Source organism: Chroicocephalus ridibundus, chromosome 18, assembly GCF_963924245.1.
Source record: "Chroicocephalus ridibundus chromosome 18, bChrRid1.1, whole genome shotgun sequence".
Classification (NCBI taxonomy): Eukaryota; Metazoa; Chordata; class Aves; order Charadriiformes; family Laridae; genus Chroicocephalus; species Chroicocephalus ridibundus.
Window position 1 is genome coordinate 8,113,605 of NC_086301.1, and position 269,154 is coordinate 8,382,758.

General features: G+C 55.1%; 9 protein-coding genes across 24 annotated transcripts; 4 read left to right on the plus strand and 5 right to left on the minus strand.

Annotated features, from left to right (window-relative positions):
• Window positions 1-638: 638 nt before the first annotated feature.
• On the plus strand, window positions 639-25,621 carry ROBO3 (roundabout guidance receptor 3). The gene is made up of 22 exons (XM_063355511.1): window positions 639-774; window positions 7,324-7,650; window positions 9,208-9,365; window positions 9,477-9,597; window positions 9,703-9,841; window positions 11,428-11,555; window positions 11,650-11,774; window positions 13,391-13,562; window positions 13,877-14,088; window positions 16,478-16,812; window positions 16,900-17,066; window positions 21,222-21,343; window positions 21,429-21,648; window positions 21,741-21,853; window positions 21,963-22,651; window positions 22,737-22,837; window positions 22,927-23,365; window positions 23,437-23,604; window positions 24,830-24,936; window positions 25,017-25,094; window positions 25,193-25,300; window positions 25,392-25,621. Exons 1-22 carry the CDS (start codon window positions 639-641, stop codon window positions 25,604-25,606), a joined length of 4,380 nt encoding a protein of 1,459 aa, XP_063211581.1. The 3' UTR covers window positions 25,607-25,621.
• A 47-nt stretch (window positions 25,622-25,668) lies between these two features.
• ROBO4 (roundabout guidance receptor 4) lies at window positions 25,669-34,716 on the minus strand. Of its 5 annotated transcripts, none has more exons than XM_063355162.1 (19): window positions 34,508-34,611; window positions 34,328-34,372; window positions 33,956-34,234; window positions 33,740-33,878; window positions 33,532-33,659; window positions 32,589-32,704; window positions 32,244-32,463; window positions 32,026-32,147; window positions 31,220-31,391; window positions 30,984-31,134; window positions 30,765-30,895; window positions 29,672-29,848; window positions 29,300-29,582; window positions 28,386-29,204; window positions 28,144-28,293; window positions 27,904-28,053; window positions 27,498-27,823; window positions 27,246-27,380; window positions 25,669-27,149 (listed from the first exon to the last, which is right to left on the minus strand). In XM_063355162.1, the coding sequence occupies exons 1-19, from the start codon at window positions 34,569-34,571 to the stop codon at window positions 27,004-27,006; spliced, it is 3,753 nt and encodes a 1,250-aa protein (XP_063211232.1). In that variant the 5' UTR covers window positions 34,572-34,611; the 3' UTR covers window positions 25,669-27,003. The 5 variants fall into 5 exon arrangements, with proteins under 5 accessions (XP_063211232.1, XP_063211234.1, XP_063211230.1 ...); XM_063355163.1 differs by having other exon boundaries at window positions 25,671-27,149; window positions 27,904-28,023; window positions 28,144-28,296; XM_063355161.1 differs by having other exon boundaries at window positions 25,671-27,149; window positions 28,144-28,296.
• Window positions 34,717-36,841: 2,125 nt separating this feature from the next.
• On the minus strand, window positions 36,842-41,674 carry HEPACAM (hepatic and glial cell adhesion molecule). The gene is made up of 7 exons (XM_063355165.1): window positions 41,491-41,674; window positions 39,089-39,430; window positions 38,579-38,860; window positions 38,375-38,468; window positions 37,488-37,561; window positions 37,332-37,402; window positions 36,842-37,232 (listed from the first exon to the last, which is right to left on the minus strand). The coding sequence occupies exons 1-7, from the start codon at window positions 41,573-41,575 to the stop codon at window positions 36,945-36,947; spliced, it is 1,236 nt and encodes a 411-aa protein (XP_063211235.1). The 5' UTR covers window positions 41,576-41,674; the 3' UTR covers window positions 36,842-36,944.
• A 1,456-nt stretch (window positions 41,675-43,130) lies between these two features.
• On the plus strand, window positions 43,131-62,082 carry CCDC15 (coiled-coil domain containing 15). Its single transcript, XM_063355321.1, has 11 exons — window positions 43,131-43,476; window positions 44,599-44,796; window positions 46,652-46,801; window positions 47,486-47,659; window positions 48,602-48,706; window positions 53,686-53,850; window positions 54,991-55,110; window positions 57,337-57,440; window positions 59,577-59,756; window positions 59,829-59,977; window positions 60,695-62,082. Exons 2-11 carry the CDS (start codon window positions 44,620-44,622, stop codon window positions 60,814-60,816), a joined length of 1,446 nt encoding a protein of 481 aa, XP_063211391.1. The 5' UTR covers window positions 43,131-43,476; window positions 44,599-44,619; the 3' UTR covers window positions 60,817-62,082.
• Window positions 62,083-62,558: 476 nt separating this feature from the next.
• Window positions 62,559-73,212, plus strand: SLC37A2 (solute carrier family 37 member 2). Of its 4 annotated transcripts, XM_063355169.1 has the most exons (20): window positions 62,559-62,696; window positions 65,052-65,133; window positions 65,252-65,339; window positions 65,748-65,826; window positions 66,016-66,151; window positions 66,586-66,662; window positions 66,754-66,920; window positions 67,347-67,384; window positions 67,609-67,791; window positions 67,965-68,055; window positions 68,148-68,210; window positions 68,729-68,814; window positions 69,757-69,805; window positions 70,119-70,192; window positions 70,662-70,740; window positions 70,844-70,941; window positions 71,262-71,326; window positions 71,591-71,638; window positions 72,191-72,223; window positions 72,699-73,212. In XM_063355169.1, exons 1-18 carry the CDS (start codon window positions 62,638-62,640, stop codon window positions 71,631-71,633), a joined length of 1,557 nt encoding a protein of 518 aa, XP_063211239.1. In that variant the 5' UTR covers window positions 62,559-62,637; the 3' UTR covers window positions 71,634-71,638; window positions 72,191-72,223; window positions 72,699-73,212. The 4 variants fall into 4 exon arrangements, with proteins under 4 accessions (XP_063211239.1, XP_063211240.1, XP_063211241.1 ...); XM_063355170.1 differs by lacking the exon at window positions 72,191-72,223; XM_063355171.1 differs by lacking the exons at window positions 71,591-71,638; window positions 72,191-72,223.
• Window positions 73,213-78,381: 5,169 nt separating this feature from the next.
• Window positions 78,382-81,398, minus strand: TMEM218 (transmembrane protein 218). Its single transcript, XM_063355172.1, has 3 exons — window positions 81,246-81,398; window positions 81,048-81,150; window positions 78,382-78,745 (listed from the first exon to the last, which is right to left on the minus strand). The coding sequence occupies exons 1-3, from the start codon at window positions 81,353-81,355 to the stop codon at window positions 78,611-78,613; spliced, it is 348 nt and encodes a 115-aa protein (XP_063211242.1). The 5' UTR covers window positions 81,356-81,398; the 3' UTR covers window positions 78,382-78,610.
• Window positions 81,399-96,040: 14,642 nt separating this feature from the next.
• On the plus strand, window positions 96,041-202,007 carry PKNOX2 (PBX/knotted 1 homeobox 2). Of its 7 annotated transcripts, none has more exons than XM_063355006.1 (13): window positions 96,041-96,161; window positions 161,422-161,993; window positions 163,060-163,150; window positions 171,576-171,684; window positions 176,801-176,958; window positions 181,950-182,121; window positions 185,404-185,592; window positions 192,206-192,338; window positions 192,447-192,544; window positions 194,377-194,496; window positions 196,308-196,384; window positions 196,798-196,976; window positions 198,772-202,007. In XM_063355006.1, the coding sequence occupies exons 4-13, from the start codon at window positions 171,601-171,603 to the stop codon at window positions 199,017-199,019; spliced, it is 1,458 nt and encodes a 485-aa protein (XP_063211076.1). In that variant the 5' UTR covers window positions 96,041-96,161; window positions 161,422-161,993; window positions 163,060-163,150; window positions 171,576-171,600; the 3' UTR covers window positions 199,020-202,007. The 7 variants fall into 7 exon arrangements, with proteins under 7 accessions (XP_063211076.1, XP_063211075.1, XP_063211073.1 ...); XM_063355005.1 differs by lacking the exon at window positions 163,060-163,150 and having other exon boundaries at window positions 161,422-161,573; window positions 161,908-161,993; XM_063355003.1 differs by lacking the exon at window positions 163,060-163,150.
• A 118-nt stretch (window positions 202,008-202,125) lies between these two features.
• Window positions 202,126-222,211, minus strand: FEZ1 (fasciculation and elongation protein zeta 1). Of its 3 annotated transcripts, none has more exons than XM_063355010.1 (11): window positions 222,062-222,161; window positions 220,550-220,764; window positions 218,432-218,734; window positions 211,523-211,619; window positions 209,977-210,063; window positions 209,026-209,227; window positions 206,234-206,505; window positions 205,284-205,364; window positions 204,772-204,847; window positions 204,249-204,314; window positions 202,126-202,309 (listed from the first exon to the last, which is right to left on the minus strand). In XM_063355010.1, exons 3-11 carry the CDS (start codon window positions 218,704-218,706, stop codon window positions 202,293-202,295), a joined length of 1,173 nt encoding a protein of 390 aa, XP_063211080.1. In that variant the 5' UTR covers window positions 218,707-218,734; window positions 220,550-220,764; window positions 222,062-222,161; the 3' UTR covers window positions 202,126-202,292. The 3 variants fall into 3 exon arrangements, with proteins under 3 accessions (XP_063211080.1, XP_063211082.1, XP_063211081.1); XM_063355012.1 differs by lacking the exon at window positions 222,062-222,161 and adding an exon at window positions 220,843-221,043; XM_063355011.1 differs by lacking the exon at window positions 220,550-220,764 and having other exon boundaries at window positions 222,062-222,211.
• A 29,596-nt stretch (window positions 222,212-251,807) lies between these two features.
• Window positions 251,808-252,680, minus strand: LOC134524951 (olfactory receptor 14J1-like; the record flags this gene model as incomplete). Its single annotated transcript, XM_063355286.1, has 1 exon — window positions 251,808-252,680. A coding segment is annotated over one exon (873 nt), but the record flags the coding sequence as incomplete, so codon positions are not given.
• Window positions 252,681-269,154: the final 16,474 nt, after the last annotated feature.

Here is a 269,154-nt window from a genome sequence, read left to right on the forward strand (position 1 = left end):
GGGCTGAGCCGTGCTGTACTGGGCTGTGCTGGGTTGAGCCGAGCCGAGCCGGGCTGGGCTGTACTGGGTTGTACTGGGCTGTATTGGGCTGAGCCGAGCAGACCCAGGCTGGGCTGGGCTGCGTTGAGCTGTGCAGGGCTGAGCCGAGCCGTGCTGGGCTGGACTGGGCTGTGCTGGGCTGATCCGAGCCGGGCTGGGCTGTGCTGGGCCGGACTGGGCTGTGCTGGGCTGATCCGAGCCGGGCTGGGCTGTGCTGGGCCGGACTGGGCTGTGCTGGGCTGATCCGAGCCGGGCTGGGCTGTGCTGGGCTGGACTGGGCTGTGCTGGGCTGATCCGAGCCGGGCTGGGCTGTGCTGGGCTGGACTGGGCTGAGCTCGGCTAAGCGGAGCCGTGCTGGGCTGAGCCGAGCCGTGCTGTACTGGGCTGAGCTGGGCTGGACTGGGCTGAACCGGGCTGAACCGAGCCGAGCCGGGCTGGTCTCTACTGGGCTGGGCTGGACTGGACTGGGCGGTGCTGGGCTGAACCGAGCCGAGCCGGGCTGGGCTGAGCCGACCCGAGCCGAGCCGGACTGGGCTGAGTGGTGCCGAGTGGGACGAGCCGAGCCGAGCCGAGCCGCTCCGGTCCCGCCCGGGGCCGCGATGCTGCGGTACCTGCTGAAGACGCTGCTGCAGATGAACCTCTTCGCCGACTCGCTGGGGGCCGAAGGCTCCAACTCATCCCAGCTCCTGCTCGGCACCAACCGCACCGGCGCCGCGTTCCCCATCCCCGGCAACGGTACGTGGTCCCGGCTCCCGCTGTCCCCGGCTCCCGCTGTCCCCGGCTCCCACCCCTCCCGGAGTTCCCGGTCCTGGTCCAGCGGCGATGCGGGCAATAGCCCGCAGCCCCCACCCCCAGCCGGGACCCCACCGGCACCGACGCCGGGTCCCCAAAGCGGCTCCGTGTCCCCACACCGGGTCCTGTCCCCCCAATTTGGGAGCGACTCGGTGTCCCCAAATCAGCCCCGTGTCCCCAAATCAGCCCCGTGTCCCCACTCCGGGACGGGCTCCGTTTTCCCGGACCGTCAACCGAGAGCGATACTCGGTGTCCCACCCCGTGTCCCCAAATCAGCCCCGTGTCCCCACTCCGGGACGGGCTCCGTTTTCCCAGACCGCCAACCAGGAGCGATGCTCCGTCCCCAGATGGTCCCCCGGACTCCAAACCGGGACCAGTCCGGTGCCCCCAAATCGGGAGCGACCCTGTGTCCCCAAACCGGCCCCGTGCCCCCAAACCTCAGACCGGGAGTGACCCCCTGTTCCCAAACCGGCCCCGCGTCCCCACACCGACCCCCAGACCGTGAACTGGCACTGACCTGGTTGTGCCCAAATTGTCCCCGGACCAACCCCCAGACCCCAAAGCAGGAGCAATCCGGTGTCCCCAAACTATCCCCGTGTCCCTACGCTGGCCCCATGTCCCTGAACCGGGAGTGCCCCAGTGTCCCCAAACTGTCCCCGCGTCCCTAGACTCCGACCAATCCCCAGACTCGGAACCAGGACCAGCCCCATGTCCCCAAACTATCCCCGTGTCCCCACACCGACCCCCTGACTCTGAGCTGGGAGACACCCCATGTCCCCAAACCAGCCCTGTGTCCCCGAGACAGGAGGGATCCCTGTGTCCCCAAACTGTCCCCATGTCCCCAGAGCAGCCCTGTGTCCCTGAACCAGGAGGGAACCCTGTGTCCCCAAACTGTCCCCAAACCATCTCCATGTCCCCAAACCAGCATTGCGTCCCCAAACCAGCCCTGTGTTCCCAAGGCTGCCTTGTGTCCCCAAACTGTTCCCATGTCCCCAAACCATCTCTATGTCCCTAAATCAGCCCTGTGTTCCCAAATCAGCCCGGTGTCCCCGAGCCAGGAGGGATTCCACTGTCCCCAAACTAGCCCTGTGTCCCCAAACCAGCCTTGTGTCCCCAACCCATCTCCATGTCCCTAAATCAGCCCTGTGTCCCCAAACAAGCCCGGTGTCCCTGAGCCAGCAGGGATTCCAGTGTCCCCATGTCCCCAAACCAGACCCGTGTCTCCAAACCATCTCTATGTCCCCAAACCAACCCCGTGTCCCCAAACTCTCCATATGTCCCCAACCCATCTCCATGTCCCCAAACCATGTCTGTGTCCCCAAACAAGCCCGGTGTCCCCGAGCCAGCAGGGATTCCAGTGTCCCCATGTCCCCAAACCAGACCCGTGTCCCCAAACCATCTCTATGTCCCCAAACCAACCCCGTGTCCCCAAACTCTCCATATGTCCCCAACCCATCTCCATGTCCCCAAATCAGCCCCGTGTCCCCAAACCATGTCTGTGTCCCCAAACTGTCCATATGTCCCCAAATCAGACCCGTGTCCCCAAGCGGGTACAGAGTGGGGGGCAGCCCAGGCGGGTGGTGGGTCCCGGGGGGGGGTGTGTGTGTGAGGGGGTGTCACCAGAATTTCCAGCCCTTTTTGAGCAGCCCCGTGGCTGATCAGGAGGGGAGGGAGTCCCCAACCCCCCCCCCACCCCCCCGCGGGACCCCCCTCTGCCCCGGCGCAGCCGGCCTGGCCCCCCGCGCGTCCCAATTAGCCACCGGGCCCAGCTGCGGCCCCCGCTGCGCCCAGGGGGTACCCGGTACCCCGCAGCATCCCTGCCCGTCCCCATGGCAGCCGCATCCCGTCCCCATGGCAACGCCTCCTGCCCTCCCCAGGGCGCCCCAAATCACAGCATCCCCCCCCCCCATCCCCCCCCCCGCCGGGGTGCGTGTTTTCGAGGCGCTCGGGTGCGAGCGCGCGTGCGAACGCGTGTCTGCGCGTGCCTGCAGGCCCCTGCATGAGTGCCCCCGCGCGCGCGCGCACCCGCGCAGCTGAACGCAGAGAGGGTTTGGGGACACAGGGCTGGTTTGGGGACATACGGCGAGCTTGGGGACATGGAGGTGGTTTGGGGACATGGAGGTGGTTTGGGGACACAAGGCTGGTTCGGGGACATGGAGATGGTTTGGGGACGCGGGTCTGGTCTGGGGACATGGGGACAGTGGAACCCCTCCTGGTTTGGGGACATAGAGATGGTTTGGGGACATACGGAGAGTTTGGGGACATGGGAACAGTTTGGGGACACAAGGCAGGTTTGGGGACACGGGGCTGGTTTGGGGACATGGAGAGGGTTTGGGGACATGGGGACAGTGGAATCCCTCCTGTCTTGGGGACACAGGGCTGGTTCGGGGACATGGAGAGGGTTTGGGGACACAAGGCAGGTTTGGGAACACAGAGATGGTTTGGGGACATGGAGATGGGTTGGGGACACAAGGCTGGTTTGGGGACATGGAGGTGGTTTGGGGACATGGGGACACTGGAATCCCTCCTGTCTTGGGGACACAGGGCTGGTTTGGGGACATAGAGCTCATTTGGGGACACAGGTCTGGTTTGGCGACATGGGAACAGTTTGGGGACACAGAGATGGTTTGGGGACACGGAGATGGTTTGGGGGCAGTTTGGGGACACAGGGATCCCACCTGTCTCAGGGACACAGGGATGGTTTGAGGACATGGGAGGTGTTTTGGGGACACTGCTTTGGTTCCGGTTTGGGGTCCAGAGATCGACTTGGGGACACAGGTCTGGTTCAGGGACACGGAGATGGTTTGGGGACACAGAGGTGGTTTGGGGACACAAGGCTGGTTCAGGGACATGGAGACCGTTTGGGGTCACAGGTCTGGTTCGGGGACATGGAGATGGTTTGGGGACACAGGTCTGGTTCAGGGACATGGGGACACTGGAATCCCTCCTGTCTTGGGGACACAGGGCTGGTTTGGAGACACAGGGCTGATTTGGGGACATAGAGATGGTCTGGGGACACGGGGCTGGTTCGGGGACATGGAGAGGGTTTGGGGACACGGGTCTAGTTTGGGGACATGGGGACACTGGAATCCCTCCTGTCTTGGGGACACAGGGCTGGTTTGGAGACACAGGGCTGGTTTGGGGACACAGAGATGGTTTGGGGACACGGGTCTGGTTTGGGGACATGGGGACAGTGGAATCCCTCCTGTCTTGGGGACACAGGGCTGGTTTGGAGACACAGGGCTGATTTGGGGACACAGGGCTGGTTTGGGGACACAGGTCTGGTTTGGGGACATGGGAACAGTTTGGGGACAGAAGGCAGGTTTGAGAACACAGAGATGCTTTGGGGACACGGGTCTGGTTTGGGGACATGGGGACACTGGAATCACTCTTGTCTTGGGGACACTTGGGCTGGTTTGGAGACACAGGGCTGATTTGGGGACATAGAGATGGTTTGGGGACACGGGGCTGGTTTGGGGACACAAGGCTGGTTCGGGGACATGGAGATGGTTTGGGGACACGGGTCTAGTTTGGGGACATGGGGACTCTGGAATCCCTCCTGTCTTGGGGATACAGGGCTGGTTTGGAGACACAGGGCTGATTTGGGGACATAGAGATGGTTTGGGGACACAGATCTGGTTTGGGGACATGGGAACAGTTTGGGGACACAAGGCAGGTTTGGGAACACAGAGATGGTTTGGGGACGTGGGTCTGGTTTGGGGACATGGGGACACTGGAATCCCTCCTGTCTTGGGGACACAGGGCTGGTTTGGGGACACAGGGCTGAGTTGGGGACACAAGTCTGGTTTGGGGACATGGGAACAGTTTGGGGACACAGAGATGGTCTGGGGACACGGGGCTGGTCTGGGGACACAAGGCTGGTTCGGGGACATGGAGGTGGTTTGGGGATACGGGGCTGGTTTGGGGACATGGAGATGGTTTGGGGACACAAAGCACGTTTGGCAACACAGATGGTTTGGGGACACGGGTCTGGTTTGGGGACATGGAGGTGGTTTGGGGACACAGGTCTGGTTTGGGGACATGGGGACACTGGAATCCCTCCTATCTTGGGGACACAGGGCTGGTTTGGGGACATAGAGATGGTTTGGGGACACAGGGCTGGTTTGGGGACATGGGAACAGTTTGGGGACAGAAGGCAGGTTCGGGGACACAGAGATGGTTTGGGGACACAAGGCAGGTTCGGGCACATGGAGGTGGTTTGGGGACACAGAGATGGTTTGGGGACACAAGGCAGGCTCGGGGACACGGAGGTGGTTTGGGGACACACACGCGCACGTATGGGCCGGCACACGCGTGGCCGGGCGCGCAGTGGCGAGTGTCGCAGCCCGTCCCCGGGCCAGCAGTGACACTCAGTGACCAGCGCCTGAACTGCAGTGCCAGCCGCGGGTGGCGCCGGGGACACGGCTGAGGCCACGCCATCCCGTCCCGGCCGGTTCCGCCCCGGCAACAACCGAACGAACATTCCCTGATTCCCCCGCCCCGACGGCGGGGGTTTTCCCGGACCCCGAGATGGGGGGATTTAAACTCCAAACGAAGGGTTTTCCCCCGCTGCAGAAAATCAGCGCTTGCCACCCATGGGAAAAAAAAACACCTTTTTGGGGGGAATTTAGCCCCAACCCCATTTAGCCCCGGTCCCACTTAGCCCCAGCCCCGTTTCCCCAAGGATACCCAGTTGGAAACTGGGTGGAAAAGGGGTATTACTGCTTTGTCCCCCTGTCCCCGCCCCTGCGGGTCCGAGGTCTGATGCCCTCCAGGTTCTACTCCCACCCCACCAGCACCCACCCTGCGCGTTGTGGGGGGGAACACCCAGGGCTGAGCCCTGGCCACACTTCATCTCACCTCCTGGTCATCCCACGTCCTGGGTGGGGATATAATGGGCGGAGTCCCGGCCACATTTCATCTCACCCCCTGGTCATCTCACCTCTGGAGGGAGGGACGGGTGGCTGAGACCTGGCCATACTTCATGTCACCTCCGAGGTTGGGGGTGTGTGGGTTACACTGGGCTGAGACCTGGCCACACCTCATCTCACCTCCTGGTCACCTCATGTCCTCTGTGCGTGCATGGGGATAGACTGGGTTGAGCCCTGGCCACACTTCATCTCACCTCCTGCTCACCTCACCTCTGGGGTGGTGACATACTGGGCTGAGACCTGGCCACTCTTCATCTCACCTGCTGCTCACGTCACCTCCTGGGTGGGGACAGACTGGGCTGAGCCCTGGCCACACCTCATCTCACCTCCTGGTCACCTCATGTCCTCTGTGTGTGCATGGGGATAGACTGGGCTGAGACCTGGCCGCAATTCATCCCACCTCCTGGGTGGGGATATAGTGGGCTGAGCCCTGGCCACACCTCATCTCACCTCCTGGTCACATCACCTCTGGGGTGGTGACGGACTGGGCTGAGCCCTGGCCACACCTCATCTCACCTCCTGGTCACCTCATGTCCTCTGTGTGTGCATGGGGATACACTGGGCTGAGACCTGGCCGCACTTCATCTCACCTCACCTCCTGGGTGGTAATACACTGGGCTGAGACCTGGCCACACTTCATCTCACCTCACCTCCTGGGTGGTAATACACTGGGCTGAGACCTGGCCACACTTCATCTTACCTCCTGCTCACCTCACCTCTGGGGTGGTGACATACTGGGCTGAGCCCTGGCTGCACCTCATCTCACCTCCTGGGTGGGGACGGACTGGGCTGAGACCTGGCTGCACCTCATCTCACCTCCTGGGTGGGGATAGACTGGGCTGAGACCTGGCTGCACCTCATCTCACCTCCTGGGTGGGGACGGACTGGGCTGAGACCTGACTGCACCTCATCTCACCTCCTGGGTGGGGACAGACTGGGCTGAGCCCTGGCCATACCTCATCTCACCTCCTGGTCACATCACCTCTGGGGTGGTGACATACTGGGCTGAGACCTTGCCACACCTCATCTCACCTCCTGGTCACCTCATGTCCTCTGTGTGTCCATGGGGATAGACTGGGCTGAGCCCTGGCTGCACTCCATCTCACCTCACCTCCTGGGTGGTAATACACTGGGCTGAGACCTGGCCGCACTTCATCTCACCTCCTGCTCACCTCACCTCTGGGGTGGTGACATACTGGGCTGAGCCCTGGCTGCACCTCATCTCACCTCCTGGGTGGGGATAGACTGGGCTGAGCCCTGGCTGCACCTCATCTCATCTCCTGGGTGGGGACAGACTGGGCTGAGCCCTGGCTGCACCTCATCTCACCTCCTGGGTGGGGATAGACTGGGCTGAGACCTGACTGCACCTCATCTCACCTCCTGGGTGGGGACAGACTGGGCTGAGACCTGGCCGCACCTCATCTCACCTCCTGGGTGGGGATAGACTGGGCTGAGCCCTGGCCGCACCTCATCTCACCTCCTGGGTGGGGACGGACTGGGCTGAGACCTGACTGCACCTCATCTCACCTGCCTCCCCCCCCCCCCGCCATCTTTCCCGCAGGCTCCCACCCCCCGCTGGAGGACATGCCCCCCCGCATCGTGGAGCACCCCACGGACCTGCTGGTCTCCAGGGGGGAACCGGCCACCCTGAGCTGCAAGGCCGAGGGCCGCCCGCCGCCGGCGGTGGAGTGGTACAAGGACGGCGAACGGGTGGAGACGGACCGGGAAGACCCCCGCTCCCACCGCACCCTCCTCCCGGGGGGGGCCCTCTTCTTCCTCCGCATCCTCCACGGCCGGCGGGGCAAACCCGACGAGGGGGTCTACGTCTGCGTGGCCAGGAACTACCTGGGGGAGGCCACCAGCAGGAACGCCTCGCTGGAGGTGGCCGGTGAGTCCCCGGGGCTGGTGGGGGGGGGGGCCGAGGGGGGGGCCGGCGGGTGGGTGTGAGGGGCTGGTGCTGCCGGGTGGAAAAGGGGTGAAAATGGATGAAAAAAACACCAAAAAACCCCGAACCCCCCCCCCAAACCCCGAAAAAAAACCCCCAAACCCCCCCAAAAAATCCACCCCCCCCCCAAAAAAAAAAAACCACCCCGACGGTATGGGAAAAAAAAGGGAAAATAGGTGGAAATGAGTGAAAACAGGGGAAAAGAGGTGGAAATGGGTGAAAAGGAGGGAGAATAGATGAAAAAAACCCCGACAATACGGGAAAAGAAGGGGGGGGCGGGGGGGGAAGTGAAAGTAGGTGGAAATGAGTGAAAAGGGGTGGGAAAATAGACGGAAATCGGTGAAAATAAGCAAAAAAGAAGCGACGAGAGGTGAAAAGAAGTGAAAAAAGTGACAATAGGGGGAAGTGAGTGAAAACAGGCGAAAACAGGCGGAAAGTGGTGAAAAGGAGGGAAAACGGATAAGAAAACCCCCAACGACGTGGGAAAAGAAGGGGGGAAAAAGTGAAAATAGAGGGAAGTGAAGTGAAAAGAGGGGACAATCGAGGAAAAGAAGTGAAAATAGCCGGGAAGAAGCGGAAGAAATGAAACGAAAAGCGAGAAGGAAGGAGAAGAAGTGAAAAGACGCGGAAAAAAGACGAGGATCCGCGAGAAATAAGTTCACGGGGGAAGAAAGGGAAATAGGAAAAGCTGAAGTAAAGTAAAACTAGGAAAAGGGAGTAAAACAGAGGGAAAAGAAATGAAAATAAGGGGAAACAGGTGAAAAGAAACACACAGAAAATAAATAAGAAGGAGAAAGAATGAAAAAAAAGAATTCAGGAGAATTGAAAAAAAAGAATAAAAAAGAATTAAGGGAAGAACAAAACAGAATTAAGACAAGAACAAAAAAGAATAATTAAAAAAAGAATAAAAAAAAGGATGAAAAGAAATAAAAACGGACGAAAAGGGGAGAAAAGCCACGGAAAGAAGTGAAAATAATGGCAAAAGAGTGAAAATAAAGGAAGTTAAAATAACGGGAAAGGAGAGAAAAGAAGGGGAAAGGAACCGGAAAAAAGTGACAACGGGGGAAATAAGGGGCAACAAACGAAAACAAGCGAAAAGGAAAAAAAGAAATGAAATTTAAAACGACCTGAAAATCGACGGGGTGGAAAGAAACGCAAAGGAGCGAAAAGAAACGGAAGTATTTGAACACACCCCCCCCCCCCCGAAATTATCGGAAACAACCGAAAATCCTTGTGAACGTTTGAAAAGAAATTGAAATAGTCGCAACCAAACGACAGTAAAGCCGCCCCCAGCCTCCCCCCCCCCCCAACACCACCCCCGGGCCGTCGGTGTCACCCACTGGGTCCCCTCAGGCGTTATTTTTTGGGGGGGGGAAGGAGTAGATGAAGGGGGGGGGGTGTGTGGGGGGGCTGGACCCCGCAGCGCTGGGCTGGGACAACAGAGGGGTCGGGGACCCTGACACCGTGCGTGTGTGTCCCCCCGCTCCTCTCCTTCCCCAGTGCTGCGGGACGATTTCCGCCAGCCCCCCGGGGACGTGGTGGTGGCGGCGGGTGACCCGGCCGTGCTGGAGTGCGTCCCCCCCCGCGGCCACCCCGAGCCCAGCGTCTCCTGGACGAAGGACGGCGCCCGCCTCAGCGACAAGGACGAGCGCCTGACGGTGAGGGACATCCCCCCCCGCCCCACTTCCCAAACCACCCCATAGTGGGGGGGGTGGGGGCCCAGACCCCCCCCCCCCATCGCCACCCAAGTTGACCTGGGCTCCCCCCAGATGCGCGGTGGCAAGCTGATGGTGGCCAGCGCGCGCAAGAGCGACGCCGGCGTCTACGTCTGCGTGGCCACCAACGTGGTGGGGGAGAGGGCCAGCGAGCCGGCGGAGCTGGTGGTCTTCGGTGCGTGGGGGGGGGGGGTCGTTTTTGGGGTGCCGGAGTGGGGTGGGGTGGGGTGGGGTGGGTGCCCCCCGCCCCCGGCGGGACTGATGGGTGCCCACCCCGCAGAACGCCCGGCCTTCGGCAAGAGGCCGCGCAACCAGGCGGTGCTGGTGGAGGGGACGGCGGAGTTCCCCTGCCAGGCGGTGGGGGACCCCCGGCCCGCGGCGCGGTGGCGCAAGGAGGAGGGCGAGATGCCGGCGGGAAGGTAAAGGGGGGGACGAAGGGCGGCGGGGGACGTGGCGGGGCGGCGGGGCCGGGGGGGGCAGCGCCGCGGGACGGCGGGGTGCGCGGAGCGGCTCGCGCGTCCGTCGCATCCCCCGCGTCCCCGTGGCATGGAGGATCTCCAGCGCATGCCGCGTCCCCAGCGCATGCCGCGTCCCCATCGCATCCCACATCCCCATTGCATCCCGCATCCCACATCTCCATTGCATCCCGCATCCCCATCGCATCCCGCATCCCACATCCCCATCGCATCCCGCATCCCCATCACATCCCACACCCTCATTGCATCCCGCATCCCACATCCCCAGCACACCCCGCATCCCCAGTACATCCTGCATTCCTAGCATATCCTGCATCCCTCTCATATCCCACATCCCCATTGTATCCTGCACCCTCATCGTATCCAGCGTCCTTATTGCATCCCGCTTCCCTACCACATCCCACGTCTCCATGGCATCCTGCATCCCCATCACATGCCGCATCCCCATCACATCCCGTATCCCATCACACCCTGTATCCCATCACATCCCATATCCCATCACATCCCACATCCCATCACACCCCGTATCCCATCACATCCCACATCCCCATCACATCCCATATCCCATCATATCCTGTATCCCATCACCCCCCGTATCCCATCACCCCTCATATCCCATCACATCCCACATCCCCATAACATCCCACATCCCATCACATCCCATATCCCATCACATCCCACATCCCCATCACATCCCACATCCCCATAACATCCCATATCCTGTCACATCCCATATCCCAATCACACGCCGTATCCCATCACACGCCGTATCCCATCGCATCCCGTGTCCCATCACATGCCGTATCCCATCACACCCTGTATCCCATCACATCCTGCATCCTCACTGCACCCTCATTGCCCCCCATATCCCATCACATCCCACATCCCCATCACATTCCACACCCCCATCACACCCCGTATCCCATCACATCCCACATCCCCATCACATCCCATATCCCCATCACATCCCATATCCCCATCACATCCCACATCCCCATAACATCCCACATCCGCATCACATCCCATATCCCGTCACATCCCATATCCCAATCACACGCCGTATCCCATCACACGCCGTATCCCCATCACATCCCGTGTCCCATCACATGCCGTATCCCATCACCCTGTATCCCATCACATCCTGCATCCTCACTGCATCCCCATCACCCCCCATATCCCATCACACCCCATATCCCATCACATCCCACATCCCCATCACGCCCTGTATCCCATCACACCCCGTATCCCATCACATCCCGCATCCCATCACATGCCGTATCCCATCACACCCCGTATCCCATCATATACCACATCCCCATCACATCCCACATCCCCTCACACCCCGTATCCCATCACATCCTGCATCCCATCACATGCCGTATCCCATCACACCCTGTATCCCATCACATCCTGCATCCTCACTGCATCCCCATCACCCCCCGTATCCCGTCACCCCCCGTATCCCGTCACACCCTGCACCCTCACCGCATCCCGCATCCCGGCCGTGCCCCGCGGTTCCCCCCCCCCAGGTGGGAGGTGCTCCCCGACAACACGCTGCGGATCCGCCGGCTGCGGGTGGAGGACGAGGGCACCTACACCTGCGTGGCCGACAACAGCGTGGGCCGCTCGGAGGCGTCGGGCACCCTCACGGTGCACGGTAAGGGGCGGGGGGGGGGGTGTCCCCGCGGGAGCACCCGTGGGTGCTGGCGAAGCGGCCGGGCGAGCCCCTTTCTCTCCCCGCGCTGCGGCAGTGCCCCCCCAGCTCGTCACCGGACCCCGCGACCAGACTGTCACCCCTGGCCAGAGCGTGACCTTCCAGTGCCAGAGCAAGGGCAACCCGCCGCCCGCCGTCTTTTGGCAGAAGGAGGGCAGCCAGGTCCGTCCCCGTCCCTGTCCCCGTCCCTGCCTCCATCCCCATCCCTGTCTCCATCCCCGTCCCATCCCCATTCCCATCACTGCCCCCACCCCCGTCCCCACCCCTGTCCCCATCCCTGTCTCCATCCCTGTCCCTGCCCACATTCCCATCACGGTCCCCAGTCCCATCTCCATCCCCATTCCCATCCCCATCCCTGTCTCCATCCACATCCCCATCTCTATCCCTGTCCCCATCTCCATCCCCACCCCTGTTCCCGTCCCCATCCCTGTCCCTGTCCCAATCTCATCCCCATCCTCACCCCCATCCCTGTCCCCATCCTTGTCTCCATCCCCATCCTTGTCTCCATCCCCATCCCATCCCCATCCCCGTCCCCGTCCCTCTCTCCATCCCCATCCTTGTTCCTGTCCCTGTCCCAATCTCATCCCTATCCCAACCCCATCCCCATCCTTGTCCCCATCCCTGTCTCCATCCCCATGCCCATCCCCATCCTTGTCCCCATCCCTGTCTCCATCCCCATGCCCATCCCTGTCCTTGGCCCCATCTCCATCCCCGTCCCCTTTCCATCCCATCCCAACCCATCCCCATCCCTGCCTCTGTCCCCATTCCCATCCCCGTTCCCATCCCTATTCCTGTCCCCATCCCATCAAATCCCCATCCCTATCCCAGCCCCCATCCCATCAAATCCCCATCCCTGTCTCCATCCCCATCCCCATGCCCGTCCCTCTCCTTGGCCCCATCTCCATTCCTTTTCCTGTCCCCGTCCCCTTTCCATCCCATTCCATCCCATCCCAACCCATCCCCATCCCTGTCCCCATCCCTATCCCTGTCCCCATCCCATCCCATTAAATCCCCATCCCCATCCCTATCCCTGTCCCCATTCCTATCCCTGTCCCCATCCCATCAAATCCCCATCCCTATCCTGGTCCCCATCCCATCAAATCCCCATCCCTGTCTCCATCCCCATCCCCATGCCCATCCCTCTCCTTGGCCTCATCTCCATCCCCATCAAATCCCCGTCCCCTTTCCTTCCCATCCCATCCCATCCCATCCCAACCCATCCCAACCCATCCTCATCCCTGTCCCCATCCCTATCCCTGTCCCCATCCCATCAAATCCCCATCCCTGTCCCCATCCCCATCCCTGTCCCTGTCCCCATCCCCTCAAATCCCCATCCCTGTCCCCATCCCATCAAATCCCCATCCCTGTCCCCATCCCCATTCCTGTCCCCGTCCCCATCCCTATCCCTGTCCCCATCCCCTCAAATCCCCATCCCCATCCCCATCCCTGTCCCCATCCCCATCCCTGTCCCTGTCCCTATCCCTGTCCCCATCCCATCAAATCCCCATCCCCATCCCTGTCCCCATCCCCATCCCTGTCCCCATCCCCTCAAATCCCCATCCCTGTCCCCATCCCCATCCCTGTCCCTGTCCCCATCCCTATCCCTATCCCCATCCCCTCAAATCCCCATCCCTGTCCCCGTCCCCATCCCTATCCCTGTCCCCATCCCATCAAATCCCCATCCCCGTCCCCCCCCTTGCTCCCATTCCCATCCCATCCCACCTTGGACCCTCCGCCGGCCTCCCCGCCTCAGCCCCCTCCGCACCCGGCTCCCGCAGACGCTGCTCTTCCCGGGCCAGCCCCCGCACCCCGCCTCCCGCTTTGCCGTCAGCCCCGCCGGCGCCATCACCATCGCCGACGTGCGACCCGCCGACGCCGGCTACTACCTGTGCCAGGCCATCAGCGTGGCCGGCAGCGTCCTGGCCAAGGCGCGGCTGGAGGTGGAAGGGGGTAAGTCCGGAGCAGGAGCCGGCCCAGGTTGCCCAGAGAAGGGGTGGAGGCCCCATCCCTGGAGACATCCCAGACCAGGCTTGATGAGGATCTGAGCAATCTCGTCTAATTAACGATGTCCCTGCTCGCCGCGGTGGGGAGGGGGGTTGGACCAGGTGACCTTTAGAGGTCCCTTCCAACCCAACTCATTCTATGATTCTATGAAGTCCCGGGCCGGCAGAGAACGGGCGCATTCGGTGCACGAGTGACACCCATCCCAACACCCAGCAATTCCTGGTTTCCCCCCCCACCCCCCACCCCGTTTTCCACCGTAGCGACGGCCGAGCACCCACCGCCGGTGACGGGCCGGGGTCCCGCCAACCAGACGGTGCTGCCGGTGGGGGCCACAGCGTGGCTGCCGTGCTGGGTGGGGGGCGGTGACCCCTCGGCCAACGTGGGGTGGCTGAAGGACGGGAGCGCCCTGGTGGGTGCCCAGCCCCGCGTCAGCCTGCTGGAGAACGGCACCCTGAAGATCACCAGCCTCCGGGTGAGCCGGCCCGGAGCGGGGGCTCAGGGCACCCACCACCCCCAGGGGCATCCAGGGGTGGTGGGTGCGATGGGTGGTGGGTGTCATGGGTGGTGGGTGTGATGGGTGGTGGGTGCGATGGGTGGTGGGTGCGATGGGTGGCGGGTGCCAAGGGTGGTGGGTGTGATGGGTGGTGGGTGCGATGGGTGGTGTGTGCGATGGGTGGTGTGTGCGATGGGTGGTGGGTGCCAAGGGTGGTGGGTGTGATGGGTGGTGGGTGCGATGGGTGGTGGGTGTGATGGGTGGTGGGTGCGATGGGTGGTGGGTGCAATGGGTGGTGTTTGCAAAGGGTGGTGAGTACTTGGGGTGGTGGGTTCTCAGGGTGGTGGGTTCTCAGGGTGCTGGGTGTGATGGGTGTTTGCAAAGGGTGGTGAGTACTTTGGGTGGTGGGTGCTCAGGTTGGTGGATGCTCAGGGTGGTGGGTGTGATGGGTGTTTGCAAAGGGTGGTGAGTACTTGGGGTGGTGGGTTCTCAGGGTGGTGGGTGCTCAGGTCGTGGGTGCTCAGGCTGGTGGGTGTGATGGTGTTTGCAAAGGGTGGTGAGTACTTGGGGTGGTGGGAGCTCGGGGTGGTGGGTGCTCAGGGTGATGGGTTCTCAAGGTGGCGGGTGCAATGGATGGTGGGTGCGATGGGTGGTGTTTGCAAAGGGTGGTGGGTACTTGGGGTGGTGGGAGCTCAGGGTGATGGGTTCTCAGGGTGGTGAGAGCTCAGGGTGGCGGGTGCGATGGGTGGTGGGTGTGATGGGTGGTGTTTGCAAGCATGGTGAGTACTTCGGGTGGTGGGAGCTCAGGGTGATGGGAGCTCAGGGTGGCGGGTGCAATGGATGGTGGGTGCGAGGGGTGGTGTTTGCAAAGGGTGGTGAGTACTTGGGGTGGTGGGTTCTCAGGGTGATGGGTTGTCAGGGTGGCGGGTGCGATGGGTGGTGGGTGTGATGGGTGGTGTTTGCAAAGGGTGGTGAGTACTTGGGGTGGTGGGAGCTCAGGGTGGTGGGTTGTCAGGGTGGTGGGTGCTCAGGTCGTGGGTGCTCAGGCTGGTGGGTGTGATGGTGTTTGCAAAGGGTGGTGAGTACTTGGGGTGGTGGGTGCTCAGGGTGGTGGGTGCGATGGGTGTTTGCAAAGGGTGGTGAGTACTTGGGGTGGTGGGAGCTCAGGGTGGTGGGTGCTCAGGGTGGTGGGCATGATGGGTGTTTGCAAAGGGTGGTGAGTACTTGGGGTGGTGGGAGCTCAGGGTGGTGGGTTCTCAGGGTGATGGGTTCTCAAGGTGGTGGGTGCAATGGATGGTGGGTGCGATGGGTGGTGTTTGCAAAGGGTGGTGGGTACTTGGGGTGGTGGGAGCTCAGGGTGATGGGTTCTCAGGGTGGTGGGAGCTCAAGGTGACGGGTGCAATGGATGGTGGGTGCGATGGGTGGTGTTTGCAAAGGGTGGTGGGTGCTCAGGGTGGTGGGTGCTCAGGGTGGTGGGTGCGATGGGTGTTTGCAAAGGGTGGTGAGTACTTGGGGTGGTGGGAGCTCAGGGTGGTGGGTTGTCAGGGTGGTGGGTGCTCAGGTCGTGGGTGCTCAGGCTGGTGGGCGTAATGGTGTTTGCAAAGGGTGGTGAGTACTTGGGGTGGTGGGTGCTCAGGGTGGTGGGTGCTCAGGGTGGTGGGTTCTCAAGGTGGTGGGTGCAATGGATGGTGGGTGCGATGGGTGGTGTTTGCAAAGGGTGGTGGGCACAAGGTGTGGCGGGCAGAAAGTGTGGTGGGTGCTCAGGGTGGTGGGTGCAATGGATGGTGGGTGTGATGGGTGGTGTTTGCAAGCATGGTGAGTACTTGGGGTGGTGGGAGCTCAGGGTGATGGGTGCTCAGGGTGATGGGAGCTCAGGGTGGCGGGTGCAATGGATGGTGGGTGCGATGGGTGGTGTTTGCAAAGGGTGGTGAGTACTTGGGGTGGTGGGTTCTCAGGGTGATGGGTTGTCAGGGTGGCGGGTGCGATGGGTGGTGGGTGTAATGGGTGGTGTTTGCAAAGGGTGGTGGGTACTTGGGGTGGTGGGAGCTCAGGGTGATGCGTTCTCAGGGTGGTGGGTGTAAAGGGCAATGGGTCCCCATGGTGGTGGATGCAACAGGTGGTGGGTGCTCAGGGTGGTGGGTGCCAAGGGTCTGGATGCAATGGGCGGTGGGTGCAAAGGGCGGTGGGAGCTCAGGGTTATGGGGGCAAAGCGTGGTGGGTGCTCAGGGTGGTGGCTGCAGGTGGTGGCGAGTGCTCAGGTTGGTGGGTGCTCGGACTGGTGGGTGCAAAGGGCAACGGGTGCCCAGGGTGGTGGGTGCCGAGGTGACGGGTGCTCAGGGTGATGGGGCAGGAGCTCTTGCCCTCGCAGGTGATGGACTCCGGGTACTACGAGTGTGTGGCCACCAGCTCGGCAGGCGAGACACGCTGGGGCAGCTCCCTGGAGGTGCAAGGTGGGTCACAGGGACGTCACCGCACCAGGGACACCATGGCACCGGGGCTGAAGCCACCCCAGATCTCCATACATCTCTCCACAGATGAAGGATCCAGCCTCTCCCCGCCATCCCCTGAGCCTGGCCTCCTCCCCAGGCCACCCTCCACCCCTGTGGTCACCAACATCACCAAAAGCAGCGTCACCCTGAGCTGGAAAGGGAATGAGGACAGCGGTGCCACCGGTGTCACCTCCTACATTGTGGAGGCTTTCAGGTATCACACAAGCACCCTCTCTGTCTCCAGGGGTGACGTGGGGGCCCGCTGCCACCCCACCATCGTGTCATTCCTGTCCCCCGGCAGCCAGGCAGTGGGTGGCCCGTGGCAGACGGTGGCAGCCGACGTGGAGAGTGAGACGTACACGGTGAGCGGCCTCGTCCCCAACACCGTCTACCTCTTCGTGGTGCGGGCGGTCAACGCCTACGGGCTCAGCGACCCCAGCGGCATCTCGGAGCCTGTGCGCACCCAAGGTAAGATCTGGCGGTGATGGTGGCCACCTTGGGTGCATCCCTGCTTGGTGATGCCAATGGAGGTGCCCATGCACCCACCACCCCTGGGTGCATCTCCTCTTGGTGACGTCAGTGGAGATGCCCATGCACCCACCACCCTTGGGTGCATCTCCTCTTGTTGACACCAATGGAGATGCCCATGCACCCACCACCCTTGAGTGCATCTTCACTTGGTGACACCAATGGAGGTGCCCATGTACCCCCCACCCTTGGGTGCACCCCACTTGGCGATGCTGATGGAGGTGCCCATGTACCCAAAACCTTTGAGTGCACCCCACTCGGTGACACCAGTGGAGTTGCCCAAGGATCCACCACCCTTGGGTGCATCTTCACTTGGTGACACCAATGGAGGTGCCCATGCACCCACCACCCTTGGGTGCATCTCCTCTTGTTGACGTCAGTGGAGATGCCCATGCACCCACCACCCTTGGGTGCATCTCCTCTTGTTGACACCAATGGAGATGCCCATGCACCCACCACCCTTGGGTGCATCTCCTCTTGGTAACACCAATGGAGGTGCCCATGCACCCACCACCCTTGGGTGCATCTCCTCTTGTTGACGTCAGTGGAGATGCCCATGCACCCACCACCCTTGGGTGCATCTCCTCTTGTTGACACCAATGGAGATGCCCATGCACCCACCACCCTTGGGTGCATCTCCTCTTGGTAACACCAATGGAGATGCCCATGCACCCACCACCCTTGGGTGCATCTCCTCTTGTTGACGTCAGTGGAGATGCCCATGCACCCACCACCCTTGGGTGCATCTCCTCTTGTTGACACCAATGGAGATGCCCATGCACCCACCACCCTTGGGTGCATCTCCTCTTGGTGACACCAATGGAGATGCCCATGCACCCACCACCCCTGGGTGCATCTCCTCTTGTTGACGTCAATGGAGATGCCCGTGCACCCACCACCCTTGGGTGCATCTCCTCTTAGTGACACCTGTGGAGGTACCCATGTACCCCCCACCCTTGGGTGCACCCCACTTGGCGATGCTGATGGAGGTGCCCATGTACCCAAAACTTTTGAGTGCGCCCCACTTGGTGACACCAGTGGAGTTGCCCAAGGATCCACCACCCTTGGGTGCATCTTCACTTGGTGACACCAATGGAGGTGCCCATGCACCCACCACCCTTGGGTGCATCTTCACTTGGTGACATTAATGGAGATGCCCATGCACCCACCACCCTTGGGTGCATCTCCTCTTAGTGACACCCCTGGAGGTGCCCATGTACCCAAAACCTTTGAGTGCACCCCACTCGGTGACACCAGTGGAGTTGCCCAAGGACTAACCACCCTTGGGTGCATCTTCACTTGGTGACACCAATGGAGGTGCCCATGCACCCACCACCCTTGGGCGCATCTCCTCTTGTTGACGTCAGTGGAGATGCCCATGCACCCACCACCCTTGGGTGCATCTCCTCTTGTTGACACCAATGGAGATGCCCATGCACCCACCACCCTTGGGTGCATCTCCTCTTGGTAACACCAATGGAGATGCCCATGCACCCACCACCCTTGGGTGCATCTCCTCTTGTTGACGTCAGTGGAGATGCCCATGCACCCACCACCCTTGGGTGCATCTCCTCTTGTTGACACCAATGGAGATGCCCATGCACCCACCACCCTTGGGTGCATCTCCTCTTGGTGACACCAATGGAGATGCCCATGCACCCACCACCCCTGGGTGCATCTCCTCTTGTTGACGTCAATGGAGATGCCCGTGCACCCACCACCCTTGGGTGCATCTCCTCTTAGTGACACCTGTGGAGGTACCCATGTACCCCCCACCCTTGGGTGCACCCCACTTGGCGATGCTGATGGAGGTGCCCATGTACCCAAAACTTTTGAGTGCGCCCCACTTGGTGACACCAGTGGAGTTGCCCAAGGATCCACCACCCTTGGGTGCATCTTCACTTGGTGACACCAATGGAGGTGCCCATGCACCCACCACCCTTGGGTGCATCTTCACTTGGTGACATTAATGGAGATGCCCATGCACCCACCACCCTTGGGTGCATCTCCTCTTAGTGACACCCCTGGAGGTGCCCATGTACCCAAAACCTTTGAGTGCACCCCACTCGGTGACACCAGTGGAGTTGCCCAAGGACTAACCACCCTTGGGTGCATCTTCACTTGGTGACACCAATGGAGGTGCCCATGCACCCACCACCCTTGGGCGCATCTCCTCTTGTTGACGTCAGTGGAGATGCCCATGCACCCACCACCCTTGGGTGCATCTCCTCTTGTTGACACCAATGGAGATGCCCATGCACCCACCACCCTTGGGTGCATCTCCTCTTGGTAACACCAATGGAGATGCCCACGCACCCACCACCCTTGGGTGCATCTCCTCTTGGTAACACCAATGGAGATGCCCATGCACCCACCACCCTTGGGTGCATCTTCACTTGGTGACACCAGTGGAGGTGCCCATGCACCCACCACCCTTGGGTGCATCTCCTCTTGTTGACGTCAGTGGAGATGCCCATGCACCCACCACCCTTGGGTGCATCTCCTCTTGTTGACACCAATGGAGATGCCCATGCACCCACCACCCTTGGGTGCATCTTCACTTGGTGACACCAATGGAGGTGCCCATGCACCCACCACCCCTGGGTGCATCTCCTCTTGTTGACGTCAATGGAGATGCCCGTGCACCCACCACCCTTGAGTGCATCTTCACTTGGTGACACCAATGGAGGTGCCCATGTACCCCCCACCCTTGGGTGCACCCCACTTGGCGATGCTGATGGAGGTGCCCATGTACCCAAAACCTTTGAGTGCACCCCACTCGGTGACACCAGTGGAGTTGCCCAAGGACTAACCAACCTTGGGTGCATCTTCACCTGGTGACACCAATGGAGATGCCCATGCACCCACCACCCTTGGGTGCATCTCCTCTTAGTGACACCAATGGAGGTGCCCATGTACCCAAAACCTTTGAGTGCACCCCACTTGGTGACACCAGTGGAGTTGCCTAAGGACTAACCACCCTTGGGTGCATCTCCTCTTGGTGACGTCAATGGAGATGCCTGTGCACCCACCACCCTTGGGTGCATCTCCTCTTAGTGACACCTGTGGAGGTACCCATGTACCCCCCACCCTTGGGTGCACCCCACTTGGTGATGCTGATGGAGGTGCCCATGTACCCAAAACCTTTGAGTGCACCCCACTTGGTGACACCAGTGGAGTTGCCCAAGGACTAACCACCCTTGGGTGCATCTTCACTTGGTGACACCAATGGAGGTGCCCATGCACCCACCACCCTTGGGTGCATCTTCACTTGGTGACATTAATGGAGATGCCCATGCACCCACCACCCTTGGGTGCATCTCCTCTTGGTAACACCAATGGAGATGCCCATGCACCCACCACCCTTGATTGCATCTTCACTTGGTGACACCAATGGAGGTGCCCATGCACCCACCACCCCTGGGTGCATCTCCTCTTGTTGACGTCAATGGAGATGCCCGTGCACCCACCACCCTTGGGTGCATCTCTTCTTAGTGACACCCGTGGAGGTACCCATGTAACCCCCACCCTTGGGTGCATCCCACTTGGCGATGCTGATGGAGGTGCCCATGTACCCAAAACCTTTGAGTGCACCCCACTTGGTGACACCAGTGGAGTTGCCCAAGGACTAACCACCCTTGGGTGCATCTTCACTTGGTGACACCAATGGAGGTGCCCATGTACCCCCCACCCTTGGGTGCATCTCCTCTTGGTAACACCAATGGAGATGCCCATGCACCCACCACCCTTGGGTGCATCTTCACTTGGTGACACCAATGGAGGTGCCCATGCACCCACCACCCCTGGGTGCATCTCCTCTTGTTGACGTCAATGGAGATGCCCGTGCACCCACCACCCTTGGGTGCATCTCTTCTTAGTGACACCTGTGGAGGTACCCATGTACCCCCCCACCCTTGGGTGCACCCCACTTGGCGATGCTGATGGAGGTGCCCGTGTACCCAAAACCTTTGAGTGCACCCCACTTGGTGACACCAGTGGAGTTGCCCAAGGACCCACCACCCTTGGCTGCATCCCCACCCAATGATGCCGCTGGATGTGCCCGTGGAACCCACCCCCCGCTCCTGTTTTCGGCAGATGCCAGCCCCACGCAGCAAGGGCTGGACCCCGAGCAGGTGCAGCGGGAGCTGGCGCAAGTGGCCGTGCACCTCCAGGAGCCCGTGGTCCTGCCGCTGGGCGCCGTCCGCCTCTCCTGGACCGTGAGTGCCGCTCCGCGTGGCCGGTACCGGGCTCCCCGCGCCGAGCGTCACCCCCCACCATCCCCCCCTCCCCTTGGGTCCCCAGGTGGAGCGCCAGCCACCCTTCCTTCAGGGATACCGGGTGCTGCTGCGGCCGCCCGGCGGGCGCTGGGAGGAGGCGCGGGCGGTGCAGGCGCCGGGGGAGCGGGGGGCCCTGCTCACCGACCTGCGCCGCGGCCAGGACTACGAGGTCAAGGTCCGACCCTACTTCCATCGCCTCCACGGCCCTGACAGCGCCGTGCGAGCCCTGCGCACCCCCGAGGCGGGTGAGCGCAGGGAGGGAGGGGATGGCCAGGGTCCCCCGGGGACTCCCTGGGAGGTGACACCCTACTTGCGTGTCCCCCCCCTCCGCCGGCAGCCCCCAGCGCCCCGCCGCGAGCTGTCAGCGTGGCCGGTAACGGCACCAGCGTCCGCATCTCGTGGCAGCCGCCGCCGCCAGCCGAGCAGAACGGCGTCATCCGCGATTACCGGGTGAGGGCGGGCGGCGACGGGGATGTGGCAGACCCCTCTCCGTCCCCCCCCGTGACACCGTGTCACGGTGTCCCCATGGGCGTCCCCGTCTTCTTCCACCCCCCCTCAGATCTGGTGCTTGGGCAACGAGAGCCGCTTCCACATCAACCAGAGCGTGGAGGGGACGGTGCTGGCGACGGTGCTGCGGGGACTGGTCCCCGGTGTCCCTTACCACGCTGAGGTCGCTGCCGCCACCGGCGCTGGCGTGGGTGCCCGCAGCGCCCCTGTCCCCATCCGCATCGGTGAGTCCCTCCTTGCCGCTGCACCCGCGGGTGCGGGGGTGGCAGGGCTCCCCCCGGTGCTGGGGACGCCTCCTCGGCACCCCTGCCGGTGTGTCCCCTTCTCCATGTCCCTTGCAGCCCCCCCGGCGGAGCGGGACGCGGGGCCGGCGGGCGGGAGCAGCGTGGCCGAGCATTTGGCCGAGGTGGCCAGGCGGCCGGCCTTCATCGCCGGCGTCGGCGTCGCTTGCTGGGTCATCCTCGCCGCCTTCGCCGCTTGGCTCTACGGCCGCCGCCGCAGGAAGAAGGAGCTGAGCCACTTCACCGGTATGGAGCGGGGGGCGCGCTACACCTGGGACCCCCCCCCCCTCACCCCGGCACCCCTCACCCCACCCGCCGCCCCTCTCTTTGCAGCATCCTTCGCCTACGCGCCCGCCGGTAAGCCCCTAGGTGCCGCGGCGACCCGGCGCGGCCCCTCGCCACCCTCACCCCCACCTCTTTCCGCGGTCGCCTTCCCGGCTCCGGCGCGCGGCAGCCCCAGGTAACCCCCCTCGATGTCCCCCCCGCCGTCTCCCCGGGACCCCCAGCACCGCCCGCCGGCATCCCCTCACCCCGTCTCCTTGCAGGGCAGCCGCCGGTGGTGGTTACCCGTGGCTGGCAGACGCGTGGCGCGGCGGCGTGGCCGGCGCCGCCGGCTGCTTGGGGACCACCGAGAGATACTACAACGGTGAGGGGTCGTCGGGAGGATGGTTGGCTTGGATTGGGGTGGGGGGGGGGATCGTGGTCAACGCTGACGGTGCTGGTCGGCTTCCGCAGAGGCCGGCATCAGCCGGTACATCGCCCAGACGGAGCAGTTTGGGGCGGGGGCCGGCGAGGGGCCGGTTTACAGCACCATCGAGGCGGGCGGCGAGGAGCTGCGCACCTTCCCCCGGCCCTTCTCGCAGCACGGGACCCCTTACCCCGGGGGGGTCGCCCAGCTGATGGATGCCCCCGCTCCCCCGGCATCCCGTGGCCGGGCCGAGCACGGTAGGGCGGTGGGATGGGTGGGGGGGACGCACGGGTCCCCTCCCCGCAGCCCCACGCTGGCGTCCTTCCTCGCTGCAGGGGCCAAGAGGAAGAAGCTGGGGCAAGCGGTGAAGGCGCCGGCGGTGAGCTGGACGGAGCTGCTGCCCCCGCCGCCCTCGGCCAGCGAGCTCAGCCAGTGCGCCCAGGAGGAGGAGGAGGAGGAGGAGGAGGATGAAGAGGCAGCTGGAGGGTGAGTGTGGGAGTCCGGGGGGGCTGGGCCACGCTGGCCCCAGCGCCGACCCTGCGGCCCCCACCCTGCAGGCCGGGGGCGGAGGAGTGGTACCCCGGTGAGCACGTCCCCTGTGCCACCGCGCCGTCCTCACCCGTCGCCTCCTCCGGCTGCCGGTCCACCGCCACGCTGACGCCGTCACCCCGCGCCGCCGAGGACATCCCTCGCCTCCGTGACTTCGATAGCCCCGGCCTGCTCCGGTAGGAAATAGGTGTCACTTGGTCCAGCTGTGCCATCGGGGTCTTGATGTCCCCATCAGGGTCCGGATGTCCATTGGGGTCTGGATGGCCCACCGTGATGTGTCCCGTCGTGATCCAGCCATGTTGTCGTGCCCTGACCTTGCCGTGCCATCACGGTCTTGCCGTGTCATTGGGGTCTAGATGCCTCATAGGGGTCTGGGTGTCCCATGGTGGTCCAGATGTCCCACCGTGGTCCAGATGTCACATCGCGGTCCAGACACGTTGTCACCATCCAGCCCTGCCGTGCTATCGTGGTCCAGCCGTGCCATTGGAGTTTGGATGTCCCATCGGGGTCCGGATGTCCCATCGGGTTCCAGATGTCCCATCGGGGTCTGGATGTCCCATCGGGGTCCGGATGTCCCATCACAATCCAGTCATGTTGTCATGATCCGGCGCTGCTGTGCCATCGTGGTGCAGCCGTGCCATCGGGGTCCAAATGTCCCGCTGGGGTCTGGAAGTCCCACCACGGTCCAAATGTCCCTTTGCGATCCATCCGCGTTGTCACCATCCGTCCCTGCTGTCGGGTCATGCTCTGGCCCTGCTGTCGTGACCCGTTGGTGACACTGTGGGCTGGCCGTGGCGTGACGTTCCGTCTGCGTTGCCGTGATGTGGCTGCGCTGTCACCAGCTGGCTGGGACGTTGCCATCCAGCTGTGCTGTTGCGGCCCAGCTCTGGATGATCCAGTGGTGCCACCGCTATCCAGCCGTGCCATCGCCATGCTGGACACGCCACTGCGACGCAGCGGTGGCGTCGGGGGCCAGCTGTAGCGCTGCAATCCAGCTGTGCGACGGCAGCCCGGCTGTGCTGCGATCCAGCTGTGCCACCACAGCCCAGCCCTGCGGCTGCAATCCGGCCGTGCTGTCATCCAGATGTGCAGGCGCAGTCTGGCTGTGCTTGCGACCCAGCTGTGGGGTTGCGACCCAGCCCTGCGGCTGCAGTCCGGCCGTGCTGTCATCCAGATGTGCGGCCGCAATCTAGCTGTGGCCCTGCCACCCGGCTGCCGTGCTTTAACCCCCCCGCCCCCCTCCCCCGTTGCCCATCCAGCTGTGCCACCGCGACGCAGTGTCCTCCCGCTCCGGCACAGCTGGCGTCCCGCCAGCGCCACGGCTGCCGCCAAGCACCCCCCTCCCCCCCCGCCCTCCCCCCACGGCTTCACACACACCGCCCCCCCCCCCATCTTTGCCAGGAGACCCCCCCATGGCACCGGTACCCCCCCGCGGGCACCCAGCCCCCTGCCGAGTCCGGATGCTGACGAGGGCCACCCACCCCGAGCCCGCTGCCTTCCCAGCACAGGTGAGCCTTGGGGGGCCATTTTGGGTGGGTGGGGGGGGCTCACGGGCTGGGGGGGGGACTGATGCCGCCATCGCCCCCAGGGAAAACCCGCGGGGAGACCCCAAAAAGCCGCCTGAAGCCCAAATGCAGCCGCTACCACCGGGAAAAGCAGCCGGGAGGTGAGTTGGGGCGGGGAGGGGGGGGAAGGGAAATGTGGGGGGCTCGGGGGGGGCCGTTCATGGGGGGCTAAGCCCTGTCCCTCCGCTCTCCGCCGCAGACCTGCCACCGCCGCCGCTGCCGCCGCCGGGCGAGACCCCCGGCCCCTTGCCGGAGCGGGAGGCGAGCGGGGCCGAGCGCAAGGTCACCCATCGCCCGCCCCGCGGCGGTAAGCCCCGGCCACCCGCCCTGTGCCAAAGGGGTGCGTGTGTGTGGGGGGGTGTCGCCGCCGAGCCCCAACCTTGTCCCCTCCCTTGCAGACGAGGTCGTCCCCTACGGCAAACCCTCCGGCCTGCCCCGGGGTCAAGCGTCCGGCAGCTGCTCCACGACGGGCAGCGTCTCGTCCCGTGGCTCCACCAGCTCCCGCGGCCACGGCTCGGGGCGCAGCCGGACGCCGGGGGACCGCGGTGAAGGCACCGGCCACCGCCGCCGCCCAGGTCCCCCATTTCCCTGCCCGTCGCAGGAGAAGCGATGAAGAAGAGGGCAAGGTGGCAGGGCTGGGGACACGGGGCTGGGGAACGTGGGGGGGACGGGGAGGATGCTCTTTAATTTCTGAGGGGCACCGCGTAAACAGGGTTGCACAGAGCCAGCAGCCGGTGGGTGGCAGCGCGAGGGGGGGACAAGGACACCTGGGGTGGGTCAAGGACAGTCAGGATGGACAAGGATGCTTGGGAGGGATGCGGAGGGTGCTCAGGGAGGGAGGAGGACCGTGGAGACAAGGACAGTTGGGAGGGACGAGGACTCTGGGGAGGAACAAGGGTGTTCAGGAAGGATGAAGTCCCCGGGGACAAGGACAATTGGGAGGGACGAGGATGCTTGACGAAGGATGAGGTTGCCTGAGGGAGCCAAGGACGGTCACTAGGGATGAGGACACTGGGAGGACACTGGATGGACAAGGATGCTCAGGGAGGGAGGAGGACCCTGGGGACAAGGACAATTGGGAGGGATGAGGACACTGGGGAGGGACAAGGATGGCTGGGAGGGATGAGGGTGGTTGGAAGGGATGAGGACAGCTGGTGGGACGAGCATGCATGGGAGCAACAAGGACAAGGACACTGCAGAGGCATGAGCGTGCTGGGGAGGGACAAGGAACTTTGGGGGACAAGGGTGCTTGGGGGGACGAGGACACTGGGGAAGGACGAGGACGCCAAGTGGTTGGGGATCGCTGGGGGGAAGAGGACACTTGGGTAAGACGAGGTTGCTTGGGAGGGACAAGGACAGTAGGGAGGGACGAGGAGGATGGTCGCAGGGGGATGAGGATGGTGGGGAGGGATGAGGAGCCTTGGGAGGGGGTGAAGACAGTTGGGGAATGATGAGGATGCTCAGGAGGGATGAGAACCCTGGGGATGAGGATGGATAGGAGGGATGAGGACACCTGGAGGGAGCACAAAGACATGCAGGAAGGACAAGGTGGCTTGTGAGGGATGAGGACACTTGGCGGGGGGGTCAAGGCCGGTCGAGGTGGGACAAGGGTGCCGAGGAAGGATGTGGACAGTCAGGAGGAATGAGAACCGTCAGCGGGGATGAGGACAGGCAGGGGGACAATGACCCTGGGGAAAGGCAGGGACACTTGGAATGGACAACGGTGCTTGGGCGGAGCAAGGATGAGGATGGTTGGGGGATGAGGATGCTGGGGAAGGAGGAGGACACTGGGGAGGGACAAGGACACTTGGAGGGGACGAGGGCACTTGAGGAGGGTGAGGATGCTGGGGAGGGATGAGGAATCTGGGGAGGGATGGGGACACTGGGAAAGGATGAGGACACTTGGGGAGGCTGAGGATGTTGGAGAAGGAGGGACATCTGCCCACCTTGGTGCCACCCACCCTTTGTGGGTGGCTTTTGTTAGCAAAGAGCCCCTTTTTTGGGAACTTCTTAATAAAGCTGGTTTTTAGCCGAGCTGAGGGGACTCTGGCCTTGCCGCATCCTACGCCCCGGAGAACGCCACGCTTCTGTCCCTCCTGTCCCCATCTCACCACCTGCCCTGGCCCAGGGGCCACCGCTGCCCATCCCGTGGCCACCTGGAAAGAAATGGGGACATTTTCCAGCACCCCGCGACGGGTGACACCCTGGACCGCCCCCAGTGCCCATCACCCCTGCATCGGGGCGCTGCTCACCGTGCTGTGGGATGCCCACAGCCGCTTCCATCCTGGGTCTCCGCGGCACCCCCAGCGCCGTCCCCCAGTCCCAGGTGGGGATGGGGACCCCGGGCGAGAAGACCTCCTCCAAGGGTGATGGTGGTGGTGAGGGACCTACCGGGGAGAAGGCAGGAGGTGGTGGCACCACCGCCGTGTCACGATAGGGCCACCTTCCCTGAAGAGGTGACAGTGCTGGGGGTCAGAGTGGGGGTCCGGGAACCCTTCGCTCACCCCCATAGCTCCCGTCGGTGTCCTCGAGGCTGAAGCAGAGGCCATCGACGGCCACCGCCAGCGCCCGGGCGAAGCTGGCGTCCAGGAGGAAGGAGCCATCGCAGGAGCTCACCAGGCTGCAGCGGGCGCTGGTGAAGTTGTCCTCTGAGACAGAGCCCCAGCCGTTCAGCAGCGACCCCCCCGGTGAGCCCCTCGTCACTGGCTGCTCTTCCTCCTCCTCCTCTTCCTCCTCCTCCTCCTCACCCAGCTCGGAGGCTGGTGGCCCATAGATGTAGCCGTAGGTGTGCGGCGGCGAGAAGGACCGGGGCATGGCCGGCACTGGGGCGCTGTGGGGGACATGGCAGGGACGCCGCTGGCACCAGGGGATGCTGCCACCATGGTGGTGTCCCAGGGGGGTGGAGTGTACCTGGGGCAGATGGTGTCCTGGTCCATCTCCAGGTCCTCGGCCACTCGTTGAGGCGTCAAGACCCCATCGCTGAGCACCGGTGAGAGGCGGCCAGGGCGTGGGGACCTGTCCCTGGCGTGCCTGGTGGCAAGGGATGTGTCATTGGGGTACCTGGTGGCCAGGAACATGTCCCTTGGGTGTCTGGTCACCAGTGATGGGTCCCTGCGATGCCTGGTGACCAGGGACATATCCTTGGGGTACCTGCTGCCCAGGAAAGCGTCCCTGCGGTGACCAGGGGCTGGAGACTTCTCATCGGGGCGTCTGGTGTCCGGGGATGTGTCCCTTGGGTGCCTGGTGTCTGGGGATGTGTCCTTGGGGTGCATGGTGACCGGTGACATGTCCTCAGGGTACCTGCTGGAGACAGGAACATGTCCCTTGGGTGCCTGGTCACCAGCGATGGGTCCCTGGGGTGCCTGGTGACCAGGGACATGGCCTTGCGGTACCTGGTGGACAGAAACTTGTCCTCGCGGTGTGCAGTGCCTGGAGACTTCTCCTTGGGGACCTTGGTGACTGGGGACTTGTCCCTCGGGTGTCCGTTGGCTGAGGACGTGTCCTCGGGCTGCCTGGTGGCTGGTGACATGTCCCGCTGGTGCTTGGTCACTGGTGATGGGTCCCTAGGGTGCCTGGTGGCTGGGGACATGTCCTTGGGGTACCTGCTGCCCAGGAACGTGTCCCTGTGGTGCCCGGGGACTGGCGACATCTCCTCGGGGTGCCTGGTGACGGGGGACACGTCCCTGGGGCACCTGGTGACCGGGGATGTGTCCTCAGGATGCCTGGTGACTGAGATTGTGTCCCTCTGGTGCCTGGTGGCTGGCGATGGCTCCCTGGGCTGCCTGGTGGCTGGGCACGTGTCCTCATGGCATCTGGTGACTGGGGACTTGACCCTGGGGTGCCTGGCAGCTGGTGACACATCCTTGGGGCGCCTGGTGGCCAGGAACACGTCCTTGGGGTTCTCAGTGACCAGGGACATGTCCCTGGGGTGCCTGGCGGCTGGTGTGGGGCTCTCAGTGACCGAGGATGTGTCCCTGGGGCGCCGGGTGGCTGGAGACACGTCCCTAGGAATCCCAGCGACCGTGGTGCCCATGTCCTTGGGGCGTCTCGTGGCTGGGGACATGTCCCTGGGGATCTCAGCGAGCGAGGACACGTCCTTGGGGCGCCTGGTGACTGGGGACGCGTCCCTGGGGGTCCCAGTGACTTGGGACACGTCCTTGGGGCGCCTGGTGTTGGGGGACGTGTCCCTGGGACGTGCAGTGGCCGGGGACCTGCAGGTGGAAAGGACGCGGTGGCATTTGCGGCATAGGAGTCAGGGTGGGGGGCACCCGTCTGCCTCCCCAGGGTGGGGGACACCCAGACTCACCGCGTCACCGGTGGGTGCCAGGCGTGGGGTGGCCTCGGGGGTGTCACCGGTAAGCCGGTGACGCCGGCGGCCAGTGAGGCGCTGCCCCGACGTGGTTTGGGGGAGCTGAAGACCGGCAGCTGCCACGGGTCCCCTGCGGCCGGCGCGGCGGTGGCGGCGTCACCGTCGTGTCCCCTTTGCTGAGGCCACCCGGCCGCCAGCCCAAAATCCGTCCCCCACTCGCTCCCGGGGACGTGGCCGGGGCCACCGGCGAGCAGCGGGGTGCTGTGCACTTGGTGCAGCTCTGCACGGGACGGGCAACACGCAGCCATGAGCCACCCCCCCGCTGTCCCCCCCTGCCCCGTGTCCCCGTGTCCCCCGCCCCGTACCCACCTCTCTTGCGGACGCGCTCCCAGGGTGCGGGGTTGGGGGTGCTGGGCGAGGTGCGCACCCCAGGGTGCCCCCCGACGTAGCACCCTGCATCCCCAAGGGGCGGCGGGTGCCCCCCGTGGAGGCTGCTGTGGTTGGGGGGCGTGGGGGGGCCGAGGCTCGAGGGCTCCAAGGACAGGGCTGGGGGGGGCGAGAGCGGTCAGGGCACCCATGGGTGCTGAGCTGGGTGTCTCTTGTCCCCTCCGTCCTCCGCTCCGTCTGTCCCCAGGTCCCTGCTGCCCGCGGAGCGGGTCCCATGGCAACGGGGGGCGCCCAGTTGGGGGTCCCATGGCATCGAGGGGGGTCCCAGGCATAGGGTGGGGGTCTTGGGCACCCTTCGCTGGTCTCACAGCACCCGGCGAGGGTCCTAGGCAGTGGGTGAGGGGTCCCATGGAACAGGGTGGGGGTCCCACGGCGCTGGGTGGGGGTCCCAGCCCCATGGGGCTCAATGAAGGAGTGGGGGTCCCATGGCTCTGGGTGGGGGTCCCAGCCCCATGGGGCTCACTGGAGGGGTGGGGGTCCCATGGCTCTGGGTGGGGGTCCCAGCCCCATGGGGCTCACTGGAGGGGTGGGGGTCCCACGGCACTGGGTGGGGGTCCCAGCCCCATGGGGCTCACTGGAGGGGTGGGGGTCCCAGCCCCATGGGGCTCAATGAAGGAGTGGGGGTCCCATGGCTCTGGGTGGGGGTCCCAGCCCCATGGGGCTCACTGGAGGGGTGGGGGTCCCATGGCGCTGGGTGGGGGTCCCAGCCCCATGGGGCTCACTGGAGGGGTGGGGGTCCCACGGCGCTGGGTGGGGGTCCCAGCCCCATGGGGCTCACTGGAGGGGTGGGGGTCCCAGCCCCATGGGGCTGATGAAGGAGTGGGGGTCCCGCGGCTCTGGGTGGGGGTCCCAGCCCCATGGGGCTCACTGGAGGGGTGGGGGTCCCACGGCTCTGGGTGGGGGTCCCAGCCCCATGGGGCTCAATGAAGGAGTGGGGGTCCCACGGCGCTGGGTGGGGGTCCCAGCCCCATGGGGCTCACTGGAGGGGTGGGGGTCCCAGCCCCATGGGGCTCACTGGAGGGGTGGGGGTCCCTGCCGTCGCTGCCCAGGAGCCGGCTGCTGAGGCTGCTGCTGCTGCTGAGGTTGGGGGGGGCACAGCCAGGTTTCCAGGGGCCACCGAGCCACGGCGAGTCACCGGCCACCAGCCTGCGGGGCGAGGGGTGCCACCAGGTCACCCCCGTCCCCACCCTGCCGAGGACACCCCACCCCACGGCCCCCCCCCCCCCCCCCTCACCTGTGGCGAGCCGCGGCGTCCTGGCTGGCGCGGCGCTGGCAGAGGAGGAGGAGGAGGGCGAGCAAGGCCAGCCAGAGCAGCGAGCCGGCGGCTGCGATGACGGCGGGCTGCCGCAGCACCTGCACCACCCTGGTGCTCCCCGCTGTCAGCCCTGCGAGGGTCCCACCGGTGTCACCCCTATGCCACCCCCTCCACACCCTCCACCCCTGCACCCCGTCTTGCTCCCTGTCCCCTACCCAGGATGCTGCAGGTGACATTGCTGGGGACCCCCAGCCCCGCGCCGTTGAAAGCTGCCACCTGGACGCAGAATTCGGCCCCAGGGCTCGGGAGGAGGGTTTCCAGGTGGTGGGTGCCTCCGTCCACTGTCCTGTTGGTGGGGCGTTGCCACCCCTCCCCCATTGACCAGACCTGGCAGGCACCAAGGGTATGGGCCCCTTTAGATGAAGGCCCTTGGTGGATCCCCGTGATGGATCCCAACAGGATTGACCCCCTTGGATGAGCCTCTTTTCATGTACCCCCTTGGGTGCACCCCCCCCTTAGATGGATCCCCTTGATGGACCCTTTTGCATGGATGCCCATGGAGGAACGCCCCTTGAATGGACCCCCTTGGGTGGGCCCCATTAGATGAATCCACTTGGTGGACCCCCATTGATGGATCCCTCTTGGACAGACCCCTTGGAGGACCCCCTTAGATGAATCCCCTAGGCTGAACCCCCTTGGATGGTCCCCCTTGGGTTAGATCCACTTGGATGACTCCCTTCCTTAGAGTTACCCCTTGGATGTATCTCCTTGGATGGATCCCCCCTTAGATGGGTCTCCTGGGATGGACCATCACCTTGGTTGGCCCCCTTGACCAAACCTCCTTATCAAGATCCCTCTTGGATGGACTCCTTGGACTGGCACTCCTTGGATGGCAACCCTTGGATAGGCCCCCGCCTTTGATAGGCTCCTTTCTTGGATGGATCCCCCTTAGACAGGCGCCTTGGATGGACCCTCTTTGGCCAGAAGCCCCCAGGCCCCTCCCTGCCCCGTCACCCCAAACCTTGTAGCCCCGGATGATGCCGTTGTGGGCCTCAGGAGGAGGTGGCTCCCAGCTCACGACCACGGTGCCGTTCCCCATCTCAGCCTGGCCCACAGTGACTTGCTGGGGCGCCGCGCTTGGCACTGCCGGGACAGCGGTGCTGAGGCCCCCTGGGACCCCCAACTGACCCCCTCATCCTCCACCTGGGCATCCCTGGTGGCACCTCACACCCAACGCACCTTCCTCGGGTATCCAGAGGTGCCTGCTGTTGCTGTCCAAGCCCTGGGTCCCTCCAGCGTAAGGTCGGACCTTGAACTCATACTTGTAGCCCCTGCGGAGCGCGGGGATGACGGTGCTGAGGTCCCTGCCCGCGTCGTGCTGGACCCAGGCGGTGGTGGCAGGGAGCAGGCAGCGGTACAGCACCATGTAACCCTCCGGCGCCGGTGCCGGCGTCAGCACCTGGAGGGGACGGGAAGGGTTACGAGGCATGGTGGGACACGGATGGAACATGGGGATGGAGCTCCAGCCTCATCCCTGTGTCCCGTCCCAGCCCTCTGGCGGGGACATCCTGACATCACACCAACCCGCCAGCGGAGCCGGACGGCGGCGGCGGCGGGCAGCGCGGTGCCGTTGTCCAGGTGCAGCCGCATGGCCAGCAGGTCCCGGGGCGCGGCCTCCTGCCGGCCCGTTGGCAGGCGGTCTGCAGGGCAGAGGGAAGGTAACAGCGGCACCAGGCAGGAGCAAGGTCCCTCAGCACCCGCCCCAGATACCTGTGCCTGGAGACCCTGGGGTGTCCTTGGAAGGACCCACTCAGATGTACCCTTTGGATGGACACCTCTTGGACAGACCCCCTCAGACAGACACCCTTTGATGAATCTGTCTTGGATGGACACCTCTTGGATGGACCTTCTTTGATGGACCCCATGATAGACTCCCATTGATATGTCCCCCTTAGACGGACCCTTTGGATGGATACCTCTTGCTGGATCCTCTTTTAATTGAACCCCCACCTTGGACACACCCCCATAAAGAGATCCCCTTGGAGGAACCTGCTTGGATGGATCCCCTTTAGATGGACTCTCTTGAATAGATCCCCTTGGATGGACCCCCACCTGGATGCATCCCCTTACACGGACATGCTTGGATGGACCCCTTGGATGGATACTGTTGGATGGATGCCTTTAGATGGACCTCCTGAGACGGACACCCTTCAGAAGTAGCCCCTCTGATGGACCCTCCTTGAATGGACTCCCTTAGATGAGTCAGTTGGATGGACCCTGTTTTGATGGACCCTCTTGGATAGACCTTCTTGGATAGATATCCTTGGATGGATCCCCCTTGGACAGACTCCCCATGGACGACCTCCTTGGCTGGACCTCCCTTGGCTGGACCCCTCCTTGGACAGACTCCCCTTGGACGAACCCCATGAGATGGCCCCCGTTAGACGGCTCCCTTTGCATGGACCTCCCCCCACAAGATGACCCTGGGTCCCCGTGGCGGTGGAGGCCACAGAGGTCCCACGCTGACCCTCCACGCGGAGGCGGGCGGTGGCGGCGGCGGTGCCCAGCTGGCTCTGTGCCGTACACACGTAGGCGCCGGCGTCGGTGGCCGTCACGGCGTAGAGGCGCAACGTGTTCTCCCGGTCCACCTCGTGCCTGCGGGTCACCAGGTCTCCATCAGCCCCCTCACCACCCCACCCTGGGGGATGGGACACCTCCACCCTGCCACCACCTACCTGCCCCAGGGCAGGTCCCCGCGTTCCTTGTGCCACTGCACCCGCGGCGCTGGGTCACCTTGGGCGCCGCAGCCCAGCTCCACGGTGCTGCCGGCCACCGCCACGGCGTCGCTCGGGCGCCGCACGATGGTCGGCTTCTCTGCGGGGGACATTGAGGGACGTGGCACCAGCACCGGGTGTGACATGTCCCCCACCCGTGGGACACCCGTGGCTTACCCAGGACGGAGACGCGGGCGCCCCGGCTCTCCCTCTCGCCCGCCTCGTTGGCCGCCACGCAGACGTAGATCCCGGAGTCGCCGCGCCGCGCCGGTGCCACCCGCAGCTTCCCGTTGGTGACCAAGTACCGGTCACTCGTCAAGTCCAAGGTCACCCCGTCCTTCTTCCAGGTGACGCGGGGTTCGGGGTGCCCCGAGGGGGGGACGCAATCCAGTTCCAACGCTTGCCCCGCCGTGGCCACCAAATCACCCGGCTGCAGGCGGAAATTGTCCCGCAGCGCTGCGGTGGGGAGGGGACGCCATGGGTGGGGGGAGGACAGGATTTTTTGGGGTCCCCCCCCCCACCCACATCATCCCCACGGGGTGTCCTTACCAGCTGCGGTTTGGGGGGCCGGGGCTGCGCCGGGGGGGTGGCAGCCTGTGGGGTGACATGGAGGACGGTGGGTGCACCGAGAGCGCACGGTCTCAGCCCCGGTGGGTGGCAGGGGGCAGCGGGGGTGGGGGGGAGTTAAGGGTATTTTTCTCCCCCCACCTCCCCGGGGGCCGCACTCACCTCCCCGGCGCAGCGCGGTGAGGCAGAGCCCCAGCCCCAACGCCGTCGCCCAGCCGCCCGCCATGCCGGCCCCGGCCAACCTTCCCGCTTCCTCCCCAAATCCCGGTCCCTCCCTGCCGGCACCGGGACCAGATCAGGCTCCGGATGGGGGGGGACAATAGCCGGACGCGGGGGCCGGGAAGTGCTGGGGGAGGGAGATGGACACAAACACCCGGTCATGGTGGCACTGGCAGCACCCGGAGGCAGCAGGGTTGGGGACACCGGTGTTTAACGAATTTAATTAATCAGAAGAAATTCCGCCCCCCCCCTCCGCCCCCCCCCCGCGCCGTGGTGGGAGGAAGACGAATTAAGAAGAAACGAGCTCTCGGCTGGGGACACCATCAGTAGGGACCAGAGTGAACGGTCGAGGGTCCCCCAGGCTCTGCAAGCTGAAACTTGGGTGCCAGCCAGCTGCGCCGAGCTTGCCCGGTCTCAGCTATCACCCACCTCTCGTGTCCCCCCCACCCCCACCCCGGGGGGGGCACCCTGTCCCACAAAGACACCCAAGGGTGCCGCTGCCGGCCGGGTAGCACGTTTAGTTTATTGGTTAGTAGCGCACCCCGGGGTGCCCCGGCACCCACCCCGGGTGCCCCGGGGCCCGGCTCGCTCGGACGGCCGCTCTCCGGTTTTCATCCTAAACCTATTTCCCGGGAAGGCCTGGGGGGGAGAGGCGATGGCGCGCGCCCCAAAACCGGGGGATTTTCCCAGAAAATCCAGGCGCGGCGGAAGGGCGGCGCTCGGGCCGGGGTGGGGGGGGGGGGTGTTTGAGTGCGTGTTTAGGGGACGGTGCAGCCGGGGGAGCTGGCGGGGGCGGGGGGAGAGGAGGGAGCCCCCCCCCGGCTCCGGTGCGCAGGGTCTGGGTGCCGCGGTGGGGCGGGCAGGGGGCTCCTGCACACGCTGGGTGCGGGTGCGCGCAGCACCCGCTCCCCGCGCGCTCCTGCGCCCTTGCCTGCGCCCTCTTAGCCGCGCGTCTCGCGCACGCTCTTCTCACGCGCTCCGCACACGCGTGCCCCCGGCAAGCGCCGCAGGCGTCGCGCTCTCCTCGCGCTCTTCGCGCGCTTGCCGTGTTCTCCGCTCGCTCTCTGCCGGCTCCATGCGCGCTCTCGGCCAACGCTGCACGCGTGCTCTCGTTGCGCTCTCCCTGCGCGCCTTCCTGCAAGCTTCGTGCTGCTCTTCCCTCACGCGCGCGCGCTCCCCCTCGCGTGCTCCGTACGGGCTGCCCGCGAGCGCTGCACGCGTGCTCTCTCTGTGGGCCCTGCGCGCGCTCTCCGCACGGACCCTCTGCCCGCTCGTGCTCCCTGCGCGCTCCATGCGCGCTCGGAGAGCGCTCCTGGTGCTGGCACGCTCCTATCTGCATGCTCCATGCACAGCCTGCACGCTCCATGCGCGCTCTCTGCACGCTCCATGCACGCTCCATGCACGCTCTCTGCACGCCTTCCCCCCACGGTCCCTGCGCCCTCTCTCCGCACAATCCGCGCGGCCTCGCAGCCGCACGCTCCCTGCTCGCTCTCGCCGCGCCCTGGCTGCGCGCTCTCCCCCGCGTGCTCCACGCGCTCTGCCCCGCGCGCCCCTGCGCGTGCTCTCTCTGCGCACCCTCGCGCATGCCCCCTTGCGCCCTTGGTGCGCCCTCCGTGCGTGCTGCCGGCACGCTCTGTCCGCGCGCTCCGTGCGTGGCATCTCCGCACGCTGCCCACGTGCCCGCTTGCGTGTTCGGTGCAAACCCTCTCTCCGCACGCTCCCTGCACGCTCCCTCCGCGCCCTCCGCGCACGCTCCCCGCAGCTTCCACACGTGTCCTCTGACGCGCCCCGCGCATGCTCGCTGTGGGCGTGCGGTCCCTGCATGTTCTACCTGCGTGCTCCCTGCGCGCCCTCTCACGCGTTCCACGCGCGCTCCCTCTGCGCGCTCTGCACGTGCCCTCCCGCACGCTCGCTCTGCACAGCACACGCACGCTCCCTCCGCACGCCCTCTCCGCGTGCTCCGCGCACGGCCTCTCGCACGCTGCATGCACGCTCTCTGTGCGCGCGCTCTCTCTCTGCACTCTCTCCACGTGCCTTCGTGCACGCGCTCTCGGCGCGCTGGGCGCACGCTCGCTCTGCGGGCTCCGTGCGGGCCCTCCTGCACGCTCCGTGCGCGCCCTGCGCACTCTGCGCACGCCCCCTTGCACGCTCTCTCCCGCGCGCTCCCGGCAAAGCGCGCGAGCTTCCTTCCCGCACGCTCCCTGCACGCTCCTCCCGGCGAGAAACCATTCAAGCGACGCCCCGGGAAGGCGGGGGACGGAAGAGGGGAGCTCCGGGTGGGATCAATAGCAAATTAGTGACTTTACGCCCCAGCCAAACGATGCCCAGTGGTCCCCGCTCGCTCGGCGCCGCCGAAGCGCGCACACGTGTCCCCCCCGGCTCAGGCGCTGATCTCCACGGCGTTGGCCTCCTCCTGCTCCCGGATGACGTGGACGCCAGCAGTCCGCAGCAGCCGCGGGGCTCCACGGGAACGCGCCGGCGATCCCGGCGGCGACCTGTGCGTCCGCGTCGAGGCGGGCGAGCGAGCCGGCGAGCGATGGTAACGGCGCGTCGAACGCCCCACGGGTCCCGGCGAGCGACCGGCTGCTGGGATGGGCGAGCTGGTGTAACCCGGTTCAACCGTGCCACGGGGTTCGGGTGACGAATCTTCCTCTGCCTCCGGCGAGTCCTGCCGAAAGCCAAAGGGTGGACGAGTGCGCGAAGCGCGCGAGACCTGGTGCCGCGGCGCAAAGCCGGGGAGCCACGGGGCGCGCTAAGGGCCGCTCACCTTGTCCTTGAGGATGTACAAGGCCACCGGGTTTTTGCGCTCGTGCTCGCCGCTCCGCGGGATGCCCTCGGCTGCGTGGAGGCAAAGCGTTGCTTACCCCGCCGGCGGCGGCGTTCCCCCAGACGCCGCCGTCATCGCGCCGGGGCCGGCACTCACCCTCGTGCTTCAGGCGCTCCTCGTCCTGCTCGGCGTATTCCGAGGCCGGTTGTGTCTCCGCTTGCCGCTTCTCCCTGGGGAAGGGAGAGAGGGGGGGGCAGCATCGGCACCACGGTGCGGGGAACGGACTGCGGTTCAGCTGGGAAAGGGCGTGGTGCTGTGGTGAGGGAGAGATGGGATGGGATGGGATGGGATGCGATGGGATGGGACGGGATGGGACAAGGACAGGACAGATGGGTTGAGGCAGGATGGGACAGGACGGGACGGGATGGTATAGGATGGGACGCGATGGGATGAGATGGGATGGGATGGGATGGGATGGGATGGGATGGAGTGGGATGGGATGGGATGGGATGGGATGGGATGGGATGGGATAGGACGGGACAGGACGGGAAAAGGACAGGACAGATGGGTCAAGGCAGGATGGGACGGGATGGGATGGGACGGGATGGGATGGGACAAGATGGGATGGGATGAGATGGGATAGAATGGGCTGGAACAGGAGAGATGGATCAAGGCAGGATGGGATGGGATGGGATGGGATGGGATGGGACGGGATGGGACGGGACGGGACAAGATGAGATGAGATGGGATGGGATGGGATGGGATGGGATGGAACAGGAGAGATGGATCAAGGTGGGATGGGACAGGATGGGAGAGGATGGGATGGGATGGGTCAGGATGAGGTGTGATGTGATGGGACAGGACAAGATGGGATGGGATGACGAGATGAGATGAGATGAGATGAGAAGAGATGGGACACCGTGGGATACGACAAGGTGGATGGGATGGGATGGGACAGGATGGGACGAGAAAAGACAGGATGGGACAAGACGGGACAGGATAAGAGGAACCCCCTTTGTTTCCCGCGTTACCCCCAGCCGTACTTCTTGGAGGGTTTCCAGCAGGCACAAACTGTCACCAGGGTGACGAGGAGGAAGATGCCGCCCGTGGAGAGGATGATGTAGAGGGAGCTGCGGCCTGGGGGAGAGGAATTGGGGGGGACAACCCCCCCCCCCAGATTTTAGCTGGGAGCATCTCAAAAGGAAGGCCGGCCCCAGAGGCGTGGGAGGGGAGAACGGGTGGCTTACGGTAGACGGTGAGCTTCACGGGGATGCTGCGGCCGTGGCTGATGGGGTTCTCCACCAGGCAGCTGTAGACGTCGTCATCGGCCATGAGGACGCGGGTGATGGTGAGGATCTTCTGGTCAGGGGAGAGGAGCAGGCGGGAGTCATTGCTCAGTGGCCGCCCGTCCTTCAGCCAGGTGTAGGTGGGCTTGGTGCCGTTCTCGTGCGAGCAGTTGAGGGTGAAGAACTCGCTGAGCTCCAGCACCGTCGAGGAGGCCACCAGCACTTGCGGCTTCGAGATGGGGACTGCAGGCGAGCGGGGGAACCAGGGTGACGCCGTGCCTCACGGGACGGATGGGCCCAGGGGACGGGAAAGGGCACATCACAACCCCGCCGGGGACGTAGCTTGGCAGCACGGGGGGAGAACGGTTGGAGAACCGGTTCTCCCGGTTGGAGAACGCCCTCCCAAAAAGCGGTCAGGGAAGACATCCCATGGAGAAGCCAGTCTCTGCCGGCCGTCCTCCTTGCACTTACTGTCCACGGTGAGGTTGATGGTCTTCTCGCCGGTGAAGGTGTCATCGGTGATGGACACCTCCACCTCGTAAGCACCTTCGTCGGCCAGCTGCAGGGGGTTGATGAGCAGCGAGCCGTTCTCCAGCACCCGGATGCGGTCGCGGTAGTCGGGCCGCAGGTTGCCGATGATCTCGGTGCCGATGGACTGGACGACGGTGACGGGCTTGTCCCGCTTCAGCTGCCACTTGACCACCGGCTTGTCGGGGCTGGCGCTGGCGTAGCGCACCGACAGCAGCGCCGCTTTGCCCGCCGTGCCGCGGACCAGCGGCGTGGGGCTGGTGATGTTGACCCCCGCCAGCAGACCTTGGGGTGGGGAGAGACAGTGACGGGGGCGGGGGGGGCCGAGGGGGGGGCCCGGGCAGGCTGCCTGATCCTCCGAACCCGGAGAAAAACGGGGACACCCCCCCCCCTTCCTGCCCTGCAGGACCCCCCTGCACGCGTCGCCCCCCGCCTCCAAAGGCAGGGGAGACGTCCCGTTGTGGGGGTGATGCTGCCGAAACGCACGCATCAGCCCCCCCTCCCCCCCCAAAAATGCGCTCTCTCCTGCAAAAAACGCGTGCGTCGCCCCCCCCCCCCCCAAAACTGGGGGGGGGCGGATTTTTGGCCTCCCAGCCCTGTCGGATGCTCCGGTGCAGCCGAACCCCCTCCCCCCCAGGGATGCAAAACTTGGAGGGGGGGCGGGGGGGGGATGCCCACGCATCGCTCCTCGACGCCGGTTTTAAGCCAAAAAAAGGCAAGGGGAAAAGTGGAAAAAACTGATTTTTTTAAAAAAAATTTTTTTTTTGAAATTTTTTTAATTTTTTTTAAATTTTTTTTTTTTTTTTTTGGGGGGGGGCGGGTGGGTGACCCCCTCCAAAACCAGCCTTTCTCTCCCCCCCCCCCCAACAAATCCCCTAACCTTATCCCCCCCGCTCCTGCCGGCCCTGGGGTCCCACCCGTGACCACCACCATCCATCCATCCCCCCCCCCCGCTACCCCCCGCCACCCGGATGCCGTCATGCGACGGCGAACAAACCCCATATTGACGGGCAGGGAATGGAAGCCGAGGGGGGGGGAAAGAGTTGGAAAAAGCAGCTGGGGGGGGCGAAGCGGGAGCAAGAAAGGCGTTAAACAAGCCCGAAAAGTCATGAGACCTATTGGTATGCGGCGACCGTCCCTCCGGCCTCCCCGGCACTTCAGCCCCAAAAACATCCCCCCCCCCAAAACCTCAACCCACCCCCCCCCAAAAAAATGTCTCGGAATCCCCTCGGGAAAAGCCAAGCGCAGGACGGGGAAAGCGGCTTTTCGGGCGTCCTCGCACCCCAAGCGTGTCCCCCCCCCCTCCGAATGCCGCCTTTTTAACCGTCCCTTCCCTTTTTTAACCCAACCGCTCCTTTTTTTTCCCTCCGCTCCGGGGTAATAAATTTGGGAGTTAGGTACTAAATCAGGCAATATCCCCCCCCCCCCGCCCCCGGCCTCCGCTCCCTGGTTTAGGGATGGGGATCTCCCACCCTTCCCTGCTGAAAAAAGAACACTCAAAATCCTCATTTTCCCACTATTTTGAGGAATAAATCCCTATTCCTTTGGGGAAAAAAAAAACCATTTTTTTAATTTTTTTTTTTTTGGGGGGGGGGTGGGGGGGAGGGGGGTGCCTGGCTGCGCTTTTTTGGGGCGCGAATCCGAGCCGGTTGGCTTTGCTCGGCATCCTCGGCTCCTCCGGAGGGAAACGGGGCCTCCCCCCCCCCCCACCCCCCCCACCCCCGGGGCTGGTTTTGGGTCCAAACTTGGGTAAAAGGGTGCAAAGTGGTTGATTTTCCTGCCTCGCCGGACCTGGGACAGGGCGGTTTGAACCCCCCCCCCCAAAAAAAAGGTGGGTATTTAGGGAATCAATGACGGTTCGGGTAGGGAATAAATAAACCGGGGTGGCAGCAGGAGGAGGCGAACCGGAGCGAACGGCGAAACGGGGCGAAAAAGGGGTTTTTGGGGAAAGCGGGAGGAGGGGTAAGGAAGTTGATTTGGGGATGCTGAAAAATGAGGAAAAAAGGGGTTTTGGGGGAAGCAGAAAAGCTGGGGAGAAGCTCGGGGGCGAGGGGGGGGGGAGGTGGCAGATCCACCCCCCCCCGGCAGGACCCGCTTGGCGGCGGAAAAGTGGTTTTTCCCCACGTTTTAATTCCCAGTTTTCCCCCCGTTTTTTGTCCTCGCCCGTGAGAGGGGATGCTCGACGGCGCAGTGACACCCCCGTTCGTTGGGTACCACCCCCCCACACACACTCCCCCGTCGCCCCCCCGCCATCCACGTACCCCCAAACCCCATTGGAAAAAAATAAAAAAAATAAAAAAAAAAAAAAGGGAAAAACCTGGGGAAAGCGGGGAAAGCCCCGTTACCTGCGTGCAGCGCCAGGAGCCAGGCCAGCGGCAGCAGGCGGGGGGGAGCGGGGTGACCCCGCGGGGCGGCCGGCGCTCCCCACATTTCGGGTAGGTTCCTTCGCCCCCCGAAATCGTGCCGTTTTTTCCTAACTCCGGGCACGTCCCTCGGCGCTCCCGGCCTGGCGTTCCGCCCGGCTCATTTAGGGGTTTTTTTTTTTTCTTTTTTTTTTTTTTTTCTTTTTTTTGTGTGTTGTTCTTCCCTTTCTCAATAGGGCCCTGTGTCCCGGGCGGCTTTGGCCTCCCCAGCGGCCTCGAGCTGACATTTATTTGGGGGAAAAAACACTCAGATTTGCAATTTCCACACCCCCCCCCCAACCCTTTCCCGTATTTTCCCCCCGCCGGAGGTTGGGGGGCATCACCCCATCCAGGCCGGCTGCGGTTTGACACCCCCCCCCGCCTGCAGACAGCCCCGTGGGATTTGGGGCTCCCGTTAATTGAGGGGGGGTCATTTTTTCGGGGCAAAAAATGCCCCGTCCCCGTCCCCCCCCCCCCCCGTCCCCCCAAAAGGAGCTCCCCCTCCTTATTTTTTCCCTCTTCCCAGGCTTGAAAACGAAGCCGCGGCCGTATCCAGGCGGCGTTCCAGCTCCGGTGCCAATTAGCGCCGGTTCCCCGGGCATCGCTGAATAGGGCAGCGGGGATGCGGGGCAGGATGCCCGGAATCGCTTCCCACCCCCCCCCCTCCTGAGTCCTGCCAAGCTCATCACCCCAGTGAGGCACCGCCCCCCCCCCCCCCCCCCCCCACCTCCCCAGGAGGCTCCCGGCGGCGGGAAGGGGGTTCAGGCCTCCAGCATCCAGCCCCGGTGGGATGGAGACGCTCCGGGGGGGAGCCGGCTGGGGGGACAGGATGGGGGGATGCGGCCGGGAGGTGTTTTGGGGGGGACTTTTTGGGAGGGCGCTATAGGGAGATGCCATAGGGAGATGCTATGGGGAGGGATTTAGGGGGTGCTATGTGGAGATGCTATGGGGAGATGCTATAGGGAGGGATTTAGGGGGTGCTGTAGGGAGATGCTATAGGGAGATGTTATAGGGAGGTGCTATAGGGAGGGATTTAGGGGATGCTATAGGGAGATGCTATGGGGAGATGTTATAGGGAGAGATTTGGGGGGTGCTATAGGGAGATGCTATAGGGAGATGCTATAGGGAGGGATTTAGGGGATGCTATGGGGAGATGCTATAGGGAGATGCTATAGGGAGGGATTTAGGGGGTGCTGTAGAGAGATGCTATGGGGAGATGCTATAGGGAGGTGCTATGGGGAGATGATGCTATAGGGAGGTGCTATAGGGAGGTGCTATAGGGAGATGCTATGGGGAGATGATGCTATAGGGAGGTGCTATGGGGAGATGATGCTATAGGGAGGTGCTATAGGGAGGTGCTATAGGGAGATGCTATGGGGAGATGATGCTATAGGGAGGTGCTATAGGGAGGTGCTATAGGGAGATGCTATGGGGAGATGATGCTATAGGGAGGTGCTATAGGGAGGTGCTATGGGGAGATGCTATGGGGAGATGATGCTATAGGGAGGTGCTATAGGGAGGTGCTATAGGGAGGTGCTATAGGGAGGTGCTATAGGGAGGGGTTTGGGGGGTGCCGTAGGGAGGTGCTATGGGGAGACGCTCTGTGTTGTCACCAGCCCCCGCGGGGGCTCAGGAGGGCTATGGGGACCCCGCAGCGACATCGGGGGGTGTCCCGGGGGTGCTCTGGGGGCGCAGGGAACTCACCGTGCGTGTGTCCCCCCCCCCGCCCCCGGGCGCCCTCCTGCCGCCCGCCGCGGGACGCGAACCCGCGGTGCCGGGGTGCTGCGGGGGCGGGGCTGGAGCGAGGCCGGGGCGGGGCTTGGGGCGGGGCCGAGGCGGGGGGCGGGGCTCTGGGCGGAAGTGGCGCCGGGATTCAAAGCGTCGGTCGCTGCGGAAGTGGCGGTTGGTGGCGGCGGCGGGAGGCCGGGGGTGAGGGGGAGGTTTTGGGGTCGTCAGCGGTTGGGGGTGCCCAGGCTGTGAGGGGAGGGGGGTGCAGGGGGTGGCGGGGGTGTAAGGAATGGGGGGGGCGGGTTGAGAGGAGGGGGGGTGCAGGGGTTTGGGGGGGGGCTCAGGGGGTGTAAGGAATGGGGGGGGGCTGGTTGAGGGGGGGGTGCAGGGGTTGGGGGGGTCAGGGAGTGAGGGGAGGGGAGGGGAGGGGGGGTGCAGGGGTTGGGGGGGGTCAGGGAGTGAGAGGAGGGGGGAGCGCAAGATTGAAGGGGTGGGGGTCGGGTGTAAGTGATGGGGGGGCCGGGTTGAGAGGAGGGGGGGTGCAGGGGTTGGGGGTGTCAGGGTGGGAGGGGAGGGGGGGTGCAGGGGTTGGGGGGGGTGAGGGGGCGAAGGGGGGGGGGGGGTGCAGGGTTTTGGGGGGGGCTCAGGCGTTGTAAGGCATGGGGGGGGGCCGGGTTGAGAGGAGGGGGGGGGATGCGGGGGTGGGGGGGGGTGCAGGGGTTTGGGGGGGGCTCAGGGGGTGTCAGGCATGGGGGGGGCCGGGTTGAGAGGAGGGGGGGATGCAGGGGTTGGGGGGGGTCAGGGAGTGAGGGGGGGGGGGGGGTGCAGGGGTTGGGGGGGGTCAGGGGGTGAAGGGAAGGGGGGGTGCAGGGTTTTGGGGGGGGCTCAGGGGGTGTAAGGCATGGGGGGGGCCGGGTTGAGAGGAGGGGGGGGTGCAGGGGTTGGGGGGGGGCAGGGGGGGAGGGGAGGGAGAGTGCAGGGGTTGGGGGGCTCAGGGATGGGGGGGGGTGTAAGGGGTAGGGGGGGGCCGGGTTGAGAGGAGGAGGGTGCAGGAGTTTGGGGGGGTCAGGAGGGGAGGGGGGTGCAGGGGTTGGGGGGCTCAGGGATGGGGGGGGCCGGTTTGAGAGGAGGGGGGTGCGGGAGTTGGGGGGGGCCCAGGGGTGAGGGGTTGGGGGGGTGCTGGGGTTGGGGGTGCCCGGGGGTGAGGGGGGGGGTACAGGGGTTGGGGGGGGGGGGGGGCTGCGGGCGCGTGTCGGGGTGCCCGGGGGGGGGGGATGGGATGGGACCCCCCCCCCACGCTCACCTCCTCTGCCCCTTCCCCAGGGCCGAAGCCGCTGTGCCGGGATGTTGCCCCCCTGGACGGAACGTCGGCGGGGGGCCGGGGAGCAGGCGGGGGGGCGTCGGGAGAGACCCCCCCGGCAGCGCTGGCGGGTGCTGGCCGAGAGGAACCCCAGCGCGGTGGCCCCCGTGGGCGCCTGGGTGGAGAGCGGCCCCGGGGGAGCCCAGCAGAGCCTGGCCTTTGTGAGTGCTGCTGGCCCTTTCGGGGGCCAAAAATTAGCTTTTTCCACCCCCCCCCGCCCCCCCCCCCTCCTTTGGGAGGCGGGAGGGGAGCCGCTCCCGGAGAAGAATTAATTGATTTTCATCATTTTCTGGCAGGGTTAAAAGCCATCGTGGCGTCCGTGTCTCCCGGCGTCCCGCTTAGGCGAGCCCGCGGTTGATTCCCCGCGTATAAACTCGGGGTTTTTTTAGGAGAAACGTGTCGGTTTTAAACACAAACGGGGTGGGGGGGGGGAGCGGGGGGGCGGTGGGGAAGGCAGCCGATGCTCTGCTCGGCTCCCCTTGATTGCTTAATTACTCGCACTCCGCGCTTTTAAATTTGAGCCGGACCGCCGGATTTTTCAACGTTTCGCTAGCGCGACGCGAGGGGTTTGGGTTTTTTTTTTGTTTTTTTTCCCCCCCCTCGCTATTCCCGGCTGCTCCTCGCTTGAGTTGTAATTCCGCGCCGTAGTTTTGCGTTCCAGGTGCCCGTGCCGCGGCCGGCTCAGCAACCCCCGCCCCGTACCCGCTGCCGCTCTTCCCCTTCATCGCGAAAAGGCTGTCGTTGAGCCGAGGTTTTATTCCGCATTGCTTATCTTTTTTTTTTTTTTTTGTTTTGTTTTTGTTTTAAAAATTAAATAAGTGGAATGTTTTTAAGGGTCTGGAGCCAATCTCCGCCGTACCCCGTTAGAAACACTTAGGAAAATCTTTATTGCTGCTTATCTCGGGGATTTCTGCTTTGAGGGTTATTATACGAGGACTAAAAGTGCATTAAATATAAGATGATGAGTTCAGTCCCCCCTAATTAATGCCTAAACGTTACAGAAGCTCCTGCCCCTCCGCCGTGATTTATTTCCGTCTTGTCATTTAAATCCGGAAAGGTCGAGATAACGTATGGAAATGAACTGGCTCCATATTCCCCGTAACTTCCATCCCAGCGCCAGGAAACTTCGGGGGGGAGCCTGACTCTTCCCCGCCGCTCCGGGGAGAGGGGGGAGAAGCTCCCGGGCCTCCTCCCCCGGCCGTGGGAGCTTTTGGGGGCAGGTGGAGGCGCGCAGGGGTTATCGGAGTTTATTTAATATACCTCTATCCGCCAGCGGATCCTGTTAAAAATAGACGTATTCATCCCTCCCGCGTCGGAATCGCTCACGGAGCGGAGCGGGCCGGCCGCGGTGTAGCTCTGGCTGGGTTTCGGTGCGGATTTCTCCCCGTTTTCGTGCTCCGGTTGAGCGTGCTGACCTTGCTTTGCCTGCCGTTAAAGTTCCCGGCAGCCAGCGGGATGTCGGGAATGTCCGACCCGACGTCGGCGGTTAAGCTGGTTTTTCGCTCGCCCCTTTTCCTCCGTCCCTTATTTTTTTTTTTTTTTAAGTTCGTCGCCTTAAATCTTTGACTTCAGATGGTAAACCGCTTCCCCGACGCGCCTCTTCCAGCCTTGCTCTTGCGCGGCGTTACCGGGATCAGAGGTTGGCCTGTTCCTTTCCCATCCGGGCTTGGAATATTTGAGCATCCTTTCGTTGGGAGCAGGAGCTGGGAGTTGCCGTATGAGGCTGCCTCTTTTTTTTTTTTTCTTTTTTTTCCTTCTTTTCTTTCGGTGTGTCGCAGAGGTGCGCGCGCTCCGTATCCGGCCAGCTACGTTCCATCTGAGCTCATAATAATTAATTAGAGCTTTTCCCGGCTCTTTACTGCACGGATTTTGAAATAAAACATCGTCGAGTTCGCTCCGGGTGCTGCTTTGCCCGGCTCGCGGACGCCGGGTGTGGGAAGGGCAGGTGGAATCCGTGCCGCCGTAACGCCGCGATGTGGCAAAACTGGCTGTAAAACGCGCTTTCCCCTCTCGCAGGCGGCAGCGTCGCGGGTGGAGGAGGAGCTGAAGGAGCGGGAGCGGGAGAAGGCTGCCAGCCTGCGGCGCTTCCAGGGAGAGGTGAAGCAGCGGGTGAACCGGCAGGTCAGGACGCGGAGAAAGCAGCAGCTGCAGGAATCCTGCGAAGCAGTAAGCCGGATCTCCGGAACAGCGTAAATCGGGGTGGGGGGAAAAAAAAGAAAAAAAGCCGCCGCCCCACTAGGACCTCGAGTCAAGGGGTTAATAAGAAAAAAAACGAGGAAACTCTTGGTCACAGCAGACCCCGTGGTGTCCCCTCCAGCGAGGTCAGCGCGTGGCTCGCTCCGGCGCCGGGCCGGAGCTGTGAACTGGGTGTCTCCCGGTCGAGTTTTAATCGCGGCACCTCCCTTCCGCTGCCCGTTATTCCAGGGCGAATGGTTTGCGAGCAACGCTTCGGCGCTCTCTCCCCGTTCCCGCTTCCCCCGTGGGTTTGTTTCAGGTTATCCCGTGAACGTATTTAATCCTTTCTGCTTTTAAACAACTGCCAGGGAGACGCGCCGGAAACTCACTGCGGAGCAAGAAGGGAACGCGCTGAAACGGCAACGGTTTTGGCCGCCCCTGGGGTGTTTGGGCTCATTCCAGGGCCGGGGAGGCACGCTGGAGTGGGGATGTCCTCGCCTAACTCCGCTAGCACCGCTCCGGCTGGAGAGCCCGATGGCTCTTTGTGCCCCTCTCGGCGCGGAGAGCAGAAAACGTCCCTCCCCGAAAACGCCACCAAATTGAGCCGGCGGCTCCCGCGCGGGTGACTTCCTGCCGGCTGACGGTTTTTAACACCGGGGGTCTGTCTCCCGGCAGGCGGAGAGGGAGAGCTGCCTCGCCGCTCGGTATTCGGCCTCGGCGCTGCGTTCGAACCCCAGGAAGAACACGTGCCTGTTCCGCAGCCGCCCCGCGCCCGCCATCTGCGGTCCCGCCGCCCCGGCGCAGCGGCTTGGGGGCCACGGCGAGCCCTTCCAGCAGCGAGCCGCCCAGGTCAGTCCTTCCCCTCCTGCGTGTTTTCCGCCCTGCTTCGTCAGGCTGGTGGCTCACGGTTTGAAACGGAGGACGGGCGATATTTCTCTTTCCGCCCTCTTGACGACGCATCTCTAATTATTGCTATTTTTTTATTTTATTTTTTTTTTGTAATTTTTTTAAATACCGCACGAAACGCGGGCTCGCGTTTCCGCTCTGGTTTGCTGCGTGTTGTCCTCCCTTATGGAGGAGGGCGTCCTCCGTAGCCCCCCAACCTGACCGTAACTCTCCTCTGGGAGGATGCTGCGGTTCAACTTGGCCCCCCCCGGCCTCTAGATCCAGCGGATTTTCCCCCCCCCGGTGCCGCAGGGCTGGCGTGTCCTGTTGGAGAGGCGGCACTAGGTGGTGCCACCTCATCGCAGCTTGTCTCCTGCAGCCCGGGATGGCGAAATCTTGGAAAAACTGCCTTAAAGGGGCTGGTTTGAGCTGTTTGTTGGGTTTTTTGGGGTTTTTTTTTGTTTGTTTGTTTGTTTTTTAAATAGTGATGCTTACGCAGCACACGGCGCTTTGGAAAAGCGCCTTGGCCTGGGAGCTGGAGTTGGCTCCGGTGGAAGCGCCGGCTTCCCGTGGGGCGGAGGATCCCCTGTGGGGGGACGCGGGGGCAGGACGGTCGGGGGCTGCGGGACTCGTGACGCCTCAGCGGGGAGGTTTGGGAGCGGGTGAGCTGTCACCGAGCCCTCCGCCCTACCTGGGTCAGGACGTCGGGGCGCCGCGGGTGACCCCGTGCCCCTTTGCCAAGCTAATCGTGCGTCGAGTCGCGCTCCCTTGGTTAAAGCCCCTTGGTTTGGAGCGGGGGACGTTAAGAGATCTTTTGCGCGCGGCTGAACTTCTTGGCGTAGCCCTCACAAGCGAGCAGCCGCTGACCCTTTCTTTTTTCTCTTCACCTTCCGTCGTTAACGGCAGCTTAGCAAAACCGTGAAGCAAGTGCGGCGCAGGCTGGCGTCCCGCAGAACCGTGCCCCCAGGAGCGGGTCCCCCCGAGCTCCCCGGCGGCGGCTGGAGGCGAGAGGTGAGCGAGGGCTGCCGGCGGGCGGGGTGGGAGGAATCGCCTCGCGCGCCGTGGAAGGTCTGGCTCCGATAGGCAAATCCCAAGCGTAGCTCAGGGAGTTCCTCCAGCAGAAGCGAAGGGAATTGGGCTTTCGTGACCCCCGCCTGGTGATTAGCCCCCAGAATTCCGCGTCCTGCGGGCTTTGTTCTTGCTGCCTTTCGGAGGAGGGAGGAGGATAAAGTGGGTGAAAACCTCTCTGTTTGCAGGGGCTGATGGGAGGTGAACTAGGAAACGGGAATTCAAAATAGATATTTATTTTTATTTATTTTTTTTGTAAAGGCTGGGATTGTGATCCGGGTGTCTGGGTGGAACGTGATGGTCAGCCCTCCCCGTAGGCGCCTTTTATTTTCTTCAGCGAACCTCAGCAGCAGTTCCCCTCGCATCAGCGCCTTGGTTTGTGCGGGTGGCAGAGATCTGGGAGGGTTTTCCTCGCCCGGGGCCGACTTCTGGTAGAGAATGGCTGGCACTCGGCTGCTTTCCTCGAAGCGGCGCGCGTAAGGAGGTCGGGCCCCAGCGCCTCACCTTTTCGTTCCGTTGCATTTCATCCTGCTTTTGTCACTCCCCGTTGCGAAGAGCCGCTTTGTGTCGCGCTTATTGTCCCGCTTGCCGGTGCCGAGACCTTTCTTGAACGGACGTACTTTGCCTGGCCGTCCTGGAGAACACCAGCAGCCACCCACCCTCATCTCTTTGTCTTGCTGCCTCCTCCAGAGCCTGTTGCCTGCCCACCTTGCAATTCTTCATTCCCAGCTCTTTCCGGGCTCCGTCAAGGCTGAAGGAGACCTTGGCTGGCTGTTACCTAGAAAATACCTTTTATGTAAGATATTTTCTGCTGCTCCATCTCTTCCTCCTCCGCGTGCTGTTCAAGGAAGTCAGCTTCGCGAACAAGAGTTGTAGAAAGAGTATAATTACGGGTTCGGAAACCTCGTTATCTATTTGGGACGCTAGACGTACCTTCATTATAAGTCCTCGATGCGTTCAGGCTGCTCAGCAAGACGGGAGCGATTCATTACTTGGCTATTAGCGGCGCTAAAGCCTCCCGCGAATAATACGGTGGCTCTACGGAGGGTTCCAGAAGATGGCCAGCGGGATGCGTGGGAGGCCTGTGGCCCCGTGGCGAGTCATCCGGAGCAGTGGGAAAGAAGGCTGGGAGGGATCGGGGAGGGGTGGGGGGCAGGTTGGATCGGGGCCGTCCTCCCACCACGGCCTTGCTGCAGCTACGCTTAATCTGTGCGTTCTTCCAACCTCTGCCCGGGAGGACTTAACGGCTTCCCTAGTCCATTTATTCCGGGAGGAATATAGGGATTTATTGCACGACTCTTGTTTTATTACTCCAAGAGACCGGGGTGGGCGGGTGGGGGGAAAAAAAGCTCTACTATTAAGCTGAGTCTTTGCCGCGGTCACACTAGGCAGGACAGCAGCTTTTTCCCGTCTCTTCGGATGCAAAAGATTTTAATTACCCCTGGTAATCGCTGCCTGTCCTGGTTTGAGCGCCACAGGCCTAATTTCTCTTCTAAGGTTTGGGAAAAACCGCACTTTTAGAAGACTCGAACGTCCGAATTGGTGAAAATAGTTGCTTTATAGCCGGCTGGGCTGGGGGAGATTCGAGGTGCGGGTGTTTTCGAGCTCGCCGGGTGCGAGGAGGAGGAGGAGCGAGAGCCGGGCGCTTGCCCCAAGCTGCCAACAGGGTTATTTCACACCCCGAACGGCGCATGGGATAGAAAATCAGAAAGTTTGCCGCGTGGTTCGCTCTCTCCCTCGCTGGTGGCCATCCTGAGAACTCCTCGCCCCGGTGCCGGAGCCCTCAGCCCTCCTCCTCTTCCTCCCGACGCCGCAGCGCTCGCAGCGTCCCCCATCTGCCGTCCCCCGCGGGGAGCGCACGGCTTACAGCTGACGGAACGGGCTGAGGATAATCCTCGTGTGTTTTTATATGAGTATGGGGATCAATATCGGTTCTTTGGTATTATCGTTAGTTATTTAGTCTTATTCTATTAAATCTATTTATACGTCAGCCCTCGGGTTTCCTTGTTTTCCCCGATTCCCCTTCCCGGGCGGGGAGGCGTCACCGGGTGGTAGAATAATTGGTCTGAACAACAATAAATCGTTGCGGGTTTCGCGGAGCGCCTGCTGCCGTGCCCTTTGCGTTTGTCCTCGCCGCGTTTCCTCGCGCTGCCCGTTCCAGCCGACTGCTTTGGTTTGCGCCCGAGCCTGGTTTTTAGCCCCTTCTGCCAGACTTCGGCGGCGTCGAGGGGCTCGGTGGGGCCGGCGAATGTCATCGAGGTGCTGCTTGCTTCCCTCGGGGCCGGGCTGATAGTGAAATTACTCTTTGTTTTCGTGCCGTGAACTCCCGAGGCTGAATTTGGGCGGTGTTTTTAATCGGTATCGCCCCTCCCGTGTACTAGTTTCCATCTCGCCTGTGTTTCTTTACAAAAGCGTCGAACGGGGCGGTGTCGACGGCGAAGCTGAACTCGAGATACCCGTCTGCTGCTCTTCGCCCCGGGCCTCTTCCTTCTCTTGCAGCAGGAATTCAAACCAGCTAGACGCGACTTGCTCTGGACAAATTGGTGCTGGTTGCCGCTTATCTTGCTTTCTGGCAGTTTGCAAAGTGATTTCCTCTTGGGTTTTGTTTTGTTTTGGGTGTTGTTTTTTTTTGGGGGGGTTTTTTTCCCCCCTCTCCAAAAGTCAGGCAGTTAAAATCTTGAGGCCAACACCTTCCCTTTAGTATTTCCTTTCCCCCCCCCTCCTTTATTTCAAGTTCGGGCCGTTTTCTGATAATCCGAACCTCCGCAGATTCCAAGGGGAGGTGGCGGGGGGCCGTTAGCGGCTTCTCTGCTCTTCCTGGCAGTAACCCAGGGCAGGTCCTGCCTCCTGAAAAACCTCAGCTTCTAGCAGTAATATGATTATTTTTTTTTTTTTTTTTTTTTTTCTTTCCCAATAACAACCCGTGATTTTTCTTGCCGCTTCCGTTAGCTCGGAGCGAGCCTCGGGCTGAACGCCGATGCCCAGAAGCGTAAAACACTTGTTCCTGGTGTCCTCTGACGGCCGTCCTCCTTTGAGCGGCGAGTCCTTTCGTCCCTCTTGCGAAAGCCTGGCTCCTTACCTCCATCTCTCCTGTTTTCCTCACGGCTTTGGCCTCACCGGGTTGTTTTCTTGTCTTGTCTCCCGCGTGATTCCTTGGGTAATCCCGACCCGCGCTCCGCTTCCTCCGCGCTCGCGTGGATGGCGGGCGCAAGGAGAGCTTGGGATTTAGCCAGGCTCGTCTTGCCCTGCGCTGCTCGTCCTTCCCCTCCGGCCGGGTCGTTTACGTTTGCTCAGTTTAAAGGAACTTCTCAGTTTAAAGCAGCTTCTCCGTCAGTCCTATTTTCTGCATTTTTCTCCTTTTTTTTTTTTTTAATTTCTTTTTTCCCCTTCTTCCCTTTAAAGCGTGGCATTCCCTGCCGTCAATGGTAAGCCATGCTCCCAAAATCATTGCTCTTCCTCTCTCCCAGAGATTTCTCTTCAGGTCCAAAACGTCCAGGGAGTTTCTTCCCCGCTTTCCCGAGCAGGTACCGAGGTGGTAGTCGCGCGGCAATGACCCGTCCGGTGTCTCGGATGAGTTCACCGAGCCTTCGGCCGCTTCTCCTTTAGGGCTCGGTAGGCCGCCGTGGGTCCCCGGCGGGACAGCACCCGCGTTCTTCTCCCCAGTCGATCATTCTCCCAAGTTAGGTGGGTGGTTTTCCCCCCCGGCCCCGCTCCCAGTTTTATTTCCTTCTGCTTTCCCGGCGTCCTCACAAAGCAATAAGCGTTGCCCTCTCTTCCCTTGTCTCCTCACCAAAGCAGCTCTTCTGGGTTGTCCCTCTCGTAACAGGGTCGAGGGGGTAATTTCTACGCCTATCAAATAATTCCCTGTTCAGACGAACTCCGGGCCGTCCTCCCTCCATCCCGCCCCGCAGCGGAGCCATCTCAAGGCATCCCTGACCTGTCGATCCATCCTCTCCCTCTGCCAGCAGCCCTCGCTCTTCCCTTCCCGGCGCGCTGGAGAGACGGGCAAGGCAGGGAGGGAAGAGGGGGGGGGGGGGGGGGAGGGGGGAAGAAAAAAAAAAAAAGAAAAAAAAAAAAAAAGAAAAAAAAAATCCTGGCTCCGAGCTCGCTGCTGGCATTCTGATTTTTTGAGTTTGTAGGAAACAATCTGCCGCCGCTCAAAATATTGTTAATCGCCGCGGGGGAGCCTGCCCGCTTCCCATCTGAGGGAGCACGCTATGTACCCGAGCGTCGCTCCGGCGATCCCGCCGCCCCCCCCCACCCCCTCCCAGACTCCTTGCGGTTGCAAAACAGCGCCTGGAGAGGTCTTCTCCTCCTCTTTCCCTCGCCCCCCCACCGTCTGTCCCTCTGTTTCTGCTCTGGGTGAGAACGTTGTCACCAGTTACCCTGCAAAATGCGGATTTTTCGGGCTCTCGCGCCCTGCCGGTGACGCTGGAACGCGTTATAGAATCACGGAATGGTTCGGGATGGAAGGGACCTTGAAGACCATCCAGTGTCCCCCCCCCCTGCCCTGGGCAGGGACACCTCCCACCAGCCCAGGTTGCTCCAAGCCCCGTCCAACCTGGCCTTGAACCCCTCCAGAGATGGGGCAACCTGGGCCAGGGGCTCACCCCCCTCACAGCAAACGATTTCTTCCTGGTATCTCATCCCAATCTCCCCTCTTTCGGTTTGAAGCCATTCCCCCCCTGGCCCTGTCAGGCCGCGCTCCGGCAAAAAGCCCCCCTCCAGCTTTCTCGTAGGCCCCCTTCGGCTACTGGCCGTTGCGTCGCTGCTCGCCGGATCTCACCTGACTCCACAGAACAAGTGCCCTCGGGTTAAAGCTGCCTCTTAACCTGGGCGCGAGGACGGGGAATTTGCCCTCGGCACCAAAACAGCCCCATTTGAATTCCCTATTTACGCCTCTCCCCTCCCTTCTCCTCCAGAAACCAGAGCCTTCCGAGACGGCCGCGGCACCCGCGGAAGACGAGAGGGAGGAACTGCTTCTAGCGGGACATCATGATCTTCCAGCTGAGCTGCAAGACCCGGGGACGGCCCCGCATCAGGCCCAGCAAGACGACGACTTCTACATCAAAATCGAATTTGCAAAAGTAAGACGCGCGTGGGCTTGGGCCGGCTGGGCCCGAGAGGTTCGAATCGTTGGGATTTGGATTTATTTCAGCGGTGGTTGAGGCTGCCGCTGTGGTAGAGCGGTTGCTCCCTCAGGCCTGGTTAACTCTGAAGCCTACTGTCGTCAAAACAGGCCGGAGAGCAACGTCAGAGCGAAAGGGAGATTGGCCGCTTCTGTTTCACCGCTTTCATCTTACAGCTGCGGCTTCAAAAGGGGTTTTATTTGCGCCTGCCGCGTGATGCCAGTTGGCCGGTGCTCAGCGGAAATCGCAAACGGAGCGTGCAATCGCATCATACGCTTAACCGAACTCCCAAACTGCGGCCCGCAGGACCTGCAGCTGCCTCTGGTCCGGCTGCCCTGCTGGCGGGCGGAAGAGCTGCGAGCGCTGCGTCGAATCAGCCCCAAAACCTCCGAGAAAAGTTAAAAAAGAAAGCTTTGGAGCGGAGGAAGGAGCCGCCCCGTTGCGATTCCTGGGCCTCGGGGCTGGAGAAACGAGGACCGAGCTTGATGTGTTTATCGATTCCTCTTTTGTTTTCGGGCGGGCTTTCTTTAAGCATGTCTGAGGTGCGGGAACGCGTCCGTCCGCGCTGATTACCTGGAGTAATTAGCAAACACTTGATGGCTGTGGCAGCCTCACCTGGTGATTAGTCCAGCCGGGAGCAGAAATACTGGCTTGACAAATACCGAGGAGCGGAGGGAGGAAGGCAGAGGTTCACGCTGAGGTCTGGGGGGAGGTGGCGGCTGTTGAGCTCCCTCGATGCTTTTTTTTTTTTTTGATGTTATTGGTGTTATTGTTATTTTTCTCGCGCTCCCCGAAGCGCGCAGCGCAAGCGTGGGGAGGGGAGGCGTGAATCCACGCTCAAACTAAAGCAGGAGCCTCCTCCGAGGAGAGCTTTCGGCCGAGCGGTTGGCGCTGCCGGCTCCTACGCGGAGGTGGCGCCCCGCGTCCCTTCTGGCGGGTGACAGGAAGGAGAAGCCGACCTGTACCCCCGGGGGAAAAGCGCAGCCCCGCTGAGGACTGTAGGGCTGCAGAGGACTCGCCTCCGGCGAGGCGTCGCTTGGCTGAGGGAGAAACTTGACCGTGAAGAGGCTGATGCCGCTCTCGTACGTTCTCTTCCAGCCCTGCGACGGGTCGGTGAAGGACTCGAGCTCGCCCCAGCCTCCTCAGGGACTGGACGCCCATCACCCATCTCCCCTCGGACTCTGGGCTGGCGTCGACCGAGAGGAAACTAAGAAGCAGGTTGGTCTGCTGGAGCCAAGTCCTCGTTGCTTCGGCGCCGGGAGGTATCGAGCGCGGGGGATGCTGCTGCCTCACGGAGCCTCGAGAGCGGCCTTCGCGTTAACGTTTCTCAGCGTTGATGGTGTCTCAGGCTTTGGGCGAAACCACCGGGTTCTTTTTTTTTTTTTTGAAGGTCACGTTGTGACGGCAAGCGCCACCGTCCCGTGCTCCTCCCGCCGAATCCGGGAGCCGAGGAACGCTGGGGGAGAAACGGGCTCCATTCGTTTTGCCTGGCGCGACGAAGGCGTCGCTTTCTGTAGTCGCAGGGAGAGAGAGAGGAGCTGCCAAAAACGCTTCAAAAAAAAAAAAAAACAACCCCCAAAAAAAGAACAAAACCCACTTTATCTTTGTCGGGAATATAAAGGTTTCTTCCACCTCAGCGCCTCACAGGCATCGGGGTGGCGCCGCGGGCCTGGTGCCGAGTGTCCGATCTACCAGCCTGCCTCCGGGACGGTTTGGCTCGTGCTGACGCAAAGAGCCGATGTTTCTCTTGGATGTCTAAAGGAAGGGACTCTTCTTTTCCTGCTTCCCTCTGACGTGAAGAGGAATGCTTCCCTCTTCTTTTGTCGGCTCGCTCGCAGCCGAAAACTCGGAAGGAGCTGGAGAGAATTGCGGGGTTTTTTTTTTGGGTTCCTTACGAGTGTTTTCCGACAAGCTGACCCGTCGCGGTTTCTAGACGGCGTGACGGCAGCCGGGGCTCGTCAGGCTGCTCCTTCCCCCGGCGGTTCCCTCTGCCCCTTGCTTTTTATCTCCTTGGCTCCGATCTACCCCGAGATAACTGGTTTTGCAGCACTCTCTTCCGCCTGGGTTTTTTCCATCCAGCTTTCTCCGCTCTCAGCCTGGCCGTCTCCTGCTCCTGTATCTCCGGCGGCGCAGGATGCGTTCGGCCGGGCGAGAGGGGCGAGCTCAGCCCGAAACTCGTGGCGTTGAGGAGGGAAAAAATCCACATCTTAAACCTTCTGGCGTTGTGGAGCTCCCGTTAGCTGTACACCCGCTGGTTGTTGCCACGCGGTTGGGAGGACTTTTGGTGGGAGCTTTAGCCGGGAGGTTTCCCGGCCTTCGCTGCGTCCCCGAAGCCCGGGCACGAAACCTCGTCGTGCTCGGTACCGCACGGGGTTGTTCCCTGCGGGGTTCTCGGGTTTGTCTCGGCAACGAGTTCACAGACTCAACGGACTGGCCGGGGTGGGAAGGGACCTCTGGAGATCATCTCCTCCAACACCCGGAGCGGGTGGCACAGGAACGCGTCCAGGCGGGGTTGGAATGTCTCCAGAGACGGAGACTCCACCACCTCTCTGGGCAGCCTCTGCCAGGGCTCTGCCACCCTCAGGGTGAAGAAGTTCCTCCTCACGTTGAGATGGAACTTCCCATGGTCAAGTTTGTGCCCGTTGCCCCTTGTCCCGTCCCCGGGCACCGCTGAGAAGAGTCTGGCCCCATCCTCTTGCCCCCCTCCCTCCCTTTAGCTCTTGCTGAGCGTTGCTGAGATCCCCCCTCAGCCTGCTCTTCTCCAGCTGACCAGCCCCAGGGCTCTCAGCCTTTCCTCAGCACAGAGGTGCTCCAGCCCCTCAGCATCTCCGTCGCCTCCGCCGGACTCTCTCCAGCAGTTCCCTGTCCTTCTGGAACCGGGGAGCCCAGAACTGGACCCAGCGCTCCAGGTGCGGCCTCCCCAGGGCAGAGCAGAGCCGAAGGGGAGGACGACCTCCCTCCATCTCCGGACACGCGCTCTTCCCAATGCGCAGAGTTTGCCACCTCCGTGGTTCTGCGCGGAGCGGGCCCGGCTCGGTGTTGTACATTCACTATTTTTTTTTTTTTTTTTTTTTTTTTGGGAGGTATCGGCTTCCAGCGATCCACGTTGTCCCCCGGGTGGATCGAAATTCTCGGGCGTACAGCGGGCGGAAGCGGGAAGCGGCTCTTTTACTCCCAGGAAAGCGAGAGTTTGGGAATTTTTTTGGCTGACGGAGCTTCCGTCCGTGGGAGTTTCAGCGAGGGATGCTGGTACCCGGAGGTGTCTCGGGCCTCCTCTCCCAGCTGTCTCCCCAGCTTCTCGGTGCTGGGGCAGGCGCCCAAGGAGATGTTTGAGGATCTCGGGGCGGGGGGGGAAAGAGGGAGGTTTCTCTCCGGAAATCAGCCCAACGCCGCTATCGCCCGATCCCGGATCCCTTCTCCAAAGGTGCCTCCTCTTTCCCGCAGCGTCAGACCCAGTACCTGAGGTACAGGCGCCTCTTCATGAATATCGAGCGAGAGCAAGTGAAGGAACGGCAAAGGCGCAGGGAGAGGCAGAAGAGAATCGCCGGGTGAGTACGCGGGGGTGGGGGGAGACGGCGTCACCCCCTGCGGGGCGCGGGCAGGGAGGGGAGGAAGGAGGTGACACCCGAAGCCGGGAAGGTCTCGGGACCCAGGCGCCGGCCGTCGGGCGGCTCTTCCGCCGCCCCGGTGCAGCGGCGTTGAGAAGACGGCCCAGCTCGACGCGACGCCGATGCGCCTGACGGGTGGCGTTGCACCTCCGTGGCCCCGAGCCGCCCCCCTCCCACCCCCCCGCGATGGATTAAAAAAGCCGCTTGATCAACTTTTGAAGTACTTCGAAAGAAGGGCCGTGATGCGAGCGCCGGGCCTGAAGCCCGACTTCTCCCCGGGGTTTGTTTTAGCGCCCGATCCGTTAAGCCCGGGGGTGGGATTCGCTTGGCCGAGCTCTCCGGGAGAGAGCTCCGGGGGCCCTGCCGGGGCGCTCCGCGCTCCTCTGCTTTCTGGGTAGGAGTCGGGAGGCGAAACGTCGGGCCGGGAGAGTCGCGGCTCCCCAAACCCTGACGCTGGGGCAGCGATCCCGAGACCTTGGGTCTACGTTTAGAAACTCCGGGGGGGTTGAGGTCGCGTCGTCATTATTAAGCTGATCTTATCTCCGTGGGGGTTTGTTGGGTTTTTTTTGTTGTTTTTTTTTTTTTTTTTTTTTTAAAATCATCAGACCCTTCACCTTCCCAGCTATAAACGTCACGTCAATGTCAGAAGAAGATTTCCTAATATTTGCGCCGGAGTTGAAAACTCCGCGTAAAAGTGTCAGCGCTCGTTTTGGTGCTTCGGTCGTCTTCCGTTGAGGGCTTTGTCGAGGAGGAGCTCTGCGAATTCCCACCAAAAATAGGAAAGGGGCTCTAGATTTATTTTATTTATTATTATTTTTTTTTTTGTGCGTCTCTGCCTCGCTCTTAAATAAAACGATGGAGCTCCGACCTCCCGGGTCTCCACCCGGCTCCGCAGCGGGCAAGGCCCTGTGGGAGCCGGGGGACAGCTACCCCAGGGCAGGATTTTTCCCGTTTTTTTGTTTTTTGTTTTTTTTTTTTCTCTCCCCTGTCTCAAGAAAGGCTCCTTCAGCCGCGTTCCTGACGTTTAAATTGGCGCTCGGGAGCTTCGGAGACCTTTCCCTGCCCTGCAAGTGCTGGCGAGACACCGGGGACTCGCTAGTTAGTGGAATAGCTTTTTATTATAGCGGGTTTGGGGGGTTTTTTTTCCCCCGCCCCCCCACTCCGGCTTGCTGGAGCCGCAAGCTGCGCCGAGCTTATGCGGAAAAGAGCTGGTTTTGTAATTACTTCAGTGTAAAGCCTTAAGTTGGCCTTGGCCTTGGTTCCTACGGCGGAAGATTTACGGCGGGGCAGTTAAGGCTCTATTACCACTTCATTTAAAAAACAGTTTTGGAGTTTATAACCCGACTGGAGAAGTTTGGCTTCGGCACTTCCCTGCCGGACGTCAAGATTTTGACCCCCGCCGAAGGGCGGAACGTCCGAAAATGTCTCCTTCGATTACGTTTGCTTCCCCCCGGCTTCTGCCCAGGCGGGATTTTTGGTTTGGTTCGGTTCGGTTTGTTTTTTTTTTTTTTTTTTTTTTTTTCCTTCTTTTTGACTGCCTTTCGGCAGCCCGGAACGCGCGTTCTCGCACTCGGGGCTCCTCGGCGGGACCGAAACGGCAGACGCTTCGGGTGTAAAGCCTTTGCGCCGCGGAACCGCCGCTCGTCGAGGGAACGGGCTTCGCCTTTGGTGCCATTTACGCAGCCCGGCTCGCACGGGAAGGGACGGAGGGCCGCGTAGGTGCGAGGGAGATTGGAGGAAATAAGAGGGAGATTCGGTTAAAAATGCCTCTTTTGGAGGAGGCGTGGGATCCTTGGGGCTTCTCCGCTCTTCCCAGCACCTTTCCACGGCCCTGTTGCGCTCCCCGGCCTGGAAGTCGCAGGGATAGCTTTAGGGTCTGGGCCGAGCTGCCCCGTGATCCGACAAAATTGGGGGGAAGCGGAGCTGCCGGCCCTTTCTGGCGGGGTATCCAAGAGCCCAGGCACCGCGCTTGGCTTGGGGAGGCCAAAAGAGCAGCTCTTTCGGGGAAGCGGGGGCCGGCGGGGAACGGAGGGAGGGATGAGGGAGCTCCTTCCCTAAGCCGGCGCGCGCCTGCAGGATTAAGAGCAAGACGGAGAAGCAGCGCCGGGCGGAAGAGCGGAGGATGCAGGAGGCGGCCGACGGGCAGGAGCCCTCCCTGGGAGAGGGAGCCTGTGAAACCCTGGCCCAGCTTAAACTGGAGGAGAGGAGAGCGGAGAAGGTCAAGGATAAACGGCAGCGGAATAAGGAGTACGCGAGGTACGGCCGGATCCCCTCTCCTCGCCCGGAGCCGGGCGTTGCTGGCAGAGGTGAATGTTTTATCCCTCGCAGGTACGTCGACGCGCTGAGAGCCCAGACGAGGGAGAAGATAAAACTGTATAACATCGATTTGCCCCCGCTGTGCTCCTGCGGGTCCGATTTCTGGGGCTCCCACCCGGATACCTGCGCCAACAACTGCGTCTTCTACCAAAACCCCAAAGGTAGGAGCTGCCGCTTCCGCCGAGGAGGCCCCTGGATCCGCGTCCCTTATTATCCCGGGAGAAATCGAACCTGGCCGCACCTTTCCCGTGTAGATTTGCTCCTACAAATCTCCGGAGAAGGCGAGCTCTGCTGCTCCTTTCTAACTCAGCCTCTTCCCTCTGTCCCTTCGGGGAGCTCGGGGCGGGGGGACATCGTCGGCAAAGCCCCGGCTCTCCGAGGCGTTCGGGAACGCTGCCGTAATCCAGCCGAGCGTTGGGAAGCGGGGGCGGCGGGGCGGGGGGGAGGAGAACCGTAAGGCAAAGACGCCCGGCACAGAAAAGCTCTTTGCCCGAAACGCCGAATATTCTGTTGGGAGGAGGCAGGAAGGTGGTGGAAATCGTCTTAGGTGACGGCACGCTCTGATCTCCAGTACAGCTCGGAAAAGTACGCGGCCGAGCAACTGGGAGTCATCTTTTTTTTTCGGGGGGGGAGGTTGGGTGGAAGAAAATAGAGAAATTGGGGTTCTATAAAAATCTTTGGCTTTCCTGCGTTGGCTCGCGTACCGCTTCGTACCCAGGAGCGTGCGGAAAACTCCAGGCACGTCCGTTTGTCTTAAAAACCCCGTTCTTCTCTCTCTGCTTTACGGCAAAAGGCTGAAGCCGAGCCCGGTTTTGGGGCCGTAATTGAAACTCTCGTCCCTTAACGCTGCTTCTGTGTCCCCGTCCCCCCCCCGCCAGCCTACAGCCGGGCGCTGCTCTCCCTCCTCTCCTCCTGCGTCCCGACGGACGGGAGCCCCGCCGCCCTGCCGCCGCTCCGCGACCTGGCCTCTCTCTTGGCTCGCACGGGGCAGCGTCTGTGACGAGGACGGCCGCCCGCCCCCCGCCTCGCGTCTTGGCGCCCGCTGTAAGTAGGGAGCGGGGCCGTGCCCCCTTCCACCCACCACGGCACCTTCGCGCTCCTCCCCCGGGGGGGCTCAGCCTCGCGCCTCTCCGCGCCCGTGGGTGCGGAGAAGCCCCTCGCTGGCGGGGCCGGCGTTCTAGGCAGACGCTTGAATTTTTTGGCGTTCGGCCGCACAATAAATTGTTTCCCGAGGTTGGTTGTCTCAGTGGGAGTGGGGGGCGAGATCTTTTGGGGTTAAAAAACCCCCTCCCCCTTTTCAAAACCCTTCCTTCCCCCCTCCCTTCGCGCCGTTTCCCTCTGGCTCCTGCCAGCCCCTGCCCCTCGCCTCACGCTCCGGGTATTTATCGCTCCTTCACTTTCTTCCGGGTGAGGACATCTCCTCTAATGCCATCCGCCCCCCTCCCTACCCGCCTTCCCTCTATTTTGCTCCGGAAAGAAGCTTTTTTTCCTAGGAGGAAAAAAAAAAAAGTCTATATTATTCATCTCCAGGTGAGCGGGATTCTTCCCTTCTTGGTTTTCCCCCTCCCCCCAGCCCAGGGATGCTGCTTGTTCCCTTCTCAACTTTGGAATCCCCGAATCGCTCTCTTTTCCCAAAAAAACGACGGCGGCGGGCTAACGGTGGGGAGGTTGCACTGTAACCCCCCCCCTCCATTAATATTTACTCCTCGCCGGGCCGCCCTCTCCAATATTAACCGGGGCAGGAAGGACGGGCGCCCGAGCGTGCCGCCTCGTTTCTTTACCCCGTCACCATCCCGCGACCCCGGGCAGAGGTAGGGGGGAGGCGTTGGAGCGGGGCCGGGGATGTTCCTCCGTTTCCTCGCTTCCCCCTTGGAGAATCATTCACCGCTTTCTTCGCGGCGGCCGGCGCTATTTATTAACCGCCGTTTGCGTCAGGGGGGAGACGCCGCCGACCTGAGAAGGGGTGTTGAGGCGGAGTCGGATGCGGCCCCCGGGAGGTTTTTTCGCGTGTGCCGGGAGCCAGGGAAGCTCCAACTGCGTTTTTTGAGGGATTTCAGGGCAGCCGAGGACAAGCGGTTCCTTGGCAGCTCCCCAAACGCTTGCTCACGGCCGGGGGACACCCAGCTTTCACCACTCCGGAGCGGCCCCCCCCGTCCCCCCGAGGGTCGGGGTCTGGTTTGGGCGCTTAATTCAAAGGAATGATGTTTAATAAAGCCATCGCTGCTGCTCCCCCGGCCTCCTGATCTGGCCCGGCCTGTGGCGTAAATGGCATCCTTTTGGGGGGGGGGGGCCGGCAAATAAACCCGAATAAACCCGAATAAACCCGAATAAACCCCAATAAACTCAATAAACCCCAATAAACTCAATAAACCCGACAGCCTGGCTGGGGGGGGTGGTGGTGGGGGGGGGTGGCTGGGCCAAAATCGGGGCGCCGATGGGAAAAGGGAGCGGGGAAAAGTTTAACCCGGCCTTTTCCGCCGGCAAAAGCGGCGTCTGGGGAAAATCCTGGGAGCTCCGCGGGGGGGGGGGGAGCGAGTGGGGGTGACCCCCCCCCCGACCCCCCCGACCCCATCCCCGCCGCCCGCCTTTGCTTTTCCCCCTTTCCAGCCGGATTTTAAGGCGGTTTATTGTTTGCAGCGGAGCGGGGGCCGCTGCCGTCTCGCCCCCCCACCCCCCCCGGGACAGGGACCGGGGCCGGGGCCGGGCCGGGGCGGGCCCGGGGGCGGGGAGCGGCGGCCCCGCGGGGCGGTGAAAAGGAGCGGCGGGAGTAGAGGGGGGGGGTGGGACGGACCCGGCAGCGCCGCCGCCGCCGCCGCCCGCCATGAGGGCAGCGCTCGCCCCCGGGGTCCGCCTGCTCCGCGCCCTCCCCCGGGACAGCCGGTGAGCGGGATGGGGACACCGGCAGCGGGATGGGGACAGCCGCTGGGCCACGGGGTCACTCGCCCGGGGACCGGCACCGGCATGGGACCGGCCCTGGAGCTGGGGACCGGCGGCGGGATAAGGGACCGGCACCGGGATGGGGACCGGCACCGGGATAAGGGACCGGCACCGGGATGGGGACCGGCGGCGGGATAAGGGACCGGCACCGGGATGGGGACCGGCACCGGGATGGGGACCGCCACTGGGCCAGGGGGTGACTCGCCTGGGCACCGACACCGGGATGGGGACCGGCACCGGGATGGGGACCGGCACCGGGATGGGAACCGGCCCTGGACCGGGGGACCGGCACCGGGATAAGGGACCGGCACCGGACCGAGGTCACTTGCCTGAGGACCGGCACCGGGGGCTGGGGACCAGCCCTGAGCCAGGGGGGGGGTCACTGGCCTGGGGACCGACACCAGGATGGGGACTGGCCCGGCACCGGGGTCGCTTGCCTGGGGACCGGCACAGGGATGGGGACCGGCCCTGGACCGGGGGACCGGCACCGGGATAAGGGACCGGCCCTAGACTGGGGGAATCGCCCTCCTGGGGACCAGCCCTGGACCGGAGGTCACTTGCCAGGGGACCGACACCGGGCTGGGACTGGCCCTGGACTGGGGTGGGGGGGTCACTCGCCCCGGGACCCCGAGACCGACTCCGGCGCGGCTCCGGCGTCAAGGCCAAGGCTTTTGGCGTGACCCAGGCGCTGTCCCGGGGACGGGAGGGCCACTGGGTCACGGCTGGGCAGGGGGGGGGCCACGGGGCCACCCCAAGCCGGGCAGCAGTGCCCAGCGGGCCTCGAGCGTCGCCACCGCGTGTGCCAGGCCCTCCGCATTCGGCGGGACGCGGCCAACAGCGGCATTCCTGCCGCTTGCCCTCCCTTTTGGCCAGGTGGCAATCGAGATATTTCCATTTTGGGAGCCCGTTGCCCAAACAACCCCCTCCACCGGCTGCCGTTCTCCCCGCCAGAGCACGTCGGGGGGGGGAAAACCCCCCCCCACCAACCCCCCAGCAGCCGGCCGGGTCGGATGCCGTGCGTAGAGTTTCTCTTCCCCTTCCTCATCCTCGGCCTCTCCGCTCCCCTCGCATCAGCCTCCGCCCCCCCCTCGACAACGGCCCCAGCAGTGATTTCGGGGGGGTTAGGTATATTTTTTGGGGGTGGGAAGGAGGGATTTTTTTTTTTTTCTTTTTTTTTTTTTTTTCCCCACGCCCCCGGCAGCCCGGAGCGGAGAGCTGGATTTGCGGGGCGTCTGGAATTGCGGGAGTTGCACAAAGAAGCGAAACCGCCAAGAGGAGCGGGACGGGCTAAAACCGCACCAAAAAAAAAAAAAAAAAAAAAGGCTTTTTTTTTTGTTTTGTTTTGTTGTTTGTTTTTTTTTTTTTCTAAACTCGGAGGAACCCCGTGACACTCCTCGGTGCCGGAGCCGCTCCCTGACCTTTCCCATCCTCTGCGCTGCCCTAAAACCCTCCCTAAATGCAGGATGGGGAGGTGCTCATCCCGCTCCGGATCCTATTTGGGATTCTCCAGGCTTTATCCCTCAATTTTCCCGGGAGCAGCGTCCCCGGCCCCCAGCCCAAATCCCATTTTTTTTCCCACCGTTTCCAGCAAAAGGGATAAAGGCGCTGTTTGGTGGAGGAACCGGAGCCGGTGTCGCTCGGGGGTGTCCTGTCCCCCCCCTTTTCCCCGTTCCCCCCCCCCAGCTCGTCTTTAATTAACGCCAGGAGTGACGATGAATCAGCCGCGCGCTCGTGCCCTGTTTCCACCCGTGACGCCGGGAAGGCACTTCCTCACCCCCCCTCCACGGTTTGACGGCCCCAGGAGGATTCGACCGGGAAAACGAGCAGAAACGACCCCCCCCTTTTTTCCGCTTTCCTAAGACCCCGCGGGTTAAAGAGCGGCAGAGCTGCGTGCGCGCATCCCAAATTCGCACCCGCATCCTGAGCGCCTTCGGCGGCGGCGGCTCCCGTCCCCCTGTAGCTTATATTTTTCTCTCCGAAAAAAAAAAAAAAAAACCAAACCCAAAACCCAGGAGTTTATCCCGCAGGATAACCGGCGGCGGAGCTGCGCGGGCGCATCCTAAACCCGCGCGGTGGTGGCTCGCCTCCCCCTTTAGCTCGTGTTTTTCACCCAACTCCGTTAATTTTGGGGAGGGAGGAGGAAGAGCACGGCTGGCGGCGAGGCTCGGATGCGCCTGCGACGCACCCCGGCCAGGGTGGGCTTTGCCAGCCGGGATGGTGACAGGGTCCCCGTCCCCGTCCCGCCACCCCTGACCCCCCCCCACCCCCCAACCCCTCGCTCCGGCTTTTTCCCCGCAGGTACCGGGGGTTGACGTTGGTGTTGACCTTCCTCTGCTACACCAGCTACCACCTCTCCCGAAAACCCATCAGCATCGTCAAGGTCAGCGCCAACCTCACCCCCAACGGCGGGCAGAGGGGACAAGATGTGGGGTGGGGTCGGGGGGGCAATGTCCTCCAGCACCCTGATCTCCCCCCTCCTCTCCCCCCCCCCGCTACAGAGCCAGCTACACCCCAATTGCTCGGCCTTGGGCCCGAACCCCCGCAACGACTCCAACAGCAGCACGTGGTGCAGCTGGGCACCCTTCGGTAAGGCTGCGTGTGTGTGTGTGTCCCCCCCCCACCCTCCCCGGCACCCCAAAAACTACCCGGCCAAGTCGGGTTCCCCCTCTCTGTGCCCAAAGCCAGGTCGTGGCCAGAGATTTTTGGCAGGGGGCCGGCTGCTCGTTAGGCACCCGGAGGTAATTAAGCAGCTCGCATCCCGCCCTGTGCCCCCGGGGCCGAAGGGCAGCCAGCGGGTGGTGAAATCGGGGTCGGCACGGGGCCGGCTCCCAGTGCTCGATGGCACCCGGCCAGGCACCGAGATCCCCCCCCCCCGCCACCGCCGGGGAGAAGGGGGTTGGGGACAGGAGGGGACGAGGACGAGGAGCCAGTGGCCACGGGGAGGGAAAACAAGACGGGACCTGGGCTGAGGTGGCCTTAATATTTCTTTTCCAGATGGGGACAACTACAAGGAGCTTTTCGGGGCGCTGGATAACGCCTTCCTGGTGGCCTACGCCATCGGGATGTTTATCAGGTACCCCTCCCCTTTCCCCAGTTTGCACCAGTTCACCTGTTTTCCGTCAGGGTGGGGTTGTGCCGCCGGGAAAGCAGCCGGTCGCTGCTGGGAGCCGCTTGGGATTCGGGGCACGGGTTCGGTGGGATAACACCCGTCGGTGGCGTCACCCGTGACAGCTCCTGGCCGCGCTCTTCCCTCTCTCCGCAGCGGCATTTTCGGGGAGCGGCTCCCCCTGCGCTACTACCTCGCGGGGGGGATGGTGCTGAGCGGGCTCTTCACCGCGCTCTTCGGCCTCGGCTACTTCTGGGACATCCACGTCCTCTGGTACTTCATCATCGTGCAGGTATGTCCACGCCGGAGGAGGCCCAGGCTCCGGATTTTACCCCCCCGGCCTCATCCCGGGGTTTTTTTTTTTTGGCGGCTTTCGGGAATGTGGCTTGGCCCGGTTTCCAAGCGGGAGAACGCCGGGCATTTCCACTCCCCGCAAAACGCGTGGCGTGGGCGCCGAAACCACCGGGCGCGCCCCGTTTTGCCATGCAGGGCGGGCGGCCGGTTTGGCAACACCAACCCGCTCCCGATTTAGCCACGCGAATGATACCGACGGCTCCAGGATTGCTGCAGTGGGGGGGGAAAAGCCCCCCAAAACGAGTACTTTTTTCAACAGCTTTGGGATGGGGGGGCTATTTTTGGGCCTGGCTACCCCCAACGGCACAGGGGATCAAGTCGGCGCTCACCGGGGGCCGCCGATGCCGCGTAACGCCGCCGGTCTCTTGCCAGGTCTGCAACGGGCTGGTGCAGACGACGGGCTGGCCCGCCGTCGTGGCGTGCGTCGGGAACTGGTTCGGGAAAGGAAAGTGAGTGTTTCCTTCGGCGCATCCCCCCCCCGCCTCATCCTCATCCCTGTCCCCACCCCGGCGACACCGAGCCCGGCTCTGTCCCCGCCAGGAGAGGTTTGATCATGGGCATCTGGAACTCGCACACCTCCGTCGGCAACATCTTGGGGTCGCTCATCGCCGGCGCCTGGGTTTCCTCAGCCTGGGGCCTGTCCTTCGTCGTGCCCGGCATCATCATCGCCGCCGTGGGCATCGTCTGCTTCTTCTTCCTTGTGGAGTGTGAGTGGGCGTGATCCGTCACCGGCAGCGTAACGCTGACATCAGCGGGGCCGCAAGTCTTCTCCTTGCCCCTCTCCAAGAATTTTTGGCAACCCCAAATACTTCTTTCCAGCTGGTGGCAAGCCGGGGCGTGGACCACCCCCCCCCCCCGAGTTACGCTCAGCATCCTTTGGGCTCATCCAGGCAGGCTCAGCCCCTCGGCTGCTCTCTCCTCTCAGCCTGTCTTTCTAGGAAAGATTTGGGAAGCCCTTTGGGATTTTTACCAGGGTTTTTCGCTAGCCGGGAAGCGGGTACCCGGAGGTTCAGCCCAGCCCCGGGGGGTTCCCAGCCCCCCGTTTCGCCTCTGCGGGGTGAGATGCTGGAGGGAGAGCCGGGGGAAGCAGGGCCGGTCAAGGCTCTCTCACGGGTTCTCCTTTCTCCCTGCAGATCCCGAGGACGTGGGCTGCAGTCCGCCTCTGCATCACGTGAGTCCAATCGATTCCCAACAGGCTTCTCCTGGGCTGGGTGGTTGCTCGGTTTACTGGGAACAACTGGGGTGGTCGGGTCATAACGCCAGAAATTAGAGGGATGTTCAGTTATCGAGGAGGTTGCTCCAGTGTGAGCATCCTCCAGGTCCCATCCCGGCGGCGAATCTGGTATTTCGGCCCCTTCCAGCAACGAGAGTCACATCTCCTGCTTTCGGCTTTAGATGGCCTCCGACGAGGAGGATGCTGGAGGGGTGACCTCCAACGAGAAGGATCCCGAAGGAGTCACCTCCAACGAGGGGCCACTGAGCATCTCAGGCCAGAGCAGCACGGACCGCTCCGACAGCCCCAAGGAGCCAGTGGAGGAGCCCGAAGCCATCAGCTTCCTTGGGGCGCTCCGGATCCCCGTGAGTCACGGGATGCCCCTTGCGTCGTGACGGGGGATGGAGGAGAGAGCAAAGCCAGGGCAGGTCACCCCATCAATGGGGTGCCCACTGGGCAGAGAACTGGGGGACAACCCGCCATCTGGAGGAGGCTTGGGAGAAGGAGGCTCCTCTGATGTCTTCTCCTCTCCTGCCAGGGCGTGGTGGAGTTCTCCCTTTGCCTGCTCTTTGCCAAGCTGGTGAGCTACACCTTCCTCTACTGGCTGCCCCTCTACATCGTGAACGTGGGTGAGTTTTTGGGGAGGGTGAGGTGGGAGCCCCGGGGGGTTCAACGGCCTGCCAAGGGGAGCATCTCCTCACCCCTCTCCTCTCCCCGGCAGCTCATTTCAGTGCCAAGGAAGCCGGAGACCTGTCGACCCTCTTTGACGTCGGAGGCATTTTAGGTGCGTCACCTACTCAGGCGCAGGGGGGTGGATCAGGGATGATTTGGGGACAACCCTCGCCTTGATGGACGATCCCCTCCGTGGGAAGGCTTTGCCGGTAACCCCGTCTCTTTTCCCCAGAGCACCGTTGCAAAGGTTTATTCGGCATCCGTAGGGCTCAGCAGGCAGCAAACGCCCCTTGCTTTTATTTCGCCATCCAGGTGACCATCGCAACACCTTCCCTTGGGTCTTGCTTGCTCAGCTTCTCCTTTTCCTTAGATAAATAATAGATTTTGCAAGCGTAGAAGAGACCAGAGCTGCGTGCAGGTGCAGGGAAACCATCTGCAGGGAGCAAGAGGCAGGGATAAATCAAAGCCCTTCACTCTGATGTTACTGCATTTAACCTTGGGGGCGTCGCGCTCAAAAGCTCGGGGATGAAGGAGCATCACGGCGCAGCATCCCGTGGGATTTTGAGCTAAGCCCGGGCGAAGCTTTGCCGCTGGGGCGGTGTGACAGACACCTGTGACTCCTCCTTGCAGGGGGGATCTTCGCCGGCCTCATCTCTGACTACACGGGCGGCAGAGCCACCACGTGCTGCGTGATGCTGGTTGTCGCCGCTCCCATGGTGCGTTATCACGGGGGGGGGAAAAAAAAAAACCCCCAGTCACGAGGGTTTCCTCTCCTCTGGCTCCTTTGAGTCACGGCCGCCTTCCTCTTCCCAACGCCCGGGACGAGCTGGTCATGCGCTCGGCTGAGACGAGAGCTGGGATTGATCCACGTGGCCAGATGGTTCCCAGGGTGGACATTCAGACCTGGGTGCTGGGAGGGGATTGTTGAGGCCTTGACAGCTGAAAAAAAGCCCTTTAGGGTTTTTTCTTTTACCTCCATCCTGCCATAACCCTGCTCCGTCTTAATGCCTTGGGGGTCCCACCAAGCCGGTCCAGCTTTTTCGTCTCTTTGCTTTGCATCCCAAAAGCCCCCATGCCGACGGCCTCACGCTCTGCCGGCGCTTGGCCGAGACGTCCTTCCCGAGCACCTGCACAGAGCTCATTTGGCTTCGCTGCCGCAAAAAAACCGCGGCTAATTAGCTGTAATCCAAGCCTGGCTGGCTCTGGGTCGCCAGCCTCTCCGCTGTGAAGAAGGTGGCGTGCGCTGAAAAGCAGAGAGGCCGCGTCACGTCCAGGTCCCCCCCCCCCGGCCCCGATAGCGCCGGCGGGGCAAATTACCGTCTGGCTTCAGCCGGCGGGGAGGCGCGCGAGCCTCGCCGGGCCATAAATCGCGGCGGCACCTCTGTTTGCCAGCTGCCAGGTATTTCATCTGGCAGGCAGACGGCGGGATGCAGAGCCAAGGGCGCGCTCGGCTCCCTGTCCCGGCTGGCACTCTCCTCTTCAAACGACGCGTAGAGGTTGAGGGGCCGGGCGGGCTGCGAAGTTTGGTGCCGGGGATAATTCAGGTCCCCGTCTTTCTCCGTCCTGTCCCCGGGGTGCTGCTTGGTGCTGCAGGGGAAACGCTTGGGAAAACAGCTGGAATAGCCGTAAACTGGTTCATCTTAACGTCTCTTTTCCAGCTGTTCTTGTATAACCACGTCGGCCAGAATGGCATCGGCACGTCAATAGGTAAGGAGCTCCTCGGCGCGGTGGCTTCCGTCACCAAAGGGGCAGTGGGAGATGCTGCAGACTCACCTGCCTTTATCTCTTCTCTCGAGCCAGGCTCCCGGCCTGGGATTTGAGGGAGGGTGGTGCTGGATGAGCGTTTGCTGCCTGCTGGGTGGGATGTCCTGGGGAAAACGGAGAAGAACAGGAGGCGGGTGCTCGGGCCAGCGATATCCGCACGGGGTCTGGGAACGACGGACCCGACGCCCTGCTGCTCCCCGCACTTAAAGACTTAATCTCTCCCCGGGTAACTCTGCGTCCTTCTCGTTCCCTGTAGCGATGCTGATCGTCTGCGGCGCTCTGGTTAACGGGCCCTACGCTCTCATCACGACAGCGGTTTCGGCAGATTTGGTAAGAGCCGCACCTCGGACCCTTGCCCCAGCTGCCTTGCACACCCAAAAGGCTGCTCCCCCTTTCCCAGAGGAATATTTGCTGGGATTTTGCCTTTTAGCTTTGTTTTCCAACGCCTCCGAAGCCCAGAGGAGAAGGGCAGGGCTGTCGCACCTCGCGCTGCAGTCAGTCCCTTCCCTTAAACACGGCTTTTTTTTTCCCCTGTTGCTTTTTCACCTTGGCTGCACAACTCTGCTTTAGCCCCACTGTGTCTCCCTCTAAGCGCAATCCCGGTGGAAAAATTTGCTGGGAAATCACCTGGGATGGCTGCCGGCTGTTGGCAATCCCGGTTTTGCTGTGGCTTGGCCGCAAGCAGCGTCCGAGTTTGGTCCATGGGGCCTGGGGTGCGAGCGGCCTCACGCTGGGACTTGCCATCTGCGGACCCCGAAGCCACTTTTCCTCCTTACGTTTTACTCCTCCGTCCCTACAGGGCACCCATGAGTCTCTCAAAGGAAATGCCAAAGCCCTTTCTACCGTCACGGCCATCATCGACGGCACAGGATCCGTAGGTACGTCGAGCGCTGATTTCCCCCACGCTGCGGTGCTGGCGGGTGCGGGTCAACTGGCCCCGTGCACGGGACATCTCCTCACGCGCCTCACGTCCCCTCGCAGGTGCCGCACTGGGGCCGCTGCTCGCCGGGCTCATCTCCCCCACGGGCTGGAATAACGTCTTCTACATGTTGATAGCAGCCGACGTCTTGGCTTGCCTGGTAGGTCCCTCCTCGGCGTTTTCTCAGCCTGGATAGTCAAGGGGTCCCTTGTAGCCACCCACGTGCCACCAGAGGGCAGGGACAGTCCTCGGGAGACAACCGGGCACAGGGCGAATTGCAAAGCCCCACATTGACTCCAAACCTTTGCCTCCATTCGCTTGGCTTCTCCCAACGGCCTCCTCCACGCGCGCTTTTAGTCGATGCGATCTTCCCGAGGAAGAGCCTTAAAATTTGTCTCCCGGCGATGGAAACGCTGGTGCAGGGGCTGGGGGCTGCAGAGCCATCGGCTCCGTGGTGATCCTCCACCTTTCCCCTTGCAGCTCCTGGCTCGAGTGGTGGTCAAAGAGGTCCGTGGGTGGTGCGGCTGCATAGCAAGGAAGAGAGGGTACGTACGCACCGTCCTGGGGTGGCCTCCGGTCCCACAATGCCAAAACATGGCGTTGGTGCCGCTCCGGAAAGATGTTTGTTATCCCTTGCTGTCACTGCTGCACCTCCACGCGGGCACCACGAGGCCGTCCGCCTGACGTCTCACTGCTGCGGGCACAAAGACATTTCCACCTCGAGCCAGGGCAGCACACGGGGGATTTTAGCCATCCGTGCCTCGCGGAAGCCTCTCGGTGCTAAACGCGCCATCCTTGTGTCTTTGTAGCTCTAGCGTGCAGCTAACAGAGTCAGTGCTGGATGGGAAGTAGCTTGTGTGAGTATCCCCGCTTGAGCCCCAAGGATTAAATGCAAACGCAAGCCTGATTCCCCCCCCTCCCGCCCCGATTTTGAGTTTCGCTTGGCGGGCTCGGCTTGGAACAGCCGTACCACTGAGGATAATCTCAGGGCCGAGATCAAGATTTGGGAATCAAAGGATCAAATCGCAACGGCCGGGGAAGACAGTGCGGACGGGCGGGTGGGCAGCGCGTCCTCGTCTCCGGCCGACTTCCGAGATGTTAGCCCAGATGCCCCATTGATTGGCAATGATTAATGCACTTGAAACGACCGAATCCGTAGGCTGACTCGCCCACCCGCGCTAATGAGCTTGATTACACAGAGTGCAAGCTCGCTAATCAAATCCGTGGCCGAATCACTGCAGCGAGGGTGTAAATAATCTCCAAATCAGCACCGGCCTGCCTCCGATTGCCACCGAAGCCCCAGCCGCGAGCACCACGGGGGAAGGGGCTGCCGCCAGCCCGGTGGTGGGGGTGCCAGGTCCCGCACCGCCCTGCGAAAACGTTTGGTCCTTTATGTCTTGTGTTTGCAGGTGACAGACCAATAGTCTGGGCCTCGCGCTGCGGTAAGTGCGGCCCAAATCTCCTTCTCCAGCCGCCGGTGGAGGGCTGTCAGGCTCTGCTCTCTTGTGCCGGGGCTGGTTGGGGCGAGGACTGTCCTGGCCAGGTTGCCACCGTCCCCATTTGCACCCAAATCCGGCTGGTTTGTGCCGGGGGAAAGCCGCTAGCTCAGTTTGTGGGAAAACTGCGAGACCTTAGAGGGCTTTGGGGAGCGCGTTGTCTCTGGAGCAGCTTGGAGAGGAGGTGCAAACACCGGGGGGGTTTTTACTGGGGACGTTTCAGCTTTGGCCGGAGACAAAACGGTGGCCGGATCTCCTCCTTGCACCTGCTTCTCCTCTGGTCTTACGGCGCGGATGGGGCTGGGGTCGCCTGTCAGAGCCGTTTTCCATCTCGCCAGCAGCACGGTGGCTCCCGTCACTGATCCCAACACCCGCCGAACGGTGCCCACCGCACTCAGCCGGCTCGCTTCTCTCCCTGCAGGTTTAAGGAATTTTGACGCGTCCCCCACGAGCCGCTCCGAGCCGAGAGGCCCGGAGGGAAGACAGAGGCTGGGGCACGCCAGGAGCGTGTTCCTCTCGGCAGAGCCGAGGCTTGGCCTCAGGCACGGCCCCGCGAGCCCGTACCGCCACCACGGGTTTGCTTCGGAGGGAGGCAGCGGCAAGGAGCAGTCCGAGGGCCCTGGCCGACCGGTTTTCTGGGCCGATTCTTCACCCTTGGCCGTTTTATGAATAAAAAACATGCAAAACCTGTGTTGCCACTCCACGCCTTTTCCTGGTGGGGCTCGGCCAGGTCTGCGTGGACTCGGGGGCGATGATCGCTTTTCCCCACAGGCAGTCTCTCGTGCAGGCCTGCTCCGTCCCAGCGCTCGGTATTTCAGGACACTGGACCAGGAGGGCTGTGCCAGGTCACTTGAGGCGCCGCTTATTCTACATAGAGAACATCCCCGGGCTTTTCTCCGAGCCCTAATTAAGCTGGTGTTGTTCTTCGTCTCATCCCACTGAAAAAAACAAACAAACAAAAAAAAACAACCAACCGAAAAAACCCAACCAAAAGCAAGAGAGCATTTTTCCCCGATTATGACGATTCCTAATTTGTACCATTTGGCCCGAAAAGAAGGACCCATAGGCATCTATCAGCCCCTGCCCCATGGCAAACAGCCGCTCACACGCTGTGCAGTTCAGTGCAGGTGGCTGATGGTCTTTCGTTAGACGCCTCCTAATTAAGAGGAGCCACGTGACGGGCGCCTGCGAGCGCCGGGGAGGTGAAACCTGCCGGCCATGCGGGATCCCCCGGGGAGGGGGTGGGTCTGGGAGGCCCCAGCAGCGTCCCTTGGTTAAGGCGGGGGGCCAGCTGCGCGCTGGGGCTTCGATGCGCGAGGAGCCGGGGCGCACGGGGCATTCGCGAGCTGTGGGGTGCGTTTCCCAGCCTGTTCGCCATCCAGGGATCGCGCCCGGGCAGGCTCCGGCTCTCCGCCCAGGGGAGAGCAAGCGCCGGGTGCCCGGGGCTGCGTTTACGCCCGGTATAAATCTGAACTCTCATTGACTTCACCTCCTTGGATCTTAACCTGAGGAGCAAACATCTGGGCCCGATGTGATTTTATTAAGTGCTGATTTCATCAGCGAAGGGGAAAAAAAATTTAAAAAAAAAAAAAAATCTAAAGAAGAAAACCTGCTGGCCAGTTGGATCAGCTCCCTGTAAACCCCTGCGAGGTGATGGAGCGGCATGGAGGGGGGGACAGGCAACTCGGAGAACGGCAGCCACACGTTCGAGGTGGCTGGATGGCGATGGCCTTCGGTCCTCTCCACGCTGAACCGGAGCGGCTCGACGGGGCTTGCAAATTCGCAGGTTGCCTGCGGATCCCTGGGGGAGAATGCAGGAGAAATGACGGGGCAGGCGGAGGAAAGCAAAATCCCCAATTGCCTTTCCCCCCCCCCCAGGAAAATAACCTTCCCCTGGGGCAAACCCCAACGGAGCCATTAGGGAGAGGCATCACGGCAGGGTACGGCAGGGTCTGTCCTCAGCAGAGACAAGGGGCTGACACCGCAGCCTCCCCGGGCTGTGCGGCTCCTGGCAAACGTGGCCTCTGATGGCACGCGGGCCAACGATGCCAGCGGAGCGATGCCACGCACCCGGCTGAGAACGATAATTTCGGCGCACACGTGACTGAGCTTTCGCTTTGCTTAATTGCCATCCACCTGGTGGAGGAGGCCAGGGGAGGGCTTGAAAATACATTTTCAAGCAAAAAAAAATCCCACAAACCCTGACACACGCAGGGGCTTATTGCAAAAGCAAGTTGGTTTGGTGGTTGGTTTTTTTTTTTTTCCCCCCCCTTTCTTCCTTTTTTTTCCCCCGCCCCGCCACCTCCTGCCTGTTCTTTCAGCTGCTCATAGTTTTTCCGGGACAAATTTAGGCCTGGGCCGCGTCCCGCTCGTGTTTGGAAAGTCTGAGCAGCCTTGGCTGCGCTGCCGGGAGCGAGGAGAAAGGGCAGACGGCCCACGGCAGTTTGAAACCTTAAAAAAAAAAAAAGAAAAAAGAGCCAAATGCCAAAGAAAACCCCAGATCTCGCTGAGATTTTAGAGACTGAGTGGTGGGCAGGAAGGCAGGGGGGGGATCCCCTGGGTTTGTCCCGGCCAAAGGACTGTTTAAACGGAGCCGAGCTCCTCCAGGAGAAGCCTGCACAACTCACCTCGCCTCGTTCCTCCGCCGCCGGAGAAGGGGCCGCTGCTTTTCCCCCCCCGCCCCGCCATGAGCCCCTGCGGCGCGGCGAGGGGGCTGCGTGAGCCAGGAGAACACGAACACGCTCCTGCTGCTGTCCTGCGGATAGGGGGGAAAAAAAAACCAACCCAACACAAAACCCAAACAAACCATCGCGCCTGAAACAAGCTCATTAGGAGCCCGTTGGGTCAACGCAGAGCCTGGGTGGTTTTCCATAGGTGACACCCCGGCCCCCAGCGCGGCGATTACCGTTTCGGCTGAGGTAGCCTGGGAAAGGGTTGCACATATTTCGGAGGAACGCCGTCACTCCACCAGGCCGCTGTGAAGGTGAAGAGGTGGCTGGGGCACGGGCCGTAATTACCTATGCAAGGAGCAGCCGGTGAACGCTGAAGGGCTTTTTAATTAGCAGCCAAAGGCAAAGCGGGATTCAACGGCAGGGAAGCTGAAGTCAGCAAAGTCAAAGTGGAAATAAGAGGCCAGCTTTTACCAGCGAGGGTAATTAAGTGCCGGCAGAGCGCAGCACGAGGCGTGAGGAATTGCCGTCATTCACGGACCTTAAATCAAGGAGAGAAGTTTCTCCTGCAGACACTTGTTCTCCCTCCGTTCCCGCTCCGGCACCACTTGGCCACCGGCGGGAGGGAAGCAGCCGTCCTCGGGTCCCGGGAGCCTGTGATGAGCTGGGCGGCGGCATCCCGGTGTGAGAGCATCCCTAACGAGCCAGGTCGGGAATTTAGGAGGTAAAAGGGCTGTTTTCCCACCTGACCTGAAAGCAGCTTGGCCGCTCTCCTCCCAGCGCGCGCGGTATCTCGTGCAAACATCCCTTTGGGCACGGCGGATTCCTGTCACTGGGATTTAGCAGGATTTTTCGCCCGCACGGGGTTGTCGCCTCCGGACACGGAACACCCGGCAGTGCCACCCTGCAAGAAGAAAGCTGGGCTCATTCGCTCGCAGTTTTGGGAGAAAGCTGGGCCGGAGCAGGGCTCCTCGGCTATAACATCTCCCGAGCTCCCAACACCTTTGCCAGCGACTGAGAAGTTGGGATTTAAGCCAAACCCGCCCTCCTGCTACACATTAATTGCAAAAAAAAAACCAAAAACCCCCAATCATCAGGGTGGTGGACGGAGGCGGATGTGCTAGCGAGAGGTTATTCTCCAGGAGCTGAAGGTTTGGGTGGGGGACAGCAACAAAACTCGGCGTTTGGGACCGGCTGGAAAGCAGCTCCGGCTCATACCAATTCCTTGACGTGGTCCTTTCCCCCCCCACCCCCCCCCCCCCCGCCCTCCCCAAAATAAACAGGAACTGTCTGGAAAGCCCCTGCGCGGGGAGGAGCAGAATTGCCCAGAATAAATAAATACAGGGAGAGAGCCCGGGCTGAGTTCATCCAGCTGGTTGTTCCCCGCTGCCAAGGGTGGCGAAGGATGAGGATGGAGCTCAAAATGTTTGGTTTTTTTTTTGGGGGGGGGCGAGAGCACATGGGTCTCTTTCCCCAGTTAACGGGATTTTGGGGAAAGCGCTGAAATGGCCTCCTTGTGCAAGAGCCACCGCGTCCCTCCCGCAGCACGGCTTTCCACTCTCCCCAAAATCCTCCCCCGCACGATGAGCCTTTTGACTGATTTTAGTTACAAAAGGATTAAGGGGAGAGAAAAAGCAAATACCTTGGCTTTATTTACGGCGCAAAACTGGAAGAAGCTTCACATTTCTGCTTTTAGGGTTGGGTTTTTGTTTTTTTTTTTTTTTTTTTTTTTTTTAGCGCCCCCCAGCTGCTTTTGCCACGGCTTCCCCATTCGTCGGACTCAAAGCCTGGCAAAACGCCGCCGTCTCCGGCTGGCACGGCTTGCCAGCCCGGCCTCACCGAGGGTCTGCGAACCGGCCCACTGCTCTCGCACAAGCGCGGGGAATAAAGAGACGGCAGGCGCGGAGCCGGAGCGAGCTGCAAGACTAGCTTCGTGTTCATAAATGTTATTAAGATGATGAATTAAATATGAATTTTGTTTCAGGCGTAACTTCAAAATCACCAAGAGACCCGACACGCTTGTGTTGCATAAATGCTCGGCGTGTTCCTGAACACGATAGTTCGACTCCCTTGGACATAGGCTTCAGGATAGGAAGGGATTGAGCGTTTACGCGGCTGGAAAAGCAGAGACACCTCTCCTCTGCCTTTTTTTTGAAATGTACTTACACGTTTTTAGCTGACCGAGTTAGGGCTCCTGGGTGCTGGGGCATTTTCTGCAGGGGAAGCGTCGCTAGCTCTGCCTTATTAATCTTTCATGTCCTGATAGCGATATTTTGTGACTGACAGCTGGCAGGACAGGGCTGGGAGAAGCCAGGCGGTTCTTTTATCTCCCGTTCACCGTCTTCAGTTCCAAATGAAAACAAGACCGATTCTCTAAAATGGGAAAAAAAGGAATAAAATCTGCGTGAGAGCTATGAGTTTCTTGCCCTCGGGTTTTTGGGCTATATTGCCCCTGAACACAGCTCAGGGCTGCGGCACCGTCTTGCACTCGGCTTCGACCTCCCGGCAATACCTGCTGCCCACTCCGCCGTGAAAGGCTGAGCGTCTCCATCCCTCCGGGGCCAGAAAAGCACGAGCTGTAACGTAACTCACCTCCCCCGGCTACCACGGGGCGCCTGTGGGAACCTCTCCCCGGCGCAGTACGGATGGTGAAGGCTCCTTCCCTGCTCCAGAAGGCTCACGCCACGCCCCGGGCCACCGAAACGCTTTTTCTCCTGCAAGGAAGTTGAAAGCCACGTGAGATTTCATGCAAGAAACCAAACCATCGCGGTCGAGGGACCGCTCGGACAGCACAAAGCGGTTGTTATTGCTAGTTTAGTACAGACAGACGGCCTGTGTGAGCCGCTGCTATCAACAGATTGATTTGCCGCATGGGCACGAGGCCGAGCCGTCTGCCAGCTCAGAGCTCGGCCCAGCCTCCCCGCTGCACTTCAGCGGGGCCCTTCCCATGGAAAAAAAATAGGGAGAAAAATGGGATTTGACCCCATGGGCTTTCCCTTCAAGTGGAAAGGTATCGGAGCTGACTACCAGCTTCGGCACCAGCCTGAGCAATGCTTTTATGTTTTAGGGCAGCAGAAACCGCGAGCCTTCGGCTTCCTTCCCAGGATGACAGTCCCCAGCCAAAGGGACCGTCCCCAACAATGCTGAATTTCCAAAAAAACCCCGCGCCTGCCACAGGAAAAGCTGGTTTTCAGAGACGCTATCACCAAAGGGCGGCAAAAGGTGACGATCCTGGAGAATAAATAAAGACCGAGTCAGGGGTTTCTCAGAAAGTTTTATTAAACTACGGTGAAAAAGGAATGATAACAAACCGTCTCGTGCGGACAACGATCACAAACCATCTTGGCTCAGTTCAGTTCATTGAATCAAGGGTAGTACAAAGTGCGTGGATTTCAGCTCTCTTGGAAAAGAGAAAAGCAGAGAGAGGTTAAAGCACCTTTTCCATCTGGAGTCCTGGAGAGGAAGGTGCTCGTGCTCAGTCCGAACTTCGCTTTTAAAGATGGAAGACGCAGCGCTGGTGCGAGCGACACATTTCGCTTGCTTGGCCGGCTCTTTCTGAGCTTGGAAAAAACCTGACGTCAGCGGTCTCCTGGTCTCCCTTCCTGGTTTATTGCCATGAAATTGGGATTTTTCTCTTCGTGGGGATTGCCGTCTCCGGTTGCTGCTAGCTGTTGTGGAGCGGTTTGGCATACACCGGCTCCATGAGGTGGTAAATCAGGAGCAGGAACAGGCAGCCAAGTACGACCAGGCTCATCACAGCCAGGAGGACAAAGCGGCCGATAAAGAAGGTGTCCACGATCTGCAAAGAACGGAAAAAACCGACACGTTACAGCTTAGGTCTGCTCCGGGAGCCTGGAAGGAACACGCCGCATCCTGGAAAAGAGGACTATCTGAGAAGATCACCCCAGGAGGAAAAACTTTGGGGTTCCCCCAGATTTCTCCCCTCGCTTTTCATTCCTGACACGGGTGTGCGACAAACGATTGAAAGAAGAACCCCTTTCCTCTGAAAAAAAGCTGCTGGTGGGAAAGCTAACGTGGAGGAAAAGAGCAGCACAGCACCAAGCACAGGGAAGAAACACGAGTCAAAAGCTCTCCCTGGCCACAAATCGCCTGGCGCTGCAAGGAACTGCGCACAGTTCTTCCCTTTTAGAAGGAAAATAGTTGGGGGGGGGGGGGGGGGAAGGAAAAAAGATTAAAAAAAGAAAGATACAGCGGCAAGGCAAGACACAATGAGATGCCAACCGCAAGAAGGCTGGCTATGAAATCATCCTCTTGGCTCCTGAGACTACCCCAGAGCTCTGCTCACCCCCGGCTCGGTTTGATAAATCGCATTAGCACACGCTCAGCCTCGGTGTTGCTGCAGAAAAAGAGTCTCTTGTGAGCGACGCGTTGGCTCCTTCTGCACGTTTCACTTTTTAATTAGCCAATTAGCAGAGTTTCGGTGCAGAAAGCCCAGGTCATGTATTATTGATAGTCAGGGCAGGTCCAGTCCAATTGAAGATCCGAAAAGAAAAAAAAAAAAGCTTTCCATTTCTGTTGGCCTCCTGGGCACAAACAGGCGCTCGGCTGCCCTTCATCTCACTTCCAACCTTTACACAAGCAGGTCCCACGCAAGGCAGAGAGAAGAAAAACTACAAGAAGCTTTAGCAGGGATTTACACAGATCAAGCTCTAGAAGAGCAATAATTGATGTGCGTTAATAATAGAACAGAGGAAACGGCACCTAAAATGCCACAAAACTCTGTGTATTCAAAGCCCAAAACGCTCTGGGAAAGCTCAAGATCATGCAGGCAGCTTGATGCGACCTGGAATCGGGGGAGATCCCAGTGCCTGACAACAGAGACAAGGGGCTGCCTGAAAACACAGATGGCTCCACACTTGAGCGCGGCAATCACCTACAAGAGAGCCAAAATTACGTTACTGGGTGTTAAAATAGAAAACAGAGCTGCAGGAAAGTGAGAGGCTGCAGAATTTGAGGGAAAACGATCAAAACTACCTACTATGTGGCTATCGGCGTGCTCCGGGGCGTGTTGGATGATGGAGGCAGGTGGGGTGGATGGAGAGCTGGGACAAAGCTACAAAAGGGGATGGCAGAGGGGGAGCAGAAGCTGCTGGAGCTCAGGGCTGAGCTGGGAGGGATGAAACTACAAGTGCAATTCCTGCACGGAGCCCCTTGGGCCTGGGAGAATGGGAGCCAGACCCCACGGGTCACGTATAACTGCATGTAAATAAGGAATTTTATTAAGGAAATAAACAGATCCCTGCTCCACAAGCGACACAGCCTGCACTGATGGCAGCCTGTGCCAAAGGAGGAGCCGCAGGAGATCAAAAAGGCAGCGCAGAGCAATCCCCGAGGTAAAGACCCATCCCTGGGGCCTTGGGGTACCCATGGGACCCATCCTTGAGGTAACGGCCCATCCCCGGTGCCTCAGGGCCGCTGTTGGAGCCCATCCCTGGGACCTCGGGGCGGCCCTTGGGACCCATACCTGAGGTAAAGGCCCATCCCCAGGGCCATTCTGGAGGGTAAAGGCCCATCCCTGGGACCTTGGAGCCCATCCCTGAGGTAAAGGGCCATCCCTACAGCCTCTGGACACCCTTGGGACCCATCCCTGGGGCCATTCCTGGGGTAAAGGCCCATCCCCAGTGCCTCAGGGCAGTCCTCGGGGCCCATTCCTGGGATAAAGGCCCAGCCCCGAGGTCTCGGGGCATCCACGGGGGCCAACCCCGAAGTACAGGTGCACACATGGGGCCTCCGGACAGCCCTTGGCAGCCACCCCCGAGGTAAAGTCCCGTCCCCAGGGCTATTCCTGAGGTAAAAGCTCATCTCCAGGGCCTCGGGGCAGCCCCTGAGGCCTTCCCTGAAGTAAAGGCCCATCCTCAGGGCTACTCCTGAGGTAAAAGCTCATCTCCAGGGCCTCGGGGCAGCCCCTGAGGCCTTCCCTGAAGCAAAGGCCCATCCTCAGGGCTATTCCTGAGGTAAAAGCCCATCCGTGGAGCCTCAGGGCAGCCCTTGGGGCCCATTGCTGAGGTAAAGGCTCATCCACGGTAACGTCCCGCCACCCCCGGCCCCGCTGGGCCCCGCAGGCCGCGGCGTGGGCTCACCTCGTCGGCGGCGGCCGCGGCCGGGTGCTCGTCCTCCCGGGGAAAGAGCAGCAGCGCGGCGCTGAGGATGGCAGCCCCCAGCGTCACCAGCACCACGGCGAACCTGCGGGGGAGAGTCGGGCGGAGCGGCCTCAGCACCGGGCCCCGCCTGATCCCACCCCCCCCGCATACCACTCTCACACGTTTCCCGCTGCTCACCGGGCCCGGCCGGCCGTGCGGGACAGCGCCAGGCAGAGCAGCAGCGCCAGGCCCCACAGCAGCTGCAGCACCAGCACGCCGGGCCCCACGCCCAGCGCCATGCCCGCCATGCCGCTCCGCCGCCGCTTTCTCCCTAGCAACCGCGCCGCGCCGCCGCGCCCCAGCCAATCAGCACCGCCATACGCACGGCCGCCGCTTCCCATTGGTTGCGGGGCGGGGCGAGGGGGCGGGGCCGCAGGTTTTCGGGACGCCGCGGCAGGTGGGGGCGCGCCGGCGGGCTCCGCGCGCGCCGGTCCCGATCCCGGTCCCGATCCCGATCCCGATCCCGATCCCGGTCCCCATCCTGGCTCTTCCGGCGGCAGGGAGCTCGCAGGAGCCTCCTCCAGCCGCTGCCCCCCCTCCGCGACGAGCGCCCCCATCCCGGTCCTTGGATGTGCTCCCGGTGGAACGGGAATTTCTCGCCCCCCCCCCCGCCGCTCCCGTTGACGTATCGGTGCCTAATGAACCCCGTGTTGCTCGTTGCACAGGCTGGGCCACTGGCCCCGGTCGCCTGCCCACCCCGCTGCAGGCAAGCACCTCTGTTTGAGCAAGGTTTCAACCCTCAACCCCCCCAAATTTAGCTGCTTGCGTCCTTAAAACATTTGGGGCCAAAACCAGGCAGATTTGGTTAAAACAAACGCAGTTGGATGTTGCAGGGTTTCACGTTGCTGTGGGACAGGCACAGCGGGGGTCCAGGACCTCCGAGCTGAGCCCAGGAGGTTTGTCAATGCACCAAGATAAGAACGATTTTCACTTTAAGCCCATTTTTCCGCCTGCTTTTGAATCGCGTTTCTTCCCCCTCACAGCTCTGGCTGGCGTGGTTTGCTGGGCGACTTTCTGCTGGTACGCGCCGGCTCATCTACCAGTTCACCCGAAAAAGAAAAGTAAATGCGTTGATAAATTCAGTTTTTCCTCCCGACGACTTGAAATCTGGTGATGCTTCAACTGCGGAAAACGTCGCGTAACCGCTGTTTTCTTTCTGTCATTCCTTTCAAGGGGAGGAATAAACCGGTGAGTTAATGACGCTGCGCCGCACCGACCTGCCTTTTCCTGTGATGGAATCGGAGTCGCCAGCGTGACACCAACCAACCGCTCCGGCAAGCGGGGCGCAAACCGTCGCCGACACCTGCCTTTGCTTGGCACCGTGTAGGAACCGCCTGCCAACATATTAAAAGCGTACGTTTGATAGAAAACTTCCTGCGCTTGTGCCGTTCGTCCCACCGGAGTGTCTCGTGCTGTTCGTCCCACTGAAAAGGGTGTTTTTTTCCCGCTGCAAACCCCATGCTGGCGATGTCTGTCTTTTCCCAACCCTTCTCTTCCCTTATTCCCTGCTCCCCTGGGCAATCAGAAATGGTAAATTTGCTCCTCTTCCTTGAGAAGCTCCCTTTGCTGTTCTCTGTTTTCCCGTTTCTTCGCATTTTTGGAGGGTGGTGGTTTTTAAAACCCCAAGTCTCTCCTTCATAGCCACCCTTCTCTTTCTGCCATTCCTCTTCCACCCTTTGGCTTTCCGTCTGAAAATGATCATTTTTGTCCATCGGTCAATGACGCTTTTCCTTTATTGCATTTTCCCTTCTGCCTTTTGTCTGCGGCTTTTACCACGGCACCTTTAACCCGTTCCCATATCGACTGGGTCTCTTCACTATTTGTTATCTCTTCTATCTCCTCTTGACGCTGCCCGGTAGCTTCTCGATGCCAGCGACGTCGCAGCGCAACAAGGTGGAGAGGTTGCGGCAGGGAGCTTGAATCACCCCGCTATCGAACCCGCCGCTGGACCACGCCGCGTCCCAGATATTTGGCCAGAAGTCAACGGATAAACCTGATGTTGGTGGAATAAATATCCCGTCAGCAACCACCTCCAGCAGCCAGGTTTTAGCCGTGTTGCTCGTTGGGTTTAATCCCCTCTGTCGCACCCAGCATAACTGGGTTGACGGTAACTCAAGTTTTGGAGATTAAATCATGCCCAGCAGCCCAACAGACTCCCAAATATCCCTCTAATATTTCTTTATATGGCACATATGGTCTTGCAGCAGGGCGATGCGTTTGAGTACAACGGAGGCAACTGTAAATCCACAGCCGAGGAACTGGGAGAAGGTATTACTGGTGTCGTACTTCCGAGTACAACCTTCCTTAGAGATTTCTCTACTTTCTTCTTAGAATTTATCTTCTAATTTCTCTTCTTAGAATCGTCTGCCTCACCCTCTTCTTCCTCTCAGCTTCCCCCTGGCATCAGAAATGTCTCGGCGGGGATTTGCCTTATGGGACTGCCCCGACAGCGCGTCAGTTGAATGCGAAGATTAGGTTTTGTGGCCAAAGAATAATTTACGGCGGTCCTAAAATTAGGTTTCCCCCCCCCCCTCCCCAGCCTTTACCCACTGGGATTTGCGGTCATTTACAGCCTGCGCCAGAGTTGCATTGTACCTGTGAAAAAAACCCACCCAAAACCAGAAAGGGGAGAAAAAATCAATTCTGAATATAAGATGGGAATTCAAAAATGTAGGAAGGCAGCAGAAATTGAGGACTTTCGTGCCGTTTGCAGTGATTGCTTGAGTCTAGGAGAAACTTCATGTTTGTGGTGGGTTTTTTTTCCGGGATAACAGCTGACGTGGGGATGTCTGCAGATCCCAGTTTCACTTTTGACTGGCATCCAAAGCCTTGCTCTGGGCAGGCTGGCGTCATCTTGCATCGAACTGGTGACAAACGACGTGGTAACCATTAATGCCAGGTCCAACGTATTTGATATCAACAATCTAGGTACCATGAAGCCTTTCCTGGCAAGGCTCTCGAGGGGTATTGCACTTTAAATAAGGAGAAGCGGAGTCACCCAGATGCTGTTGGATGCTCGTGGCCCAACAAAACCCAACACAAAGGATTTATTTGGACACGAATCGTTCAGGTGGTCTCCGATGGATGGGAGAGGCTATCCTGTTGAGGGATGATTTGAGGGATGGGTGGACTGTTCAGTGGATGAGGAATTGGCTGGCTGGTCGCATCCAGAGGGTGGTGGTCAACGGCTCCATGTCCAGATGGAGATCGGTTACAAGCGGTGTCCCTCAGGGGTCCGCAGTGGGACTAGAACTGTTCGATATCTCCATCAATGACATGGACGGTGGGATCAAGGGCACCTTCCGCACGTTTGCCGACGACACCACGCTGAGTGGTTCGGTGTCACGCCTGAGGGACGGGATGCCATCCAGAGGGACCTGGACAGGTTTGAGAGGTGGGAGTGTGTGAACATCACGAGGTTCAACAAGGCCAAGGGCAAGGTCCTGCCCATGGGTCGGGGCAACCCCTGGTATCAGCACAGGCCGGGGGGTGAAGGGATGAAGAGCAGCCCTGAGGAGAAGGACTTGTGGGTGTTGGTGGCTGAGAAGCTCAACATGAGCCAGCAACGTGCGCTGGCAGCCCAGAAAGCCAACCGCAGCCTGGGCTGCATCCCCAGCAGCGTGGGCAGCAGGGCGAGGGGGGGGATTCTGCCCTTCTGCTGGTGAGACCCCCCTGCAGTGCTGCCTCCAGCGCTGGGGCACCGACAGCAGAAGGACACGGAGCTGTTGGAGCGGGGCCAGAGGAGGCCCCGGAGATGCTGGGAGGGCTGGAGCCCCTCTGCTGGGAGGACAGGCTGAGAGAGCTGGGGGGGTTCAGCCTGGAGAAGAGAAGGCTCCGGGGAGACCTTCCAGCCCCTTCCAGGCCCTAGAGGGGCTCGAGGAAAGCTGGGGAGGGGCTCTGGAGCAGGGAGGGGAGCCATGGGACGAGGGGGAAGGGTTTTACACTGAAAGATGGGAGATTGAGGTTGGATATCAGGAAGAAATTCTCTCCTGTGAGGGTGGTGAGCCCCTGGCCCAGGTTGCCCAGAGAAGCTGTGGCTGCCCCATCCCTGGAGGGGTTCAAGGCCAGGTTGGACGGGGCTTGGAGCAACCTGGGCTGGTGGGAGGTGTCCCTGCCCGGGGCAGGGGGTGGAACGAGATGATCTTCAAGGTCCCTTCCAACCCAAACCATTCAATGATTCTATGATATGATTCTTCACCACCGTGGGTGGGTTTTCCCAAGAAAAAGACAAGGGGGTTGCGGCATTTCTTGGCAAAGGCATGAAAAAGATACGGATGTTGGAATTGGGCGAAATGATCTTGGCAGCGCGATGCAATTAGCACCGAGGCTAATTAAACGCTTGGCCCAGGAGGATGGAGAGGTCACCTTTCTTCAAGGGCTTCAAGGCAGGATCACATGGATCAAAGCTCTTTTGTAAGACGCCACTTGAGGAGCAGACCCCGGAAACAGGGCGGGTTTGGGCTGAGATGGTCTTTTTTAGGTTCAAAACTGCAAATCCACCATGCCCAGCTCATCTCGGTAGCCAAAATGACCAACACGGTCTAATACCAAATGATATTAAATCATCAAACTCTCGGCGACGGAGTTGGAAACACTGGGCAAATTGATTTAAAACTCTTCGCGCAGTCGTAAAACTTGAAGTTTTACGGCTGGAGCTCCCCAGCGCTCAAATATTAGAATTAAAAAGAAACGGGCATTGATGCAAGCAAGAAAATATTCTGCTCCTGATTTAAAGACTAGCGAATTGCTAAATATTTTTATTAGCGGCAAATTTGCAGCTTGCTGGAACTAATTTCACGCCCGGTAGATATGGAGCTTAAGCTGGGGATGGCGTTAAATTACTCTCTTGTAAAGGTATTTAAGTCTCACGACGGGGACGCCGTTAGACGGTGGGGACCTGGCTGGGGACCCCCTTTTTGGGGTGGCTTCTCGTGGCTTGGGAGCCCCGGGGATGGCGGCGAGGGAAAGCCGAGCTCTTGCAGCGTTGGTACAAACCCATCATTTCCTCCCCCAGGTGGGAGAGGAACCACCAAAGCCCTTCATTTGCATAAATTTGCTTAGGAGGTTTGCTGCAAACCGGCGCAGGACTCAGGCGCTTGCAGGGCCCTACCATCCTCCAGTCCGGAAAGATAAATTTTAGGGGTGTTTTTGGCACGTTTCGGAGTTTATTTAGGATATTCAGGGTTTAATCGATTGAATTATTTGTATTTATTTATTTCATTGGCTTTAAAAATGTATTTAAATTATTTTAATTGATTTTTTATTTAGGATATTTTGGATTTAATTGATTCGAGAGATGGGGAAAGGCTGGATCCCCGAGTGCCGCTCGCCCTCCGTGCCCATTATTTCCACATCTTCTTTGCTGGCTGGAGGTTTTATGCCTTGGAGATGGTTTTCCAGCCCAGATCCCACCGTCTTCCTTCTGCAAAGCCCTGGAGTGCACCAGGAACCACCCAGCTTCATGCGATGGGAAAAAAAAAAAGAAACCCCATCCCGTTTCGGTTTGCCCGGATACAAACCGGGACAGGTGCAGGGACGGGGTTGGAGGATGCGGAGCCCAAGAAAGCAAAGCCAAGGCGTCGAGGAGATCCGATTACCCCTCTAAAAATACCTCCGGGAGGGTGGCGATGGTAAACAAGAGCTATTTAAATCCCCCGGTCCACTTTCTGCGCTGGAAATACATGAGGTTAAATAGTTCTCCCCCGACTTCTCGGAGAGAAGTATGGCCGAGAAGTGCTACGTTACCCTTTTCCGAAGAGAAATCCCTAAGAAAAGAATTTTAAAATAATAGGAGAGGGTTTGTAATGGCTCCGGTGGGGATACAGCTCTCTCTCACAGGAACCCGCTTCGGATTATCTTTCTCTTGCTGATGGCAGAAATCAATTTTAATCGTCCTGACGGGAAATGAGGATGTAAGACTTCAAACAGAACAAATCCTGCAACGTCCGAAAAATAATAAAATGGGATATGAAGTCACTTTTAAAATAAAAAAAAAAAAAATCATCCCACCCCAGCAGTAGGAGATGCCTCTAAAAGCCCCGAAAGGCTCCGGTCGGTGGGAGGTGGAGGAGCAAAAGCCTTTCCCGTGGTGGGATGCGTCCGACCCCAACCGAGAAGCACTTGGAGAAAGTGGATGGAGGAAGACGGGGTGTCTCCGTCATCACCCGTTGTCCTGGTTTGAGATCGCTTCAAAACGTTCCTGAGTGGAAGTTGGTCGTTTTCTGGTTTTGGTGACTTTTTATATTAAATGCAGTTCGAATTCGGTCCGGTAAATTTGTACATCAGTACAAATAAGGCTCTCCGAAGTCAAAGCAACTGCAGAGGGTTTCCCTAAAAAACCCTACAAAAAAAGGCCCTATAGTTGTCTTCTGGGGATGCTTAACTACCGTCACGCCCGCACGGGGTGACGTTTCCCCATGGGATCAAAGCCCCTGGGTGATATTGTGGCAAAATCTGACCCTTGTATCGCCAGCCCGGGCGTATCTGAGTAAAGAAAGGAGGAGAGAAACCTTCCGAGAGACTCGGGTTGTAGAGAGAGAGCCCTCCCTGGGCGATGGAGCGGAGGCAAAGCTAAAGGAAGGAGCGAAACGAACTGACGGAAAACGAATACAAGAGGGTCGGGGGGAGAAAAGAAGGCAAGAGCAGGGTCTGGGGAGATGCTAAAAATGATAACTTGCTTTTCTAACAGCATTCCCAACGGTGCTAAAGCCCACGGTGAGCTGTTTTTCCAAGAAACGTCTATTTCTCCGAGAAATGCTATTTCCCATCAATCTTATCCTTAAAAGAGTCTCAATATGGGGCCTCCTTGTGTCATCGCTTCTGGAAACCACTCGCCTTTACCCACGTCAACCTCTTCCTCCTTCCAACCCAGGAGTTTTGAGGCGAGAAACCAAGGAGTCATCACCGCCAATGAAACCCTCGACACTTCACTTTAAGTGGCTCATCATCATTAGTTCTTTTGGTATTCCTTGTAATGGCATTAATCACCGGCCGCTCGTTAGACTTTAATGTGCCCGTAATATGTTCATCCGTAGTAATTCAATCGCAATTGAGGGGTTGATACCGTCTCCTTATCGGAAGGGGCTGGGCAATGGCAACGTCCATCCGTGGCAGGATGTTGGGTGGCCGCGAGCAACCAACGTTTGCTGAAACGGCCCGAATTTGTCACCACAGTCCCCAAGACTTTTTTTTTTTTTTTTTTTGGCAGCCAAGCCTGCTTGCAGTTTTAATTACGGTTTTATCCTTGGCTCCTTGCAACACCTTCGCTCTCGCCCTTTTTCATTTGACATATATCGATTTTTTCCCCCTGTTCCCAAGGCGGCAGCTTGGAAACGACGCGGCTCTTCTTGTTGTTGTTGTTGTTGTTGTTGTTTTAAAATTTAATTTCTTTCCTTATTTGTCTGCGGTGGCGGGGAAATTAGTTGTGGTTGGCAACGGCCGGGCCTGGAGCAGCAAGGTCAAAGCACCGCATGGCTCCTGGGAGCTTCCTTCAAAAGTCACAGCGTTGCCCTTAAGATGTCCTCTCCCCGACTCCTGAGCGGGTGGGATGTGGCTTTTGTATCCCAAAATGAAATTTTGGATTTTCACACACTTCAGGGTCGTCGGCAAAAAGGATGTTCTTGTGTATCTGGCCGTCACGACGCTCAGTCAACTCATGGCTTCCTCCTACCACGCGTGGACAACCAAAGGATGGAGATCACCCGCCTCTCGGGGACTTCCCTGGCCTGCACTGACCTCCCCGGCCGGGGGTTACTCCTCGCCTCCAACCTAATTTTTCAATTGCTGGTGGATGGCAAAAAAGAGAGGTCTTAGCGGTCCTTCCAAAAACGCGCACCAGTTGCCCCACGTTCTCCAAGGGATTTCAGCCTTGGGGTTTTGGCCTCGGCCCTTGGGCAGCTCTGCATCCCGAAGGATGCGGAAAACTTATTTCCCTTTTTTTTTTGCCGGCGGCGGCGATGTTTATGGAGTGCTCCGCTTTTCTCAGATACATTAGCAAGTTGCTGAGATAATTCCAACAGCCAAGGGCATGAATCATTTCGATGTTATTTAAGATGCTTTTGGGTAACCTGTGCAAAAAAAAAAAAAAATATTAAAAGGCGGCTAATCGAATGGCTTTGAGGGCTGTAAAAAACCAGAATCCAATCCCGGCGAACTTTCCTAGATGTAATTTCAGGAGAGATCAAAGATGACACTAACCCAAGGAAGTAAAGCTACTCAAAATTCAAAGTTTATAGTCCATCTGTCTCTTTGCTTCAGGGAGCCGGTATTAAATTTATTGCTAAATAAAACAAATAAGCCTAGGAAAAGTCGGCGTCGAAATCTGCATACTCGGAAGAGAATTAACAGAGCTCTCTGGTTATGATGGCTGCTTCTCAATTTGCATCTTTAAAGAGTTGTGACCATCTCTCCGCTTCTCCCTTCGCCTGCTCCTCCGAAGCCGGGCCGGTGCCGGCGGTTGGCGCCGCGCTCGCATCGCTGGGTGAGGAGAGGCGGCGGCGGAAGGTTGAGCTCCCACGGTGGACCCAACCGAGACGAGGGTGGGGAAGGGATGCTGAAGCCCAGCCAAGGTGAAGAAACGTCTCAGGTGGAGCCAAAATTTCAAAGGGCAGGATTCAGCATCCCGGCGGCGCTTTTGCCGGCTGGCTGGTACCCAGCTACCGCAGATATCCAAGGAAAACATAAGCCGGGTGGCTTTTTTATTGCTTTACCTGGCTTATCCCGTTGATCAACCCCAGTTTTTATTTTCACGGCGTTTGTACAAGGGGTAGTTTTATGATTATTTAGCATTTTTTATCCCCTACGGGTGCGTATCTCTCCAACCCATCCCTATCTCAACCGGCCGGGTATCGCCTGCAGGAAAACAGACTCCAAAGCTCGCTGGAGGTAAGTGGCTTTTAAACATCCAGATTCTCAATTTTTTTTTTTTTCTTGGCCGGTATCCCTGGAAATGCTCGGGAAAGGATCGGTCGATTGGATGCTCGCGGTGACTTTGCGTAGGAGAGCCTGAAGGAGCAGCAGGGACCAGCCGCGGCCTTATTACTCTTTGAAATTAAACATTTACAAGGAGTTAAGTCGGCAGCGAGGATTTTCTAATCAAAATATATATATAACCTGCCACTTATCCCCCATTTTCTTCCTCCACAAGGACCCCAAAGTGTCATCGCTAATGAGCCACCGTTTAACCCCCGCTCAGCCGGCGTTGAGGCTGGTGGGGAGAAATCCCGTTTTTTCAGGTATTTTCCTACCTGATCCCAGGTAGGGGATTTTTTTGCTTTAGCCTCCGTTATTACCGATACATCCATCCCGTGCCAAGAAATAAGCTTTCATCTTATTTAATCTTTCACGGGGAAACCTCCGGGAATATCGAGCCATCCCGGCATCGATCATTTATTCTTAATACATCCTCCTCGTGCCTATGGATTATCGATAAAGCCTTTAATTTTATTCTCCCGGGTATTTCTCTATTAATAGTTGTCAAACCTGCGTAGCGTTACTTGCTCTCGGTTGCGTCTCCGAGACCGTTTAAAATGCACGGTGGCTTCAGAAATAACGCCGTCGCCCCGGTGCCGTAAATCTTTTTGGGTTCTCTCTCTTATTATTCCCAGGAAAATCGCACGCGGAGGTAAAAATAAACATATTTCAGAAGAGGAGTTAGTTGTCCTGGGGGGATCTGCAGTATCACAAACTGAGGGGAATCAGCTTGAATGGAAATCATCCAGGAGATAAATCGTTAAAATTTGGGGAATCCCTTAATTTCAGCCCGGATTCGGAGCAAGCGTCACGGAGTCGGACAAACAACTGCCTGGGTGTCCGGTCCCGGGTTGATTATGTTGCTCTTAAGGCTGTGTTGGGTGACGTTGATTTTTTTCCTTTCTCTTCTTGAAACTCGTCGAGCGGTTTGGAAAGGCGGGGAGGAATACGTCTGTCCTGAACGTCTTCTAAAAATCCGGATGCAACGCGGCGCCGGGGGGACAGGGTGAAGCCAGATGCAACGCGGCGCCCGAGCCGGCGGGATGGAGGGCTGGTGGGTACCACCGCCGTCCGAGCTGGGCCGGTTTGGAGCAGCATCTGATCTGAACCAAGTCCTACATTTTCCTTAGGGACCCCTTTTTATCATCCTTGAACTCTGAGGGGGGTGGGACACCCTCCCAGGGCGCCGGCTTGCCATTTGGACGGGATGTCCCTGCTTGACCGATCTCCTAGGAGAAGGTGACCTGCTTAGCATGGTGGGGAGAGGCTGCGGGTGTTGTCTACCTAGGCTTCAGGGAAGGCTTTGCCACCGTTTCCCATGGCTTCTCCCGGACAAACTGGCTGCCCGTGGCTTGGTTGGGTGGACTTTTTGACGGGTTGGAGGCCGGGCCCGGAGAGTGGTGGCAAATGGAGTTCAATCCAGCTGGTGGCCCGGTCACCAGTGGTGTTCCCCAGGGCTCGGTACCGGGGCCTGTTCTCTTTAATATCTTTATCACCGATCTGGACGAGGGGATGGAACGCACCCTCAGTCAGTCTGCAGATGACACCAAGTTGGGTGGGAGCGTCGACCTGCTGGAGCGTGGGAAGGCTCTGCAGAGGGATCGGGACAGGCCGGATCGACGGGCTGAGGCCAATGGTGTGATGTTCACCAAGGCCAAGTGCCGGGTCCTGCACTCGGGTCACAACAACCCCGTGGACGCTCCAGGCTTGGGAGAGCTGCCCAATGGAAAAGGACCTGGGCGGGTTGGTCAACAGCCGGCTGAATATGAGCCAGCGGTTGGTGGCCAAGGCGACCAACAGCACCCTGGCCTGTATCAGCAATAGTGTGGCCAGCAGGAGTGGGGCAGTGACGGTCCCCCTGTACTGGGCACTGGGGAGGCCCCACCTCGAGGGCTGTGTCCAGTTTTGGGCCCCTCATCACAAAAAGGACGTTGAGGGGCTGGAGCGTGTCCAGAGAAGGGCGACGGAGCTGGTGAGGGGTCTGGAGCACAAGTCCTGTGAGGAGCGGCTGAGGGAGCTGGGGGTGTTCAGCCTGGAGAAGAGGAGGCTGAGGGGAGACCTTCTCGCTCTCTACAGCTCCCTGAAAGGAGGGGGTAGCCAGGGGGGGGTCGGGCTCTTCTCCCAGAGAACAGGCGATGGGACAAGAGGAAACGGCCTCAAGTTGCCCCAAGGGAGGTTTAGGATGGATCTTAGGAGAAATTTCTTCACGGAAAGGGTTGTCAAGCACGGGAACGGGCTGCCCGGGGCAGTGGTGGAGTCGCCGTCCTTGGAGGTGTCTAAAAGACGTGTGGACGTGACGCCGAGGGACGGGGTTTGGTGGTGGCTGGGCGGTTGTCGGGTTAACGGTCGGACTCGGTGATCTTCAAGGTCTCTTCCAACCCAAACGACGCCGTGACTCTCTCCCTCTCACCCCCCAACCCATCGCTCAGCCCTGGGAGCCCAGCCCCGGCCCCGCCTGCTTCCCAAAAACCCCGTCTCGTTTTTAACATCCGTCATTGAATAATTTACCCGGCTTCGCTCTTATGTATTTTTCAGACTATCCCGCTCAGAGTTTTCTTAGAGAAATCCGACACGAGCAAGAATGCAATCTTGGAAAGAGAATTGAATTATTTATGGAGGAGCAGTCAAACGACGGAGACTAAACCGCTATATTTTGTGTAATTTGTTTTCTCCCGAAGCCCGTTATGTAAAAATGTAAATATCGCCGGTTATATACGTCGCCGCTCTTGCCAAATGTTTAATATTTTAGCAAAGTCGCTCCCAGCTCTCGTCGCTTTTGGGAAGGAACCGTCCGTGCGCTCTCGAATGAGCGCCGATTCGTTTGCGGTAATTATATATTTATGACTTGGAGCGCGCCAAAAAAAAAAACCCCCAAAACCATCCCCCCCCGCCCCGGAAGATGCCCACGGCCCGGCTTTGGGGCAGGGGAACGGCACTACCCCCGAATTTTGGGAGACCCCCCCCCCCAAAAAGGGAGTGGGGGGACACGTGTGTAATTTCAGGGAGGTTTTCCAGCCGGCTTGGGATGGGGATGTGGAATGAGGTGCGTGATGGAGGAGTCTGTTGGGTTTGGGTTTGGAGATCTCGCCCAACCGGGTACCGCCTGCATCCCGGGCGCCGGAGGGTGGTCCAGGGAGGGGGGATGCAGGTCGGTTCCCGCCGGAATCCCCCACCGGAGCCGGGCTCTGCATCCCATCCGAGGATCCCTAGTGCCACCAGGCGGATCTTGGGGGGCTCGGGGGCCGGCAGGACGAGATCTGACCCAAAAAAGACCACCCGGGGTGACCCGGTAGAGCTGAAAGACGCTTTTGTGGGGAAACCCCCCCAAGACTGAGTACAGATTTTTCACTTACCACCGAAAAAAATACAGCGAGACTCCACGGGTGGGTGCCGAAGCGGAGGCAATTCCGCTGGGAAGTTTTAACCAGGGATGATGATTAACCTCCGGAAAACAAATGCCGCAGGGAAGAAGCGGCTTTGGCATTTTTTTTGGGGGAAAAAATCCAGGCCCGGCTACTTTTCCCAGAGGGGGAGCGTGAGATGCCGAGAGCAGCCGAGGAAGCGCGTTGGCCATCGGCGGCAGGAACGGGGGAAGAGGAATGAGATGCTTGAGGAGGGAACAGGGGATGCTCAAGGAATAAACTTGGGATGCTCGAGGAAGGAATGTGGGATGCTTGAGGAGCAAACACGGGATACTCAAGGAAGAAACTTGGGATGCTCAAGGAGTGAACTTGGGACACTTGAGGAATGAACTTGGGATACTCAAGGAGTGAATTTCGGATGGTCAAGGAATAAACTTGGGATGCTCGAGGAACGAAGGTGGGGTGCTCAAGGCGTGAACTTGGGATGCTCGAGGAAGGAATGTGGGATGCTTGAGGAGCAAACAGGGGATGCTCAAGGAATGAACTTGGGATACTCAAGGAGTGAATTTCGGATGGTCAAGGAATAGACTTGGGATGCTCGAGGAACGAAGGTGGGGTGCTCAAGGCGTGAACTTGGGATGCTCAAGGAAGGAATGTGGGATGCTTGAGGAGCGAACACGGGATACTCGAGGAGCGAACACGGGATTTTTGCTGCTGCTGCTGGCACCGGGAGAACCACATCAGGAGAATCCAAAAATCCCGAGCCCTCGGATATTTTTTGGCCATGATGGGCTTGAAACGCGCCCGGTGCCTGCCTGCCCCCTTCTCGCTGCTTTGCAGACGAGATGCCGATGGAATTCCGGGGCTGTTCCAAGGGATTCCCGCTTCCTTCCAACACTCCTCAGGCAACGGGCAGAAATTCAGCCTTTGGTACCAAACCCTCTTTTAACGGCAGTTTTTATCAGGGAAGGGGATGGAAAATCGGGAGAAACCAAACGGTGGCCGGGCTGATCCGGAAAAAACCCTCCCTGCGGCTTTTGCAGGGAAACGGGGGAAATTTGGCTGCAGAACCCAGTGCTCCCAGTGTCCCCAGTGCTCTCCCAGTACTCCCAGTGCCCCCAGTACTCCCAGTACTCCCACTGCCCCCAGTGCTCCCAGCGCCCCCCAATACTCCCAGTGCCCCCAATGCTCCTAGTACTGCCAGCACCCCCAGTGCTCCCAGTGCCCCCAGTACTCCCACTGCCCCCAGTGCTCCCAGTGCCCCCCAGTACTCCCAGTGCTCCCACTGCCCCCAGTGCCCCCAGTACTCCCACTGCCCCCAGTGCTTCCAATGCTCCTGCTGCCCCCAGTGCCCCCAGTGCCCCCAGTACTCCCACTGCCCCCAGTGCTCCCACTGCCCCCAGTGCTCCCAATGCTCCCAGTGCCCCCAGTGTCCCCAGTACTCCCACTGCCCCCAGTGCCCCCCAGTACTCCCAGTGCTCCCACTGCTCCTAGTACTGCCACTGCCCCCACTGCCCCCAGTACTCCCTGTGCCCCAGTACTCCCAGTACTCCCAGTGCCCCCAGTACTCCCACTGCCCCCAGTGCTTCCAATGCTCCCAGTGCCCCAGTGCTCCCACTGCCCCCAGTGCCCCCAGTACTCCCACTGCCCCCAGTGCTTCCAATGCTCCTGCTGCCCCCAGTGCCCCCAGTGCCCCCAGTACTCCCACTGCCCCCAGTGCTCCCACTGCCCCCAGTGCTCCCAATGCTCCCAGTGCCCCCAGTGTCCCCAGTACTCCCAGTGCCCCCAGTGCCCCCAGTACTCCCAGTGCCCAGTGCTCCCAATGCTCCCAGTGCCCCCAGTGTCCCCAGTACTCCCACTGCCCCCAGTGCCCCCCAGTACTCCCAGTGCCCCCAGTGCCCCCAGTACTCCCAGTGCCCCCCAGTACTCCCAGTGCCCCCAGTACTCCCAGTGCTCCCAGTGCCCCCCAGTACTCCCACTACCCCCAGTGCTCCCAGTGCCCCCAGGGCCCCCAGTACTCCTACTGCCCCCAGCACTCCCAGTGCCCCCAGTGCCCTCAGTGCCCCCAGTACTCCCAGTGCCCCCCAGTACTCCCAGTGCTTCCAATGCTCCCAGTGCCCCCAGTGCCCCCCAGTACTCCCAGTGCCCCCAGTGCCCTCAGTGCCCCCAGTACTCCCAGTGTCCCCAGTGCTTCCAATGCTTCCAATGCCCCCAGTGCCCCCAGTGCCCTCAGTGCCCCCAGTGCCCCCGGTACTCCCAGTGCCCCCAGTGCCCCCAGCACTCCCAGTGCCCCCACTGGAAGCCACTCCATGTCCCGGGCAGACGGGGGTTGTCAATGTCCCACGTGGCCAAAACTCGGGTGGGGGCAGCCAGAATTCCCCCCCCCCCCCCCAGTTAATAACAATTAATAGGTGCAGGACTTGGGGGGGGGGGGGCGCGCGCGCGCGGGCGGCGGCCCAGCAGGGGGCGCCGGGCGGCGCGCGCGGGGCGGGGGCGTGGCGCGCGGGGCGGGGCGTGGCGCGCGGGGCGGGGCGTGGCGCGTGGCGGCGGTGGGAGGGGGGAGCGGGAGGAGGGGCGGGGCGGGGCGGGGCGGGGCCTGTCGCGGCGGCGGCGGCGGCGGCGGCGGCGGCGGCGGCAGCGGCGGGGCCGGGCGGGCGGGCGGGCGGCGGTGCTCGGCCGCGCTGTCAGGGCCGGCGCGGCGGTGATGAAGATTGGCGGGCAGGTAGGCTGTCACTCACCGGCGGGGGCGGGCGGAGCCGCCACCAGCGACGCGGACAAAGCGGCCCGGGCGGCGGGGGCACGTGTGGCGGCGGCGGGGACCCCCCCCCCACCACCTCCTACCAACCTCCCCCCACAACCACCACCACCTCCCGCCCCCCCCCCCCCCCCCTCCCCAACCAACCTCCATCCCCTCCGGTGAGGGAAGTAACTTGCCGTTCCGCACCGCCTCCCCCTCCCCGGTGCCTGTGTATCCCTCTGTCCCCGGTGTCCGGTTCCCCACCCCCCCCCCCCCGCGAACTCCCCCCGCTCCGGGCTGCCCTCCAGCCGGCTGCGGTTCTCTGCGGTGACCCCCCCCCCCCGCGCTCACCCTCCGCCCCCCCAATACCGGACCGGTTGCGATCATCCCGGGGGGGGGTGTGTGTGTGTGTGTGTGCTGCAGCCCGCCGCCTCCCCCCCCCGGCCGGTTCCGGACACCCCCCCCCCACCCCCCGGCCGGTTGCAGCCCCCCCCCCGGGGGGGTGCGTAGTGCTCCTGGCGGGGGGGTTGCAGCCCCCCGGCCGGTTGCGATGCCTTCGGACCGCTCGCAGACACTCCCCCCGGCCCGTTCCAGACCCCTCCGGGGGGGTTGCAGCCCCCCCAGGCCGGTTGCAGCCTTCCCCCCCCCCCCCCCCGCCACTGGCTGCGATGCTCCCCCCGAGGGGGTTGCACACCCCCCCCCCCCCCCGTTAGATGCAATGCCCTCGCACTGCTTGCAGACCCCCCCCGGCCGCTTGCAGCCCCCCTACGGGGGTTGTAATGCTCCTGGGGGGGTTGCACACCCCCCCCCCCGGCCGGTTCCAGATCCACCCCCCCCCCCCGCCGGTTGCAGCCTCCCCGGGGGGGGGGGGTCTTGCAGCCCCCCCCCCCAAATTGGTTGCAATAGCCCCGCACTTGCTGCAGCCCCCCCCCCGCCCCCGCCCGTTGCAATGCCATTTGGGGGGGGTTGCAGCCCCCCCAGCCGGTCGCAATACCCTTTGCAGCCCCCCCACAGCCAGTTGCAATGCACCCCCCCCGGGGAGTGGGGGGGGGTGGGGGGGGGGCTGCAATCCCCCCATCCACTTGCAATGCCATTTGGGGGGTTTGCAGCCCCCCCAACTGATTGCAATGCCCCCCGCGGGGGGGGGGGGGGGGGAGGTTGCACCCTTTCCAGCCGGTTGCAATGACCCTCGGGGGGGGCTACGACCCCCTCAACCAGTTGCAGCCACCCCCCCCCAGTGGTTGCAATGACCCCCCCCACACCCCCCCTTCCAGCTCATTGCATTTTACAGCTGGAAAGTTGCCCCACCCCCAGTCCAAAGGGGTTTTGGGGTGCCCCCCCCTCCCCAACACCCTCAGGGCACCCACCTTGGGGGGGTGGGGGGGGGGTTGTAACACAACGCGCCGCCTTTCAGGGCCCCCTACGCCGGGCACCACACGCACCCCCCCCCAGCCCCCCCATCCCCTTCTCCCAGTGCGCCTCAGTTCTCCCAGTACACCCCCAGGACCCCCCCCCCCCGCCCCGTACCCCGTACCCAAAGGCTTGGATAAATGCAAAAAAAAAAAAAAAAAAATTAAAAAAAAAAAATCAATTTTAGCAGCTTCGCCGCGGGGGGGGGGGGTGGGGGGGTGTGTGCGGTGTGTTTAAAATAATTCTGTTTATTTTGAATTTATTTTGAATGTTTTAGCGGATTTATTTGGAATTGATTTTGAATTTTTTGTAGCGTATTCCCATCCCGCGGGAGGGTGGCTCCGCCGGCGGCATCGCGCAGCTCGGGAAGTTTTACGGAAGGATTTGAGGGGGTGTGTGTGGGGGGGCGTCATCGTCGTCGTGTCCCCCCCCTACACACACACACAGACGCTCCATCCATGGTCCCCACCGGGGCGTCGAGGCTCAACTTGGGCTCCGGCTCTTTGTTCGGGCTCTTCCCGGTTTTTCTGGCTCCCAGGGATCTTTTTTCCCACTCTCCGGGTAACGGGAAACCCTAAACCCGGCGGGATATTTTCAAACTCCCGGCCGGGGAGATTAGATTAAGGGAAAGGGGAGGGAGGGGGGTGGGGGGGGATGGATTATTTTTGGCCGGGATGCGGGGGCAGCTGTCTGTCGGGGAGACGCCGAAAATACGAGGGGAAACAGCTTCATTTGGCTTTTTTACATCTTTTTTTTTTTTTTTTTTTTTTCCGTAAAATCCTAAAAAAAAAACCGTAGGGGCTCAGTGGACCCGGTTCGGGCGAAACTTTGGGGCGTCGCGTTTCCCAAAGTCCCCGCTCGGTCTATTTGGGAATCTTCCCGGCGGGGAAAAAGGGAGGTGAGGACTCCAAAAAAAAAACCAAAAAACCAAAAAACCCCCGAAAGATTTTTTTGGGGGGGCGGTTCGCAGCCCTCCCGGCGGCTGCGGAGAGGAATTTGGGGGAATTAAGTGGATTTTGGCTGAATTAAGTGGATTTGGGGTGAGTTAGGTTAAAAAATAAGACCTTTTTGGGAGGGGGGGGTTAAGGCGTACGGAGCAGACGGATGACGGGAATCGGGATTCCCCCTTATTATTTCCCCCCCACCCCCCTCCTATTTTATTTAAGTCGCCGCGCTGAGATTCCTTCGTTAGGGGCAAAAGTTAATTGCTCGCGGCTAATTATGGGAGAGGTTAATAGGGGAGCTGGCGGCATGGGGCAGGGAGGGAGATGCCGCGCTCCCCCTCATCCCAAAATCGGGATTTTTAAGGCAGTTTGCAGCCCTGGCCTCCCAAAGCCAGCGTTGGGGAGGGAGGGGGGGGGGGCGTAACCCCCTGAATTTTAAATTTTATATATTTATAACTTTATACGTGTAATATTTTATCTAGCTATGACATTAAACATCCCTCGATAGCACGGTAGGGGGACAAAAAGGGGATGGAAGTGATGCTCAGCGTCCCTGCCCGGCTTCCAGGAAGGATTTTCCCACCTCCCTCCATCATTTTTGGGAGGGGGAAGTAAAGGAAATAGCTTTTTTTTTGCCTTTTTTTTTTTTTTTTTTTAAGGAAACCGCCTTTTTTTAAGGAAATGGCCTTTTTTTTTTTTAAGGAAATATCATTTTTTTTAAAGGAAATCTTTTTTTTTTTTTTTTTATCTCCCATTTTTTAAGGAAATTCCTCCTTTGTTTTTTTTTTACCCTTTCTTTAAGGAAATCTCCCCGTTTTTTAAAGGAAATCTCACTTTTTTAAGGAAAATCCCTCGCTTTTCCATGAAATAACCTTTTTAAGGAAATCGCCTTTTTTTTTTTTTTAGGAAATAACCTCTTTTAGTGGAAATCTCCGTTTTTAAGGAAATCTCCCCCTTTTTTAAGGAGATCTAAATTTTTAAGAAAATCTCCCTGTTTTAAAGGAAATTGCCGCCTTTTTTAAGGAAAACGCCTTGTTTTTTAAGGAAATCGCTTTTTTTTCCAAGACACCTTTTTTAAAGGGAAACTTTTTTTAAAGGAGATCTTTTTTTTTTTTAAGGAAATTCCCTTTTTTTGAAGGAAATCGCCTTTTCATTGAGAAAATTCCCTGTTTTTTTAAGGGAATCTCCTTTTTTTAAAGGGAATCCCCCTTTTTTTCAAAGAAATCTCTTTCTTTTTAAGTAAACGCTGAAAGTTGTGTTGTGAGGGGAGGGTTTTATCCCCCCGGACCACCAGGGAATCACCTTTTTTCCCAAATCCTGGATAAAGCAAGTCCCTGCAGAGGGGCAGCTTTGGATTTCGGGCAATTTTTGCTTTTCCGATAAACTTTGACTAACTTCACGTTCGTTTTTTTCCTTTTCACGTTGATCGCCGGCATCCATAAGTCTCCCAGCAATAATCGGCATTTTTTTTTTTTCCCCTGCCAGGAAAGTTAAACCGCCGCGCGGTCCCGCCGGGAAGAGCATCTTCCACCCAGCCATCCTCATCCCGCGGGATGCGGGGGCTGGACCGCGCCTCTGGGTGCCCTGTCGGGGATGGAGCTGCGCCGGGGATACCCGCCGGCTGTTTCCTGAGGACGGGGAGAAAAATAACCCAGGGTGCCGGGGACACCTCCACTTTTGCCTAATTTATTTTCCTGGAAGCTGCTCCGGCTTAAAATAATGAGTTTAATTAGTTCCGGCGATGGGATGGGGGAGCTTTGACATCCCTGACCCTGGAGCGAGCATCAATATCTTCTTTTTTTTAGGTCGCGGGTACCCCTCGTGCATCCCAGCATCCCACCCCCATCATTCCCCATCCTTATTTTACTCCGGGATGCGGAAAAACTGCTTTTTTCGGAGTGTTGGCGGGATCATTTCGTGGATCCGGACAACTCCGGGTCAAATTTCATATCCCACGTGCCGTCGAATAACTCGATTCCCAAATCATTCTCCCCGCCACCAAAGAACGGTGTTAACAAATGTCCTCTAATTAGTGCAAAAAATAAATGATTTCCCGGCGTCATTAATCGGATCGTTAAGATGCCGGCGCAAAATAATAATCCGGCGGGATGGGAATTAATCCCCGATTAAATTTAGTCTTGGTTTAGAGCATCCTCCAGCCTCGCCGGGACGGAGGTGATGCTCCAGGTAATCCCGATGGGAAAAAACAGTGTTCGGGGCTGGGAGGGAGCGGCGATCCCGTTGGGACGATGAAGCCGCGATGCCATCGGGATGGAGCCGCGATGCCGGCGGGATGGAGCCGTGATCCCGGCGGGATGAGGTCGCCTTTGCCCAGCTGTGGTTTGCAGCTGTATAAATAAGCCGGGAATTCGGCCTCTCCTCTTCCCCCCGCTGCAAAAATACGATTAGATCTTATTTTTTGGCCTCTGAAAAAAAATGTATTTTATTCCCCCGAAGAGAAACTTTTATTTTATTCCTCCGAAAGGGAAAATCAACCCTCGTTGCTCCACACCTCCAGTGAAATCAGCGTTGGCGAAATATTGGCGAGCTGCTGGCGTATTGTTTGGGGTTCTTTTTTTTTTTTTTTTTTTAAGAGGCCAAAAAGAGGTTTTTTTTGGGTTTTTTTTTTGGGGGGGGGGTGCGGGGGGGTCAGCGCTGCTCTAGCGGGATGATGCTCCTGGCGGCTAACGAGACGCAGATGCGGCGAGGGACCGATGCCGGGGGAGCGAGGGGGAAGAAGGGCTCGAGGCTCGAAAACTCCCCTTTAAGGGCTTGTTGCCGCCAGAAAAAAAGGTTCCGCCGCCTTCAAGGTTTCATTTATTTATTTTTTTTTACCTTATTTTTTGTTCGACTTCCTTATTCTTACGGTTTTGTTTCCCTTTTATTTTTGTTTGATTTTTTAATTTTACCTTCACTTTTAATTTCCAGTTTGCTACTACATCGATTTTTATTTTAGTTCTCATTTTATTAATTTTAATTCAATTTCAATTTCAATTTCAATTTTAATTTTAATTTTAATTTTAATTTTAATTTTAATTTTAATTTTAATTTTCATGATTTTCATTTTCACTTTCATTTAAATTTTCACTTTCATTTTAATTTTCACTTCTAAATGGAGCTCCTCCTTTTTCTTTCCTCCGTTTCGCGTCTCCTTTCGTTTTTTCCTTCCTTTTTTCCCCCCCCGCCGTGGAATTCGAGTTTCCTCTCCGCCCTTCAACCCTCTTTCAGCATCCCGTGCCGTGCCGCCGCTCCCATCCCGCCTCCGCCGCCTACAATCCGGGCAGGAAAATCCCAAATATCCAGGTAGCCCCCACCGAAAAGCCATAAAAAATTCAAGTTTCGTGCCAAAAGCTGAAAAAAACCCCCAAATCCCCGATTATTTCGGTGCGGGTGGAGGAGGAGTTTTGCAAACTGCCGTGAAATCCTACTTGGATGGATGGGAATACAAAAAAATCCCCCCCCTAATGGTCTATACGGAACTTTCAACTTTAACAAGGTGTCGCAAAAAAACTATGAAAAATTTATAACCAAACCCACGTTTTTTTGGTTTTGCTCGGCTCTCCCCGTGGCCGCCTTTCCCCTGGCAGTAAATCCCATAAAGCCAATTAAAAAGAATCCCGGTCGGAGTGGTTCCGATTTTATTTCGCCCCGTTTTGGTTTTTTTTTGTTTGTTTTTTTTTTTCTGGCACGTGAGAGATGCCGCCCCCCCCCCCCCCCCCCCCGGCGCCCGGCGTCGGGCTTTGGCTTGAGTTTAGAGCCTGGACCCCCCCGGCATTGTCCGTCATGGGAAAAGCTGCTTTTTTCCTCTTTTTTTTTTCCCCCTTTTTTTCCCATCTTTTTTCTTTTTTCACCTTTCTCCCTTTTTTCCTTTTTCCTTTTTCCTTTTTCCTTTTTCCTTTTTCCTTTTTCCTTTTTCCTTTTCCTTTTCCTTTTCCTTTTCCTTTTCCTTTTCCCTTCCCTTTTCACCTTCCCTTCCCTTCCCCTTTCCTTTTCCCTTTCTTTTTCCCTTTCCCTTCCCTTTTCCCTTTTCCCTTCCCTTCCCTTTTGCCTTTCCCTTTCCTCTTCCCTTTCCTCTTCCCTTCCCTTCCCTTCCCTTCCCTTCCCTTCCCTTCCCTTCCCTTCCCTTCCCTTCCCTTCCCTTCCCTTCCCTCTTCCCTTTCCCTTGTCCCTTCCCTTTCCCTTGTCCCTTCCCTTTCCCTTGTCCCTTCCCTTTCCCTTTTCCCTTTTCCCTTTCCCTTTTCCCTTCCCTTTCCCTTTTCCCTTTTCCCTTTCCCTTTTCCCTTTCCCTTTTCCCTTTCCTTTTCCCTTTCCTTTTCCCTTTTCCCTTTTCCCTTTCCCTTTTCCCTTTCCCTTTTCCCTTTCCCTTTTCCCTTTCCCTTTTCCCTTTCCCTTTTCCCTTTCCCTTTCCCTTTCCCTTTTCCCTTTTCCCTTTCCCTTTCCTTTTCCCTTTTCCCTTCCTCTTCCTTCCTGTTCCGTTTTCCTTTCCCTTCCTTTTCCTTTCTTCCTTTTTCCACCTTTTCCCCCTTTTTCCCTTATTCCACTTTTCCCTTTTTTCCCTTTCCCGTTTATTCCTTTTTTTACCTTTTTTCTTTTCCCCTTTCCTTTTTTCCCCTTTTTTCCTCCCCCCCCCCTTCCTCCCCTTCCTCCCCTTTCCTCCCTTTTCCCCTTTTTTCCTGTTCACCTTTTCTTCGCTTTTCTTCCCTCCCCCCCCCCTTTTCTTTCTTCTTTTCCTGTTATTTTTCACTTTCGGGAGCTTCTTTTTTCTTTTCTTCCTTTTTTTTCTTTTTTTTTTTTCTTTTTTCTTTTTTTCTCCGCGACTCCGGGGGCGGCGGAGGAGGGGGGAAAACCTCACGGACGGACGGATACGCCGCCGCAATCCCACCACCCATCAGGCAGCGAGTCAAAACTTCCCCCCAATTTTGTTTTTTTTTGTTTTTTTTGTTTTTTTTAAGAGAGGAGAATATTGGATTTTACTGGTTCCATCTCAACCTCATCTGCTCGGCGACGGGTCGTTCCCCGGATTTTTTTGGCGGCGGGGGCGGTGGGACAGGTCTGGTACGGATATATCCGTTGTCGGACGGCACTTTATGGTTTATAAAGCCTTGAAAATGTTGTTTTTTAAACGCCACTTGACGCTTATAATTAATAATTATAAATAATCGTCCGGGAGATGGCGGGGGGAGACACGGACACAACACACACACGCGACTCCCCCTCCGGAGCATCCCGCATCCCGCCTCCTCCATCCCTCCTTCTCGCCAGCTGGGATCCTCTCCCTGACCCCGCTCCTTACCCGCTTGAAATAGAATTATTAAAAAAAAAACAAACAAAAAACAAACAAAAAAACCCCGAAAACCCCCGACCAAAATCTGGCTTCTCGGCGCCTTAATTTTGCGGGAAGAGGTAAAATCAATAAATACATTTTAGCGCTTCTTTATTCTCTCCATCCCAAGAAAATCCGGTTTGTACAAAGTGCCCGGGAAAAGGTTAGAAAGCTTTAGAAAGATTTCATTTTCCTCCCGACATTCCTTCCCGGGGCCAGGCTGGAGCGTCCCCCCTTTTTCCCGGGATTTCTCAAGCCCCTTGGTGAATAACGGGAAGGGCGGCCCCGCTTGGTTCGCGCCCTTCGAGAAAGAATTTTTAAAATGAAATAATGGAAATTTTTTAAAAAAAAAAAAACCCCAAAAAAACTAACCTCCCCATCCGGCGCTTTTCCCGGGACGGGAGCTGGAAACGCAGCCTGATCCCGCTGGATCTGGGCTTCTGCCGGCTCCCCGCGGCGCCTGCGGCTGAGGGCCGCCCTGCTCTTTTGGGGGATCCCGGGGGGATTTTGGGGGATCCCGGGGGGATTTCTAGGGATGCCCATCCCATTTTGGGGATGCTGGCGCCATTTGGGGGATGGCGGTGCGATTTTGGGGATGATGGTGGAATTTCGGGGATGCTGGCGCGATTTCGGGGATGGTCGTCCAAATTTGGGGATTGAGTTGGAATTTTGGGGATGCTCGTCCAACTTTGGGGATGCTGCTGCGATTTTGGGGATGGTGGTGAAATTTCAGGGATGACAGTGCAATTTCGGGGATGGTGGTGGAATGTCGGGGATGCTGCTGCGATTTCAGGGATGGTCGTCCAAATTTGGGGATTGCGGGGGAATTTCGGAGATGCTCATCCAACTTTGGGGATGCTCGTGCGATTTTGGGGATGGTGGTGCGATTTCGGGAATGACGGTGGAATTTCAGGGATGATGGTGGAATTTCGGGGATGCTGGCGCAATTTCGGTGATGGTCGTCCAAATTTGGGGATTGAGTTGGAATTTTGGGGATGCTTGTCCAACTTTGGGGATGCTGCTGCGATTTCAGGGATGGTGGTGAAATTTCAGGGATGGTGGTGCGATTTTGGGAATGACAGTGCAATTTCGGGGATGATGGTGGAATTTGGGGGATGCTGGCGCGATTTCGGTGATGGTCGTTCAAATTTGGGGATTGCGGGGGAATTTTGGGGATGCTCGTCCAACTTTGGGGATGCTCGTGCGATTTTGGGGATGGTGGTGCGATTTCGGGAATGATGGTGGAATTTCGGGGATGATGGTGCAATTTCGGGGATGATGGTGGAATTTTGGGGATGCTGGCGCGATTTCGGGGATGGTCGTCCAAATTTGGGGATTGCGGTGGAATTTCGGGGATGCTCATCCAACTTTGGGGATGCTCGTGCGATTTTGGGGATGGTGGTGCGATTTCGGGAATGACGGTGCGATTTCAGGGATGATGGTGGAATTTTGGGGATGATGGTGGAATTTTGGGGATGCTGGCGTGATTGCGGTGATGGTCATCCAAATTTGGGGATTGCGGTGGAATTTCGGAGATGCTTGTCCAACTTTGGGGATGCTGCTGTGATTTTGGGGATGGTGGTGCGATTTCGGGAATGATGGTGGAATTTCGGGGATAATGGTGGAATTTTGGGGATGCTGGCGCGATTTCGGTGATGGTCTTCCAAATTTGGGGATTGTGGTGGAATTTTGGGGATGCTCGTCCAACTTTGGGGATGCTGCTGTGATTTTGGGGATGGTGGTGCAGTTTCGGGAATGACGGTGCAATTTCGGGGTTGATGGTGGAATTTTGGGGAAGGTGGTGCAATTTTGGGGATGATGGTGGAATTTTGGGGATGCTGGCGTGATTTCGGGGATGGTCGTCCAAATTTGGGGATTGTGGTGGAATTTCGGAGATGCTCGTCCAACTTTGGGGATGCTGCTGTGATTTTGGGGATGGTGGTGCGATTTCGGGAATGACGGTGCAATTTCGGGGATGATGGTGGAATTTTGGGGATGCTGGCGCGATTTCGGTGATGGTCGTCCAAATTTGGGGATTGAGTTGGAATTTCGGGGATGCTGCTGCGATTTTGGGGATGCTGGTGTGATTTCGGTGATGCTCATCCAGTTTTGGGGATGGTGGTGCAATTTTGGTGATCCTGGTCCAATTTTGGGGATGCTGCAATTCTAGGGAGACTGGTGGAATTTTCAGGACGGTGCCGTGATTTTGGGGATGCCGGTGCAATTTTGGGGTGGTTCATCCAATTTTGAGAATGCTGGTAGAATTTTAGCCTTAATGAACGGTGTCATTTTCGGGACGCTGGTGCGATTTTGGGGATTCTGGTGCAATTTTCCCGGATGATAGCGTGATTTTGGTGATGCTCGACCAATTTTGGGGATGCTGGTGCAATTTTGGGGATGCTGGGATGCAATTTGGGGGGATTCTAGTGCCATTTTTAGGGATGCTGGTGTGATTTTGGGGACGCCGGCGCAATTTGACGGATGCTGGTGTGATTTTGGTGATGCTCGTCCAATTTTTGGGGATGCTGGAGCAATTTGGGGGATGCTCATCTAATTTTGGAAACGCTCGTCCAATTTTGGGGATGCGCGTCCAGTTTTGGGGATGTTCATGCAATTTTGGGGATGGTTGGCCCATTTTGGTAACGCTCGTCCGATTTTTGTGACGCCCGTCCCATTTTGGGCATGGTGGTGCAATTTTGGGGATGCTGGTCCGGTTTTGGGGATGCTGCAGTTCTAGGGGGGCTGGTGGAACTTTGGGGATCCTCATGCAATTTTGGGAATGCTGGTGCAGTTTTCGGGATGCCGGCGCGATGTGAGCGGTGCTTATGCCAATTTTGGGGGGATGTCCGTCCGGTTTTAGGGACGCTGGTGCAATTCTTGGCGCGCTGGTGCAATTTTGGGCTTGCTGGTCCCGTTTTAGGGCTGCGGGTGCAGTTTTAGGGACGCTCGTGCCGTTTTAGGGACGCTCCTGCAGCTTTTGCCAGCGACTCACCCCAAACCAATCCCCATCACGGGTATATTCCCCATTCCCGATATTTTTTCCCCGTGCAAACCTGACACCCCCCCCCCTCCAATTCCCGCTGTCGCTTTTTATTGCGTTGCCTTTCGCTCTTTTTGAGCATTTTGGCATTTTCTCCTTATCCCGGGGAGCTTTTCCTTCTATTTAACGTCACCTTTTCCATTTTAATCCCACCCTGCGCCGCGCTAAATCGTTGCTCCTTACCTAAACAACCTCCGAAACCAGAGGTTGTTCCTTTCCCCCTTTCCTCCCTTTTTAAAATTAACATCCCAAACAACTTCACTGAAGGACCCGGCAAGAATATTTACGCTAAAACCACCAAATAAAGCGATTTAGTGGCATCTTTAACAGCAGAACGTCTGGAAAGTGGCCAAGGTTATCTCAAGGTGTAGACACCGGGGGGTGTGTGTGTGTGTGTGTGTGTGTGTGTGTGTGTTATTTTCCCTGCAACCCTTTATGGTGGGATTTGGCTCGACGGGGCGGGGGGGGGAAGGCAGAGAAATTGCCGGCGCCGTTATCCCCGCGGGAATTACCGGGAGCTATTTCACCCGGAATTAATTGCGCTCGGAGAAGGGCTGGGTGCGGGAGCGCTTGCCGACTCCTGGGATGAGTTGGGAAGGGCTCAGGGGTTTGGGTTTCCCCCGGGCTGGGAACCCCCCAGGTGGGATTTGCAAAGCCCCCTTAGCAAAGACCCCCATAGCGAGACCCACTTAGCAGAGCCCCCTTAGTAAAGTCCCCTTGGCAAAGATCCCCATAGCAAGACCCCCTTAGCAAGCCCCCCCCAGCAAAGCCCCCTTGGCAAAGACCCCCTTAGAAAGACCCCTTAGAAGACCCCCCCAGCAAAGCCCCCTTGGCAAAGACCCCCATAGCAAAGCCCCCACAGCAAAGCCCCTTTAGCAAGACCCCCATAGCAAGACCCCTATAGTAAGACCCCCTTAGCAAGCCCCCCCCAGCAAAGCCCCCTTGTCAAAGACCCCCTTAGCAAGACCCCTTAGCAAGATCACCTTAGCAAGCCCCCCCCCCCAAAACCCCCTTGTCAAAGACCCCCATAGCAAAGCCCCCATAGCAAAGCCCCCTTGGCAAAGCCCCCTATAGCAAGACCCCATAGCAAAGCCCCCTTAGCAAGACCCCCTTAGAAGACCCCCATAGCAAAGACCCCTTAGCAAAGCCCCCTTGGCAAAGACCCCCTTAGCAAGACCCCCATAGCAAGATCGCCTCAGCACGCCCCCTCCCCAAAGCCCCCTTGGCAAAGACCCCCATAGCAAAGCCCCCATAGCAAAGCCCCCTTGGCAAAGACCCCCATAGCAAGACCCCTTAGCAAAGACCCCCATAGCAAAGACCCCTTAGCAAGACCCCCTTAGAAGACCCCCATAGCAAAGACCCCTTAGCAAAGCCCCCTTGGCAAAGACCCCTTAGCAAGACCCCTTAGAAGACCCCCACAGCAAAGCCCCCATAGCAAGACCCCCATAGCAAAGCCCCCATAGCAAGACCCCTTAGAAGACCCCCACAGCAAAGCCCCCTTGGCAAAGACCCCCTTAGCAAGACCCCCATAGCAAGATCACCTTAGCAAGCCCCCTCCCCAAACCCCCTTGTCAAAGACCCCCTTAGCAAGACCCCTTAGAAGACCCCCACAGCAAAGCCCCCATAGCAAGACCCCCTTGGCAAAGCCCCCTTAGCAAGACCCCTTAGAAGACCCCCACAGCAAAGACCCCCATAGCAAAGCCCCCTTAGCAAGCCCCCCCCCAGCAAAGCCCCCTTGTCAAAGACCCCCTTAGCAAGACCCCTTAGAAAACCCCCATAGCAAAGCCCCCATAGCAAAGCCCCCTTGGCAAAGACCCCCATAGCAAGACCCCATAGCAAAGACCCCTTAGCAAAGCCCCCTTGGCAAAGACCCCCTTAGCAAGACCCGATAGCAAAGCCCCCTTAGCAAGACCCCCTTAGAAGACCCCCACAGCAAAGCCCCCATAGCAAAGCCCCCTTAGCAAGACCCCCTTAGAAGACCCCCACAGCAAAGCCCCCATAGCAAAGCCCCCTTAGGAAGACCCCTTAGAAGACCCCCACAGCAAAGCCCCCCTTGTCAAAGCCCCCTCAGCCAAGCCCCTTCTCCCAGCCTCGCCTCACCCCCTGCGCCCCACATCCCGCGGGGGTCCCTTTTCCCACCCCGTGGGGTGACGTCGCACCCCCCGGGCACCCCCCCCAACCCCCCCCCCCCAACCCCGTCCCGGCTGCAGCCCCCGGGGGGGACGCGCAGCACCCTTCAGCCCCCGCAGACAGAATCCCACCCTTTGTTTCCTGTTCGCCGGCTCGACTTGGCGAGGCCGGAGACGCTCAACAAGCCCCTCTTTGTGCTAATTTAATTAATCGCTGGGGCCGAGGGCGGCGGGGATGAGACGCGCGGGCTATAAATACCTGCTATTTTTTTTTTTTTGGGGGGGTGGGGGGGGAGGAATGCACGGTGGCGTTTAGCCCGGCGGCCAGCGAACCTAAATCGAATTAAATTCGATTTAATTCTAATTGACTTACCGTAAAAAAAAAACACCCCAAACCCCATCGATTGATTGATTTGTAATAGAAAATCGGGGGCGGGGGGCGTTTATGGTGGCGACTTATCAATGGGTTGATGGATAATCACCGATGGATTGGTTTGTGGCAGGGAATTATCCAGCGGGAGCGAGCGCTGGCTGTGCGCCGTCGTCCCCGCTTTTTGGGGGGGCGGGAAAAAGTCGGGGTCGCATCCCGCGTGCCCGAGCTTCGAGCTGGCCGTCGCCGCCGCCCCCCCCCCCCTCGGGTATGCGTAACGAAAGAGCGCAACTTTTTTTTGGGGGGGCGGGCGAAAGACGCCGGCACGCCGTACGAGGGCGATTTCCAGGGAAAACCACCGCTTCCCGCCGCCCGTCCCGCCAGCGTTCAAGGGCGCGAGGGTCGCGGATGCTCAGGTTCCTGGGAAAACCCTTTGCCCTGGTGCTGGGGTTTGGGGTTTTTTTGGGGGTTTTTTTTTTGGTTACGACACGGATTTCAAACTTTGCATCCGATTCGGGAGCGAGGGAAGGAAATAGCGCCGAGGTTGAGGTCCCGGGAATGGCGGAAACGAGAGTCCGAAAGAACTCCCAGACTTGCTGCCCAGCGAGTTTTGGCTGCAAAAAGTGATATTTTATCTTCCGCGAGAGGTGCAGAGCCATTTTTCCAGCTGAGAAATGGGAGTTTTCGAGCAAGAGATCGGTCTGTTTTCCCAAAATTCTTTGAATTTATTATATATAAAATATAGTGTAGTGTAGTGTAATACAATACAATACAATACAATATAATACAACATAATATAATATAAATATAATATAATATAATATAATATAATATAATATAATATAATATAATAAAATAATATGGAATTATTTTGCTGTCCAATAGCAGTGATACGACTGCAAGGACGGGGATGAGCCGAAATGGGAGAGTTTTTGGAACCAAACAACAAAAATCCCCGTTGGGCTCATTGCGGGCGGCAAGGTAGAAAAAAAAAAAAATCAAAAAATAAAAAAATAAAAAAAAAAAATCAGCAAACCGTAATTTTTCCAACGATTTTTGCCGTTTTGGCACGCGGAGCATCCCATTTTTGCTGCCGCTTTGGGCACCAAAACCCCAAGCGCGCGGCTGGCGGGGACCAATCCTGCCCGGAGAGCGGTAACTCATATTTATTTTATTTTTTTTTTTTTTAGTTTCTGGGGGAAAACTCCCCAAGTCAGGGTAAAAATCCCCCAGATCCCTCCGTGATCCCAAGCTCCAGCTCTCCGCCGCATCTTTGAGGCCGGTGTGCTTTTAATTAGGAGGATTTCCAAATATTTGCCGAAATCCAAAGCGCTCTTCGCCCTTGGCGTGCTTTTCTTCCCCTCCCCGTAAATAACAGACGAGAAGAAAAATCGTGAATATCAATTTTTTGGGGGGCGTCTGCGTTATTACGGTTAACGTTTATATTTCTATTCCCTTTGAGGGGGGAGGCGGGGCGGTCGCCCGTTTATTTTCGGGACGCTGGGTCGGTGTCACCTGAAACCCAGGGAAATTGTTGGTGAAACGATATCTCGTCTTAAAATAGCCGTTTTACAGCCCGGCCCCGCCATCCCCCCCCCCCCCCCAAAACCACCCCCCCCCCGCCGCCGCGGCCGCATCCTGCCACACCAGCGCGGCCCGTCCAGCGCATCCCTTGGTTATATCCCGGCTTTATTTAGAGGAGCGGCCCCTCCTTTCGCTTTGCGGGGGGGTGGGGGTGTTGAAACCGTGGCCGGTTGTTTTTTCTATCTGGATAGCCTGAATCCTTGGGGGAAAAAGACGGGAATTGAGTGCATCCATGCTTGGTGCTTATTTTTCCCCTACGCGTCGGGAGTTAGAGCGTCCCCGAGCATCCTTGGTCCAGCCCGGGGTGATCCGTGCGTCCTTGCTCGCCCCATGTCCAGGGAGCTGGAGCATCCTTGGTCCAGCTTGGGATCATCCGTATGTCCTTGCTCACCATGAGCACGTGGAGCTGGAGCATCCCCGAGCATCCCTGATCCAGCCTGGGATGATCCGTGCGTCCTTGCTCGCCCCGTGCCCAGGGAGCTGGAGCATCCTTGGTCCAGCTTGGGATCATCCGTACGTCCTTGCTCACCATGAGCACGTGGAGTTGGAGCATCCCCGGGCATCCTTGGTCCAGCCTGGGATGATCCGTGCGTCCTTGCTCGCCCCGTGCCCAGGGAGCTGGAGCATCCTTGGTCCAGCTTGGGATCATCCATATGTCCTTGCTCACCATGAGCACGTGGAGCTGGAGCATCCCCGAGCATCCCTGATCCAGCCTGGGATGATCCGTGCGTCCTTGCTCGCCCCGTGCCCGGGGAGCTGGAGCATCCTTGGTCCAGCTTGGGATCATCCGTGTGTCCTTGCTCACCATGAGCACGTGCAGCTGGAGCATCCCCGAGCATCCCTGATCCAGCCTGGGATGATCCATGCATCCTTGCTCGCCCCGTGCCCAGGGAGCTGGAGCATCCTTGGTCCAGCTTGGGATCATCCGTATGTCCTTGCTCACCATGAGCACGTGGAGTTGGAGCATCCCCGGGCATCCTTGGTCCAGCCTGGGATGATCCGTGCGTCCTTGTTCGCCCCGTGCCCAGGGAGCTGGAGCATCCTTGGTCCAGCTTGGGATCATCCGTATGTCCTTGCTCACCATGAGCACGTGGAGCTGGAGCATCCCCGAGCATCCCTGATCCAGCCTGGGATGATCCGTGCGTCCTTGCTCGCCCCGTGCCCGGGGAGCTGGAACATCCTTGGTCCAGCTTGGGATCATCCGTATGTCCTTGCTCACCATGAGCACGTGGAGCTGGAGCATCCCCGAGCATCCCTGACCCAGCCTGGGATGATCCGTGCGTCCTTGCTCACCCCGTGCCCAGGGGGCTGGAGCATCCTTGGTCCAGCTTGGGATCATCCGTGCGTCCTTGCTCGCCCCGTGCCCGGGGAGCTGGAGCATCCTTGGTCCAGCTTGGGATCATCCGTATGTCCTTGCTCACCGTGAGCACGTGGAGTTGGAGCATCCCCGAGCATCCTTGGTCCAGCCTGGGATGATCCGTGCGTCCTTGCTCGCCCCGTGCCCAGGGGGCTGGAGCATCCTTGGTCCAGCTTGGGATCATCCGTGTGTCCTTGCTCACCATGAGCACGTGGAGCTGGAGCATCCCCGAGCATCCTTGGTCCAGCCTGGGATGATCCGTGCGTCCTTGCTCGCCCCGTGCCCAGGGAGCTGGAACATCCTTGGTCCAGCTTGGGATCATCCGTATGTCCTTGCTCACCATGAGCACGTGGAGCTGGAGCATCCCCGAGCATCCTTGGTCCAGCCCGGGATGATCCCTCATCCCCATCCTCCTCCATCCCCGAGCGGCTCCTCAACAGCAGGAGCATTTTTTTAATAATTATTCCCCTCCTCTGGCATTTTGAGGGGGAAAAATACCCCTGGGATTTTCCCATAGGAAAAAAGCTCTGGAGCCTCCACGGTGCGGGGCTGGCATCGCTGGAGGGGAGCCGTCCCAGAGCTGGAGATGGGGATCACAGCCTGGTTTTGGGATGCTGGCCGAGAGGGCATCCTCACATCGCCGGTATGATTTGAGGCATTAATAAAACCCACTGGTTTTTACTGTTTTTTTTTTGGCTCCGGGATTGGAAAACGCGGGGTTTGGTTTGGGGTTTTTTTTTTTTTTCCGTCGCATATTTTGGATTTTTAAAAGCGCTGGTGACGTCCGCCAGGTTGCGGCGTCTGTATTTACACAACTTCATATAAATACTCCACATCCGCTTTTAATCCCGGTTTTCCTGGAATTAAGGGCTTTGCTCGCGCCCAAACTTTCCCGAGCGAAAGTTGTTCGCGTCGGGGTGGTTTTTTTTTTATTTAATCCGAAGGGAAAGTTTGGGATCTGCCGCCTCCCCGTCCCTCTCTGCCGGGAATGGGGGTGTTCCTACACTTGGTTTTTCATCCCAGAGCGGGCAAAAATCCTGAAATAATTTAATTTTTTACTGGGATGAAGCAGGGCTGGGAAAAGGGTTGGATGGGAGATACTGAAAATAGGGATTGGGAATGCCTGGGCGGCTAGAGATTTGGGTGGGATTTCCCCCCCCCCCCCCGATGTGGCAGGGGAATTGTGGAGTTTTCCTTTCTCAAGGGGCCAAAAAAACCCCACCAAAAAACCAAAATAGAAAGAAAATTGGAAAAAAAAGAACGAAAGAAAAAAAGATAAGGAAAAAAATTGAAAATCGGAAAAAAAGAAATAAACAGAAAAAGGAAAACGGGCAAGAATAAAAATGGAAAAAAGAAAAGAAAAGGGAAGACGATTAAAAAAGAAGAAAACAGGTGGAAAAAGTTAAAAAGATAATGGAAAAAAGAAAATCGAAAGAAAGTAAAAAGAAAATAGAAAACTGGACAAAACAGAAAAAAGGAAAGAAAAAAGAGACTTGAAAAATAAGTTTAAAAAAGGGAAATCAAAGGAAGTAAGAAAACTGAAAAATAAAGAAGGAAAAAGAAAATAAGAACAAACCAGCAAACCGAAAAACGAAACAAGTAAAAAGTGAAAGGCAAAGAGCGAAAAAAAAAAAAAAGGCAAAAAAAAAAAAAGAAAATTGAGGGAAAAAAGCGAAGCGAGCCAGTAAAAAAAAAAAAAAAAAAGTGTAAAAAATAACTAAAAGAAAGAAAATAAAAAGAGAATATTCCCCCAGCTTCGGGCACGGCCCCCGGCAAAGGTGTTTCCCCGCGGGATTCCCCTCCGGCCACCTCCACGCTGGCGTCCGACTCCTCTCCCGCCGTTTCCCGGCGGCTCTTCCCCCCTCGCCTCCCGCACCCCCCGCACGGAGCAACCCCCCCTCGCTATTCCATTATTCTATTAGAGTTTCCAAGCTGGTATTAAGTGGACATGATTTCTTCCCGCGGACCATTAATTTTGGTTTATTGCTGGCCTGATGGCCATTACCCTTTCCCTCCCCACCCCCCCCCCGCCCCCCGCCAGCTCCTTCCCCCATTAGGTTTGTACAATTAGCAAAATACGAGGTGTTCGCGGGGCGCCGGGGGCGGGGGGGCCTGCGGAGGAGGATTTCGGGAGGTTGCGGCGTGACCGTGCTCGCCGGCGGAGGGTTTGGGACGGGGGCAGGAGCGGATGTCGCCTCCGTGGCGTCTTTTCGCAGCCGCCTGCTGCTGAAGGTTTGCGTGACGAGCAAAGACGCTCGGCTAATTAGCAAAGACCCTGGCGTGGCACCGACACGGGCAAAGGCCTTTGGGCTGGTGCCCGCATCAGCAGCAACGCTCGCGGGGCACCCGAAACAGCCCAGGGTGCTCACAGGGCACCCTAAGCGAAGACCTCGCAGGGCACCCTAATTAGCAAGATCTTTGCGGGGCGCCCAAATGAGCAGAGGTGCTCGCAGGACACCTAAAGGAAAGACCCCCAAGAGGGCGCCCTAATTAGCAAAGACCATGAGATGTTACCCAGACCAGCCAAGGTCCATGTAGGGCACCCAAATGAAAGACCCCAAGAGGGCACCCTAATTAGCAAAGACCATGAGGTGGTACCCAGTCCAGCCAAGGTCCATGCAGGGCACCCAAATGAAAGACCCCAAGAGGGCACCCTAATTAGCAAAGACCATGGGATGGTACCCAAATTGGCAAAGATCTTTGCGTGGCCCCCAAATGAGCAGAGGTGCTCGTGGGACACCTAAATGAACGATCCCAGTAGGACATCCAAATTAGCAAGAGATGCTCGCAGGACACCTAAAGGAAAGACCCCCAAGAGGGCGCCCTAATTAGCAAAGACCATGAGATGTTACCCAGACCAGCCAAGGTCCATGCAGGGCACCCAAATGAAAGACCCCAAGAGGGTGCCCTAATTAGCAAAGACCATGAGATGGTACCCAGTCCAGCCAAGGTCCATGCAGGGCACCTAAATGAAAGACCTCAAGAGAGCACCCTAATTAGCAAAGACCATGGGATGGTACCCAAATTGGCAAAGATCTTTGCGTGGCCCCCAAATGAGCAGAGGTGCTCATGGGACACCTAAATGAACGATCCCAGTAGGACATCCAAATTAGCAAGAGATGCTCGCAGGACACCTAAAGGAAAGACCCCCAAGAGGGCGCCCTAATTAGCAAAGACCATGAGATGTTACCCAGACCAGCCAAGGTCCATGCAGGGCACCCAAATGAAAGACCCCAAGAGGGCACCCTAATTAGCAAAGACCATGAGGTGGTACCCAGACCAGCCAAGGTCCATGCAGGGCACCCAAGTGAAAGACCCCAACAGGGTACCCAAATCAGCAAAGATGGTACCCAAATGAGCAAAGATCCTTGCTGGCCACCCTAATTGAAGAGCTCATCAGGGCACCCAAATGAGCAACGGTCTTTGCAGGGCACCATAATTAGCAAAGACCACGGGATGGTACCCAAATCGGCAAAGATGCTTGCATGGCGCCCTAATTAGCAAGGATCTTATTGTGGCACCCCAATTAGTGAAGACCAAGGGATGGTGCCCAAATGGGCAAAGAGCCCAGCAGGGCACCCAAATTAGTAAAAGATCCTGACGGGGCACCCAAATTAGCAGAGACGCTCGCAGGACACCCGAATGAAAGTGATGCTCAGAGATGCTCACAAGACGCCCAAATGAAAGACCCCCAAGAGGGCACCCTAATTAGCAAAGACCATGAGATGTTACCCAGATCAGCCAAGGTCCATGCAGGGCACCCAAATGAAAGACCCCCAAGAGGGCGCCCTAATTAGCAAAGACCATGAGATGTTACCCAGACCAGCCAAGGTCCATGCAGGGCACCCAAATGAAAGACCCCAAGAGGGCACCCTAATTAGCAAAGATCATGAGATGTTACCCAGACCAGCCAAGGTCCATGCAGGGCACCCAAATGAAAGACCCCAAGAGGGCACCCTAATTAGCAAAGACCATGAGGTGTTACCCAGTCCAGCCAAGGTCCATGCAGGGCACCCAAATGAAAGACCCCAAGAGGGTGCCCTACTTAGCAAAGACCATGGGATGGTACCCAAATTGGCAAAGATCTTTGCGTGGCCCCCAAATGAGCAGAGGTGCTCGTGGGACACCTAAATGAACGGTCCCAGTAGGACATCCAAATCAGCAGAGATGCTCGCAGGACACCTAAAGGAAAGACCCCCAAGAGGGCGCCCTAATTAGCAAAGACCATGAGATGTTACCCAGATCAGCCAAGGTCCATGCAGGGCACCCAAATGAAAGACCCCAAGAGGGCACCCTAATTAGCAAAGACCATGAGATGTTACCCAGATCAGCCAAGGTCCATGCAGGGCACCCAAATGAAAGACCCCAAGAGGGTGCCCTAATTAGCAAAGACCATGAGATGTTACCCAGATCAGCCAAGGTCCATGCAGGGCACCCAAATGACACACCCCAACAGGGCACTCTAATTAGCAAAGACCATGGGATGGTACCCAAATTGGCAAAGATCTTTGCGTGGCACCCAAATTATCGGAGATTCTCGCGAGACACCTAAATGAACGATCCCAGTAGGACATCCAAATCAGCAAAGACCATGAGATGGTACCCAGACCAGCCAGATCCGTGCCGGGGTCCCTAATTAGCAAAGTCCGCTGCAGGGCACCCTAATGAAGGACTTCATCAGGGCACCTTAATTAGCAAAGACCGTGGGTTGGTACCCAAATCAGCAAAGACTACCCCAAATTAGCAAAGATGCTCGCCGGCCATCCCAATTAGCGATGACCCTAGTGTGGCACCCAAACGAGCGAAGACCCATGGGATGGTACCCAAAATCGGCAAAGAACCCTAATGAAAGCCCCCTACCAGGGCGCTCGTTAGCGAAGAGCCCGGTGTGGCACCTCAATTAGCAAAGACTGGCGGGATGGGATGGTTACCCAGATCGGCGAGACGTCTCTCTCTCTCTCTCCGGAAATATAATATATATATTTTATATAGGTCCCTTCCAACCCGGCATTCGCCGATTCTATGAGATATATTTTTATATATATATAAAAAATATTGGGGAATATATTGATATCAAGCACTGCGAATGTAACGTTTTGGGAAATATATACATATTCCTCCGTATATACGGGGGAATATTTCATAATGATGTCGTAAGATATATATTATATGTTATACGATCTGTAATGCGTATATATTGGGGAATACGAGAGATATATTGGGGAATACTATGAATATATAATACCATACGTCCCCATTTTATATAGATATCGTATATATGATATATTATAATCTAATCTAAGCGTCGGCAGGGGTTTACGGGGAGCTGAACCGTGCCGCCCTGTGCAAGGGTTTGCCAGGCTTTTGGCCAAACGGGGCTCAAATGGACCCAAAATTAGAGGGGGCTCTTGCCGAGGGTGCCTGCAAAACCCTCTCCGGCGGTCGCGGGGCTCTGCCAGCCCGGATTGAATTAATTGGGATTTCTTAATTACCTCCTGCTCCTGCTGGCATCAGGTGGGTCATTCCTCCGACATCCGTCGTTGCCCCCTTCCAGCGCGTCCCCCCCGCTTCCCCGGTACCCGACGCGTCCCCGGTTTGTTTTCAGCGCCTAAAAATACCCTCCAAATTTCCCTTTTTTTTTTTTTTTTTTTTTTTTTGCGGCGGCGGCGGCTTTCCTCCAGGCTTCGCTTGGCAACCGACGGCTGGGGGGAAAACGCGCGGCATTTTCGGGATGCGGGAAAATGGGAGACAGCGCGTGCCGCCGGGGCGTGAACGCCCCGCGATTTCTCTCGAACAAGAGAGAGAGAGATATAAAAAAAAATAAATATTTATATATATAAAAAAATCCCTGACCGTTCGCTGGGTGCCTGTTTTAGGAGCTTTTTGCTATTTTTCTCCATTTTTTTCGAGCGTCCTGGAGCACTTCCTGGGAAAGGGAAGGCTCTTCTTGCCCTGAATCGCTGCTTTTTATAGGTCGCGCCGTAATATGCTCACGATGCGAAAGGTTAAAAGAACGGCGGCGTTTCCCTTCTCTTCTCCAGCCGGTTGTTATAACCTCGGATTTTAAATCACGGGGAATTATTAAGTACAGCAGCTCGCGCTCTCAGCTATTTTAGCTTTCCCTATAGTGCCGTGCCGGCTAAACGAACGCCGTTAGCGTAACGACGCGGGGATGCCGCGGTGCTCCCGGCCGTCGTTAGGGACCAGCGTGAACGCGTCTCGAGGACGGGCTAGAAATAACGTCAAAATATCTTTAAAACAACTTTAAAAAAAAAAAAACCCATCGCGTTTTCACGGCTTGGCGGCGCGACGCGGGTGCGCGCGTGCTCCTGGCGGCTGCCAGTCTCCTCCCCCTCCCTCCCGGTTTGGGATTTCCCAAATTGAACCCCAAATTTGGAATTTTCTGAAATGCCCGATTTTTTTATTTTTTATTTTTTTAGATTTTTTTTTTTTTTCATTTTTTCCTTCCCTATTTTTTTTTTTAGGGGGCGAGGAAACCACAGCCCCCTAAAAACAAAAAAACCCGACTTAACGGCGGGTCGGCGCCTGCCGGCTTTGCAATTTGCGCGACGCAATCAAGGCGCGCTAATGAGCACGGAGGGGTCTTATCATTAACAACCCCCCCCTCCCCCCCGCCAAAAAAATATCCCCACCCCCCCCACCCCATCCTCGAGCCAAGACGACTGTTGGAGCGCCTTTCGCAATTAATGGCTTTGTTTAATCATACCCCCTGTCCAGAGGAGTATTGTCTTACGGATAATTTCGTTTGCCTAACGAGATTTTCGCTAATTAAATCTCCTTTCGGTCGGTGCGGTTCTCCCTGCAGGATAGGGGGAAAATGTTTTGCGAAGCCATCGCCGCTGCCGGCTAAATAAACCTTTCCACTCGGCTACCGGAAAAAAAAAACCAACCCAACCCAACCACCCCAACCCCGTGGGGATTACGGGCTGCGAACGCGGCGAATTAATTCGTTTTTGTCGCCCCTAAAAAAAGCAAAAGCTTTTCCGTCCCCCCCCCCAAAAAATACAGCGGAGTTGCTCCCTGCATCCCGCTTTTTTGCTGCGTCAGGACGCGCTCGCCCGGCCGAAGAAAAAAGAAAAATCGATGTATTTCTTGGTCGCGAAGGACCAAATTCCAGAGGTTTTTGGCGTTGAGCCGGAGGCGGTTGATCGGGAAAAATCCGAGCGGGGGTTTGAGGCTCTCAAATAACCCCCGCGTCGTCAGCGGCGTCTCGGGGCGTTGCGGCAAAAAAAAGGGGAATGTGTTGAAGAATAAATTGGATTTTCTCCAAAGAGTGAAATCCTGCAAAATCCACAAATTCCGGAAAAGGAACTGAAGAAATTCTGGAAATTTAGGAAATACGAATTCAGGGAATTCGGGAAGGAAATTCTTGCAATTTCAGGGAAGGCTGCGCACCGCTGTAGCACGGTGCCGGTTTTTCACCTCAAAATCCCTCGTTCCACCGTTCCCCACCGGAATCCGAGCAAATTCACTTTGGCTTAATTAGAACAGAACGGACTGGAATAGATCCCTCTAAAGGAGAGAGTCTCACACATCTCAAATGTTGTTTTTTCTCAGTATATCTCAATTTAGGGACGTAGGATCGGGACGTATCTCAACTATTATTGTAAGAGATTTCTATCAACTGAGAAACGAGCCCGATAAAGGCACCGAATCCTGATGCCGGAATGAAATCTCAGCCCTTTCATAAAATGCGTCGGAATAGGGCAAATTTGGCCAGGGTCGGGGAGAGGTGTGTGTGCCGGGGATCTCCTGCGACGGGCGGCAAAGATTTGGGGGGCTTTTCCCGTCTTTTTTTGGGGGTGGCTTTTGGGGGCTGAACTGTGGGGTTTGTTTTCCCCCCAAAAAATACTAAATAAATCCGTAGCGTCTTATCAAATGTGGGCCAAATCGGGGGGTTGGCTTGCCATATATCTAATATATCTAATGCCTATAATATAAGCTTATATTATATGTAGCTTATATAATATATTAATAGAATAGAATGGATAATAATTAACAGAGATGATCGTTTTCCAGAGAGGCAGCTCGAGAAAATCACCGTCCCTTTAGCCAGAGCTCCAGTAAAGAACAAAAAACTATATTAACTCCATATTAACTATATTTATTTTATATATATCTCATATAATTATATCTATATCACCTATATATAGAATTCTGTGATTCTATGTATCACCTCTATTATCTACGGCATCTATATTTTCTATATCCTCTACGGCGTCTATATTGTCTGTATTAACTATAGTAACTGTATTATCGATATTATATAGTGTATATATTAAATACATATATCGATATTATATAGTGTATATATGGAATAAACTCTATTAGACTCCATATTCAGAATATATCATATGTAATATATCGATAACATTGATATATGGATAATATATAATCCATATTCTCTATATAACTATACGTAGCACAGTATACGTCGTATAATAACCTATATTAACTCCGGCGTATTTATTATATATATAACAGAAAATATAGGCAACGTAGAATATAGCTAATACCTAATTACATAGTGAATTTTCCCAATTCTGGCCAATCCGACGGGATTTGGAGTGGGCGCCTCGAGACTCCCTCGGGAAGGAGGTGCCCAGTTGGGAGCGTCTCCTGCGCGCGCTCCTTGCGCGCTCCACCACGCACGCTCCCAGCTCCCGGCCGTGCTTCCTCGCACCCCTCCGGCTCCCAGCCGGACGCGCTCCCTCGCACGCCCCCCACGCACACTTCCAGTTCCCGCGCGCGCTCCCTGCGTGCTCCTGTTCCTGCGCCCGTAATTACTGCCAGCTCCCACGCGCGGTTCCTTGCGCACCTCCAGCTCCCGTGCGCGCTCCGGGAAGCGCTCTCGTAAGCCCCTGGGCATGTCCCTTGGCGCTCTCCCGTGCACGCTTCCAGCTCTCACGCACGCTTCCCAGCACGCCACCAGCTCCCATTCATCCTCCCATGTGTGTTCCTGTGCGCGTTCCCTGCTCGCTCCCTGCTCGCTTCCCAGCACGCCACCAGCTCCCATTCATTCTCCCATGAATGTTCCAGTGCACGCTCCCTGCTCGGTCCCTGCTCGCTTCCCAGCACACCTCCAGCTCCCATTCATCCTCCCATGTGTGTTCCCATGCTCGTTCCCTGCTCGTTCCCTGCTCGCTCCCTGCTCGCTTCCTTCCCCACTACCAGCTCCCATTCATATTCCAGTGCTTGCTCCCTGCTCGCTCCTTGCACGCTTCCCAGCACACCTCCAGCTCCCATTCATCCTCCCATGAATGTTCCAGTGCACGCTCCCTGCTTGCTCCCTGCTCACTTCCCAGCTCATCTCCAGCTCCCATTCATCCTCCCATGTGTGTTCCCATGTTCATTCCCTGCTCGCTCCCTGCTCGCTTCCTTCCACACCTCCAGCTCCCCTTCATCCTTCCACGTATGTTCCAGTGCACGCTCCCTGCTCGCTCCCTGCTCGCTTCCCAGCACACCTCCAGCTCCCATTCATCCTCCCATGTGTGTTCCCATGCTTGTTCCCTGCTCGCTCTCTGCTCGCTCCCATGCACGCTTCCCTGCACACCTCCAGCTCCCATTCATCCTCCCATGAACGTTCCAGTGCACGCTCCCTGCTCGCTTCCAAGCACACCTCCAGCTCCCATTCATCCTTCCATGTGTTTTTCCCTGCTCGCTCCCTGCTCGCTCCCTGCACGCTTCCCAGCGCATCTCCAGCTCCTGTTCATCCTCCCGTGTGTCTTCCCCTGCTCGCTCCCTGCACGCTTCCCAGCACATCTCCAGCTCCCGTTCATCCTCCCATGTGTGTTCCCATGCTTGTTCCCTGCTCGTTCCCTGCTCGCTCCCTGCTCGCTTCCTTCCCCACCACCAGCTCCCATTCATCCTCCCATGTGTCTTCCCCTGCTCGCTCCCTGTCGCTCCCTGCTCGCTTCCCAGCACATCTCCAGCTCCCATTCATCCTCCCATGTGTGTTCCCATGCTCGTTCCCTGCTCACTCCCTGCTCGCTTCCTTCCCCACTACCAGCTCCCATTCATCCTCCCATGTATATTCCAGTGCTCGCTCCGTGCTCACTCCCTGCACTCTTCCCAGCACATCTCCAGCTCCCATTCATCCTTCTATGTGTGTTCCAGTGCTCGGTCCCGGCTCTCTCCCTGCTCGCTCCCTGCTCGCTTCCCAGCACACCTCCAGCTCCCATTCATCCTCCCATGAACATTCCAGTGCTCGCTCCCTGCTCGCTTCCCAGCACGCCACCAGCTCCCATTCATCCTCCCATGTGTCTTCCCCTGCTCTCTCCCTGCTCGCTCCCTGCTCGCTTCCCAGCGCATCTCCAGCTCCTGTTCATCCTCCCATGTGTCTTCCCCTGCTCTCTCCCTGCTCGCTCCCTGCTCGCTTCCCAGCTCATCTCCAGCTCCCATTCATCCTCCCGTGTGTGTTCCCGTGTTTGTTCCCTTCTCGCTCCCTGCTCGCGCTCCCTGCTCGCTTCCCAGCACACACCAGCTCCCACTCGCCCTCCCCAGCATGCTCCCTGCGCGCTCCCAGCGAGCCCCCACCGCTGCCTCCCTCTTCCCTCCTCCTGCGCCGGGGAACTAAGAAAAAAAAAAAGCTCCAGAATAGCCCAGTTCCCCCCAGTTTGCGGGAGCTTTGCCCAACGTCTTCCCACCGGGACTCCCCGCTGGTACCGCCTCGGCAGCGCCGGCATTTTGCAGCTCTTAAATATTTGTGCGCGCGTATTTAATTATTTTTAATAATGATCACTAATATGTCATAGGAGCGAATAACCTTTAATGCCACGTGATAGTGTTTAAGACTATTTTAGACTATTTAATATTATTTAATATTATTTAAAACCACGGTATCGTGGCGGGAGCATCACCTGTGGCGTAGGGAAGGCGAAAAGGCTCAAAAAGTTACGGGGAAAATCGCGCCAAGCCCTTTGAGAGCACCGTAATCGGCGACCGAGGAGGAATACGGCAAATTAAAATAAAAAATAACATACGTATGTGAACGGGGGGAAAAAAAAAAAAAAAAAAAAAAGAATATATGTTAACGAAACATTAACTCTCGACGTGAGTTGACTTCCATGGGAGCCAGGGCCGCGGGGGCGGGGACGGGGGGGGGGGGGGAAGCGGGATGCGCCGCTGAAAAATCCCACCGTAAAGGGGGGGGGAAAAAAAAAAAAGGGAAATAAAAATGGTTTATCTCCGATGGCGTTCTGTGATAACGGTGGGAAGGGAGTTCCGGAATGGCGAGGAAAAAAACCGTGCATGGTTTTTAAATGAAAGTCGCCTGCGCTCCTGGGGCTCGGATGGGGGGGATTTTCCTCTTTTTTTTAGGGGGGGGGGGATATTTTATTCTCTAGTTGGGATATTTTATTATTTTGTGGGATTATTGTATCGCTTTGGGGGGTATTTTGCGATTTGTTTGGGGCGCTTTATGATTTTGGGGGCATATCTCACTATTTTGGGGGGGCGTTTTGTTATTTCTTTGGGATCTTTTATTATTTTGAGGGATTTTGTACATTTGGGGGGGGTATTTTGGTATTAATTCGGGATACTTTGTTATTTTGGGGGCGGATCGTATTATTTTGGGGAGTATTTTATTATTTATTTGGGATCTTTTATTATTTCGGGGGGGTATTTTGCTCTTCTGGGACGGTATTTTGTGATGTATTTGGGATCTTTTATTATTTTGGGGGGTATTCTCTTATTTATTTCGGGTATTTTGTTATTTATTTGGGAGATGATTTTGGGGGTGTATCTTACTTTGGGAGACATTATCCATTTGGGATGTTTTATTATTTTGAAGGGTATTTTATTATTTGGGGGGGTCCTTTGTTATTTATTTGGGGCATTTTCTTACGCGTTTGGGATTTCTTATTATGTTGAGGGGGAAATTTTATTATGTTGGGGGCTATTTTATTTTGGGGGGAGGGTGTTTTATTATTCGGGGGGTCGTCTATCATTCTGGGGGGGGTATTTTGTTATTTATCTGGGATCTTTTGCTGTTTGGGGGGAGGGTTTTAGTATTTATTTGGGCTATTTTATTATTTCAGGGTGTGTTTTCTTATTTTTGGCGAGCATTTGGTTCTTTCTTTTGGGGTATTTACTATTTATTTGGGGGCGTTTTATTATTTTGGAGGGGTATTTTAATTTGGGGGGTTTGGGGGGGAGGATATTTGATTCTTTAGGAGGGTATTTGCTCTTTGGGAACATCCCAGTTGGGGATTGGGATGCTCCCAGTATCGTTGGCGTTCTCCCACCGGCCCCAGTGGGATTCCGGAGATTCCACGTAGGAACAAAAGTCTAAGAAACACGTTATTCAATTACATTTTATATTCAGTTATAATTCACCTACAGGTCTCATTTCACCAATATTCGGGAAAATACGATGGGATGGGGGTTTAACCCAGCCCCCCCGGAGAACGGCAGCGGAGAGGGAAGAGGCAGGGGCAGCTTTTTGGGTGCAAACCCCCGCGTTTAAAGGGCTTTTTTTTTACTGCAAACCCCCGTTTTAAGGCCTTTTTTAGGTGAAAACCCCCGTTGGAAGGACTTTTTCTTGCTGCAAACCCCTCTTTAAAGTGCTTTTTTGATGCCAACCCCCCTTTAAAGGACTTTTTCTTGGTGCCGAACCCCTTTTTGAAAGGCCTTTTTAGGTGAAAACCCCTATTTGAAGAACTTTTTTTCGGCGCAAACCTCTGTTTTAAGGGCTTTTTTGGGGGGGGGGCAAACCTCTGTTTAAAGTACTTTTTTTCGCTGCGAAGCCTTTTTTGAGTGGCCTTTCTTTGGGGTGCGTTTGCACCCCAAAAAGTCCCTTTTTGAAGGACTTTGAGTGCAAAACGCTGCGTGAAGAGCTTTTTTCGGTGCGCACCCCGTTGATAAAGTGCCTCTTTTTTGCCGCAAACCCCCTGTTTTAAGGACTTTCTTGGGTGCGAGCCCCTGTTTTAAGGACTTTTTTGGGTGCCGGCGCCCTCCCGAATGACTTTTTTTGGGTGCAAAGCTCCAAGTTGTCGGACTTTTTCGGCCGCAAAGCGCTTTGGAGGAGCAGCTGAAGCCGCCTCGGGCTGAGATGAGGATGGGGACGGAGCCCCGGCTGCTGGCGGGGGAGACGGGCCTTATTTTGGGGGGAAAAGCCAGGATTTTAGGAGCAAGGCAGGAACCCGCCGACGGTTGCAAACGTGACGTAACCCTTTTTCTTTCCTTCTTCACCAAACAAAACACGCCCCCCCCCCCCCCCCCCCCCAAAAAAATCCCCACACACGGTGCCTTTTTTATCCTTAAGGATAATTAAAATACTCCAGGTTTTGTTAAAATCGATCCATTTTTTCCACGCCCCAAAAAACCCCTCCGCTGCGGAGAAATCCGTGTTACCCTGTGATGCTCCTCCGCGCCGTCCCGCGAGCGAAACCATCTTGATTTTAAGCATTTTTTTACTTTTTTTCCTTTAATTTCAGCCCGGAGCGGGTGATGGAGGAGCAAACCCACCCTGGGGTGGGTACCGCAGGAGCATCCCCGCGGGCAGCCATCCCCCTTTCCAACCATTTTTCGCTCCCGGTAGCTTCGTACAGGTGGGAAAAGTCTTTCCCCCCCCCTTCCCTCCCTCCCCCCCCCCCCCCCACCTTCCCCGCTGTTTTGGGGGCGAAAAATGGAAGTTTTCTCCACTTTTCGCCGCCGTCTCCGCGCCGAGCGCTCGCCACCCCGCTGTCTGTTTTTCCTCGCCGAGGTTCAGTTCTAATTATGTTGATTTTCTTCAGCCCACCCCCCTCCTGGCAAGCTTATTAGGGGGAATATTTTTATTTATTATCATTTCGCCCAGCTCCCGCCAGCATTTCCAATTACTCTCGCCGCTTCCTTGTAATTGTCTTTCCGTAATGGCTGCGAAACAATTGCGCTAAATGAGGTGGCTCCGGCAAGATGAGGGTTTCACTTCATTAAAGGCTAATGGATTCCCAGCTCCAGCTCTGTGGGCAAAAAAAAAAAAAAAAAAAAAAGGCCAAAAAAAAAAAAGGCGGGGGGGGAAAAGCTATTTAAACAACTTCTTTTATTTTATCGGGATAACTTTCCCCGCTCTAAAGGGGTTTGGGTGTGCTGCTGACGCCGGACGGGGGCCGCGGCGCGGGTTTGGCCCGTATCCGGGCTCCGACTTTTTTAGGTTTTTTTTTTTGTTTGTTTGTTTGTTTTTTTGCCGTATGTACTCTATTTATTGCTAGAAATATACATTTATATATTCTAGAGATACGGGACATAGAGCAGTGTAATAATGCTGTATAACACACCACCTTAATGCGATGCATGCGTGTAGTTATAAATATTTCCACGACGTTCTACAACTGTGTCTTATAGCAATACATAAGACATGGCTCGATATAAGCAATATATTCCATCGATACGTAATTATCGCGATATAATATATTGCGAATAATGGTGACGTCGCCGTCTATTCTAGAGCGCAGAGTATTTCTAATGGCGGTAATCACGTTGCTGTATATATATCTAGAAAGAAATGAAAGTTTCGCGATAAATAAATAGATTATATTGGGGTTTATGTATGGCTAGTGGATATATACGCGCCAATATAACCAGTTTTTTATATATATATAAATAGATATATCGCTAGCTACGTATATACACACCAATATAACCAATTTTTTATATATATAAAAATAGATATATCGCTAGCTACATATATACACGCCAATATAACCAATTTTTTATGTATATATAAATACATATATCGCTAGCTACGTATATACACACCGATATAACCAATTTTTTTAATATATATTTGAATATATATCTCGCTAGCTATATCTATACACCGATATAATCTATTTATTGCTGTAAAATACTCTTTTCTGCTCCCAAACGTACTGGCCCAGCCGCCTGTGACAAAGGTTTTTTGGGTTTTGGTTGCAATTTGAAAGCTTGCTGGGTACTATTATAAAAAAAAGATAAATTAAAATTTACTGTTTTTTCTTTTTTCCCCCCATTTTCCCACTCCTTCCTCTGCCTTTTGCCTTCTTTCGCTGGAAGCGGAGGGGTGGTTCCAGGTGTTGGGATGGAGCAGGGATGTGGGCCGGTACCACGCGGAGTCCGGTGCTGGGATTCAGGGGGTTTTATTCGGAAAAAAAAAAAAAAAAATAAAAAAAAGAGTAAAAACCCGGTTGAAACCGCTCGAAATGGCCTTGGCGTTTTTGTGAGCGTCACGCCTGCCCAGACTGCCAAAAAAAATAGCTCTTCTTGGAAGCGCGGTGCAAGGGGCACCCCAAAACAGAGGGGAAATGCTTCAACCGTAGCTGTTACGGACGAATCGGAATTATCGCCATCGGGGTGGAGGGGGAAAAGCCAAAAACTTGAGAAAAGTTGGGTTGGTTTTTTTTTGTTTGTTTTGGAGAAAAGGGCGGACGTTTGATAAAGGAGATGCAAAGCAGCAGCGGAAAGGGTTAACGCTTACAGAAGGTGGGATGTGTATGTTGGATATGCCTTGGATGTTTTGGATGTATTACATTATATCCGTCCATTGGATCTATTCTATTGGATGGATGTATTGGGTATAATATATATAGCTTGGATATACCTTGGATATATTGGATATATTGCATTATATCCATCCGTTGGATCTATTCTGTGGGATGGATCGGATATTTTCTATATATCTATTGAATATACTTCGGATATATTGGATATATTTCATTATATCCATCCGTTGGATCTGTTATATTGGATGGATATATCGGGTATAGTATATATATATTGGATGTACCTTGGATATATTGGATATATTGCATTATATCCATCCGTTGGATCTATTCTATGGGATGGATCGGATATTTTCTATATATCTATTGAATATACCTTGGATGTATTGGATATATTGCATTATATCCATCCGTTGGATCTGTTCTATGGGATGGATTGGATATTTTCTATATATCTATTGAATATACCTTGGATATATTGGATATATTGCATTATATCCATCTGTTGGATCTATTCTATGGGATGGATTGGATATTTTCTATATATCTATTGAATATACCTTGGATATATTGGATATATTGCATTATATCCATCCGTTGGATCTATTATATGGGATGGATATAGCGGGTATAGTATATATATATTGGATATACCTTGGATATATTGGATATATTACATTATATCCATGCATTAGATCTATTCTATGGGATGGATTGGATATTTTCTAGATATATATTGGATATACTTTGGATATATTGGATATATTGCATTATATCCATCCATTGGATCTATTATAATTGAATGACGTGGATGAAGACACGCATATACGTATTCCGGATAACATACGTGCCGGGATGGTGCCGTTCGTGTATTTGTTGTGCCGGAGAGCTTCAGCTCTTCCGGGTGTTGAACCGCTGGAATACGGATTTGCCCATCCAAACCAGGGGAGCAAATCTCGCAGTAGCTCAGGAAAATCCCTTTTTTATTTATTTAAAATGCCGCTGGAAGCATCCGCCGCCGATCATCGCATCCCGCGTCCCACGGCTTCCTTTAGCTCCGTCCCCCCAAAACTGCCCGTGCCCCAGTAACGATGATGATGATATAATTATTATTATTATTATTACTTTTACTACTGTTACTGTCATTGTTATTATTGCCATAGGTACAAGGGCTCCTCATTGTCCGTATATTTATCTTTCCAGATAATAATGGAAATCTTGAGCTGCGCATCCTTCGCGGAGCCGGGAGAAATTCCCGCACGCTACCCCCAGCCTGGGGCCGCTCACCTTTATTCCCTGAAAGAGAGAAAAAGAGATAAAAAAAGTTAAGAAAAGCCCGCGAAATTTAGCTTTTTGAGAAACTAACCGACCCGCGAGCTTTCCCTTCCGGCGAGGTGCGCGCAGCGGGATTTTTCCTAGAAAAATGCCATTTTTAGGCATGCAAACGCGTATAGGTACCCATACTGGCCATGGCGGGGGGGGGATGGGACACCTTAGATTTGCTTTAACCAGCCGGAGCCGCGATTTGAGGTTTAGAAAGCAGAAAAACCTCTACAATTGGGATGGCCCAATTTCGGGGGATGCTGAAGCGTCTGAGACGTGGTGGGAATTCAGCGCCCCCCCCCCCCCCCCCCGCCGCCCCCGCCTCTGCGAAAACCCATCCGTTAAATCCATTCGGTGGGAATTTGTGCCCCCGGAAAGGGGGGAAAGCGGCGCCAGGCTTTTCCCCGCCGCGATGACGTGCAGCCGTTCACATCCTCGCCCGGATCCTGTTTTCGGTGGCTCGATTCGGGGCAAAACCCTGCATTTTTCGCCGAGGCGGGCGCCAGCTGCTGCCGCGGAGCTCCATTAACCCGGTGCGGGGACGACACCAGACTCCACTTCGTTAAGCTGATGGCTCGCGCTAATTTTCGCCCTGTCCTTGCAGGGCTCCTCGCCAGCCGGCGGCCGGCCGGGACGGATGCACGCCATTGCCTTCGTCCTTCTTTTCCAACCATCCTCATCCTCATCCTATTTAGCGTCCGTGCCTGGGGGTTGCATCCCTCCAAGCTTTCAACCCTGTTTCCTTATTTCCAAGGAATTGAAGAGCATCCATGGTTTTCCACCTGCTTTTCCTTCCATGGGAAGGGGAACACCTTGATCGGCAGAATAATTCGGGATATTCTTTGGGATTATTTCATCCTCATCCTCATCCTATTAGGCATCTGTGCCTGGGGGTTGCATCCCTCCAAGCTTTCAACCCCGTTTCCTTATTTCCAAGGAATTGAAGAGCATCCATGGTTTTCCACCTGCTTTTCCTACCTTGGGAAGGGGAACACCTTGATCGGCAGAATAATTCGGGATATTCTTTGGGATTATTTCATCCTCATCCTATTAGACATCCATGGTTGGGGTTGCATCCCTCCAAGCTTTCCACCCTGTTTCCTTTTTTCCAAGGAACTGAAGAGCGTCCGTGGTTTTCCAACTGTTTTTCCTACCTTGGGAAGGGGAACACCTTGATTGGCAGAATAATTCGGGACATTTTTTGGGATTATTTGATCCTCATCCTATTTAGGGTCCATGCTTGGGGGTTGCATCCCTCCAAGCTTTCAACCCCGTTTCCTTATTTCCAAGGAATTGAAGAGCATCCATGGTTTTCCACCTGCTTTTCCTTCCATGGGAAGGGGAACACCTTGATCGGCAGAATAATTCGGGATATTCTTTGGGATTATTTCGGTGCGAGGGTGCCGTGAGCCGAGCCGAAGTGATTATTGCAGACGTGACCTTGCCGGGATGAGCGAGCAGACGGCCGGGGATGCTCACCTCCGAAAAAACCCAGGCCAGGCTCCACGCAGGGTCTCCTGGCAAAGCCAGCGCTCCCCGACCTTAATTAGGCACCCCTCATTAAGCACAGAGCTCGTATAACCGCGTGTCCAAACCTCCCCGGCCCCAGATTGCGACGTTCCGGCGCTCAAATGCATAAAAAAAAAAAAAAGCCCGGGGTGGTGGCAGGGCATCGCATCTCCTCATGCCGGAGCCGCGTCCTCGTTAAAAGAATTACACAACCATTTTGCAATTAATATTTTTTTTAGGATGCAACATCCGACGGGGCTTTAGCGACACCCGGGCCTTAATTTTATCTTCATCCCGGGGCAGAAAAATGATGTGAAGCGGCTTCAGTGGCTTCAAAGCTCAGCAGAGGAATTATTTTCGGTCCCGTTTGGAAACTGGGTGTAATTTGGGCGGGTGGTTGGGGACCGTATTTTTCCTCCAGCTGTTGCATTGCAGGGAAAAATCAGGGTTTTTTTTGCAGTTTTCTGTGTCCTGGAGTTACTTCTGGGGGGTTAAATCTAGCTCGGGTGTGCCGAGGGAGTGCCGAAAAATGAGTTGTTTCGGGGAAAAATCGCCTTTATTTAAAAAAAAAAAAAAAAAAAAAAAAAAAGAAGAAGAAAAAGAAGAAAAAAAAAGCAGTTTGTCGAATTTCAAAGCACGAAGATTATTTGTTTTGGAGGGCGGGTAAAGGACGTGGGTTGGACCGAATTACTCTGCAGTGATTTACCAATGCAAGCAGGTGTCAAAAAAACCCCCAAATCCCCGAATCTTGAGGTTTTCTCATGAGCTCGGGAACTAAATACAGATTTTCGGGGCGGGGAGCGGGGGAGGGAATTTGGTTGATTTGGGGTTGCTGGAAGCCTTTGATAAAAGCTGAATATCCCTCGAAAAGGAGCGTCACCGTTTCACAGCCAAGCCCTGCGCTTGGCGCGGAAAAATGCCGGCGTTCCGCAAGAAATTGGGGATAAAAAGCACTTTTTGACTGAAATATCGCCGAATTTGCGGGCCGGGGGCCGTACGGATGAGTTCAACGGCGGCAGCAAACGATTTTTGCGGAATAAAGCGCGCCGCGGTAAGGAATAGCCGGTGGGGTTTCGGGGGGTTGAGCCGATTTACAGGCATGCCCGGACCAGGCAGGCGGCGGGGACGCAGACAGCCCCGGGCTGCCCTTGGCTCCGCAGCCAGGAGCGGGACGGAGCTTTTGGGATCCAAACCGGGCCAGGAAGCGGCTCATGTTTTTCCCAGCTCGTTCAACCGGGTTAATCAAAAAGGCATCGCCGCCTCGCCGGAGGGGCTGAGCCTCGCCGGGCTGCTGGCAGCCTGGGGAGACGGAAAAATGAGCATTTTTTTTTTAAATTTTTTTTTTAAATTTTTTTTAAAGTTAGGCCAAAATAAAGAGTCGTTGAGCTCGGCTTTTAGCCAGCGTCTTCGCTTTGGTCCCAGCCAGCATCTTCGCTTGGCTTTTAGCTCGGTGGTGCCTTGGTTCGGTCCCAGCCTGCATCCCCCCGTCGATCCTCCCCGGCGTCCTCGGCTGGCTTTTAAGCAGCGTCTTCAGTTTGCTTTTGACTAGCGGCTGTAGATGGATCCTAGCCCGAGTCGTTGCTTTGATTCTCGCTTACCTCGCTCCTAGCCATCCTTTGCAACGCGCTCTTAGGTGGCGTCCGTGATGCCATCTCAGCCAGCAGCCTGGCTGTGACCCGCGCGGGCGTCCTCGGCGTGTATTCAGCCAGCAGCCTTGGTTTGATAAGCGCCCGCCGCCTGCTTCTGGCATCCTTGAGCTAATCCTCCCCAGCGTCCCTGCTTCGGTCCTAGCCCTTGGTTCCGTTCTACGGAGCATCTTTTCTTTGCCCTGAACCACCACCGTCTTTCCTCTGAGTTTATCTGCTCTCCTTGGTTCAAGTCCTAACCAGCGTCCCTGGGTGGAGCGGGAGGTGTCCCTGCCCAGGGCAGGGGGGTTGGAACTAGGTGGTCTTTAAGGTCCCTTCCAACCCCAACCATTCTGTGATTCTGTGTGTGATTCCGTGATCCTGCCCAGCGTCCTTGCCCTGGTCCTCTCCAGCATCCCTGGGTTGATCCTACCTAGTATCCTTGCCCTGGTCCTCTCCAGCATCCCTGGGTTGACTTCAGCTGGCATCCCTGGGTTGATCCTACCTAGTATCCTTGCCCTGGTCTTCTCCAGCATCCCTGGGTTGATCCTAGCCAGTGTCCTTGCCCTGGTCCTCTCTATCATCCCTGTGTTGATCCCAGCCAGCATCCTTGCCCTGGTCCTCTCCAGCATCCCTGGGTTGACTTTAGCCAGCATCCCTGGTTTAATCCTACCTAGTGTCCTTGCCCTGGTCCTCTCCAGCATCCCTGGGTTGATCCTACCTAGTGTCCTTGCCCTGGTCCTCTCCAGCATCCCTGGGTTGATCCTACCAAGCATCCTTGGTCCTCTCCAGCATCCCTGGGTTGATCCTACCAAGCATCCTTGCCCTGGTCCTCTCCAGCATCCCTGGGTTGATCCTACCAAGCATCCTTGGTCCTCTCCAGCATCCCCAGGTTGATCCTACCAAGCATCCTTGCCCTGGTCCTCTCCAGCATCCCTGGGTTGATCCTACCTAGTGTCCTTGCCCTGGTCCTCTCCAGCATCCCTGGGTTGATCCTAGCAGCATCCTTGGTCCTCTCCAGCATCCCTGGGTTGATCCTACCAAGCATCCTTGCCTGGTCCTCTCCAGCATCCCTGGGTTGCCTTTAGCTGGCATCCCTGGTTTAATCCTGCCTGGTATCCTTGCCCTGGTCCTCTCCAGCATTCCCTGGGTTGACTTCAGCTGGCATCCCTGGGTTGATCCTACCTAGTATCCTTGCCCTGGTCTTCTCCAGCATCCCTGGGTTGATCCTAGCCAGTGTCCTTGCCCTGGTCCTCTCTATCATCCCTGTGTTGATCCCAGCCAGTGTCCTCGCCCTGGTCCTCTCCAGCATCCCTGGGTTGACTTTAGCCAGCATCCCTGGTTTGATCCTACCAAGCATCCTTGCCCTGGTCCTCTCCAGCATCCCCAGGTTGATCCTACCAAGCATCCTTGCCCTGGTCCTCTCCAGCATCCCTGTCTTGATCCCAGCCAGCATCCTTGCCCTGGTCCTCTCCAGCATCCCTGGGTTGATCCTACCAAGCATCCTTGGTCCTCTCCAGCATCCCCAGGTTGATCCTACCAAGCATCCTTGCCCTGGTCCTCTCCAGCATCCTTGGGTTGATCCTACCTAGTATCCGTGCCCTGGTCTTCTCCAGCATCCCTGGTTTGATCCTACCTAGTGTCCTTGCCCTGGTCCTCTCCAGCATCCCTGGTTTAATCCCAGCCATCCCCATGCTTCGATTTTAACCCTTGCTTTGCCCCTCGCCAACATCCTCGCCGGCATCCTCGGTTTCAATTTTAACCCGATTTCCGACTTATATCTGTAAATATAGAAATATTTGTACATGAAGATGTTTCCGACGACGGCGGCGATGGGGCCGGTGCAGCCCGCGGCGCCCAGCGTCCTCTGGGCGGCTCTTGCACAAACCAAGCTCTTTCCCTTCCCACATCCGCCGCGGTGTGGATGGTGGTCGCGTGCGCAGTGAGACCTGCCCAAGTTCCAGCCAAGCATTAGCTTTTCTTGCCCCTGATAAGATTAAAAATTAAAAAAAAAATTGAGCAAAATAAACCCAAACCCAAACCCCGATGCGCTGCGTTTTGCCCGGGTGAGCGAGAAACCAGGATTGCGCATCCCCAGGGCTGAGACGGAGCTGCCGCGCTTCCTCGTTTTTAACTTAAAATTCAGGCCAAAGGGGAGTTTTTCTCGCCGGTCGGGGGCTGCTCGGGCTTTAGCGCGGGGCTGCCGGCGCCTCTCGGCTCCCGCAGCCCCGGGGAAGCCGCAGCCGCCGCTTGCGGACTCGGGTTGTAAAGATAATTAAGTCGCATTTCTGCGCGTTGTTTACCGTTCCTCTGAACCAACAGTTCCCCGGAGACTTCGGCTCAGGGTTGGGCTTTTTTTTTTTTTTAATTTTTTTTTTTTTTTAATTTTTTTTTTTTCCCTTCCTTCCCCCCGCAGACCTCCTTCCAAGCGCGTTCTTCATTATGCTTCGGTAACAATTTTAATTTTACTATTATTAAACCATCTCAGACACTGCCTTATTATGTGCCTCCGAGCTGAAATTCCTGAATTCGAGCTGGGGGGGGAGACGGGGGACCGACCGACGCACATCTGGGCTTGTTCTGCAGATGTTTGCTCCGCTCTATAAAAGAGCAGACATTAAAGCCCGCCGTTGGAATGATTTGGCCCCGGGATGGGTTCGCACAGGTCGGCGCGGGATGGGAATGGCCCTGGCACAGACACCAACCCGAAAACTTATTTCGCGCTCGGCAGGAGCCGGCTACAAAGAGACCTCGGCTTGGCTTTTTCGGGGGAGAAAAAGTCATAATTTCCCCCCTCCCCACCCCGCGAAAAAAAAAAAGAGTAATTAAAAAATGAATAGGAAGGAGCAGCGCGGGGAAGCCGGCGAGCCAAAAACCTGGATTCCCGCGGTCGAACCCTATTTTGCACTTTTTTTGCCTCCCATGGCGGGAGCGAAATCGTCCTGGACGCCCGGGAGCGTCGCTGGGGCTGGGCTGGGCGGGCGGAAACGGGCGAGTCGGTGCTACCAGGGCTGGGGGCGCGTCGTGCAGTGGCGCGGGGGGCCGCGTCGGCACGTGGGCACGTTGGTGCGTCCGTGGGGCCGCGCGCGTGTCGGCGTGCGCGGGGTCGCGTTGGCGTGGGCGCGTTGGGGCGGGGGCGGGGGCGCCTGCGTGTCGGCGTGCGTGGGGCCGCGTTGGCGTGGGCACGTTGGCGTGTCCATGGGGGAACGGGCGTGTTGGCGTGGGCATGTTGGCATGTCCACAGGGGTGCTCACGTGTCAGCGTGAGCAGGGTCGCGTTGGCATGGGTGCGTTGGCATGTCCTTGGGGGCACGTGCGTGTTGGCACGGGCACATTGGTGTGTCCGTGGGGGCGCGCGCCTGTTGGTGTGCGCAGGGTCGCGTTGGAGTGGGCGCGTTGGCATGTCCTTGGGGGCATGTGCGTGTCGGCATGCACAGGGTCGTGTTGGCGTGGGCGCATTGGAACATCCACGGGGGTGCGTGCGTGTCGGCATGTGCGGGGTCGCGTTGGCGTGGACGTGTTGTTGCGTCCACGGGGGCGTGCGCGTGTGGGCGTGTGTGGGGTTGCGTTGGCGTGGGCGCGCTGGTGCGTCCTTGGGGGCATGCGTGTGTTGGCGTGGGCGCGTTGGCATGTCCATGGGGGCGTGCGCATGTCGGTGTGCGTGGAGTCGCATTGGCGCGTGTGTGTTGGCGTGTCCGTGGTGTTGCGGGCGTGGTGGCGGGGGCACGTTGGCGCGTCCATGGGGGCGCGCGCGTGTCGGCGATGGCACGTTGGTGTGTCCACGGGGGCGCGCACGTGTCGCTGTGCGCGGGGTCGCGTTGGCGTGGGTGCGTTGGCGCGTCCACAGGGGTGTGCACGTATCGGCATGTGTGGGGTCGCGTTGGCGTGGATGCATTGGCGTGTCCGTGGGGGCGCGTGCGTGTCGGCGTGCGCGGGATCTCATTGGCGTGGCCACGTTGGAGTCTCCATGGGGGCACAGGTGTGTCGGCGTGGGCACGTTGGTGTGCCCATGGGGGTGTGCACGTGTCGGTGTGCGTGGGGTCGCGTTGGTGTGGGCGCGTTGGCGCGTCTGTGGGGGAACGGGCGTGTTGGCGTGGGCACGCTGGCATGTCCACAGGGGAGCACGCGTTTTGGCGCGCGCGGGGTTGCGTTGGCGTGGGTGCCTTGGCGTGTCCACGGGGGCGCGCGCATGTTGGCGTATGCGGGGCCGCATTGGCGTGGGCGCGTTGGCGCATCCATGGGGGCGTGCACATGTCTGTGTGCGCGGGGTCGCGTTGGCATGGGTGCGTTGGCGCGTCCGTGGGGGCGCGCGCACGTTGGCGTGCACGGGGCCGCGTTGGTGTGTCCACGGGGGCACGCGCGTGTCGGCGTGCACGGGGCTGCGTTGGCGTGGGCGCGTTGGCGCATCCATGGGGGCGCGCACGTGTCTGTGTGCGTGGGGTTGCATTGGCGTGGGTGCGTTGGCGCGTGCATGGGGGCACACGCATGTTGGCATGCACGCGTGGGGTCGCGTTGGCGTGGGCGCGTTGGCGCAGGGGCGGGGGTGCTCGCGTGTTGGCGCGTGCGGGGCCACGTTGGCGTGGGCGTGTTGGTGCGTCCATGGGGGCGCGCACGTGTTTGTGTTTGTGGGGTCGCGTTGGTGTGGGCGCGTTGGTGCGTCCGTGGGGGAATGGGCGTGTTGGCGTGGGCGCGCTGCCATGTCCACAGCGGAGTGTGCATTTTGGCGTGCGCGGGCTTACGTTGGCGTGGGCGCGTTGGTGTGTCCGTGGGGGCGCGCGCATGTTGACTTGCACGGGGCCGCATTGGTGTGTCCACAGGGCCACGCGCATGTCGGCGTGCGCGGGGTCGCGTTGGCGTGGGGCGTGGGTGCTCGCGTGTCGGCGCGCGCGGGGCCGCGTTGGCGTGGGCGCGCCAGCGCGTCCGTGGAGGCGCGCCGGCGTGTTGGCGCGTGCAGGTTCGCGCTTGCGCGTGCCTTTGGCCGTTTGCTCGCGTTTGCGCTCGTGTCTTTGCCTCCCCCGCCGCCGTGGGCAGGGCGGACCCCGCGTTACACGCACGCGCGTGGCCGTTGGCAAGTTCTCCCGCGCGCTCGCGTGTTTGCGGGTGCCCTCGCGGCTTCGCGTGCCCGCGCGCGTTCGCAGGCGCGTTTACCCACCCGCCTGCGCAAATCCTCGGGGCGAAACCTGCCCGGTTTCGGCGTCCGCCACACGCGGCCGCAGCTCTCCTGATTTACGCCCCCTCCGTAACTTTCTCTTCTTCCCATTATCTCTAACCCATATACTCCGGGAAGTTTAATTTCTTTCCCGCTAGTAATCACCATTAAATAGAAATTGTCTTTTTCTATGTAAACACGTCATTAGTGAAGCCGGTTTCTGCAGGGTCCGGATTTCATTTTTATTAAAATGAAACATTTTTCGGCTCCTTACTGTGTCCGGAGATGAAGAGGATAATTTTAACCCGTTGGGTTGGCCACAGATAATTGCGCCGGCGTTTGATTGGGGCGATTAGGGAAATATCCTCTTTTCATGCAGAAGAATTTGCATTTTTCCCCTTCCCTTCGCCGGCGCGGTGTCGCGCTTTCCTACGCAGCCGGTTTTAATGAGCGTTATCAATCCTAATGAATAGATTTTCATCTTCGCTTTATCGGCTTGTTTTTTTCTTAGGGAAGGGCTGAAAAACAGGTCCAGGTGAAAACTCGGGGCCGGGGGGGGGTGGGAAGGCACCGAATTTCGGCTCCTTTTCGCGAGGCTGGTGGTCAAGAAGGGAAATATCCTTCTTTTTTTTTTTTTTTTTGCCGGGGGGGCGCATCTGAATTATTTTGGAGCGCTGAAAGCATCCCTGGAATGATGGAGCGGGGTGGGTTTTGTTTTTTTTTTGGGGGGGGGGGTGGGGTGGGGGGAAAAAAGAGGTGGGTTTGGTGGCGGGGGGTGTTGCAAACAGCCGGCGGCATCGTCTTTCGCCTGTCCTGCGAGGGCCGAATCCCCCCCACCCCCCCCCCACCCCCCCCAAAAAAAATCCTCTTTCCGTAGCTCTTTGCCCCCATCCCGCAGGAACCTCGCGGGTCCCGGCTTGGCGGCGCCGTCTCTCGTCAGGTTACCGCTGTGAAAAGACCTTTTGCCCCCCCCCCCCACCCCCCCACCAAATACCCGAGAAAAATCGTGAAGCTCGCGTCGGTAGAAATGCATCTCCACGGTATATAGATAAATTCGCATAAACGGCCTAAAAAGATATATTAAAATACATACGGTATCTGTATTATTCCCATTATATTATATTATATATATTCCCGTATACGGGAATAATATGTATTATTTATTTATTCTTTTATTTATTCTATTTATTCTATATATTATTTATTCTATTTATTCTATTATTATTTATTTATTCTCATATATATTGTACCGTATTTTATGGTACCGTACCATATATATATCATATAATATAATATAATATATGGGAATAATAGATAATATACGTTGGAATAATACATAATGTATTACATATCATTGCAATCGTATCGTATATATTACCGTATATGGGAATATTAGAGAATAAATACCGCATTGCTCCTGTATGTTATAATATCTAACATAACACAGCGTATAGATGTCTATAAAATGGATGGGATTGAGATATATTACTGGAATAATAGCGAATATATATTATTCCTATGCACACTGCGATCGGCGATGTGTGATACGTGACGTATAAGGGAATTTGGTGCCTTCGTGGCCTTTCCCCTCTCCCCCTGACGTACCCGCACCTCGAATTTTCCGGCCCCGTCCCTAAAAAAGAAGGCAAATTAATTCCGAATAGGCCACACGCGATCCAGTCGCAACGCTGGCCTGGGCTTGGAAAACGGCGTTTCTCCTTCCCGTGCTACCCGGAAAATCGTGTTTTTAGAGGCGGGGGAGCAACAGATTTCCCCACACACATCCCCCCCCCCCCTCCAAAATCCGCCTCTCCGCATCCCCGAAATGCAGATTCCCTGCCGGAACGGGGCCCTGGGGTTCAACCTCTTGCCCTGCCCCGAGCCCGCGGCAGATGGAACTTATTTATTTAAAATCCCGGCTCGGGGAGCGTGGCCGGAGCCCGGCCGCTCGCCGTTCCGATGCTGTTTGCACAAGCCCACTGGGGGACAGCGAGGGATTATGGGGGAAGCTCTCGGCGAAGCTGATTTCAACCTTTTTTCCCCCAAACTGCTCTGACGAGCTTGCTTTTATTTTGCTTTTTCTTGCTTTTTTCCTTGCCTTTTTTTTTAGCTTTTCCTTCCTTTTTTTGTTTTTTTCCCCCTTCTCCTTCTGTTTTTTTTGTTGTTTGCTTTTTCTTTTTGCAGACGCATGAAAGTAGCTAGGCCTCCTCTCCCAGCTAGGAGTTTGGGGTGAAAACCGCCCTTTTTGGGCACGGAGGCTCATTTCTCCCCCAGTTCGGGTTTTTTTTTCGGGGGGATATTGCTGCAAAAGGAAAGCATCGCCCGGGTAAGTAAATTCCCGCGGTTGCTTCCGCACCTGATGGAATGTCCCACTAATACCCCAAAATGCCCCAAACCTGAGCTTTACCCCCTCAAAATGCTATAGTATTGTAGCCTGGTCGCTCCAGATAAATTAAATTACGCAGAACCCCCCTTATTTTGGGCAAAAAGCGAGTGGAAATAGTCATTTGTGCCGCGTTGTCCGTCACCGGGAGTTTCGCAGCCGGGATTCGGGAGTGGGGGGGGAGCGGTTCAAAAGCCTTGGGCTGGATTTTGCAGGAAATTTAACCGGCGTTAACGGCGACAGTCGAACCGATCCAGTGCGTCTGGAGCATTGCAAATGGAAAAAAAAACCCCTACAACCAACCAACCCGAAAAAAAAGCAAAGGGGCCTTGCGTTGCGAAGTTGAAATGGGCGTTGCAGTGCCAGGTTGCAAAAAAACCGCGAAATCTTGTCTGGAAATCTGCAGAAGTGCAAGCGTGCAGCGTGTGGCAGGGTTGCCGAGCCGCCTTGCGTCGCAAAGCCAGCAAGCGAACGGCATTGGAAAAACTTGGGAACGAGTTGAGTTGGAAAAAATGTCAAAGCGGTTGCGCCGGAAAACCTACAGAGGCGTTGGCGTCGCGTTGCGAAACCTTTAAAGGAGTGCGTCGCGTCGCAAAACCTGCAGGCACGTCGCGTTGGGTGGCCAAAGCCTACAAGCGCATTGCGTTACGGTGCGAAAACTTGCAATGGGCGCGTTGCCTTGGGAAACTTGCAAGCAGGATGCGACGGGAAACTGCGAACCCGTTGCGTCGCGTCGCATTGCGAAAACTTCGGACACGCCCGTTGCGCGGCGTCGCGTCGGAAAAGCCCGCAAACAGGTCACGTTGCAAAACGGGCAAAGCCATCACGTTGCCAAAAATTTAAAGGGGGACATGGCTTTGCAAAACCTGCGAGGACGTCGCAGCCCGTGGCATGGGAAAACCGCAAGCAGGTCGCATCGCACAACCCGCAAATGCACTGCATTGCGTTGCAAAAGCTGTAAAAGCATCGCAAAACCTGCAGACGTGTGGCGTGCCGTTGCGAAGCCGGCAGACACAGCGCAGGGCAGCCCATCGCAAGCCCAGCCAGCACATTGCCTTGGAAAAGTGCAGATTGCAGCGCGTGATGGGCAAGCGCATTGCACTGCATCGCAGTGCAAAAAGGGCAAAGAGATTCCCTTGCAAATCCTGCAAACGTGTCGCATTGCACCACAAAAACCTACCGAAGTGTCGCGTTGCATCACAAAAACCTACAAACGCGTCATGTTGCGTCACAAAAACCTAGAAACGCATCAGATTGCATCACAAAAACCTACAAACGCATCGCGTTGTATCACAAAAACCTACAAACTCATCGCGTTGCATCACAAAAACCTACAAACGCATCGTGTTGCATCACAAAAACCTATAAACTCAATGCATTGAATAGTAAAAACCTACAAACTCATCGTGTTGCGTCACAGAAACCTACAAATGCATTGTGTTGCATCACAAAAACGTACAAACTCGTCGCGTTGCATCACAAAAGCGACAAGCGTTGCAGTGCACAGCCTGCAGACACATCAGGTTGCATTGCAAAAACCTGAAACCACATTGCGTTGCATTGCAAAGAGTGCAGATTCCATTGCAGATCCTGCAAACGCATCGCGGTGCATCACAAAAACCTTCAAGCACGTCACCTTGCATCACAAAAACCCACAAACGCATCACATTGCATTACAAAAACCTACCAACACATCGTGTTGCATCACAAAAACCTACCAATGCATCGCGTTGCATCACAAAAACCTACAAACTCAATGCATTGAATAGTAAAAACCTACAAACTCATCGCGTTGCATCACAAAAGCCTACAAACGCATCATATTGCATCACAGAAACCTACAAACGCATCGTGTTGCATCACAAAAACCTACAAACTCAATGCATTGAATAGTAAAAACCTACAAATGCATCGCGTTGCATCACAAAAACCTCCAAACTCGGTGCACTGAATAGTAAAAAGCTACAAACTCATCGCGTTGCATCACAAAAACCTACAAATGCATCATATTGTGTCACAGAAACCTACAAACGCATCGCGTTGCATCACAAAAACATTCAAACTCATCGCGTTGCATCACAAAAGCCTACAAACGCATCATATTGCGTCACAGAAACCTACAAACGCATCGCGTTGCATCACAAAAACATTCAAACTTATCGCGTTGCATCACAAAAACCTACAAACGCATCTTATTGTGTCACAGAAACCTACAAATGCATCGCATTGCATCACAAAAACATTCAAACTCATCGCGTTGCATCACAAAAACCTACAAACGCATCATATTGTGTCACAGAAACCTACAAACGCATCGCGTTGCATCACAAAAACATTCAAACTTACCGCGTTGCATCACAAAAACCTACAAACGCATCTTATTGTGTCACAGAAACCTACAAACACATCGCGTTGCATCACAAAAACCTACAAACTCATCGCGTTGCATCACAAAAGCCTACAAACTCATCGCGTTGCATCACAAAACCATACAAACTCATCGCGTTGTATCACAAAAGCCTACAAACTCATCGCGTTGCATCACAAAAACCTACAAACTCATCGCGGTGCATCACAAAAGCCTACAAACTCATCACGTTGCAGCACAAAAACCTGAAGACACATTTCGTTGGGTTGCCAAAAGCGCAAAGAGATCCCGTTGCAAATCCAGCGAACGCACGGCATGGCGTCGCCAGACCTTCCAGCTCACGGAGCTCCTCAGGTGCCGAGGTTGAGTCGATTTATGGCCGTCGCCAACAAATTAGTTCCAGTACCTCCGTGTTTTTCTGAGGCGGGGAATGAATTCCCTCGTCTGTTTTGCCTTTGGAAACTCGAGTTTAATGATGGGGATCTTTCTTTGCGCGGAGGATTACCCATGCCCCCTTTTAATTCATAATCCCTTTATTACTGTTTAGCTTTTCTTACGTGACGTGCTGCCTGCGATCCCAAATTTCTTGCTTATTATGAAGTCAAAAATGATTTCTTTTCCTTTGAGCGTGCTTTTTTTCCTTGCTCGGGCCGAGCAGTTCGGCGGGCGCCAGCTCCGAAAGTGGCTTTCAGCCTGTTTGCGGAAACGGGGATGCTCTGCCTGAGCATCGTTAGTGCTGGGGCCTCAATATTATAATTTGTTATTTGTTAAAGTGTTCGCGGCATATTTTGAGCAAAGAAAATTAAGCCTCGCGAGGAGTTTTTCCGCATCAGATGCAAAAATTCGCCTTATATTTATCGCTCCTGGATGCCGGGCTCCTTGCCCCGGCACCAGGATGCATCCGTGAGGCCGATGCAGAGCGATGGCTCTGAGGGCGGAGAGCAGGAAGTGATTCCACAATTCGGGATTAATCGTTATTTTCGATTTTAAAAAATCCTTTCTAAATCAATTCTTGGTTTGGGGATGCATCCAGCTGCGGGAAAACATCCGTACGGATGTTAAACCTCGGTCAGGTTGCTTCAGAATGCGGATTTTTCCTCCGACACCCCGAACCCACCGAAGCGCGGCTGCAAAAACGGGGGGGTTTAAGGACCGAAATTAGTGCAAGGTTTAATTCCGGTATTTTCAAACTCGGGAGTTTATGTTCCCATGGCAACCAGTATTTTTATCCTCTTGGTTCGGCGCCTTGCGAGATGGAGCCGTCGGGAAATATCTTCCCTCCCGAGACCCGTGAAGGTGTTGGGGTCAGGTCAGAAGAAAAATAAAAATACATCCCCGCCCGCCAGTAAACCCCAAATACGCGGGAAGTTGGATGACGTCCCACTCGCAATGAGCAAAAAAAAAAAAAAAAAGGCAATTTTCGGGGTGCCGCAACCCAACGGGCCACGGGTCCTTGCGCCGCTCTCTAAAACACACCAAAAAACCCCCCAGAAATAAATGAAAATAGGTAATTTTTGCTGGAAAAAACCGCGTTTTTTCCTTCTCTGCCTCTTTTGAAAGCCTCCGGGTTGGGATGCAGCTCTATGGGCTGAGTTGGAACTCGGGGGGGGAATCGAGAAAGCGCGGAAAAACATCCCAAATTTTCCATGGAATAAAATTATCCGCACCCAAACGGGCCGTTGTCCGCAGAAAATCGTTGATCCTGAGCTGCCTTCGGCTCCGCCCAATCTCATCATCCACCTCGCGCCCCGCCGTTACGCCGCGGGCCTGACGCGTTATTATTTTTTTTAACAATTTCTCCCCGCGGTTTTTTCGGATTTCGGGGCCGCTATTTACCATCGTTTAGTTTAGGTTTGTTTCTTTTTTTTTTTTTTTCTTTTTCCCACCCTCCCCCCCCCAGGTTCCCGTCGGTGAAAACGCCGAATCGAGCGAAAAATCAAGAGGATCGGGGCCGTATTTTTTTCTCTCACCTGACTCAAAACGACGCTGTTGGCATAGAAACAGCCTTTTGTGGAAAGGTCACCTGCGAGGAAGGTGGTTTAGGTGTAATTCAAGGAGATTACGGGGGATTAGGCTACATTTATATATATATTTTTTATATAGAGAGGGTGCGTGTGTGGCCGAGTGTCCATGTGTGCGTGCACGCCCATATATATTTATATTTATATATAATTTTTTTAAAGTAAATATAAAGGCGCAATACCCGGGAAGGTTTGCTAAATTAAAAAGTCTGCGAGAAATGTTTTATTTTTGCCCCATTTCGGGTTTTTTTTGCCCCGATTTTCTTCCCCCCAGCCCCGCCGCCTCCCCCAGCCCCTCCGAAGAGAGGGGGGGGGACGATATCGAAACGCGGGCGCTTCCTCCTCTTGTGTTTTTCGCTTGGCTTTAATTAAACCTCAGGCAGGGCTGGCAAAATGTGGTGAGACGAGATAATTGCGCTTATTCCCCGTGCGGGGCCGGAGCATGAAAAAAAAAAAAAAAAAAAAAGAGAGAGAGAAAGAGAGAAATTTAGGGGAGACGCGCAAAGGTGACGGTGGAGGTGCGAGCTTCGGGACCGAAAATTTGCTTTACAGCCTCGCGCGGCTCCAAAACTGCTGGTTTTCGCCCCGTTTTGCAACGCTGCGTCTTTACACCCTGCCGCTGGAACCAGAAAAAAAATCAGTGAAACTCCTTTTTTTTTTTTTTTTTTTCCCGGCCTGGATTGTTTTTCTTTTCTTTTCTTTCTTTTCTTTTTTTTTCCCATTTTTTAAATTTTTTTTTTTTTTTTTTTGGCAACGCGCGGCCAAGGCGGGAATTTAAAAGGTGAGATCACTGGAAAATTACATTTAGACGGGATAAAAAACGCCCCCCCCCCCCATGCACATGGTCCCGCCAGCCGGCGCCGAGCGCGGGAAAAAACTCCTGGTGCTGTTCCCTCCCGCCCCCCCTCCAAAATCTCCCAAATGGAAGGGGGGCGAGGGGGTGTCATTAATGCAAAATACAGCGGAAAACCCCCCGAAATCAAATGTCGTCTCTTCCAGAGGAGAAAAACCATCTTTTTCCCCCCCCTCCCCGGCTATTAAGGAAAATCAGTGCGTTGCAAATGGTTCGGGATGGTGGAAGGGGCTTCCTGCACCCTCATTTTATCCCGTTGGGATATAAGAAGAGAGAAAAGCGGTGTAAATAGGGAAATAACTGGCAAAAAAAGGGTTCAGAGAGCCTACGGTAACAAAAATCCCTGTTTCTCTTCCCTTCCCGCGTAGCTATAACAGACCGTGGTAGCAAACATTTGGTTCAGATTACTTTTTGGTGATTACAGCTTGTCAGAAAATATTGTTTGCATCCTGGAGGAAATATTATATTTTAACTTTGTTTTCCTTCCAAGAAGTCAAAATATTGATTTTTTTTTTTTTTTTTAATATATATATGTATTTTTTTTTTTTCGCGGTTAAAATTCCAAAAGTGTTTTGTGTTTGGACACATGGAAGCAAAAAACTATCAGCTCCGTCTGCAGACATGAAATGTTTTGACATTTTTAAATGTTAGTTTCCAATTGACATTTCAACTTAAAATAGCATTAAAATGGCACCAAGTGAAGCTGTTGATTCAAACCAAAAATTAAATTTCATCCAGGCATTTCAAATCTTCGTGTTTTTCCTCCGTTCTCAACTAGCGCATTGGAAAAGGAAGCGTTTCTTGCGGAAGAAATCAAGTATTTTGCCCCAGTTTTAGTACTAAATACTCCCAGACCCACTGTAACGTGGGATGGTGGTCACCACCCTGGACCCCCTCCGGCTGCCCATTCGGTGGGGATGAGACGGGAAAGACAGGGTTTTTTTTTTTTCCATCTGATTCCACTGTTGGATAAATCACTGCGTATTCCTCTCCCTCAAAAATATAAAAATCCCCAAATAAGTCGCATCGACCACAAAACAAAAACCCACCCCAAAACTCACTCGTGTTTATTCCCATGTTGGGTGTTGGCCAACGGCGTTGGAGGTGGGATGTGTCTATTCAGCGGGGAGCAGCTGTGTAGGAGACCAGCCAATAATATTTCAAAGGAGAGCCGAAAAGCCACAGCCACCCGCAAAATCGCTTTTACTCTTATTTATCCCAGTCCTTGCGGCTCCCGTTATTAAATAAAACGGGAGGCAGCATCAAGCGTCAATAAACCAACCGTGTCCGGTGCAGGTGGCCATGTGGCAAGTTGATGGTGCAGCGTGTTGACTTGCGCCACTTCCCAATGAATTAATTGGCTCCCTTTCTGGTTTGGTTTTGGTTATTTTTTTTGGCAGGTCATGGTTTTGGGCGAGTTTTGGGCGTCTTGGAGGTTCCTTGCGGGGAAAGCGGCCCTCGGGAGGGGGAAAGGCAGGACGGGATTTGGAAGTCGCGGTGACGTGGATGTTTTCTCTGGTGCTGATGGAAGGGTTGGGGCAAGGCTGGAAGCGGTGGGGAAGGGTCTTCCTGTGGGTTGATGTGGTTTTAGTTGGAGAAACGGTGTTGCTGAGTGCGCAAAAGGTGATGGGCACCTGCAGCTGGAGAAGTAGGAAGAAGGTTTTGCTGCTTCTTATGGTTCTTCTCATTGCTCTTCTTCCGTCACGCCAACACAGAAAGACAGAAGAATCTTTAGGGTTTGCTTTCGGGTCCTCCAGTGGCGCTCATCAGTGTCTCTTGAGTGAAAATCCACTTTTTTCCCTGAGGACGGCTCATTTCTACCCTCTGACTTCTCATAGATGGCTCCTCTTGGAATAGACCTCGTGGCCTCTTTCCGCAAGTTAGAACTAGGAAATATTTAATAAAGAGGTGATTTAAGCTTTGGGAAAATTTCTGCGTGAAAAATTACTGTTTCCGCTGGGTCACTCAATGGCTCTTTAGAAAGATCTCCTTGAGTTTGACCAGAATTGATGGCCAAGTCTACAACTGCAGAGCGCTGTTTCCAGCCCAAATTGCCAAATGGGGTTATAAATAGTCCCTTTCTGGGGATTTCTTGCAATATCTGAAGTCACTTTATAGCGGCATTTGATTTTTATGGCAGTCTTCCGGCAGTTCGCTTGAGTCCTGCGTCTACGTAGCGTAGTCATCGACGCAGGGTCGGCTCTTCTCTGAAGGGTCACCACGTTACTTGTACTCTGAAGGGTCAAGGTGTTGCTCGTTGCCGTTGTTTAATAACCAGTCAAATAAATCCGTGTCAGTAAATGCTTCATAACCGTGGTTTGTTGGGGAAGCAGAACATCGATTTTTCAAGGTCTTGCCAGAATTTGCCCTTTTCTCCCTTGGAATTTGACTATGAATAGGGAAGTTCTCAACTTCCATGGAAAGTACCGAAAGGTGATGATCTGGGGACATCCTAATGTCGAGATTCCGGATGAGCTTCCATTCGTTTTCTTTGACTGTTAATCAACGCGAATTAACGGGTCAACGGTGCGGGTTAACGCCGCACCCAACACTCCACGGGGCAAACCCCGCACCCCCGGCTCACTCTCAGCTTGCCAGGTTTCATTTCGGTGGACAAAAATCCCGAAAGTACGCGGCTTTCCCCACGAAACGTCTGGAACTGCATTTTTCGTGGAAGGTCTCCGTGGTTTTTTTTTTTTTTTTTTTGGATGCGTGTCGAGCGCAGACACCGGCAATAACGCCTCGTACCCGGGCGTGCGGAGCACGTGCGGCTCAAATCTATCTCAGCCTTACTGCAGGCTATTAGCAGTTTATTAACTCCGTTTAAACTCCGCCTAAACGCTCCCGGTGTGCCGAGCGTCTCTGCACAGAAATTATTAAGAAAAGAGGGTTTTAATCGAATTACGGAGTGGCGCCAGGGCACGTTTGCAACCCACGCCATGCTCTGTGTTGCCACGTTTCGGCAAACGCCGGAGCGCGTCTTCGCACGCAATGTCATATCGGTGAATTTTGGGGGGGGGGTGGGGGTGGGATGCGCTCCCTTTTTCTGCAAGGATTGAAGCACGACTGGAAAAAAAAAATGCTTCTCAGGAGGTCGTTTCAAGCAGCATTTCACGCTGCGCCAACCCAACGCCTGGGGTTTTGCATGAGCGACCGCGTTTGCAGGGGTGAATATTTGAAGCGGGTCGTCTCGGAGGAAGGGGAAAGCCCCGAATTTCAGAAATCTGTTCCCGTAAAAAGGGAAGAAGAGTTTTTTCCAGCCGGCTCCTACCTATGGGGAGACTCCAAGTCTGGGGCAGGGCTTAACGGCCGGTGAAAAATTTTCCGCTACTGGAAGATTTTTGCGCCCCAGAGGTGGGAACTTACGATTTATATTTGCTTTTATTGCAGATACACGCCGAGGGGGGATCCCGGCATTTGATCGCGAGCACTCCCTTCCTGCCAAACACAGAAAAATACTTTTAAAATTCATTTTCTGCCCCTCTTTTCACTTCGCTCTGATGTTTCTTTGTCTCTCGTCGGTCCCCGGGTATCGAGAGTCAAGCCGGGACATTAATATTGATGCGGACCTCGGTTATTAGGAGCTGCATTTCCGAGCGTGCCAGCAGCATATAAATACTATTACCGGGTAATTAGTGAGCATCAAGCTGAGTTTGGATTGAGCAGGGCTCAGTGTCCTACTTTCAGGGTTTGTTTTGCGCTGGGTTGTTGGGGTTTTTGCCCTGAGTAGGAGTCGGAGAAATGGAAATCCCAGCTCGGGAGCACCTGGATGCTCAATGAAACAGAAAGAAGCAAAACAGAGAGGAAAAGCTGGAAGAAAACAGATTTTCCGGGGTTTTCTCCGTTTTGAAAACCTCCCGTGTTTGAAATGCAAAATCGCTTCCAAGTTTCTTATTAATTTTTCACCATTTTTTTTTTTTTTGCCGGTGGTTTCTCTCTCTCCTTGCCAGGGCGGGGTTTCTTGGTTTGCCGTTTCTCTTCCCGTGCCCCACTTTAATTTTGCTCTTCTGGCTCTGTGAAAGTTTTGAAGAGCTTCAGTGTTGCCCAAGGGCAAACGCAACTGGGTTGCTTTGGTCGGACGCACCTGAAAAACGGGTGCTCCTCGTGTTTCCTCGCTCTCCAGCCCTTTTCTGGATGGAGGAAAGCCTCTTGTTTGATCTTCTCCCCCACTGCCTTCTCCCCAGTAAATGCAAGAAGGGTTTTTCCATCCAAGCAGAGATGAGGAGACATCCCAGGGTCGTGGCTCCGTCACCAGATCCCTCCCTTTATCCCATTGTGGGGCTCCGATTGGGACACCGTGTGAATAATTTTGCATCTTTTATACCTCTGAACTTCCACTAAAAAGGGTTTTGAGACGCTGCTGCCTGCGAAATAGCGTCTAAAGGTGAAAAAAACCCCTTCAATGTTGCGTGAGCAAAAAGGGATGTGGATGGGGAGCAGGTCTTTGCCAGGGAAGCCTGTGAACACGGGGAGGTTTAACACATTATTTCCATGTGTTAACCCGGGAGAAAAGGTGTCTGTGGTGAGCGCAGCTTGGCCACGGTGCTTCCCTGCCTGGAAGCATGAGGAAAGCGGGGAAGTTTGGTGTTTGTGGGGAGCCATCAGGTAAAATCACTGGGGGAACTGGGGGGAGTCATTGCGTCTCACTGCAGCCGGGGGTAAATCACAGCGTCTCACTGCTTTTGGGGGTAAATCGCTGCGTCTCATTGCTTTTGGGGGTAGATCGTCGCGTCTCACTGCTTTTGAGGGTAAATCACTGTGTCTCATTGCTTTTGGGGGTAGATCGTCGCATCTCACTGCTCTTGAGGGTAAATCACTGCGTCTCATTGCTTTTGGGGGTAGATCGTTGCATCGCACGGCATCTGGGGGGTAAATCACAGTGGCTCGCTGCTTTGGGGGGTAAATCACTGCGTCTCACCGCACCTGGGTTTGAATCACTGCACTTCACTGCTTTTGAGGGTAAACGCCTGCTTTACCCCCCTGTGACTGGGGTAAATCACTGCTGCTCACTGCATCTGGGGGCAAATCACTGCAGCTCACTGCGTCTGGGGGCAAATCTCCGTGTCTCATTGTGTCTGGGGGCAAATCACTGCAGCTCACTGCGTCTGGGGGTAAATCTCCGTGTCTCACTGCGTCTGGGGGCAAATCACTGCAGCTCACTGCGTCTGGGGGTAAATCTCTGTTTCTCACTGCATCCGGGGGCAAATCACTGCAGCTCACTGCGTCTGGGGGTAAATCTCCGTGTCTCACTGCGTCTGGGGGCAAATCACTGCAGCTCACTGCGTCTGGGGGTAAATCTCTGTTTCTCACTGCATCCGGGGGCAAATCACTGCAGCTCACTGTGTCTGGGGGTAAATCTCCGTGTCTCATTGCGTCTGGGAGGTGAATCGTTGTATCTCACTGTGCCTGGGGTTGAATCACTGCAGTTCGTTGCTTTTAGGCGGGGGTGTGTGTGTGTGTGTGGGGGGGTAAATCGTTGCGTCTCATTGCGTCTGGGAGGTGAATCACTGCAGCTCACTGCATCGGGGGTGCGAATCACTGCAGCTCGCTGCGTCTGGGGGTAAAGCGCCGCAATTCCCCGCCTCTGGGGTGAATCGCTGCGGCTCAGCTGCCCGTGCGGGTAAATCAGCGCGGCGCACTGCGTTTGGGCGTGAATCACTGCACCTCACTGCACCCAGGGCTGCAGCCCCAACCTTCTTGCGCTGCTCCCCCCGCATTACCGTCCCCGTGGTTTTTTTTTTTTTTATTTTTTAATTGCAGCGCCGTGGCTGGCTTTCCCTCACCGTGGGGGTGCTTTGGGTCAAATATTGGTGTTTTCAGACCTCTTCATAGCTTGGGGCTTCTAACAGGCTTGCTGGGAGGAGGCGCAGCCTCGTTAGCGGCGCGCTAACGGGAGCGTGCCTGCATCCCCCCGCTTTCGGCTGCTCGTGGAGGACTTTCCTTTTGGGGGCCAGCTGCCTCCCGGGGCTGCGCGAGCAGCAACATGTGGGCTTTGGCAGGGTGTCTGCGTCAAGCTGCTGGAAAAGATTTTAAATTCCTGACTAATTTCTTTTCTGCCAAACAAATGAATCTTCAGAAGGGCCTTTCCTCGCAGCTGCTAAGCCATTTAATTTATCTGAGTCATTTACAATTTGTGATGGGACTGTTAATAGCCTGATGTGGGGATCAACATCGCTTAGACGTGGGGGTTGGTTTCTTTTTTTATATATATATATATATATATTTTTATTATTATTATTTTTTGGCCTTTCGGGTTTTAATTTCTTTCTGGATTTGCCCCCAGAGGCACCAAGTTGTATTTGGAAAACGTCAGCTCCGTCTCCCCAGCCCCTTTGTCATGCTGGGGCAGCTCGGGCTGAAAGCGCAAACCGCAGCCCACCCATGGGGACGTGCCGCCCTGCTACTACTTAACTGCTTCAAAGTACCTGTCTGTGATATGAAACATGCCGTAAAACGAATATATTCCAGATGTCCCGGCAAATTCCCCTCGCCTTCGCCATCCACCTGAAGGCGGCTGACGCAGCGAGGCTCCTCATCGCCCGCTGCCTCGCTCGCTGCTTGAAGGAGTGGGATGGTGGCTCATTTGGGGGTGCAATTTGTGGGTGAGGGGAGGGGGTGGCCACCACGGGGCAAGGGTGATGCCCTCCAGGTCCTGCCCTGTGCAGCGTGAGGGTGAGGAATCCAGCCGGTGAGGTCCCAAGGGGTGATCGCCCTCCTTGGGATTGGGGAAGGGGGGGGGGGGGTGTCTCCATCCTTGGGTTTTGGGGGGGATCTTCATCCTTGTGGCTGGAGGGGATCTCTTTCCTTGGGAGGTCTCCATTCTTAGGCCGGGGGATCTCCATCCCTTGGGTTTTGGGGACCCACATCCTCAGTGTTGGGGGATCCCTGCACTTGGGGTTAGAAGGATCTCCATCCTCGAGGTTTGGGGGGTCTCCATCCTTGGAGTTTGGGGATCTACATCCTCAGTGTTGGGGGATCCCTGCACTTGGGGTTAGAAGGATCTCCATCCTCGAGGTTTGGGGGGGGTCTCCATCCTTGGAGTTTGGGGATGTACATCCTCAGAGTTGGGGAAATCCCTGTAGTTGGGGCTAGGGGGATCTCCATCCTCGAGGTTCGGGGGGGTCTCCATCCTCGAGGTTTGGGGGGTCTCCACCTTTGGAGTTGGGGGGATCCCCATCCTTCAGGTTGGGGGGATTCCCATCTCTGGAGTTAGAAGGATTTCCATCCTTCGGGTTAGGAGGATCTCTGTCCTTGTGTTTCGTGGAGGTCCATCCTTCAGGCTTGGGTATCTTCACCTTTGGAGTTGGGGGGTCTCCATCCTTCGGTTATGGGGATCTTATTCCTTGGGTTTGGGGGGGAATCTTCATCCTTGGGGTTGGCAGATCTCCGTCCTTGGAGATGGAGGTTCTCCATCCTTGAAGGTTTTCCATCCTCAGGGTTAGGGGATCTCCACCCGCGGAGGATCTCCGTCCATGGAGGGAGGACCTCCACCCTCCATCCTGGATGAAGCCAGGACCCACAACCTCCTCCACACTGCAACACTCACCTTGTGCAGGAGCCATGGGGGGCCTAAGCAGGCTCAGACCCTCGGACAGCTGCAGTTTTGGGATGATGGGAACCAGCTCCGTGAGCAGAGCAGGTTCCCACCTTCCAGCCAGCTCAGCAAACATGACCTTAGTTTATTTAAAAGCTCCACGGAAAAGACGTTGAGGGGTGTGTTTGCTGTTGAATGGGGTATTTCCAGGAGACACAGGCAACAGTTTCTCGGGTACCCTCCGTAGTAGGTCCCGGATGGCTGGGAGGACCAGAGAAAAGCTGGAATAACAGCGGTGTAGAAGGCGACGAAGTAGGTACAAAAGCTAAAATTACTATTCATCGCTAAGACGTTGCATGGCACTAATTAATTTTTAAACAGCCTCACTGGGGACCTCATTGCTAAAACATGATGTTTTCTCCTCCGGCACCATAACTGTTAACTCAAAACAAAGCAGAAGAAAGCCAGAAAAGATGAGGAACCGCAACATCCATCAGATGGCATCCGAGCCACCTGCTTGGAGGGGATCTCTCTGATGGCCAGATCCTGCCACTGTGCCTGGGGGGTGGGGGGGGGATGCTCCGTTACACCCCTCCGAGGGGATTTTTGGGGGGGGTGGGGAGTCAAACCCAGCTTCCCTGGAGTTCAGAAATGTCGCCCGAGCTGCGAGCGTGCTGGGAGCGAAGGGAAAAGCTATTTTGGGCTCTTCTCTCACCTGTCTCACTTTACCCGAGCGTGGCTTTCCGGAATATTTTTAGCCGTGTTTTATTACTGGTCTCGCAAGCCTCAGACCGGGGGGATTATTGTCATTGCGCTCACTCACGCCTCAGGTAGTTAATTCAGTCCGTGGCAGCGCTAAGAACAGCCTTTCCTGCACGTTTTCATTGTTGCTGACGTCTAGATCAACACCCAAATACATTGATCCGACATTTCTCATCACGCGGTGGACGGACTATCGCTCCTATGATGTCCCGAGCTGGAAATGCGTTACCTTCCATTTATGCTTCGTTATTCTTTAATTATTTGGACGGACACTTTTCTGGCCACCGCGTGGAGTCCCCCTATTAATGCCAGCCTTTTAAGTTTCATCTTCTCCTAAAGAAAGGCGATTTCGCAAGCTTCTGCGAAGCTATTTAAAAAAAAAAAAAAGTCAACTTCGGTGGTTTTGTCTCCATCCCCCTGTTTATCTTTTTATTTCCAAATGAGGAAATTTGGTGGCTCGGGGCAAATCTTCCCTGCTGTTCTCTAGGGCCGATGGTACCGGGATCCGGCCCGAACCCGCTCGAGGGTAAGAAGTGACAAGTCGCGCCGTCGCCATCGTATTTTTTTGCCGTTGGGGCGAGGTTTCGCCGCCTGGCGGTCGCCCGGTCGTGGAGAGCTGCGACCGAGGGGACCACGCGCACCCCCAGACGGGGCGATTCCTGTTTCCATATGGAAAAGGGATGCGGCATCTGGTTTCACTCCCAGCAGCTGGCAGCTTGAAGCCTGTGTTTTGCGTGGCGCGGAGTAAAGAGAAAATAAAGTGTCGAATTGTTTGGCATTATCAAGGATTTCTGCTCCCCAGGACTCCTGCATAAAGAGATGGAAATTTTAGCTGCTGGAGCCAAGAAACACACAGAAGTATATGAATTTATTACGTTTTATCTCATTCCCCTGCAAACAGCGCTGGAAATGTCAAAAGATCATCTATTGTTTTATCGTTTAGAAAGAATTTTTTGTGTTTTCGAGTTGTAATTTCTTTGATGCGTGGCTGTGGGGAAGGCAGAGAAATTGGAGCAGGAGGCGGCAGGGCTGCGGCAGGTTGAACGCGCAGGTTTGCCTGGCCGCGGAGCTGCGTGCATTTAAATTTCTCACATCCCGGGTTTTTAATTTAACAAATGTAATTAAGGCTGGGGTAGGTACTCGGATTATTCATTTACTCCAGATGGAAAAAAAATTAAATTGAATGCAAATTCTGTAATCAGACGTGAAGTTGAGGATGTCGGACGTGATGGGGAAGTGTCGGCACATTAATCGGACCGCTTTCCCTAAACAGCACCCAAATCTGAGAGCCAGGGATTATTTGAATAATTGAGGTGGCATTTGATAAGATATCTGATTGCTGATATCTCCTTAAGACCGAGCCCTAATTGTAATTCTCCATCAAGAAGGATTAATCTGCGTAACGGGGGTGCACGGGGAATAGCGTGGCGTGAGGCTGCCTCCCTTGAATTTGGGGTTTTTATCGAGGGCTGCCGTTCCCAGGGAAGGTGCCCGAGGGATTTATTGCTTCTCCTTGTTACTTTATACGTGAGCCAGGAGGTTGTCAGGTAGCGTGGCTCGGCTCCGGGGATCCAGGCATCCAAGGCTGCCCCGAGTCCCAGCAGCGTTGCCCGTGACCTCCAAGGTCGGGTCTGTATTTCGGACGTGCCTCCCATCACTGGAGAAGGATGCGTTGCTGCGTTCCGGTGTCCCTTGTTAGCGTCTTCAGGGCACAATTAGAGCCCTTTTTCCCCGTAAAATGGAGGCGAACCGTCCTGACTTGAGCAGAAGACCTTGGGGGAGGACCACGACTCCATCCACAACGCTGGTGGGACCCAGCCTTGATGCTCTTGGGAAGCCGTTGAGGGTTGATGGCCGTTGACTCTCAACTCAACCTTGGCCGGTGTAGCGAGAGGAGGTTCCACTCGATCTGGCAGCAGACACTTGGTCGTAATCATAGACAGCTTTTCGCGCATTTCCAAAGCGCTTACGCATTCCCAGAGGGGATATAACGTTTCTGTAGGCTTCTTTTCACTGCCAGCACCGTTTGTTCCTCTTGAAACCAGGCATGACAGGGTGGGGAGCTGGAGATGGACTTTGCTTCTCGAATCCCACACCTTGGGCGGTACCAGAAAGGATTTAATATGGCGAAAACGCCAATTTAAAAAAAAAATAAAATCTCCATGTTGAAGATCCGGACTTGTAAACAAATAATCGTCGTGTTCTTTCTTTCTCACCTCCTCTCTATCTAGCTGCCAATGAAAAAGGAAAAGGCAAAAAGAGATGAAAGAGGGCAAAGGGATCAAGCTTGAAAGTCATTTTTTTTTTTTCCCCCCGAGAGTGAGAATATTTTGAAACAAAATACAATATGAAAAAAAAAAAAAAGCAGGTTGGGGAGGAAATATTCCTGAGCCCGACTGCAATCGTTGGGTTGCCCAGCGGTGAAGAGGATGGACTATAATTCTCCTCTCTCCAACGTAAAGCCAAATGTGGAGATACCTTAGTTCCTCTTTTGTCCTACCATCCCGCCTCCTCGGGTGGCTGTGGGTGAACAGCCGCTCCTGCCGAAAGGGGGGCATTAACCGTGGTGGGATTTCAGCCGAGCGCTGAGCAAGTGGCATTTGCAAGCAGAAAGGCGAGATTTCCCCTCAAACCGCCCCCACCCACCCCCCCCCGCCCCCCAACTTAAATCACTTGAGATAAGTTGGGCCTTGTCTTAAAGTTGCAAATTGCTTGTTTGCTCCTCCAGCTGGAGCTGTTAATTCAGAACGATTAACGCGCCGTTTAAAACAAGAGACAAAGCATATGGAGGCGGTCCCGGGGAAAAGAGCCTGCTTGGGATGGAGAGCCCCGCGTTTGACTCCGGTTTGTCTTTCCTTCGAGATCCGTGGGGAATGATGCCAATACTGGGGAGTTTATCCTCCCCCACCCCCAAAACCCCGTTGAGGGATGCTCAAAGCAAGACCCAACTGGGTCTTTAGACCCAACTAGAAATAAAGGGCTGACGTTCGTTCATGGCTGGGATGAATTCGCTGTTGAGAGAGCGCTGTCACCACCCCATCCATCCTTAAGTTATTTCTTCCTGGCGAAGAAATAACGAATCCCAAAGTGAATCCTAAAAGAATGCCTAGGTTTTTTGACAAGCCGCCTTCGCGGTGCCGTGAAGCGCCGCTCCTGGCTCCGTCCTGTACTCCTTTTCGCTGCGTCCTTTCGGATACCTGCCATCTGTTTCCTCAGGTTGCCTTTTTTTTGGGTGCCAGTCGAGAGCAAAAGCCCAAATCGGGAAATAAAACCCCAAATGCTCCCACGGGGGGGTTGAGCTCAACCTGCTCAAAATATTGCTGGGCCAAGGAGCAAAGAGGTGAGCTCCTCGCCTTTGCGCAAGGGCATAAAGCTTTTGGGACTTTTATGGGATGCTGCGTAAGATACGGCGGCAGTGAAAGGTGTTGCGTCTTAGCAGACCGGTGGCGGTTTATGGGACGGCCCGTCTTTCCGTCCCCGCGTCTTTGCCTCTGCACGTCCTCGCATTTGTGCATCCGTGCATCTCTTCTTCCTTGCGTCCTTGCCTCTCCGCGTCCTCGCGTCCATGTGTCTGTTCATCCCTGCGTCCTTGCATCCACGCATCCCTGCATTTTTGGTCACGTACCTCTGGCCATCATTGCGCACAGATTTTATTAAAGGCACCCGAGAATTTGTTTTTCGCCTGAAAAACCCCACAAATCCAAACGTTTTCCCTTGAGCCTTTAACGGAATCAGCGTGGCCCAACACCCAGCAGTTTTTCGTGTCCCCCCCGCCTCTAACTGATGAGAAAACGGGCTTTTCCTCCCCAAAGCTGGCACTAGGATTTCAGTTTTGGGGACCCCTGAGGCAGGAGCCCCCCCCCAAAACCTGGGTCCATCTGAGCCGCGAAAGCCAAGCGGGTCGTCTTTAAGAGCTTTCTCTGCAAACCCTTTCCCGTTATTCCCCCCATCCGAGGAGGGATGGAAGCAGCATCGGCAAATCTGAATAACTAATCAGAGTCCTCATTAACCCCCCGCCGAGATGCTCAAACATTCACTTTGCTGTTTGTGAAGCAGAAAAAAAAAAAAAAAAAAAAAGAAGGAAAAGGGGAAAAAAAAAACGAAAAAAAACCCCCAACCAAAACCAACCGCAACCCACCCGGCATTAAAATTGATGTGTTATTAATCCCACTGTTCCAGGCCTCATGGGTACCGAATTTTCCGCTGTCTCGCCCGAGGCCGAACAGTATGGTGCCGCTTCTGCGGGGCACTTTGACTTTCCATTATTTATCGGCGCGGCGTAGCGAGGCCGCTTTTGTTCCCTGGGCCCAGATGTGGGCACATGTGGGCGTCCGGGGGCGGGGGGAGATGTGTGTGTGTGGAAGGCAGGGGATGTCCGATATTTCCATACGTACCCCCTTCGGATAATAACGCAAATCGCCTGTAGCGGGGCTCCGCCGATGGACGCGTCTCTCCCGGTCCGTGTTTTGAGGTGAAACCGCTTTGCTTTTGCAGAAATACGGCAATATTGCCGGTGGAGGGGAACGTCTTCAATCTTGTCGCTCTCTTTGAGCGGGGATGGGGTTAGTGCAGCGCCGGGTTTAACTTGCGGTGCTGAGGAGGTGGAAGCCTGAAAACACCGCGTCGCTCTTTGCACCTTCAAGCATCCCCAAAATCCAGCCCCGGCCCTTGCTCAGAGGCTGGAGGTGCTGCAGAAATTGCGCCGCGGAGGGGAAAAACCCCGACAAACCCAAGGTTTTTATTGCCGTGGTCCCCATGGCGGATGGCAGTGGGTGTTGGCAAAGCGCTCGGAGAGTCGCCATCGCCCCTTGGCGCTCCTTAAAGAGTTGCGGCGGACTCCCCGCAAGCGTAAATGCAGGGGGTAAAAATAATTCAGCCAAACCCAGCAGCGTTATGAGGGATTTCACCATTCCTCGTTTCCGTTTAAGTCAGCGGAGCTGGAGTTAAATTTATAAAAAAACCGGAGTCGCAATGAAACAGCCTCGGTATGACGAGGTTGGAAGCATCGCGATCCGCTCACACTGGAAACAGGGCGACACCACGGGAAAAGCCTTCTTGCTTTAAAGTCCTAGGCTTTTTTTCTAGATGTCAGCCTGATTAGCATTCCCTTACACCTAATTAAATCTTTATTGACAGGGATGCCCTTGGCTTTTTGCGACCTGGGCACAGCCTGAGGCCCCAGGATGCTAGGTTCCCATCTCCGCTGTTGGATGTTATTCAGGTCAAGGTTGATCGGGATTGAGGGCATTTTGGGGGATTGATGGCTTGTCATAAATGGCGTCTCGTTTATGACCCTTGGGCGGCCGCTGCATACAGCCATGAGTGCCCGGGACACCGTGTAGCCTGCTGGCTTGCGTCACCCGCAGTGGAGCATCTTGAAGGAGGCATCTCCTCCATCCCCTTTTGCGTTGGGAGGACTTCAAAGACCCCTGCTGAACTTCAAAGGATGCCTCTTGAAGTCACTAAAAGTGTGCTCCAGCTCAAAAAGACTCATCTCCCTCTGCAAAGGTGTTCAGGGAGATGTCCCCGGTGGGGTTGGCTCTTGGTGCTCTCCGTGACGGGGACTAAAACGGCATCTTTGTTGCAGAAGCTGCACAAGCTCCTATTTTTGTCCTACCTGCATGCAGCATCCAAGACCTCAGCCCTGATCACCTCCAAGGATGAAAAATCGGTCTAGCAGAGCTCTTTTAGCACCAGCAGAGCCTTATTCGTCTGCTCCTTTTCCTCCGCTCCTCATGGTTTGTTCACATGGCGAGCCCAGATGACAAAAGTCTCTCCCACAGGACGGAGAAAAGTTTTTACCGGGATGAAGGACTGCTGCAAAACATGAGCTTTTCGTCATGTCGTCAGAAGAAATCCAGAGCAAAGCAAGTCCCCGGTCCTCCGCGCGTTTTTGGCATCGGCCTGTGCGTGCTCTTCCAAGGCACGAGCCCGTAGGTTGTTGTTTTATTTTTTGTCATGAATATCTGTAAGGATATTTCAGCTGCTGTTACGGTGGAAGAGTTTTGGACTCCAGCCCCTTCTGAGCCTTTAGCATAACCCAGATTAGGTCTCTAAGCCTCTCAGCAGGACCTACACTTGCCCAGGATGTCAAGGGGCATCCTGACTTTTCGCCCCTTTCACCAAATTTTCCATGTTTGGAGGTTTCTGCCCCGTTTTGCCCTGAAATCACCCAGTTGCTTCCATATCTCTCCTTGGTCAATGGCCTCGGTGATGCCTAGGTTTCCAGAAATGGCACTTCCTATGCAGGCTTCCCGATATACCTCTGTCTTTTGGACCCATGCTCCTGGCTGCGATGATGGATACGGGCTGTGAGGGCACAAAAATGGGAGTGTTGTTACTTCAAGGGGTTTGGGAAGGAATTAAAACCAGGGGAAATGGTTCTCAGGGATCTCCCTGGAAGGCATAGCTCTCTGCAGCTGGCATACAGCAGAGATGCATCCCTCAGGTGTGCCTTGGAGATCTGAGGAGCTCTCTGGAGATGGTGTGTGTCATGGTAGATATATCAGATATATACTGGGGATCTGAGGAGATCCCTGGAGGTGGTGTACATCATGGTAGATCCATCGGATGTGTATTGGGGATCTGAGGAGCTCTCTGGAGGTGGTGTACATCATGGTAGATCCATCGGATGTGTACTGGGGATCTGAGGAGATCTCTGGAGGTGGTGTACATCATGGTAGATCCATCAGATGTATATTGGGGATCTGAGGAGATCCGTGGAGGTGGTGTACATCATGGTAGATCCATCAGATGTATATTGGGGATCTGAGGAGATCCGTGGAGGTGGTGTACATCATGGTAGATCCATCAGATGTATACTGGGGATCTGAGGAGCTCTCTGGAGGTGATGTGAATCATGGTAGATATATCAGATATGCCTTGGAGATCTGAGGACCTCTCTGGAGGTGTTGTGTGTCACGGTAGATAGATATATATTGGGGATCTGAGGAGATCCCTGGAGGTGGTGTACATCATGGTAGATCCATCAGATGTATACTGGGGATCTGAGGAGCTCTCTGGAGGTGATGTGTATCCAGAGGTGCATATATCAGATGTACATTCAAATCTGAGCAGCTCAGCAGATCAAGGTGTATATATGTATTTACGAGACATGTATCAGCAATCTGAGGAGCTCTGTACCAGGTTATATACATCACGGTGGATGTATCAGATGTATATTGAAGATCTGAGGAGCTCTCTAGAGGTGATGTGTATCACGGGACAGATATCAGATATGTATCGGAGATCTGAGGAGCTTTCTAGAGGTGCTGTCTATCGTGTTAGATGTATGTGCTGTGTAATGGAGATTTGGGGAGCTCCAGGCAGGTGACGTAGATCAGAGATGTATGTCAGATGTATATTGGCGAGGAGCTGTCTAGAGGTGATTTATCTCAAGGTAGGTACATCAGATGTTTGCTGAAGATCTGAGGAGCTCCACAGAGATTATGTGTATCAAGGGACATATATCAGACGTATATCGGAGATCTGAGGAGCTCTCTACCAGGTGATATGTATCAAGGAAGATATATCAGCCATATAGCGGAGATCTCAGGTGATGTTTATCACCTAACATAGAGGTAATATCTGGAGGAGATGTATATCGAGGGACATCTGTGAGACGTATATTGGAGATCCGAGGGGCTCGCTAGAGCTAATGTATATTCAGGGATCTGGGGGATTTTCTCTCTTTTATTCCTTTTTTTGAAGTCAAACACAAAACGCCCCGGCGGCCGTGCTGGTTCTCGCTCAACCCGTCTTCATTTTTCCACGGGGTTTGCTCAGACGGGTCTAGAAATCCCAACCGCGGATTCCCTACAGGCCAGATCCTTGGTAGATGCAGCACCGTCCCTAACGTCTGTGCGGACTTCTCCTTGTTAACTAACGGCTGGGCGCTCCCCTGGTTTTGAGTTAATGGCTCTTTCCGAGTTCGTGCCGTCTGAGCCGGAGTGTAAAAGCACATTTAGACTCAAGCGAAGATCATAATTAACCAGGGGGATGGCGACAGCCAGCGCGAAATGGGGGCACAGCCAACAGCGAGGCTGTTTTCATTGCTTTTTCCCTTTTTTCTCCTTTTCAGACCCGGATTGTACCTCTAACCCTCAGTGAGAGCCCGTGCCAGGGATTCGCCACCCGCCGGGAGCCGAAAAGGCCGGGCCGGGATCGTGTCGCCCTTCATCCTTTGTGGACAGACCGGCAACGAGCGCGCCTTCGTTTTCTGGACACATCTGGGTTCGACCTTTAAAAACCTGATTTATTTTTTTGTCCTTCCTTGGAGCTGTTCAAACCTTCCTGGGCAAAACCCTGGGATCTAGCTCAGCCGTCAGCCCTGCTTTCACCTCCGAGGGGATATTCCCACCGCGGTTTTCCTCGATTCCTCCTATTTTCCCCCTTATCCTGCAAAAAAAAAGAAGTGCATTAAGAGCAGACTTGCCCACCACGGCTTCGCTGACGCTGCTGAAAGACCTTCCGTGGAGCAGAAAGCTTCATCCCCTGCTTAACATTTCGCCTTCTCGTTCCACCGTTTTCTTTCTATATTCAAATATTTCCTCCGTCGCATTCCCAGGTTGTGATCCCTCCCCAGAAAATCTTGTTTTCGGGGCAGCGGGAGGACGCTTGCAGGGCAGCGGCTCCCCGAGCACCCCCCAAACGGTAAGGCGGCTTCGCTTTAGATTAATTATTCAATTATATATATTAATCGTGCAAATATATATACCGACCGAGCAGGATGTGGTGAGCCGGGACCTCGGCGGGGTTTTATCTGGGGGAATTTCTGCTCTTTTCTGGTACACTCAAACCGTATCGCCCCATCCCTAAGCGTTTAGGGAGGAGTTATACTTTTTTTGCTGTGTTTTCTTTTTTTTTTTTTTTTTTTTTTTAAGAAATCGGGCTGTGCAGGGATTCTTGCTTTAAAGCTCAAGTACTGAAAAACGTGTTGTTATGAGCCCCACAAGCCGTGGCCAGCCCGGAGGAAAACACAGATATATTTTTGTAAAAATAACCCGAAACACGGGCTGTTATCACTGCGAAATTTTGGCACATCAGTAGGATGTGGAGAAACGGTCACCCGATAAAAATAACCGCAACGCGGAGCTTAAAATAAGATGTACGTGAAACCAAGGGTCTTGCAGTCCGTTAGTCAACCCCGATTGCTAAAATTAGGGCACAAATGTGCTTGATCTGTGCCAAAACCGAAGGCACCCGGCAGGTGACAAAAAAAATAATACAACCTCGTTGACTTGCAACTTTCCTCCTAAAGGAGCGGAGAGAAATCTTTGGTCACTGAAAACGGAGGTGCCGCATTCGACTGGGGCGAAGATCCTGAAAAAGCGCCTGATTTCTTCCTAAACTGGTGATGTTTGGGGTGGGGACGTCTCAGGGGAAAACCCAAAATCTTCATGCGGTCCGCGGCGCAGCAGGGTATCTTCTTTGAGTCATTTTTTTGGCATCTCGACTCCTCTGAAAGTCCCTTTTAATAAACAGCAGCCAATAACGGCCGGATTATTTCCGCCAGGCTGCCCTTTCAGCCCTGGTTCTTGCTGGTGACCTTCCCTCGACCAAAAAAACCCCGGGATTAAGGATGTGATGAAGCGGCTGAATTTCTCATTAGGCTGGTTTTGCCCTGGCTCTAATAAAGGCGCACGTTGGGCTCACCTTCAGACCACTTCTCCGGTGGGTTTGTGGGAGCTTGGGGTCACCACAAGGACTTCTTTTTCAGGAGATCCTCCCTGCCTCGATGCCCTCTTTCCAATCAGTATTTTGATGGGATCTGCCTGGCGCTTCCATGGAACGGCTCAGCGCCCTGCAAGGTCCCTCGGGCAGGTTGGGTTGTCCCCTTTGGAGGAAACTGAGCCCATGGAGGACATGTCTTTGGAAGACACAAGCACGGCCTGGCCTGGGGAGCATCTCCAGCAAGAAGACCAGATTCAACCTGTTCAGCAAACTGCGCCAACAAAGTCCAGGCACCTCCCACTAAAGGCACAGAAAGACATGATGATGGGTGCCCACCTAATTCCCTTCTGGAACAGGAGACTGGCGTTGCTCTAAGTGGTTAATGATAGAAATTGCCTCTCCTGAAGACGTCTTCTGAGAAATTACTTGGCTCCCCTTGGCCTTTTCCACCTTGTATGTGGGTCCTTCCATTTTCCAGGCACTAAACCATTTCAGCTTTCCTCCTCCTGAAGCCCACACGTCCACAGAGACGCACCTCAGGGGCCAGCTCGTCCCTTTTGGCACTGTGCGAAAAGAGTCGCAAAAACAATTTGGCACATCTGTCTCGCACCATAAATACTTCCCAGTCCTTTCTCGTCCCCAGTTTCCTCATTGTGTTGAGTTCGGACCAGGCTGAACATATCTTAGGGTCTACCATTCAGAGTAAACGGAGAAGACAGCGTAATTAAGTGTAGTTAAGAGAGTTCAAACCCGTTTGTGACTCCCTCGCCGGAGCTTGTATAAATCATTGCGTCGCATCTCAAACCTCTCTTTTGTCACTGAGGCTGGAAATACGGCAAAAAAAAATTGCTTGCAAATGGGCAAACAAGAGATGTTTAAATTGGGGCGATTAATCTTGTGGCTCACATGGCGATCTTTGGTGTCTTGGCTCAGGGCCTGGATGGGGACAAGTCTCTGCTGATACCGGGAAGGCCGGCGTGCCTCAAGGAAGACCTTGTTTGTGTCTCCTGGTTTGTGGAGTCGTTTCTCCTTGGGAATTTTGCATTTTAAAAGGAAATTCAGCGGGGAAGTAAGACCAGGAGGAGCCGGAGAGCTGCAGGAGAGGGATGCGAAGCCGAAAGTCAGTGAGTCGGGAGCTCTGATTTATCTGCCATATGGGAAAGAGGAAAACAGCCGGCTCCAGAGGGATTTCTTTCCCTCTCCCGAAGGGAAAATTTGCAAGCGTATTAGCAGGATATAGCAAGAAACAAGGCAGATTTAAGGGAGGAGAGGGTTTTATTAGGTGCGCTGCAGCATTGCACTGTTTTTGGGGGGCTTCCCGGGGGTTGGGAAATCTTTGTGTGCTCCCATGCACGTCTTGCCCATGTTTCTGCGGTCGGTTAGGTCCGCTGGTTTTAGCCCAACCTCTGCGAGCCCACCAAAAAGCAGGTTTCCGTTTGCGTTTACCCGGCAGGTTTACTCGTGCAGGTCTCGGGAGGTTCGCGTGAAGCCTACTATGGGCTTCGATTTGCGAAATAAACACCCCCAAAAGGCATTATTAAAAACCGTAGTGTTGTTCGTGGGGTGTTTATGGGCTGCAGCCGTGGTTGCAAGAAGTCATTGAATAGTTTGGGGTGAGATCTTTGCTGGAATCATTCGCAGGTCTACGTTGAGGTGGCGGGTGGGTTTTGCGCTGGCGTTCGTCTGATTTGCGCTTGGCGATACTTGCACTGGCTGAGAAATTGGTGAAGGACCGCAGTTGTCAGTTTGGGATGGAAAAACGTGGCTGACGGTTCGATTTTTTGCTGAGCGAGGCTGTTTTGGAGCGTGTTCCTTCTCGTCTGCCCATCCTCAAAGCAACAGCTCTGATGTCACCTTTGCGGTGGGAGAGAAGATGTGTAAAACCTACAAATCTCCCATTTTCCCAGCACCTCATTCATCTCAGACCCATATTTAAGCCTCTTCTTCCAGCCCGTCGCTCCAAAACTCATCACGTTTATTTACCGTCATCTTCTTTGCCCTCCAAGAAGCTCCTCTTGAACCTGGCTGAGACCGTGGGGACAGGACCTTCCCATTGCAGGGCTGGTGTGGGATTGAGATTTGGTGTTGGCACGATGGCAACGTGTGATTCCTCTCTCGTGGGATTAGGCAGGTCGCGATGGAAAACGAAGAGCGCGAGGCAAGGTTTGAAAGCATCGGGCAAGATTTTGATCATAAATTATTCGCAGTTAATTGCTCGCAGCAAAGAACTGTTGGAAAATTAAGCCGCTCGCTATTTTTTTGCAAGGGCTCTCAAGGCAATCAGAAACTTTGCCTGGACAATTCGTGTCCGGCAAGCGGAAGTTTGTACGTTTTTGGGTTCCTCAGCTAGAATTCACTTCAAAGCTTTTTGATCTGCCCTCCGAAAAAAATTCACAATTTGCTCTTTGGGGAACTTTTGTTGGGCCGGGGGCTGGATTGCACAAAATGCAAGTATTTTCAGGTTACTTTGAAGAAGCTCCTTTGATGTTTGCCTGCACCAGTTTATACGGGAGGGCGCGTTAGCGATCTCCCTCTGTAAAAATAACACTTCAAAAAGTATGTAGGTATATCAGCTCTCCACTTAAAAAAAGAAGCACAAAGTTGTTTAATGCTGCCGTTCAAGGTACATTAACCTTGTCTGCTACAGCTCTGACTGCCTCTCGCAGGTTTTATTCTCGTGTTTATGTTGCAGAGATATCCCTGGAGCCTTTTAGGGATGGGTATCTTCGGAGAGGAGAGAAATATTTAGCGGTAATTGTTGCTCTCGTCGAAAATTCACGGTAGCGGCGCCCCGCTTTCTATGGAGCTTGAGTTGGGGGAGGATTTGCAAATAGTCGATAAATAAACGCGAGTATTAAATAAATAAATAAATAAAGGCTGGTTTTCCCCGCGTGCGGGGGAGATGTCCCATCGGATGGTGAACCAAACCAGTGCTCGGCAAGAGTTTTTTGGCATCCCCCGGCGTGGCGTTTCCCTCTGCCTTTTACCCCGGTCCTTACGCATCGACCACGAGCTTATTGAGGAGAAAAATAGAAAAGGGGTTTGCTCTGGACCAGGGTTTGTCCTGCAGAAATAGCGAATCTCCATCTGCTTTAGCTCCTGGTTGTAGCAGAAGCGCAGACTCGATTCGAGCTTTTATGTTGGGAAACAACTCAAGGACTGGGTGCTGGGGAGGGTACGAAGGTCAGCATTTAGGGAACCGGCATCTTGGCCAAGAGCAAAGGATGCTCCCGGTGCAAAAACCCTCCCGAGCTCGGGAAGAGGAAATTTGCCTACCAAATATTCCTAAAACCTTAGATGTATTTGCTGGCCCAGGGGTATTTCTAGCACAGTTGCTCCTGATATCTTCAGATGAGGAATCACTTGGAAGCAACCTCAAATGTGAGGAACGACCGAGAACGGACGACGTCTTTTTCAAGATTTTTCCCTATTTCTGACCATTTAATAGCAATGCCTGGTTTTAGTGAGTTTAGGGTGGCGTAAGTTGGTAAAAACGAGCAAAAAGGGGGAAGACTGGTGGGTAGAAACGAGACGTTCGAGAGCAAGAGGGTCGCTCCTGGTTCACTTCATGGCCGTTGAAGGGTCGGCATCGCCTGCCCAGGGTGAACCTGTCCTCGCTGGTGGTTCAGAGCGAGACGTATCGTCCTCTGGGGGGGCCTCTCCCTTCCGCCGCCGCTATATTTCTTCATTTTAACTTAGATATATGCATATAATGAATGCATATATCATAAACTTCCGCACGCACAAGCCCTCCGTGAAGACGGTGGCCTAAAAAAACTTGCAGCCCGCTGCGGGGGGGAGCACGACTGACGTGGCGTCATCGCCAATCTTAACCAGAAAAAATAATAAAAAAATACCCTGTAGAGAAGGCAATCTTCCCCTAATACAGAAAAATACCTTCCCGTGGCCAGAAAATCATCCTCGAGTCTATTTAACAATTTTTGAAACTTTGGGTAGAGAAGAGGAAATACCTGAAAAGCTGATTTTCGGATTTTTCACCTTGAATCCTCCGTTATCAATTGCACGTTTTGCTGCGGGGGAGAAGCTGCTGAATGAGCTAGGTGAAAACGACCCCCATTTTCCGTGGGTTTTGGAAACAAGAGTTGCACCTTGCGAAGCTAATATTATTAATATTTTTTTTTTTTGCATTCAGCTCTGCATTTTCTACGGTTTTACGGCTGTTCTATTAATCGAGGAGATCATATTCACCTGGGGGGGTGGCGGACGACTGCCTGCACTACTTAATTTTTTTTAAAAAACGTTTTTAAGGCTTCAGTGACCATGCTGGGGGGAAAAAAAAAAAAAAAAAAATCAACGCCTCAACTTAGTCTTTAATTATTTTTATTTGAAAGAGGAGGTGATATATTGCTGGCAAAGAAGCAGCCTATAAATCTGCAACTCTTTTAGGCAGACGCAAGCCGTTCAGGAAATAGATTTCCAACTCGATGGCGATAAGTCAGCGATAGCTGAAATAATTTTATTTCGTGAAGAAATTTCGGATACTTTGATCTCAGGTCGCTGCCAAAACCCGAAGTACTGCCGCTTCTGGAAATGAAAAGGCCTTTATGGGTTTTATTGCTCGCCGTTTCTTTCCCCTCTGCAAACAACTCAGGAGTTGGCCGCGATTCCTGCCTTCCTTGACCCCCCAGCCCCCCAAAATTCACTCTTCGCTCAAGATTCGGTCATTGACCCCCCACATCCGCGAGGGGATGGCAGGGTTTGGCGATGCTCTGCTCCTTTCATCGTCTGGATGCCTACGGTCAAGGGCTCACGCGGCTAAATCGATTTCAGAGGTGGGAAGGAAAAAAAAAGGAGAGGATTAGTGCATAAAATAATAATAATAAAAAATACATATGAAAAATAAGAAAGGATTAATGCGTAAAATAGCAGCTTTCGACCCTTCCCGGCATTTGGCTGCCGATAAATCCGTGGGGCTGACAGCTTTGCACCGTTATCCCAAGATTCATGGCCGGGGGCTCCTGCGTGAAACACCCGTCCGGCTTTTCCCGTGGGTGCCAGGCGCTTCCCTGGATATTTACTGCACCCGAGTGCATTTGTTTCCCCCCAGATAAATATACTGCTATTGGCAACAGCTGTCTCTCATTTTGTCCTTTTTTTTTTTTTTTTTTTAAACATTTGACTGTGAGTCCCGTTCTCCAAACAAATCAATGTCCATAAAGCCTCGACGAACGGCTTGATTTTAGCAGGTTAGACGATATTTGGCAATTAAATTGGGCTCCGGACTGCCACCTTCTGGGAATACATTCACCCGGAAAGCTCGCACCCCACAATAAATTGCTGCGTGCTAGAGGTAGGCTCGCTGGTGGCACGAACAATAGATGCCAAGCGGCGTTTTTTCCCCAAAATAGCAATCCCTTCTTTTTTTTAGCTTCCGACTGAGATGTCTAGACCATCACGGTGCTGAATTCTGCTTTTCTCCAGCCGTGGCTCTTTCTGGTGGGGAGATTTCCCCTTGGCGTTACCCCTCGAGGACATGCCTGCGGCTGTGAGGGGAATTTTGACGTCGGGCACCGAAGATTTTAAGCCGCGAGTTTACTCAGGAGCAGATAATTTTGCCTCCCGCTATTTTGCTGTTGGGGAAAAAAGATGAAAAGCCTGGGTTTTAATCCCATAAATGCAGCATCCTTCTGGCTGCAAGAGGTCTGCGTCATGCCAGGACTCCAGTCCGCCTTCCCAAAGCGTAGGATTTTGGATGTGCTCTCTTAATATTCAGCTCACAGGGCATCCAGGCTAATGCAAAGTGTGAGAAAAGCAATTATGCGTTGCTTTTTTTTTGGTAATTCATTCATGCAAAATAATGAGTGGTTGACACTCGTCCCGTGCAAACACCACTTAACTTTCTACACAGGCACGGTGCATTTGCGCGCTCGGTGCCCGGTGGTTCCTGTAAAGCCCAAAGCCTCGTGGAGAAGACCAGAACGTTGCGAATCTCCCCCCAGTCAACTGTGGACGTCACGGAGAAGACCAGAATATTGCGAATCTTCCCCCAGAAAACCGTGGAGACTGTTCCGCAGACCCTAGATGTGTCTTGATTTTTACTGAGCTCATCGATATTCCTCTTCCTCTACCTTGTGTGAGAGCGTGTCTTCCTGCATGTCACCGTTTCATGGAAAAAGTGATGCTGATGCGGTTTTTTGGCAGATCTCCTCACAACGTCGGAGGACTTTACGTAACTCTTTGCATTTCTTCATCGGATGGTGCCGCAGCTCTTCTCCAGATGAGAAGCCAATGGGGAGCCCAACGCAACGATGGGCATTGCAAAGGGGTGAACCCTTCAAGAGATGGCATCTCGTAGAAAAATGAGTCATTGCAGGGAGAAATGCACTTTTGGAAGCTCTGGGGAGATTTTGCCAGGTGGCTTCGTGAAGTGGCTCAATACAGACCTCGGAGCCTCAGAGAGGACTCAGGACGGGGTTGTTTTTTGAGGATTTAAGCAATATTATTGGCTTTTCTTCTGAAGCAACCACACAGTTGCAGTGAAATAACGGGAGAGGAGTCATTTTGGGGCCAAGAGTTGCTTTGTGGTTACATCCGCCACCAGGTCTTGGTGACAGCTTGGGGACAGCATCCAGCCAAGAGCTCCTCTACAAATTTGTCCCTTCCTGGTGCCCCATTTTTTCCCCATCTCCTGGGACCTGAAGATACCAAAAAAGGAGTCTGTTCTGTGCGTTTACAGAAAGCAGAACAACTTCAAGAGAGGTTGAAGGCGACATGTCTCAGGCTGCCTCCTGGCTTCAGGGATGTCCCTATGGGATGTGCAAAATCAGGGTTTGCTCTCCGGTTCACATCAAGCAAGGGTTTGAACCCTCTTTCCTCATTTTTGTGCATTCAATGACCATGGCGTCAGTCAACTCAACGTAGGAGTCAACCGCGTTGGTCAATGCAACGTAGGCCCAGTCAGCATGGGTCCAGTACAGGCAGGTCCTGTTTGACGAACCTGATCTCCTTCTATGACAAAATGACCCGCTTGGTGGATGAGGGAGAGGCTGCGGGTGTTGTCTACCTTCAGTGAAGGCTTTGCCACCGTTTCCCACGGCTTCTCCTGGACAAACTGGCTGCCAGTGGCTTGGTTGGGTGGACTTTTTGATGGGTAAAAAACTGGCCGGAGGCCAGGCCCGGAGAGTGGTGGCGAATGGAGTTCAATCCAGCTGGTGGCCCGGTCACCAGTGGTGTTCCCCAGGGCTCGGTACCGGGGCCTGTTCTCTTTAATATCTTTATCACTGAGATCTGGACGAGTGGATGGAGCGCACCCTCAGTCAGTCTGCAGATGACACCAAGTTGGGTGGGAGCGTCGACCTGCTGGAGGGTAGAAAGGCTCTGCAGAGGGATCGGGACAGGCCGGATCGACGGGCCGAGGCCAATGGTGTGATGTTCACCAAGGCCAAGTGCTGGGTCCTGCCTGTGGGTCACAACAGCCCCGTGGACACTCCAGGCTGGGGGCAGAGTGGCTGGAGAGCTGCCCAACGGAAAAGGACCTGGGCGGGTTGGTCAACTGATGGCTGAATATGAGCCAGCAGTGTGCCCAGGTGGCCAAGAAGGCCAATAGCACCCTGGCTTGTATCAGCAATAGTGTGGCCAGCAGGAGTGGGGCAGTGACGGTCCCCCTGTACTGGGCACTGGGGAGGCCCCACCTCGAGGGCTGTGTCCAGTTTTGGGCCCCCCACTTCAAGAAAGACGTTGAGGGGCTGGAGCGTGTCCAGAGAAGGGCGATGGAGCTGGTGAGAGGTCTGGAGCACAAGTCCTGTGAGGAGCGGCTGGGGGAGCTGGGGGTGTTCAGCCTGGAGAAGAGGAGGCCGAGGGGAGACCTTGCTCTCCACAACTCCCTGAAAGGAGGTTGTGGAGAGGTGGGGGTTAGTCTCTTCTCCCAAGGAACAGGCGATGGGACAAGATGGTTTTTGTCACAGTTGGGTTGATGGTTGGACTAGATGATCTGAAAGGTCCCTTCCAACCCGGGCAATTCTATGATTCTATGGTAGAAGTCAACTGGGTCGTTCAACTCAATGTAGGAGTCGACTGTGTTGGTCAAACCAAGATCGGATACTCGGTGTCCCTTCTGGATTGAGCATGCAGTGCCTGAGGATGTGACTCCATGGTGGCTAAAGGCAAAGAGACGCATTATTTGGGGGGTTTTTAGTGTATAATTTCAGAAAACGGAAAGTTTTGCGTTATGACTTGTCTTCCTGCTTCCAAAAGGGAAGAATAACCGGAAAGGGGATGGAAATCCCCATGTAGGCACTGCAGTTATAGGCATAAGGGGGTGCACCTTCTCCAGGGTAGACCTCCTTGCCAGCGACCCTCTTCGCTTCGCCCCCGATGCATTCCTTATCCAAAGTCACGCATCTCAAATACTCGTCAAAGGGTCATCAAAACATCTTGGGTTTCTTCCAGGGACTGGGTGGTGGAGCGCTGTGCTGGGTTGCCCGTCCGAGGAACGTCACCTCTCCTTTCTGTCCCTTTATTTTTCCTTTCCGAGGGATTTTTTCGGGGGCGGGGAGGGGGGGCAGATCCCCCTTAATCCAGCGGCATTTCTCCCGCCCGCAGGTTCTCCATGTGACTCCCACCCAGGATGCACCATGTCTCCCCGGCACCGGCTCTGACGATGATGGCCACCCAGACGGTGCCCCCTCCTCCTTACCAAGACACCCCACAGGTGAGTGTCCACCAGCACCCATGGGCTCCTCCAGACCCCTTGCGACCCCCAACTCCTGCATTAATTACCCTGCCCGCCTAAGTAACGACCGTTACAAAGTATTTCACCCCCAAATCAGCGACTGTCAAAATTTTACACCCTTCTTGATACAATCTCCGGGATTGAAGGGCTTAGGGACAAACGATGGGGTTTTTTTCCCCCTTTCCGGCTTTTTTTGGGGTCACGGGGTCTTCTCAGAAAGCCGACGCAGCGGCGTGTTTGCAGCGAGCACGTTAACGAGCTGGAAAGACGAAATGTCTGGCTCAACCCGGGGTGGGTTTAGCCGTAGGAATGGCCTTTGGATTTATTTTTACAGCGTTTTTTGGCAACCCGTGGCGGGGGGAAAATAAGACTTCATCCGAAATGTTGCTCTAAGGGGTCGAATAACTTTTCCGAGCATCGTTACGGAGTTGTTACAAGGAGAGGATTTTGTCCAAGGGAAACTCCGCTGGAGCACCCCAACGGGCTGGATGTGGGGCTGGAGGTTGTGTTTCAGAGACGGTCCCGCTCCCGGCAGCCCATCCCAAGATTTTTTTTTGGGGGGGGCGAATCGCCATCACGTTTCCGCTTTCCCGATGGAAGTGACCCGATGGGGATGATCCGGATTGAGCGCCGAATCACCTCTGTGTCCAAAGCAGCTTTATTTTGGTTTTTTTTGGTTTGTTTTTTTGGGGGGGGGGGTTCATATGGGAAATTTGGAGTCGTCGTCCCCCCCCCCCCCGCCCATTTACTGCAAATCTCGGCTGCAGAAGCAGAAAAATCTCCCCTCCCAGGAAAAAAAAAAATAAAAATCAAGGCTATTCTCTGCAAGCTAAAGCAAAATTGACTTTTACGCGCCCCCCACACCCCCCCCCCGCCCCCGAAGCCACCCGGGTCTCCTTTCCGCTCGTCTCCTTCGGTGGGAAAAGGTCACGTCTCGCAAATGACACCTCAGTGGGGTTTTTATGGCTCCTCCAACTTCTGTGCCATCATTTGCTCGCTTCGCTGCTCTGCTCCGAGAGGAGCTTTTTCCCAATTTTTTTTTTTTTTTCCCTTCCTTCCTTCCTTCCTTCCTTCCTTCGCCGCGTCGAAACGCGCCGCCTTTCTCGCTTACGCGGCGGGGAGCCGCGAGGCCGTTTTAGTCCTAACGGGCAATTTAAGGGGCTTTTAAAATAGCCGAGGTTTTCCGCGGCGTCCGACGGCGATGTCCCCCTTTTCCTTCCCCATCCTTGCCCCTCGTCTGCCCCCCGTTTTAATGCGCTGGATTTCGGGGACCCTCCGGAGCATCGTTGCCCACATCCCTCCTTTTTTTTTCCCCTATGGCGGGGGCTGCTCGAGCGTTTTTGTCTTCGGTTTAGTGGGTTTTGGAGAAAAAGCTGCAGCCAAGAGTTGCTTTTTTTCTGTTTTCCGGCCCCGACGCTGAGCGCTCCGAGCTTTTCACCTGAAAATTTGGGATTCCTCAGGGTTTGGAAAAGCAAATGGCACAAATTTCCTCTCCCCAAAGGCAGCGAAGAGACGGAGAGGGTCAGCGATAGATAAAAAAATAGCAATTATTAGAGCTACGACCGGCTCCTCATCATCCAGGGGATCATTCTGGGGGAGAAAAGTGCTAAAAAAGGGGTTTGGGGGAGCTTTGTGTTAATATTTTACGGCAGAGGCTGTGCAAGCGATCACCCTCACTGGCAGAAATGTGCAAAAAGTGAAGCAGAAATGATGGAAAAGCTGCTTTTTGGAGGAAAATTTAAAAAAACGATACTTTTTTTCCTATTTGTTCACTTATTATCTAAATATGTTTTTAAAAATTGGCTGGAGAAGGAGGTTTTTCAGCATTTTCAACACAGAAAGTGATAAAAGCAGCTTCGCGCCCCCCCCCGAACTGCTTTTTAGGTGGTTAAATGAGGGACAAAAATATCTTTTCTTCTTAATTCTAAAAATGGATTTTTTTTTTAACAATCGCAGATTAAAAATGGGGGGGGAGGTGTTGATTTTTCGGTAGAATCAAGGGAACATTGTCCTCAGCGCGTTTTTTTGGGCTCAGAAGCACCGTTTGCAGCGTGGGTGACGGCGGTAGAGAAATTTCAGCGCGAAATGCGAAGGAACACGGGAAAAATTGCTGATTTTGGAGATTTTTTCTTGCCCTCAAGACCTTCACCGCGGTTGCTTTCGAAAGTCGATGTATTTGGCCATGGTCTTCCAAAAAAAAACCCCCAAAAGCACGAGGAATTATCACCTGGTGAGCGGCCGCCAACTCCGGCGAAGGATTTTCTTCCGAAAGGACTGAAAAAAAAAAAAAAGAAATATCATAGAAAAAGACAAATAACCGGGCGGTGATGCGCGTCGCTGAGCAAGAGGTGCCTCAAAAATCTCTACGTCTGGGACTCTTGCAAAAACACGGCGGCGTTTCCCCCCCCCGCCCCCCTTTTTTTTTTTTCCTTTCTCTTTCCATTTTATTTTTGCCCTTTTTTAAACAAATTTTTTGACGTCTTAAACTTCTCTTTTACATTTTTTACCCGTCTTAACACACGCTTTGTTACATGTTTACGTATTTTTCTATTTTTTCACGTCTTTTTACGTAATTATTTGACATATTTTAAAACCTTTGAAGGCTTTGTTGGCGTCTTTTTGGTAGCGTTTTGCATCGTGTTGTGGACTTTTTTACATTTTTTTTTTTTTTACATTTTTTTTTTTTTTTACTCTTTTAACCTTTTTTTTAAACTTTTAATTTTTTTTTTTTTTTTTTAATTTCGTTTTCCCTTCTGCAACTGGTTTTGGCCATTTTCTCAAAAAAAAAAAAAAAACCACAACCCTTTTTTTCATTTTTTTTTCATTTTTTTTCAATTTTTCTTTTTTTTTTCCATTTTTTTTTTTCTTCAATGCCTGCAACTTCCATACCCAAATCCGTCCTTTTTTCCCCCATATTTCCCCATTTTCCCGCTGCCGAAACTCTCGTTCTCCCGACCCAGAAACTTGCTGCCTCTTTCCTCCTTTCCCGTCCCCACCTGCTCCCCGTAAAGCCCTTTTTTTGGCTGCATTTTCGCCTTCCTCCCCCTGTCCGGCTGCAAATACTCACATCGGAGCATCCTCTTGCCTCTCTTTCCGCTGACTCGGCATTATTTTTATTTATTTTTTACGCTTTTCTTTAGTCCGAGGTGAGGTAACGGCTTTGAAACAGCCGCAGAGGGGGCTTTTTTTTTTTTTTTTTTTTTTTTTGGGGGGGTAACAGCCCAATTAGTCGCAGACTTGGCTGGAAACGGCCAACTTGGCAGGATTTGGGGGCTTTGGCGTCCTGGTAAGGGATAAAAAATAAAAATGGGGAAAAAAGAGGGGGAAAACGTCATTTTCCCACCAAAACCAAGTCATTTTCCAGGAGATAATAAGAGAGAAAAAAAAAGGGGAAAGGTGATGGAGAGGCGCTTAACGGCGTGGCTGGAGCATCCCAAAATCCGCTTGCGTTTTGGTTTTAGGTCGAAAACGGAGGTGAAAAAAAGAGAAATCCAAACTGCTGGGCTAGAACCCCCAAATTTTCACTAATTTGTTTAGCACCGGGGGCGGGAAGAGGAATGGAAATCAAATTCTGGGTTGGGAGAAGGAGAAATTAAATGGCACCGGGTGAATTTACAGGTGCCGGAGCCAAACTTTGAAGTTATGAACAATAAAGGAGAATTAAAAAAAAAAAAAAAAAAAGGGCAAAAAAAAAAAAAAAAGCGCTCGGTATCGGCAGGAAAAGGTCAGGCAGGAGATATTAAAGTCAAATATTTTAAAAGCGAAAGGTGTCGCGGTTTTGGCCCAGCTCGGGTTTATGCTGCTTTTAAGGGCGGTGAGAAATCGGCTTTTTCCGTGGCATCCGGAGGTATTTTTTTAGGAATGTACAGGTGTGCATCTATTTTTATATATATTACTATATATTGTCAATATATTACATAGAACATATATCGATATTAACGTAGTCTATAAAAATATTTATTATTTATATATTAAACCATTTTATTTCTCTCTATAAACGCAGAAATACACATGTAAGGATATTAGAGAGATGAAAAATATAAAAAAAAAATCTTCTTTCGAGGTGAACAAACACATATTAGGCGAATGAATAAATAATAGATATATTTTTTTCTCTATGCGGAACTAAGCACAGAAAGGACTATATATTAGCCAAATAAATAAATTTTATATATATATATAATGTTTAGCAAGACACAGAGGTTTCCTTCCACTGCCCAGCTCGAGGAAGGGTCGACGATTCCCCCGTGAAAACGGACAAACGCCGATTTTTTTTTTTTTTTAACAACATTTCCACCCCAGAGCGGGTGAAAACATCCCCTTGAGCTAAAAACCCGCAGGATTCGGAAGAGTGTGTGTGTGTGTGGGGGTTGCTGATGCGTTTGAACCCCCGTCAGCGCCGGGGCTAAAGATTCGGGGCAAAGGCAAAAAAAAAAAAAAAAAAAAATTATTTTTTTGGGTTTTTTTTTTTTTTTTTTTTTTTTGGTTGGCCGGTTTCTCGCCGCGCCGAAATGGCTCAGCCCCGGGGCTCGGCGAGCTGGAAGAGGCTCCCGTAATTTTGGATTTTGGAAGGAAGTTTGGAACGCCCGCGTGTCTAGACAATGATACCTGCTTCGGAAAAGAAAAAAAAAAGCGGCCGAGTTCATCTGGGATTGCGGCGAAGCGCATCCCGTCGTTAATTACCCCCCCCCCGCCTTCGCTTCGCTGCCGGCGTGATAGAGGCGTCGGGATTATTATTTATTTTTTACCCCCTCCCTGTGTTTTCCCTAAGTAAAAAGCCGGAAAAGTGCGTGTGCGTGTGTGTGTCGGGGGGGGGAAAAAGTGGAAACCCCCCCCCCCCCTCACCTTGCCGTTTCTAGGTGAAATGTAAATACCTAACGGAAATAAATGTAAATAAAGATAAAAATGAAATCTTCTCACCCCTCAACCCGTCCCGCTCCCAGCCCCGTCCCGGGGCTGCCCCCTCCGGAGGTTTTACAAACCCCGCTGCAGACGCCGGCGAAACTCGGTGGCAAAGTGCAACAAACCCCATTTTTGTTATCTTTTCTTCCTTTTTTTTCTCCCCCCTTCCCCCCACCCCCCGCCTCTCTCCCAGATGACGGCCACAGCCCAGCAGCCCACCAAGGCGCAGCCCGTCCATCTCGCCACGCCAGCGGCGGCCCCCAACGCCCCGGTACCCGCCGCTGCCGCCGCCGCCGCCGCCGCCGGTGACCCCCAGGCGCAGCTGGAGGCCGACAAACGAGCTGTCTACAGGTGATGTGGTGGCGCGGCGATCCGTTAGCGGCCGCCCTAACGTGCGCGGGCGGCGTTTCGCCACCGGTGACGCCCCCCTCCCCCAGCTTCACGCCGCCACCAGGCCCGTGGAACGCGCTGGCGGTTGACGCGCGGCGATGCGTTGCGTTGCGTGCCTGCGTTGAACGTGTCGTTGGGCGTCAAATCGTTGCGGTGCGCTAACGCGTTGGTTAATTGCTGCTGTTCTGATGCCTTCGTTAGCACGCAGGGACGGGCGATTAGCGATTAGCTCCTGTTTGGCGATAGCTACGGGTAACGGCGCGTGGTGGCGGCGCTCCTTCGTGGGCCTCGTCTTGCAGCATCTTCTCCAAAATATTCAAGTTCGTCTTTTTTTTTAAATTTTTTTGGCAAAACCACGCGGTTTGGAGCCGAAAAAGCACCCGGAAGGAGTAAAGTCAGGGAGATTAACCTGAAGCGTGTGGTCGATGCACGTCCAGGGGGATGGACGAGCCCTTCTGCTCCCTTTTTTTTTTGGGCGCATTGGAGATAATAATATATAATATTGTAATATATGCAGTAATGTTATCGTATAATCGTAGTAACATTATAATTATGTAAATAGTATAATTATATAAGTAATATGTAATTATATAAGTGATATGTAATTATTTACAATATTATAACGTATACCGTAATGCGGTGACAGCAACGTACAATATTATAACGTAATTAGGATTAAGATTTAAGGTTAAAGGTTACTCCCCCATTAACGGCCAGGGCCATGGGGGCTGGGGAACCAAAGAGCTGCGTCTCGGAAAGGAAGGAATTCAAATATTCCGACTTCCAAATATCCAGATATCACAAGTCCGAAAGGTCCGGGAAGGCGCGGGAAGGCGGGGAATAAACCCGCCCGTTTCATGGGATCCTCGTGGTTGGAAAAGGACCTTTGAGATCGTCGAGTCCAACCAACCAAACCCGGGAAAACGCGAAGGATTTTTTTGTTTTTTCCCCCGGCGGGTCTCAAGATTTTCTCCGGTTGATGGCAATATTTTTTCCAAGGCAAAAGATAAGTCATTCAAGACCAAAAAAAAAACCCAAAAAAACCTCCAAAAAATCCAAACCCAACTTTTCTTTGCGCTGCGGCGGGGATTTTTGCAGCGTTCGGGGGATAAAGAAAACCAAAAAATAACCCAACCCAACCCAAACCAAACCAAAAACCCTTCGGAGTTTTTACAGCCTTCGTTTGAAGATCAGAAAAACGCCAGAAATACCTTTTTTTTTTTTGGGGGGGGGGGGGGGGGGCATTTATCAGCCAGAAAAAGGAGGAGGAGAAAAAAAATTGTTGGCTGGTCCCACTCGTGCCCTCGGTCGCCCAAACCTGGATGCTCGGCTTTGGAGACCAGCCAAAACTACACCCCCCACCCCCCACCCCCCACCCCGCCCCCCGGCCCACCAAAATGGGGTTTTTCTTTCGAAAACCGCAGCCCGTGAGGAGTTTTTGGCTGCATCGAAGATGTGAACGTTGGCCCGATCCAGCGGTCGGGGTGGATTGCGTACGTGGCAGTAGCCATCGAAGGCGCACAGGGGGGGTTTTAGCCCTCCTGCCCCCCCCCCCCCGCAAACCGCCGGATTTTTGGTTAATTTGCCATAATTGCAGCCGGGCGGACGGCAGTAAGCGTCGGTCGATCAACCTGGAGGGAAATGGCCGGGAAAACGCGCCGGGAAATATAAAAACGGCCGGACGAGCCTCCCCAGCGGGTTTCATGCTCTAGCGGGAGGTTTATCACCCGTCAAAAAAAAAAAATAGGGGGGAAAAAAAAATAGGAAAAAAAAAAAATAGGGAAAAAAAAAATAGGGAAAAAAAATAGGAAAAAAAAAAGGGAAAAAAAAAAAAGGGGGAAAAAAAAAAAAGGAAAAAAATAAATTCATCCTCTCCCCTTCCCTCGCTTGGCGTGGGAGCATCTGCCCCGGGACTGGTCCAGCGGCATCCCGCCTCTGCTCCCGGTTTTTGTTTTTGTTTGTTTGTTTTGGTTTTTTTTTCCCAGCAAAAGTATTTTATCCCCTTTATCAACAGCGGGGCTGGGAATTCCCCGACGGGTTTTTGGACCGGTCGAGACGATGCTCCCGTGGGACCCGACGGCTTAAACCACCTTAAACCACGCCTCAAACTGCGTTTTTTTGGGGTTTTTTTTTGGTTTTTTTTTTTTGTTTTTTTTCCGAGCGGGAAACGGCTGGATTTCTTTGCGTTAAGTTTCTTTTCTTCTTTTTTTTTTTTATTTCTTTTTTTTTTTTTTTTTTTTTTTGAGGCCGGTAAGAAAAAATACCGCCTGCTGTGAAGCGCCCACCAGCGAGCGGCTGGCGGGCCGAAGGTGCGAAATTAGGCCATTAGAGGAATTCATTTCTCTTTATGAGCCCGTGTCGAATCCTTTTTATTAGTGGCTGCGACCGACCTCTCTCCTGCGGGAAAAGGTCAGGGCCGGCTCAGCCCCGTTATTTGGACGATTCCCTGACAAAAAAAAAAAAAAAAAAAAAAAAAAAGGTGGTTTTTTTTGTGCAAAAACCGCAGATTTTTGCGAAAGGAGAGGGCCTCGGCGCTCTCCCTCAGCCCACCCCCGGGGGCTTCTGCGCCTCCTCCGATTTCATTATTGGTTTAGTTCATTGTATTTTGTGTTGGGGTTCTTTTGTTGTGTCGGGGGGGGGGGGGTTTGTTTCATTTTAACTTTTATTAATTTGCGGAGTTTAATTTATTTTATTGTTTTATTTACTTTTATTTATTTTATTTTGTTATTTTATTTTTTCTTTTCTCTTCTCTTCTCTTCTTTTCTTTTCTTTTCTTTTCTTTTCTTTTCTTTTCTTTTCTTTTCTTTTCTTTTCTTTTCTTTTCTTTTCTTTTCTTTTCTTTTCTTTTCTTTTCTTTTCTTTTCTTTTCTTTTCTTTTCTTTTCTTTTCTTTCCTTTCCTTTCCTTTCCTTTCCTTTTCTTTCCTTTCCTTTTCTTTCCTTTTCTTTTCTCTTTTCTTTTCTGTTATTTTATTTTTTAAATTTAATTTAATTTAATTTAAATTAATTTTATTTTATTTTTTATTTTCTTTTATTTGTTTTCTCTTTTCTTTTCTCTTCTTTTCTTTTCTTTTCTTTTCTTTTCTTTTCTTTTCTTTTCTTTTCTTTTCTTTTCTTTTCTTTTCTTTTCTTTTCTTTTCTTTTCTTTTCTTTTCTTTTCTTTTCTTTTTTTCTTTTCTTTTCTTTTCTTTTTTCTTTTCTTTCTTACTTTCTTTTCTTTATTTTTTAAATTTAATTTAATTTAATTTAATTTAATTTTATTTATTTTATTTTATTTTATTTTATTTTATTTTATTTTATTTTATTTTATTTTATTTTATATTTTATTTTATTTTAATTTTTGATTTATTTCCAACTGAAAAGCAAACCGTCCTCCCCTCAGCCGTGTGCTTCCCCCTCCTCCTCCTCCTCCTCCCTGCCAGCGCTCCAAGACATTCGGGGGGTGGGGGGGTGTCAATGCCGTCCCTGCCCCGATTGTTAATGCCGAGCAGCGCAGGGTGATGCCAGCATCGCTCCTAATCCCCCCTTCGGCTGATGCAACCCCTCCGAGCGAAAGGGCTACAAATTGCTCGGGGGCTGCAAATTCTCCCCCCACCCCCCCAAAAAAAAAACCAAACCCCAACCCACCCCACCCCACCCCCAATCCTTGGGGTGACTCCGCGCCGGCGTTCCTAATTCACGGAGCGGCTCTGGAAATGGCAGCGGGCACCCGCCGCGGGGCCGCCGCTTCGTAAGTCCCAATAATTCAGCCCGCGCCTGGAATTTGCCTTTCATATCCCTCGGCTCAGTCCCGGCGGGGCCGCCGAAATTATGAAATTATTTCCTCCCTCCCCCCCAACCCCCCCCCCCCACCGCCCTCAACCCTCGGTTCCCTGCTCCAGCCCGGGCGAATCTTGCATTAAACCGGGATCAGGACAGATTAAACTATAATATGCTGCGGTATTAGCAGCTGCAAATGAAGACTTAGCCCAGGGGTTTAACCCCTTCGCCTGACTCCGGCTCGGAAAAGACGGGCGGGAAGTGATTCGTAATCGTCCTCTGGACCATCGTTTGGAGAGAAAATGGCGGAGCAAATCCCAACCCACTGGGATAACCGGGGGGGGGGGGCTGGGGGAGGCCACCCCTGGAGCGCCGGTTCGCATTTCTCCCCTGAAAGACTCCGTAAATACTTTATTTATTTATTTTTTTGTTATTATTAATTTGCGCGGCTGGAGAGGCTCGTCGAAATTTGCGCTAACTCATGGTCTCCATCCCCTTCTTCTCCACGCGCTTCGCTGTCGTTGCGTATATTTTGCATTTTTAATTGCGTCGATTTTGGCATCATCGTGGTGGTTTTGCAAGAAGAATTGCGAATCTTTGCTTTCTAAAAGCCAACTTGTGGCAAGAAAGAAGTGGGATTTGACCCACCTTCATGGGCGGACGTGGATATGCTTGACAGAGGTGCACAGACATCTCTTGGTGGAGGAGGAACCCGTAGCAAGGTTGGTCCGTAGGATGCTGCGGGCACGTAGAAACACCAGCCCATCCCCGTCCAGCGTCTCCGACCGAAAGACGTTTTGGGGTAAAATAATACCATCGATGAGCAGGTGCTGATGTTGATCCCCAAAACGCACGGCCACCAGGAACAGCAGATGGCTCCAAGACAACCACCCCGAAGCCAAACCTTTTTGCTCATGGCAAAACATTTTGGAAATGCTTTGGTGCAATGATAGAAAGCGCCAAGATATTGGGAGAAGTCATTGCCTGGGGGAGAAGATGAGGACTTTTGTAATTTTTGAGCTTTTTTTGTTGTTGGAAAAGGTCTAGAGAGAGGACTTCCAGCTGGCTTGGGAGTGGGGTGCGCACCATCAGGTTCTTGCAAGCTGGGAAAGAATGGATGGATGGTGTGGGGTAAAAATGGACATGGGACCTAAAACAGTGGGAGTTATGGGGGGGTCTCCTTTGTCCTCTGCAGGCACCCGCTGTTTCCGCTGCTGACTCTCCTCTTTGAGAAGTGCGAGCAGGCGACGCAGGGCTCCGAGTGCATCACCTCGGCCAGCTTTGACGTCGACATCGAGAACTTCGTCCACCAGCAGGAGCAGGAGCACAAGCCCTTCTTCAGCGATGACCCCGAGCTGGACAACCTGGTAGAGGCGGCTGGGGCTTGGCTTGGTTTTTGGGGGGTGAGGAGAAGGTGGGGGGTGAGGAGAAGGTAGGGGGTGAGGAACAAATTATGGAGATCTACCACCTTGGGCAACATCTTGGGACTCCGTTTGTAGTGTTGGCCATGTTGGCAATGCTCTCTGTGAGACGTTCTCCAGGGCCTTCTCGGAGACCTTTTCCATAAGATTCCCTGTGAGAACAAACCCCAGCCTGATTTTTGGCTAGTTTTCCCACACAAACACCGTGGGGTCAATGTGATTCCTGGAAACAGTCAAGATCAGTGGCTGGTTTGTGCCCCGAAACTTGCCATCTCCACAGGATGTCCCACCTTCAGTGCAACACGCAATAGCCTCTGCCTTCTTGTCTGGCACCGTCTTGTTTCAAGCGTTATGGCCAGCTCTTGTCCTAGAAGCAAGGCAAAATAAGAGCTTTCTCCAAAAAGGATGGTGCATATCAGTGATTTGGGACACTTTGGACCATTTTGGGTGGCTTCCCTGTCATAGCAATCCAAATTTCCCACCATACACGTGGCTACTGGAAGGCAGCTCAGAAGACTGCTTGGAATGGAGCTTTTGTCTTGCAGGGACCTCAGAAAACATCCCCAAATCCCATTATTTTCTCCAGGAAGCCTCCATGCGCGCTCTGCGTGGCAAGCACGTGGGGGGGACAGGTCCACGGCACCATCCTGGTGCGCCCTCCCAGAGCTTCGCAAGCAGATTTTTAAGGTCAAAAGAGGCAATTTCACCCACTTCCGATGACGCAAAGAGCAAAACACCTTCCCCGAGGGATGGCGTGCCCCCTGGCATGTGTCACAGAGGGATTTCCATCCCAGAAAAGAAGAAAATCAGGCAATTCACAGGCAGCTTTTTCCAAATATCGGAGATGTCATAGAGGTGAGTTTGTCCAAGAACCTGTCACGACGGGAAGAAAAATGAGCAGTGCTCCCCCAAGTGCGAAAACTACCACTTTCCCAAAAATCCCATGGAGGAGAGTTTTGCAACATCCCCTAAATCAAGAGTGGTTTAGCAGCCTGTGGAAAGCTCTCCAAAAAATTACAGGTCATGCTCATGCGAAGCCCCGTTTGCAGATTACTAAGCCCATTTTGCAATGTCTTATAGCCAGGACCAGAAATTGCTTCGGGATGAACGACCAAAAAAGCAACATTTTGGATCATTTCAGTTTTGGGAGTGAATACGCGTTGAACTAGTTGAGATGCACCAAAAAAAAACCCCCATTGCATTAAATTAGATAAAAACGGGTGCAATGACTTAGCAAGAGGAGAGAGATGAAGCCAGCCGAAGCTAAAAAAAAAAAATCTAAAATTTTGGGGGAGGAAAATCAATTCCTACATATATCAAGGTGTGAAACATCTCCAGCAAACGGCAAGGGCAGGAGATGCGTCCACAGAGGCTATTTTGACTGGTTTTTGGTGGTTTCTTCCAAAACAACTCACACCAGTCATGTTTTTTGGGCCGTAAATGTCCTGTTTGGGAGCAACTCTTGCTGCCGAGGTCAGATTTGACTGTGGAGATACACATTGGTCCAATGGATGGCCTCGCAGCACTGGATGTGTTTATATTCATATATAGGTATATCTATATGTATTTTTGACCTATTTTCAGGACATAGCTGTCAAATAGATATTCTAATCTAATGCCCAAAACTTCTCCAAAAGCCACCCAAAGCGCCCAGCGTGGTTGGCCTCCGTCAAGCCACAGGAGATGGTTAACGCGATGCTGAAGAAGGACCGTTCCTCTTGGTGGGAAGAGCCGACTGGAGGGAATTCTGGACGGAAACGTCTCGCAGTATTCAAAACTCAACATTTCCACGTGGTCTTGACCTGGCGTTTTTTTCCCGATTTGCATTGTCCTTTTTTTGGGGGGGGGTTGTTTTGTTTTGTTTGTTTTTTTTTTTTTTTTTTTTTAAAACGCCACCGATCCCCCGGAAACCGGCGATGGCAAAGTAGGGATGAAAAGGCCAGCGGCATTAGCCATCATTAGAATAAGAGTCATGTATTCCTCACCGCCGAGATGCACATAATTAGAAATTAGAAAAAGGTCAGATCTCACCATTATCAACTCAATCAGCTGCCGAGTGCCACACAGTCAATTAATTCAGCATCTGTATTTTTTACAACCCCGCGCACGTACGCCGTCGGACTGTAACTCTTTATCCGGACAGATATACGGCGCAGCGGAGCAGGGACATAAAATGAGACCCTAAGCAAATGAGCTGAGATAATTGAGAGATTTATTTTTTATACATATATGTGTCAGGTCTTCTTGCCTTTGCCCTTGAATATTGACTTTCATGGCCGTTGAGCCCTGGGAGGATGCGGAGAGTCGGGGCGCGGACGCCTCCACCTCGCGCTTTGCCGGCGCCAACTGCGGAGGAGGGGAAAAAAAAAAAAAAAAGCGGGAAAAAGCAAAAAAAAGGCAAAAAAGAGAAAAAAAAAATCAATAAAAAGGGATTTTTTTTTTCCAGCCACAACCCGTCATCATCCCTGTTGTTGGCCAACCGAAAATTCACTTTCTCCATCGTGGTGGAGCCGCCACCCCAGTTTGGCCCTGGATTTTTTCGGGATGTTTCCCAACCGTGGCGACTCGCAGTTTGTAAAGATGACCACTAAAATTTGCAAGTTAAAAACACCCTTTGAAATGCAAAGACGCTTTGTTACATAAAACCGGATTTATTGCCCCGGAGTGAATAGCTGAAATTTTATATATTATGCAAGATTTCAAACAGCGGCTGTAAAACTTAAGGTTTCAGCTCGGCGAGAGGAATGTTTTATGTGTAAATTTTTTAACGTTTATGGGGTACGTTTTAATGAGGCCCAGGCTTTGCACCGGCAACAGCTTACGGCGGAGTTGCAGCCCCATAATCTTGTTAGAAGAAGTGGCCTCCGGAGGATAACCAAACACTTTTCGACATCCAGGACTTTGGCTTGGACTTTTTTGGGGCACAGGGAGCAATTCCGGTGAAGGCAGTGGGAATTTGGGGGGGAATTTTTCCCTCTTGGGATTTTAAAGGTATGATCGATGGGGAGGGAGAAGTGAGGAGGTGCGGAGGGATGGGCTCTTGGGGCGAGAACAGTGATTTTTTTTTGGTGTGCCAAGAAAGGAAATGCATCTAATTCTGCTGTAGGGACGGGTTCCATGTTATATTTTGGGTGAGAATATTGATTTTTGGGTTTTTTTTTTTTTTTTTTCCCCCCATGTGTCCAGAAAAAAATGATTTTAACTTTGCCGTTTTGCGTCCTTGCGTAGATGGTGAAGGCAATCCAGGTGCTGCGCATCCACCTCCTGGAGCTGGAGAAGGTCAACGAGTTGTGCAAGGACTTTTGCAACCGCTACATCACCTGCCTCAAAACCAAGATGCACAGTGACAACCTACTCAGGAACGACCTGGGGGGGCCCTACTCCCCCAACCCCTCCTCCATCAGCCTCCATCCCCAGGTAATGCCTTAAAAAATCGCCTGTAATCGCCGTCGACGCACGTTGGCCAACGGGCGAGTTTGGGCCGACGAGGCTTCAGGGTTGCTCTACAGCTCTTGTGGCCTCCTGGAAATTCATCAAAACCCATCCCCAGTTGAGGAAAACCATTAAACACCCCCCCCCCCCCCGCATCTTGCCCGTATGGCACGATGAATGATGCTGCAGTGATTTTTTTTTTTTCCTATTTTTTAAATTTTTTTTTTCACGGCCTTTCTTTTTTCATGGGTTGGGCAGAGCTGCAACCCCGAGGTTTGTGCCTCCCCGAAAGGGACAGATGAGGACTTCTAAACTCTTACGGTGCGGCAAGGCAAAGTGGGGGGAAGGAGTTGCAGAAGCCATGGAAGCGCACGGGAAAATGGACAAGAAATTTGCATTCTTCCATGAAAAAATACTATGTGTTGGCGGGGGGGACAGAAACGCCACGATTTTCTCTCCACTGCTTCCTCCCTCCCCATTCGCGTCTTTGTTTTAAAGCAGCTCAACAGATTTTTGGGACTCGGATAACCCTTTTTGGCTTTGCCACTCCTTTTTTTTGCCCAGGCGCATCTCGCACTCCTCCCCCAGCATCATCCCACCTTGCCTTTTTCTTTTTTTTTTCCAGCATAATTTGGGCTTTAGCTGTGAGAAGGAAACATGGGGTGCCTCAAGCACAGTGCGGAAGTACGAGGAGATGCCCAAGAACTGCAGAAATACCAGCTGAAATGGCCAACCCAAAGTGCCCCTTGGTGGCTTCTGAGGCAAAAGAAGGGATTGTAACTGAATATTCCGAAAAAAAAGTTGCCAGTGGGTTAGGGTTTTCGTTAGCATTTGCAGCGCGGGGAATAAAAGTTGGCTGGTTGCATCCCAAAAAAACTTCCTCGATGCAACATTGCGCGTCCCTTGGGGATTTTTCTCTCAGACAGTCGATTTTTTTTTTGGCGGGGGGGGTGGGGTGGTTGCGGAATGAAATTTGGGATCGCACAATCCCGCCAAAAATAACTGCAGCCGACCCAAAAGGGCCCAGGCGGCTCTTGGGGTTCTCCCCTCGAAAGGAGGCGGGTGGTGGGGGCTTTTTAGGGCTTTATAGTGCATTCGCAGGGTGGTGGAAAGGCCAAAAACCGTCATTTTTAGCCACTCGGCTCCAAGTGCTGCAGAGTTTGAAGCTCCCAACACAATCCTCGCGGCCCAGCACGAAAAAGGGAAAAGCCCCCCCCCCCCAAAAGTTTTATTTCTTATGTGGGTTTCCTGAAAGCACCAAACCACTTAATCACTGATCTAAAAAAAACCCCCGTCCTCTCTCTATTTTCTAATAATCTCTAGAAATGGACTTATTATCCCTTCGCTGCTTTATGGTAGCATTCCTTATGATCAAAATTAGCAAGACACTTGCATAAAAGAGAACAATAATTGCTCAACGAGCATCTCGTTTGTAATTTATTAGTTTCTATTATTGTGCGTCGCCATGGCAACCGCTCGCATCCCGGGTGATGAGAGAGATGTTAGATACGAGCCGACGAAACTCCCGGTCCCAGCAAATGGAGATGCACGTTTTTTATCAGTAATTTTCATGAAAATAATAAGTGAGGGAGTTAATGAGATGGAAAGCCGTCCTGTGGCTATTGTGATTTTTTTTTCCTCTTTTCCTTTTTTTTTTTTTTAAAGTGTTGATCTAATTAGAATGCATCGGTCAGGAAAAGTAATGAGGATTTAGTGCCTCACAAAGAGGTGGGGATCGTATCAGAAAATTAGCACAAGTCTTTGGGAAATAATCAGGCCCATGGAGAGGTACCGAGCACCTCTGATTCCTGCAAACCCAGGGCTGCCGACGTTTCCCTTCCGGGCAAGACTTGAAAGTTGAGAAACTCAAGTGAGGATTTGGAGGCAGTTGCTAAATAAACGGGAATTCGCCCGGGAAAAACCCAACTGGAGGGAAAACGCTGGCCCAGCGACAAAGTTATTTCAGCTGGAGCCGAAATATTCACAGTGATAGACCAGAAGGAGCCACCATCTCATCTGGTCGTTGGGTGAGGATGACAGTACGATGGCAATTTTTTTCTAATTAACCAACTGAGCAATGTCAAGTGCTTCGATTTGTTGAGTATACTTGAGTTTGCGTGGATAAGGCTTAAAAAAATGGGTGGAAATACTCTATATCCATCAGTTGAGCTTGAAAGGCTGGGCATGCTCCAGAGCGCTGAAGAATCGCAGGATCCATGTTTAAAAAATGGCAGGTAGGATGAATTCGTTAATTATCATCCTATTAAGCTCACATTGAGGGCAGGTAAAACAGCTAAGGGGCCACTCATTTAGGATATTTTTTTTTTTTCAGTAAATAATGGAAATGTGTCTGATGTCAATGAACAACGTTTCTCAGAAAATAGGTCTTCTCAGGGTATGGGAGGGGCATTGATCATTTTATGGGCAGATACACCAGGTTGGTCATGAAAGCAAAATATCTCTATTTTTTTGCGAAGTTTTTTATCATGGGACAGCCTGCTTAAAAAACTATGGATAACGCAGTAACAGGGACGTCAACCAAAACTGAGAAAACAATGTCCGAAGCTGTCAAAATGTCGTCGCAGAAGAATCGTGGTTGGATTTTCCTGGTGTATCCGAAAAGGATGCCCCTTGGCTTGGTGTTATTTGTCCTTTCTAAGATGAAAAATGCAAGAATTTCTGGAAATGTAAAAATCTTGGAAGTGACGGACGGATGAGAGAGCACCCCAACAGGTGTTTCAGCTGCTGGAGAAATCTTCTCATGTCGCCAAGTCTAGAGATGACTCCTGGCATTGGCCAAGTTTGGGTGAAAAGTTAGGTTTTTTTCCTATGCGGTGAGCCACCCCTGAACCTTCGTTGCCTTACAGGCATTTTTCGACCCAGTTTTCTCCATCGCTTTCTCATTTTGTGCTTCGCTTTGTTTTGTGGAGGAGTTTTGGCCTCTTTAGCTTCTTTGGCCTGCAAGTCCACCAAGCTATTCCCCTTCTTCCGTTTTTCTCGGTGGTTTTTCACTTGGCTTCGTTCCTCTCCCTTCAGTCCTTATCGGACCCTTTTTAACTCCCTCCCTTCGTTTAACGCATACTTTCCAAGATTTTCAGACAAGGGTAGGAGAGGGGAGGTGCTTGTGGCACGGGGGGGAGAAAAAGTCGATTTAACCCAATGCTTAAAATGAATCGGTTCAACTTTCCTTCAACATCCCAGTGGTCCTCACTGCTCTCCGGTTGACTTAACTTGCAAGAAAAAACCCACCGCAAAGCCAATCACATGGGGAATCACAGCACCGCCAGCCACGTTCAAATTATTAGATCGAATATTGCATTTTTCAGCTCTCTTTTTGAGTGAGAAGTGCAGCAGATTGGCAATGTTTCAATGGGCATTTTTAGGACAGCATTTCTGCTTCTCAGATTCCTTCTCCACCTTGTCGGCGGTTGGAGGCGGCCAGTTGGGTTGGCCTGGCAGTACTTCTCTGTATAACGTTTGCCTGTGTGGACAAGCCTGGATTTTTCTTTTATTTAAAGCCGACTTTTTTTTCTCATCTCCATCCATCCGCCCATCCATCCACGAAGGAGCCTTATGCATCTTCTTACATGAGTTTGAGTTTGGCCAACTCTTTCTCGGCAAACTCATGCGTTTCCTTTTTCTCCAACCAACCCCCATTTCCCTCAGCTTTACCCAAGCACAAATAAATGTCACAAAGTTAGGATGAGATAGACTTTTTTCGTTAAAGTGACTTTTCAGTCAGAGAAATCGTGTTTTGCCACAGAGCCATGGAAGGTCAGTGGCGAGATGTGGATCTGCAGAGACACCTAGTGATGCGGGTTTTTTTTTTTGTTTTTTTACACTCCAGTTTCAAAATTGCTGGAAACATTTAAACTTCTTTGAGTCCTAAAATATAAAATATTTTCCACTGTAGCGAAATCGCGAGCGTAATATAATTTGGCTGACATTTGCGATCCAAGGCAATTAGTATGCAAAATGTATTTTTTAAATCTTCTCGGAGATATCTATATTTATTTTAAGGCAGAGCCTCCACTTCCTTTGGGTCCCCTTGGTTTCACAGTGCCGTTGCAGAAACACCGTGAATTTCTTTCCTGTCTTTTTTCTGATAATTACCAATATTCTGCCTTTTTGAACACCGCTGAGCTGGTGTTTTGGGACAGTTTTCCTCTATGCCACCAAAAAAGTGCAATTTTTGTCATAAATGCTGCTGAGAATTGCTTTGACCGCTATATCTGGAAACGGCAGTTTCTTTGTTCCCGTTTTCCAATATCCCCGATTATTTCTTCCCAGCGCACTTCCAAAAATGGTCTTCTGGATGCCCTTCTTTTGGAGGTATCATGGGAAAACAAGACGGGAGAGGAAAGCTGGAGGTCCCCAGGCCGGTCCATGCCTCTGGTCACCCCTGGCCGTATCTGGCTGCTTTTCGAGGTTCTCCAGGGACCACATTTGGTTTTCTTATGACCATTTCCACTGTGTTTGTTAGTCGGATGCTTAGCAAAAGCCAAGTCCAAGCGCGTGCAAAAGCAACCGATTTTTCGTTTTCTGTGTGCTGAGAAATCCTCGTTTTTCAAACCGAAAACCATTTCCCCCCCCAAGGCTGGAGGTGGGGAAAGGATATTGAAAAACAAGTACCAGCATTTTGTAGCCACATTTGCATTTTATTTTTTTTTTTTAAATTAATTTAGCTGCGGAAAGGAATGTCTGGAAGACGAGGGAAAAATTCACAGCAATCGCAGCAAAATTTCCAGGTCAAGAATATCCAGATCATCAACGTAGAGGACAAAAATGACACGCGGCAGAGGCAGCAGTTGCAGCGTTTTGGGTTCGGCATCACGGGAGGGGAAAAGGCAGCGAGGGATTTTAATCGCAAAAGCGTGCAGGGGGATCGGAGTTTATTCAGGCGGATCAGTGGTGGGTGGTGGTGAAAAAGCTGCTAGAGGTAAGGGGGAAACCCCCCAAAAACGGACCCAAACCCGACATTTTCCCCCCAGTCATGGAAAACGCAGCAAAACCTGGACGCAAGGGTACCCTGACTCCCCACTGAACGATGCGCCCGCAGCATCTCTTGACGTAAAATGAATTGTTTAATTCAAATGACCATCTCTGTGGTTTTATTGCGAGGGAAAGAGGAGCTGTGGCTTTTTCCGGCCTGACCGCGTTCGTGTGGTCACGTTTTCCGGTGTCATTGCGTGTCACTCTTCCCGAGAAATCCTTTTTTTTCTTGAGCCAAGAAATAGGTTTCTTGAAGAAATGCATCAAAATGAAGAGAAATTGAATAAAAAGGAGAAATAAAAAATCCCCCTCGTTGGCATTTTGTTCGACAGTGGAGAACCAGCTGGACAGCAGGGAAATGGGAAAACGGGTAGAAAAGGGGGAAAAAGATTTTCCTTGCAAGAAACGAGCCTAGTTTTATTTCTGTTACAATCGGGCGCGTTAGAGATAGATAGTTACCGCGAGCTTATTTTGAAATGATAATTTTCTAAATATTGTTGGCATAACGCACGACAATTCTGCCCATCTGGGAGACTGTGCTACATCGCCCCGAATTCCCCAATATCCTCCATCGCAGCACCCTTCCCTTCCCTTCCCTTCCCTTCCCTTCCCTTCCCTTCCCTTCCCTTCCCTTCCCTTCCCTTCCCTTCCCTTCCCTTCCCTTCCCTTCCCTTCCCTTCCCTTCCCTTCCCTTCCCTTCCCTTCCCTTCCCTTCCCTTCCCTTCCCTTCCCTTCCCTTCCCTTCCCTTCCCTTCCCTTCCCTTCCCTTCCCTTCCCTTCCCTTCCCTTCCCTTCCCTTCCCTTCCCTTCCCTTCCCTTCCCTTCCCTTCCCTTCCCTTCCCTTCCCTTCCCTTCCCTTCCCTTCCCTTCCCCTTCCCTTCCCCTTCCCGAAACGTTGTGTTAAATATTCGAACAATCATTCAATCTGGGCTTTTCCCAATTGCTTCTCACATGCCGAAGCCACTCCAGAGCCAGGTTACAATTCCCAGCTTTTTTTTTTTTTTTTAAAAAAAAAAAAAAAAGTCCGCTTTCGCAAGAATTTGGCTTAAAGCTGCAAGGAATTCTATAAAATTGGGTTATATTATTATTATTTTCATGATTTTACTATCATTCTGGCAAGGGGAAACCGTGGCGCTCGCCCCAGCTTTTGGCAACATCCAATTCCAGTCCAAGCATGAGAAAAATAGGAACTGATAGAATAAAAGAAGATGACCGGAAAAAAAATCCCGCTTTTCTACCACACTCTTTTTTTTTTTTTTTCCTCTCCTTTTTCCTTATGGGAAATAGTGGCTGCACAAAGACGAGGAGTTTGGGGAAGACGCTAAGTGGGAGGTTTGCAAAGCATCAATCCTTATTTTTCCACCGTTTGTTTTTGGGTTTGTTTTTTTTTTTTTTTTTCAATTGCAACAAACTGAAAAAAATCCCCTTTTCGGCAGTTTTGCTGGTTGAACCACCTAGAGAGGAATAAAAAAACCACGGCAACGGGGCGTATTTATTGGAAGCGGGGGGAAATGAAAACCTCGTGTGCTTCCACTGGGTGTTAAAATTCGCCTTTTCAGCGGGGTATTTTTTTGTTTGTTTGTTTGTTTTTTTCTTAATTCCGCAGGAGATGCTGCAGAGCTCACCCGCGGCGCTGCCGCCGGCCTCCAACCCGCCGCCGGGCATCGTGGTGCCGGCGGCCACGTTACCGCCGGGCAACTTGGCCATGAGCGCCGGCAGCGGCTCACCCGCTGTGCCAGGTAGGGACCGCCGAGAAGTTGCCAAGTTGGGGGGGGGGGGGGGGGCGGGGGGGGGACACGCCACAGAAATTTGGGGGTTTGGTACCCCCACGAGCCTTTTTTCCCCAGGTGGAGCCTTGTACCAGCCCGTGACGATGGTGACGTCGCAGGGCCAGGTCCTAGCCCAAGCCATTGCCCCCGGTGCCCTGCAGATCCCCAACGCCCAGGTAAGACCTTCCCACCTCCGGTTTCCCGTTCAGGCAATATTTTGCGCTGCTGCAGGAAGCCAAAACCCTGTTTCTCCGGAAATTTAGCCCTTGGAGTATCCTAAATTTCGAATTAGCAAGAAAACACCGAGGAAATCCAACCGCCGGGCGCCTTTGGGGTACCCAACGAATTAGAGCAATCGCCTAACAAATTATGGGGATGCTTATGGTATTGCTATATTATATGGTATATTATTATATTATATTATATTATATTATATTATATTATATTATATTATATTATATTACATTACATTACATTACATTACATTACATTACATTACATTACATTACATTACATTACATTATTATATTGTACGCTAGATGTGATATGACATGACACGACATATATTATTGCCGTTATATTCTGGATCTGGGATCCCCGGCGTCACCCGCCTGCTGCGGCAACCACGGGGCTCATCCGGAAGGCGCCTTTTTTTTTTTCCCTTGCTTTATGGATTCGGGGGTATTTTTTTTTTAGCCCTTTGCTTCCGGTTTCGTTCGGTTTTTTTTTTTTGGTAATTGCCACGAACGACGGGGAGTTCCCCCCCGCAGAGCTGCGTTCTCGCAATGAGGCAACAATTCCGGGGTGGAAATGGGTTTTGAAGGGCAACTTGCCATCCCCGTTGGCCTGTGATCCCTCCCAAACCCCCCATTCCCCAGGAATCCGGGCAAAAAAAAAAAAAAACCCCATCGGTTTCTGCTATGCTGCTTCCCGAGGGCGGATCAGCAAAAATACCCCCGTGCAAATATTTTTCTGAAATACCCCAATTTAATGGCGTTTCTTAAAAAGAAGAATAAATGGCATTTTGGAAATGGGCGGCGCTTTCCCGGCAGGTTTTATTGCCTGTGCAATGCTTTTTTAGATTTCTTTCTTTAATATCTCACCGTGGCGGGCTCGAATCTTGCAGCAAAACCCTCTGCGCTGGGAAAAACATGCGCGCAGGGAATATCGGGGCAGGGAGAGAGCCCTGGACAAGCACCTCTGGATGCTCTTCCCGTGCCGCTGGCATGATTTATTCAGGCGGAGCCCAGGGGAATCGCAGGGACCTGCCGGCCTGATGTTTAATTCATCCAGGAGAAGTGTTTTGATGAAGAGCTGGGGGGAAAAAAAAAATAAAAAAAATAGAAAAAAAAAAATAAAATCCCTTTTTAAACTCAAGCGCCGAGATTTCAGTCCGGTTCCCGCCACCTCATTAAAACTTCTCTCGCAGCAAGACATTTATTTTTTTTGGGGGGTGGGGGGGGGAAGCGAATTTGAGCTCGATGGTTTAAAATTTAGCTTCTCCTCGTGGTAGGGATCGGATGGGTGAGGAACGCGGGTTTACGAGGAGTTAATGAGCGGCGGGGCTTTTACCTCAGGTTTAGAAAGTCATCTTTTTCAGGGTTGGTGGTTTTTTTTTTGTTTTTTAAGACAAAAGTGTTTTCTTCCTTCTTCGCCCATCGAAAACGGTTGCGGCGTCAGCACCCCAGTTCCCAACTGGGCCAGAGCCGCCGCGGGGAGAAAAAGCCGGTTGCCCTTTGCAAAGCGTTGGCAACAAAAAAAATTGAGGTGTTAAATAGAGAATCCTGGGGGAAAATGGGAATTTAATGCAAATTTTTTTTTTTTGGAAAAAAAATGGGGTTTGGACGCTCCTGTTTTTTGCATCCGCCCCACCCCCATTTTGGGTTGGTTTTGCTCATTTTTTTGGGGGGTTGGTTTTGCTCAGGTTTTGGGTTGGTTTTGCTCAGGTTTTGGGTTGTCCGTCGCCGTTTTCAACCAGTTCTCTCTCCCTATTCTTCTCCCCTGGCAGGTGAACCTGGATCTCACCTCCCTCCTCGACGGTGAGGACAAGAAGTCCAAGAATAAGCGGGGAGTCCTGCCCAAACATGCCACCAACATCATGCGCTCATGGCTCTTCCAGCATCTCATGGTGAGCACTATAGACACAAAAACGCCTTCCGAAGCTGGGAAAAATGGCAAGAAAACCCAAAATGAAAGAAATTGAGGTGGTGGTTTGCCTGAATTTATATTCAGAGGCACGAAGTGGTTTTGCTTTTATTTGGGGAGTATTTTTGGGGGTGACCGTTTTCGCTACAGGTGGCAAAAATACTCCCTCAACGCATGGAGAAGCCAACAAAACCAGAGGTGGCCTTCCACAAATTATCGCAGTTGGGTGATGGAGCATTTTTTTCCAGTTACCGGCTCCAAAATACCGTTTTCCAGCAAGGCGGGTTGCGAAAGCTGCCCCGCAGGTAGGGGTCTGGCACGTCAGCAATCAGCAGAAATGCAGAATTGCAACGTCGCCCCCAATTTTGGGGGGTCGGTGGTAGAGATGTAAGTAGACGGAGGGACCTCAGAGGATGAAACCGGGATGTTTTCATGCAAGGAGATGGCTCTCCCACCCGCAGAGCTGCAAGAACGGCAAAAAGCTAAAAAAAAAAAAAGAAATCCCTTTTCCCGCAATAATTTCGCCAAGAAATCCCTTGAAGGCTGGTTGCAAAGAGTTGCGTGAGGGTCTCCAGGAAGGCGGGAGAGCCACCACAGCTAACAGCAAGACGCAAAATAGCAGCTCCATGGAGCAACTTGGCATAAAACACGACTCAGGACATGGAGCAGCAGCTGGTTGGGAACTTCCCAGCCTTTTTTTTCATGGGAAATTTGGGATTTATTGCATTGAGGACAAGAGCATCGTCGTGTTGGGCCACCGTCCCAGGCTGCCTCCTGCAACTCCCATGCTTTTGGCGGGCTGGGCCGCAGATTTGCGAGCAGAATAAGGATTTAGGAGACCAGAAACTGAAGAGCAACTTTCTGCCAGGTGCCAGGAGAACCTCATGGTCTGAGATTTCCAAAACTGGATCGAAAAACTAGAAGAAATCGTGCTTCTACTGGATGGCTGGACATTTTGCTCAGCCTGGTCCTCATGGTCAGAAGATGCTCGGGCTTCCCCGTGGGATTTCTCCATCTGGCATCACAGACGATGTGGTTTTTAACCCAAGAGCATTGATGCTCATCATTTTATTGGGTGGGTTTGGAAGTTTCGTAGCACCCGCAGGAGGAAGGAATGCTGGAAATAACATGTCAAAAATGGGGATACTTTTGCCAAAAAAGAGCCATTTTTGACCACTTTGGCATCCCTGAGGTCCCGGCGGGACAGGAGTCTCCTGCATGATGTGACTTTGGGTGGTTTTGCCAAGGAAATCCCACTATTTTGGGGGCAAACGGCTTTAACACAAGTCACGTGAATCAACATCGGTGCCAGCTTGGGGGGCCGAAAAATGACACGTGGGGCTGTTTTGAGAATAATTTCATTTTTAATGTTGGAAAGGAGGATTTTAGCGGGGTTGGCAGGAGGTTCTTGAAGCTTTGGGTGCCGGCAGCCTCTTACCGCAGATGTTTCAGCATTTTTGATCGATGCACCTGACACGGAGCGTTGTGGGCGACAGTGGGTTTTCAAGCCCGAATCCCACCTTTACCAACAACCGTTGCTAGAAAATCACTAAAACTAAAAAAAAAAATAAAAATAAATAATAAACCTAATATTTTTCTTCCAGGGAAAACCTTTGATGGAAAACCTTGGAAAACCCTTAAGGATGCCAGGGAAACCATAATGCCACCCTTAAGCCTTGCATCTTGTAAATGCAAGAAGCCACCAAATTTGGGGTGGGAAAAATGAAAAAAAACCAACGTTTAGCGCACAGGGATGTCATTTCGCTGCCCCCTCTCTTTTATTTTTTTTTCTAGCACCCCTACCCCACGGAGGACGAAAAGAGGCAAATCGCCGCCCAAACCAACCTGACCCTCTTGCAAGTCAACAACTGGTGAGCGCATCGGTGGCCCCTGCAGTCCTCTGGCTGGCTTTAGAATGTCGTTCGCGCTGTTTCGGTGCCATGTTAAGGCTTTTTTGGGGGTAACTTGGGCGGTTCGGGATGATTCCGGGGAGACAGGCTCGGGTGTGTTTAATTAGCAACGTTCGTTTGCGATGTCTCAGTGCCCTCTCCTGGCAAACCCAATATGTAGCAGCTTCCAACACTTGGCTGGAAAAATTAACGTGTAACATGCCTCAGACCAATAAAATAGGGTAAAACCCCAGCTTTTTGGACCATGCGGCCACTTTCAAAAGGGTTTTAGACTGCAGCTCATTGAATTGTTATAATGTCTGTTTTTTTTTAACTCGAAATTGATGTAAAACAACTCTAATTTGCTCGAATGGTCTCTCGTTTTCCCTGGAAAGGTTCATTAATGCCCGGCGGCGCATCCTGCAGCCAATGCTCGATGCCAGCAACCCGGACCCCGCCCCCAAAGCCAAGAAAATCAAATCTCAGCACCGGCCCACCCAGCGGTTCTGGCCCAACTCCATCGCTGCTGGGGTCCTGCAGCAGCAGGGCGGCAATTCGGGGACAAATCCAGACGGTAAGGACAAACCCCTGACAGCTCCTGGTCTTCCTTGATGGGGTGGCCACACATCGAATTATGGCCTTAATTAGTAATTAAGCATTTCTTGAGCCCTCTATCACCCTGCAGGGAACAAACATGTTGAAGAGGTGGTCAATGCGAGAAGGTCCTTCCAATTGGCCATCACAAGGACACTGGCATGGCCATCTCCTCGGCATGGGAACAGCCCTCAGGGATCACAGAATGGCTGGAGTTGGAAGCGACCTTGAAGATCATCGCGTTCCACCCCCCTGCCCTGGGCAGGGGCACCTCCCACCAGCCCAGGTTGCTCCAAGCCCCATCCAACCTGGCCTTGAACCCCTCCAGGGATGGGGCAGCCACAGCTTCTCTGGGCAACCTGGGCCAGGGGCTCACCACCCTCACAGCAAAGAATTTCTTCCCCAGATCTCATCTCAATCTCCCCTCTTTCAGTTTAAACCCGTTCCCCCTCGTCCCATGGCTCCCCTCCCTGCTCCAGAGTCCCTCCCCAGCTTTCCTGGAGCCCCTTTAGGGACTGGAAGGGGCTGGAAGGTCTCCCCGGAGCCTTCTCTTCTCCAAGCTGAACCCCCCCAGCTCTCTCAGACTGTCCTCACAGCAGAGGCCCTCCAGCCCTCTGATCATCTTTGTGGCCTCCTCTGGACCTGCTCCAACAGGTCCATGTCCTTCTTGTGTTGAGGACTCCAGAGCTGGACGCAGTGCTCCAGGTGGGGTCTCACCAGAGCAGAGTAGAGGGGGAGAATCACCTCCCTCGTCCTGCTGGCCATGCTTCTTTTGATGCAGCCCAGGATGCCATTGGCTTTCTGGGCTGCCAGCGCACACGTTGCCAGCTCATATTGGCCTTCTTGTCCACCAGCACTCCCAGGTCCTTCTCCTCAGGGCTGCTCTCCAGCCATTCTCCACCCAACCTGTCTTTGTGCCTGGGATTGCCATGACCCAGGTGCAGGACCTTGCCCTTGGCCTGGTTGAACTTCATGATGTTGCCATGCTGCCACCTCTCCAGCCTGTCCAGGTCCCTCTGGATGGCATCCCTTCCCTCCAGCGTGTCGATTGCACCACACAGCTTGGTGTCACCAGCAAACTTCCTGAGGGTGCCCTCAATCCTACTGTCCATGTCACCGACAAAGATGTTAAACGGCACCAGTCCCAGTACTGACCCCTGAGGAACGCCACTCGTCACTGGTTTCCACTTGGACATTGAGCCGTTGACCACAACCCTTTGAGTGCAGCCATCCAGCCAGTTCCTTATCCATCACCCACTTGGGATATTTCCTGAGTGCTGGGGAAGGGATGAAGGGGGAGATGGGGAGAGGAGACAAAATGAAAAAAAGATGAAAAGATGAGATGAGAAGACAGATGAGACAAGATGGGAAGAAAGAAGATGAAGAGAAGTTGAAGACGAAGAGACAACAGATGATGAAAATGAGGAGTAGAGAAGATGACGAGAAGGTGAAGAGAGCAGAGATGAGAATGGACTAGACAAGATGAGAACAGAGAAGGTCAAGAGAAAGGAAGGCGGAAATTAAGAGAAGATGAAGAGAAGGTCTGCCCAACAATTTGGGCATCTACTTGCTCAAAAATGAAGGTTTCTTGTCATTTAATGGAGACACATTAGCTAAAAAAATTAAGTGTTGGGCCTTGGGGAGTGGCTGGGGCAGGTGAGACACCATACGGGGTGCTCTGTCTAGGTAGCTTTTCGCTTGGGTTACTCTATGCACTTTTTTGTCCTTTTTATGTTAGCTGGGGAGTCCTGATTTCTATATTTTTTTAATTTCAGGCTCGCTCAGCATGGACAACCTGCAACCCCTCTCGTCAGCCACCGCCACCATGGCCATGCAGCAGGCCATGCTGGCGGCCCACGAAGACTCCCTTGACGGCACCGAGGAAGAGGAGGAGGACGAGGAGGACGAGGAGGACATGGAGGAGGAGGAAGAAGAGGAGGAAGAGTTGGAGGAAGAGCCCGGTGGCCTCCCGGCAGCGCCTGGCGCCGACCTCGGCTTGGACCACAGTGACTCGCTGGAATAGCTCCTCCTGCGCCCTCCCCAAATCACTGGTGGCACCGGAAACAAAACTCCCCCCCAAATGCCAAAAAACTGGCAAGAGCAAAAACAAAATTGGTGAGAAAAAAGCAAACTGGAGGGGCGCTGGCAGACGACCGGTTGCCCACGGGAGCACGGGGACTACCACATCAGCGCGTGGAAGTGAAGGACACATGTTTACAAGGCACATATTGTGGCCAGATTAATTTTTTTTTTTTTTTGCAGGTTTTATTCTTATTTTCCCCTTTTCCCCTTCATTTTTGCTAAGAAGAAGCATTTTTAGGGGAAGCCGTTTTCCCCAGATGATGCTCGGATGCTGTTGGGCGATGGCGGGTTTTCACTGCGGGCCACCGCGTCCATCGCTTGGATTTCTTGGTGCAAAAAAAAAAACAAACAAACCCCTAAACAACCCCAGGACTGATGCTTTTTGGGTTTTTCCCCCCAGAAGGCGGTTCACAGGCATAAATACGAGCACGCGGGGAAAAAAATGATCCATCATCAGGTGCAAATTCCGCTTCAGGTCGGATCTGAGGAGGTTTTCGCGCTCATGACCCACCAGATTGCCCAAACCTCCCCATTTTGATCCCGATGCTGCGGTTGTTTGGTGACTCTGGATGCAACTTCCTGGAAAAGGGAGGAAATTCCCCCAAATCCTTTAATTTATGTGCTACAAACCCATCGAATCTGGAAAAAACAAACAAACAAAACCCCCATCCTCGTCCTTAAGGGCTGAGACTGGACGCGGGGTTGGGGCAAAGGCTGCCAGGAGCGAGACTTTCCCAGGGCACTTTTGGCACCGAGTCGGGAAAAAATGGGTTTAAAAAATGCAGGTTTTCCACCCAAAATTGAATGGTGACCCCCCACCCCCCGGGTGGAAGGAAATTCAATATTGTTGCCGGCAAGATGGTTTCTCCCTGATGTTGTGGGGGAAAACGGTGGAGTTTTACCCCAAAGGAGCCACAGGGGAGGGCGGCTCTGCAAAAAAAAAACCGACGTATTTTGGCATTTTTTTTAAATGCCGGCAAAAGGGCCAATTTCGCCTTAAAATGTGGCGCGGCGGGCGGGGCTGGGGGGGAAACGCAAAAGCGAAGGCGGGTGATGCGGGGGCGAAAATAATAAAGGAATTTTCTTCTGCAGGTTCCTCCGGCAAACGCAGGATATTATTTTTTTTTTTTTTGGCGGCTTTTTGCCGGTTTTGTGTCCCCCCTTTTTTTTTTTTTTTGGGGGGTCTCGAGGAGTTGAGAAAAAAAATCAAACCAACAGCAGCCAGGGGAAAAAAAACCACAAAACAAAACCAACAAACGAGTGATGCAATGGGCAGAAAAGCCTATTTTTCGATACCGATCTGGCGTGAATGTAATCTGTAATTTCATAAAGGATTCATTGTAATTTAGTATTAATTCATGGCCATTTATTATAAAGTGCTACGAGATGAGGTTTCGCAGCTGTATTTTATTGGCAGCTTCTTCCTGCGAGTGGAGAAGCCCCAAGACGGGCGAATAACCCCCCAAAACGGGCAAAACGCCCCTCAAATAGGCAAATTGGCCCCCAAAATGGGCGAATTGACCCAAAACCGGGAGGGAGCGGTGCGGCGCAAATAGGTTTTATACTTCTAAAAGTGATGCCCCCCTCCTCCAAAATGAGTGATGTTCCCCCCCAAAATGAGTGATGCCCCCCCCCCGCCCCAAAAATGACCTCAAATGTGATTTTAACCCGATATGAATGATGTTCCCCCAAAATGGGTGATGCACTCCCCAAAATGACGCACCCCGCCCTGAAATTAGTGATTTTTTTTCACCCCCCCCGCCCCGAAGGAGTGATATTCTCAAAAAAACGAGTGATGCTCCCCAAAAAGGAATGGTGTTCCCCGAAAGGGACAACCCAGCCCCAAAATGCGCGATGCTCCCCCCAAAACGTTACGCGCGGGCCTCGACTGTGTGACGCTCGCCCCAAAATGAGTTCTGTTCTCCAAAAAGGAGGGGTTCTCCCCCAAAATGTGTGATGCTCGCCTCAAAACGAGTAATGGTCTCCAAAAAGGAAGGGTTCTCCCCCCAAAAAGGTGTGACGCTCGCCTCAGAATGCGTTATTTTCTCCGAAAAGGAGGGATGCTCCCCGAAGAACAAGTGGCCTACCTCAAAATGGGCGACGCTGCCCCAAAACGTGGGCCGCTCCCCCCCGAAATGAGGGGCGCTCCCCAAAGTTGAAGTCCTGCCTCCAAAAAAGTGCTATTTCCCCCCAAAACGAGGGGTGCTCCTCCAGAATTAAGTGCTTTTTTTATTTTATTTTTTTTTTTTCTTGGACTGATGCCCTAAAAACGATTGAGCTCCTCAAAACCATGACGCTCCCCAAAACGTTACCCCCCCCCAAAACGCGCAAATCCTCCCCCAAAATGAGCAATGCTCCCCGAAACAAGGGAAATTCACCCCAAACGATGCTCTCCCGACCTCCTGAAAATGAGTTAACTCTCCCCAAAAGCACGGGATGATCCCCCAAATGAGTAAATCTCCCCAAAATGAGTAACTTCCCCCAAACCGACTGAATTTGCCCCACAAAATGGACGACGCTCAAAAAAATGAGCAGTGACCACCAAATTAGTGCCCGCCGGCCAAAATAAGTGACAACCCCCCCCAAAAAATGAGCAATTCTCCCCAAAATGGATGCCCCCCCCCGCCCATTCCCTAACGAGGCTAATTAATGGGTTGATTTTTCTGGCAAAAAAAAAAAAAAAAAAGGTGATTTTTGCTCATCTTCAGCAGAAAATGGGGCTGCGGGAAAAGCTAAAAATGGGGGGGGAAAAAAAATCCCCTCAAAACGGAATTTACGGGCAAATTTTACCCCTCGGATCGCGGCGGCTGCCTGCGTACCCAGCACCTCCTTAGCCAGAAATTTGCATATTTTTAGAAAACGCTGAAGATTCGCGAGCACCGCAGCGAAATTTCCTCACCGGTATTTTCTGCCAAAAAAAAAAAAAACCAAAAAACCAAAAAAGCGCGTTTTTCCTATCGAAAAGTCGCAAAACGGCGGCGGCGAGCAGAGTGGGGGGGGGCGGGGGGAGGCGGGGGGGGGGGATGAAGACGCCAGAGGCCGGTTGCTTAATTAATGAAACGAATTATTTATTTCCCAGCTATGCAAAGGTTGCGGGGGTGGGGGGCGAGCGCGGGGCGGGGGTGCAGGGTCGTGGGCGACCCGTTTTCCTCGGGTTTGGCCCCATTTTCAGGGGTCGGACGGGGGGGGTGGGGGGCGCGAGGGCGGCGTCGCATCAGGTTGGGCAGAGCACTGCAAAGAGAGAGGTCGTGGTGTGCACCCCCGTGCACCGGGGATGGGGGGGGGGCGGGGGGGGGGACGGACACGAGCGTGCACGGGGAGGCACGAGGCCGCGCGCCGAGGCACGGCGACGCACGGGGGTGCGAGGGGGTGCACGAGGCCGCGCGCGCGCGGGGACGCAGGAGGATGCGCGAGGGCGCGCGAGCAGGCGCGGGGATGCGCGAAGAGGCGCGGGGACGCACGATGGTGCACGAGAGCGCACGGGGATGCACAAGCTCAGAGAGGGACGCGTGGGGATGCGCGATGAGGCATGAGCGCGCACGGGGACGCGGGAGGACGCACGACGCTGCGCGAGCGCATACAGGGACGCGTGGGGATGCGTGATGAGGCACGAGCGTGCACGGGGATGCGTGAGGATGCACGAGCGTGCGTGGGGACGCAGGAGGATGCACAGTGATGCACAAGCACACACAGGGACGCGTGAGGATGCACGATGAGGCACGAGCGTGCACGGGGATGCGGGAGGATGCATGAGGATGCACAGCGATGCGCATACAGGGACGCATGCGGATGCACGAGCGTGTAAGGGGGTGCACGAGCGCACACAGGGACGCGGGAGGACGCACGACGCTGCGCGAGTGCATACAGGGACGCGTGGGGATGCACGATGAGGCACGAGCGTGCACGGGGATGCGCGAGGATGCATGAGCGTGCGTGGGGACGCACGAGGATGCAGAGCGATGCACGAGCACGTACAGGGACGCGTGAGGATGCACGAGTGTGTAAGGGGGTGCACGACGCCGCACGAGCGCATACAGCAACGCGCGAGGATGCGCGGTGCCGCACAAGTGCGTAACGGCGTGCACGAGCGTGCAGGGAGCCGCGTGAGGAGGCACGACGGCGCACAAGCGCATACAGGGTGCACAGCCATGCACAAGTTTGCACGGGGATGCACGCGGGCGTGCAAGGGTGCACAGTAACGCGGGAGGGTGTACAACGATGCACGAGGGCGCGCGGGGGGCTGCATGAGGATACACGAGTGCACACGGGGATGCATTAGGGGTGTGTTAAGCGTGCCCGCACGAGGATTCCTGAGCATGCAGAAGGGGTGCACGAGCGCGCGTGAGGGCACCGCGGTGCACAAGGAGGCACCATCACGCACGCGGGCTGCACGAGGCTGCCCAGCGGCTGCAAACGGGACGGCGCCGAGGATGCACGAGGAACACGGAAGGGATGCGTGAAGAGTGCACAAAGCGCGCGCGACGGTGCGCGAAAGGCGCCCGAGGGATGTACGAGGAGGCAGGAGGCTGCAGAGGAGCCGCACGAGAGCTGCGCGGGAGGCGCCCAGGGATGCACGAGGATGCCCAGGTGAGGGGTGCCCAGGAGATGCGCCGAGAACGAACAGGGACACACGAGGGACGCGCAGGAGGGAGGCACGACGGCGCGGGAGGGGGGAAAGGGGGCGCGCGGGGGTCCGCGAGGCGGCACGAAGGAAGCAGACGGGCCACCCAAGGGTGCAAGGGGGGGATGCACGGCGGCCTGTGAAGGTGCGTGAGGATGCACCAGGAGCTGCACCTGGGATGCACAGAGGATGCACCGGAGATGCACAAGGGATGCACGGGGATGCGTGAAGGATGCACAGAGGATGCACAGAGGATGGAAGGGAGATGCGCAAGGACGCAGAAAAGATCCACGGGAGAGGCATGAAGGACGCATGAGGGATGACCAGGAGATGCACTCGGGAATCAGAGAGATGCGTGAAGGCACGCACGGAGATGCGTGAGGAGGGATGCACGGGAGATGCGTGGGAGCTGCACGGAGGAGGGGCACGGAGGGTGCAAGGGAGATGCACGAGGACGCAGAAGGGATCCACGGCGGAGGCACAGAGGCACAAGGGCTGCACGGGAGGCGCGTGAAGGACGCGCAGGGGATGCAGGAGGCGAGCGGATACCTTTGAGGATGTAGTCCGTGAGCAGTGTGGGCACCTTCTCGTTCCCCTCCTTCATGGCAAACAGGACTGCGAGGGAGAACGGAGCCATGAGCCCAGCCCCACTGCCCCCCAAACGTCCCTTTTCCCCCTCAAAACCAGCCCCACAGTTGCCACGGAGCCACTGCCAGAGTTTCCCACAATGCACCAGGCCAGCCAGCATCCGAAACGAGCACTTTCACGCCCAACCATCCGGTCCGCGGCAACGCAGAATGGGTGTTTTAGCCCCAAATCGGCGCTGGTGTAACGTGCAAAAAGGCTGGGGGTGGGGGGGGGGAGGGGGGCGGGTTGCTGCAAATGCGCCGTCCTGCAGTGACGCAAAACGGGCGATCGCATCCCAAACCGGCCGCGCTGCCACACTGCGAAATGGCTCAGCAACGCCCGCCGCCCCTCTGCGTCCCCAAACGCGCCCCGCCGCGGCGACGCGAAACGGCCGATTCTGCCCCAAAACGGGGCGGGGGGGGGGGGGCTTGCATGAACTACTCACTGTTGGTGAGCATCTGCAGGTCCTCGACGGAGGGCGGCGACCCTTTCTTCTCGTAGGGAATCACCGTGTTCAGGTACTGCATTAAAAAAAAAACAAAAAAAACACCACCCCAAAAGCCACTCAGACGGCACAAAATTGCCTATTTTTTTGCACCGCCTTCCCGCAAATCGCCCCAAATTGCCGCAAAAGCAGCATACGGCTGTGATTGCGTTTAATTTTCAGGTTGTTTTAGGGGGTACCGAATTAATTGCATGCTGCAGAGCCCGCCCAAACGCCAACTTCTGCTTCGGGAGGTTTTTTGGGGGGGTAAAAAAGGGTGATTTTTTTTTTTTTTTTTTTTTTTTGCAAGATGAATTAGCGAGGTGTAGGCGACGGAGCAGAACTGTAAAATTAAAAAATTTTTTAAAAGAGGTTTTGGGGGATGTAGGGGAATGGGGTGTGTGCAGGATGGGGCAGGGTGGGGTGTGAAAAGGGACAGATCTGGGCAATTTTGGGGGGGGGAGAAAGGGCACCTGCTTCTCATTGGCAGCGGGGCCGAAGGTCTGGCGCAGGCCGGAGTGCAGGATGCTGGAGATGCCCTCCATGCTGAAGCGCTGGGGACACACGTGTCACCCTGTCACCTCCCAGGGACACGGACATCTCCCGCGGCACCTCCCTTGGCACCAGCGTCCCCTTGGCTCCCCGAGTCCCATCCACCTCCCCCCGTCCTGCATCCCGCCCCCCCCCCCCCCGACCCCGGCTCTGTCCCCACTCCACCCAAACCCGTGTCCCCCATCCTCCTGTTCCCATGTCCCATGTCCCCCTGTCTCCTCGGCCCATCCCCTCTCCTGTCCCCGCATCACCCCGTTGCGTGTTCCCCCATCCTGTGTCCCCATCCCTCCCATGTCTCCCCGTCCCATGTCTCTCTGCCCCTCCCGTCACCCGTCCCCTGTCCCCAAAACCCCCTGTCCCGTGTCCCCGTCTTGTCCCCCCCACCCCACATCCCCCTGCTCCGTGTCCCCCTGCCCCCACACCCCCCTTGTCCTATGTTCCCCCCATCCCTCATGCTCCCGCCTCGTGTCCCCATCCCATGTCCCTCTGCCCCATCCCATCACCCATCCCCACGTCCCAGATCCACCTGCCCTGTCCCCTGTACCCACATCCCCCGTCCTCGCATCCCCCCGTCCCATGTCCCTCCATCCCTCATCCCCCTGCCCTGTGTCCCTGCCCCATGTCCCTCCGCCCCGTCCCATCACCCGCCCCCATATCCCCACCCCATGTCTCCCTGTCCCCAGACCCCGCCGTCCCACGTGCCCCCATCCCTCATTCTCCTGCCTCGTGTCCTCCTGTCCCACGTCCCTCTGCCCCATCCCGTTCACCCCTCCCCTGTCCCCACATACCTGTCCCATACCCCCCATCCCCCTGCTCTGTGCCCCCCCGCCTTGTCCCCATCTCCCCTACCCGTGGCCGCGGTGTCCCCCACCTTCCGGGGCATGTGGTTCCCGCGCTCGGGACGCCCCCCTTGCAGGCTCAGCCCCCTGTCACGACGGCGGCGACGGGCAGCCTCCCGCTGCTCCCGCTGCTCCCCCTGCACCGCCAGCAGCGCCCCGATGAACGCCGTCTTCACCTCCTTCTCGAACGCCAGCTCGTCCCGCCGCGCCAGCTGGGCCACCAGCTCCGCCGACAGCGCCCGGCTCGCCGCCTCCGCGCGCCCTGCCGCCGCCGCCAGCTCCCGCGCCGACAGCCGCCCCAGCCCTGCCGCCATGGCATCGCAGTTAGAGACGGGCCCGCGCCCGCCGGGAGGTGCAGCGTGCCGGCAGAGACGCGGACAGTGCGATTATCGAGATGCGCGGGGCGATCGGTGGGCGGCCCGGTGCAATCGGTGCAAGGCCCGGTGCAATCAGTGCCATGCACAGGGCGATCAATGAAACGCCCAGTGCAATTGCTGCAAGGCCCAGTGCAATAAATGCAATGCCCGGTGCAGTGAGTACAACGCGCAGCGCAGTAAGCGCAATGCCTGGTGCAATTCGTGAGATGCACAATGCAATAAACGAAATGTCTGGCACAAGAAGTGCAATGCCCGGTGCAGTAAGTGAAACACCCGTCGCAGTAAGTGCAATGCCCCGTGCAGTAAATAAAATGCCCGGTGTAACGGGTGACGTGCCCGGTGCAGCTAGTGCAAGGCCCCACGCAATAAATGAAACGTCCAGTGCAACCAGTGAAACACCCAGGGCAGTCAGCGCGTCGCCCGGTGCAGTAAGCGCGATGCACAGTGCAATAAATGAAACGCATAGTGCCGTAAAGTGCAATGCCTGGTGCAATCAGTGACACGCACGCGCTACAACCAGCCACACCCCGACAGCGGTTACTGAAATGCCCGCTGCAACCAGTTACGTGCCCAGCACCCTCACTGGTGTGCGCGGCGCGACGAGGGGAAAGGCACCCTACAGTTTGCAAAACGCTTCGTGCAGGCGGAGGTGCACGCTGCCGTTATTAAGACGCACGGGGTGATTAGTGGGCTCCGCGGCGCAACTGGTGAAAACGACCAGTGCCATAAATGCGACGCCCGGCGCCGTGAGCGCCGCGCACAGGGCAAGAAGCACAACACCTGGTGCAATTAGTCGGGATGCACGAGGCGACGGATGAAATGCCTGGGCACGGTTAAGTGCAACGCGCAGCGCAGGAAGCGAAACGCCCGCTGCGCTAAGGGCGGTGCCTGGTGCAATAAATTAAAGGCCTGCCGCAATTAGTGTCGTGCAATTACTGAAAGGTACGGTACAACAAATGAAATGGCCAGTGCAGCTCGTGACCCGCACAGCGCAACGAGCGGCGCGCGCAGTACGGTTAGGGAAATGCACGCTGAAGTTTGCAAAACTGCCTGCCGTAATTAGCGAGGCGCGCATGGCGATTAGGAAGCCACGTGAGGCAATCAGCGTGCTGCCCGGTACTGCCCGGCGCAGTAAGTGCAAGGCACAGCACAACTAAGGAAACGCCCGCCGCAATTAGTGGCACGGCCAGTAAAATTAGTAAAATGCACAGTGCAATTAGCGACGTATCTGATGCAGTTAAGCGTCATTGCGGGTGCAATTAGGGAAACACGTGACAGAATTAGCGACATGCCCGGAGCAATCAGGTGAAATGCACAGTGCAGGAGTGAAACACCTGATGCAATTAGCAACACGCCTGGTGCAATTAGTGACATGCACGGTGCAAGTGAACACACGCTACGTTTAGTGAAACTCCCCGGGGGCAATTAATGAAATGCCCGGGGCAATGAGTGAAATGCACGCCGACGCTGTTAAAATGCATCACGTGATTAATGAGGTGCACGGTGCATTTATTGGACCACCAATAAATAAATACATTGTGCAATTCCCGAAATGCCAGGCGTCAGAAAGGACGTGCCCAGAGCAACTACGGAATCGCCGGGGGTGATTAGCGACGCCCAGCGCGCCATCAGCGAGAAGTCGGGTGCGTGGCGCGTTTTGCAGCGCGCGGCACACGCAGAGGCGGGCGCCGCGCGCCGCATGGTGCGCCCTGTTCAGTGCACGCCGCATGGCGCTCCCGCGGAAAGGCACAATGCTAAGCAGGGAAACGTAAAATAATGTGCAATTAGGCATGGAGTGAAATTCCGAGACGGCGGCGCTGCCGTATTTTCCACGGAGGTAGGAAAACGCCCGGTGCACGGCACGTATTTAAGCGGCCGCCGGTGTGCTGGGGGGAGTGAAGCGCGCCGCCATACGCGGAGCGCAGCCAGGGACATGCGCCCTGCACGGCTCGGGGAGGTGCCGGGCGCGTGCGGCGATGGGCACGGTGCCGCCAAGTAACCGCATTCCCTGCAAGGCGGGATTGCAAACAGCAGAACGCGAAGCACGCGGGGCGCTTTTGCACGATGCCCCGGCAAGCGTAGCAAAAAGCTCAGCGTGCGCGGAGGAGGGACGGGGCACGACACCGCCAGGGCATGGCGCCGTACGTTTAATGACCGTTTTGCCAAACGCGGAGCGCTTCAGGGAGAGGCACAGCGCCTTTAGGGGCGATGCAGCAGGCGTTTTTGCAAAACGCCAGGCGTGCTCGGCGAAACCCGGGGAGGGGGGGTTTAAAGCAATGCTAACGGCAAGGTCCACCCGGGCTCCCGTTTCTGCCAAGAGCCCTCTCCTGGCCAAACAGCGTGCAAAAACTGGCGTGAGCCAGCCCTGAAGCCTGGTGAGACTCAATTGTCCAATTTGGCCGGAATCGCCCCCCAAAAGTGACTGGCCTGGGTTTTGCTGGCCGTACCTTCATGGGAGCAGTTGTTGTTGAAGGCAGGGGAGAAAGCACGCAGCTCACGCAGAAGGATGGGCTCCGTGCCCCCGCCACCGCCTTTGCCTTCAGCATCAGCCTCAGTTTCCTCCTCCTCCTCTTCCTCATCCTCATCCCCCTCCGGGTCGGCCTCCGGGTCGGGCGAACTCTGCATCAGCTCCTCCAGCTCCTCGATGACCTGCAGGGCACCAGCGTCCTCCATCTGCACCTGCGTCCCACCTCCATCTTGCAGCTACACCCTGCATCTGTGTCCTGCACCCGCATCTGCAACCTGCTCCCTTCATCCTCCCCTTCATCCTCCGTCTGCATCCAGCTCCCTCCATCCTGCGTCTCCACCTGCATTCCCATCCATCTGTACCCCGCACCCTCCGTTTGCGTCCTGCATCTGCATCCAAATCCCACCCCCGCCGCGGGCAATCACACCCTGGACTTGCACCTACATCCGCATCTGCATCCCGCGCCTATGGCTGCATCCTGCTCTCTTCATCCTGCGTCCTCCATCTGCACCCCGGATCCTGTACTTGCACCTGCACCCTCTACCCAGCAGCCACCCCCTCACCCTGCATCCCCATCCCATCTCCTTCCCCACATCTGCACCCTGCATCCCGTATCCCACAGCCGCATCCCACCTCCCCACCCCGCGTTTTCACCCTTCAGCCCACGCCACCCTTTTGCATCAAGCCCTGGCACCCCACGTTCCCGTCTGCACCCAAAATTCCAGATCGGCACCCACAACCCGCACCTCCCATCTACATCCAAATCTGCACCCCATGCCCTGCATCCCACATCCCAAGACAACGGGATTTGGCCCTTTTTTTTGTGCTTTCACCACATGGCCATGGGGCTGCGGTGGGCTGAAGCCATTCTTGGGGGGGGCCAAAGCCTGGCTTTTGGGGGACAGGCAGGCGTTCGGGTGCCCGTGGGTACCTGATCAGCTGTCAGCAGCGGCTCCTCGTTGATGCCCGAGTCTTGCTCACTCCTCTCGGTGAGCTCCTCCTCCTCCTTCTCGCAGAGCTGCAGGAGACACAGGCTGGGCAGCCGTGATGGCACCGCAGGCACGGCACGGCACCGGCACGGCCCCAGCACAGACACAGACACGGCTCCGGCCCTGGCACAGGGAGAGCCTCCAGAGAACCACAGCTCGGGGCTGGGGGGGGACACGCTGCGTGGGGGAGCTTGCATGGGGAGGCATCCAATGGAGACATCAGGTTGGGACGTTGGACAATGGGGAGGTGTTGGACGAGAGCACTGGGTGGAGATGTGGATGGGGATCTTAGATGGAGACGCCGGATGGGAACACTGGATGGGAGGATGTTGGACAGGGACACTGGATAGAGATGGATGGAGATGCTGGACGAGGCAATGTTGGACAGGGATGATGGACGGGACTGTGGATAGGGACATGGGATGGGGATGCTGGATGGAGACATTGGAGAGAAGATGATGAACAGGGAAGCATGGGATGGCGAGGTGTTGCAAAAAGACAGACGCTGAATGTGGAGACACTGGATGGAGAGTTGTTGGATGGAGACATTGGACCGGGAAACCGAACAGGGAGAAGCACAGGTACGTTGGATGGAGATGCTGGATGGAGAGATTTTGGAATTAATATATTGGATGGCGATATTGGATGGGGAGGTGTTGCAAAGAGACAGACGCTGAACATGGAGACACCGCATGGAGAGTTGTTGGATGGAGACATTGGACCGGGAAACCGAACAGGGAGAAGCACAGGTACGTTGGATGGAGATGCTGGATGGAGAGACATTGGAATTAATATATTGGATGGTGATATTGGATGGGGAGGTGTTGCAGACGCTGGATGGAGGTGATGGGGACGTTGGATGGGGATGGTGAAGCTGAATGTGGAAGAGGCCAGATGGAGACACTGGATGCGGACATTAGATGGGGAGATGTCAGAGGGGGACACTGCCTGGGGAGGTGATGGAGGGAGATGTTGGATGGGGAGGCATCTTCTTTCTTACCACCTTTCACAGTCTATTTATTTCACCTTTTTAGCAGAAAATAACCCCGGAAATTTACCTTCTCTTCCCCTTTAGCAACAGTTTGTGCAACATCCAAATGGGTTAAGTTCAGGGGATTTTGGGGCATTTTTGCAGCCCTCCCGCCACCCCAAACACAGCGATTCACAGCATGAACTCACCACAACGAAGAAAACGCTATTTTCTACCCTCCAAAAATACACCACTTTACCCATGGCTTGGAGGCAAACTGGCAAAGACCAGATTGCCAAATCAAACACTTAATCTTGCCTGTTTCAGTGTGAATTCACCCTAAAACGTGGACACCCACTGCGTTGGTGCTGCGGCACTCCAAAAATACCTTTTTGGGTAGTTTGCAGTGCCCTGATGGTCGCTGAGCCTTGGGGCTGACTGACAGCTGTCAAGCATCGCCAGGGAGTCATGCGGGGACAGGGGGGGCTTGGGGAGCCAAGGGGTGGCCACAGCCGTACCTGGGGGTCAGTGCCGTCGGGGGCCTCAGCCCCGGGGAGCAGCCAGGGCCGGGGGGAGCCCCGGGGGGCGAAGCCATCGGTGAGAGCATCCCAGACCCTGCAGGGAGGTGGGTGGTGAGCGGCGATCCCAAAATGTTGCCCCCCAGAAAGCCATCCCGAAATGACATGCCAAAATGCCTCACAACACCCCAAAATGCAGCTCCAGGAACACCCTGAAGCGTCTCCAAATACTGCCTGGAAAAATCCCAAAACACCACTGAGATGCCTGAAATATCCCCAAACACCCCAAATGCTACCCTAGAAGACCCCAAATGATGGCCCTAGAAGACTCCAAAGCTTCTCAAAATACCATGAAATACTGCCTTGAAATACCAAAGTACCCCCAAATGCTGCCCGAGCAGTTGAGATGGCCCCAAATGTCATTTTGAAACGTTGCCATCAAAATACCCCCTAAAAGGCTACTGCAACGTCCCAAAATGTCCCCAGATGCCCCAAAAGACCAACCTGAAATGCTTCAAAATACTACTCCAAAACACCACCATGATGCCCCGAAATGCCACAAAACATCCTAAAAAGCTGCCAAAGGCCCAGAAACACGCCAAAATGCCATCCTAAAATATTGCCCCACGACCCTCTGAAGGAACCAACGAGGAGAGAAACTATGCTGGACCTTGTCCACCCCCCACCAACACGGAGGGGCTGGTGGGGAGTGTCAAGCTCAAGGGCAGCCTCGGCTGCAGTGATCATGAAGTGGTAGAACTCAAGATCCTTCGGGCAGTGAGGAGAGCACGCCTCAAGCTCACTACCCTGGACTTCAGGAGAGCAGACTTTGGCCTCTTGAGGGACTTGCTTGGCAGGGAAACATGCGAAAAAGCACTGGAGGGAAGAGGGGCCCAAGAGAGACGGTTAGTATTCAAGGATCACCTCCTCCAAGCTCAGGAACATCCCAAGAATGAAGAAGTCAGGCAAAAATGAGCAGGAGGCCTGTGTGGATGAACAAGGAGCTCCTGGAGAAGCTCAAGAGCAAAAAGGAAGCCTACAGAGGGAAGACGTGGGCCCTCTCCAGGAGGCAGGAGACCTGGTAACCCAGGGTATGGAGAAGGCTGAGGTGCTGAATGACTTTTTTGCCTTGGTCTTCACCGGCAAGGGCTCCAACCACACCACCCAAGTCGCAGGATGCAAAGGCAGGGGCTATGAGAATGAAGAGCCGCCCACTGTAGGAGAAGATCAGGTTCGGGACCATCTGAGGAACGTGAAGGTGCATAAATCCACAGGACCAGATGAAATCCATCCACGGGTCCTGAGGGAGCTGGCAGATGAAGTCGCCAAGCCGCTTTCCATTATATCTGAAAAGTCGTGGCAGTCCGGTGAAGTTCCCACTGACTGGAAAAGGGGAAACAGAACCCCCACGTTCAAAAAGGGAAAAAAGGAAGAGCCGGGGAACTACAGGCCGGTCAGTCCCACCTCTGTGCCCGGCAAGATCATGGAGCAGATCCTCCTGGAATCTCTGCTGAGGCACATGGGACATAAGGAGGTGATTGGTGACAGCCAACATGGCTTCACCAAGGGCAAGTCGTGCCTGACAAATCTGGTGGCCTTCTACAGCGGGCTTACAGCGTTGGTGGATAAGGGGAGAGCAACCAACATCATCTACCTGGATTTATGGAAAGCGTTTGGCACTGTCCCACACGACATCCTGGTCTCTAAATTGGAAAAGCAGGGATTTGATGGATGGACCGCTGGGTGGATAAGGAACTGGCTGGATGGCTGCCCTCAAAGGGTTGCGGTCAACGGCTTGATGTCCACGTGGAAACTAGTGACGAGTGGCGTTCCTCAGGGGTCAGTACTGGGACCGGTGCTGTTTAACATCTTTGTCGGTGACATGGACAGTGGGATCGAGGGCATCCTCAGGAAGTTTGCTGATGACACCATCGGTTGACACGCTGGAGGGAAGGGATGCCATCCAGAGGGACCTGGACAGGCTGGAGAGGTGGGATCATGGCAACCTCATGAAGTTCAACCAGGCCAAGGGCAAGGCAGCTGTGGCTGCCCCATCCCTGGAGGGGTTCAAGGCCAGGCTGGGTGAGGCTTTGAGCAGCCTGGTCTGGTGGGAGGTGTCCCTGCCCAGGGCAGGGGGGCAGGAACGAGATGATCTTTAAGGTCCCTTCCAACCCGAACCATTCTGTGATTCTATGAAAACACCTCAAAACACTGCCCTGGAACACCCCAAAATGCCCCTAAAATCCCAAAGCTCCAAAATGCCTTGAAATTGCCCCCAAAGTCACAATCCTCCAAAACGCTACCCTGAAATGCTCCAAACCACCCCCCCAAAACACCCTGAAATGCCCCAAAATATCCCAAAATGCCACCTTTGAACACCTAGAAATACCCCAAAATGAAATCCTGAAACACTGGCCAAAATGCTCCAAAACACCCAAAATGCTGCCTGAAACATCTCCAAATGCTGTCCCCAAAACACCACCCCAAAAATCTCTCCAATGCTCCAAAATACTGCCCCGATACCCGCAAAAGCCCCAAAACGTCACTGGGAAAGACCTCAAAATGCTCTCCTCAAACAATGCCCAGAGACACCCTAAAATGCCTCAAAAAGCTGCCCTGATACCCCAAAGAAAAACCCTAAAATGCTACCTCAATGCTCCAGAACATCCCCCAAGTGCCTGACACCCCAAACTGCTTCTGCAATGCCCCAAATGCCTCAAAACTCCCCAAAATGCTGTCCTGGAACATGCTGAAATGCCCCAAAGTGCAGTCACAGCACCCCAAAATGCCACCCTGAAACACCCCAAATTGCCACCTTGAAACAGTCCTGAAACACCCCAAAACTGCCCTGAAACACCCCAAAATATGGCTCTGGAACATCCACAAATGAAATACCCCTCAAACACCGTAAAAACCAGCTGCAATGCCCTGAAACCCCCCCCAAATCCCCAAAACCTCCCAAAGTACCCTGAAATGGTGCCCCAAAACACAGTCCTGAAACAGCTGGAAACAATCCCAAAATTACCCCAAAACACCCCGAAACTGCCTGAAACCATTCCAAACCATGGCCCTGATACCCTAAAATGCAACAAACGTCCCAAAACTGCCCTGAACCCCCCCAACCCCCGCTCCTCTGCACCACTATTTGAGGTGCCCAATTCTCCCCCACTGGGCTGGACCATTTTTGTCCAATTTCACCCCAAAAAAGGTGCATGGGGGAGGGGTTGGGGAACAGGGAGGAAAGGAGGGAAAAGGGGAGAATAGTGAAAAATGCGAAGAAATATGGAAAAATGTGAAAAAAGGGGGAAAAAGGAGGGGACGGAGGGAAATAAGGAAAAAGGGGGCAAATAGGGAAAAAAGAAAAGGGAGGGAAAAGAGGAAAAAGGGGGGAAAAGGGAAAAACATTGAAAAAAAAGTGAAAAATGTGAAAAAAAAATGTGAAAAGGGGGGAAGGGGGGAAATTTGGAAAAAGAGGGGGGAAAATGAAAAAAAGGAGAGAAAGGAAAAAAGGAAAAAGGGTAAAAACCAGAGAAAAGAGGAGGAAAAAAGGGTAAAGAAGGAGAAGATGGGAAAAAAAGGGCCAAAGGGGGGGGAAACGGGGTAAAAGGGGAAATGGGAGAAAAAATGAGAACGAGGGGAAAGAAGGAAAAGGGGGAAAAAAAGGGGGAAAAAAGAAGGAAAGAAGGAAAAGGGAAAGAAGAGAAAAAGACGGAGAAAGGGAAAGATGGGAAAATGGGGAACAGGCGAAGGGGGAAAAGCGGTAAAAGAGGGGAAAAGGAAAAAATGGTGGGAAAAGGGGAAATTAGGGAAAAGGGAAAATGTAAGAAAAAGGGGGGAAATAAGCAGAAAAATGTGGAAAAGTGAAGAGAAAGGGAGAAAAGCGAGAGAAAGAGGAAAAAATGGGGAAAAGGGGAGAAAAGAGTTGAAAAGTGGCGACACTGAGAAAAAGGTCAAAAATAGGGAAAAAGGCCAAAATGGGGAAAAAGGCCAAAAATGGGGAAAAAGGCCAAAAATGGGGAAAAAGGCACAAAAAGATTAGACAATTTCTCCCCTATTAAGGCAAATCCACCCATTTTCCCATCACAAATAGCATTTTTAGTCCGACACAGTGCCACATCTACACACATCCCAATTCCCCCTAAATCACCCCAAAACCTCCTGCCCCTCCCAGCCCCAAACCCACTGATTTTAGGGCATTTATCTCATCTCCCTCCTCACCTTACCTTAAACCCCCCCGAAATCACACAAATTAATGCACAAAATGCACGTCCAAAAAAAGCCTGTATTCTGATTTTTAACAAACACGCAGCAAATAAGGAAAAAAATTATTATCCCCCCCAAATTTGTGCTTTTTTTCCACTCTTAAAGAGCCAGCACCCTGCAGGGTGGGGCAAGCAGCAGCAGCAGATTTCTGGGTTAATTATGGCAAGAATTGGTTAATAATTAGGGAAATACAGTGCCTTTAAGGCCCCAGCCCATCCCCCGCCCGTGCACACAGGGCCCATTCAAGAGGGAGGAAAAAAAAAAGCCCTGTTTTGCCCAAAGTGACCCAAAAAGACACAATAAGCAGCACAAAGCGGCGCCGCGAGCCGGCTGCCGGCGACAGCGCGGCGCTCCCGGCACCAGGCCAAAATGCGTTTTTCTCTGAAAAACCATCGGTTCGGTCAATTACAGAAAGCAATTCGACCTTGAGGAAAGGAAAAAAACAAACAAAAAAACCCCAAATAAACATATCTGGGGGCTTTTGGGGTGAAAACAACCACTTCGCAAGGTGAAAAAGCAGTATTAGGGACTGCGGCCTGGGAAATAATCCCAATTAAACACACGGAAAAAATCCATTAGAAAGGTGCTAAACACCGCTGAAAAAAAATTCACTAATTTGGCCAAAAAAAAAAAAAAGGCATTTTGCAAGACAAAAAAAAGGTTTTTAATGAAAATTTAGATTTCAATGCAAATGCCACTGTATTGTGGCAGGGCTGGGGGGGGCGGTTGTCAAAAAGCTACTGCAAGGATCCCACAGAGCTACTCCATGGATCCCACACAGCAACTCCATGGATCCAGAGAGCTACTCCATGGATCCCATAGAGCTACACCAAGGATCGCACACAGCAACTCCAAGGATCCCACAGAGCTACTCCAAGGATCCCACAGAGCTCCTCTGAAGATCTCACAGAGCTCCTCCAAGGATCCCACAGAGCTACTCCAAGGATCCCACACAGCAACTCCAAGGATCCCACACAGCAACTCCAAGGATCCCACAGAGCTCCTCTGAAGATCTCACAGAGCTACTCCATGGATCCCACAGAGCTACTCCAAGGATCCCACAGAGCTCCTCTGAAGATCTCACAGAGCTCCTCCAAGGATCCCACAGAGCTCCTCTGAAGATCTCACAGAGCTACTCCATGGATCCCACACAGTAACTCCAAGGATCCCACAGAGCTACTCCATGGATCCCACAGAGCTCCTCCGAAGATCCCACAGAGCTACTCCGAAGATCCCACAGAGCTACTCCACGGATCCCACAGAGCTACTCCACGGATCCCACAGAGCTACTCCAAGGTGCTGCAGGACCACCCCATAGCGCAGGCAGCCGATTCGTGCATGGTGGAGACCTTGCAAGGGCGCAAGGAGGCGCAATAGGCCCTGGAGGGACGTTACTCGTAGGCTACTCCACCGTTACCCCGATGGGAGTACTCAGAGTACTCACTGGACAGCAGTACTCTTTGCCGGGTTCAAAACTGTCTGGGGCAGTGACAGTCCCCCTGTGCAGGGCACTGGGGAGGCCCCACCTCGAGGGCTGTGTCCAGTTTTGGGCCCCTCACCACAAAAAAGACGTTGAGGGGCTGGAGCGTGTCCAGAGAAGGGCGACGGAGCTGGTGAGGGGTCTGGAGCACAAGTGCTGTGAGGAGCGGCTGAGGGAGCTGGGGGTGTTCAGCCTGGAGAAGAGGAGGCTGAGGGGAGACCTTCGCGCTCCCTACAGCTCCCTGAAAGGAGGGGGTAGCCAGGGGAGTCAGTCTCTTTGCCCAAGGAACAGGCGATGGGACAAGAGGAGACGGCCTCAAGTTGTGCTAGGTGAGGTTTCGACTGGATATTAGGAAAAATTTTGACACTGAAAGGGTTATCAAGCATTGGAAGAGGCTGCCCGGGAAGCGGTGGGGGCACCATCCCTGGAGGGATTTAAAAGGCGGGCAGACGCGGGGCTGAGAGACGTGGGTTAGTGGTGGTTTTTGCCAGAGTTAGGTCGACGGTTGGACTCCATGATGCGAAAGGTCCCTTCCAACCCGGGCGATTCTACGATTCTACGCGCTGCGCACCCGGGCTGCAACGGGGAAGGCTGGTCAGCGTGCCGTGGGGTGGGGGGGTCGCTCATGGCTGTGCAAGGAGGCATACGGGCCCATGGGTGGCCTACTCCAAGGATCCCACACAGCTACTCCAAAGATCCCACACAGCTACTCCAAGGACGCTACAAAGCTGGTCCAGGGTTCCCACACAGCTACTCCGAGGTTCCCACACGGCTACTCCACACGGCTGCATGAGCACACGGCGACGTTGGGGGCTGAGCTGCATGTGGTAGCGTGCAAGGTGGCATGCAGACTCCAAGGGAATCCTTACTCATAGGATACTACACGCTATTCCTGACGCGGTGCGTGACCACGCTGCAGCGCAGGGGGCTGGTCAGGGAAGTCTCGCAAGGCTGCAAGGATGCCCACGGGCTGCGGCGGGAGCTTACTCACAGGTTACGCCACGACTAGGCCACGACTTTGCTGTGCTGCGTGACCACGCTGCAACGCAGGGAGCCCGTTTGCGTGGCGGGGGGGTGGATTTTGCAGGTGCGCGAGGAGGTACGTGTCGCCAGGAGCTGGGGGGGGGGGGGGGGGGGGGGGGGGCGGGGAGGGGGCCCTTACTCACTCCTCATCCTGGAGGCGCTCCTCCTCCTCCTGCGCCTGGAGACGTCCCCGCACGGGGGCCAGACCCTCGGTGGCAGCATCGTAGTTGCGGAAGCAGACGGTGAGCTTCTCGTCGAACTCCTGTACCAGGTCCTCCATCGACTTGAAGCTCATCATCTCGGCCGAGAAGCTCTCCAGCTCAGCCAGTGCCGGGTCCGCAGTACGTTGGGGGGTCCCCCCATCGTCCCCAGGCCCCTCCTCGAACTCTTCCTCCAGGCTTACCAGGGGGGCCTCCATCCTCCTCAACGCTGACGCACCGCCTTAGCTGCGGGGAGAGGGTGCCCGTGAGGCACTGGTGGCCACTCACCGGTGATGACACCAGGGCTCCCCCATCCCCTTTGCTGCTGCTGCGCTGGCTGAAACCCTACTGCCAGGGCTACGACACGACCACCGGCTCCTCTGCAGTACCCCAGCAGTATTCCAACGGCATCTTAGTACTGTCTTCATAGAAACCCGCAGATATCCTGACACTATACTAGTAGTACTTTACTAATAGCACCAAAGGGTTGATAGTGGCCCAAAGGTCTCCTCGTGCTACCCTGACAGCACATAAAAAGTATCACAACGCTACCTTTTTTACTGAACTGGGAGTATTTCAGTTGTATCCTTATGCTACATCACTATCTTAGTTGTGACCTGAAAGTATCATGCTAGTAATGTGTTGGCATTATCCCAAAAGTCTTGAGTGTTGCCCTGATGGCATCCCAGAAGTATCTTACCACAATCTTTTCTAGTGCCCTTGTAGTATCTCAGAAGAATCCTACTGATACCCTAGTAGCATCCTGACAGCACCCTACTAAGACATGACTACTGTCCTGATAGCACCTTAGCAGCGTTGTGATAATATCCTTATCATCACCGTACCCCGATACTATCTTAGTAGCAACCTAGCAGCGGCCCTGTAGTATCTTAGTAGTGCCTCGATAGTATTGTAAAAGCATCTCAGTGGTATCTTTGGAGTATCCAGGCAGCACCCTGATAATATGAAGTTCACCAAGGGCAAGTGCAGGGTCCTGCACCTCGGGAGGAATAACCCCCTGCACCAGGACAGGTTGGGGGCTGACCCAGGAGTCCTGGTGGACAACAAGTTGCCCACGAGCCAGCCATGTGCCCTTGTGGCCAAGAAGGCCCGTGGTCTCCTGGGGTGCATTGGGAAGAGCGTGGCTGCAGGGGGAGGGAGGTCATCCTCCCCCTCGGCTCTGCCCTGGGGAGGTCACATGTGGAGCGCTGGGTCCAGTTCTGGGCTCCCCGGTTCCAGAAGGGCAGGGAACTGCTGGAGAGAGTCCGGCGGAGGCGACGGAGATGCTGAGGGGCCGGAGCACCTCTGTGCTGAGGAAAGGCTGAGAGCCCTGGGGCTGGTCAGCTGGAGAAGAGCAGGCTGAGGGGGGATCTCAGCAACGCTCAGCAAGAGCTAAAGGGAGGGAGGGGGGCAAGAGGATGGGGCCAGACTCGACTCTTCTCAGTGGTGCCCGGGGACGGGACAAGGGGCAGCGGGCACAAATTGCAACACGGGAAATTCCATCCGAACACGAGGAGGAACTTCTTTCCTGTGAGGGTGGCAGAGCCCTGGCGCAGGCTGCCCAGAGAGGGTGTGGAGTCTCCGTCTCTGGAGACATTCCAACCCCGCCTGGACGTGAGATCCTGTGCCACCTGCTCTGGGTGACCCTGCTCTGGCTGGGGGTTGGAGGAGATGATCTCCAGAGGTCCCTTCCCACCCCGGCCAGGCTGTGATTCTGCGAACATCTTATCAGCATCCTGATAGTACCTTTGTGCCGCATCGAGAGTATCCCCACAGCAGCCATTGAACATCTCAGCGCGGCCCCGAAGGTGTACTAGCACAGGTGGTAGTACCCTGAGATACTACGCCAGGAGCATCCCAATAGCATCCTAGTTATATCCTAACAGTGCCCTGACAGTATCACAGCAGTGCAGGAGCAGTGTCCTGATGGGATCCTGACACTGTTGTAATGGTATATAGCTCCTATCTGAGTAGGGTGCTGCTAGTACCTTGGTGGCGCAGTGTAATACCCAGGTATGAGCTTAGTGCCACGTTACTACGCTAAAAGCATCTCAACTGTACCTGTTGTAGTATCCTGAGAGTACCCTGCTGGTGGCTTTGCACCGCCCCAGTGGTACCTTCAGAGAAGTATCTCAGGACCAACCCTGGAGAGATGCTGGAAGCATCTTAGTCGCGTCCTGATGGCATCCTGGCAGCGCCCTGGCGGCACCACAGTAACATTCTCCCAGGATCCCGGTAGTATCTGAGCGCCCGCTACCTTAGGGCCTTAGCGCCATCTGCGGAGAATCCTAACAGTATTTTAGTAAACCCCCCGGTGTCATCACAGCAGCATCCCAGTAGCGCCCTGAGGGTACCTCAGCCGTCGCTTGACAGTATCTCACTGACCCCTCACGAGGTTACCCAGAGTATCCCAGCCGTATCGCGGCGGCAGCCTCACAGGAAGCGAACAGTAACTTGGCCGTAAGCCCCGTTAACAAAGGCCCCGCTACCCCAAAGCGCTCACCCGGCCCCGCTCACGCTTCTCCCGCGGACGGCGAGAAGAGGAGAAACGCACCGCGGCTTTTGAGGGAAAACCCGGCCAGATTGGGGCCTCTGAGTTCTGCCCGCGCGCACCCCCCCCCCCCCCCCCAACGCACGTACGACCCTCCACAGCTCGGCTGGCACGGCCCTCCCGCGCGCGCCCGCACCCCCACGCGCGCGCGGGGGGCGGGGGGGGAGGGCGCGCAGACGGGAGGGGCGCAGGTGCGGGAGGGGCGCGTGCAGGTGAAGGCGCGCGCGTGTGCTGAGGCGGCGCAGGCGTGGCGGGGCGGGCGCACGCGCCGGCCGCCGGCGTGCACCTCCACGCGCGCGTGCCCCTGCGGATGCGCGCGCCGGGCGGGTACGCGCCCAGCGCGCGCGTGCACCGCCGTACACGCGTGCGCGCGCCCCCATACATGCCCCATGTACCGCCATTCACACCCCCCCCCCCGTGCTCCGGGGTGGTGGCGTTGGGGTGTTGCATGCACACAGCCGCACCCCCTCTCTGCATGCACCCCCCGAGCTGCACGCACCGGTGCCACCCCCCCCCGCCCCCCACCACCGCAAACACCCCAAAATGCCCCAAGCACCCGCCCCTAACCCGTGCCCCCCCCCCCCCCCCCGGGGGGGCAGCGCCTGCGCACCCCCACAACGCACCACCCCCGCACGGATGCTGATGCGCAGCGCAGCACCCCCGGGGACAGGCAGGCCCCCCCCCCCCCCCCCCCGCCCCGTGCACCGCTGCACCCCCACAATCAACACCCCCCGCCCCCCCCCCGGCGATGCGCCCCTCCATGCGAACCCCCCCCGCCCCCCCCCACGCCACGCAGCGCTGCGGCGCGACCCCCCCCCCCGCCCCATGCGACACCTACCCCGCAGCTTGCAGCAGGATGCACCCCCCCCCCCCGCCCCGATTCACGCAGTACCCACAACGCACCACGGCGAGGCACCCCCCCCCCCCACCCCCTCCCCGCCTGCACCCCAACACCCCCCCCCCGCCGCCCCCCCCACCATTGCATCCTCCCCCCCCCGCCCCCCGCAGCACAACGCACCCACCTGCGGCCCCGCATCCTCCGCGCCGAGTCGAGGGGGGGGGAGGGGGGCCGCCCTGCGCACGCGCGGGGGGGGAAGGGGTGACGTCACCGGGGAGGTGGGCAAGGGAGCCGTGACGTCATAGTGCCCCGGGGGTGGCCTGCATGCTTGAATCGGGCCCTAAAATATTACCGCGCCCCCTCCCCCGCTGTGTACCTGCTTGTCGGCGCGCAGCCGCACCGCTGGAGGATGCGCATTATAAATAGAAATTAAAAAAAAAAAAAAAAGCAAAGATGAGGGAAAGGTGAAAGACGTCCCAAAAAAGTTATTTGCCGACGGTCCGGAAAACCCTTTTTTTTTTTTTTTTTTCTTTTTTTTTTTTTTTTAACCTAAACATGTTTTAGAGCAGTGGGGTCACAGACGCTGCTGCCGCCGCCGCTTTTTTTTTTTTTTTTTTTTTTTCTCTCTTTTTAAATCTCAGCTTCTCAGTTTGCGATGCGTGTCTGAATGTCGTGAATGTCTGGTTTGGTTTGAAGTTCGGTTTCCCCCGATCCAAGGGTTTTAAGTTCCGTTGTCCCCGGTACCGGGTTTAACGGCTGGCCTCGCGCCCTAGGGCACAAATGTATAGTTTGGGCGGGGTTTATCGTGCGCGATAGCGGGTGGAAATCCCGATTTCGTACGGCCGCCTTGCCGGAGAGCAAACCGATAAACTGCTCCTGCCGTAAAACCTGTGACAGAATTAATCAAACAAGTAGAGCGATAATCGGGGTGTTAGAGGGGGAAATAAAATGGCATTCATAGAATCATGGAATGGTTGGGGTTGGAAGGGACCTTGAAGACCATCTCGTTCCACCCCCCTGCCCCGGGCAGGGACACCTCCCACCAGCCCAGGTTGCTCCAGGCCCCGTCCAACCTGGCCTTGAACCCCTCCAGGGATGGGGCAGCCACAGCTTCTCTGGGCAACCTGGGCCAGGGGCTCACCCCCCTCACAGCCAAGAATTTCTTCCCAATATCCCATCTCAATCTCCCCTCTTCCAGTTTCAAACCCTTCCCCCTCGTCCCACGGCTCCCCTCCCTGCTCCAGAGTCCCTCCCCAGCTTTCCTGGAGCCCCTTGAGGGCCTGGAAGGGGCTGGAAGGTCTCCCCGGAGCCTTCTCTTCTCCAGGCTGAACCCCCCCAGCTCTCTCAGCCTGTCCTCCCAGCAGAGGGGCTCCAGCCCTCCCAGCATCTCCGGGGCCTCCTCCGGCCCCGCTCCAACAGCTCCGTGTCCTTCTGCTGTTGGTGCCCCAGCGCTGGAGGCAGCCCTGCAGGGGGGTCTCCCCCGAGCGGAGCAGAGGGGCAGAATCCCCCCCCCCGCGCCCTGCTGCCCACGCTGCTGGGGATGAGCCCCGGCTGTGGGGGGGTTTCTGGGCTGTTCGTCATATACAGCCCCATCTGGCCCGTTAAAAAAACGGACGGGACGCGGCACGTGGCTGTAGGGCTTTAAGTAAAGTCACCGACCCTCTAACAGCCACTGTGCTTAGTATGGCAGGTGCAATTAATGCAATTAATGATGGTGCTCGATATGTACAAACACAGCCTGCGGTGGACCCACAACCCCCCAAAACTGAGCCACCCTTGCAGAGCTGCTTCGCCGCCCCGCAGAGTGAAGAAGTGTCGTGGTTTAGCCTCGGGCGGCAACAAGGGACCGCGGGGCGGCTCCCTCAAACATCACCCCCCAGGGGGAAGAATCGGGAGGAAAAGGCGAAACTCGTGGGTTGAGGCGAAGGCAGTTTAACAGAGCAGCAAAGGGCGCAGGAGAAGAGCAGCAACGACGCGGACAGAGGAATGTACAAACGCGATCGTGGTGCCACCGCTCAGGGCTCGTCCACCCACCCACCCCAGGTGCCCCAGCCTGCTCCGAGTGGTGACTTCCCGCCCTGGCCATGGCTGGCATGGGATGGAATACCCGTGTCCCTGCCGGAGCCTGGGGAGAATTAACCCTGTCCCCACCGGAACCAGGACAAGAGGGAAAACCTGTTGTATCAGGAGAGGTGCTGGCGCTGAGCAAGACTACCCGATCTGCTCCCCGTGTAACCACGAGAGCAACAAAGAAAAGGCAACGGGCGATAGTTGTCGGCGACTCTCTTCTGAGAGGTACGGAGGCACCCGTTTGCTGGCCTGACGCACGCTCTAGGAGGCGTGCTGCTCGCCGGGAGCTCCTGTCGGGGGGGGGGACGTTACTGAGAGACTCCCAAACCCCGCGTGGTCCTCAGACTGTTATCCACTGCTGCTCTTCCGTGTGGGCACCAGTGCTGCAGCCGGGAGCACCCTGAAGACTATCAAGAAAGCCTATAGAGCCCTGGGAGCGGTGGGCAGGGGCTCTGGGACGCGGGTGGTTTTTTCATCAGTCCTCCCAGTCAAAGGGAAGGGGGCTGATAGGGCCGGGCGAATCTGGCAAATTAATAAGTGTCTACAGGTCTGGCGCCACAGCCGGGGGTTTGGCTACGTAGACCATGGGACTCGCTTTGAGAAACCCGGTCTGCTGGGCCCTGATGGGGTCCACCTATTAGAGAAGGGGAAGAACATCTTCAGTCAGAGGCTCGCCAAGCTTGTGAAGAGGGTTTCAAACCAGAGTTGCAGGGGCGGGGGGAACCGGAATCTGTCCCGCTCCTACCAATATGATGCTAATACCAGTGGTAGAGGCCCAAAACCTGGAGATGGGTTACAGATCAGCATGAGAGCCCCTGGAATGCAGCTTAAGAGAAAAACAGCCGCTCCAGCCAGGAAGCTTCATCAGGGGCCCAACTTAAATGCCCGTATGCAAATGCACGTCGCATGGGGAGCGGACAAGAGGAGTCAGAGACACGAGCGCACCTGCAGGGCTATGATCCAATTGGCATCGTGGAGGCATGGTGGGATGGCTCCTATTCAAGGAGGACGGGCAGGGGAGACGATGAAGAGGTATCGTCCTCTATGTCAAGGAGCGGCTGGAGTGCATGGAGCTCCACTGGGAAATGGACGAGGAGCCGACCGAGAGTTTATGGGTCAAGATTAAAGAGAGGGCAGGGATGGGTGATGCTATAGTGGAGGTCTGCCACAGGCCACCTGAGCAGGAAGATCGAGTGGCTGAGGCCCTCTATAGATAGATAGGAGCAGCCTCACATTCACAAGCCCTGGTCCTCATGGGGGACTTCAACCATCTGTTGGAAGAACAACACAATAGGGCATAAGCAGTCAAGGAGATTCCTGGAATGTGTCGACGATAACTTCCTTCTCCAAGTGATGGAGAAGCCAATGAGGAGATGGTGCCATGCTGGACCTTGTTCTCACCAACAAGGAGGGGCTGGTGGGGAATGTCATGCTCAAGGGCAGCTCTGGCTGCAGTGACCATGAGACGGTGGAGTTTGAGATCCTTAGGGCAACAAGGAGGGCGCACAGTGAGCTTGCTACCCTGGGCTTCAGGAGAGCAGCCTTTGGCCTCTTCAGGGACCTGCTTGATGGAGTACCATGAGATACAGCCCTGGAGGGAAGAGGGGCCGAGGAAAGCTGGCTAATATTCAAGGGTCACCTCCTCCAAGCCCAGGAGCAATGCATCCCGCCAAAGAGGAAGTCAGTCAAAAAAAGCAGGATGAACTTGCATGAGCTTGCATGGATGAACACAGCGCTCCTGGACAATCTCAAACAGAAAAAAAGGAAACCTACAGAGGGTGGAAGCCAGGACAGGTAGCCTGGGAGGAATACAGAGAAATTGTTTGAGCAGCCAGGAACCAGATTAGGCAAGCTAAAGCCCAGATAGAGTTAAAGCTGGCCAGAGGTGTGAAGGCCAACAAGAAAGCCTTCAATAGGCATGTCAGTCATAAAAGGAAGTCTAGGGAAAATATGTGCCCCCTCAGGAAGGCAATGGGAGACCTGGTCACCCAGGACATGGACAAGGCTGAGGTACTCCACAACTCTTTTGCCTCAGTCTTCACTGGTAAGGGCTCTAGCCACACCGCCCAAGTTGCAGAAGGTAAAGGCAGGAACCAGGAGAACGAGGTACCGCTCACTGTAGGAGAAGATCAGGTTTGAGACCAGCTGAGGAACCTAAAGGTGCACAAGTCCATGGGACCTGATGAGATTTATCCGCAGGTCCTGAGGGAACTGGCACGTAAAGTTGCCAAGCCACTATCCATCGTATTTGAGAAGTCGTGTCAGTCTGGTGAAGTTCCCACTGACTGGAAAAGGGGAAACAGAACCCCAATTTTTAAAAAGGGAAAAAAGGAAAATCTGGGGAACTACAGGCCGGTCAGTCTCACCTCTGTGCCCGGCAAGATCATGGAGCAGATCCTCCTGGAATCTGTGCTGAGGCACATGGAAAATAAGGAGGTGATTGGTGACAGCCAACATGGCTTCACCAAGGGCAAGTCGTACATGACAAATCTGGTGGCCTTCTACGATGGTGCCACAGCATTGGTAGATAAGGGGAGAGCAACCGACATCATCTACCTGGACTTATGCAAAGCTTTTGACACTGTCCCGCACGACATCCTGGTCTCTAAATTGGAAAAGCAAGGATTTGATGGATGGACCGCTGGGTGGATAAGGAACTGGCTGGATGGCCGCGCTCAAAGGGTTGCGGTCAACGGCTCAATGTCCAAGTGGAAACCAGTGACAAGCGGCGTTCCTCAGGGGTCAGTACTGGGACTGGTGCTGTTTAACATCTTTGTTGGCGACTTGTCCAATGGGATCGAGGACACCCTCAAGAAGTTTGCCGGTGACACCAAGCTGTGTGGCGCGGTCAACATGCTGGAGGGAAGGGATGCCATCCAGAGGGACCTGGACAGGCTGGAGAGGTGGCAGCATGGCAACATCATGAAGTTCAACCAGGCTAAGGGCAAGGTCCTGCACCTGGGTCATGGCAATCCAAGGCACAAAGACAGGTTGGGTGGAGAATGGCTGGAGAGCAGCCCTGAGGAGAAGGACCTGGGAGTGCTGGTGGACGAGAAGGTCAATATGAGCTGGCAACATGTGCGCTGGCAGCCCAGAAAGCCAATGGCATCCTGGGCTGCATCAAAAGAAGCATGGCCAGCAGGACGAGGGAGGTGATTCTGCCCCTCTACTCTGCTCTGGTGAGACCCCACCTGGAGCACTGCTTCCAGCTCTGGAGTCCTCAACACAAGAAGGACATGGACCTGTTGGAGTAGGTCCAGAGGAGGCCACAAAGATGATCAGAGGGCTGGAGGGCCTCTGCTGTGAGGACAGTCTGAGAGAGTTGAGGGGGTTCAGCTTGGAGAAGAGAAGGCTCCGGGGAGACCTTCCAGCCCCTTCCAGTCCCTAAAGAGGGCCTACAGGAAGGATGGGGAGGGACTCTGGATGAGGGAGTGTAATGATAGGATACGGGATAATGGCCTCAAACTGAAAGAGGGGAGATTTAGATTGGATATCAGGAAGAAATTCTTTCCTGTCAGGGTAGTGAGGCACTGGAACAGGTTGCCCAGGGAGGTTGTGGATGCCCCATCCCTGGAAGTGTTCAAGGCCAGGCTAGGTGAGGCTTTGAGCAGCCTCGTCTAGTGGGAGGTGTCCCTGCCCAGGGCAGGTGGGTTGGTACTAGATCATCTTTTAGGTCCTTTCCAATCCGAACCATTCTGTGATTCTGTGTAATTTTCCCCAGGCTCTGGCAGGGACACAGGTATTCCATCCCATGTGAGCCATGCCCAGTCTATAGCTGGGAGCTGTCTCGAATCGCCTCCCTGTCCTCCACGTGCCTTAGCGTAGCTTCTAGGAGGATCTGTTCCATGATCTTCCCAGGCACAGAGGTGAGGCTGACAGGGCGGTAGTTCCGGGGTCCTCCTTTCTACGCTTTTTAAAAATGGGTGCGATGTTTCCCTTTTTCCAGTCACCAGGGACTTCACCTGACTGCCATGACTTTTCCAATATCATGGAGAGTGGCTTGGCAACTTCATCAGCCAATTCCCTCAGGACACAGGGATGCATCTCATCAGGTCCCTGTGGAATAAATACTAAATTGGCTAAAGAATACAAAAGTACAGCATTGTTCACGCCTTAAGGAAAAGTCTAAAATCAAGAGGCTTCTGAGGTAGAAAATAGCCACAGCTGGCATGAAGGACACAACATCTGTGGTTCCCTGATAAGCTACATGAGGTACAGGACGGGATGCAATTATTCCATGGCTTTACCTTATGATGTATAGCGGATACAGGAATGGGATGATACCATGAAACAGATAAGCTGCCAATTAGCTGCCCGCTAGATGCCCAGAGCCAACATTTTGTCAAATTTTGATGAAATGCTGTCCTTTGTGCGAACTTTGCTCATTATAATGTCATTATAATACCAAAACACACCTCCATCCCGAAGGCTACCCGCCTCCAAGGTGCGACCACTCCTTCTTGAGTCTGTGCCCTGAATTTCTCATAAACTATACCTTTAATTGTGAAGCCAGAGAAATTTACACCAATCATGATAAAAGTATGTATGACTAAAGTCACTCAAACTCCACCTTGAAGATAACAAATAGTATAAAAATAGCCCAAGAGAGGGGGGATACCCAGGGAAGACACCATCACAAAGAATTACATCACTGACTTCTGGGATCAGTCAACGGGCTGAGCCTCTCTTCCCCCCCATAGGGACGCCTTTGGGTAAGACTTAGACTATACCGAGTGCTTCCTCGGGAAACTTAGAAATTTCTCTAGAGACTCTCTTTTTTCTACATTTAGAGCCAGGCTGTATTGTTTATAACTTTGTCGCGCATTTTGTATATGTAACAATACTTTCATTTGCACGTGCTTTGCAGACAGTGTATTTATCACCGGCAATCCTAAGAACCTATATATCTGTTGTTTAAATAAACTGCACTTTTTTAAGTAGCTAGTCGTTTTGGTTTCTCACTGAACGCGACCAAAACTTGAGAGAGGCCGTGCTAGTTCATGAGCACGACTAGACTGGAGGTGCAGTCCACTATTAGTGTATCCAAATCGTAATAGTTTAATACACATTAAACGCGATTGGACTGACAGTGCTGAATTGGGCATCACTCAGAATTTAAACCTAGCCGCACCTGGCCTCCCACCTTGGTGAGGAGTGTTAGAACACAAGGGGGTTTATTTTCTGCCAAAACCGCTTTGCCCCTTTTCACGCAACAGAATTTTGGCGTAGTCGGCAGGATTGCCATGGATAAACTGCTGCAAAAATATGATTGTGCCCCTTCCCAGGCTGGGAAGGAGTGGGCCCATAAATTTTGGAAGGATGAAGAGAAAGTGGTGGAACGTATTGAAGAGTGTCGGGCTTCACAGAAGCTCAGAGCGGGGAAAGGCAAAGGTGTGATTTGTGCGGTGTTAGGCGCCTGTTTATCTTGTGCACAACAAGAAGCTAGGGAAACCCCTGCTCCTAATCTGATTTCAGCTGTAGAATATGCAACCCTGAAATCGGAGAATGAGGTGTTGAAGTCATCACTAGCCTTTCAAAAGGAGACAGGAGAAAAATTAAGAACTCAAGTTGATAAGCTTGTGAGTGAGAATGAATGTTTAGGAAACCGGAATGCTCAACTTGGGAGTGAAAATCACCAACTTAAAATGTTATTGGAAAGGGTGACTGGGCTCTTAGATAAAATGCAGCCCTCGACCCAGGTCCAACAGATTCGTAAATTAATGTGTTATCCAAATTCTGGAACCCAGACCGGAGATTTTTGGTCTAATAGTGAAGATGAGGAAGAAGATGAGGAGGGAAGGACTTTTACTGTGAAATCTCGAGTCTTTCCTTTACGACCTCTGATTAAAACTGAAACCACAGTTGATGAGGATGATGAGGAAGTCCGCAACACTGTGCGTACTATTCCGTGGACACCAACAGAGTTAGCGAAAATAAGGGAAAAATATTCGAGGCGGCCAGAAGAATCAGCTGTTGAGTATGTGTGGCGAGTTTCTTCTGAAGGAGGAGATAGAATTATGTTGAGTGAGGAAGAAGCAGGAGACTCTTGGGGACCAGGAGTGTTTTTACAATGGACGGGGATCATAATTATTCCCTAACCGCTCGAGCAGCCTTTTGGGCAGGTGGTATGGATCCGCGAGAGAGGGGAGAGCCATTAGAGATTAGAGCTACAGGCTACTCTGATCTGTTTGCGGCTGTACGGAAAGCAGCTTGTCTGCAAGCCATGTATGACAGAGAGGAATTTTGGAAATCCCCAATGTCAGCCGCTATCGACCCCGATCGATTAGCCCCTCTCATCCATGGTCTTCCCGATTGCCTGAAGCCATTCGTTGTTTGCACTCAAGATCGTATACGAGAGGCTCGGGATGCTCATGGGCGGGGCCGGCGTCGCTACATGCCCACCTGGAATGAATATGTACAGGAAATAGACCAATATGGGCGCCGAATGGGCTGGGCCAGCCTAACTAGTGAAAAATCCTCCGAACACCCGCGAAAGGTTCGCCAAGTCCGAACTCACACTCAAAACCCCAAACCGGTGGAAAGGTTTAAGCCTGATAAGGACTGGAACGAGTTGTGGCGTAAAGGCCTACAATTAGGGGTGCCCCGACAATTCTTGCACGGTGTCCCTACGGGAGATCTCCGTGTGCTGGTCCAATCTCTAACTAGAAAGAATAATTCGGCTGGGGAGAAAAGTCTAACCAGAGAATCCCCAAGCTGTGAGAAAATTGTGCCTTCTGCACCGGAGCGTAATTTGATTGATTTGTCAGAGTCCCAGTCAAAAAACTCCTATCCCCGGGGAGGGCAGTGAGCCACCCTGTCCGGCGGGTACTAGCTATTCAATGGCTCTCTCATAAAGATTCTGAACCTATTATCGCCATTCCCGTCGGACCCCGGAGGATGTCAGTAAACTTTATTATTGATACCGGAGCCCAAATATCTGCACTCACTAACGAAACGGCACAACCTCTAGGTATAAATCCCACCAGACGCAGAGTCAACTTCGCAGGAATTGATGGTGTGGTAAAAACATGCCCCGTTGCAAAAATTAACCTCTGGTTGCCGGGAGAGCAGCGAATGACTAGGGCGGAAGTGTTAGTGGGTGCCTCGCGTACTAACCTCCTAGGATTTGACGTGCTGCGTGGGCGAATGTGGAAATTCCCAGATGGAACTGTGTGGAGTTTTGCAGGATGCGAAAAAGTAATAGACACAGTGAAATTGAGTCTCTTGGAAACTTCCATGCCTTTACCTCCCTCTAAAATCACTAATGTCCGGCAGCACCCACTGCCTGCAGCTGCGCTTGCAGGAGCAGACGGGGTGGTATCAGATTTAGAAAAAAGAGACATCATCAAGAGGACTCACTCACCTTATAATTCACCGGTGTGGCCCGTAAAGAAACAAAACGGGCAATGGCGTTTCACAGTAGATTACCGAAAGTTGAATGCCAACACTGCACCCCTCACTGCCGCAGTTCCAAATATCATGGAAATTGTGACAATGATACAAGGAGCTGCCCATCCTTGGATGGCTGCCTTAGATGTTAAAGACATGTTTTTTATGATTCCCCTCCTTGAGCAGGACAAAGCGCGGTTTGCATTCATGTGGAAAGGAGTCCAATATACCTTTAACCAACTTCCACAAGGATACAAACATTCCCCCACTATTGCACATAATGCTTTAGCTAAAGTGCTATCAGAGATTCCTGTTTCACAGGGATGTACGGTATACCAATATATTGATGACATCCTAATAGGGGGAGAGAACCAAGAAAGTGTAAAAGACATGATGGAAAACATCCAAAAAACATTACTTGATTTAGGATTGGAAATTCCAGACTCAAAGTGTCAGGGACCTGCACAGGAAGTTAAGTTCCTGGGGGTCTGGTGGATTAAGGGAGCTGCTTCTGTCCCTCAGGATACCCTGGAAAAAATAGAGCATGGACAGAATCCATCCAGCGTGAAGGAGTTACAGCAAGTTCTGGGAACTTTAAGTTATTGGCGTAAACACATCCCTGGCTTTTCCATCATTGCTCGCCCCCTTTATAGTTTGCTCAAAAAGGGTAGATCCTGGGAGTGGACTGAACAACACACTAATGCTCTGGAATTGCTAATAAAGGAGCTAAGGTTATTCCAACAGCTTGGTCCTATACATCCAACTGACCCTGTCCACGTAGAATGGGGGTTCAGTGAACATGGTTCCCATTGTAATTTATGGCAGAAGGGACCAGCAGGACCGGAGAGACCATTAGAATTTAGCTCTCACTCCTTCAATGATACTGAGAGCAGATATTCAGACCTTGAGAAGGGTTTACTGTCCCTAGTGCGAGCGTTGCAACGAACAGAGCAGATAAGAAGAGAACAGAGTGTGATCATTCGGGGACCTTTTCGCCTCCTAGATGTGGTCCGTAAAGGGACAACACCACCAGCTGGCATTGCCCAGAAACCTACAGTTCGAAAGTGGTATGCTTATTTAGAAGGCATTAATGAAATCATGCCAGTCTCTGAAGGCAGTGTTAAAGTACCCAAGCTCCAGAAGGATATAGATGGTGCCCTATTGTTCCAATCCCCACCAAATAGACCATCTCCGATCCAAGAGGCACCTCCTTTGAAGGAAGGCAGTGATCTTACAGGAGTGTGGTTTATTGATGCGTCATCTCACCGTGAAAACAATAAGTGGAAATATAAGGCCGTAGCACTGGAAGTAGCAATGGGAGAAAGAGCGATGGAAACAGGGGAGGGTAGCGCACAAGTAGGGGAACTCAGAGCTGTCCTACTAGCTGCACAACATGGAGCCACCTCCATTTACACTGACTCGTATGCTGTTTTTAAAGGAGCCACTGAATGGATAGGTCACTGGGCAGCCAATGATTGGCAGGTGAACAGAGTCCCGATTTGGGAGACGGACAGTTGGAAGCAACTGCTAGAAATAGGAGGACAGAGAACATTGCACACTGGTTGGGTAAAAGGCCATGATCGTTCAAACTCGATCACTGCTCAATTCAACCAACAGGTAGATAGCCTCACGTGGCTACAGCAAATTGACATTGTAGATGATGGTCAGGAATGGGCACGCTTACTTGAATGGTTACATGTCAAGCGTGGCCACATCGCTCTGTTAAATCAGAAATCGCGTGTAACAGCAACTACCTTCAAAAAAGTAAATTTGATATTAAGCACGGAATATCTAAAAGAACCTTGTTAGAGAGTATTGGGCCAACACCGCAACCAGAAGCTTCTTGCCATTGGGCTGCTCCCTTTCATCACCCCTCCTCTCCATTTTCCCTTGCTCCTCCCGACTCAGCCAGATTCCTGCCTTTGGCCCTTTCCTTGAAGGACCGGCATGAGCTTTGCACGCTCACAGTTGTCTCAGTTGTCTTCAAACGCCCCAGAACAAGTCCTGCGCAGTCCCCCAAGCCCCCTGCGATATTCCACAAGGAGTTTGCTCTTTGCAGGAGACTCAGGATAATTTTGTCTCCTTGTGGTCAGTGACAGAGCCCTGCTTGGCCCTCTCCTAGGTTTTACTAGGGAGGTTCCTTCAGAGCTCGTCCATCAGTGACCCAAGAGCTCTGAAAGAGATCTGTGGGGCACCTGAGCCAGGGCACCACGTCCCCTGTCAGACAGCCGGGACACTTCTCCCCTGGCTCGTGGGCGTTCAGGGTGCTTGCCTGCGGGAAGGAGACCACAGGACTGGGCTGTTGGTTCCAGCTTTATTCACCTGCAGACATTTATCCCAAGAGACCTTCACCTCCCCCTGTCCCCCCGGAGCCCGCAGCACAGTGTTCGCAGGGACCACCCAGATGTTGGCTGCTTCCTTGGTGCTTCCAGGATCAGCAAGGTCTGAGCTGCCAGGGACTGGACTGAGGGTTCGGCATCGTTCACTAAGGGCTTGAGGACTGTGACAGAAAGAAATGGAGCAGTGGTGAAACCCCGCCGTCTGCAGAGACCCTCCCATGCCAGCCCCGTCCGTCTCTTCCTCTGGCCAGGAGAGGCAGGTGAGACCCAAGGGATCAGCTGGAAGCTGTTGCTCAGGAACGCCCCAAATGCCCCTGCCATGTTCCTCTGCCCCTGAAGCAGTTCCCTGCAGCAGGGCCAGGGATGGCAGCCCCCTGCCCAGGCTCTGTCCCCTGCCCCACCAGCCCTGGCCAGCACAGCACTGCCCCTGCTCACCGTTGCAGATGTACTGCAGCTGCTTCTCATTCCGGTTCACCAGGTGCCGCGCAGCGAGCCCTGGGCACAGAGCTTCGTCAGACCCCCTGCTCCCCAGCACACCCTGGCAGCACGGCCCCCGTCCCTGCCAGCCTGGCCGCGCGCCCTCCTGCCCCTCGGCAGGGCTGACCCCAGGGAAGGACAGTCCCTGAGGGCGGTGGGACTGAGCAAGGCTCCCAGAGAGCCCACCTGCGTGGGCAGGGGTAAGAGAGGAAAGCACAAGGGCTCTGGCAGCCGCAGGGCTGATCCTTGCTGCCAGTCCAGCGGCAGGGTCGGGGGCCAGGCTCCGGACGAGGGACCGCGGGGGTGGTGGCTCACCGATGAACCTGACGGCCTCCTCTCTCAAGGTGGCCTGAGCATCCTTCAGGTATGACATGCTGTACTGCAGGTATTCTTCAACCCTCCGCCTGTCCTGTCCCAGCTGCAGAGAGCACAAGGTCATGGGGCTGGCACAGACCATTCCAGCTCGGCCAGAGCAGTCCCTCTGCCCATCACCCCGCTTCCTCCCCAAGGCCATTCCCGTCTCCCAGCCAGGAGCCCTGCGGGGCTGAGGTTCGGAGAGAGCCACAGGCAGAGGGGGCGCGGGGGTGCTGAGACCCCTCCGTCCTGCTGCCAGGGCCCAGGTGGGTCAGGGTCTGCTGCAGCACCCAGGGTCGGGAGGGGAGAGGGGCCTGGAGAAGAGCCCTTGGGGGCTCCGTGCTTGAGAAAAGGGAAGGGAAGGGAAGGGAAGGGAAGGGAAGGGAAGGGAAGGGAAGGGAAGGGAAGGGAAGGGAAGGGAAAAGGAAAGGGAAAGGCAAAAGGGAAGGGAAGGGAAGGGAAAAGGGAAGGGAAAGAGAACTGGAAAGGGAAAGTGAAAGGGAAAGGAAGGGAAGGGAAGGGAAGGGAAGGGAAAGGAAGGGAAGGCAAGGGAAGGGAAGGGAAGGGAAGGGAAGGGAAAAGGAAAGGGAAAGGCAAAAGGGAAGGGAAGGGAAAAGGGAAGGGAAAGAGAATCGGAAAGGGAAAGTGAAAGTGAAAGGGAAAAGAAAAGGGAAGGGAAGGGAAAGTAAAAAAGAAAAGGGAAAAGCGAAGGGAAGGGAAAAGGAAAGGGAAGGGAAAAGGGAAGGGAAAGAGAACCAGAAAGGGGAAAGAAAAGGGAAGGGAAAGTAAAAAAGAAAAGGGAAAAGGGAAGAGAAGGGAAAGGGAAAGGGAAAAGGGAAGAGAAGGGAAAGGGAAGGGCAGGGAAGGGCAGGGAAGGGAAGGGAAGGGAAGGGAAGGGAAGGGAAGGGAAGGGAAGGTGGATGCAGCTCCAGGCTGTGGGCTCCAGGCTGGAGCAGGGATGGAAAACAAGAGCAGCACAGTCCACACTCCAGGCACATGGGACATCCCTTGTCCAGCCTGGGCCCTGGGGCTTGTCCTCACCAAGGCCTCTCCAATTCTCCATGTCTGCTTGGTCTGGACCAGTTGCTTGAGCTTTTTCCAATTCAGGAATCTGGCACAGGTGAGGAGGGCTTCCTCAGAGACCTGCAAAGCAGCAGACGGTGGGAGATGGCACCCCAGCTCGGAGAAGGAGACCTCTCAGCCCCCTCCTGTGGCAAGGCTGCGAGCTGTTGCCAGCTTGTTATGGGAAAAGACAGCTGGGGACAGAGTCTCCAGTCTCAACCGGGTTTAATGCCCAAAGCACGGTCACAGAGCATCCACCCTCTCAGGGATGGCACTCCACCAGCCAGCAGAATAGCGATCCACAAGAGGCACTGAGCTGCTGCTGGGGCTGGGGGCAGAGGGACGGGTGAAGGAGGTGTGGGCCCATGGCTGGCGGTGGTGAGAGCAGCAGGCGCAGAGACAGCAGGGCAGGAGGCAGCCAGCAGCACCTCCCATGGGAATCCCCCAGCAGAACGCTTGGCTCCCCAGCTCCTTTACACCGAAGCTCCGGGCGGGCAGAGCGTTGACCCTGGAATGCGTGACCAGGATTCCTCTGGCTGCGTCTCCATTCCTGCCGCTCTCCCCGCCCCGGGCTGGGGAACAAGCCGTCTCTCCACTCCTTGCCACCCCTCTGCCCAGAGCAAGTTCACTGGCCCTGTGCAGGGTGATCTTGGTGAGCAGGGCTTCCATCCTGCTTTCAGGGAGCTTCCCAAAAGATCTGGGGGACTCTTGGGCATAGCCCCTGGGGGACAGGGTTGGCACTGGAAGCCCTGGCCTCTGACACCTGCAGGCACAGCTGGGAAGCCTCTAGGGACTTGCCAGTTTGGTGGCCGTGGGCTGCTGCCCAGCCCTGCTGGGCCACGTAGGGCAGGTCTGGGAAATGTCCGTGCCAGCTTCGTGCTGGGGGTGCCGGGACCTTTCCTCTGGGCTGAATGGGGGAGTGGGGCTGGGAGGGGACCCCAGAACCCCCTCCACCTCTGCAGCAGGAGGCTTGGGAGGAGGAGGCAGGCAGTGCTGGCAGCGGGGCAGGGGAGGAGGGCAGCTCTGCCCCGACCTCAGTGACTCGGGCCCTGAGGTTACAACCATTCCCAGAGTGCGACTGCCAGCAGCCTGCATCCCTGATGTCCAGGCCACTGCCGTGGCATCGGCACACCCTTCCCCGCGGCACTGTTCGGCTTTGAAATCGGTACCTTGGCCACACTCTCACTCTGGTCCTTCATATGGAAGTAGAGCAGCAACAGGTGACTCTGGATTTCCTCCTTCATCTGCCTCTTGTGTCGCCCCACCACACTCTCTACCGTGTCTCTGAAGAGGCAGATGGAGAGCTCTCGCACCTGGCTGGACGCCTGCAAGGAAGGAAGACAGGGGCACTTCAGCAACAGCCTCTCCCTGCCCAGGGTGATGGAGGGCGTTCACGTGGTTGATGGGACGGGAGATGCTCCAAGGTCAGTTTCTGCACAGAGGCGTCGGGGCCAGGTCTGCAGCGGTGGCTGAAGGCCCTGGGCAGTGGCTCTGGGCCGTGGCCCCCGCCAAAGGCCTCCCGAGAGTTTTCCGTCGGGCGGTGCTGTGCCCCCGAGTGCTCTCCCAGCCCTCCAGCGCTCGCCACCGGCTCTGCCAGTGCAGCGCTCCCCGGGGACGGGCTGAGGAGGAGGCCGCGCTGGCCCTCGGCAGTGCCTCCGGGGCACACGCCGCTGGCTCGGCCTCGGCATCCCGGCCGCGGCGCCTGGGGAGAACGTCTGGTCCTGCCTGAGAGCGCGGCTGGGGCAGCCCTGGGGGCTCAGGGCAGCTCTTGGGCTGCTGGTGCTTTGCCGTACGTTGTCAGCGAGCTGCCGGAGCTCCCACATCAGCGTCAGAGCCAAGCTGCTGGCCTGCTTCCTCTCCATATGACGCACAAGGTTCCTGAGGACAAGCAGGGCCTGGATCTTCAAGTCTGCATCGCAAATGCTCAGGGTGCACAGCATGTCTGCCTTCAGGATCTGCATTTCTTTTGCCTGTGTGAAGCATGGGATTTCTTTTACGGCGAAGCCCTGGAAAACCGCCCTGGCCAAAATGCTGCGTTCACCGGGCACCAGCCTCCCGTCCGGCTTCCTGACGGGCACTACGGGAATGGCTGCAGCAGCCTCCTGTCTGGCGGCGGCCGCGCGCACGCTGATGGGGACGAGGGAGAACGGGGGCAGGGCAGGGAGGGCAGGACGACAAAGGCTCTGTGTCCCCTGACCAGCCACCCCCTTTTCTGACACCCACCTCCTTACTCTCAGCCAGGCTCAAGCCACCGCGTTACCCACAGCCCCAGGCTGCCCACGTGCCCTCACTTGACTCTGCCTTGCTCACCAGCTTGGCTTTTTCTGACAGCGTGACCATGCCTCTGAGTGCCAGCGCTTGGATCATGCGGTGCCCACACCACAAATGAGACTGGAGGAGGACTGCGTCTCTCCGTTGCCTTTGAAGGTCATCGCAGGCCAGCAGCTGAAACGACGGGGGCAGTGAGAGGCTGGCAGAGCCTGCGGGACTCCCCGCGCTGCTCAGGGCACGGGGCCTGACGCAGCCCGTCCCGCGGCCAGCCCTGCCTCTGGACATGCAGGTGGTTATAAGTGCTACCCCTGCAGAAAGGGGTCGGGGCCAGAGGTCCTGACAATGGACCCCCGCTGTCCCAGCTCTGGCGACTGTCGTCCCACCCTGCAGCCATGTGTGCAAAAGGGCTGGGTTCAGAAGCACCTCAGAGAGGCACTGCATGCCACCAGGCCTACCTCAACGTAGAAAATCATGGCAACTTTTGTCCTGAATTCTCCCACATGGGGTTCAAGAATCTCGCGCAGGTGCTGCAAGATCCAGGATCGATGATCAAGCGTGCCCTTCGTCATCTCTCTGGCAGGGGAAAGAAAAGCACCGCTGGGACTGAGCAGGGCAGGCAAAGGACACCCCAGGCCAGAACATGTGTTTGCACTCGGTCACAGCTTCTACACAACTCGTTCACAGCGACCTGCTCTTTCCCCAGGCAAAGAGGGACCTTTTCCACTCTGGCTGTGCCATCACGAGCGCTGCGGCTGCAGCCTCGTGCCCTGGGGTGCTGGGGACCCTCTCTCAGCCACGAGGGACGGGGTTGCGGAGGCACTGCTGGCTGAAAGGGGCTCTCACCTGGCCAGCACACTGAGTCCTTTGAGGTGGGTCTCAGTTCTGAGAAGCATGTCCCAGCCGCCCTCCCCCTGGATCCTGAGGACATGCTCTTTGTAGCCAGCAGCACAGAGCAGAACTTCAATGGCCTCCACTGCAAACCTGCGTGCAGAGCAAAGCCCAGTCACACACAGAGCACGCGCCCGAGTGTAGGAATGGCAGGGGAAGGAGGATGGAGCACTTGATGGGCTGGCTTACTTGGCCTGATCCTGTCTGACGGATTTCCAGAAAGCCTCCAGTTGGGGATCTTTGGGTCTTGGGAGCTTTGCTACGCATACGATCTGGAAGACCAGGGCCATGAGGAGCTTGGGGAAGAGTGCTTCCAGTGCCTCCTGCCAGACGGCGTGCTGGGTGAGCATGCACAGGACCTTGGTTGCCTGTGGAAAACACACAGCAACAAGTCTGACTGCTGCTCTTGCACTGCCAAAGCCCTGGGGTTGCCCATGGGTTGCGCTCAAGTGCCGGCCCCGGCCACAGAGACACTGATGGAGAGGGCACCCCTGCTGCCAGGCCAAGGCCAAGGCCCAGCAGCCCTGGGGGCTCCGCTCCTGCTTCTGACGTGGCCATGAAGAGCCCTGAAGATGAGGAAGATCTGGACTGGTCACTCACATCTATGGAAAGCTTGTCCATGCCCTTTGTGGTGATCCAACACTCTGGGAAATGCTCCTGGATCAGACTGAGCAGCTGCTGGAAGATGGTCTGGGAAGCGCTGGGCAGGGAGACCATCACCTCCCACATGGCCAGGGCAGCACTGCAAGCCAAAGTGCTCTGTTAGCAGGGCTGGCTCGGCCTGTGCCAGGCTGTCAAACAAGCCCTCGGGGCTGCCAGGGCTGGGACCTGTCACAAGAAGGACTGATCTGCAACAGGCTCATGACCACATCCTTGGGGCACTTCTTGGTCAGCAGGAGAAGCAGTGATTCCAGGATGTTCCAGGCTGCCTCCGTGCAGATGGCCTCTATGTTTCTGTGGATGCCCTCCAAGATCTTTTTTGTCTGGAAGAGGTAAAGGAGAGGATGGTGCTACGACTGGAGTGCAACAATCTTCCCAGCTGCTGCTGGAACTGCTGCCCCATCCTTCTCTGCTGGCTTGAAATGGCTTCAGGTGCCCGAGGCACCGGCGTTTGGGAGGGAGGGAGGGAGGAAAAACGCCAGGATGCTTACATCCGTCAGCCAGGAGGTAGGGTCTGCCATGGCCATGGAGAGTATGCTGCAGGCCACCTGCTTGTCATGGTTGCTGGAGCTTCTCATGGCGTCAACGGCTGTGAGGATCATGTCTGTCCTCTCCGAAGGCTGGAGGTATTCTTCAAACACCTACAGGAAGAAGAAAGGGAGGGAAGACATGTCACGCCGAGTGCCCTGATTGTGCTGCTTTGCCGAGCTGTGAGAGCAGCTCCATCGAGAGATGCCCGGCATTGCCCATGGGAAAGCTGGAGACGGGCTGCGGTCACTGCAGGGCAGAGCATGAGAGCAGAGGGCCCTCAGGGGGAGGGAGGAGGCTTGGGCTGACAGGCACAGCGCGCTGGCCCTGCAGAGAACCAGGGCTCGCTGGTGGCCAGGAGGGCTGGAGCTGCTGCGAGGATGCTGGCGTGCAACCCTGGGATAGTCCCTTCTCGGGGACAGCGGGAGCCCTCTCTCACGAGGGAGAGCGAGGCCATGCCAGTCCTGCTGCTTCTGGGTCCCTTTGCTCACTGGAGTCCCCCGCTGATGCCACGCACAAGAGTCCCAGCAAGGGAGGAGCTCATTACCATCGCAATGTCAATGGCGTTGCAGTGCAAAGAAAGCCAGGAGGCGCACTCAGCTTCCCAGTCCCTCTGGAGCTGGGGATGCTCTGGGCTCCCTTTGGATAGCGTCCTGCCTAAAACGGGGGGAAGGAAACACAGAACAGTTGGTAGGACAGAGGATATTTGCCAACAAGCTTACCAGCTGGGGAAAAGAGCTTTTGGCTAAGGAGGGAGTTGACAACCTGCAGCGAAGGGTAGAAGTGGACAGGGGTGTAAAGCAAAGGGTGATGGGCGATGGGAATGAGAGGGACCTCAGGAATGATGAAGGATTAGATGCACCTGCCTAAAGTGTATGTATACAAATCACAGAATCATAGAATGGTTTGGGCTGGAAGGGACCTTAAAGATCATCTCGTTCCACCCCCCTGCCCCGGGCAGGGACACCTCCCACCAGCCCAGGTTGCTCCAAGCCCCGTCCAACCTGGTCTTGAACCCCTCCAGGGATGGGGCAGCCACAGCCTCTCTGGGCAACTTGGGCCAGGGGCTCACCGCCCTCACAGCAAAGAATTTGGCCTTTTGCTTTGGCCTCTCTGCCCGGAAGGACCCAACTTCTTGTTGTTTTTTTCTTACTTTTTCGCCGCAGGGTGAACTTGTAGAGGTATCGAAGAGCATCCGCAGCCTCAAAGCGGACCTTCTGGTTGTTGGGAGCACAGCATAGGAGGAGATGTCCCACCAGTTTGCCCAGGTCCTGGAAATACTCCTCTTCTTCATCGAGGTCCGGGTTGTCAGAGACGCAGAGCTGAGGGAGGGAGGAAGCACTGGAAGCAGGGCTACAGTGTGGGCTGCAGTGGGGGTTGTTACCAAAGCGTATCCCTGAGATGTTATTAGTCACTGCTGTTGACAGGCCTGATGTGTCTTCTGACGAATAGCGAGGATTCTATCCTTGAATTTATCAGGCACGGGCTAATGAAAGAACTCCTAATCAAGGCAGGCGAGTACTGCGTCATTCTCGAGGAAGTGCATCGAGCGTGGGGACCTTGAGGACGGTCCTAATCTACACTTTTGGAGACGCCAACGTGGCAGAAAAGTGAAAATTCGTAGTGTCCGAAGCTGAACTACCTTCATTATAATAGTACAGATCACGCCCGTAGGTCAAGAAGCCCCTTGCCCAGGCAAAGACCCTTCCCTTGAGCGCGGCTGGGAGCTATAACTTGATGGTGTAATCGTATGGAAATTACTAACCAATCAAATATAGGTAGGAGGTACTTCTATTATCATGATGCTGTAAAATGTGTATAAAAATGGTGCGGAGAGATCTGATGGGTGTGTGTGAAAGGAGGAGAGATCCCCCACGCACCCGGCGCCGCAAATAAACTGATGTCGGCTTTTCTAAGCTACAAACCTGGTTTGGAGAGTGAGAGTTTCATTAGGGATTTTGGTCACAGGGTGACCAGAGGCTGTCTGGGCCTGAGGCCCCTTACCCCTGCAGAGGAGGAGTTGACAAACGATGCCATCAGCCAGGCGATGACGTTCACAGCCTCCTGACGTTCCTCTGGTCTCTGGGACTGTGTGAAGGGCAGCAGGACCTGCGAGAAGAAAAAGCTGATGCTCTGCCTCGGGCTCTGGCGGCTGTTGAGGAGCGGCAGCGCTGCTCAGTGCCTGGCAGGGGTCAAAGCATTTGCCAAGGCTTCCTGGGAACAGCAGCAAAGCCCGTCACCGGTTTTGTGTCCCTGGAGGCCCTCCAGCCTCAGGGAAAGGTCCCCGCACCAATCTACCACCTGCAGGGAGGTCACCAGAGCCCCGTCCCCCTGCAGCCTCTGCTCCTTTCTCTGCCATGCTCCAAAAGGGGCCTTCTGTTCCCCTCAAGGTGCAGAGGACATCGGGGCAGAAACCTCCCTGGGGGTTTTCACTGGGGAAGCTGGGATCTGCTCTGGAAATGCCAGACCTGCAAGAGATTCCGCCGTTCCGAAAGGCTGAAGGATGAAATGTTGAATAGCAAATCCTTCAGCAGGTTGTCCAGAACGCTCTGGTCCTGCAAGGAAAAAAGAAGGTTACGGGGCAACTTGATGGATCCCTCTTACCCACAAGACACTGGTGCCTTTTTCTTGTTGGTTTTTCCCCCAGCTTTGCACACAGGACAGCCCTGCAGGAGCATGAGAGGCGCTGGAGGGAGAGGCGAGCACAAGACAGGCAGCAGTCCCTGAGGTTTCTGGGCTCCCCAGTTCAAGAAGGACAGGGAACTGCTGGAGAGGGGCCAGCAAAGGGCTACCAAGGTGCCGAGGGGACTGGAACACCTCTCTCATGAAGAAAGGCTGAGGGACTTGGGTCTCTTCAATCTGGAAAAAAGACAGCTGAGGGGGGATCTCATCAAAGGTTCTAAATACTTCAAAGCTGGGTGTCAGGAGGATGGGGCCAGGCTCTTTTCAGTGGTGCCTGGTGACAGGACAAGAGGTAACGGGCACAAACTTGAGCGCAGGAAGTTCCACCTAAACATGAGGAGGAACTTTTTTACCTTGGGGGTGGCAGAGCCCTGGCACAGGCTGCCCAGAGAGGTGGTGGAGTCTCCGTCTCTGGAGACATTCCAACCCCGCCTGGAGGCGTTCCGGTGCCACCTGCTCTGGGTGACCCTGCTCTGGCAGGGGTTTGGGCTGGGTGATCTCCAGAGGTCCCTGCCAACCCCTGCCGTTCTGTGATGCTGTGGTTCTGCCTCTCCTGAGTCTTTGAGAGAGTCCTTGCTGCTCACTTGGACGTCCTTCTCCTCACTTGGTGGCAGATCCAGAAGGCTGCAGGAATCAGACTCAGCATCTAATAAAGCAAGTGGGGAGGGCGAGCTGAGGGAGACGGAAGAGCGATACCCTGCATCCAGCCGCACGCCAGGACAAAGCCAGCCCTGGGCGGGTGGACTGAAAGAGGGGACGGACATGGCGTTTCCCCCCGCCGGTCAGGCCTGGGATGTGCCCAGCAGCCCACAGCCACGCAGGAGCACGGCCGGGCAGCAAAACATCCCTCACTCACCACTCTGCAGCGGCTGGACCATGCACACCTCGTCAGGGGTCGGTGGAGGGCTCTCTTCTTCTTCCTCTCCCACCCAGGCCAGCCGGGGCTGGCTGGGGGGTCTCTGCTCAGTCCTGGGGAAGGAGGAGAGGCCGTGTGGGGTGGGCGCGGGGGGAGGCCATGCTGCCTGGGCCCAGCTCGGCGCTGCCGGTGGGGAGAGCCTGTGGGGCCAACGGGGCCGTGCGGGAGCAGGGAGAGGTGTGGGACAGGCTTTTCAAGGAGCAGCAAATCTCCCGGGGATGGAGGTTTGTGGGCAGCCAGTGAATATCCCCGGCCCCATGGAGGGCTGGGCAGAGGCTCCTGCCGGAGAAATCCCAAAGGGCTTTCGTGATCCGGCACGTTTCCCCCCAGGGCACCCATCCAGCCCCTGCCTCTTACCCATGCTGGGGACTGGGCGACCTCCGGGAATTGCCTTGCTCCCGTCGGGATGCCAGGGGTGGCGGGGAAAGACGTGGCATCGCTCAGGGTTCCTGTCCAGCCCTGTGCTCCTGCCCTTTCCCGTTGCCGTCCTCCTGGACACTGAAGGGCCGGGGCTCACCAGCGCCAGGCAGCACCCGGCATGTCACGGAGCAGGTCACAAAGGGCCCCATTGTCACCTGCCACCCGGGCTGGCTGTGTCCAGGCAGGCACTGGCACATCCACACTGTGGCACACAGCGGGCACAGGCACCCGTGGTGCTGCAGGCACGAGCTTCTCGGCTGGCATGTCTTGGAAGAGGAATCCTTGATTTGGGAGGAGACGGCACAAAGGAGGGCACGCAGTCCCCACAGCCCATTCCCTGGGGCAGCAGCTCTTGATTCCGCAGCCGTCTACACCAGCCTCAAGCTCTCCCCTCCTGACAGGGTCATCTTATGGACAAGATACCATCCGTAGAAGGGGCCTCTCGGGGCACAGGAATTCTTCAGCCACATTCACCCAAGCAAGCATTCATGGAATCATAGAACCATAGAATCGTCGAGGTTGGAAGGGACCTTTCAGATCATCAAGCCCAACTGTTGTCTCAAAGCGGGGTCGTTTGTCTGGTGTGCAGGTGCCAATATACGCACAGAGTAGAAATATTATCTATTTATCTCATTTCTGCAGAGAAGGGTGCCAGGTGGTAATCCACAAAGCTAGCACACCGGCCTAAATACTCTTCGGAACATTTATATGGTCCAAAACACAGAAATACAAAGTTATAATTACTGGTTGGTACCTTATCTTAACAATTTCTATTGCTTAGTACATACAGTCTCTCGCTTTCATTTAATTAGGTCCTTTAATTGATGTGTGCATGCTCCAGCACCGTGGGGGGTGTGTGCTGTAAATCCAATTCAGTCTCCAACTGAGTTGGTGGTCACGATCTCCCACTCCCGTTTACCTTTCCCCCAGTAACTGCTAATTTTTGTTGACTTCATGTCTTACCCAGCATCCGTCTGGTTTTCAGCCAGTTTCGGCGCCTCCTGTGGTGGGATGCTCCTTATTATCAGCCTCCTGTTCTTCTTCAAGGGTATATTCGTTAGCAAGGCATTTATTGTTTATACCAAGTGTCTGGTTTTGCAGGGCCTTGTGGCCATTTTACAGCTCTTTATTCTTGATGAGAGATTCTACGTTCTAAAATGCATTTTACCGTTTCAAAAGTACATTCTACCTTCTTAAAGTACATCACAACCGTGAGCCTGGCACTGCCAAAACCACCACTAAGCCATGTCTCTCGACACCACGTCTACCTGCCTCTTAAACACCTCCAGGCATGGCGATTCCACCACTTCCCTGGGCAGCCTGTTCCAATCCTTGACAACCCTTTTGGGAAGGAATTTTTTTACCCTAATGTCCATCCTAAACCTCCCCTGGCACTGTCGCTTTACATCCTGACACCCGGCTGCAAGGAGAGGAGGAGCAAACACCCCAGTGCGAGGGTGCGCTGCGAATTTCACGAGAAATTTCTTCAGAACTTCTCCAGAACTCCCGTGCTTCTCCAGAACCTCCTCCACCCATAGTTGAGACACAGAAGGTGTAGCTTTGTCTCTTAGAATCATAGAACGTGTTGGGTTGGAAGGGACCTCTAAAGGCCATCGAGTCCCACCCCCCTGCAGTCAGCAGGGACATCTTCAACTAGATCAGGTTGCTCAGAGCCTCATCAAGCCTGGCCTTGAATGTCTCCAGGGATGGGGCCCCCACCCCCTCTCTGGGCAACCTGGGCCAGTGTCTCACCACGTCAGTGTAAAGAACTTCTTCCTGATGGCTAATCTAAACCCACCCTGCTCTAGTTTAAAACCATTGCCGCTCGTCCTATGGCTACATGCCCTTGCAAACAGCCCCTCCCCAGCTTTCCTGTAGGCCCCCTTCAGGGACTGGAAGGCCCCTATAAGGTCTCCCTGGAGCCTCCTCCAGGCTGAGCTCCCCCAGCTCTCTCAGCCTGTCTTCGCAGGAGAGGTGCTCCAGCCCTTGGATCATCATCGTGGCCCTCCTCTGTCCCTGCTCCAACAGGTCCACGTCCTTCTTGTGCTGAGGGCTCCAGAGCTGGACGCAGTGCTCCAGGTGGGGTCTCACAAGCGCAGAGTAGAGGGGGAGAATCCCCTCTCTGGATCTGCTGGCCACGCTTCTTTTGATGCAGCCCAGGATGCCATCGGCCTTCTGGGCTGCAAGTGCACATTGTCGGCTCATGTCCAGCTTTTCATCCACCAGTACCCCTGTCGTGGTTTTGGCCGGATTGGCCAATCCGAACAACAGATGGCCCTCCCCCGCCTCTCTCCTCAGAGAGGAGAGGAAGAGATAAGGAGATTTACGAGTTTAGAAAAAGAACTAAACTACTTTAATGGAAAGAATAATAAACAGGAGAATAGTAAATAATAATAGAATAATAAAAATTAAAGGAAAATAAAGTATACAATATACACAAAACTGTATCCAGCTCCCAGAATGACCATCGCTTCACCAGCAGACATGGTGAAAGTCCCAGACTGGAGTCGGTGACGGACAGGAGCTGAATTCTGGAACTAGGGTCAGGAGTGCTCGGATCGGGATCAAAGGCAGACGGACAGACAGGGTCCTCCTCAGACGTTTGACATTGAAGAAAAAAGCGAGCCAGAGCCCCCTTTGCCCCTTTGATCCCTCAGCTTTTACACTGAGCGTGATGCAGATGGGATGGAACACCCTGTTTGTCAGTTTGGGGTCACCTGTCCTGTCTGCTCCTCCCTGCAGGTGGGACCCCTCTGTGCTTCTCCGCTTCCGACCCTCTAACGGGGCCAGCAGCGCAGTTAGCCGACCTTGGTTGTTATAGCAATAAGTCTAAGCAAGAGCCTCTGTGCGCACCGTTCCTTGGTGTAATCAGGTCTTATCACTCCGAGAGTGAACAGTGTCTGAACAACATGGTGTTAATTTCAGGCTTTAGTCAGTTAGAAGAGGCCCAGCTAAAAAGTAGTAAAATTACAAATCAGGAAATTGCTGGGGAATGACACCTCTACCCATGCTCAGCCCCACATTCTTGTTAGACCTTCCGTTAGACCCTCCGTGCCCAAGGTAGTGACTGCTTCTTCTGCGGCATCATCCTTTGCTGAGGGCAGCCTGTGTGGGCACCAGCTACTGTGAACCATGAGCATTGCTCTCTCCTCCGCTGTGTGGCTGTCGTGGTTTGGCCTCCGATGGCAACAAAGAACCATGTGCCGCTCTCTCGAGCTTTCCCAATACGGGAAAGAATCAGAAGAAAAAGGCAAAACTCGTGGGTTGAGACAAAGGCAATTTAACAGAAGAGCAAAGGGAACAAGAAAACAACAATAACACGGATAGAGGAATGTACAAACATGATTACGGAACCGCTGCTCACCGGCTGGACTGACTGGACACGGGATGCCCCAGCCCGCTCCAAGCGGCGACTTCCTGCCCCCTCCGCGGGCAGCTCCGATTAGGCATGGCTGACATGGGATGGAATACCTGTGTCCTGGGGAGAATTAACCCCGTCCCCACCGGAACCAGGACATTATCCACCCCTTATTCCGTACCATCTTCGCCACGCCCAGATCTTACAGACTCCAATGAATTGCCACCACTTTCCCCTGTCATGTATATATCTACATATATATTTATGCAGATATAACGCCCTTAGTCTATGGACCATCCCTCCCAAGTGTCCCCTGAGTTCATTTAATCCATGGCTCTGGGCTCCATCTGTTAGAACAGTCTCTCAGGGCAGGTGAGATGCTGGGTGGTGCTGGTCTGTTGCATGCTGTATTTTCGGAGCTTGTGGCTGGTGCACCCGGTGTGGCTCATGCCCACGGTCCATGGGCTGAAGATGTAGATCTTGAGGAAGTTGCTGGGCGCCAGCTGCTGAGGTCAGTTCTGATCCCATCACCCCTGTGCCTTACTCCTAGTACAACTGGTAGCAATTATAGTAATGAGGACATACAGTGACAGTGTTACTTCGCAATTAATGTCATAACATTTGATTCATTGGCTATTTTCGCCCAAAATCAGGTCCCCATGAGGTACACATCAGACCTCCCCATCCTTCCGCATCACCCACCAAGTGCACCCAGGCCCTTGGCCAAAAGCAGTCCCACGGATGGGTTTGCCTTTGCCTGAGGCGGGACTGACCCAGACTGTCTTCCCTGCCATATTCTTCATGTGCACTATGGGGACTTTATCCCCTTCTACAGTACGTGGAAGTTTTGATTGGGCAGGGCCAGCCCGATTGTTAGATCCCCTGGGGTTAACTAGCCAGGTAGCCTTTGCTACCAGCCTCGGAGCAGATCTCCGGGTGGTAGTCTTAAATAGTCATTTAACCCTAACCAAGACCTGGAACATGTTCAGGAAATATAACACTAGTAACATGCTGATTTGAGCATCCCAAGGATATTCAAAATTCTCAAAAGCTGTCATACGTGACCAGAAGGAGGTATGCTATTCTTCTATTCTTCTATTCTGTGTCCGCAGCATCGAAGTAGGTTGTCCATCCCACTTCCTCATGTCCTCCCCGTGGTCACACAGGTAGAACCACAGGGTGCCTCGTGGTGTGTACCCTCTGTACTCTCTCTCTTGAGTGGGGAAACGCCTGCTCCTAAGAGCTGAGATGCTGGCCCCTACAGGTGGGGAGTAGGACATATTCTCTTCAAGTTGCTGGACCTTCCGCGACAGTTTCTCCACAGCTGAGACAAGGGGGGAAGAGAGACTTTCTCCATATGGCCGGAGCCGGCCAGCCACCTCATCCACCCTTGGTCCCTCTTCACCTTTCCATTCCACTACTGCCAGTGAGTTGGCATATGACGATGGTGCGCTCCGTACAAACTTCCACCACATGGGCCTTGTGCATTGCACCTCATCAGGGTCTGTGGGTAAGTCTGCATCATCCGAGTCATAACAAACCATCTCCCGCACAGCTAATTCTCTCAGGTACTGGATACCTCTTTCCAGGGTAGTCCACTTGCTTGGGTGACATACAACATCTTCACTGAAGGGGGACCTCTCCCTCACGCCTGACAGGAGTCGTTTCCAGAGGCTGAGGGCTTGGGTCTTCTTCCCAATTGCCTTCTCAATGCCACCTTCCCTCGACAGGGATCCCAGCTGCCTGGCCTCCCTACCCTCTAATTCCAGGCTACTGGCCCCGTTATCCCAGCACCGGAGCAGCCAGGTGACAATGCGCTCGCCTGAAAGTCGGCTAAAATCTTTTCGCATATCCCGCAGCTCGCTCAAGGATAGGGATTGGGTGATTATCTCTGGTTCTGCCTCTTCCTCCTGTTCTCGTGATGGCCCTAGTTCATCGTCATCCCTTACTAAGTGAACCGATTTCTTCGTGTACTTCTTCTCTATGGAGGCAACTGATACTGGCACGGGTTGGTTCCCTGGTTCAGCGGCAGTGGCTTCCACAGAGGGGGTTGGAGTAGCCGTAGCGTCTGTCGCAGGGGTTGCAGTAGCCACACTGTCTGTCGGCCTGGTCTCCATCTCTTTCCCCCGAGGGTGCTGCATACCACTGAGCAGTGCCTGGCAGATACTGGCCAGGGCCCAGCAGAGTGCGGTGAGTTGTGCCTCTCCAGAATAGCCACAGCATTTTCCCTTCAGATATTCTACCACTCTGTCAGGGTCCTGTAATTGTTCAGGGGTGAAGTCCCAGACCACTGGAGGCGAGAAGTTCTCTAGATACCTGCCCACGTTGTCCCACATGCCATGCCACCCCTGACTGTCCAGCCTCGGAGCAGATCTCTGCGTGGTAGTCTTAAATAGTCGTTTAACCCTAACCAAGACCTGGAACACATTCAGGAGACATAACAATAGGACCAGGCTGGTTTGAGCATCCCAAGGATATTCAACATTCTCAAAAGCTGTCATACCTGACCCGAAGGAGAAAGGGAGGCAAAAGAGTTGGGGAAAGTGTCCCCCCGTTTCCCCCCCAGACGGGGTGTAAGTATTAATAAATTGTGAGAGACGGTGCCCAATGTACGGGAGGGACAGCAATACCACATAGACACCCCAAAGTAACTGTCTGAACAGTGATGTTATCATATCATAAGCTGATATCGCACAGGACAGTAAAATAATAATCCTGATCCCTCTCCCAGAAGTAGCAACCATCATCGCAGGGAGTACATGAGCCATATAGGAATTTACATAACACAGCCACGAGAACAAACCAAGCAACAATTTACCTAATAAAATAAACGCATACAACAAAATCGTTTTTCCCAGCTCTAGTTGAATTCTGTTGTTATCTCAACCCGTCGAGCCCCACGTTGGGTGCCAAAAAGGACTGTCGTGGTTTGGCCTCAGACGGCAACAAAGAACCCGTGCCGCTCGCTCGGGCCTTCCCAGTACGGGAAGAATCATAAGAAAAAGGCAAAACTCTTGGGTTGAGACAAAGGCAGTTTAACAGAACAGCAAAGGGAACAAGAAAACAAACAACAACAATCACACGGACAGAGGAACATACAAAGATGATTAGGGAACCGCCGCTCCCCGCCACCCCCCGGACCCTGGACACCCCAGCCCCCTCCAAGCGGAGAAGTCCTGCCCCCTCCCCATGCAGCTCAGGGTGGGCATGGCTCACATGGCATGGAAGAGCAGAGAGAATTAACCCTATCCCCACCAGAACTATGACAGCTGGAGATAAGGAAAACCTTCTTCCTCATCAGGAGAGACAAACATGGGAGCAGGTTGCCCAGAGGGGCTGCACTGTCTTCATCCTTTCAGTTTTTTCAGTTCCTTACTGGATAAATTCCTTTCAGTTCCTTACTGGATAAATTCCTTAGCAACCTGGTCTGATCCCATAGCTCATCCTGTTGGGAGCAGCAGCTACAAGCAGAGACCTCCTGAGGTGCCTAAATGCTGACTAATGCTGATTTCTTCCCCTCTCTCTCTCCCCTTGATGATGGTGGGGGAAGCGCTTGGGTTCCCTGTGACCATGGAAGTGAATGAGAAGCCAGTACAGTCAGATCAACGGCCGCTTCCTTCTCCTGCTGCAGGCAGTGTTGCTCACATGCAGGGCTGCCCCACAGGTACCCCCTAACAGCCTACCTACCCTAACAGGTACCCCCACAGAGCAGCCTCCTCTCTCCTGCACCTGCCTGGCTTTAACCCTTTCCACAAGCCCTGGCTCTGCACCACAAACACTCTGGTGAGAGTCCTCACCCCGCATGGTCACACGGTACAAGCTGCACTCCGAGGATTTTTCCTCCTGGGCGCTTTCCAGCCCAGCCCAGCTCCCTCCAAGCTCTCCCACCTCCCCTGCCCTCTCTCCATCCCAGCCCAGTCTGCGCTGGCCCAACAGCAGAGCCCGCCCCAGGGTGCTGCAGAGCTCTGGGCACTCACTCCACAGCCACAGCCCCTCTGAAGGGCACCGCAGCTGCTGGGGGGCAGAGGAGGGTCAGCCCCAGAGACGGGGGGCATGTGGGCACAAGGAAAAGGCAGTCAGTGGGCCCCCGGGTCCTCCTCCCCAGGATATTCTGAGGGGTCTGCAGCCCCTCTGTGCCATCCCCTCTCCCCAGCCCGGTACAAGAGCCCTGGCCCTGGGGACCCTCAGGCAGCTCCTGCCGCCCCAGTGACAGAGTGGCACTGGGACAGCCTGCCCCAGGCTGCTGCAGCCACAAAGGTCTTCTCATTTCCCATCCATTCGGCGCTGCTGCTGATGGGTCTCAGAAAAAGTAGTTGCCGCTGGTTCATTTATTTTATTTAAACACACAGAGCGCCTGACTCTTCATTTACACAAATCTTTTGTGTCACACAAGACAGGTGGATATTTAAGGAGCGGGGGATGAATAATGATAGGCTCGACCCATCACAACAGATACAGGGAATCATTTGCAGAGGAAGGTACACAATCTATGGCTGATGAAAAAACGTCCAATCAGTTTCCTCAGGGCATCCTTGAGCTCCTGGTTCCTCATGCTGTAGATGAGGGGGTTCACTGCCGGAGGCACCACCGAGTACAGAACTGACAGCACCAGATCTAAGGATGGGGAGGAGATGGAGGGGGGCTTCAGGTAGGCAAATACTGCAGTGCTGAGAAACAGAGAAACCACGGCCAGGTGAGGGAGGCACGTGGAAAAGGCTTTGTGTCGTCTTTGCTGCGAGGGGATCCCCAGCACAGCCCTGAAGATCTGCACATAGGACACCACAATGAAAACAAAACACGCAAAGAATAAACAGGCACCAAACACAAGAAGCCCAACTTCCCTGAGGTAGTCTGCGTCTGAGCAGGAGAGCTTGAGGATCTGGGGGATTTCACAGAAGAACTGGTCTAGGGCATTGCCTTGGCAGAGGGCTATTGAAAATGTATTGGCCGTGTGCAGGAGAGCATTGAGAAAGCCACTGCCCCAGGCAGCTGCTGCCATGTGGACACAAGCTCTGCTGCCCAGGAGGGACCCATAGTGCAGGGGTTTGCAGATGGCAACGTAGCGGTCGTAGGCCATGATGGTGAGAAGGGAAAACTCTGCTGAGATGAAGGAGACAAAGAAAAAGACCTGGGAAACACATCCCAAGAAAGAGATGGCCCTGGTGTCCCAGAGGGAATTGGCCATGGCTTTGGGGAGAGTGTTGGAGATGCAGCCCAGGTCGAGGAGGGCGAGGTTGAGGAGGAAGAAGTACATGGGGGTGTGGAGGCGGTGGTCACAGGCTACGGCAGTGATGATGAGGCCATTGCCCAGGAGGGCAGCCAGGTAGATGGCCAGGAAGAGCCAGAAGTGCAAGAGCTGCAGCTCCCGCGTGTCTGCGAATGCCAGCAGGAGGAAGTGGGTGATGGAGCTGCCGTTGGACATTTGTTCCCTCTGCACATGGTGGCCTGTCCAAGGAGGAAAAGACAGTGAAGAGTTAGGACAGACGCATCCGAGTAGAACCTGTTGCATTGGTCACGGTAAGGTCCCCCAAATGACCTCCGTCCCTCCAGGAAGGCGTTTGTGCAGATCCTGGTGTGATGCTTGGTTTGTGCTGGCTGAGGGTGCAATGGGGAGCAGGGGACTCTGCTGTGGGCTCCAGAGGACTCAGTCATGCTGTGCAGCAAGAGGGAGAGAGGAACCAGGAGTGATCGCAGGTTAACTCTACCCCCGATATAAAAGAGCTTTTGACCACCGTCACTCCCAGTTCCCCTGGCTGCAGAACAGAGCTGGGGGGTTGTTTTGTTTATTTTGCTCCTGTTACCCCTGTCCCACCTGAGGAGTCATGTTTGAAGGTAGAAATCCCTGGCATTTTTGCTACCCTATGAGTGCTATTGTGAGAGTCCTGGGAGGGAGTAGGACAGACCCTTAGTGCAGAAGGAGGAGAGCTGGTCTCTCCATCCGTCCTGCTCTCAGCTGCTTTTTGCCAGCACCACTTTGGTCTGGAGGATGATCCCATGGAGAGCAGAGGAGTCCAGCTCCAAAGTGCAGATCTCCAAACTCCCCTCCCCAGGGAAGAGCTGTCAGCTTTTGGATGCCCAGAAGATGGGGTGCCCTTTGTGGAGAGTTAACGTTATCCCCACCCCATGGACTGCATTGCCTAGAGACCCAGAGGTTAGAAGAGGCCTTGGGCACCAGGGACACATCTGCATGGCAGGACCTGCAGGGTCAGTTGCTGAGCGGCTGCTGAAGCCCCCACCCCAGAGAGACTGAAAACAAGAGCAACAGCAGCAGCAGGGATGGGTGGAGAAGCAAGGAGAAATGCCCCGATGCTTCTGCCAAAGGGAGACAAGGCCTGGGAGGGACAGAGGGTGCTCAGGAGAGTCCCTTCTGCTGCAGCTCTGGCCACGGATGAGGCAGCTGCTGCCCTGGATCCCACCTCCTTGAGGGCAGAAGCTCACTGGGCAGGGTTAGAGTTGGCACTGGCAGGAGGCAGAGTTCCTCTGAAGCACAGGGACCCTGCTCTGAAGGACAGCCCTGGGCACCCCTGGCTGCACACCCGCCTTCATGCCCCTGCAACCATCCCCAGGAGAAGGCAGCCATCGTGTCCTGTCCCTCTGACGGTGCTGCAGGGAAGCCCTGCTCTGCAGCACACCCTTCTCCTCCTCTACACCAGAGAAAGATCCCACAGGCTGTGGGCTACGACAGCTTTATGAGAACCCTTCAGGATCGGCAGCGGCATTGCCCTGCAGCCTCACACTTACCGTGCAGAGGGCTGGGAATCCTTCTCCCACAGTGAGCTCTCAGCTCTCCTCCCAGTCACAACTGCCTTCACGCTCCCTCTGCATTGACGGTCTCATCCTCGGTGCCTGCAGGCAGTGCCCCCAGCCCTGCTGCCCGCTTCACATCACCCACCTTTGTCCCAAGAGCCTGGCCCAGCTCAGCAGCAGAGGAGCAGCCCAAGGACTTTTAACGACCCCTCGGGTGGGTCTGGGGTGGAGTCCATGAACCTCAGACACTGAGAAGAAGTTGAAGAAGCCTCTCAAGATGACAAACTCAGATGTAAACTCCAAAGTTTCTTGGAGTGTTAATGGGTCCCACTGAGGACCATTACCAACAAAGCCTCCCTAGGGGCTCGTTAGAGCAGAAAACTGGAGGCAATAATGACAGGTAGGGAAAGGGAAATTAAAGGTGACTCTGATGCTGAGCAAACCTGAAGGTGTTACTCCTTCAGTGTCCCATACCTGCACCTCTTTCTTTGAAGGCACCCAATTGTCTTTTAATTTTCCCCCCAATAGCTCACTGCCCTTACTGATATCTCTCCATCCTCCCTGGCTGTTCTGGGAAAGACAAAGCCATGGGCTGGTCCAGCCTCCCCCTGGGTGTCCTCTTGTACCCAAGCACTGCCCTCAGGGTGACATTTCCCTCTCTCCATTTCCGGTCCCAACATCCCAAGCCACACTTTGGGGCATTCTTCCTTTCTCCTGCTTTTTTTCCACCATGTCTGCCCCACAGAAACCTTCCCATGGCAGGCCGCTGTGCACGTGCCTCTCCATGGTTTTGGTGCTAAACCCCAATGATCCGACAAAGGTGGCGTTGGTGCTGTTTGTAGACGGAGCGGTGGCTGAAGGGACTTTATGAGGTTCCTCACAGACCTACGGAATTCTTGATGTAACACTCTAGGGAAGTCAGGCTCCTGTCCAAGTGGGACATCTGCCTTAACATTTCTCTCCCTGCCAACAGCGGGAAACTGAAAACAAAAACTGAAGTAAGATCTTTCTCTTTAAGGAAAATCCCTGCCTGTGTTTGCAGGGACTGTGAACACCAGGCTGCTGCTGTCTGTCTGTTGAGGGCGTGATCCACTTGGTCTTCCCGGTCAGGTCAGACACCCACTGTAACATCACCTTTACCTGTCCTCTCTTGAATCCTCTCCCAAAAGCTCTCATTTGGCTCCCCACCCATCCCCAGGCAGAGCTCCACACACTCCAGCTGCTCTCTCACGTACAGGGAAGCTCCCCATCCTCCTCTTCCCAGGCTGTCCTTCCTAAAGAGCCTGCGTGCCTCCATCGCAGCAGTCCAGTCATGGGAGCCATTCCAGCGTGTCTCCATGGTCCCAGCAAGTTTGTAGCCCTCAGCTACAGACAGGTCTCTAACTCATCGTGTTTCTTCCTCCTGCTGCATCCGTCAATGTCCATGCACTTGAGAGAGCCTCCCCTTCCTGGAGCCTCCCCTCCCTGTAGCGTCCTTGGATGTAGCCAGGATGGACCTTGCCTCTGTGCCCTGCTATGGGTGTTCAGATGCTGCTACACAGGCACCAGACCCCTTTGGAAGGCCCTGGGCTCTCTGCCCTGCACCCACGGGAGGAGGGCATGGCTTTCCTGATGGCCCTGTGCTGCATTTGCCAGCTCCATGTGAGGATGCTCTGCACCCCAGAGCCTGGCATCAGGTAACTGGGGTGTCGAGCAACTGAGGTGTGCCTGAGAAGCTGAGGAATTGTTTTCCACGTTTAAAAAAATACGAGCACGTTTTCACCAGCAGAGATGATTGAACACTTTTCATGAAATGAAGATGTTTTCCCATGATGCCAAAAAGGGGATTTTCAGGAAGTGTATTAACCCCAGGACAAGAAATTAGCATTCTCTGGAGCACTGTGTTATATGTTCTATCAGGCTGCATCGCTTTGTACTTTTGTTTGTGCATAATTAAGAAAAACCCTTCTGTTCCTGGCTGCGGCCAGTTCTCTAAGAAAAGCAGGTGGGAACTGGAGCCCCAGAGCTGTAAAGTTCAACTACAGACTTCAGTGGGAAAAGGTTAGATTTTAACATTGAGATGTTAAAATCATGGCCAGGTGGCCACGGAGAGAAATGGCGGGGTTGGGGCAGTGAGGAGGAACTGTCTATACGGTGTTTGCCATCAAGGAGACTGCTTTTCCTACATGTCCAGAGCTCCTTAGGAGGCACCCTGGATGAATATCAGCCGAAGAATGTTGGTAACACTTATTCTGTCAGCTGGGAAAAAAACTGACAAAAGAAACCAAAAATCTCAAAAAGTCCTTTCCCTTTGATATTCATTGAAATCTCCCTCTTTAAAGTCCTGAAACCTCTCCAACCAGCTGTACAAGACTTGAAGACTTGAAGAATCTTATGGGGAAAGGCATGGCTCATCAGAGCTTTTTGCATTTTAACGACCCTGTGATGTATTTGGTGCTGACTCCCATGGACCTCAGTTACCGTGAGGAGAGTGATCAAACCACTTGAGAAGTTAAAGTCAGAAGTTAAAGTCAGATGGCTCTGATGCTGAGTCAACCTCTGATGTGTTCTATCAAGGAAAGGTCCATTTTAATGACATCAGAAGCACCCACACAAACCATACACCGGCTCCTTGCCTAAAAGTTACACAGGCAGTGGGGAAATCACAGGCCATGTTCCTGCTCCTGCCCTACCAGGTACGCGGGCAGCAGTGACTTCACCAGCACCTACACAACCCATGGGCCTCTTGCTGGCCTGTCAGCTGAACGGTCACAGGTGACCTTGCAAACACCTACACAAGATGGGTGCCCAGTCCTGGCCTACCAGATTCTCAGGCACCTGGGACCTCAAAACACCCAACACAAGACATGTTTCTCCTGGGCTCCTCAGGCACCAGTGCCATCGCAAAGACATCCACAAGCCAGGTGACAGCTCCTGGCCTGTCATCTGCGCAGGGACCAGTGACCTCACAAGCACCTACATGAGCTGTGCACCTGGTCCTGCCTTATCAGCTACTCAGCCAAGAGTGACATCACAAGTACAAACCTGAGCCACGTGTCTCCTATCAGCTACAGCAGCACCAGTGACCTCACCAGCCCCTACAGGAGCCCTGGCCTTGCTCCTGGTCTATCCGCTACTCAGGCACCAGAGACCTGACCACCCCGTCTCCCCGTGCTTGCTGTCTGCTCACCTCTGAGATACGACTCCTCACAAGCTCCTACACACACCAGAAGCCTCCTCTTGGCCTGTTGGCTACTCAGGCAGCAGCTCCTCACAAGCACATACCAACCTATTCGCTGGGTGCTCGTCTTTTGGGGGGACCCAAGCCAGTACTGACCCCCCTCTCCGTCACTTGCTCGCCCCTCCTAGAAGGGGGCCGTAGTCCCTGGGCACGTTCCAGCGTGTCCGTGCCCCACCACCTTTCGGGCACCCCTCCGCCCTCTTGAATTCCCCCCAGCCCACCCTGTCAGGGCTTGTTCTGCAGCCTGGTAAAGTGGGGGACCCCCACCCGGCCTTTTCCTTCTGCTTCCGTTCACATTTCAACTGTAATTCTTCACTACACTAAATCTCATTGAAGGGGGATTTACTCAATTCAAAACTATAGCTCCAATTCAAATTTATAGTTATTTAAACTTTGGAAACAAAAATTATAAAAAATAAATTCATTAGTAGAATGATACACTTCCTTTCATAGATATATACAATATATGATTATATTGTCTAGAAATATTCTATTTTTATATCCAAATGAGGCAGGCAGCCCATCCCTTCAAAAAAGGAAGGTGGTGAAAGATAGAGGAGTGGAGATCAGTGGGTGATCTCCTGAGATATCTAGTTTTCCTGAAAAGGTCGGGCTTTTATAACTTCTGGACAAGCTCTGCCTGGTTCCGGTTCCTGTTCCTGACCCTGCTGCTCTGTCGCATGGATTCATGGCAGCTTACTGAGGGCTCCATGGCTCCGTTCCCAGTGCAGAAACGTTCCCCAGTCCCTGTAAGCCCTTGCAGAGCGATGCTCGCGTCGGCTGGGAGACTGAGCCTTCCCTTTTGCATTTCCCAGAGCACACGGACTTGTCACGGCTCACACGTGAAGAACGTGAGCCATTAACAAGCAGCTCTGTTTGTCATCTTAAACTCTGACATATGAATAACGAGAATAGCGGGTTAGAACACATGTCATAAAAGCATTCACATTAGCCAAGTGAAAAAAAACCAACACAAATGTCTTGTTCAAGAGGACGCTTGAATTCCCAGAGACATGCAGTCTTAAGAGCGTGATCACTATTACTTTTTCTTTTTTTCTTACTGCTCCTGCCTAGTGAGTTCTCCTAGAGCTGCCATTCAAAATCTGCAAGATAAAATTAGGGTTTATGTGAGGGAAAAGTGACCATGATTTCTTTCCTAATCTCCCCATTTCTGCATGCAAAGACGTGTAGAAAAATGAAAGATTTTTATTTCCTGAAATACCGTCAGATACTTGCATTTATCATGCACAAATTTTTAAGTGAAAGAAACCATTTATAGGCAGGTTGTCCATAATCAGGATTTTCTGCTTGTATAAACACACTCCGCCACCCCCCGGCCCCAAACCTACAGCATATTCTTTCTAACACCCAGATAACTCGGTGCTTCATGAGATCACACCTAGTGCATGGGCTGGACTGACTTTGGGCGTGGGAAACTGCTGGAGGACTCTTCGCACAGTGACTGTCTCACCAGCGGCATTTCTCCAAGCCGAACAAAACCTGCTCCTCTGAGCCCAGCCAAGCCACCCCGATGCCTGCAGCCGCTTTTGGCAGTGGCTGTGCCGCCACGGTGCCTCAGCACTTCAGAGCATGCCGAAAGGGATTTACCATTGGCAGAAGCCACAATGCAGGAACACGCTCCTCACTCCACGGTGCCGCAGGAGACGGCGGTGACCTCTTTTCCTCTCTGTCATTTCCCTGGAAACCACCTGCGTGGGGTTCTCTGGACACTTCTCCCCGACTCATGTTCCTACCTGGGTATAAGTCAGTTAGTGAACAAGCCCAGGAGAGACGACAGCAATGCTAGTGCTACCTGTGCTCCTCCCCAGACACCCACCGCATCATTAACAACGTTAGAAAGACTATCAGAATAATGGACGTTTGCGTCATCAGCAGGCTCTGAGCAACTTCCAGAACATGACTTTCAAAAATAGAGAAATTGAGAAATGAGACTGGGCAGCTCAAAAGAAAACTGCTAAGCTTGTGAGAGGGAAAAAAAAAAAAAAAGAAAAAAAATCAAGGAGGGAGCAGGAAATAAGTAAATTCAGTCTGTGATTAGCTTTAGTTTGCAGCAACAGAAAAGGCTGCTCCGCAACACCTCCTCCCTGGGCCTCCACCTTGGCTGTGCCCCGTATTAGCTCCAAGGTGGAGACGGTCTTGAGTGGTCAAACTCCAATGGCTCATGCTCTGTGCTCAGGTTCACCTCCAAAGGGGGTGCAGGGAGAAAGCTCAGGCTGGAGGTTCATGGGAAGGTTAGAAGGCCTGTGTCCTGTCACTGCACTGCAGATGTCTACGTTTGCACAGTTTAACGTGACACGAACAATGGATGAGTGTGTCTGACCAAGGCAGCCTTGCGTGGCTCTATCGCCAATAGCACAAATGGCCCTTCCAGATGAGAGCATCTCCTGCCCTCCTGTGAGGCTCACGCAGCCCTTGATTTCTTACTCTGCAACTCTACGCGCGGGTCGAGCCCTACCGTTCAGCCAGTTCTTCACCCACCGCAATCCTCTACCTGGTCATCTCCAAGTTGGGCAACTTGTCCAGAAGGAGACTTTGAGGGACACTATCAAAAGCTTTACTACAATCCAGCAAAACTACATCCACCACCTTCCCTTCATCCACTGGGCAGGTGACCTTATTGTGGTTCGTGGTGAATCATTTGTCCCCCTTAATGTTAACTCCTTCTCCCAGGTGGGCATTAGGGCTCTAGATGGCCCCCAGTTCAGGCTTGGCTGTTCACTCTCCAAGAAGGGCACTCTGTGGAGACTGCAGCAATACTGAGAGGGTTTCCCAGCAAAGTCCAAGAGAACAAGAGGAGGAGAAAGCCCAAGCTCTGACTCCATGAAGAGAAACTGGAGGTGCTGGAGATAATCTGGCCAAAGATTCCCCATGACAGGGGAATCCCTTCCCACCACTACCACTGGAGGGATCTCCATGCACATTTCCAGCATTGTTAGAGTGCCAAAATACCCAAAGAAAGTCCTTTTGTGTCCATGCCCTGCTGTCCTGGCTGGCCTGCCTGGTGACCGTGCCTGAGACCAGGCTTATCCCAGTGCTTGACCCAGCCATGGGACCTTTCTTCCCTTTCACTGGCAGAGACAGGTTGTGACTTCACGATCAGCAGCCAAGCCATTTTCCTATTTCTGGCCTGTGAGGTTCTCAGACAGAATTGACTTCAGGCACCTTCACAGACACCTGCCTCTTACTCACCTGTGAGGTTCTGAGGCACAGCTGACATAAGAGTAGCTTCCCCACCATCACCCACCTTGTCACCCACAAGCTGATCTGATACATGTCATCTCACATTTCGTCTTCTGAAGTCATGCGACCATTCCAGGACCACACAACCTGTGCATTCACTCTGCCTCTGGGGGAAAAACAGCTTAGAGTGAGGTTTGGAGGACAAGGGAAGGTTAGGGTTTCCGAGGGAGGCCGCTAGGGCTTTTGAGTTAGGGGTTTCTGTTACCAGTTCTCTTCCATGCGAACCAAAAACTCTGGTCAGAGTTTCTGCTTCATGATCGGGGTAGGGCTGGGGGTAAGAGCTCCCCTTTTAGGGCTAGGGGTCATGGTGAGGCTCAGGATGATTCTTAGGGCTTCTTGTAATTGATCTGAGTCCTGCTCAGCTTTGTGGGTTAGGGGGTTGGGTTAGGGCTAGAGGCTTAGGGTTAGGCCAGAGTTAAGGCATTTCAAGAGCAGGAACCTCGCCAAGTGCTGTCCCTCCCACATGCTTCTCCCTTCACCTATCCCATGCTCCCTTCTCTCTTTGATGAAACTCTCAGGCGTCTCGAGCACTTCACCACGCTGCTCCTCACACGCAGCTTCCTCCAGCATTAATGACACCACAATCTACTCGCCAGCAAGGGCACCTTTGCCTTCATCCTCCTCTTGCCTGCCCCTAACATCTCATCATCTCCCTGGCCTTTCCCTCCAGAACTTCACAATCCCTGCCCTCCTCCTACATCCTGGGAAACATGAGTAAGACTTATGGGAGGGGTTGAAGACGAAAGGAGGTTGAGGGACAGGATTAGGGAGTTGGCTTTGGGTTTAGGCATGAGGCATGTGGTGAGGGTTTCAGCTTTGGCATTGGTGTTCAGGGAAGGGCTACAGATGAGAGCTGCAGGTGAGGGATTAGGGTTAGGGTCCAGCAAAGGCTCAGTGTGAGCTGGGCAGTGCTGGGTCAGAGGGGAAGGGTGCGTAGCCACTTCGCGTGTTTCTGCCCTCGTGATGACCAGGGGAAAACTCAGCTGCCGATGACCAAAAGCATCATCATTCTAATGGGCTTCCAAAATCAAATCACACACACAGACACACACAAACACAAGGCTTACAAGAGAGCTTTTTAAATCGAATCGCGCACACACAAAGAGATACAGAGGTTAACCTATAGAATTAAGGTGTTTCTCTTTTTGCAAAAAGTAGTAAATTCCTGGTACCAAACGATCTTGGTCACCTCGAGAAATCCAATAGTAGTGAATGACTCACTCTTTTCCTTCGTCTGCATTTGTCAGCAGATGAGCTCCGAAATCCTCGCGAAATCTACTCTGAAATCCAACCTTCGAAAGCCTCATGAAATCTACTTTTGAAATCCTCGCAAAACCTATACTTTGATATCCTTGGAAAATCTACACTTTGATATCTTCATATCCTCATATCCTCCTGCACGCTTTGATAGCCTGATATCCTCGATGTCCAGGGGCACCCACAACATCTCTGGAAAACCTGTTCCATCATCTCACAACCCTTTTCATAAAAAAATTCTTCCTCAGGCCTATGCTAAATCTACTCTTTTTCAGTTTAGAACTGTTGTCTCTTGTCCTGTCACTACAGGCCTTGGTCAAGAGTCCCTTTCTTACGTATAACTCCCCTTTAAACTATATAAACTCTCGTATGTCTCAGGCGAACCTTGCCATGTTTGAATCTGTCAATAAGACGCTGTGTTGATTATAGCAAATTTTGTTAAATCATTTTGATAATTGCCAGGTGATTAATATTGTTAACATCATAGAACTAAAACCTGTGTTAATCAGTCTTAAATTGCTGCCACATCAAAGTTGGGCAGGATCCCAAATCAACATTCCCAAGAAGAGTGGACATGAGGAGAAAGAAATGTCCCATGAAGGACAGTGCTGTGAGTGCTGAGGTCACCCAGAGGGAGCCTGGATCAGCGCAACGCTGGGTGTTCCAAGGAACAGGCAGGGAGGAAGAAGAGCTGTGAGTAAAGGCGAGGAGATGCCCCAGTGGGAGCAAGGGGAGGAAACAGGTTGGGTGTCCACAGCCTGCAGGTCTTTGTCCCCTTGGCTGTGGCGGTTGTCTTTGCTACCAAGGCCTGAAAGGAGACACCTTAATCTCATGGAAGCGGGGCCTCACTGCTTCCTCGCACCCCCCAGGGAGGCCGGGAGGTGTGGTGCCGTTGTCCTTCACTCGGCATTGCACACCCCACACCTCACTGCCCCAGGAGGAGCCCTGAGCCAGTGTGAGGGACAGCATCCCCCTTCCCAGGGCTGGCCGCTTGGCGGGATAAAATACATCAAGGCTTTACTCAGCACCAGCTCCACCTGCACAGTGCCTTTGCCTCCCTGTAATCACAGCCTCCACTTGCCTGCTCCAACAAATCCATGGGGAGGCTTGGTCTGTAATGGCCCTCAGTGGGGACAACTAATGCTCCAAGACACTTTGGCGTTTGCTTCTGACTTGAATTCCTGCACAGGTTGTTCCAGCTCCTCTCAGTATCTGGCATTCCTGGGCTCAGCAGCAAATGCCCCATGGGGCTCGTTAAAGTGCAGAAAGCCCTAATGAGCCACAGCTCTTCCATGATTTCCTTCAGGGCTTCTAGCCTGGTACAGCTCATTGGAGAGGTCTCAGGAGTCTACTTAAAGTGGAAGGTTTCAAGAAGAACTTAATAAAAAGGAAATTTTTCATTTTGAAAGGGCTTTTTATTAGTGTTTTTATTTTTCCAGAAGAAATGCTTGCAGCTTTCTCCAACTGATACTGAACCAGAGGGTCTCCTAAGGAAGACCGGAGAAGAACCAACTGCCGTCTCCTCGAGGTCCCCCACTATATGGACAACTTTCCCCCACACCTCCTCCTCCCCACCGTTTCTCTTGGGGCTGCCTGGGACTTGCATTCTTTTCCTACATCAGACTTGTGCGCTGAGTCTGCAGCTGAACGTTAACAGCTCCTTTGCACCAATTCCTGCCTGATTCCCCCGCAGACTTGGCTGTAAATAGACAAGGGATTCTTATTAAATCTGAACAACCAGAAGGAAAAAAATGATACAAATTAATTAAAGAAACCCAATGCATTCCTCCACTATATGCCAAGTCCAAGCCTCCAATAAGGTCCACCTTCGTCAAACCATCACCATAAAAGATATATGTTGGAGAGACTGATAGGAAATTATAAATATACGTACAATTAGTGAGTTGGCTAAAGAGACGGTGTGGCAGATTAAGAAAACTTTGCCTTATTCTTGGCCAAATTTCCAGCCCAGAGCCTTGTCATCAACTCATGTCTCTAGCGATGTCCCTGCCCATGTTACATTATGTGCTTGTTAAACAAAACTTTTCTTCTCCAGCAAACTCTAGCAAAACTCCTCCTTGGAGACAGTCTCCCCTCAAAGTCCCCTTGCAACCCTGTGGCCAATTGAGATGCAAGAATAAACTCATTACAGTTCCTTCACGTTAACGAGCTCCCAGGGGAAGGTCTCGGAGTGTGGAGGGCCCTCAAAGGAATAAAGAGCCTTGGAGGTTCAGCAGGGTCTGCTGAGGGCTGTGGGTGATGAAGCTGCTTCAGGCAATGGAAGTGTGCCTCCTGGGGGCTGATTAGAGCCGAAAACCTGAGGCAGTGATTGCAGGGTGACAAAGAAAGGAGGCAGAGACATCCTGTGTGCTGTAGCCCCCTGGATGTGCCCGGTCAAGCCAAGGGGCGCAGTGCTAACCCCCAGCTCATTGAAATGGGGATGCTTTTGGTCATCACCACATGAGCTTTCCCTCTGCTCACCACGAGGGCCCAGACACGCTGAGTGCCTTCCACACTCTTGCCCCTCAGACTTGGCAGGACGCAGCTCCCCCTAAGCCTTTGCCTGGACCCTAACCCTAATCCCTCACCTGCAGCTCTCATCTGTAATCCTTCCATGGACACGAACGCCAAAGCTGAAACCCTCACCACATGCCTCACGCCTAAAGCTGTTAGAGCAGGTCAAGAGATGGATCACCAAAAGTCATTGGAGGGCTGGAAGACGTCGCCTAGGAAGAACAGCTGAGAGAGTTGACGTTGTTGAGCCTGGAAACAAAAAAGCTGCAAGGAGACCTTCTTGTGGCCTCTTAATCTATGAGGGAGGTTTATAAGAGAGAGAGGTTTTACCAGGGCCAGTAATGACAGGACAAAGGGCAATGGCTTTACGCTGAAAGAGGGTAGATTTAGATTGGACATAGGGAAGAAATATTTCACAGTGAGGGTGGTGAGACGCTGGAAAAGGTTGCCCAGAGAAGTTGTGGATTCCCCATCCTTGGCGGTGTTCAGGGTCAGGTAGGGCGGGGCTTTGAGCATCCTGATCGAGTCACAGATGTCCCTAAAAAAAAGGCATAGGACTAGATGATCTTTAAAAGTCCCTTCAAACCCAAACCATTCTGGGATACTAGGAGAGCAGATGTGGCCACACCAGTGCCGAGTCGAGGGGGACGATAAATCCCCATGTCTGGGTGGCCACGGTCCTTCTAACACCACCCCATATGCAGCTGGCCTTAATGGTGCTGAGCCTTTACCAGTGGCTCATATGGCATCCCTCAAAATGCCCAGGCCCCTCTCCTCAGACTCACTCCTCACCTGGTCCTCTCCCACTTTGCCCCTTCTCCTTGAAAATCTTGAGGAGGTTTCTGTTGGCCACGTCCCCAGGTGTCTCAAGGTCCCTGTGCACTGAAGCTCCAGCACGCCAGCATATAAATTGCATGTGCAGATGGCTCATGCTGAGTTGTGGCTTCTCTAACAAGACAACTTGAGTAGCTGTAGGACAGGAGAGGTAAGAAAAAGGGGTTACTGGTGTCATGGACGTCATGGGGAAGGTGGAAAGTGCCACTGTAACCATCTCAGAAACACCAAGGGAAGGGCCAACAAGGAAACGGTGAAAAAGAGTTGGCTGTTTCTATGGGAGGAGATGAGGGTGATCCAAGAGAAGAACTTGGGAATGGAAAAAGACTGCAAAAGGGAATGAAAGTTGAATAGAATCATAGAATTGTCTTGGTTGGAAGGGACCTTTCAGATCACCTAGTCCAACCACCAAGGTACCTCTGACAAAAGCCATCACTACACCATAGCTCTAAGCACTATGTCTGCCGGTCTTTTAAATACCTCCATGGATGGTGCTAGGAAGAACAGCTGAGAGAGTTGACGTTGTTGAGCCTGGAAACAAAAAAGCTGCAAGGAGACCTTCTTGTGGCCTCTTCATTTATGAGGGAGGTTTATAAGAGAGAGAGGTTTTACCAGGGCCAGCAATGACAGGACAAGGGGCAATGGCTTTACACTGAAAGAGGGTAGATTTAGATTGGACATAGGGAAGAAATATTTCACAGTGAGGGTGGTGAGACACTGGAAAAGGTTGCCCAGAGAAGTTGTGGATTCCCCATCCTTGGCGGTCTTCAGGGTCAGGTAGGGCAGGGCTTTGAGCATCCTGATCGAGTCACAGATGTCCCTAAAAAACAGGCATAGGACTAGATGATCTTTAATAGTCCCTTCAAACCCAAACCATTCTGGGATACTAGGAGAGCAGATGTGGCAACACCAGTGCCGAGTTGAGGGGGACGATAAATCCCCATGTCTGGGTGGCCACGGTCCTTCTAACATCACCCCATATGCAGCTGGCCTTAATGGTGCTGAGCCTTTACCAGAGGCTCATATGGCATCCCTCAAAATGCCCAGGCCCCTCTCCTCAGACTCACTCCTCACCTGGTCCTCTCCCACTTTGCCCCTTCTCCTTGAAAAACTTGAGGAGGTTTCTGTTGGCCACGTCCCCAGGTGTCTCAAGGTCCCTGTGCACTGAATGGTCACTGGACCATGGAGGAGATGAGGGTGATCCAAGAGAAGAACTTGGGAGTGGAAAAAGACTGGAAAAGGGAATGAAAGTTGAATAGAATCATAGCATTGTCTTGGTTGGAAGGGACCTTTCAGATCACCTAGTCCAACCATCAACGTACCTCTGACAAAAGCCATCACTACACCATAGCTCTAAGCACTATGTCTGCCGGTCTTTTAAATACCTCCATGGATGGTGCCTCAACCACTTCCTGGGCAGTCTGTTCCAATGCTAGATAACCCCTTCAGTGTAAAAATTTTTCCTAATATCCTGCCTAAACCTCCCCGGCACAACTTGAGGCCGTTCCCTTTTGTCCTATTGCCTCTTACTTGGGAGAAGAGACCAACCCCACATCCTTACAACCTCTTTTCCAGGAGTTTTAGAGAGTGAGAAGGTCTCCCCTCAGCCTACTTTTCTCCAGGTTTAACAATCCCAGCTCTCTCAGCCACTCCACATAAAGTTTATTCTCCAGATCCCTCACCAGCTCCGTCGCCCTTCCCTGGACCCGCTCCAGCGCCTCAATACCTCACCTCATTACCTTTTTCGTGGTGAGGGGCCCAAAACAGGATGCAGTACTCAAGGTAGGGCCTCACCAGTGCCGAGGACAGGGGGACGATCACTCCCCTACTCCTGCTCACCACACTGTTCCTGATACAGGCCAGGATGCTGTTGGCCTTCTTGGCCACCTGGGCACACTGCTGGCTCATATTCAGCCGGCAGTCGACCAACACCCCCAGGTCCTTTCCTGCAGGGCAGCTCTCCAGCCACTCCTCCCCAGGCTTGTAACGCTGCATGGGGTTGGTGTGACCCAAGTGCAGGACCTGGCACTTGGCCTTGTTGAACCTCAGACCACTGGCCTTGGTCCATCGATCCAGACTCTCCAGATCCCTCTGCAATGCATTCCTACCCTCAAGCAGGTTGACACTCCCAATCGACTTGGTGTCATCTGCAAACTTACTCAGGGTGCACTCGATCCAATGGATGACCAAATGGAGCTTGAGGCCAGGGGCAGCTGGAGAGACGCTGGGATTTGGCCAACAGAAATGTCTTGAAGTTTTGCAAGGAGAAGTGTCCAGTCCTGCACCCCGGGGAAGAATAACCCCAAGGCAGCAGGACAGGCTGGGACCTGATGTGCTGAGCAGGGACCCTGCGGAGACGGGGCTGGGCACCCTGAGGGACGCCTCATGAGCCAGTGGTGCACGCTCACTGTGGACAAGGCCGGCTGTCTATGGGGCTGCAGGAGGAGGAGCGTGTGCCCCCCGGGCAACTTGAGTCACCTTCCCCTTTCACTCAGCACTGCTGTGGCCCAACACACACAGCTGTGTCCCAGTGTGCAGCTCCCCATTTTGGAGAAGTGGAGAGGACCAGGAGAGTGTCCAGAGGAGGTTTGCCACGATGAGCTTGAGGGCCCAGTGCACGTGTGCTTTGTGGAGAGGCTGAGGGACCTGGGCTTCTCTGGCCCAGTGGCAGGGAGGCTCTGGGCAGTATTGGAATAGCCTGAAACTGGTTGCAGGGTTATTTCAGAGACGATGGAGCTTTTCTTTGGAAGGAAACAGCAGGAGAAAGAAATAATGCAACAAAGGTCAGCTTGGGAGGTTGAGACTGGACACCAGGAGAAAGAAATGCCACTGCAAGGGCAGTGCTGTGCTACAACAGATCACCCAGAGGGAGTCGGGATCAGCCCACGGCGTTGTGTTTCAAGAACAGCCAAGGACGACGGAGAGAGGTCAGTAAAAGCAGTGAGATGGAGAGAGGTCAGTAAAAGCAGTGAGATGCCGAGAGGAGAGCAAGACGGGGAAGCAGGAGGGATGTCTGCAGCCTGCAGGGGAAGAGGAGCAGATGTGGGACACCATAGCACAGTCAGTGGTGGAGACGATCAAGGGAGATGGCAAGGCTGAAAGCCCCCAACAGTGCTTATGTCTTTCTCCTCTTGGCTGTGGCTGTTGTCTGTGCCACCAAGGCTACCAGAAGACACCTTATCCTTACAGCACTAGGGCCTTAGCGCCTCCTCTTCCCCACCCGGGAGCTGTCATTCTGTGTTTCTGCCCTTGGCGTTGCACGTCCTCCCATCACAATGCCCCAGGAAGAGCCCTGAGCTGTGGTTGTGGGGCAGGATCTCCCTTCCCAGGGGCTGGAGGCCAGGGCTTGGCCCTTTGCCTTCCTCTCACACATTCAGGATTAGCCAGCATCAGACACCTCTCCATTGCCTTTGCCTACCTGCCCTCACTGCCTCCAGTTTTCCCTCAAACGAGCCCCCAGGAGCCTTTGGCAGTAATGGCCCTCAGTGGGACCCATTAACGCTCCAGGAAACTTTCATAATTACATCTGACTTTGACTTCTGGAGAGGTTTCATCAGCTTCCCCTGTGTCTGAGCTTCATGGGCTCAGCACCAAAACCACCAGAGAGGTCAATAAAATGCCTTGAGCTGGTCCTCTGCCACTAAACTGGTCCAGGCTCCTGGGATGGAGGAAAGTCATGGCAAGTCTCTTTTGCAGTCTCCTCTGCAAAGCGTGAGAGGAGACGAGCAGGCAGAGAGAGGTTAAAGGCAGCTGGGAGTGGGAGGACTCTGAGAGCTCACAGAGACAGATACCTTCACAGCCCTTGACACGGTAAGTCTCCGGGTGCAGGGCAATGCCACTGCAGTTCCTGCAGGGATCTCCTAAAGCTCTCATAGCCCAAAACCTATGGGATCTCTCTCCTGGGTAGAGCAGGAGGACATGCCCAAGATCAGAGATTCTCTGCTGCTCCATAAGAGGCAGTGGACATTTCACAGGGACTTTGCCAGAAGCACCTCAAGACAAGCGCTACCTGGGAGTTGTCCTGGTTTCA

Excerpts from the sequence above, each read along its gene's own strand:
- ROBO3 (XM_063355511.1), top strand. The coding sequence starts at position 639 with ATGCTGCGGTACCTGCTGAAGACGCTGCTGCAGATGAACCTCTTCGCC. Across the intron at positions 9,842-11,427 it reads GGCGAGATGCCGGCGGGAAG|GTGGGAGGTGCTCCCCGACA; the intron begins GTAAAGGGGGGG and ends CCCCCCCCCCAG. Across the intron at positions 21,854-21,962 it reads GCGTCATCCGCGATTACCGG|ATCTGGTGCTTGGGCAACGA; the intron begins GTGAGGGCGGGC and ends ACCCCCCCTCAG.
- ROBO4 (XM_063355164.1), bottom strand. The coding sequence starts at position 34,571 with ATGGCGGGCGGCTGGGCGACGGCGTTGGGGCTGGGGCTCTGCCTCACC. Across the intron at positions 32,464-32,588 it reads CCGTCCGGCTCCGCTGGCGG|GTGCTGACGCCGGCACCGGC; the intron begins GTTGGTGTGATG and ends CGTCCCCTCCAG. Across the intron at positions 29,583-29,671 it reads GGAGCGCGTCCGCAAGAGAG|AGCTGCACCAAGTGCACAGC; the intron begins GTGGGTACGGGG and ends CGTCCCGTGCAG.
- HEPACAM (XM_063355165.1), bottom strand. The coding sequence starts at position 41,575 with ATGTGGGGAGCGCCGGCCGCCCCGCGGGGTCACCCCGCTCCCCCCCGC. Across the intron at positions 39,431-41,490 it reads GCTCCTGGCGCTGCACGCAG|GTCTGCTGGCGGGGGTCAAC; the intron begins GTAACGGGGCTT and ends CCCCACCCCAAG. Across the intron at positions 38,469-38,578 it reads CGTGAAGCTCACCGTCTACC|GCCGCAGCTCCCTCTACATC; the intron begins GTAAGCCACCCG and ends CCTCTCCCCCAG.
- CCDC15 (XM_063355321.1), top strand. The coding sequence starts at position 44,620 with ATGTTGCCCCCCTGGACGGAACGTCGGCGGGGGGCCGGGGAGCAGGCG. Across the intron at positions 57,441-59,576 it reads AGGCAGAAGAGAATCGCCGG|GATTAAGAGCAAGACGGAGA; the intron begins GTGAGTACGCGG and ends GCGCGCCTGCAG. Across the intron at positions 59,757-59,828 it reads CGGAATAAGGAGTACGCGAG|GTACGTCGACGCGCTGAGAG; the intron begins GTACGGCCGGAT and ends TATCCCTCGCAG.
- SLC37A2 (XM_063355168.1), top strand. The coding sequence starts at position 62,638 with ATGAGGGCAGCGCTCGCCCCCGGGGTCCGCCTGCTCCGCGCCCTCCCC. Across the intron at positions 65,340-65,747 it reads GTGCAGCTGGGCACCCTTCG|ATGGGGACAACTACAAGGAG; the intron begins GTAAGGCTGCGT and ends TTTCTTTTCCAG. Across the intron at positions 67,792-67,964 it reads TTGGGGCGCTCCGGATCCCC|GGCGTGGTGGAGTTCTCCCT; the intron begins GTGAGTCACGGG and ends CTCTCCTGCCAG.
- TMEM218 (XM_063355172.1), bottom strand. The coding sequence starts at position 81,355 with ATGGCGGGCATGGCGCTGGGCGTGGGGCCCGGCGTGCTGGTGCTGCAG. Across the intron at positions 81,151-81,245 it reads CGCACGGCCGGCCGGGCCCG|GTTCGCCGTGGTGCTGGTGA; the intron begins GTGAGCAGCGGG and ends TCTCCCCCGCAG. Across the intron at positions 78,746-81,047 it reads CCGCGGCCGCCGCCGACGAG|ATCGTGGACACCTTCTTTAT; the intron begins GTGAGCCCACGC and ends CGTTCTTTGCAG.
- PKNOX2 (XM_063355006.1), top strand. The coding sequence starts at position 171,601 with ATGCACCATGTCTCCCCGGCACCGGCTCTGACGATGATGGCCACCCAG. Across the intron at positions 182,122-185,403 it reads ACCCCGAGCTGGACAACCTG|ATGGTGAAGGCAATCCAGGT; the intron begins GTAGAGGCGGCT and ends GTCCTTGCGTAG. Across the intron at positions 194,497-196,307 it reads GGCTCTTCCAGCATCTCATG|CACCCCTACCCCACGGAGGA; the intron begins GTGAGCACTATA and ends TTTTTTTTCTAG.
- FEZ1 (XM_063355011.1), bottom strand. The coding sequence starts at position 218,706 with ATGGAGGCCCCCCTGGTAAGCCTGGAGGAAGAGTTCGAGGAGGGGCCT. Across the intron at positions 206,506-209,025 it reads CAACAACTGCTCCCATGAAG|GGCTGGGGCGGCTGTCGGCG; the intron begins GTACGGCCAGCA and ends CCATGGCGGCAG. Across the intron at positions 205,365-206,233 it reads GGAACCACATGCCCCGGAAG|CGCTTCAGCATGGAGGGCAT; the intron begins GTGGGGGACACC and ends GTGTGTCCCCAG.